The 274702-nt window shown below is 34.7% G+C and overlaps 40 protein-coding genes and 10 pseudogenes across 113 annotated transcripts; 26 read left to right on the forward strand and 24 right to left on the reverse strand.

The window, feature by feature from the left end:
- Window positions 1-4649: 4649 nt before the first annotated feature.
- LOC111291197 (calcium/calmodulin-regulated receptor-like kinase 1) lies at window positions 4650-9506 on the reverse strand (annotated as a pseudogene). The gene is made up of 2 exons (XR_016346083.1): window positions 6135-9506; window positions 4650-5500 (listed from the first exon to the last, which is right to left on the reverse strand). The product of XR_016346083.1 is annotated as a calcium/calmodulin-regulated receptor-like kinase 1 (transcript).
- Window positions 9507-10364: 858 nt separating this feature from the next.
- XEG113 (xyloglucanase 113) lies at window positions 10365-16993 on the forward strand. The gene is made up of 13 exons (XM_022881136.2): window positions 10365-10722; window positions 11040-11318; window positions 11402-11607; window positions 11978-12083; window positions 12488-12741; window positions 12948-13083; window positions 13932-14026; window positions 14126-14179; window positions 14554-14667; window positions 15493-15591; window positions 15676-15795; window positions 16299-16385; window positions 16478-16993. Exons 1-13 carry the CDS (start codon window positions 10533-10535, stop codon window positions 16643-16645), a joined length of 1908 nt encoding a protein of 635 aa, XP_022736871.2. The 5' UTR covers window positions 10365-10532; the 3' UTR covers window positions 16646-16993.
- Window positions 16994-17898: 905 nt separating this feature from the next.
- Window positions 17899-22776, forward strand: LOC111289237 (ABC transporter E family member 2). Its single transcript, XM_022880101.2, has 12 exons — window positions 17899-18197; window positions 18615-18700; window positions 18802-18899; window positions 19010-19127; window positions 19213-19302; window positions 19976-20280; window positions 20374-20569; window positions 20652-20837; window positions 20948-21217; window positions 21813-22058; window positions 22201-22335; window positions 22418-22776. The coding sequence occupies exons 1-11, from the start codon at window positions 18095-18097 to the stop codon at window positions 22318-22320; spliced, it is 1818 nt and encodes a 605-aa protein (XP_022735836.1). The 5' UTR covers window positions 17899-18094; the 3' UTR covers window positions 22321-22335; window positions 22418-22776.
- Window positions 22777-23185: 409 nt separating this feature from the next.
- Window positions 23186-24869, reverse strand: LOC111289242 (uncharacterized). Its single transcript, XM_022880105.2, has 3 exons — window positions 24819-24869; window positions 23927-24199; window positions 23186-23762 (listed from the first exon to the last, which is right to left on the reverse strand). Exons 2-3 carry the CDS (start codon window positions 24174-24176, stop codon window positions 23545-23547), a joined length of 468 nt encoding a protein of 155 aa, XP_022735840.2. The 5' UTR covers window positions 24177-24199; window positions 24819-24869; the 3' UTR covers window positions 23186-23544.
- A 629-nt stretch (window positions 24870-25498) lies between these two features.
- On the reverse strand, window positions 25499-28726 carry LOC111289239 (F-box protein SKIP31-like). The gene is made up of 9 exons (XM_022880103.2): window positions 28515-28726; window positions 28207-28434; window positions 28043-28116; window positions 27549-27621; window positions 27039-27149; window positions 26415-26589; window positions 26181-26299; window positions 25826-25886; window positions 25499-25743 (listed from the first exon to the last, which is right to left on the reverse strand). Exons 1-9 carry the CDS (start codon window positions 28578-28580, stop codon window positions 25673-25675), a joined length of 978 nt encoding a protein of 325 aa, XP_022735838.1. The 5' UTR covers window positions 28581-28726; the 3' UTR covers window positions 25499-25672.
- A 374-nt stretch (window positions 28727-29100) lies between these two features.
- On the reverse strand, window positions 29101-31851 carry LOC111289241 (coatomer subunit zeta-1-like). Its single transcript, XM_022880104.2, has 6 exons — window positions 31711-31851; window positions 31082-31241; window positions 30517-30664; window positions 30334-30411; window positions 29545-29629; window positions 29101-29418 (listed from the first exon to the last, which is right to left on the reverse strand). The coding sequence occupies exons 1-6, from the start codon at window positions 31711-31713 to the stop codon at window positions 29359-29361; spliced, it is 534 nt and encodes a 177-aa protein (XP_022735839.1). The 5' UTR covers window positions 31714-31851; the 3' UTR covers window positions 29101-29358.
- Window positions 31852-32460: 609 nt separating this feature from the next.
- On the forward strand, window positions 32461-34652 carry LOC111289238 (putative carotenoid cleavage dioxygenase 4, chloroplastic pseudogene; annotated as a pseudogene). The gene has a single exon (XR_016346084.1). The product of XR_016346084.1 is annotated as a putative carotenoid cleavage dioxygenase 4, chloroplastic pseudogene (transcript).
- Window positions 34653-35934: 1282 nt separating this feature from the next.
- Window positions 35935-37213, reverse strand: LOC111289243 (protein TRI1-like). Its single transcript, XM_022880108.2, has 2 exons — window positions 36923-37213; window positions 35935-36296 (listed from the first exon to the last, which is right to left on the reverse strand). Exons 1-2 carry the CDS (start codon window positions 37142-37144, stop codon window positions 36171-36173), a joined length of 348 nt encoding a protein of 115 aa, XP_022735843.2. The 5' UTR covers window positions 37145-37213; the 3' UTR covers window positions 35935-36170.
- Window positions 37214-38539: 1326 nt separating this feature from the next.
- LOC111289236 (ABC transporter G family member 14-like) lies at window positions 38540-41956 on the reverse strand. The gene is made up of 5 exons (XM_022880100.2): window positions 41669-41956; window positions 40715-41504; window positions 40004-40180; window positions 39740-39924; window positions 38540-39424 (listed from the first exon to the last, which is right to left on the reverse strand). The coding sequence occupies exons 1-5, from the start codon at window positions 41831-41833 to the stop codon at window positions 38774-38776; spliced, it is 1968 nt and encodes a 655-aa protein (XP_022735835.2). The 5' UTR covers window positions 41834-41956; the 3' UTR covers window positions 38540-38773.
- A 10290-nt stretch (window positions 41957-52246) lies between these two features.
- On the forward strand, window positions 52247-56264 carry LOC111290705 (conserved oligomeric Golgi complex subunit 6). Its single transcript, XM_022882132.2, has 10 exons — window positions 52247-52640; window positions 52760-52907; window positions 53000-53107; window positions 53371-53438; window positions 53789-53912; window positions 54011-54157; window positions 54260-54523; window positions 54612-54896; window positions 55199-55345; window positions 55490-56264. The coding sequence occupies exons 1-10, from the start codon at window positions 52369-52371 to the stop codon at window positions 56000-56002; spliced, it is 2076 nt and encodes a 691-aa protein (XP_022737867.1). The 5' UTR covers window positions 52247-52368; the 3' UTR covers window positions 56003-56264.
- A 1439-nt stretch (window positions 56265-57703) lies between these two features.
- Window positions 57704-61553, forward strand: LOC111290445 (WAT1-related protein At4g19185-like). Of its 2 annotated transcripts, none has more exons than XM_089767386.1 (7): window positions 57704-58174; window positions 58523-58585; window positions 58702-58818; window positions 58957-59242; window positions 60021-60176; window positions 60855-61006; window positions 61099-61553. In XM_089767386.1, exons 1-7 carry the CDS (start codon window positions 57972-57974, stop codon window positions 61349-61351), a joined length of 1230 nt encoding a protein of 409 aa, XP_089623512.1. In that variant the 5' UTR covers window positions 57704-57971; the 3' UTR covers window positions 61352-61553. The 2 variants fall into 2 exon arrangements, with proteins under 2 accessions (XP_089623512.1, XP_022737484.2); XM_022881749.2 differs by having other exon boundaries at window positions 57705-58174; window positions 61201-61553.
- An 863-nt stretch (window positions 61554-62416) lies between these two features.
- Window positions 62417-67436, forward strand: LOC111291145 (putative apyrase 7). Of its 2 annotated transcripts, none has more exons than XM_022882762.2 (4): window positions 62417-62690; window positions 63053-65298; window positions 66209-66532; window positions 66923-67436. In XM_022882762.2, the coding sequence occupies exons 2-3, from the start codon at window positions 63288-63290 to the stop codon at window positions 66508-66510; spliced, it is 2313 nt and encodes a 770-aa protein (XP_022738497.2). In that variant the 5' UTR covers window positions 62417-62690; window positions 63053-63287; the 3' UTR covers window positions 66511-66532; window positions 66923-67436. The 2 variants fall into 2 exon arrangements, with proteins under 2 accessions (XP_022738497.2, XP_022738494.2); XM_022882759.2 differs by having other exon boundaries at window positions 62417-62686.
- A 4454-nt stretch (window positions 67437-71890) lies between these two features.
- LOC111291146 (putative carotenoid cleavage dioxygenase 4, chloroplastic) lies at window positions 71891-74232 on the forward strand. Its single transcript, XM_022882765.2, has one exon. The coding sequence runs from the start codon at window positions 72174-72176 to the stop codon at window positions 73995-73997; it is 1824 nt and encodes a 607-aa protein (XP_022738500.1). The 5' UTR covers window positions 71891-72173; the 3' UTR covers window positions 73998-74232.
- Window positions 74233-76156: 1924 nt separating this feature from the next.
- LOC111291147 (uncharacterized) lies at window positions 76157-80650 on the reverse strand. Of its 2 annotated transcripts, XM_022882767.2 has the most exons (9): window positions 79999-80650; window positions 79608-79770; window positions 79400-79477; window positions 78804-79167; window positions 78547-78659; window positions 78179-78343; window positions 77898-78037; window positions 76768-76860; window positions 76157-76672 (listed from the first exon to the last, which is right to left on the reverse strand). In XM_022882767.2, the coding sequence occupies exons 1-9, from the start codon at window positions 80070-80072 to the stop codon at window positions 76513-76515; spliced, it is 1350 nt and encodes a 449-aa protein (XP_022738502.1). In that variant the 5' UTR covers window positions 80073-80650; the 3' UTR covers window positions 76157-76512. The 2 variants fall into 2 exon arrangements, with proteins under 2 accessions (XP_022738502.1, XP_089623513.1); XM_089767387.1 differs by lacking the exon at window positions 76157-76672 and having other exon boundaries at window positions 76845-76956.
- A 5850-nt stretch (window positions 80651-86500) lies between these two features.
- Window positions 86501-91509, forward strand: LOC111289326 (protein CYCLOPS-like). Of its 6 annotated transcripts, none has more exons than XM_089767388.1 (11): window positions 86501-87178; window positions 87375-87430; window positions 87935-88078; window positions 88256-88304; window positions 88393-88445; window positions 88856-89526; window positions 89794-89849; window positions 89958-90006; window positions 90440-90488; window positions 90719-90847; window positions 91077-91509. In XM_089767388.1, exons 1-11 carry the CDS (start codon window positions 86861-86863, stop codon window positions 91198-91200), a joined length of 1698 nt encoding a protein of 565 aa, XP_089623514.1. In that variant the 5' UTR covers window positions 86501-86860; the 3' UTR covers window positions 91201-91509. The 6 variants fall into 6 exon arrangements, with proteins under 6 accessions (XP_089623514.1, XP_089623515.1, XP_089623516.1 ...); XM_089767389.1 differs by having other exon boundaries at window positions 89961-90006; XM_089767390.1 differs by having other exon boundaries at window positions 89803-89849.
- A 274-nt stretch (window positions 91510-91783) lies between these two features.
- On the reverse strand, window positions 91784-94569 carry LOC111291093 (exopolysaccharide production negative regulator). The gene is made up of 5 exons (XM_022882672.2): window positions 94201-94569; window positions 93882-94012; window positions 93471-93596; window positions 93244-93371; window positions 91784-92423 (listed from the first exon to the last, which is right to left on the reverse strand). The coding sequence occupies exons 1-5, from the start codon at window positions 94397-94399 to the stop codon at window positions 92144-92146; spliced, it is 864 nt and encodes a 287-aa protein (XP_022738407.1). The 5' UTR covers window positions 94400-94569; the 3' UTR covers window positions 91784-92143.
- Window positions 94570-95422: 853 nt separating this feature from the next.
- LOC111289327 (protein BOBBER 1 pseudogene) lies at window positions 95423-96229 on the forward strand (annotated as a pseudogene).
- A 1080-nt stretch (window positions 96230-97309) lies between these two features.
- Window positions 97310-101397, forward strand: LOC111290862 (replication protein A 70 kDa DNA-binding subunit E-like). The gene is made up of 2 exons (XM_022882359.2): window positions 97310-97825; window positions 98644-101397. The coding sequence occupies exons 1-2, from the start codon at window positions 97512-97514 to the stop codon at window positions 100967-100969; spliced, it is 2640 nt and encodes an 879-aa protein (XP_022738094.1). The 5' UTR covers window positions 97310-97511; the 3' UTR covers window positions 100970-101397.
- A 1396-nt stretch (window positions 101398-102793) lies between these two features.
- Window positions 102794-105682, forward strand: LOC111291080 (uncharacterized; annotated as a pseudogene). Its single transcript, XR_016346086.1, has 4 exons — window positions 102794-102929; window positions 103779-103944; window positions 104047-104341; window positions 104809-105682. The product of XR_016346086.1 is annotated as an uncharacterized LOC111291080 (transcript).
- A 5516-nt stretch (window positions 105683-111198) lies between these two features.
- Window positions 111199-116865, forward strand: LOC111289620 (putative methyltransferase PMT21). Of its 7 annotated transcripts, none has more exons than XM_022880820.2 (8): window positions 111199-111418; window positions 113011-113310; window positions 113395-113543; window positions 113665-113860; window positions 114066-114276; window positions 114647-115322; window positions 115454-115531; window positions 116269-116865. In XM_022880820.2, the coding sequence occupies exons 2-8, from the start codon at window positions 113032-113034 to the stop codon at window positions 116483-116485; spliced, it is 1806 nt and encodes a 601-aa protein (XP_022736555.1). In that variant the 5' UTR covers window positions 111199-111418; window positions 113011-113031; the 3' UTR covers window positions 116486-116865. The 7 variants fall into 7 exon arrangements, with proteins under 7 accessions (XP_022736555.1, XP_089623523.1, XP_089623522.1 ...); XM_089767397.1 differs by having other exon boundaries at window positions 111219-111364; XM_089767396.1 differs by lacking the exon at window positions 111199-111418 and adding an exon at window positions 111427-112147.
- A 1253-nt stretch (window positions 116866-118118) lies between these two features.
- Window positions 118119-121996, forward strand: LOC111289622 (mechanosensitive ion channel protein 10-like). Its single transcript, XM_022880821.2, has 5 exons — window positions 118119-119429; window positions 120595-120718; window positions 120809-121102; window positions 121250-121452; window positions 121540-121996. Exons 1-5 carry the CDS (start codon window positions 118201-118203, stop codon window positions 121805-121807), a joined length of 2118 nt encoding a protein of 705 aa, XP_022736556.1. The 5' UTR covers window positions 118119-118200; the 3' UTR covers window positions 121808-121996.
- Window positions 121997-125144: 3148 nt separating this feature from the next.
- Window positions 125145-130701, forward strand: LOC111291463 (cyclin-dependent kinase F-4-like). Of its 9 annotated transcripts, none has more exons than XM_089767398.1 (19): window positions 125145-125305; window positions 125977-126237; window positions 126306-126356; window positions 126458-127000; window positions 127085-127163; window positions 127269-127337; window positions 127411-127500; window positions 127593-127731; window positions 127825-127927; window positions 128019-128071; window positions 128160-128226; window positions 128398-128509; window positions 128662-128727; window positions 128876-128944; window positions 129068-129131; window positions 129229-129345; window positions 129772-129803; window positions 129901-129979; window positions 130255-130701. In XM_089767398.1, exons 4-19 carry the CDS (start codon window positions 126993-126995, stop codon window positions 130470-130472), a joined length of 1365 nt encoding a protein of 454 aa, XP_089623524.1. In that variant the 5' UTR covers window positions 125145-125305; window positions 125977-126237; window positions 126306-126356; window positions 126458-126992; the 3' UTR covers window positions 130473-130701. The 9 variants fall into 9 exon arrangements, with proteins under 9 accessions (XP_089623524.1, XP_089623526.1, XP_022738977.1 ...); XM_089767400.1 differs by having other exon boundaries at window positions 126322-126356; XM_022883242.2 differs by having other exon boundaries at window positions 125145-125279.
- Window positions 130702-131899: 1198 nt separating this feature from the next.
- On the reverse strand, window positions 131900-138047 carry LOC111291464 (protein BREVIS RADIX-like). Its single transcript, XM_022883245.2, has 6 exons — window positions 137911-138047; window positions 136497-136672; window positions 133609-134003; window positions 132978-133107; window positions 132299-132630; window positions 131900-132112 (listed from the first exon to the last, which is right to left on the reverse strand). The coding sequence occupies exons 2-6, from the start codon at window positions 136611-136613 to the stop codon at window positions 132034-132036; spliced, it is 1053 nt and encodes a 350-aa protein (XP_022738980.1). The 5' UTR covers window positions 136614-136672; window positions 137911-138047; the 3' UTR covers window positions 131900-132033.
- Window positions 138048-141885: 3838 nt separating this feature from the next.
- On the reverse strand, window positions 141886-144235 carry LOC111289333 (protein PAM68, chloroplastic pseudogene; annotated as a pseudogene). Its single transcript, XR_016346666.1, has 2 exons — window positions 143854-144235; window positions 141886-143086 (listed from the first exon to the last, which is right to left on the reverse strand). The product of XR_016346666.1 is annotated as a protein PAM68, chloroplastic pseudogene (transcript).
- A 721-nt stretch (window positions 144236-144956) lies between these two features.
- On the forward strand, window positions 144957-145934 carry LOC111291244 (protein BOBBER 1 pseudogene; annotated as a pseudogene).
- A 1460-nt stretch (window positions 145935-147394) lies between these two features.
- Window positions 147395-149291, reverse strand: LOC149515947 (uncharacterized; annotated as a pseudogene).
- A 483-nt stretch (window positions 149292-149774) lies between these two features.
- On the forward strand, window positions 149775-154899 carry LOC111289439 (MOB kinase activator-like 1A). Its single transcript, XM_022880482.2, has 7 exons — window positions 149775-149915; window positions 151184-151232; window positions 152194-152302; window positions 152423-152516; window positions 153306-153439; window positions 153652-153815; window positions 154562-154899. The coding sequence occupies exons 1-7, from the start codon at window positions 149893-149895 to the stop codon at window positions 154634-154636; spliced, it is 648 nt and encodes a 215-aa protein (XP_022736217.1). The 5' UTR covers window positions 149775-149892; the 3' UTR covers window positions 154637-154899.
- A 263-nt stretch (window positions 154900-155162) lies between these two features.
- LOC111289438 (uncharacterized) lies at window positions 155163-158436 on the reverse strand. 6 transcript variants are annotated; one of them, XR_002690188.2, is made up of 4 exons: window positions 158161-158404; window positions 156902-157356; window positions 155592-156119; window positions 155163-155334 (listed from the first exon to the last, which is right to left on the reverse strand). XR_002690188.2 is itself a non-coding variant. In XM_089767403.1 (4 exons), the coding sequence occupies exons 2-3, from the start codon at window positions 157246-157248 to the stop codon at window positions 155642-155644; spliced, it is 825 nt and encodes a 274-aa protein (XP_089623529.1). In that variant the 5' UTR covers window positions 157249-157356; window positions 158161-158436; the 3' UTR covers window positions 155163-155334; window positions 155624-155641. The 6 variants fall into 6 exon arrangements, 3 of the variants coding, with proteins under 3 accessions (XP_089623529.1, XP_089623530.1, XP_022736216.1); XR_002690189.2 differs by having other exon boundaries at window positions 156902-157359; window positions 158161-158276; XM_089767403.1 differs by having other exon boundaries at window positions 155624-156119; window positions 158161-158436.
- Window positions 158437-159165: 729 nt separating this feature from the next.
- Window positions 159166-160822, forward strand: LOC111289335 (Acyl-CoA N-acyltransferases (NAT) superfamily protein). The gene is made up of 4 exons (XM_022880299.2): window positions 159166-159659; window positions 159986-160038; window positions 160158-160328; window positions 160425-160822. Exons 1-4 carry the CDS (start codon window positions 159210-159212, stop codon window positions 160654-160656), a joined length of 906 nt encoding a protein of 301 aa, XP_022736034.2. The 5' UTR covers window positions 159166-159209; the 3' UTR covers window positions 160657-160822.
- A 377-nt stretch (window positions 160823-161199) lies between these two features.
- LOC111291308 (protein ENHANCED DISEASE RESISTANCE 2-like) lies at window positions 161200-170861 on the forward strand. Of its 9 annotated transcripts, none has more exons than XM_022882968.2 (23): window positions 161200-162018; window positions 162456-162530; window positions 163026-163079; window positions 163646-163711; window positions 163905-164004; window positions 164083-164143; window positions 164641-164708; window positions 164792-164908; window positions 165055-165095; window positions 165200-165300; window positions 165464-165559; window positions 166377-166441; window positions 166537-166608; window positions 166704-166859; window positions 167191-167423; window positions 167506-167545; window positions 167636-167790; window positions 167896-167997; window positions 168884-168928; window positions 169011-169151; window positions 169724-169819; window positions 169911-170012; window positions 170420-170861. In XM_022882968.2, the coding sequence occupies exons 1-23, from the start codon at window positions 161881-161883 to the stop codon at window positions 170525-170527; spliced, it is 2232 nt and encodes a 743-aa protein (XP_022738703.1). In that variant the 5' UTR covers window positions 161200-161880; the 3' UTR covers window positions 170528-170861. The 9 variants fall into 9 exon arrangements, 7 of the variants coding, with proteins under 7 accessions (XP_022738703.1, XP_022738705.1, XP_089623541.1 ...); XM_089767418.1 differs by having other exon boundaries at window positions 161445-162018; window positions 163607-163804; XM_089767417.1 differs by having other exon boundaries at window positions 161445-162018; window positions 163646-163804.
- A 513-nt stretch (window positions 170862-171374) lies between these two features.
- Window positions 171375-173438, reverse strand: LOC111291309 (putative UDP-glucosyl transferase 73B6). Its single transcript, XM_022882973.2, has one exon. It carries the CDS (start codon window positions 173119-173121, stop codon window positions 171490-171492), a length of 1632 nt encoding a protein of 543 aa, XP_022738708.2. The 5' UTR covers window positions 173122-173438; the 3' UTR covers window positions 171375-171489.
- A 520-nt stretch (window positions 173439-173958) lies between these two features.
- On the reverse strand, window positions 173959-175184 carry LOC111289951 (UDP-glycosyltransferase 73C3-like). Its single transcript, XM_089767420.1, has one exon. It carries the CDS (start codon window positions 175174-175176, stop codon window positions 174205-174207), a length of 972 nt encoding a protein of 323 aa, XP_089623546.1. The 5' UTR covers window positions 175177-175184; the 3' UTR covers window positions 173959-174204.
- Window positions 175185-176558: 1374 nt separating this feature from the next.
- Window positions 176559-178262, forward strand: LOC111289303 (isoflavone reductase homolog). 2 transcript variants are annotated; one of them, XM_089767421.1, is made up of 5 exons: window positions 176693-176906; window positions 177032-177073; window positions 177283-177523; window positions 177612-177818; window positions 177975-178262. In XM_089767421.1, exons 1-5 carry the CDS (start codon window positions 176826-176828, stop codon window positions 178136-178138), a joined length of 735 nt encoding a protein of 244 aa, XP_089623547.1. In that variant the 5' UTR covers window positions 176693-176825; the 3' UTR covers window positions 178139-178262. The 2 variants fall into 2 exon arrangements, with proteins under 2 accessions (XP_022735976.2, XP_089623547.1); XM_022880241.2 differs by having other exon boundaries at window positions 176559-177073.
- Window positions 178263-178366: 104 nt separating this feature from the next.
- Window positions 178367-180874, reverse strand: LOC111289304 (myb family transcription factor PHL11-like; annotated as a pseudogene). The gene is made up of 7 exons (XR_016346095.1): window positions 180833-180874; window positions 180354-180549; window positions 179542-179615; window positions 179399-179462; window positions 179194-179269; window positions 178935-179004; window positions 178367-178804 (listed from the first exon to the last, which is right to left on the reverse strand). The product of XR_016346095.1 is annotated as a myb family transcription factor PHL11-like (transcript).
- Window positions 180875-181416: 542 nt separating this feature from the next.
- Window positions 181417-191213, reverse strand: LOC111289302 (DNA (cytosine-5)-methyltransferase CMT2-like). Of its 13 annotated transcripts, none has more exons than XR_016346091.1 (24): window positions 190462-191213; window positions 189689-189723; window positions 188689-189541; window positions 187960-187994; window positions 187714-187816; window positions 187415-187519; window positions 187208-187327; window positions 186932-187025; window positions 186522-186721; window positions 186357-186422; window positions 186015-186260; window positions 185760-185818; window positions 185622-185688; window positions 185185-185514; window positions 184921-184989; window positions 184744-184830; window positions 184569-184656; window positions 183031-183149; window positions 182849-182953; window positions 182397-182440; window positions 182231-182300; window positions 182024-182123; window positions 181856-181938; window positions 181417-181743 (listed from the first exon to the last, which is right to left on the reverse strand). XR_016346091.1 is itself a non-coding variant. In XM_089767409.1 (24 exons), the coding sequence occupies exons 1-23, from the start codon at window positions 190876-190878 to the stop codon at window positions 181878-181880; spliced, it is 3477 nt and encodes a 1158-aa protein (XP_089623535.1). In that variant the 5' UTR covers window positions 190879-191213; the 3' UTR covers window positions 181417-181743; window positions 181856-181877. The 13 variants fall into 13 exon arrangements, 10 of the variants coding, with proteins under 10 accessions (XP_089623535.1, XP_089623540.1, XP_022735972.2 ...); XM_089767409.1 differs by having other exon boundaries at window positions 182024-182127; XM_089767414.1 differs by lacking the exon at window positions 190462-191213 and adding an exon at window positions 190105-190197 and having other exon boundaries at window positions 182024-182127.
- A 321-nt stretch (window positions 191214-191534) lies between these two features.
- Window positions 191535-194058, reverse strand: LOC111289305 (uncharacterized). The gene is made up of 4 exons (XM_022880242.2): window positions 193722-194058; window positions 193522-193625; window positions 193344-193428; window positions 191535-191887 (listed from the first exon to the last, which is right to left on the reverse strand). The coding sequence occupies exons 1-4, from the start codon at window positions 193935-193937 to the stop codon at window positions 191798-191800; spliced, it is 495 nt and encodes a 164-aa protein (XP_022735977.1). The 5' UTR covers window positions 193938-194058; the 3' UTR covers window positions 191535-191797.
- A 1328-nt stretch (window positions 194059-195386) lies between these two features.
- Window positions 195387-197285, reverse strand: LOC149515948 (uncharacterized; annotated as a pseudogene).
- Window positions 197286-199156: 1871 nt separating this feature from the next.
- Window positions 199157-206031, forward strand: LOC111291004 (hyperosmolality-gated Ca2+ permeable channel 1.8-like). The gene is made up of 11 exons (XM_022882532.2): window positions 199157-199547; window positions 200866-201018; window positions 201096-201231; window positions 201464-201565; window positions 201708-201827; window positions 201982-202062; window positions 202206-202546; window positions 203139-203384; window positions 204236-204560; window positions 204885-205118; window positions 205268-206031. The coding sequence occupies exons 1-11, from the start codon at window positions 199234-199236 to the stop codon at window positions 205628-205630; spliced, it is 2415 nt and encodes an 804-aa protein (XP_022738267.2). The 5' UTR covers window positions 199157-199233; the 3' UTR covers window positions 205631-206031.
- A 1564-nt stretch (window positions 206032-207595) lies between these two features.
- Window positions 207596-211736, forward strand: LOC111290440 (plastidal glycolate/glycerate translocator 1, chloroplastic-like). The gene is made up of 8 exons (XM_022881744.2): window positions 207596-208050; window positions 208134-208449; window positions 209659-209920; window positions 210086-210201; window positions 210383-210492; window positions 210723-210900; window positions 211097-211226; window positions 211388-211736. Exons 1-8 carry the CDS (start codon window positions 207697-207699, stop codon window positions 211536-211538), a joined length of 1617 nt encoding a protein of 538 aa, XP_022737479.1. The 5' UTR covers window positions 207596-207696; the 3' UTR covers window positions 211539-211736.
- A 231-nt stretch (window positions 211737-211967) lies between these two features.
- Window positions 211968-214141, forward strand: LOC111290442 (protein BASIC PENTACYSTEINE7-like). Of its 2 annotated transcripts, XM_022881746.2 has the most exons (2): window positions 211968-212234; window positions 213170-214141. In XM_022881746.2, exon 2 carries the CDS (start codon window positions 213185-213187, stop codon window positions 213887-213889), a length of 705 nt encoding a protein of 234 aa, XP_022737481.1. In that variant the 5' UTR covers window positions 211968-212234; window positions 213170-213184; the 3' UTR covers window positions 213890-214141. The 2 variants fall into 2 exon arrangements, with proteins under 2 accessions (XP_022737481.1, XP_089623549.1); XM_089767423.1 differs by lacking the exon at window positions 211968-212234 and having other exon boundaries at window positions 213043-214141.
- A 520-nt stretch (window positions 214142-214661) lies between these two features.
- On the reverse strand, window positions 214662-217724 carry LOC111290441 (phosphoribulokinase, chloroplastic-like). The gene is made up of 5 exons (XM_022881745.2): window positions 216702-217724; window positions 215896-215980; window positions 215714-215798; window positions 215275-215519; window positions 214662-215166 (listed from the first exon to the last, which is right to left on the reverse strand). The coding sequence occupies exons 1-5, from the start codon at window positions 217262-217264 to the stop codon at window positions 214915-214917; spliced, it is 1230 nt and encodes a 409-aa protein (XP_022737480.2). The 5' UTR covers window positions 217265-217724; the 3' UTR covers window positions 214662-214914.
- A 1374-nt stretch (window positions 217725-219098) lies between these two features.
- Window positions 219099-223267, reverse strand: LOC111290982 (secretory carrier-associated membrane protein 4-like). Of its 2 annotated transcripts, none has more exons than XM_022882503.2 (12): window positions 223096-223267; window positions 222382-222483; window positions 222223-222285; window positions 221993-222026; window positions 221770-221892; window positions 221181-221243; window positions 220989-221082; window positions 220838-220883; window positions 220700-220767; window positions 220325-220373; window positions 219964-220029; window positions 219099-219456 (listed from the first exon to the last, which is right to left on the reverse strand). In XM_022882503.2, exons 1-12 carry the CDS (start codon window positions 223150-223152, stop codon window positions 219424-219426), a joined length of 798 nt encoding a protein of 265 aa, XP_022738238.2. In that variant the 5' UTR covers window positions 223153-223267; the 3' UTR covers window positions 219099-219423. The 2 variants fall into 2 exon arrangements, with proteins under 2 accessions (XP_022738238.2, XP_022738241.1); XM_022882506.2 differs by having other exon boundaries at window positions 222192-222285; window positions 223096-223257.
- Window positions 223268-224280: 1013 nt separating this feature from the next.
- Window positions 224281-226005, reverse strand: LOC111290975 (cysteine proteinase inhibitor 5 pseudogene; annotated as a pseudogene).
- Window positions 226006-226880: 875 nt separating this feature from the next.
- Window positions 226881-232059, forward strand: LOC111289429 (DEAD-box ATP-dependent RNA helicase 5-like). Of its 14 annotated transcripts, none has more exons than XM_089767431.1 (11): window positions 226881-227503; window positions 227659-227767; window positions 227919-228015; window positions 228588-228659; window positions 228782-228886; window positions 228968-229046; window positions 229316-229362; window positions 229436-229492; window positions 231183-231386; window positions 231465-231574; window positions 231760-232059. In XM_089767431.1, exons 6-10 carry the CDS (start codon window positions 228989-228991, stop codon window positions 231501-231503), a joined length of 405 nt encoding a protein of 134 aa, XP_089623557.1. In that variant the 5' UTR covers window positions 226881-227503; window positions 227659-227767; window positions 227919-228015; window positions 228588-228659; window positions 228782-228886; window positions 228968-228988; the 3' UTR covers window positions 231504-231574; window positions 231760-232059. The 14 variants fall into 14 exon arrangements, with proteins under 14 accessions (XP_089623557.1, XP_089623561.1, XP_089623567.1 ...); XM_089767435.1 differs by having other exon boundaries at window positions 229319-229362; XM_089767439.1 differs by having other exon boundaries at window positions 226882-227503; window positions 229181-229362.
- A 60-nt stretch (window positions 232060-232119) lies between these two features.
- LOC111289428 (disease resistance protein RPM1-like) lies at window positions 232120-238321 on the forward strand. The gene has a single exon (XM_089767424.1). It carries the CDS (start codon window positions 233286-233288, stop codon window positions 236169-236171), a length of 2886 nt encoding a protein of 961 aa, XP_089623550.1. The 5' UTR covers window positions 232120-233285; the 3' UTR covers window positions 236172-238321.
- A 5888-nt stretch (window positions 238322-244209) lies between these two features.
- On the forward strand, window positions 244210-247291 carry LOC111289659 (disease resistance protein RPM1-like). The gene has a single exon (XM_022880895.2). The coding sequence runs from the start codon at window positions 244296-244298 to the stop codon at window positions 247122-247124; it is 2829 nt and encodes a 942-aa protein (XP_022736630.2). The 5' UTR covers window positions 244210-244295; the 3' UTR covers window positions 247125-247291.
- A 105-nt stretch (window positions 247292-247396) lies between these two features.
- LOC111289660 (protein SENSITIVE TO UV 2-like) lies at window positions 247397-253185 on the reverse strand. Of its 5 annotated transcripts, none has more exons than XM_089767428.1 (13): window positions 252774-253185; window positions 252515-252553; window positions 252177-252292; window positions 251761-251852; window positions 251346-251521; window positions 250677-250745; window positions 250154-250236; window positions 249403-249735; window positions 249212-249318; window positions 248561-248715; window positions 248181-248377; window positions 248009-248035; window positions 247397-247860 (listed from the first exon to the last, which is right to left on the reverse strand). In XM_089767428.1, exons 1-13 carry the CDS (start codon window positions 253149-253151, stop codon window positions 247605-247607), a joined length of 2028 nt encoding a protein of 675 aa, XP_089623554.1. In that variant the 5' UTR covers window positions 253152-253185; the 3' UTR covers window positions 247397-247604. The 5 variants fall into 5 exon arrangements, with proteins under 5 accessions (XP_089623554.1, XP_089623552.1, XP_089623551.1 ...); XM_089767426.1 differs by having other exon boundaries at window positions 248021-248035; window positions 251346-251659; XM_089767425.1 differs by having other exon boundaries at window positions 251346-251659.
- A 399-nt stretch (window positions 253186-253584) lies between these two features.
- LOC111290641 (putative disease resistance protein At5g45440) lies at window positions 253585-255258 on the forward strand. Its single transcript, XM_022882040.2, has 2 exons — window positions 253585-253801; window positions 253897-255258. Exon 2 carries the CDS (start codon window positions 253960-253962, stop codon window positions 254995-254997), a length of 1038 nt encoding a protein of 345 aa, XP_022737775.1. The 5' UTR covers window positions 253585-253801; window positions 253897-253959; the 3' UTR covers window positions 254998-255258.
- Window positions 255259-259958: 4700 nt separating this feature from the next.
- Window positions 259959-263520, reverse strand: LOC111290809 (uncharacterized). Of its 2 annotated transcripts, XM_089767443.1 has the most exons (3): window positions 263184-263520; window positions 262885-263085; window positions 259959-261811 (listed from the first exon to the last, which is right to left on the reverse strand). In XM_089767443.1, exons 1-3 carry the CDS (start codon window positions 263272-263274, stop codon window positions 260097-260099), a joined length of 2007 nt encoding a protein of 668 aa, XP_089623569.1. In that variant the 5' UTR covers window positions 263275-263520; the 3' UTR covers window positions 259959-260096. The 2 variants fall into 2 exon arrangements, with proteins under 2 accessions (XP_089623569.1, XP_022738026.2); XM_022882291.2 differs by having other exon boundaries at window positions 262885-263520.
- Window positions 263521-269486: 5966 nt separating this feature from the next.
- Window positions 269487-272263, reverse strand: LOC111289337 (uncharacterized). Its single transcript, XM_089768756.1, has one exon. The coding sequence runs from the start codon at window positions 272064-272066 to the stop codon at window positions 269724-269726; it is 2343 nt and encodes a 780-aa protein (XP_089624882.1). The 5' UTR covers window positions 272067-272263; the 3' UTR covers window positions 269487-269723.
- Between the last annotated feature and the right edge of the window lie 2439 nt (window positions 272264-274702).

Consider the following 274702-nt stretch of genomic DNA (forward strand, 5'->3'; position numbering starts at 1 on the left):
ATTTGGGAATCGGATTATCCACTTTGTTTTTTTTTTTTCTTTCCCTTTTAAGAGTACTTGGTTCCAGCTATATCATTTGTTTGTTTCTAGGGAGAGAGATAGTGAGAGATCTCCCACTATTACCAGTGTGACTTGATCTGAAGATGACATTCACAATCGATTGTTTCTTATCCTCCCCATGTCTCCGAAAAAAAAAATGTTTGATTTTACCTCAAATGGGTTTCCATCATGAAACCTTATACACTAGCAAAAAAGTAAGATCATATGATCAAGCAAAGATCCTCCCTCCTCTCTTTAGCAAGGCTTGTGGATCCATCACTTCCAGAAAGGTCCCATCATTTTGCAGGAATTTGACATCAACTTTACCTTTCCAATCTAACAAATTCTGTTTTTGCCTTTGTCTGTGGCTACGTGCCACATACTCTTTTGCAGCTAATCGTGGCCATCCCTCCAAAGTTCAATCCCAACAAAAATTAACAAAACCCACAAAAATATCTATCAGCTGCAGCGCTAGCAGTCTGTGGAAAGATTTGATTTCAACGTTAAATCTGCCCCATATATGATTAGCTGGCATCAATTCTTCCACCAGTATTAGTGTAGGTTTCTTGACTAGAGGCAAAGTTAGTAAAACAAGCACTTTGACTGAAAATTTTTGCCATTCGGTTTTCCTTTTTTGGTGGCATTTGACTAGAATAATTCTATGTGCTGTCAATTATGATAGATCCATACAGTGCCACCCTCTTGACTAGTAGGATGCTTCCTAATCCTAGCTACATACATAAATATATATAGTATTTGAAGACTGAAGTTGCGGAGTATTATTTTTCTTTTGGTCGAGATAAATTTACAGGAGGGGAGGAATCAGGATAAGTCATAAAGATTTATGAATTTTTTGAAATTTTTTAAATTTATAAATCATCAGTTAATAAGAAATCATAAGAGGTTAAATCTGAATATTTTTATATTCAAAATTTAAATCTTAATCATTTGTATTTATTTATATTGGCATTGCAAAATAATATGTCAAGTACTTAATTCAGATTCTCAGCACTAAGTTTCTGTCACATTTTTTTTCCTAAGATATTAAAGAAGTTAAACAACATGGAGGAACTTGCGCTAATTAAAATTATGATGATTGTTTAATTTCAATTTTCCGTTCAACTCAATAGCAAATTCATGCAAATTGTGGCTAGATATTTAAATCAAGCCTGCAGAATACATAAGTTGTTTCTGTATGATACATGCATCCGATCCTATGGGCCAAAGAAAACCACTTATAAACAAAACCAGGGCCAGTCTCAGTTTGCAACATTAATTATTTAATATATATATATATATATATATATATATGTGTGTGTTGGCTAGCTAGTTGTTTTGTGATCAAGATAAGTTTCAACTTTTTGAGGACTGATGATTACCGTTTTTAACTGTTGGGTGTTGGGTATTCCCCCTTTCTCAATATTAGTCTCTTTCTGCTAAGTTATGTGTACGAGCATTTAACATTTAGCAAATACTATATTATTATTTAATATTCTCCATCTGTTTCTCTGTCTTTGTCTCTCTCTAGATCGAGCTTTGTTAATTATATGTTCCATCTCTATATATTCTGAATGAGACAACAATTATGGGATGGGATGAGCAGCAGCAGCTAGAAAAAAACAAATCATCCCCTTCTACCCCACTTGGATATATTTATATTCTTTCGGTGTTGTTCAACTTCTGGGGTGGATACCACTCCTGGCTAATTAAATCCACCTTTTGATGATGTTATCAAACCCAGCTACTTGTAAAGGAAGAAAAAAAGGATCAAGTTGAAGAGAAAAAGAAGGGTTAAAAAGTATCCCTAAAATATATTACAATAGATAGATAGGTATGTCCTAGATCATCTAATTGATTTCATGTTAATCGCTTTCTTTACAAGTCATTTTTTTGACTTTACAGATAAGAGCGGGTGGCTGTATTGGAAGTTTTCCACACCTTACTAACTTCACTATATTTTATTTTATACAATTAACTATATTGGGATGCATGAAATAATTTTATTTATTTAATATAAATATATATAAATTATTTTTTAAAAATTATATTTAAAATTTTAAAATTTATAATGTATATAAAATTCATATATATCGATTTGATATAGAAAATAAACATCTTAAAAATTTTTTATAATTAAATATTTTTTTTAAAAAAATTATTCGATAAACAACTAAAATTATTTATTATAAAAATAAAATCAATACTTCCTATTTTTAATTTAAAAAATATATCGCTAGATTAATTTAATTTTTAATTTTAATTTAAATCATTTTGATATTTAAATAAATTCAAGATGATCTAATTTATAATTAAAATAGAATTTTTTTTTTAAGTAATCTATGTATCATTCAAAAAAAAAATCCACATAAACGTTATGTGGCACACTTTATAAGTTTTATATATATTGTAATATAATATATATATTTATATAATTGATTTATATTTGTGGAGGGGACAAATTGATCCTTAACAAATATGCATATAATCAAACAGTGTTTAGGGCAAAATTATTAATGATCCCATCTGTCAATTCTCCATACTTTACTCTCTTATATAATAATATTAACTGAGATAAGATTAATTCATTAAACATGCTTTGACTTAAATTTATTTTTAAAAAAATTAGCTTGGGGAATCCCTAGCCTGCATGCACAGGGAGAAACGTGCTTCTACTTGATTTGAAGTACAGATGCACGTACGTAATATGTCCATTTATACAATGAGTTAAAAGTGCTACTAGTATAAATTAATCGAAGCTGTATATAATAATTAGTGTAACAAATAACGATGAGAATATATATATATATATATATATATTTATATATATATATATATATATAAAACAAATTAACAGAAGGGCAGAGGCGATTGGTAATGGGTTCTCCGAAAATTTTGAAATTTCTTTTAGCGTTTATATATATTTATATTAAATACTTTTAAATTGGTTTTTTAAATTAAAAATGTTAATTTTATTATTTTTGTGTTTTATAAGTTTAATTTTATGTATTATAATTTAAAAAATATTCAAATCACGTTTATATTTATTCATTTATTATATCCAACTATTATTATTTACAAATTCTTAAAATCAAGAGATTTGTCACTAATTTTAAATCACAATCAAATTAATTTACAAAAGTTAAATTAACTTTTCAACAATATTTAAGTTTTTAACCAAATACCAAATTAGTTTTTTACTTTTTTTTTTTTTGTTGGTTAAAGAGTTTTTTGGGACAAGTCAAGTTCAAGAGATTTAGCTTCCTACAACTCTTCTTTTCCATGTCATATTGGAACGACTTTACAAAAAGATTAAAAAATTCATAACTTTTAATCTCAAAATTTTATCTCCATTATTTTAAAAGTATTTTTAATTTTATTATTTTGATAAAATGTTTAATGATCAATTTATTCCTACTTCTTTTTTATTTCAATTTTATGTTATCAAAAGAATCAAGAAATTTCCCATAATTAATTGAAAGATCATGTAATTAGTAATTCTACTATTAATTATAAATCAAGTTATTGTTAAAAATATGATATTGTTATAATAATAAATTTATTTTATAATTTTATGAGTTTATTATATTTTTATTAATATATTATTTGCATACATATTAATAAATATGATAAAATACGTTTTCAAAAAATAAAATAAAATAAAATATATAATATTAGTTGACTCTTCAAAATTACATATCTAGATCCGGAGAAATGCATAAAGGATTATATTTCAATATACAGATTTAATACGAGGGTGTCATTCGAGGAAACATCCATCAATGCTAGCTTCAAGTAAATTCATCCTACCGTCGCCGAAAGTCAAAGCCAGACAAAGCCAGTTGGATGTTGTGCTTTGACAGTCTATTAGTAAAAATATATATACTTATATATAAAATAATGTTTCCCTTTAATCATTTAAAAAATAATAATAATAAAAAGAGAGGGAGGTTCTTATTGAGTTTTTATTAGGTTCTTTTTATTATCTCAATAATTAGTATTATTATTTGATTTATTTAACAAAATCATGAAAAGGATGCTCGATTCCATTGGGAGCCATATATAGTTGACTCTCAAACAAGTTGATGCTTGTTTCATGATCATCAGCCGATGAAATTTGGACCAACTAGGGTTTTGAAGTAAAAACACTTTGCTAAACAATAAAAAAAAAAAAATGCCATATGCGTAACTCTTAAGCTTCTCCTTGTTCAACACTACTTTAGTTTCTTGATGAGTTTAATTTCTGTCGCACGTATTAATTTTGCTTGTGAATCACATCAATGCTACCCAATTGATGGCACGAGGAAAGTGTTCATGAAGGAACATTGAGCTTTTTTAAGTTATAAAATTTGCTAACTATAGAATGTGATCATTGGATCATGTGCAATCGTGTAAGATCAAATTAAGTTAATTTTCCATATTCGAGTACAATAATAAACTTCTCATATTTATATAAAACTTTAATGTGTAGTTAATGCCTGCCATGAGTGTGCTTTTTAATGTCGTCCAGTTAACATTAACATTAAACTTTGACTTACTAGCTTGTTTAAACCTTGGGGATTTAATTATTATATCACAATTGACTAAGTGAAGCATTGTAAAGTAAATAGGAATTTGAGCAAAGTTTTCATAGAGAGAAAATGAACTTAAAATAATAAATTTCCTTCGTCATATCAAAAAAAAAAAAAAAAAGTGTGCATCAACACTATGAACAATATTTATGGTTGATGAATCAATGTCTGATGTGAAAAAAAAAAAAAAAAAGAAAAAGATTATAAACATGTTATTTACATGTATTAACAGGTTTATACCGGCAAAGGAAGATGAGGTTGAGGCTCCATACAACTCAATATCCTGTCTACAATCTGGTTCATATCTGGCCTGCTTTCTGAATTTTCAAGCAGCGCTGCATTAGCTAAATCAACCAAGATCTTTAGTTGCTCCAAATTTGCATTACCATTGAGTTTTGGGTCCAACATTTTAGCCAAAACCTCCACGTCCTGATTTTTCCTGCTTTCTTCCGTCCATTCTGCAAATGTCACAGAGCCTTGTGTTGATTTCAAACCTGTTATCAGTTCAAGCAGCAGGACCCCATAGCTATAGACATCACTCTTTGGTGATACCAGGCCTGTTTTGAGGTAATTGGTGTCGACATATCCAAATGAACCTTTGACGTTCGTTGGGTTTTGAGAGCCCGGCTTGTTGTAGCCCAATTTACAATGCCCAAAATGTGCAAGTTTGGCATGATTATTGTCGATTAGAAGAATGTTAGAGGACTTGACATCTCTGTGGATTATGGGTGGAGTCGCTTTAGAATGTAGGTAGTCTAGGGCTTGAGCAATGTCGAGGGCAATACTCAACCGGTTTGACCACGAAAGTATCCCTGAGGACTGGCCATAGTATGTGTGCATCCTGTCAAAGAGGCTCTTATTTGGCACGTATTCGAGCAGTAGAAGTTATTCTCCTGCTTAAACAATTTAAAGGCATATTGTTAGTTATGAAAACATCTTTTGTTCGAGTGCTCCAGTACTGTCTCGCCAAAAAGACACTGCTCCAGTTCAGAACAACTGTTTCTGTACACAGGAACGTTGTATACAAGATATATGCCTACTAGGACTAGGTGATCCCTCTTTTAGTGATATTGTGGTTTTTTAGCTCACTTGAACTAATGGCAAGGCTAGGCCCATAAGTCGTGATAAAAATGATATGTCCAGCATCATCAAAATGGGCTGGTTTGTAATTGGAACAATGCTTGTGGGTGAATCTGTCAATATTTTCTTATAGGATAGTTATTTTGGAAAGGCAAGGCTTAGCCCATGACTACATAAAATGATCTCGATGAATTCTAGGCTTCGAGCTGTAAGCACTCGTAGAGTTGTAACTTGCAACTATCTTTTGAGCGGGGAATATGTTCTGAAATAGTAATAAAATCTTTTGAACCAAAAAAGGTGTTTTTATTATCATGGAATCACGTTTTATAAAAGTTAGTACTAAAGTTTATCAAATTGATTTATCATTTTTTAGGAAATCTTTTAAAAATGTATTGCATTGCATGAAATTAATTAAAGAGATTAAGGGATAGTGAAACGGCCGGTCACCTTTTTCCAAGCAGAAACCAAGCAATCCCACCAAATTTGGATGAGAAATTCTAAGCAAAATAGAAACTTCATCCAAGAAGATCTTCTTGATACCACCCTTCTCCTCCATCACACGCTTGACAGCTGCGAATTTTCCATCGCCAAGCTGAGCAAGATACACGAAAGAAGTTGCTCCAACCCCTGTTCTTATCCTAAAATCATTTGTTGCCATTTTCATCTCTTCAAGTGCGTAAGTCCTTAGGACGCCATTACAACACAAACTGATGCTCTTTCTTGGAGGTTGTTGATCATTCCTTCCTTCCTTGTGCAGCTTCACCTGATCATCTGCACATTTCCTTGCCTGTGCCTCAAGGTAGATGGCCAACTTCTTTAAGATCATTGTGAGAAGGATTACTAGCAGAATTGCACCGATAATCCATAGGTGTCTCCGCCTTGTAGAAAATCCAAAGAACCACATGATGATCGATGATCGACGATGATACTAATTATATCTTTGTATTTGCGGATCTTTCTTTCTTAGTAACATTTTCTCTGGGAGAGAAATCAGAGAAAGTTCTCTTAACGCTTTAGAGAAGGGTCAAGGAGTAAAGTTTTAAAGATTCATAGAATTGGATTTTTGCATGGAAGAGAGCTAAAAGTAGGTGTGATACATTATGTCTTCATGCAAGCAAGAGAATAATCACTACATAAGGGTCTCAAAACTGTCTCTTTATTTATCGTCCATTTCCTGGTCAAGGTACTTAGCTGTACTTCTCAGCCCCAAAATAATACTAATCTATTTACTACATGATTGTATAAGGAATAATTAAGGTTACATGATTCAATCTTTACTGCAATTTATTTACTTTGCAAAAGAAAAATGACGGTCATCTGACCGGTAATTGAGTAAAATTTGAAATACTATACTTGGACTCGGTAGAACAGAAAATTGGTAGGCAAGACTAGCTTTGGCTTGCAAGATACTGATGGACTTCCTTGAAATGGAATTCGAATAAGTGAAATTCCCAGAATTCCCGAAACATATAATTGTGCATATTATATATAAAACAAGTTGAGATACAATAGAAATCCCTATGCATGTAATTAAATCCGGTGCAATGGAGAGTAGGGTTAGGCCGCTTAAGAGAGGTGAGCACACACACACACACAGAAATCAATAACTAATAATATTAATGAATCCAAGTGTTGGGCTAAAAGCCTCCAATCCAATCACACCAGCGGAAGCGAAATCAAACAATAAATCAAACACACAAGAGACAATAATTTAACGTGGTTCGGTCCAACTGACCTACATCCACGGATGAGAAATAAGATCCACTAGTTGTAGAGAATTACAAACATACATCAAATCATCAACCTCACTCAACAATCAATACTCATAAGACACTCTCAATCTCCTCTAGTCCTATAGAGTATTCTCAACCCAAACAAACACAAACTCAAACCCTTGTGCACCCTTTCAACATAACCAAACACATACCCATATGCTCCCATACACCATACCTATGTGGACCCTCTCAATCTCCTCTAGTCCACTCACAAACAAACATACATACACATAAGACGTAGAGCCCCAATACTCTTATGGAATGTCTATCCCATAAAACCCTACAATTCTCTTACATCTTTTTCTCATACCTAACCCTGTAGAGACTTCACCTATTTATAATCATACAAACTTGCTCATTAAGAATCTCTCTCCTCTTAGAATTCTTCTCCTGTAAGTCAAACTTGCCTATTAAGAATCAATTTCCTTTTAGAATTCTTCTCTTGCAAGTCAAACTTACCTATTAAGAATCCTCTTTCTCTTGGAATTCTTCTTTTGCAAGTCTTCTTGTCCATCAAGCAATATCTGATAAATCTCAAACAAATCTCTTATGGGATTTGAGTCAATATTCCTAACAATCTCCACCTTGACTCAAATTCCATCAATCATCTGTCTTCATGCTAGACATGCTTGGCTCCACCTGCAATGAAAGTCTCACAATCATCTTCTCTTCTCTTGTGTCTTCACACTTCATACAAACCAATCCTCAATCTTCAAAACTTAAACTCGAACTCTTCTCTCGAATCGAGCTCTTCTGGACTTGCTTCTTCCCATGTTTCAAACCATGCACTTCCCAAACCTTTAGCTCTTCTCACATCTCGAACTTTCAGCTCTTCCACGTCTCGAACCTTCGACTTTTTTCATACCTTGAATCTTCAACTCTTCTCACGTTTCGAACCTTCAGCTTTGATAGCACTTGTTGGGGAACACCACAGCTCTGATACCATTTGTTGGGCTAAAAGCCTCCAATCCAATCACACCAGCGGAAGCGAAATCAAACAATAAATCAAACACACAAGAGACAATAATTTAACGTGGTTCGGTCCAACTGACCTACATCCACGGATGAGAAATAAGATCCACTAGTTGTAGAGAATTACAAACATACATCAAATCATCAACCTCACTCAACAATCAATACTCATAAGACACTCTCAATCTCCTCTAGTCCTATAGAGTATTCTCAACCCAAACAAACACAAACTCAAACCCTTGTGCACCCTTTCAACATAACCAAACACATACCCATATGCTCCCATACACCATACCTATGTGGACCCTCTCAATCTCCTCTAGTCCACTCACAAACAAACATACATACACATAAGACGTAGAGCCCCAATACTCTTATGGAATGTCTATCCCATAAAACCCTACAATTCTCTTACATCTTTTTCTCATACCTAACCCTGTAGAGACTTCACCTATTTATAATCATACAAACTTGCTCATTAAGAATCTCTCTCCTCTTAGAATTCTTCTCCTGTAAGTCAAACTTGCCTATTAAGAATCAATTTCCTTTTAGAATTCTTCTCTTGCAAGTCAAACTTACCTATTAAGAATCCTCTTTCTCTTGGAATTCTTCTTTTGCAAGTCTTCTTGTCCATCAAGCAATATCTGATAAATCTCAAACAAATCTCTTATGAGATTTGAGTCAATATTCTTAACACCAAGGACATAATTAAATACTCATTAATTGGCATAAGCTAATGCTCGGTATATGTAGGTGCGTGGCTAAATAATAATCAAGTCCCCAGGCCATTTAATTCAATAAAAATAAACAGATAAACAAATACTATTGAAACTTTGGTTTTCCAAACGACTTCCAGCTCTCTTTATTAGCGTCTCTTTACATGTAAACTAGATACATAGACAAATCTAGGTCTTTCTTAATTAGTTTTTGCTGTTTTTTATTTGTATCCTTCTTTAATACTTTGTATTTTTTCTACTCGTATTCTTTCCTCTTTCGTTGCTTTTGTGAGCTCGTGTCACTACTAAAATATCTCCATAATTGACCGTGTTAGATTACCAATTCAATATTTAATTAGTTGTTGGTTTGGTCTGTAAACCTTCTAATCCAAGTATTAGTATTTAGCAGTGACAAAGAAGTCTGGGTTTGAATGTAAGAAGAAAGCTTTAGAATTTTGAAGTTTTAGGTTTAAATTTTATTTTGTGTGAATTTAGTTATTTAATTCTATTGTATTATATTTTATTAGTTCATTAATTGTATGGTTTTGATTATTTAATTATATTTTAATTTATTCATTAATAAATTATTTATTATAATTTGATTATAATATAATTATTGATTATTCAATTGATTATATAAATACGTAATATTTGATTATAATTATAATTAAAAAAAATAATGACCAATTACTTATCATCAAATACCATTAATTGTCTACCAAAACTTCAAATTTAATTCCCAATTAGTAACTTTATTTTTTATATAGCTTTAAAAAATCTTATAATGAGTGATTTGATTTTTTTTTATAGGCATTGATCTTATTCCTACTTTGTATCCCACACTTTATAGTATATACATTGTTAACAATAACATCATAATAATTTTGGCTTATAACTACTATATATTTGTCTCTTAGGAATATTTTTCTTCGTCTTAATCAATAAAATTTCAAAGAAAAAAATCAATGATTATAAATTACGTGCCACATGATAAATTTTACTACTTGTACTGCTTTCAAGTAATAATTACTTAAATGAATATTTATAAGAAAAAAAAAAAAAAAAGAGAAATGTTTTTTTAAATAAAGGTGGTGATTGATTCGTGAGAGAATAAAGACAAAGGACGGGAAGTGGACAGGCGGCCGGGCTAACGGGGCTGGTGAGCTCTTACAACTCACAGCTATTAAATCTTGATCCAATAAACTCTTAAAAACACATGGAGACTGAACCATAAACAAAACACAAACCAAATCTCTTTTTTTTTTTTTTTTTCTTGCCTGATATTCTGTCCTGAAAAATTCAACGGCGAAAGAGATCAAATTTACTAAGAAAATGATGATTGTTTGAGATTAGTAAAGCAATTACGATCAAACACAGCTAAGATGGGGGGATGGAGAAACGCGGTTCAAGAAGCTTCTGCTTCCAAGCCGCTGTTTCTGACGATATACGCCACCGTTATAGTGGGGATATTGGTGTCTTCTTTTTACGTATTCTCCGCCATTTACTCTCCATCCGCTTCCACCGCTCAGTCTATCTCTACTTCCTGGCTTTCATCCCCTCCTCTTCCCCAAAGTAGGTTGCTTTTTCCCCTTATTTCTTTATTTGAACAGCTTCCGGATTTCCTTCTGTTTTTATGCAAATGTTTGAGCATATGTTATTAGAAGAACCTAGTAACATCATAATCGTTCCTGGGTCCTGGTCAAAATGAAACCTTTTTAATGGGTTGGAGAAACAGAGCTCAAATTTGCAATTCTTATATTTTTGTTAGTTTGACTTTTTCTTTGTATTTTTTTTCCTAGTTTTAGTTTTATTAGTTCTTGCAATAACTTTTTGTAAACTCTTGAAATTTTCTTTTAGCTTTTACTGATCTCCTCAACTCAATATGGCAGATAGGGTTTCTCCTTCCAGTGGTCAGTCAATCAACACTTCTCAACCAACAACAACGGGATTACAACCTGGCAGCAACCAGTTGAGACCTATTTGGGAGGCTCCACCTCCTACTTCGAAAATGCCACCTTTGAAGTCCTTTAGACTAACAAAAGAACTGATTGGAGAAAGGGCGAAAAATAATGTCATTATAGTCACCTTTGGTAACTTTGCGTTTATGGATTTCATCCTGACATGGGTTAAACACTTGACAGATCTTGGTGTTTCTAATCTCCTTGTTGGTAAGTTGTTATATCTTGTAGCAGTTACATAAGACGAAATTGTGCTTAAAAGCGGACACTAAATTGGAATCTTTGTGATTTAGGTGCTATGGACACCAAACTGTTGAATGCTTTGTATTGGAAAGGTGTTCCAGTTTTTGATATGGGCAGCCGTATGAGCACGGTAGATGTTGGCTGGGGCTCTCCTACATTTCATAAAATGGGAAGAGAAAAAGTCTTACTTATAAATGCTATACTTCCTTTTGGTTATGAACTATTGATGTGTGATACTGATATGGTGTGGCTCAAGGTACTATTCTATGCCTGTTTCTTGATTATTCCTTTCCTTTCTGGATCAAGCACTTCTTTATTGTTTACATCATGCTAATCAATATTTTGATTGTTTCACATTTTTTCACTAAAGTAGATAAGTTTTATTATATTACAATGTTGTCATACTGTTCAAGAATGTAGATTTCTCTGATTCTATTAGAACTAAAATTTCATTGATAAGTACTCTTGTGTAATGTTTCTTTCTCTGCTGCCGTATAAATACTTTTTTTTTAATGAAAAGGAAACTTGCTACCATTATTTCATTGTATTTTCCCTCATGGTCCTTTATGGTCACTTCAGAAGATATACTTGAAAGTCATACTTATTATGCCATGTTCCCTTAACAGAATCCGCTTCCATATCTTGCTCGGTACCCTGATGCAGACATCTTAACTTCAAGTGACCAAGTTGTGCCAACAGTTGTTGACGACAGATTGGCTGATTGGAAACAAGGTAAAAAATATTTCAAAAAGTATTGCCTTTTGATCTGCCTATCCTGTTTTGAAGTTGTGGCTGACAGTATTATTGTTATTTGGAGACCTGCCATCTTCTTTATTAGGAGAAGGGGGGGATTGCGTGGTCATGTTGGGTTTTAAACTTAGTGTGTCCTATGCTGGCTTTATATTGTTTTTGCCTTCTATGTTGTACATGTTAAACTCTTCATGTACTGAGCAGGGACTGCCCAGTTTGCACTGCAGCCATAAGCCTTTTTCCCTTTGTTGTTAACATGCATGCATTCTATCAAAGCTCAAATCACACGACCACTTTGAACATTTATCACTTTTGTCTTTTAACTCATATATGAGAGTTCTTGTAACTTCTTTGGTAAAAATTGATTCTTTCTTTGCCGTGAACAGTTGGTGCTGCCTACAATATAGGAATTTTCCACTGGCGTCCTACAGAGCCCGCGATAAAACTGGCAAAAGAATGGAAAGCTATGCTTTTAGCTGATGATAAGATATGGGATCAGAATGGATTTAATGAACTTGTACGTAGGCAGTCAGGGCCAGCTGTTGATGATAGTGGACTTTTTTATGCTTTTGATGGAAATCTCAAGCTGGGAATTCTGCCAGAAAGTATATTTTGTAGTGGACACACTTATTTTGTTCAGGTAGGATCCATAAGCTAGTTCTTGGTGATTTTGATATATTCTCGTCCTGTTTTTATTTTACTGATGGTTGTTATAATTTCATTTTCTTCACTTATATAAGTTTTCATGTTTTTGCAATTGAACTTTAATTGTCTTGCTTGTACCTGTAATGGGTAGCAGCATTTATTTTACACCAAACTTGTACTAAGTCCTAATGCTATTAGCAGGCCATGTATGAACAACTTAGGCTGGAGCCATATGCATTGCACACCACATTCCAATATGCTGGTACTGAAGGGAAGCGTCATCGACTGCGGGAGGCTATGGTTTTCTATGATCCACCAGAGTACTATGATGCACCAGGTAATTTTGTGCCAGTTATTTTCCAGTTGTGATTTTAGGTGTTATATCAGGATTAGGAATGCTCTGTACCAACTATAAAGCATCAGCATTTCTGTGCAAGCTTTTCTGTAGATTTGATGTTAGGATCCATATTATCTCACCAATGCCCTATATCTTTAGTGCACTTTTACCAATAATTGGATTATAAGACAGATTTTGGATTCTCTGTTGAGCTTCAGATGTATTTATTGATCTGATAAGGACATGCTAAACTTCTTGAAAGTTTTTTCATTCATTTAGAGGTGAAGGGTCATATCTCATATGGATTATGGCATTAATGATCAAACATATGCAATGTGGGTATTTTGGGATGAAGTAAATAGTCCATGTAACATAGAGTTGGTTTACATTATTGCCCTCCTTAATAATTTTTTTGTTTTCCCCATGGATATATCTTGGTTAAAACTTCATCAAACAGGGGATCTGGCTATATCGATTGTCTTCTATGCATGAAGTATATAATTCCACAGCTGTTCCTGTAACTAAATGTTGGCTGTTTTTCTCATATTTGATATCCCTCCTATCCTGTTTTCTGCCCGTGTTGGTTAGGATGGGATGCAGCATAGTCTGAAATCTACTATCCAGCAAGCTTATCAGCGAAACTTTTATTTTTGTAGTGAAATGAACTCATTTTTTAACTTTTATTTTTATCCCCATTTTAAACAAATGGGCCTATATAGTCCATTGTAATTTCAACTTATCAAGCAATGATGATCAAGTCAATTGAATTTTAGATCTTGATACTTGCTTTGTAGAACATTTGCAGAATGTTTTGTGCTGCCAGTTAACTTATTGAAGGAACTGTGCAGGTGGATTCCTGTCATTTAGACCGTCTATTCCAAAGAGCTTGTTACTGGATGGGAAGCATAATCTCGAATCACACTTCTCTCTTATTAATTACCAAGTATGAATGTATTAATTTAGTTAGAACTACAAGCTTCTTCTGCCACTTGAATCCTCTGTGTTTATTCTCATAATTTCTGTTTTTGACAATTTTATTCAGATAAAACAAATCAGGTTGGCACTTGCTATTGCTTCATTGTTGAATCGTACGCTGGTGAGAACTCTGCGATCACTTAGCATGATTGTCTTAAGAGTTTGTAATTACTGTTCTGATGAATTTGCATGAATGTATTTTCTGTGTATTGGAAATTGAACCAAAAGATTAAAGTGGTTATAAGATTCTTGGATTACACCCTTAACGTATGAGTTTTAATTAATTAATTGTGCCTAGTGATAACAAAAGTAATCAAGGGAAAACATCTATAATTTAAAAATTCATCTTAATAAAGAGCCAGTGAAATCTGTTGTGCAAGTGGTATCACATTGTGTGGTGAAAGTTTTCCAATTCATTCCAAATGTAAACTTGGGTATTGCATTTGGATAAGGTTGTCTAATCATCTCTTTTGCTTCTCACTGTGTGAATTTCAGGTTATGCCTCCTCTATGGTGCAGGTTGGATAGGCTGTGGTTTCCACATCCTGGAGTTCTGGTGGGGTCAATGACTAGACAACCTTTTCTCTGCCCTTTGGACCATGTTTTTGAGGTATATTTTAGTTGATTCTAAGAACCATTAGATCTTTTTCTTGTTTCTGCTGGTAATAATCCTTTGCATGTTGTAGCAGTTTTTTTCCTCCTTGTTATGTGTGCATCCGTGAAATTAAATAATCTGTAAGTCGGAGCACTTCATTTAGCCTCTTTTAAAGTACAACATAATGCAAGGAGCTTGTGGAAAGTGCTTGCATTAGACATTCTCATTGACTTTCAAATTTATTTTTAAATAGTAAAACGTCACATTTCACATTCTTTGGACAAGCTACCTTTTTAATCACCTTTTTGAGAAATGATGGGATGATATAGAGCTGTCGGATGGACGTTCTGGTCAAAGGTTGTTTTAAAGTTTCTTGTCTGCTTGTCAGTTGTTGCAACGCAAATCAACAGTGGAATATATGTTTAGAACAGTCCTGAGAATTTCTTTTGGGATTCTTTTTTTCAATGAGTTGGGAGGAGGGAGGAGGACATAGTTTTGATTGTAATGTACATTACTTACTTGTTATGAACATCCTTTGCCTACTTATTTAGAGTCTTTTAAGTTTACACGGTTATCTTCTGTTTGGTTCATGCTCTTTTTCAATGAATATCAAAATTTGAAACCTTTAAGATCAATTTTGTCCTCTTATTTTGGTCAAATTCTGGATATTTTTAATTGACTTAAGAATTGATTAGGCCAATAACTAAAAGCTGTGGTTCATTTAGTCCATGAGTCTTCTATTGAGGTCAACTTCTCCTTCAGAGTTCTATTATGAGAAGATGCTTTTATTCTGAGCATTAAAACTTGTAATTCTAAGGAATCTGCTATGCACTGTTGTAGGTAAATGTCATGTTGAAAGACCTTCCAGTGGAGGAATTTGGTCCTGCAATCAACATCAGAGAGTACTCATTTCTCAACAATCCGTCGTTACCCCAACAAGTACATGAATATCGGTGATATAGATTAAATTGTTTCTTTTCTATGATCTCCTTCGGGAAACTTTAGTTTTGGATGTTGTTTCAGGTAAAAGAGTCATGGCTTGATGTTCAGCTTTGTCAAGAAGGAACTGAAGATTGCCATGCATCAAGCAACACAAGTCGACCAGGTCTTTTAAGATTTCCAAAACGCAGCAGTGAAGAAAAGGTATGGCAGATTCTTTACTTGCCTTTATGAAATATCTTGTTCAAAGTAGTGCAATTGCTCCCAATATTCTTGATGAAATGAAAGCTGATGAAATAGATCCTATGTAGTGGATTGTTCCATGATAAAGATGTGCTAGTGTGTCATACAAAGGTTTCATTGGTTAAATGTTTGCTTTGCCCAATATTTAGACATACTTTTTGTTCAGTTAGACACTACTCTGGGTTTAGGTTGGTCAATAAGTATTAAAGTTGCTAATCAGAGTTTAGGTTGATCAATGAGTATCAAAGGTTGCTATGGCCCTCCTGCTGGTAAATCGCAATAAGTTTGCTAGATTGTAGGTTACCATTAGTTCATAATTGAGTTATTATGATATTGTTTGTAATTTCATGAAACTTGTATTTGTACTCTTATCATGCTATTAGCAATGTCTTAATCAAATCAGATGACACATTATTGGCTTGGTATTGACCTTGCTGAATTCTAATTCTAATTCTAAATTACAGTTCAAGACAGTGTTCTCTTCATTCAAGGATGTCAAAGTCATTCAATTCTCTTCAATGCAAGATGCTTTTCTTGGTTTCACCGACAAGGCAAGTCTTTTCATCAAGCTGCAGCTTCTCTCCTTCCATCATTTTACTTTATTGTCTTGTATTAATATGCTAAATGATAAATTTACACTCAGATGAGAGAGGAGAAATTCAGGAATCGTGTGAAGCGGTATGTAGGTATATGGTGCTGTGTAGATAACCACACTCCTGGACACATATATTATGACATGTATTGGGATGAGAAACCAGGTTGGAAACCTGCCCCGCCTAAAACCCCAGATGAGGATCATCCTCCTTTCTGAGGCCCTGTGCTGACCAAGCGTGTTATGGAGTATTATTATTTATCAAAATATTGCCAAGTTTAGGGAGACAGAGAAAAGAGAAACAGGAATCTGTTCAAAGCTGGTCTCATTTCTAATTCATTGTTGAAAACCAAGAATATTGTATTCATGTTTGTAGATGGGATGAGGTTGTATCACTATTCAGAGGAAAAATGTCCGGAATCTGAACTTTGAAATAGTGAAGGGCTGATGTGTTTTTCAGGCCTTTACATATGTATGCATAGGTTAAAATTTTTTTTGACTTTGTATTTAATCTTTCAGCAATTCAAATAAAAAAAAAAAAGAAATGAAGCTCCTGATTTAAATAAAGTTCGGGTGCATACTGGTGGACCTTTGTTCCAAGGCTGGCTAAGCTTATTACTGCTTTCATAAGAGTATGGACTAGAACCAGTTACCGAGCACCAGGTCTGTAGAGGTGGAAAATTCCAAGAAGCCTATGAGTTTATAAAGCGCCTACCAAGAGAGCTTGAACCTGGAGTTTGGGGAGCCCTGTTAAGTGCTTGTAACTATCATGGAAACATCGAAATGGGAAGAACATCTTCTTGAATTGAAACCCGAAAATGTTGGCTACTACATTTCACTCACCAACATGTACGAGGAAGGACAGAAAGGTGTTCGAGGCAAATAATGCATGAGAGAAATTTGAGGAAGCCGACTTCATACAGTCTTATTGATGTTGCTCCAGGATGAAACCGAAAATGATTACACCACTATTGCTTCTAATAATCCTTTTTATTTTATTTTAGTAAATTCTGCATTTGGCAACCAACTGAATAGTTGTAAAATGAATTGACTTGAATTTGTTTCTTCATCAATGTTTAATTTGTACAGTCTCAATTATACAAAAATAATTTTATTTATAAATTGGATAAATTTTGTTAATCAAATAAATTCATTCAATAAAAATATTTTAAAATAATTAATTTTTTATTTATAAATTCCATAAATATTATAATGACTTAACATGACAATTTTGAAATATAATGAAATCGATTTAAAAAATGAAAAATCTATAGATTATATATATATATATGATAATAACAATAATAATAATAATAATAATAATAACAATAATAATAATAATACGAAAAATAATCACGTGCAATTTAAACACGCTGAACCCTGGGCCTATATAATTCCAGAGTGGAGTCAATACCCGACCCAAAAATTAAACCGATATCATATATGGTAATATATTAATTAATAATAAAAATGACAGACAGAAATAGAAGAGAAACCCTAGAGTTCTTTCACGTGCATTGCGTGTGCTCTAAGCTCATCTCTGCCCCAATCCCAGCACACGCCACTCCCCCTGTTTTGTTCTTCAAGTAACCCAAAAAACGACCGACCTTCGAACCCTAGTCCTACAACTATCGATTTGCTTTTTGTCTCGTTAATCAGAGGGGAGAGATGGCTGATCGATTAACGCGTATTGCGATTGTCAGCTCCGACCGCTGCAAACCCAAGAAGTGCCGCCAAGAGTGCAAGAAGAGCTGTCCTGTTGTTAAAACTGGTAATCTAACCTTTACTCTCTCGGTTAATGATTAAATTTTTAATCTTTATCTGGAAAATCAACTCTGGTATTTTCTTGTTTTCGGAGATTAAAAATTGGGGGCAATTTAATTTATATTAATGGAATTAACTTAATTAATTCTTTCCTTATCCTATTTTCTGCTAATAATTTTTAAATCGCACGACACCCACATGGAATTAACCTGCATCAATGATGTTGATTTTTGGTGAATCCATTAGCGTTGTAATTTGGATGAATCCTTTTACTTTCGGATCTTGTTAATGCTTGTAAGTGTCTAGTTGGTCAATTGCTATTCAAGCATCGTCAGCTTTTTTGGCCCGCCAGTTGTTGCTTGGGTCTTTGTTTATGTATTCTACTGCTGCAAATTATCTCACTTTTGTGTTACTCTGACCGCAGGGAAGCTATGTATTGAGGTTTCTCCTGCTTCAAAGATTGCTTTCATCTCTGAGGAGTTGTGCATTGGTTGTGGTATCTGTGTCAAGGTATGTAATTTTACTCTGATATCATATTTGTGTCCGTCTCTGTTTTGTTCTTGGTATGGAAAAGAGCATACAACTGAACCTGAACTCCTGATCTGATGCAGAAATGCCCATTCGAAGCAATTCAAATCATCAACTTACCAAGAGATTTGGATAAAGACACAACCCATCGATATGGTCCCAATACTTTTAAATTACACAGGTTGGTTTTCATTCATGCTTTTCCTGAAAATTTTTGTAACTTTTCTTTTCTTTCTTTATTTCTTTCTCCTTCCCCCTTGGTTTTGAGATGGTTTTGAATTGCAATTTTAGGTTACCTGTTCCAAGGCCTGGGCAAGTTCTTGGTCTGGTTGGAACCAATGGTATCGGAAAATCAACTGCCCTTAAAGTTCTGGCTGGGAAACTAAAGCCAAACTTGGGTCGTTTCAATGTAATTCTCTGAGGCTTTTTATTTTTTGGTAATTTGCTTCTTTATGCATGTTAATTCTTTACCTATTTTGACAATCCATTTGCAGAACCCCCCAGATTGGCAGGAAATCTTGACCTATTTTCGAGGATCTGAGTTGCAGAATTATTTTACTCGCATCTTGGAAGATAATCTGAAGGTGCTTATTTTCATTGATTCTGATTCTGCATCTTCGAAGTTGCATGTTTCTTTTTTATTGGTTTATGAGTTTTTTTGGGGATGATGATGAGAGTATAATAAATAGCAGAGCTCCAAGTAATCCAGTCATACACCATGTCAAGGCATTCTCTAGTTATCTTGCTAGTTTGTTCCAAAGTTTTCCTAAAACTTAAAAAGCTAGGTTGTGGTATTCAATGAGTGGGATTGCTTCAACGTCTTCTTCTAACTTTCCTAGATGTTAGCATTGGTTCCCATAAAACAGATATTGTGTGATACAGTGCATGCAAAGTTTCAAAAATATTTTGACTGTGACCTCTTTGTTTTTTATACTTATATTATATTCCCAGCATTGGTATTGAATTTCTTTGAGTCTCAAACTTTGCCCCTTGAGCATCCCTGGGGGAAAACTTAAGCCAAGCTGAACCAGTTTAATTTTGCATTTAACAAAGATCTCCTGGAATGTTCCTTTTTACTTGCTATCTAAAGCTACAGAACTATGTAGCTTGCAAAAATGATTGATAATAAATGCCACTTTCTCTTGTCAACTTCAATACATCTTGCATCTTTGCAGCCATGAATATGGCAATTTTGAGAAATGTCCTGGAATTCCCTGTATTGCCTTGATATTCGCTGACAGTTTTTATATTAATCAGGCCATCATCAAGCCACAATATGTTGATCATATTCCAAAGGCAGTTCAAGGCAATGTCGGTCAGGTGCTTGACCAAAAAGATGAGAGAGAAATGAAGGCAGAACTATGTGTTGATCTTGAACTGAACCAGGTCATTGACCGTAATGTTGGGGATTTATCTGGTGGAGAGCTCCAGAGATTTGCTATTGCTGTTGTTGCCATACAGAATGCAGAGATATATATGTTTGATGAGCCTTCGAGTTATCTCGATGTAAAACAGAGACTGAAAGCAGCACAAGTCATTCGATCTCTGCTCAGGCCTAATAGGTTTAATCTTCATTTGTCCTTAGTCTCAAATAATTCTTATTAGTTTGAATGGATCTGATTTGGGTGGTTATGCTTTTATGCTATGTGTTTCAGCTATGTGATTGTGGTCGAGCATGATCTTAGTGTCCTGGATTACTTATCAGACTTCATTTGCTGCTTGTATGGAAAACCTGGTGCATATGGAGTTGTAACCCTTCCCTTTTCTGTAAGAGAAGGAATCAATATATTCTTGGCTGGATTTGTCCCTACAGAAAATCTAAGGTTTCGAGATGAATCTTTGACCTTCAAGGTAAACCTGTTAGTATTATTAGTTGTGCACCCTTATTACTCTTTAAGCTCCTGCCATTACCTCTGTTTCTCTTTTGTTTTAGGTTGCAGAGACCCCGCAGGAAAGCGCTGAGGAAATTGAAACTTATGCACGATACAAATACCCAACCATGACAAAAACTCAGGGCAATTTTAAACTTAAAGTGATTGAGGGTGAATTTACTGATTCTCAGATTATTGTAATGCTGGGTGAGAATGGAACAGGAAAGACCACTTTTATTCGTATGCTGGTATTTTGCTCCTTCATTTTCTGTGCATTCATTATAGTACCTGTTTTAAATCATTGTAAAATTGCCTGTCACTTGGATATGTTGATTAATATTATTCGATAAACGTGCAGGCTGGTTTATTGAAACCCGATAGCGTAGAAGATTCTGATGTTGAGATACCTGAGTTTAATGTTTCTTACAAGCCCCAAAAGATCAGTCCCAAATTTCAATCTACAGTCAGGCACTTGCTACATCAAAAGATACGTGATTCTTACATGCATCCCCAGTTTGTTTCAGATGTAATGAAGCCTCTTCTCATCGAACAATTGATGGATCAAGAAGTAGTGAATCTTTCTGGAGGAGAGTTGCAAAGAGTTGCATTATGTCTATGCCTTGGAAAGGTAAACTTCTAAATTACCGAAAAGTTAAGGACATAGATAAATTTAAATATAGATGTTCCAAGTTTTCTGTACTGCCTCACAAGTTTGAAATGTGATTGGTTTTGAACCTAAATTTATGGAGGTGCTGACGATAGGTGCATCTCCTATCCTCATTCCAACTTAAGCATTACCTTTCCATGCACATATATCTAGATGCATGCTTACATGTGCACACACATGCCCACATGTACTGGACTAAGCACCCAAACACATTATAGTCTTCATTTGGGATTTGCTAAACTTGTTTCTTTTAACATTATAAGACATTTGAGGTTGCTCTCTAGCGAATGCTAAGAATTGAGAGCTGGTGCGTCATAGTTTCTCCGGAAAGTTGTAGTTATATAAGGCCAATTGATGATAGATTAAGTTTTATTTGGTTTTAGGTTTTCTTAATTGGGAGTAACATTGTTGTGTTTCTATCATTTAGTCAGTTTTCCGGCCTTTTATTCTTTCAGGAAAATGTTGGTATGACAATTTTTTTTATATACTCATGTTTCAAATTAAGGTATTGTGACCTTTTTAGCCTGCTTAATGCATTTTGTTTTGTTTCATGCAGCCAGCAGATATTTATCTGATTGATGAACCAAGTGCCTATCTTGACTCTGAGCAGCGTATTGTTGCTTCTAAAGTCATAAAGAGGTTTATCCTCCATGCAAAGAAAACTGCGTTTGTGGTTGAGCATGATTTTATAATGGCAACTTACCTTGCAGATCGAGTTATCGTGTATGAGGGGAAACCATCACTGGATTGTACTGCAAATTCTCCCCAGTCCTTGTTGACTGGCATGAATCTCTTCTTATCTGTGAGTCTCATGGCTGTTATCTCTTTGGAGCCATAATTCCTTTCTATACTGATTGTTCAATTTATTTGAAATTTCTTGATTCATCTTGCTTCTGTGTGCATGGTGTTTGGTGCTAACTGTTGCACATTATTGCACTCTACAGCATCTGGACATCACCTTTAGGCGGGACCCAACCAATTACCGACCAAGAATCAACAAATTGGACTCAACTAAGGACCGAGAGCAAAAGGCTGCTGGGTCATATTATTATCTAGATGATTGAGTAATTGACTGAAAGGTATGAAATGATCGCTTTCTGTTAAATTATTATGGGTTTATCCGGTGGCTGCTGTTTTAACTATTGTTTTTATCCATTGCAGTTGCTAATTGTGATAAGATGCAAGTGCATTAATGTTGGGTGATTATCTCATCTCTCATATGACTTGTTCTGAAATGTTGTTAAGTGAAAAAGAGGTGGTCCTTTGTCCATCTTGGTCCTAAATGAGCTAGCACACCATTGTTCAAAAAAGATTTATCCTATAGTGTGCTTTTCTGTTCACCAATTTTGGTTGATATTTGGTGAGTTTGAATATTGTTACTTTTGTTTCTTGCTATATCTCCATTGTATTTTCACTAGATGTGGAAAAATTTAGAGGAAGGAATGTTGAATTGAGATATTGAATTATCATTTTAGCGGTTGTTTATTGAACGATAATTTAATGGTTTTACCATTTTACAATTACCCGGGTACTTGAGCTTGAACGGGCTTCGATTTATGCAAAAGTAAATATTTCCTTCTCATTGGTTGAAATTTGAAACGGGAGAAGAAATTTTTGTTACCGTCGTCTATTTACTCCAATTTTAGAATTGTACACATATCCTTCTATATATTTTATAAGCATTAAACTTCGTCATGGAAGTTCCATCCAACGTATAATCATCTCAAATTAGGAGAAATGAGCCTAACGTAATAGATGGAATGAAGGCTTGAGGTAAGAAGTTTTAGTGGTACAAGGGAGGAATCTGAGACTGAGGGGTGGATGGTGGCGTACCGAGCATTACATAAGGGTTTTGAGGCAATTGTTCACCTATGATGTATTATTATCATTATATTTTGAATTCTTGAGGTACAGTACAGAAACATCCAATTCCTCAATCCAAAAAATGTATTTTCCTTTGATTACACGAGCAAACATAAGCCTCGGCACCAAAGAACAAAACACTTTCCCTAACCCAAGGCAGGAATTTTTGCATTTAAAGCCACATAAGACACTTTCAGGCCGCGATAGATGCCAAACTCGGGCGATCCAGTAGTTTCATTTACAAGCATGTAGTAAAAGCCAACAAACAATGAACTCGATGTAATGTCAAACTCAAAGACGATAATGTTTGGAGATAACCAGATAGCAAACGAACAAAAAAAGTCCGAATTATTCATAGAAACCATAACTAGAGATCTTGGGGTCAAATTATTCAATTTTATTAGATTCAGTCCACAACTTGTAAATCACTTCCACTTCTTGAACTTGCCACCGAAAAATCCATGCTTTCCATGTTTCCCATGCTTAAATTTCCCGTGCTTCCCATGCTTAAATTTTCCACCATGATGCTTAAACTTCCCATGATGTCCATGATGTATAGCACCATGGCCCACATGATGAGCTCCCATAGCAGCTGCAGCAGCTGCTGCACCACCAGCAATCATCGCCCCAACGCCACCATGCCCTGAAGTCAGAATTACAAATATTTAGTAATTTCACAAAATCAGCTAATTATTATCATGGATGCTTATCGCATATTGAACAACACAAACATAATGCTGCAACAAGCTCCAAGTACATTATAACTCATTAAGTGAAATACTACTAATATAATTTTGAGAACTTTACCTGAATGAGATGCACCTGGATAACCAGATGGAGGGTATGCACTAGGAGGATACCCAGCTGGTGGGTAGCCTTGAGGTGGATAACCATGAGGGGGGTACCCTCCAGCAGGTGGATACCCTCCAGCAGGTGGATACCCTCCAGGAGGTGGAGGGTATGCACCAGGTGGGTATCCTGCATGACCATGACCATGACCATGACCATGGTGTGAAAAGAGGCCCTTTTCGTCATGCTTATGCTTGTCCTTTCCCATGTTTTCTCAACCGAGAACCAGTCCTGTGACACCAATATCAAGAACATTTGGTGAGAAGAAAAATGTTTTCTGATTCTTTTGAAAAAGAAGACACAAGACTTTTTATCCAAATAAGAACAAGGAAAAACATAATCATAAACATTGGAAGATAAATCCTGGATTATGCAATAAGTAAACAAGTCACAAACACTAATATGGAGAAAAACATGCATGTTAGGACTCAAGAACAAATCCATAACGGCACCAATTTATTCCAGCAAACAAGAAATTACAAAAATTTCAAGAAATAGTTCAATATCAACAAATTGCCCAAAGCCAAAAATCGCCACTTTAATCCAATCAACAACTAGATAAGCAGCAAGGGTTTCAATTGGAAGCGATAGCGCAAAAATTCCCCAAAGAGTTGATGGGAAAACTTGTGAAATTAAAAATAATTTTGAGATCTTAAGAAAACAAAACCATTTTTTGGGAAGTTTCCAATTTTCGATAAGATTAAAGGGACGGGGACATCAAACACAAGCGATCACAAAACACGTTGTCTGAAACCTAGTCAAAACAACAATATATACAACTAAATAAAAGAAGAACATCTTCGAGAGAAAAAAGCAAAAAGACAAGATAAAAAGGGATGAGAGATCTTACAGAGCGAGGGAGAGTGTTGCAAGAACTATAGCGTCAGATTGACCTTTGGGTATTTAGAGCTTTAATTTAATGGATTATTATATCCAGAATTTGAGTAGTTCCACGCGTTGCCTCAACACGTAATTGACGCGGCTAATGCACACGGGGGAACGACACATGGACTAACATGCACTTCAATCTTAATCCGTAGGGTATCCATGTTTTTTTTCTATTTAGATTTTGGATCTAAGTCTTCTGCTACTTCCATTATTTCCGAGTTTTCATCCATTTATGGAATCTCTTTTTTTTTTTAATCACTTAATTACTTAATAGGAACATTACAAAGACAATATGAAATCTAGTGCTTTTTTACTTTCACATCTGATTAAAAAAAGATGTTTACTCGAAATCTGTAGAGCCTTTAAATGAGGTCAGGTAAATTGGCTGAAGCTACTTCTCTATGAATTACGGATTTCGACATTGTTTTATACATTTTTTAGTTAAGTGATAAAGCTGTTTGCCGGGGTAAAGTAGTTTTTCAGGGATTGGAGCCTCATTTACAAGGGAAAATTTTTTATTAAATATTTAGAAGGTGACAAAATGAATTGCCTTGCCCTTGTCATCCATGATTCCATTCCCAGATGTGCCATGATTTGACTTCAATTCAAATCATTTGATCATGCGTGCTATAAAAGATCAAGTGACAGACTGGGGAATTTTTATAATAAAATAAAGTAATATGATAAACTAAATTGTTAAACTAAATTGTCTCAGTTATCTAACAGTAATAACTGATAACTTCAAAGCAGCTTAAACACTCGTACGTCATACTTGTCACATTTGTGGTCATCTACAAATTACCACAAAGATTTGGATCAACAAAACCTCAAAGCAGCTTCCAGCTCCTTCTCATCGTCACAGTTGTATCCTAATAAGTAAGCTCGTGCTGCCACAGAATCATTTAAATGAGATACATGCAGTAAAATCATGGAACGCATGAAAGATTGATATCCAGTCATTTTCATTACCAAAACGGCCAGATCCCATGAACGGTTCTGCTTCATCTGTGCCACCACCTTGCTGCTGTTCCTGGAAGTTTGACGACCACATGGAAAGTATTAGAAATGAATAATAAAAACCGAAGATGATGAATTCGCACCTTTCCTTGCAGCAAATATAGTAAAGAAAGGCTACCTAGCTTGTTCATCGATGAAATATATGAAATTAAACCAGCGCTCTCTTTATGGTCTGTACTCTGTACCCTCTTTTTTTAGTCTCATACTAAGCTATTTCTCTTTCTTGTCTATGCCCTTTCATGAAACTTTAAAATTTTAATAAAAACATTGCAAGAAGAACAAATAGCTAAAGAGAACTTCTACTCACAGGATCCAATTCCATTTCGGATGGTGACAGTAACCTATCAAAACAGTGGCCAGAAATTGTGCAGACCAAAAGCTCATTGTTGGGGTCCAAAATGACTTCTCGACAAGTATCATCACATACTAGGACAAGAAAGAACATAAATAAAAACCATAAATTGAAGTCCCACGATAATTAGGCATGAAGTTGTACACATTAATGTGCAAGAGAAATGCCATTGTTGATAGTGTTTCCTACCGTGAACCTGCCCGGTCTTCTCACAAACAAACACATCCCCAATTTGGTAGTAGGAACATGTTTCTCCAGAACAAGCATGGTCAGCAATGACATTATCAGTTAGACCCCTACTGCTTTTCCACATAGATACTTGATCAGAAACTGTCTTGTCAAGAATTATTGAGTCATCCTTCACCTTCACAGAGAGAGAGAGAGAGAGAGAGAGAGAGAGAGAGAGAAGAAAACAGCCAAAAGAGAATTAAGCATCTTCTTGCACGCTTCTGAAGGATGAACCAGTACTTAATATTTCAGTATGTCAACAAAACAGGATACAGAGTAACACATTTCCATTCCAGCTAGCTAGTAATTGCATTAAAAAAAATTCCTGCTGCATAATGAAGATGGCTTTCAAGGAACATTTGTCATTACATTCATTTAGCACAACATCATGATTCTCTTTAAACACCATAGCATGCAAAGCTTTCAACAGACATGGGGAAAAACTGGTATATTTATTACACAAAAACATATTCTGTAAATATAAGGACTCTATGATAAGTTCTCTCTACAATAACATCACTGCATGAGAACTCAAAAACATCGTTCCCTCCTTCAATGGGTCAGAGATCAGTAAAATCATGTTACCTGCGAAGGAAGAGGTGCTTGGCTTCTTTTAGCTGCTTGCATTTGAATGTAGTACTCTTTAAATTCAGATGGACAGTTCCTAACAAGTTGAATCATGTCCTCTTCATCACGCTGTAAAAACACATTTAGTTGAAATGTCAAAAGGAAAAGCAGAAGCATGCAGACCAACTGATTTGACCGCAAGAAGTACACAGATAGAAAATCACGATAAAGATTGGTATGCTAAAAGCCGATATTAGAAAGAAGACATACATTTTTGCAATCAATTTTTAATCAAATAGCTGACTACACATGCATGTTATGCCTTCAAAGTTTAATGAAATAAATTCAAATACCAATCAGTTGCATAGTAATCATGAATACAAGTAAAATTATCATTCAAGGAAGGCTGTTTGCCCACTAACTGATCACAAAGGCCTTTTACACAGGATAAATAAGTTGAGAATGTTAACAAAATAAAAATCTAAAACATAAAGGAATCTTAAATTGAGATGTATAAACCAAAAGTACCTGAATATAAAGCTTCTTCCAAGCACATTCCCTTATTTTTGTTGGCGGCAATAAACCCCACCGCATGCAATACCTGCACAAGCTCAAACATTTTTTATTCAAATAGCAAAGCCAGAATTTACTGAGTGGAAGGGCTGACTTTGGTTATAAATGCATACAGGTACATCATATTGGGTGAGGATGAACGGCATGCCAAACAAACCTAATTGTGATTAAAAGCAGATCTAAAATATTAAAAAACATAAATATATCTGCAAAATTAACTAAAACAACCAATGAATTAGTAACCCAGACATACAATAGACTCAACAAGCAAGTGTAGATGAACTTTCCGTCACTCAAACTCCATTTGTCTTCCTAAGGAAGAAACTAATTATGCGTTATGCAGATAACTTGACCTAAAAGCAAGTATCAACAATCAACAAACTTTAAATCTAAAAGGCAAAAAGGAAGGAGCTTTGAATATCAGAAACCGAATGCAATAACACACTTACAGGCGACGCCATAGGGACTCATCAGATGCCGCATAATTCAGGAAACTGCACACCAGCGAGCACGAAACAAGATCCTGTAAATTCATACATAGCAAACGTTATATGAAAAATTGAGACTTAGAGAAAAAAAAAAGGAATTTTATAAAGAGAGTATTGAAAAGGACCTCGGATGAGAGAAATTTGAGGATTTGAGGAAACAGCTCAGTAGGAATCTTGCTGAAAGTTCCACTCTCAATCCTCCGAGGCAAACTTCTATTGTTATTGTTCTTCACTTGGCCCGGATTCGGATTCGAACAAGAAGCCCCCTCACCTTTGCGTTTTTGTTTCTCTTCCTCGTCCACCTTTTCTATGCGCAATCGCTTGGCTTTGGCCTCCTCCGATTCCCTCTCCTCCTAAAATCGAAATGAATCGACTCCATCAAATTTCATCAGAGAAGCATAAAGTTAGAAAGAGTGGGGGTGGGGAAGAGAACCTGATCGGAGAGTTCGGATTCGAGGAAGTTCGCCAAGAACTCATCTTCGTCGTCTGATAAGGTCATTGGTCAGATCGGATGGATAACTCGCCGGCCACCGGTGGAATTGGATTTCGTTTATTAATTTATATGAAGCCGAACAGTGTGTGATGAATGGATGCGAGGAAAAGCGGACATCGCTCACAGGCAATCAGGCATGTGTTGGATGGGCCGGTTCCGGGTTGAGCCTACCCGATTCTATACATACATTACACAGCAGTAGCGCTTTGTTCGATTCGTTTTTTTCCTTTCAGTTGCTACGGCCTATGGCCCACGCTTGTTTATGGGCGTCCAAAATTAATTCAAAGCTAATGGATGACAATTAAAAAAACTAATTACGCTTTCTAGTCAAGTTTAACTGAAGATTGCATTTAACTGGAACAAGCGCTAGCATCTCTGATGCTTGGCTCATAAGTGAAAAATTATTGGGGTTGAATGAGATTTGAACAAAGATGACTCTTCTAGCCATTTCCCACTGCCTATATCTTGATGATCATTGGACAATTTGGGCTTGAGAAACCGAGAGCTATTTGCTAACATCCATACCTTGAAATCAATTTCCTGTCACTGTCGTTTCTATTTGCATTTAATGTTCGAATAAATCAAGGTTTACAAGTTGAAAACATGGAAAATGGTACAAATGCACCAATCATTTGGTAAGAAATAAGAATAGGGCATTAGCTAGCCCATTTAGCATCATCATCCACTTATACTATGAAAGCAAAATGGATGGCTATCAGCCACGGCACAACAATACTAAAACTAGAATTGTAACGGTATAAATCTCCTTGCTTCTTTCCTTACATCAGTTAAGGAGAGATCTTGTTAAATGTTCCCGGGCAGTGGCCAGTGCTTGACTTATTGTCTGCAAAATATAAAACATGCAAATATGGATGATGCTATTGGAGATATGTTGAAATAATAACAATAATAATAATAATAATAAAAGGTGATTTGTTGCTGTTTCTTTAAGGAACCAAAGTAACAATACCTGCTCAGACAAAGGAGCATCCAAATCTATACTATGACTAGCAACCTTCCCCGCAATAACATTTGCATCAGTTTCTAGAATGATGCTGCAAAGGAGAAAAAAAGAGTTAACCAGGATGGAAAATCACTCCCATGGCTTGTAGTCATTTGAAATGGCTTAGAACCCCTAAGGATGACCATTTCAGTTCCTGCCAAGAACTCACAAAAGTCTAAGACAGCTAAGAGAGAATGAGTAAGTCAACAAAGACTAATTCAGTCTCTTGTTTACACATTAATTTTTAGCGAAGAAGTCTTTTTACCTATAGTTTTGCATAAACTGTTTAGATTCATCTATCTGTTGGTAAAGACTTCTCACAACATCGCTAGAAGAGCCTATACACCTAAAAAATACTACAATAGTAATGATTGTTAGAATGGTAAAATGTATAAGATACCATCTTCTCTTTACTTGTATAATTGTTTTCAACCCAATTTACCATTCATGGTTTTGACGGCATTTTAGACAAAATGTGATGAATGAAAACACATTTCAGCAGGCAAAATAAATGTCCTTTTGTTCAAGTATTAACAATGACTTCCAGTAGCAATGGCAGGTTAATGTTCATTGAACATTGACTAGTCTATTACATATTCCATTTTTTTTTTTCAATTTCATTTATTCTTTTACTATTTGGAAGCATGTTTAAGGTTTGAAATTCAAGGAATCATGACTATTACTAGGAAAACAAAAATAAATAATTTGGCATTTATACATAAGTAAACTTTAGCTACAATGAATCATGTTGCATACCCTCCATCAACAATCTCGTCAAGGCTTAACAAAATGAGATCTAAGTTCTCCAGTGCCTCTTTCTTGTCCACATTTCCTCTGGAACATGAGATAGTTAACAAAAGGAGTCGTAATAATTTCTTAGAAATATAACCTAAGCCTGTACAATGATATGACAAACAGCTAATAAGAGATTCGGAAAACCTTAGGAGAAGGCCAACTGCATCAAAAAACCCTTGAAGAACTGTAGCCAACATGAGCTCATTCTCATCTTCAGCCCCAGTAACAAAAAAGTGAAGGTCTTGGACAAACTTGTATACAACAATGTGATTCTCAAACACTGCTATCTCCACTGTAAACAGGGAAACAGCACCATAATTAAGTAGAAACGGTATGAATAAATCAAGCAAGGTCAATGAACGAAACTTCTTGGCCTCCCACGCAAAAGCAATAAAACAAAGTGCAAAACAATATCTTCAACATCTGTCAGTGCCAAAAAAGATTTTCATATTTGAAAACCGGTGAAACTATTAACCTGATCAACTCACCAATGTCATTTCTTCAAAACATCCGTTGCCCTTACATAGATTAAGAACACATGGTTATAAATCAACATTAAAAGGGAAAGAACAGATACATTTGCATTATAGTTGTTATACTTGAACGATGTGAAAGTATATAACAGCACAAAGGACCTAGTAAAAGCATCTGATAACAAACACCACACAGAAAGAGGTCTTAATGGAGACAATAGTTGCAAATTCTTTACCTTCAGCGCGGGCATTTGCCTTTTGAGTCTTGGTAAATACAGTTTTCTCAAAGGCTTCCTTAGCACTCTTATTCGGCCAATCATCTGAATAATATTTAACAGCAACACGGCTCCCTTCAGAATCCAGAAGAAGGATATTTTTAACGGAAGGACACGACTCCTACAAACACCACCATAAACACAATTATGGATTTTAAATGACCCAAAACATTGATCTCCAACCGATTTTCTAGTAGATAATACTACAAGATCTTCTTGCTAGATCATTTTGTTGCATTTGAAGCTTAAGATTGCTGATAAGAAATTATGGCAATGAGATCTACATTCATATCCCAGATTTAGTTTGGATTAATAGTGTTTTCTAAACCTCCAGATTAGTTTCAATTCAGATTAAAAACAAAATTCTACAATATATCTGTTAAAAAAGAAACCATGGGATCGGATCCGAACACATTGTTCGAAATTTTTAAATTAAAAAATAAATCGAATTCGATCTTCAGACAAACAAGCTTAGATCTGCAGTGAAAATAACGGAAACCAAACACAGTTAACGTAGAAGTCCAAAGAGTTACTCTCTACAAGAACACAGAGCCGTGATTATAGAGAAAAGATAGAGAAAGGGAGCTGACCATTTTTTTTTATGTTATTGTTGGGCAATAAGATGCGGGCAAAGAGCTGATCCGCGCTTTACCCTCCCTGATGACAGAGATTTTAGATTTAGATTCGAGGAAGCAAAGAAGAAAAATGAGGAAACAGAAAAAAGTACAGCCAGCCACACCTAATTAAAATTAAAATTTTGGACTCCATACATCTTGGGGTAGGCCCACTTGATGATGATCATATGAACAACAGCGCTCTTGACTTTTAAAGGCCCAACTTTTGCAGGATGGCACTTAAGATCACTCCAGCCAGCTCCAATCATTCGAAAGCCCAAGTCCATGTGGATTGTTGAAGTATCCCTAAATTATATATATACCAACGTCAAGCAACTCAAGTTCAGTCATCAGCCATACCCTTGTATGACCCGATATTCTAAGTAAATGCAGATGGATAACTTCCTTTTTTGTTCTTCCTTGACGTCGTACTCTAATTTTTTTTTTTTGTCTTTAACAACAAATATATATTAATTTATATTGTTTTTTATGGGTACCATACCTATATGAATATTGATAATATGTCAAAATATGATTATAAGAGGAGATATAAGAGTTATAGGCAATCAGCCATAATTAACTTACTTGGTAACTGTGGACCATTAATTTGGGGAAGAACTCATTGCTTTGGTTTGGTTTTATTATAGTAATTGATGCGTAGAAGCCTAGAGTTCTTCATCGTCTTATTCTTATGGAGAGTGCTAGAAGTATTGTAGTATAAGCTAAAAACAGGTGACCTAGCCTGTTTAGATTTGAATTTACAGCTTCCAACTGTTGGATTTGTTTTGATTGTATTCATAATTTTTTTATATATAAAAAAAATCCGCTGTGTGAAAACGAAGAAAGACCTTATAGTTGCTAGGATCTCCCCACTCGCAAAGTTCTTGTAAGACTCCTTTTCTTCCTACCATTTCCACATTACTAATAAATATCTTGATCCTGTCATCGTTGTTCAAGAGACGCAGCAACATGGACGCTTTCTCCTCCCCCGTTATCTCAAAACTCGTCCCTCCCCCTATCAAACTTTCTAGACCCATTTCAACACAATCGTCACCACCTCAGGTTCGTCACTTTAACATTTCCTCTGTTAGAATTGAGGATAAACCTCAAACTTCCACTACTTCACCTAGCGAAACAAAGCCCTTAACTTCAAATACCCGAATTCCACCACTAACAGTCTCCTCATCGAGTGGAGCGAAGAAACAGGCAGAGCCTACGGTTACCTCAAGGATGTTTGATACATTCGATGACATTATCAACAACTTAATAGATCCTCCTCTCCGGCCCGCAGTTGATCCGAGGCTTGTGCTTTCAGGGAACTTTGCTCCTGTTAATGAGTTCCCTCCAACAGAGTGTAAGGTGATACAAGGATCCCTTCCTTCATGCCTAGACGGTGCGTACATACGCAATGGCCCCAATCCACAATACCACCCTCGAGGCCCCTACCACCTCTTTGACGGTGATGGTATGCTTCACTCCCTTAGAATTTTCCGGGGTAGAGCCACTCTCTGCAGCCGTTATGTCAAGACTTACAAGTATACCACTGAGCGAAATGTGGGCTCTCCGGTTGTCCCCTATTTCTTCTCTAGTTTCAGCAGCCTGCCTGCTTGTCTCGCCCGTTTTACTTTCTTTGCAACTAGAATTATAATTGGTCATTACAATCCTGCAAAGGGCATTGGTCTTGCTAACACTAGTTTGGCCTTGTTTGGCAACCGTCTCTATGCGCTTGGTGAGTCTGATTTACCATATGCTGTACGCTTGACGTCTAATGGTGATATTGAGACATTAGATCGCCATGATTTTGAAGGAAAATTGTTAGCTAGCATGACAGCTCACCCAAAGGTAGACCCTGACACTGGGGAGGTCTTTGCTTTCAGGTATGGTCCCATACGTCCATTTCTAACGTACTTTTACTTCGACGCAAACGGAAACAAACACCCAGATGTGCCCATACTGTCTATGGTCCATCCATCTTTCCTCCATGATTTTGCGATTACGAAGAATTATGCCTTATTTGCTGACATACAAATGGGAATAAAGCCAATGAAAATGATTTTTCGAGGAGGTTCTCCTATGATTTTTTCTCCGGCCAAAGTGCCAAAAGTTGGAGTCATCCCTAGGTATGCGAAAAACGAGTCAGAAATGAGATGGTTTGAACTGCCAGGGTTCAACCCCGTACATGTCGTTAATGCCTGGGAGGAGGACAACGGTAATGCAATAGTTATGTTAGCACCAAACATAAGATCAATAGAGCATGCCTTGGAGAGAATGGACCTTATCCACGGCATGATGGAGTAAGTAAGAATCGACCTAAAGACCGGACTGGTAACGAGGCAACCTATTTCATCAAGAAATCTAGACTTTGCAGTGATAAATTCATCATACTTAGCAAAAAAGAACAGGTATGTATACTCTGGAGTAGGTGAGCCACTGCCAAAAATATCAGGAGTAGTGAAGCTTGATGTATCCAAAGGAGAGTTCCAGGAGTGCACGGTGGCAAGCAGGATGTACGGGCCAGGATGCTATGGTGGGGAGCCCTTCTTTGTTGCAAAAGCAACAGAGAATTCAGAATCAGATCTAGAGGAGGATGATGGGTATTTGTTGTCATATGTTCATAATGAAAACACCGGAGAATCAAGATTCTTGGTGATGGATGCAAAGTCACCCAATCTTGACATAGTGGCTACCGTGAAGCTACCCCAGCGTGTTCCTTATGGCTTCCATGGACTTTTTGTGAAGGAAAGTGAACTCAACAAATTGTAGGGCTATCTACTTCTCTACCATTGCTTTCGACGGCTGGAATTAATTACTGTTGAATTAACATTGTTTTGAGCTCATGAATTTAATTGTTTAATATATCTATCTAATTGATAATACTATTGCGCAAGTGATAATATTATTAGCATTGAAATTAATAATCTCATTATTCGCAAGTACTGATTTCCTGAATTTATTTAATCTTCATATTTATGGAAAGAAAATATACATCCAATTGATCGCTCTCGCTTACAAGAATTTTCAATCTAGACGGAAACAAAGCACACATGCGTAGCGCCAAAGTGTTCTCGAGGAAGGAATGGTCATATACGCAAAGCAAGATCCTTATAATTGTTTGCTGTCTGTCACATCCCAAACCGGTCCTGCATAAGCATTATTCTGCACATACGTACATTCCTTAAGAAGAGAGATATTTTTTTACCATATATTGAAAAAGATAGCAGTAGTGCTAACTTTCCAAACTTTGCCAACTACTCAAAGAAAAGAAAGATACATATTTGCACCAGCAGTCTGTTTCCTTTTACTCCGCCCTTTTCTTTTCTTTTAACTAGTAGGTAATTGCCGTGTTGTCACTTCTGCTGAGCTGCTCATTGGCACCTTATCATTTCAATGTCTTAGAGCCCGAGGAACGGCACCACGTTATTACTTCAGTGTCTCAAGGCCTGACTCCTGACTCCTGACTCCTGAGCAGGGGAAGGACACTGCGAAATCCTCATTGACGATATTAATACAAATGGAAACTTTTATCACTTTTCTTACTGACTTGGTATTTGGTTTATTGTTCGAGTGTTGCTCTGGAGATTCAAGGCAAGATAGAGCATGCCAAACAAAATGCAAGCTGAATTGCCACAGATTAACTTTTTAATGTCATAGCAAGCTGGCTTTTTTTTTTTTTTTTTTGGTAAAAAACAAAAATTTGAAAATAGATAATTTGTTCAATCTTCAAATCAAGTAAAATATATCATATTTAATAATTTAAGACAGATAATTATAAATCATATATTCGAAATAACCTTAACAAATGATTATTGACAAAACTTGAATCCAAAATTTCTTCGTTAAAAAAAACAAATTTTAAACTATTGAATCAAAATATTATTAGTAAAACTTCAAATTAAGCAACTTTTATCCCTTAAAAAAATGCTGGTCAGAATGGTAAAAGCAAGGCTACAATTTAACCAAGTACAAGCTTCACAGCTTTGTGATTGAATGATTCCACTTTCATGTTCATTCCCTTAAGTAATGTTCATGTTTAGCAAATTCAACAAAACTTCAACCGCTGAATCTTCGAATCAAACCCAAAAAGATCCCAAATGATGGGGCAATAATACCAATGATAAATTTATGTTGCGCAGAGCATCAATGTAAAAAATAACATCAAATGACTGCAACTGTCAGCAGCAATTCACAAGGCAACCCAAATATCCAAGAAAAACCAAGATATCATCAGAATAAAAGATAGGTGATAAGCATCATGATCAGCATGTTCCAGATCATTTCTCTAATAGGTGGATCAATAAAGGGTTTTCTAACAAGCTTTTATATTCAACCATTAGGATTTGGTGACAAAAGCATTTGTACCAAAAAGATGGATGACAAAAGCATTTCTCATATTCATCATATTGCAACTTAGGTTTCCAAAAAGGCTAAGCCAAACATTAGTTAGATTTCACAAAATGTGGGGAGAGCAATTTGGTGATCTCAAACATTCCAACCGTGTCCTTCCCGGCAAATATCGTCTTCAACTGCTCATCACAAAGAATCTCCCTCTTGTTTGCAGGGTTCTAAACAACATCACGACAAAGTCATGCTCAAAAAGTTAAAAAGCGTAGGGTCAAGAAAAAAGGGAAAAAAAAAACCCTCTAAGAAACAATTTATACAATAAAGACAGGCAAAATTGATAGGCATATCCAAGCTTGCTTAAATACAACAATATTCAAAACATAATACTAATGGGACACAAATGCAATGCCTCTCAGTACAGTTGGCAGAAATTTAAAGTCCTAGTGATGTCGAGATTGGTTCGATGGCACTAAAACAAAGCAGAAATTAACCCTTTGCTTCAGTGGATATAGAAGCAAACATAGATAAAGATGAACATGAAAAAGAAGATATAGGAATTCTGATAAAAATATTAGGAGCCTTCTGGTTTATATCGATTTGATTACTAATCCTCCCTGATAATCATTTAACTATAAAGTTTCAGAACAAATTGCAAAAGCTCTTTCTTTTATAATGCTTCGTTAAAATACCCACAAAACTTTCCATTTTGTAAAGTTCATTCTTTTTTAATGCATAAAATTTTTTTTTTCAAGATAAAATGATAAAAGAGCGGGCTTAAGAAATTAAAGTGGAATGGTAATAATAATCTATGAAGAAACTACTGAAGGAAAAGGAAAGGGGGAAAGACCTGGAGTTTGTGGTGCTTGATGTAGTCCCAAGTCTTCTTAAGGGCGTCGGTGCGAGAAGCTTGGGAGGCTCCAAGGAACTTGCCCAACTGTGGAGAGACAATCATCACCTGCATAAGGCCCTTTCCATTTGCATTTGAAGCAGAAGCAAAGGAAGCAGAGGAAGCCTTCGCCACTGCTACCAATCCCCTGCACCTTGCAAACAGTCTTGATGTGGCCATCATTGCGCTCTCTCACTTTTCTTCTTTTTTTTTTAGGTTGCTGCAAGCAAAGGAAATCCTCCCCCTAAAACCCTAGTTAGAGGAAGGGAAATTTTTGAAAGAGTAAAGTGGGCTTTTGCCCCTTTCCTTCTTGGGCTACTTATTTGGACTCTGTTTAAAATTTTTAGAGACAGCTTGGGGCTCATATAATTGGGCTCAATTCAGACTTTGGGTTTATGATGTTGGTACTTCCGTACTTGTTGATAGATCAGTCATCGGCATGTTGATGAGAGTGGAGACCTGACAATTGTTGATTTAATGAACATGGATCAGCTCCTATGTAAAGCAGGCAGGATTAATCCTCATCAGCTTGTTTTGTTTGGGTTAGGTCAACGGAGGCCGTGGCCTGCTGAGGTTACCACTTCCACATGCTGAAAATGAAAGCCACGTCATCCATACATAAGTTACAAAGAATAAAAGGACAAGACATGCAGATTTATATATTGTCCTTTTCCTATTGTTTCAGGTTGATGAATTTTGGCGTGGATACACGATCTTCAAGTAGGAAATGACATGGATTTTGGGTGTCAATTCATTTCATGTTTACATGCTTCTCCACTCATTTCAGATCAAGTGATCTTTTCTGCATCCACACCACGTGGTCCACCTATCAGTCTAACTTCAATTTCAGAAATTATTACAGGTAACTTCTCCATTACTACTATATATGCTAGCTAGTGACTCCTGATTATCCTTGCTTTACTTGTCCAATCTTCAATCATTCTTTCTTTCTCAATCTCATTAAGATGGATATATATATATATATATATATATACACAATATGGGTTTTGATTAAATTATAGTAACGGAAAACCAAGAATTTTTTTCCTATAATTTCTCGGACAGATAGCCAATAAGCATTTTATGCCTTCCTTGAATTATATGCTCCAATAAGGGTTTCCTTAATTTGATTTTTTTTTTTTAAGAAAAGGGTAATGCTCAAAATTCCATTCAATATGGTCGACATGATATTGATGGCGATTCTCATTTTTGTCTCACTTGCTTTTGACCAGAAGTTTAACTGAATCTTTTATTAATAATTAATTTTAATATAGAAGTGAAAAAGGAAGCATTGATATGCTCTGGTTAACTCCTGTCTTTTCCATCACCATCAGGTGTTCCCTAAATTATTCATTTTTCGGAAGTGTGCCTCCCGTTTCTGTTGAGTGCACTAGGAGGAAGGATGCTGTTGAACTAAAGTGGCTTTTAGATTCAGAATCCCAACAAAATCTGGAGCTCAGGTCTGCAGAAAATTATTGGGGCTTGAGTCTGGTTTATATTTGTTTTCTTTACTGCATTGTGGAGTGCATGTGTCAACTGTTTTCCTTTCCTCTGATCACATTCACATACCACATTCAATTTATTTAAAATACTTTGAATTGATCAAATATCAAATTAGAACTTGTGAGTTAGTAGTATATTACCTAGAACTATGACAAAAGGTTGATAGATAATACATATCGACTCAAAGGGATGTTGATCGAAATTTCCCAGGATGGTCCCCCTCCAAAATTCTAAAAATTATTCTTCAGTTGAAGAAGGAGAAAACTCTTCTAACTGTCCTGTCCGATGAAACCTTTATCTTTGCTAAATTTACCTCAACCGCACTCGATGAAGAGCCATATAAGCGACAAGTCGATAGCCTACCAGCATCAGTGCCATAATGAACACATCTATCCACAAATGGTTCAGACCCATTGATTTGATGGCAGGAAGATCTCCAACCCTACATAACACTCCCTTTGAGCACTCGTAAAAATCATCCTCGTTGTACTGAACTCCAAGAAGAAGCTTGTAACAATAGTAGCTATAACTCAGGTATTTTAGCCAGACTATGAAGACGGGGATTTGTTGAACATAGTATCCCCCAGCTATAAGGAAAACAAGAGTTGTTACAGAAGCTAATGTCGTTGCTTGTTTGATGTCCATGAGAATAGCCCCAATGGCTAGGCCGAGACTTTGAGAGACAAGGACATTGTAAAGCACGACTAGCAGAGATAGGATGAAGGTTGCAGGGTCAGGTTTAAGCCCACCCATCCAATAGATTATGAAGACAAAGGCAGTTGGGAGTGCAAGCTCCAGTGGCAGATCACCGAATGTTCTGGCAAGAAAGTAGGAGGAAAGGCGGTACATTCCAGAAGATCGCTCCTTGATTAGCATTGTTCTTTCTTGAGGGAATGTGAATACCGCATTGTAGAGTGGATAGAAGCCCCAGAAGACGGAGAAGAAAAAGAGCAGCGCAATCTGTTTTAAGATGCAAAAGCTTGTTTAGCATCTACTAGATATCCTAAGCAAAGAATTTAAACTAGCATAATCCAATGTTGTCAAACCGGAGATGTCTCTCCAAATTCTTAGTTTGAACCAGATTATTTGTAGATATAGGAACAATGCAGATTGGATTAGCTATTGTGAATTCCAAGGTTTAATAAGAAGATTGTGAAATGGCATGAAGTTGGCAAAAATTTTGAAACCTTAGCGCGAAAGTCATCACTGTTTTGATTTGAAGTAGTGATATTGGGTTATTCTACTTGGTATTAGTTAACATAGAAGAGCTCTTACGCGGTCTGAGATGTGAGAAGCTGGGGTCTGCCACCATAAAAGTCCACCGAGTACGGCGACACTGATGACCTGGAAGATTCTTAGCCTGTTGAAGGCTTCATACCTCCTTTCTCTAACCCCCCTTTGGAGCAACACCTTGAACTGATGCCACCAACTTGTGCACCACTTTTCTGACTTGTCATTTCCTGCATTGTATCAAAATTAGTACTTGAGTTCAGCTCAAAACCAGAGTAAGGCAAATTTATGAATTTCAGAGAAAATTACTTGCAGATGCTTCTTTTGTATTGACGTAGTTATTGACATCCGAATTGCAAAGCTCAGCTTTCAGTCTAGTAGAAATATTTTTCTCGTAAGCAGAAATTAGAGCATCCTTCACTGATTTCTGTTCTTGTTCTGTACTCTCAACTTGCTCCACTGAGTGTTTGAAATCAGGACTTATTCCTGCGTTGATGTTCAATTCTTGTTAATTGGACAGCAATATTGTTTTACAAGTAATATCATCTTACTTATCTCAACAATGCAAATTATTTCCAAGTTCTACATGAATTACATTAGCATAAGTGTGCGCGCTCACATTAAAATATAAATAGATACATAGAGATTATATATTAATTGAAACTTCATTTCTATTTTAATATGCGTATGCTCACTCATGTGTTTAAAATTAAACGTGCATAGATTTTATGTATTGAAATTTGATTTTTAGTGTAATAGTTAAGATTACCATTGATGAAAATGACCCTATACCATCTAATGGTAAACCAAAGTGACTACAGGGATGTCTGAAGGGTGGGGTATGACAATACTCCATAGGCACAAAGGTGGAAGCACCATTTTTGGTAGGCCAACTGATCCTACCCCATCTAATGTTGAAAGAGCATGAAGAAAGAAACATTGAAAAGCAGAAAACTTCCCATTCTCATCAGTCTCCATCTATCATAAAGGCAATTAAATGAAAAAAAATAAAGAGCATACCATTAGCAAGATCAAGTAAGAGATCAGCCGGATTGACAGTCATGGATGTCGAAAAACAAATGGAGGAAAAATATTCCAAGGCTGCAGATGCTGAACCATAGTAGATGGGGCAACCCTCAGAAAGCAAAACCACCTTGTCAAACATGTGATACAGTCGACTAGAGGGCTGATGAATGGTGGTGACAACAGTTCGGCCCCCACTAGCAAGGCGTTTGATTGTGGTCAGGATACGTTGTGCTGTCGTTGAGTCCAAACCTGAGGTGGGCTCATCAAGCAAAAGTAAGCTTGGATTGATTAGCATTTCTTGACCTATGCTAACTCTCTTCTTCTCCCCTCCTGATATTCCTCTAAAGAGTGGCCCCCCAATCATGCTGTTCCGACACCTCGTCAATCCCAGTTCAGCGATAACTCTCTCCACATGTTGGACTTTCTCATCTCGGCTCAAGCTGTTGGGCAGCCTCAGCAGTGCAGTGAATAAAAGGGTCTCGGTCACCGTGAGATGAGGGTATAAAACATCATCCTGAGCCACGAATCCGGTTCTTCGCTTTGTGGCACCAGAAAAAGGCTGACCATTGTATGTGATCTTTCCGGATAGCTTGCCAGTGAGGCGGCCTCCGAGGGCAGTGAGGAGGGTGGTTTTACCACTTCCGGAAGGACCTAACATTGCTAGTATTTCACCAGGACAAACTACACCTGTTATACCATTGAGTATAGTCTTTTCTCGGGTGATCCACGCACCCCAGCATGATCCCTTCTGCTCCAACTTGACTTTGTAGACGACCTCCTCAAACTGTGTAAAGAGTCGCAGAAAATAAATAAACTAATATGCACAAAAGAAGACACTAATTAATTTAGTATAAGCGCATAATTATATATTTTCCGTGCCATCACTAGCATAATAAAAACAGTAGCAAATACATGAAGTATTATTACGATCCTTGATTAGAAAGAGACCTTCAAAGTTATAGGATACAAGGTGAGTCTGACAGGAGGTTGTGAATTGTCTTGTATTGGAAACGCAAGTACCGCCCTGTTGTGGGATTCAGACGTCTGAGACAGAGTTTCCACTGGGCCACTGCTGCCATGTTCTGGCTTCGGTGCTATGCAGTTGACAGGCATGGCTAAAGCCTAAAAATGAAGTGATATTATTGTTGGTTTTGGTGGATGGTAGTGGCGCTGTTGTGCTTGGGGCCTTGGTGGAAAGGGAGAGAAGTTAACAAGTTCCTTTTAACTTGGCTCCCCAAAGTGAACTGGAGAGCATATAAATATATCGTTGAAGAGAGAGAGAAACGAAGATTTCTCCTGTGTGCCATAAAGATCTTTGATGTAGGGATAGTCTTCTCTATGGTGGGAGCCCACTTTCTTTCCTTAATGGCTAATAGCAACTCCAAACCATTAAATATAATATACTAATTAATCTCTTCCTAAGGTCCCCTTTATCAGCATCATCGCATCTATTTAGTAAGGTAGCCTTGGATGCTTGCATTCTTTGTGCAGCTGAGATCAAATTATGACAAGTGCTACATGAGCTAGCTATTATCATTTTAGAGTACTAGCTAGCCATTATCGCTACAGTTAGAAAATACCATAATGTACTTCAAGGATCATGAACCACAGTGCTGCAAATAGTTGCATCTGTGCCACTTAATGCCAATAAGCGATTATTTCTGGGTTTTTCGTTTTATATGCACATATTCTGTACATAGATTTGGTGCATGTAGAACCTGGAGGAAATTAAACAAAGTTGTGCCAAATGCCTGGTAGAAAATTATGGTGCTTCCCACCATTTCACATGACAAGTTCCCAGATAGTGCAGAAATGGAAGATCCAAACAAACCAAATATGGCAAATGCGACTTTTTTGTTGGGTTAAACATTCTGTTATGTTGTGAGAATGTGGAGAATTGTGTATGATTACTGCCTAGAAGACACTGACGGTGCTTCTCTCGCCATTTCTGGCAGTCATACATTTAACTATTTCAAGATTATTGTCGTGTCTCCTCGTAAATATCACCGGTGTGTTGTGATAAAAAAAAATTTTTTAATAACTTGAGAATTTTGGCATTTTACTTTATCTTTGTTAATTGGTACTTTTCATACGCATTATCTCATATCTCATATCAGACTCGAATCTTAATTGGAATTTGTTTTGAACTTAATTGGATATCATGAGTGTGACCTAGATTCTTGCAAATCTCTCGTGAATGGTGTCAAAACACTGAAAGATAGTGCTGCAACTCCTTTCGTTTGTTGAGCCATCCCAATTCGAATGAATCAAACCATACAAATTCCTTATGGATCATTTAGTCTGCAAAATTATAAGAGGTTATTTTTTATGACCTTTCAGTTACTACAAGCATTTTCCAGCACAATGGTTCTCTAGTGTTGATGTTTTCCTTTTATCTGTATCGGCTGCTTAAGAAACCAAACCAAACCAATTAAAGGCATCGCTAAGATTCTCACCTTTGCTTTAAAAAAAATAAGGAGTTGAAGACTACAATTTTCCAAGTTAACAAATATTCCATCTCGATCATTAGAATTACAATCTTGTTTCCTTTTCCTCTTTCGGCAAACACTATTGCATTTTGTCCAATGAGTCAAACTTAAACCTTCTAATGCAGATGCTGCGTTACATTCACGGGGCACCAGGTATCCATACATCTTGTTGGGGAATTTTACCTTTCTTTATATATAGCTATGGCGAGAGAATTATGCTAGTACTGCTATTATATACTAACAAAAGCGGAAGGTCGGTTTCGCAACAGAAAGCTGAGTTGAATTGAATTTTATTTTTTATAAATTTTCGTGGAAAATCAAAGTAAAAGCAATGGTGCCTTTGTTTGTAAAGCCAATGGATTCTTTTATTCCCTCGACACTGCTATACATTGAATTTTTTTTTTACAGTAATTTTCAACATTCGTATCGCCCAAATTCGATATGACTATTTTATCATTGCATTTTTTATTTTACATATAAAATTTTCAGTTTAAGAGGTGGGATCGAGGACTTAGATGCTCAGCAAAGTCTTTGTCTAATATTCCTTTTTATTAACTACCCTTATTATTTAATTTTCAGTTGATGATTAAGAGAGAGAAATGATTAAAGGAGAAACTTCACCTCCCCCCCCCCCCCCCCCCCAAAAAAAAAAAAAAAAAAAAATCAATCAGATTCCAATTTCTGAAATTATATACTAATATGTTAAGTTGCAGAGAGCAGTGAGACATGTACGGGTATGGGACCAAGGTGAAGGTGTGGAGCCAAAGCTTTTTCACCCAGGGGGTGTTTTTTTGGCTACTTGACTCTGTCTTGGAGCGCATCATTTGTGAGAGCACCCCTTTCTGCCTCCCCAACTTGCATATATTTAAATAATTTATTTATAAATATGCATGAGGTTTTTTTTTTTTTTTTTGTTGCTTGCAAGTCTCCTAATTAATATTCTTCTTGCTGCTAGTGCCCCTCAATTTCTCTTTGATCGCATATTCTAATTATTTCATGATCTCTCTTTCAGATCTAGTTGTCTAAATATGGTATAGCTTTATCTTGCACATGGATTCTCTCTGCTTTTCTCATATCTCTAATTACCCTACATTAATTCCTATATGCTGATATTCTATTTATAAATTCAGTTGGCTATTACAGATAAAATTAATCATCGGTTAATTCTAACCAAGATGACAACATTATTATTATTATTATTATTATTATTATTATTATTATTATTATTATTATTATTATTATATGAGAGTACTGCTTAATTTTCAAATTTTCTAACATATATATAAGAGAGACAAGGGTGGGGGTGGTCTATATATTTTCTTTCTCTTCCATATATATGACCTTCAAGGAACGAGATACAGATCATGCACTAGCTAACTAATTATATACCCTTGATTACCAGCCAAGCCATCAATTGATTTTCCCCATAACGTGCTTCTCCTGCTATTACTTTTGGTCAATTAATTATATATATTGACTCAAAATTGGTGTCATAATTAAATTTCTTCTTACAATATTAAGCATGAATTAGGCAAATATTGGAAATGCTTACATTTTTTTATTATCTTTATAGTAATATTTTAGAAAATTTTAACCTAATTAAATAGCGGTAACTTTTTTAATTAAGCAAATAAGTAAAGTAAAATAAATCATGAATAGGATTTATATATATAATTAGTCATTGCTAATTGCTATTATTGAGAAATGGATGCCCTAAGTCATAATTAGTAGTAAAATTTAATCAGTGTGCCTTAAGTTGACAACTAGGTTTTTTGTTTGGTGGAGGAGTGGAGATGAAAATTAAAGTTATCCTTTTTTTACCTTATATATGTAGTAGGGATCTATTTATACTAGTGTAATTTTTGCATTTTTAAAATTTTTATATTAAAATTATTAAATTTAAAAATATTATTTAATTTAAATGAGTTATAAATATATTTTTAATTTAATAATCCAAAAAATTAAAAAAATTATATTAATATAAATGGATCACTCTTCTTTTATATATATATATATATATATATATATATATATATAATATGCAAAATTTTATTAATGACAGATGAAGTTGGCGTAATGATTGAAAATCAATCACACGAAGAATTATCTAAGTATTAAAAAGATTATCCAAAATCATGGTGCTTGATTATGATGATAATTAATTAATAAATCAAGTGCAATGAACTTCATGGTCAAATAATATTTGTAAAAATGTGATATTTACAGTTTAATTTAATTAATTTATGTAATTATTTTAAAAAATAATATTCAATGAATTTAGAGTTCATATCTCAATATCTTAATAGCTTCTCTTATTCTCACATTATGACTTTTTTTATATAATATATATATATGTGTGTACATGTGTGTGTGAACGTGAATTTTCACTTCTCTAACTAGTAAAAATTATAACAACATTGTAGATTTCCTCATTTTGGAACCCAATTATTATAGTTTTTAATTACATTAACAAACTTAAATTAACCTATAAAATATTAATGCATCTAAATTTGGGGACAATTAATCTAAATATGTATTATATATGTTTCTCTCATGCATGTACCCACAAAAAGATATTTTATACGTTTCATTCTACCAAAAAGAATAAAAATAAAATTTATGTTTTTCATGTTAAACAAGTAATAAATCTTTAATCATGTTACTTATGAGCTGTTTAAATAAATATATATATTTTATTGTTTCAAGCCCCGATAAATATTTTGCTTTTTATACCTATAATTTGGGGGCATGCTTTGCTGGATAAAAAAAATAAAAATAGTGAGCAAAGAGCTCTAAAATTCAAGTTAAAAAGCTCTTGTAAAAATAAATAAAGGAATAGATAAAAAGGAAGAAATTAAGACCATTGAGAGAGCCTTAAATAATATTTTAAAAATCTTAAAATAAAGTATGAACTTGGGTTAGGGCACAGCCACTTTGTCAATAGTAAAGTAAGTGTTTTACTTTTAAAAGTTATCAAAATTATGTAAGACAAATTTTTTGTCATAAAAAAATGCTTAAAGAAAAGAAGATAAGTGTGAGTATTTTAACTTATTATTTTTAAATGGTTGTTTGCGATAGTGACTAAAGTAATTAATAAAGAAAGAATTTGGATAACAAATTTTAGCTAAGGTATTTTAAAAAGTAATATTAAGAATAATAGTTTTCTTAATTAAGTGTAAAAATAAACTTCTAAAAATGTTATCTTCAAATATAAGATCTAAATCGAATAAAAATAAAATTATATTTCAAGTTTCTTTTGAAAATAGTTGAATTAAAATTTTAAAAAATAAAAATAAATAAAAATGATTTAATTTTTTAAATGATTAAATGTAAAATTGTGTTAAATGAATGGTAATAAAAATTATTATAAACATTAATTTTATTTTAATATTAATATTAATATATGAAACAAGTGTTAAATATCTCTGATATGTAATGTGAGTGTCGTATATTGAGTTTGTGAAGGGAGTTAGGAAGTTAACACGTGGCAAGCACTCCCAGCATCTAGTGGCAAACTTGGCGTCGTTTAGTGATTTGCTTTTGCGAAATGCGGATCCGCACCAAATCATTTGGTGGAGTGCGAGACGGCCCCACCCACTTATTATCTTCTCCTTTATTTTATTTATGATTTTGTAATAATGGAAAATGAGATTGGATTTCCTCCACTCTTTTTTCTTATTTCTATTTTTTAAGCATAATATATTATATGATGGGTGCCTTTTAGTGGGTTAGTCTTTGATTTTTACATCTTCCCTTCTTTTTTTGTAATTATTGTTGTTTGTTCCTTTATTAACAGCCTTAATTAGCTCTGTTTGACCTTCCTTTTCTTCCTTTTTTCTTTCTTTTTTCTTCTTAATCAAAGGAACATCTGTTCTTTTCTTTTCTTTTTTTTTTGTAGGTGGACAGTGAAAACTAGTTATTCATTCTCTTTCTCTTCAAATTAAATGATCCTTCTTGTTAACTAGCATCTCATTTTAATTTGGTTTTAGGTATTAATGTGCAAATCATCCATCTTTTTTCTCGAAAGAAACATGGTGATTACTTGAAATAAGAGATGATGGAGCTTACAATAAACTAGGACAAGAAGCAAGTTACCTTTCAATGTTTGCATTTCTTCCTATGAATCAAAAAAAAAAAAAAAATTCATCTTGTCCGGCTAATAATTGAGCATTATTAATGGGAGTAGTGGCTGTTGAGCCAAAGCCCCAATTGATAATCATCCAAGCAAGCACACATAAAACACATGAATTTAACCTAGTTCAACATTTAATTTGTTGGCATCTTATTTAATACAAAGAATTTTAAACATATTAATACTCAACTCAAACTAAACATACATAAATCATTTTCAATCAAACGTGCACTCACCGCACTTATAAATACTTTCATTTTTTTTTAATTTTATGAAATAACTTAAATCAAATATTCATACCCATAAGTATTTTTATTCTCTTTTAATTTTATAAAGTATCTATACATCGAATATTTAAATTAATACATACATTCATAAATACTCTCAATCTCTTTTAATTTAAAAATATTTATCATATAAAATCTTATAACTCTTTTTACATTTTTCTTTCGTACCCACTTTTATAAGCTTATTAATTTACCTATCAAACTCTTTTTTCTCTTAAAATTCTTTTCTTTCAAATATTTTTATTCATGAAATAATAATTGATAAAAAAATTCAGACAAATCTCTTAATAAAGATTTGAACCATTGTTACCAATAATAACTTGTTATAAGAAAGTACACATTGGACCTAATTTCAAGACCATCCAACATCTTTTTGGATTCTCTACTCTTAGCTTTAAAACAACTTTTTTTTTTCTCGATTCTTTATGTTCTTTTGTTCTTGTTTCTTTATTTATATACAGTAATTAATTTACCTGAATTGTGCAAAACAATATCTCAATTCACAGCGCTAAAAGCATGATTGAATTTACAAGGAAAAACCATCAACTATGTATGCAATATATCTCCCAAGTCCCAAGCATGCAGGCAGGAGCAATGATGGGCAGCATGTGATCAACCTGCAAGAGTAGTGAGAGTGAATTTTAATCAAAAGCCAGATTTAGAAGCAACCAAACTGAATGGATGTAGGAATATTGATTAGGATGATGAGCTAAACGTTAATGCTTACGTTAGATAGGGTGAGAAATGAGAAATGCTAGTGGCTAAATGGCTAATGCGCGTGCTTTGCAAGTTTAATAATAAATGGGCAAAAAATATATCTGATAGCAATGTTTTTCAAGCCACACAATCATTTCAATTATCATAATTCTTCCACCTACAACTTACAACAACCTAAGAGCTGCATTTTAATTTATTTCTTCTTTTACACTCTCACTCGATCGTATTGGCACACAACAGCCCATCAACATCAATATCAGTATTGCTTGGATTTATATTTATATATATGTACTATCTTCATATATCATTTCATGACCAACATGCTCCTCCTTACAAATGTTCCTATGCGGAAGATAAGAAAAAGATGGGAGCAAAAAAAAAAAAAAAAGAAGAAAAAGAAGATTGTATGAGTTGATGAAGAATAAGTGGGTGGGGTTACAGCCCAAAGCAAAGAATAAAAAGAAAAAAACCACAAAGAAGCACACGCATGGGAGTGTGGATTGTGCTGTCTCTAGCTTAGAAATCTTAGAAATTATATATTTATAGTATATATTAACCTTTGTTTTTGGGGGTTTTTTTTTTTTTTTTTTTGGTTAGGGTCCTTAGGGATGTCATCTCCACCACATCATCCCCCACTTTGATGCGCTTTGTTTGAGAATGTGAATGTTGATTGTTGAATGGCAGTGGCATGATTTGGTATCTATCACATGGGGGGAGTGTAATGTTTTAAATGTGCATCATCATCTCCTTTCTGATCCCCACTTACTGACTACAGCCTAAAAAGGGTCTCTGCCAATCTACACAAATATATACTACTATCAAGCATCCACTACCTACAGCTCACGACTCCGGGGCAACCTCTTCCACACCTCTCCTTAATTCTACGTCTCAGATTATTCTGTTTGCTTAATTTTCTACGAATTATTACATGGCCATGAATTTAAACTTCATTGGGCATCATGTGTATTGGCCCAATCACTTTTTTCCGAGATCTCTAATCCCTTTATTTACTTTTAGATTTTCCTTTCCATGCCTGATGGTACTCATATTTGATTCCTGATTGAGCCAACATTAGTTTCCATGCATCAGTCATGTTCTGAACAAGGCCCCTACAGGTGAAGATAAAAAGTGAAGTACCCAGAATTTGTCGTAATGGAATTACTTGTCATGCCTTGCTTCTGCTTTAATATTTCAACACCATATACATATTGATGGTCATGAGTATAATTTAAATCTTATTTTTCAATTAATAAGGATCTCATATTTGAATTTTGAAAGAATTAAAGTTTTATAATTGTTGACCCTTAAAAAATAACATTCAATAGGTTTAAAATTCGAATTTCATATTTACATCTTCTTTCATTATTTTAAATTATGATCTTTTATATATAAAAAGAATTTATAAAGAAAATTAGTGCAGTTGGGATCTGATTAGTGAGGAAATAAAAAATTGATATATATGTTGATCATATAGATATCAAATGGCATGGATCTATTACAACACAACGGAAAAAATACAAGTATTCAACACAGTAATGATGTTGGAACCCGACACCTGATGATGCCAACTATTAAACCATTTCTACTTGATTTCTAAGCATGCAACTTACTCAAGCATTATTAATAAATATAGTCATCATTTCTAATTAAATATTTATAAAAATTTGTACAATCTTTTTTGTCTCATCAATCATCATCATCATATGTATAATATAATCCTACCAAAAGAAAAATCATCATAATTTTAAATAATCGCCTTGAACTATTTTGAGTTTGAGATGATGAGTTAAAAGATAACATAAAATAAACAAAAAATGGAAGTTACTAGCTAGCCAGGGCAGTCAATCATTTGGCCCCTTTCCTTATCTCCATCAAACAAAGTGCTTTTACACCCTTTCGACACAAATCATATGGATGTAACCTGGTAAAGATTCAGTTACACGCGTGTAAATACACTGTACAAGAACTAAATAATTAATTAATTAAGAGAATCATATTTTTATCTCTCTTTCCTCTCTCAAACACACACATATATATTCATAGTTAGAGAAGGATTTATAATACTAATTAAAAAAGTAATGAAACATGCGGCAATTTTTTAATTGTATTTGTGAAATTAAAAAAAAATTTATTCATAGCTATATATGTTTTAATATATAAAACTTTTTGAATTAATATATTGGTCATGGATCAGTATGATCGATCATCTACTAATTAGAAGTTTGTTAGAGCAGGCATATAAATTAAGCTTCTATGGCAAATTCTAGGTGCGTTCTATCATGCATGCAAAAACCAGATGATGAAGTGATGCATTGAAAAGGGTGAAAAGGCTTTATATCTATCGGAATGATTCATGTTGTTTGTTCGATTATTGGAATATCATTCTAATTATCTTTACTGGACAAAGACATTACAATAGTAATAAGATAAATGATTCCATGCCTGCCTAGCTAACACCTTGTATTTGATCTCAACCTTTCATTTTTATACTTTAAATTCTTATCTGATATATATATCCCTAGCTAGCTAGCCCAAAGATATCCCTTGTTAAATTGTGCTAAAGATTAGGATCTATTAATGACCATGAATGCATTTTGTATCTCTCTTCTTTATTTATACATATCTATTTTATATAGATTGAGTTGACTATAAGAGAAAAGAAGCAATCAAAGGAAAAAGGAGAAGTACTAAACAAAAGAAGTTGGGGGGGAGGGGGGGGGGGCATGAACATGATGAAGGTCTCTTTCATGGGATGAACGATTTCATATATAATAATACATAAATGGCATATTATAAAGGAAAAAATGATAAGGTTTGCGGCTGGCTCATGAATCCAAATGGTGCGCACTTACCGATCTTCTTTCTCTTTCTTCTTACATATCATGAGATTAATACACTAATTTGAGTACAATTAATAAACAGTCATTAATACTAATATATAGAAGTAGCATTGCTTTTTGCTTATATATATATGTCATTTTTATTACATACAAACGCAAAACAACTAACTTTCTCTTTATTATTTTTAATATTTAGTATTAATTCAAGTGATGTATTCAATCGGCTTGAGAGCTGCTTTAAAAGTAGATTTATTATATAAATATATATATATAAATATATATTATAAATATATATTTATATATATTTATATAACGATAATGATGATGATGATGCGCATTCTATTTTTTTTTTTAGACTTTATTTAAAGCGACATGAAGTAACCATAAGAAGTGATCTTATGCATCATTTCTCTCTAACTTCATTAATTTGTAACCTATACGCAACGCATATGATCAAATTTTCTTGTGTTCTTTTATATAAAAGGAAGCTCAAGCTTAGGGGCATAAGAGAAATAAAATTTTGCAAGTATATATTGAGGATGAAACTTCAATCATGCAGGAATTCATCTCCAATAGGTGACTCATTTGAGCTAAATTCAAGTTTTTCTTGTGTTTACTTATTGATTTAGTGAATCCTAAAAAAAAAAAAAAATCTTGATATAATGTGAATATAATTAATGATATAAAAACCAATATTGAGGAATTTTTTTATATTTTTATTTTCTAGATAAATTTTGATAAAAAGATTAGACAAATGTAGGGCAGTTGGAGGGAGGAAAATGGATATAACCTTTTTTTTTATTCATTTAAGCTGAACGTAGCAAATAGGGATAGCCATAATTACATGAATTGGGAAGCTTAGGAGGACAAAGCCCAAGTTACACCAAATTCCTATTTTTCCAGAAGTGAGAGTGAGTTTGTTGTTGGGTGGGCTTCATGCTTGGGTGATTCAATCCTACAAAGTCCAAAAAGATATAAGCAGGCCCAGATATGAAATACCCAAAAACTTATCGGGCTTCCCACACTCAAGAATAAAAAAAAAAAATCACCACCCAACAATTGGTTATGCAGGTACGGTGGGATTGGGTCTATGATTCATCTGTATACTGCGACTGCAGAACAACACAATAGAAAATTTTGACAACTTGAAAGAGAGAAGAGAAGACAAGAGACGAGGAAAAAAATGGGTACGGTGGGGCTAGCTCCGGGGCTGTCGCGTAAACTGAAGAAGGTATTGGAGTGTCGGACGGACAGCACCGATGTTGTGGCTTCTCTCAACACTCTGTCTACTTTCTATACGGACAACACTCCTCAGGCGCGTCGCAATCTCAGATCCACCATCGAGAAGCGCTCTCTCCAAATCAACCTCGATTTCCTCCGAGCTTCCCAGGCTGCTCAACTGGCTTTGGATCGAGTCGAGGATGAGGTCAATTCCCTCGCCGACTGCTGCGATAGGTTCGTCCATCCTTTCTTTTCATTTTTGATCTGCGTCTGCTTGAATTGTTGTCAAATGTCCGATTTATTTATAGATCCTCCATTTTCCCATTAATAGAAAATTCACTCGAATCTGACAGGATTGCAAAGGCATTGAGCAGTTGCAGTGCTGCCACCGGTGATATTATCAATACCACCGAGAGGTTGAAGCAGGAACTTGAAGTTACCACTCAAAAGCAGGAGATAGTGTCATGCTTCCTTCGAGATTATCAGCTTTCTCCTCAAGAGGTTAACTTTCAATCTGAACCCTTTTTGTTTTAGCTTTTATACTTATTGACACCCTTTTTTGAATTCATTATATTCGTTTCCTCCATTTCTAGATCAATGCGCTGAGAGATGAAGAGTTGAATGAAAATTTCTTCAAGGCACTTTCTCATGTTCAAGAAATTCATGCCAATTGCAAAATACTTCTAAGGACACATCACCAGGTTAGTTATATATTACGTAATCTGCATATGAACTTTTAGTTGTATGACTATGATTTCCACATCAGCCATTGACATCTTTTGGATTATAAGACAAGTTACAAATTTAGTGCCGATTCTGTATTATATTTTTCCCCCATAATGCTGTTTCACATGCTTACTTTTTGTTGCTTGTCAATTGCTTCTGTTTATCCATTACTTTTGTTTCAATTTCCGTTAATAAAGTAAATGCTTAAAACAATCACTAACATGAGAATCCATTACAGCGTGCTGGTTTGGAGCTGATGGATATGATGGCTATGTACCAAGAAGGAGCTTATGAGCGGCTATGCAGGTGAAGTATTTATAAAATGATAGAACTATTGTCCCAATGAGATGGACTTAAGTAATGCACTATGATATCTTTTAAGAGTTTGGAGTTTAGGAATGTGCCAAAAGTAAAAATCTCTTATGGTTCACTCATTGTTAATTACTGTCCTCCATCCTCCAGTCTTTTCCTTTTCATACTTTTATTTCTTATGAAAGTGTGAAATATTGGTGCTTCATTTACTAGATTCATTGGCTTTTGGTGGCTGTTGGCTGTGGTTGTGAGTGTGGGATTCTCCACTCAACACAACATAAGACATATAGGAGATTTTCAGAATTGTTGGATAAGTTGGTTGACATGTCTTGTCCGTTTTGCAGGTGGGTTCAAGCAGAGTGTAGGAAACTGGGTGACACGGATAATCCAGAAGTTAGTGAGCTTTTGAAAACAGCTGTGCAATGCCTCAAGGAAAGGCCTGTCCTTTTTAAGTATTGTGCTGAAGAGGTGACTTAATTGAGATCAAAATTTAATGTTCAATAACTCCACTGCCTTGTGGTTTTTCTAGTTGCATGTTATTAAGTTGTTGCTTCTGCTAATCACAGGTAGCAAATATGAGACATAATGCATTATTTAGAAGGTTTATAAGTGCTCTTACTCGTGGAGGACCAGGTGGGATGCCAAGACCAATAGAAGTGCATGCTCATGATCCCTTACGTTATGTTGGAGACATGCTAGGATGGTTACATCAGGTTTGGAGAAAGGGCTTTTATATGGTTTCTGCTTCTCTTCTTCATGCAATTATTTGTTATTTACAGTAAACATTTAATTTTGTTTATTGTCTTACTCTGCAGGCCTTGGCATCAGAACGTGAGCTTGTGCTTGCTTTACTTGATCCTGATGCACTGATAGATGCTGGATCAACTGCAAACCGATTCTCCAAGAATGTGGAGAATGATTCTGGAAAAATTGAAGCAGACTTGACATTTGTTCTGGATAGAATTTTTGAAGGAGTTTGCCGGCCTTTTAAAGTTAGAGTTGAGCAAGTTCTACAGTCACAACCTAGTCTTATAATTTCTTATAAACTCAGTAACACGCTGGAGTTCTACAGTTACACTGTGAGTGACCTCTGTCTCTTCTGATATCCTGTTTGTATATGATTTACTTGTTATCTTTTGATAACTTTATCTGTTTGCTTACTTACAGATATCAGATTTACTAGGGAGACAAACATCTCTTTGCAATACACTTTGGGCACTCAAAGATGCTGCTCAGAAAACGTTCTTTGAAATTCTGAAAAGTCGTGGGGAAAAGCTTTTACGATATCCTCCCCTTGTTGCTGTTGATCTTTCACCACCACCAGCTGTAAGGGAAGGAGTCTCTGTGCTGCTTGAGATAATTGAAACATATAACAGCATGATGGTTCCTGCTTCAGGGAAAAAGCCAGCTTTTGATCCAGTTATATCTGCTTTACTTGACCCAATTATTCAGGTGTGTCATGTTTGATGTTAGTTGATCAATTGCATAATTATGATCATTTTTCCCTGGTTGCATGGTGCTGAAGTATAATTTACACATGTTCCTCATTTTATCAAACGAGTGTAGCATTCGAAAACTGAACCTTACAATGTTTAGTGCTTGCTGTTTTGGGATGGTTAACACCTCATTCAGATTGCCTTCACAGCTTTGGAATTTGGAAGTCAAAACTCTATGCTGAGCTGAAATCAGGACAAATATAGTCTCCTTTCTGGTTTCTGTACAGTATATTAACTATTACCTTTGATGGAATGCAGATGTGTGAGCAAGCAGCAGAGGCACACAAATCAAAGGGAGCTGGCCACTCATCAAGAAGAAGTCGAATGAGTTCTGACTCAGGCCAGCTTAGTAAATCTGCAGTTGATGCAATTTTGTCAAATAACAATTCTGCTACATTCTCTCAGGTTAATTAAGTTGTATATCAGTTTGATCTTTTGTTTCTTTGTTGTCATACACTTTACATGCATGGTTCTAGGGTTAAACTTGTTGAATTCTTTCTATAATTTTCTTTTCTTCTTTTTTACTCTTCATATCATGGATATATGCAGAATAGCGAAGCCCCATCCAAGATCTTCCTTATCAACTGCTTGTGTGCTATTCAACAACCATTACTTGGACATGAGGTTGCAGCTGAATATGCAAAGAAACTTGGCACGATGATTGATAATCATGTGCATGATCTTGTGGAAAAAGAAGTTGACAGAGTTCTTAGAAGATGTGGCTTGTCAATGAAGATGCATCACTTCCATAATTCACTTAACAAGGATACAACAGCCACAGCACCGTTGGCAGAATTAGAAGACACAAGTCCAGCCTCTCTTTCAGAGTGTTTGAAGGCTTTCTTTGGGTTTATTTTGGGAAGTGAGAGTTCCCTGCCCGAGTTTGAACAGATGCAAGTTCCAAAGTTGCGTTCCGATGCATGTATACAGGTAGCTAGGTCACTGGCTGATGCTTATGAGCTTATTTACAATGCAATCATGGATCCTGAAAACAGTTACCCAGATCCCAAATCACTGGCAAGGCATCCTCCAGATCAAATACGGACCATTTTAGGAATATGAGGGTCTGGAGAATATTTACTTCCATTTTTTTCACAATATCATTAAAAAAAATGTAAAAAATCAAAGAGATACGCCCGGCAAGTAATAGAAACTGTTTGTGTCGGTTTGATGTTCTTTAGTATAAGTTAGAGGGTTTATTTTCCAAATAAACAAACAATTATTGTATCAATGTATCTTTATTTGATGATGGATGAATGTGTTGATGACAGGGGTCTATGCTTCTTTGTTTTGTGAAATGGTATAGAACTCTGGTTATGCTGAACTTGTGTTCACTTTTCCAATTGGAATTGTTCTTTAAATCTGTGTTGATAGCATTTAAACAGTTCGTATATTCTAGCATCAATCTCTCTGTTGTTGTTTTCTCCATTTTCCATCTTTTACCTGTCTTGGATTTCAGAATCTTCAGCTTTTCGGAACAAGTTTTAAACAGCAGTTTTGCTTACTCAGTTATTTGGTCATGTCAACACCAATTGGAACAAAAGTCCTTTTCAGTGCGTGCATTTGCGACAAGTAACTCAAGTGGAATAATGTGAAAGACATTACAATATCTCCGACTCAACTTTTTTGTTAGGATTAAAAGGAAAACAAAAGGAAGGAAAAATGGTTTAGAACTTTAAAATCTAACCCAAAGCCTTCAATTCAAATAAAAAAAAAATGTGGCGAGAAAATCTGGGATTTTGTATATCCTTCTCTGTGTTTTGGCTAAAATGGAAAAACAAAACCTTATCCATATAATATCAGGAATGAGGACCTTAAACTTGAGGGAGGAAAAAAAACAACAGTTGATTGCAAGTTGCACAGTTCATCATCATGACACGGTGATATAATGACAAAAGGAAAAACCCATGTGGACGGAAGGGATGTAACTGTGAAAGGGAAAACTATAAATGCTGGATTAGGAATTCACAACATGGTTTGAGTTTCACATAAAGTGAAATAAATTAAAATAAAAATTACCAACAAGTTTAATTTATTAAGATTTATTTTTTTTAACGAAAAAATTTTAAGTTCAAATTTTATTGTTAATAGTTTATTAAAATTATTTGGAATGCACAATTTAAATTATTTATTTTAAATTGTTAAATACGATATATTTTATTTTAATTTAAAAAATTAAAAAATTTATTTATTTTAAATTTTTTTTTTTACAAAAAAAAATTTAAAATAAAGAGCCAGGCATTGTCTTTATCTTCAATTTATGGTTGGATTGTCAAATTCTCTTATCGACAATAGCTTCGGCCCCGCAGGCCACCGTTGAAAGCCGAGAGAGTTGTACATATACAGTTTACAAACCCATAGCAAGTCCTCTCTTTGCTGCTTCTCAACACTTAAACCAAAAGCCCAATTGAAAAACCTTCTCTATTACTATTTTTTTGGCCCAGAAGTAGCAGAATGCTTTTTTTTTTTGAGAAAATTTATTTCTTTTTTAATATTCATTAAATTTAATTACAAAAAATAGATTTTATCCTTTGGAAAATAGCAATGAAGTGCATATTAATTAGTTAATAAATTATAGTAATAAATAATTGGCGTGATAGACATAATCAAAACCTAGTCACATTAAAAGGATATGAATCATAATTCACTGTTTTTTTTTTCTTTAACTTTAATGAGTGTCGGATCTAAAACGTGTTTTTGAGGTTTGGTTAGCATGGAAGGAATGAAGGAAAAGAAAAAGACGTATTTAGTTTTGCAAAATTACAATAAGCACTAGAACGACAAACCCAAAGGCAATAACAATATCTAAGCACAAGCGGTAAGAGGCTTATTGCAACCTCCAAAGTTGTTTCCCTTTTAGACACCTTTTCGTTGCCTTATATGAATCAAAACCAACCACTTTATCGAGGTTGTTAGTCAATACTCTCACTCCCTTAACCCAAATCAACAAAAATTCTTAGTTTAAAAAAAATCGTTTATATACTTTTTTTTAATGTAATTCTGCCGTCTCTGTGGAGTGAGAAGCAAGAAGATGGCAGGAATGAATGGAGAAGCGTCCGAGAGAGAAGCTGGGAAAGCTCATGCCTTCATGGTGTTGGTGCAACTCATCAATGGAGGATACCATGTAATTACCAAAGTAGCCCTCGATGTTGGTGTCAACCAGCTTGTCTTCTGCGTCTTCCGTGATCTTCTTGCTCTCTCTCTTCTTGCCCCCGTCGCCTATGTTCGTGAAAAGTATGACCTTTTTTCTTCCATTTCTTTTTCTGGATATTGGGTTCCTTTCTTTTGGTTCTTATGTTTGGTTCCACAATATGAGACTTTGGTGTGCTGGTTGACTCTTCCAAATTGTGATTGACCTTATACTTAGACGATTTATCAATCTGTTCTCATTAAGATGATCTGCATTGTATCCACAGCTAAATTGATTACCTTAGTTGGCTTGTTTGTTTCCTGTCACTTCTAATCAATTTTAATCTCGCATCTCTGTTTTGTAAGCATATCAATTGTAAACCTATTTTTGGTTTTTTGGACGTTTGGATCGAAAATATAACTTCTGGGCCATGTTGTTTCACTTTCCTGCAGAAGGATTCGACCTCCTATGACTAAACGCCTCCTTCTGTCATTCTTCTTCCTTGGGTTAACTGGGTGAGTATTGCTTCTCTAAACCGTCCTAATTGATCTGGCTATATATTATCCCATAAATTTTTCGTGTTAAAACTTCCTGCTAGCCAACTTATCTGACTTTTGGTTAATTGGAATAGGATATTTGGCAACCAGCTGTTATTTCTCATTGGTCTTAGCTACACAAATCCAACTTATGCTGCTGCCATACAGCCTTCAATTCCAGTCTTTACCTTTCTGTTGGCTGTAATGATGGGGTAATGGCAACAAATTTTATATTTTTTTTTTCTAAATTTTATTTTATATTGGTTCATTTCTATATTTCTTATAAACACATGCATATATTTTGATGTCTGTTACTTGTTGCCATAATTTGTGTGAAATTCTACATGCAGTACAGAAAGAGTGAATATGCTCAAAACTGAAGGTCAAGCAAAGGTTGGAGGTACCCTAATATGTGTTTCTGGTGCAATGTTAATGGTTCTCTTTCGTGGTCCAGCTTTGCTTGGACAAACGGATACAGACTTTTCTGCACAAAATGGCATAACTGCCAGGGGGCAACCGGAACCTGCAGGGTGGTTCATGTCTAGTTTTCTCAAGTTTGGACTTGAACATTGGCATATCGGAGTTTTATGTTTGATAGGGAACTGTATGTGCATGGCTGCTTTCCTGGCCATTGAGGTATGCCATCAAATGGTTGATTTTTGGGTGATTATTAATTATTTTCGTTTTTATCTCTTCTTTTAACTAGTCTTCTATAGGAGGTTTTCCCCCCTTTTCTATAATTATCATGCAAAATGAATCAGAGCAAGCTTTTTTTTTTTTTTCCCGTAAAAGCTGTTCTTTGCTTTTAGTAGGTTGAATTCCATATCTTATTTTCTGGAGGGAACAAACAGAAATCTCTGTTTGAGCTAAATAAAGAGAAAATAGCCTGTGCAGTCATGAATATGATTTGAGGTTTGATATGCCATACTTGTCCCCTGACCTGTTTGATCTGTGACTCATTAGATTTTTAGTGATCCGATGCCTTCTTTAAGATTACATAATTAGATTCATCTTGTCTATAGCTAATATTTTTATGAAGCTATTTTTTTCTTTAATCATACCTGTGGCATTGGTTTCAATTTCAGCTTTTGAAATGCCTTTAGGTCCATTTCATTGCTTTGCGATGCATGTTTTAATCACATCTTGGAGTAACTATCCCTGGTGCTTTCGGGTTGTCTTTGCTTGGACAGTACTAATGTATTTATACTCTACCTTTTGCTTAGTGGTTTTCACAAGGAGTAATGGGAGTGATTCTTATAGATATTCAAAATCAAAAACTATACTAAATTTCATGAAAAAATAGTGCTGACTTATTTCATCATTTTGTAACTATTTTATAATTTGAACTCTGCATGTGTATTTCATTATAATTAATAGTTGCTTATATTCTACTCAATGTTTTTAACAATTCCAGGCTCCAGTTTTGGCCAAGTATCCTGCCAACATTTCTGTGACAGCTTTATCCTATTTTTTTGGTGCTGTATTGATGGTAACAACAGCATTTCTTGTGACTAATGAGTCAACAGACTGGAGTCTGACACAGTCTGAGCTTTTTGCGGTCTTGTCTGCTGTAAGTTTCTTGTGGATTTTGTATTATCTCCAATCTTAAAAGTTTTGCAAGTCAAGTTATTAAAAGATTAGCCATTATCAAAGTTGTGGCTTTATCTGAGTTTGAAATGTTATTTGATTTGTGTGTTTGTATGAGTGTTTTTAAATTTTTTAGGTCAATTCTTAAGACGCTAATTTAATGACCAAAACTGAGGCAAGTGCAGGCCAAACTATAGAGACAAAAGTGTAAGAAAAGTTATCGTAGAAGGTGGTAAGGCAATTCCCTTAGAGAAGGCTCCGTAAAGTAATGGAAAGTGCATATTGTAGACATAGATTACGATAAGGAAAAGATTAAGAAAGCTCATGGTAGAAGGGGTAACCTTGGTTTTTGCAAAATGTTTTACTTTTGCTTTTCTCTTTCTATGCATTTTTTTTGGCAAAAAGGAAAAAAAAAATGCAAAAACACTAATCAAATGAAGCCCAAGTATGGTTAAACTGATTTTTGCTGTCCTTGAGGTCTATAATTTGGATTTTAGAAGCTACCAATGGTGGATGCTGGTCACCAAATAAAAGGAGGGAAAACATTTGGCGTCATGGAAGTAACAATGATATATTTTCCCTGTTACAGTACTTATTTTGTAATAAAATCTTTTACTTACTAAATAGGTAAACCTGAAGCTATGGATGTTTGGCTTTGCAGGGAGTTGTTGCATCTGCTCTTAACTACGGACTCTTGACATGGTCGAATAAGATCTTGGGGCCTGCTTTAGTTGCTCTCTATAACCCACTTCAACCTGCAGCATCAGCCTTTCTGTCAAGAAGTTTCCTCGGAAGTCCAATTTATTTGGGAAGGTTTTATCTTCCACTACAAATTATAACTTAATCTATCATCAATTACAAATATAGTGCTTAATTATATTTACTTCATTTCTGTTGCTCCATAGCTGGTGTGAACTTATTTGGTTTTCTTTCATGCGTGGTAACGGTGTCATTGGGGGATTTCTTATAATTGCTGGTCTATATATGGTCACTTGGGCATCCTACAGAGAAAGACACACAGCTATGGGCATGATGCCTCACATCAATCGGTCCTCCGAACCCCTCATGCACAAAGATGCATCAATTAACAAGAACCCGTACCAGAGAGGACACATTTTCTCGGGGCCATCTGCTCTATCACCCAAATTCAGTGATTAACTGTGTGATCAGATGTGATGTAAAGTTACCATAAGCTCCTTAGTCTTTCCCACAGGTACATTTACTAAGATCAAACGAGTGTCAGTCGGCATATCGTCAACTTAGATGGGTAGCAAAAGAGAAATTGATTAAAGTTTGCTCCTTTAAGCTGTATTAATTTGTTCTACAGCATCAGAAAGAATCCCATTTCCTTTTTTATTAATATTTTTATAAGAATCCAAGGGTTTGTAGTTAATAATAATCTCAACATTTTACTACAATAAAGCTCATTGATACTTTCCCATCAGCGGCCAATAGATTTATGCAAACTTTTCATCTATGTATATATAACAAGTGCAAGTTGCAGGGTTTGGTCGCTTTATACCTCCTGTAGATTGTTAGGTAAATGATGATCAAATAAAATAAAATCAAAATTATACGCCAATCCAATTCATTTAAATAAATATTTAAATTAAAACATGATACTTTTAAAAAAGTCTACCATATGTAACTTGATATTACCAACATTTTTATAAATGAAATTATAGTTAATTAAAGAGTTCATTCTTTTATTACAAAAATTGAGAAGAAAAATTTTCCGTCCTCTTTTTCTTCTTTAATGGATCATTTACATCGGTTACTTTTTTTTTTTTTTTTTTCCTTTAAGAAATATTAAGATCATTTATTGAAAAACTAATGCATAACATCTCGTATTACCTAACTGACTTGCTTTTTTTTTTTCTCACAAAAGAAAAAAAAATTAAAATTTTGTCTACTGTAAAATTTTAAAATAATGATAAAAAATAGTAAATAATATTAAAAACTATAATAAATAATGTGTAAATATTTTTTTAATTTATATATAGAAATTCAGCAAGTGCTTAAAAGGGGAGATGATCCATTTGTTTAAAATGCAGACTTATCCTGATTTGAGAAAAAGGAAAAATGAAACAAAATACTTGATAAAAAAGAGAAAAACAGATGTGACGGAAAGTTGACTAACAACAACACGAAGGGGTCAATGTAGAAAATATGGAAAAAGACTGGGTAACTAATGCAAATACAAGCACAGCAAATGAATATTTTAGAATACTGAAAAATTACTAACAAAAAAAAAAAAAAAAACCAGAAATTCTGAAAAGAAGAAAGAAGTAAGGAGCGAGGGAGAGACCCAAAGGCAGAAACCGCTTTGTTTTCCATTGGATCTGAAACACTGAATCCCCAACTGACAGCACCATGGAATATAAAACAGTTTTGGTTGTATTTTCATATATTTATTTGTAAAGATTGTGAAGACGAGGCAGAGATCTGGGGAACTGCCGCAATCTCAATCCACACTCATATCAACTCTTCCCTGTAGGTATTCCTTAAACTTGGGTCTTTTTTATTTTTTTGGATCCTCAAACTTGGTTTTAGTTCTTCAGTTTTACTATAATGTATTTGTTAAAGATCAATCTGTCTTTTGCCCATATCAACGTCTTCGATGAATGGATACATTTGCTTTTCGATTTTTAATTCCCATAAACGATTTTTGGGCTTTTTCAAATGTAAACATCAATCTTTTGTTTTAGGCAGAACCCCAGAATTGAATAAACGTTGCTGCTTAATGTGTTTCTGGTTTGGCCCTATTCATCAATGTTTCGAACTTAGATATCTTTTTTTGCCGACTTATTTCATATATGCACAACCGATTTGATTTTATCATTGGATTTTGGCTGCTAGGATTCGTGATCATTGGTGTTACCTGCTTGGCTGCCATATTGTGATGCCTCTGTGGATACAGTGACATTTTCGCCAAAATCAATGTCATCGTTGAATTGAATTAGATTGCAAGTTTGATGTTGGCTGTCTTGGCTAGTATGCAAGCGGCAAGGCACACAAATTATATTTTCTAAATTTTGGCGTAGGCAAAATATGCCCAATGAAAGGTTATTAATCTTTATGAGAAATAGAAGAAATGGTATTTAGTAGAATTGCAGAAGCAATATCTGGTGCATCAAATGTTCTATCTGCTACACATTCAGCTGCAGCTTCATATATGTCACCTGCTTTGTCATCCCAGGCAAGTAAAAATGCCACCCACGGGTTTGGTTTTGTCAACTCTGGACACAAGAATAATTTGCGCCTATCTTCATCACTACAAGATTTCTCATCATATCGCCAGCTTGATCCAGAAGCAGCTGATCTTATTTCTGAAACTGACAAGGGCATGACCTATACAAAACCCTCTCTACAGCGAGAAAATGCTGGGTCAAGTTTCTCGAAGGAGAAGGGTTTGCCTGGTGGAACCTCATTTCTGCTCAGAAAGTGGGTGCGCCTAATCATGGTTTTCTTGTGTGTACTTTTGTTCATTTTTTTGACATACATGGTTTCCTTGTACATTTATTCAAATTGGTCCAAAGGAGCCTCCAAGTTCTATGTTGTTCTTGATTGTGGAAGTACCGGAACCCGAGTTTATGTGTATCAGGCTTCAATTGATCACAGGAATGATGGTAGTCTGCCTATTGTCATGAAATCATTAACAGAAGGTCTTTCTAGAAAACCCAGTTCACAGAGTGGACGAGCTTATGATAGGATGGAGACTGAGCCTGGCTTTCATAAGTTAGTGCACAATAAATCTGGCTTGAAAGCTGCCATAAACCCACTTATTTCATGGGCAGAGAAGCAAATTCCTGAACATGCACATAAGACTACTTCTCTTTTCCTGTATGCTACAGCTGGAGTTCGCAGGTTGCCAGACGCTGATTCAAAATGGCTTCTGGAAAATGCCTGGTCAATACTAAAGTATTCACCCTTCTTGTGCCGCAGAGAGTGGTTTAAGATTATCAGTGGGACAGAGGAAGCTTACTTTGGGTGGACAGCCCTTAACTATCGTACGGGCATGTTGGGAGCCATACCTAAGAAGGCAACATTTGGTGCACTTGACCTGGGTGGATCATCATTACAAGTTACATTTGAGAATGAGCACCACCAACATAATGAAACCAACTTAGAGCTTAGAATTGGAGTGGTTAATCATCACCTTAGTGCCTATTCTCTCTCTGGCTATGGTTTGAATGATGCATTTGACAAGTCTGTAGTTCATTTATTAAGGAGGCTCCCTGATGGCTCCAATGCCAATCTGATTAACGGAAAGATAGAAATTAAACATCCTTGCTTGCACTCTGGGTACAAGGAACAATATATCTGTTCTCAATGTGCTTCTAAAGACCAAGAAAGTGGGAGTCCTGTAGTTGGAGGGAAAATTTTGGATAAAGGAGGAAAATCAGGAATTTCTTTGCAGCTTATAGGTGCTCCAAATTGGGAGCAATGCAGTGGAATTGCCAAAGTTGCTGTCAATCTATCTGAATGGTCAAATCTATACCCAGGGATTGATTGTGATTTGCAACCTTGTTCTCTTTCTGATAGCTTGCCTCGCCCTTATGGCCAGTTCTATGCAATGTCTGGCTTTTTTGTGGTATATCGGTTCTTCAATCTTTCCTCAGATGCTGCACTTGATGATGTATTGGAGAAGGGTAGGGAGTTTTGTGAAAAACCTTGGGAAGTAGCAAAAAACAGCGTTGCTCCACAGCCCTTTATTGAACAGTACTGCTTTAGGGCACCATATATAGTATCACTCTTGAGAGAGGGCTTGCACATCACTGATGGTCAACTTGTCATTGGTTCTGGAAGTATTACTTGGACAATGGGTGTTGCACTGTTGGAAGCTGGGAAATCTTTTTCAAGCAGACTGGGGCTCCATGGATATCAAATACTGCAGACAAAGATCGATCCAATAATTCTTATTGCCATTCTATTCATGTCATTGATTTTGCTTGTTTGTGCACTATCATTGGTTAGTAATTGGATGCCGCGATTTTTCCGGAGGCCATATCTCCCTCTTTTCCGGCATAACAGTGCATCTACCACATCGGTTCTTAATATACCATCTCCTTTCAGGTTAAAGCGTTGGAGTCCTATCAACTCAGGCAAGATCTCTGGATGACTTATTCTTTGGAACATGGTTCTGCCACTTTTCTTTGCTCTGTTTTCCATGGGAGAGGAATTCTAGCACTTTAACAATCTTCCTTTGTTGGGATTCCTTCCATACTCGGACACCTTTCTAGTTGTATCGTCACGGTTTTCTATCTAAATAATGCATTGCGCAATTTATTCCCAAAAGGCTACAAAAGCAATGATCCTGACTTATTATAAGATTTTTGAAACAAGATGAATGCCTTAAGGACCTAGTGTTCATATGGATGCGTCAAGAGTATTTTTTCAGGATATGGATGTGACTAATGATGAAGTTCTTGGTCTCCTATGCCTTATTAGTTTGATACTCAAAACTGTGCATTCGCATTACATGTCTTTGAGCACTCAACAGTTCATTTTTGGAGGGTTTTTTATTGAAACACAATAATTTGGATCGGATATCGATCCTAAGCTATTCTTGTCAGAACAGAAGGGATACTATTTTAAATCTGCTCACCACAGGATCCATGAACTTATTATATTTAACAAACTTGAAGTCTGTTTAGTATGTGTGCCCAAGTGAATAATCTTCATAGTAGAAACTTTTCCATAGATTACTTTGTTTTATTAGTATATATGTTCTTCACCATTCATGTTTACCTTCCCCAATGCTCTGTGGAAGTTTGTAAGTTGGAACTCTAACGTTCACTCTCTTCAAAGATTGAAATCCTTAAATAAGCAGTTTATGTGTCAATACTATCTTATTGATCTTTAAATTTACTTAGTCCACAACTTCACCTGTAAATTGTCTTGAATGTTGTTACTGTAATGCACTTCTTTTTACTTGGCTAGTCATTATGATCTTTTCTATGATCCTTGTTCTATCTTTGACGGAAATGAAGAAATGTCATATTTGTTTTATAGGGGATGGAAGAGTTAAGATGCCCCTAAGTCCAACAGTTAGTGGTTCTCAACAGACACCATTTGGCTTGGGACAAAGTCCTGGCAGCAGCATCCAGCTCTCAGAGTCTTCCTTGTACCCATCATCCAGTAGCGTTTCACATAGTTATTCCTCTAATAGCTTGGGGCAAATGCAATTTGAGAGTAGTAGCATGGGTTCCTTCTGGTCCCCTCACAGAAGTAAGATGCGACTGCAAAGTAGGAGATCACAATCTCGGGAAGACCTTAATTCCTCAATAGTTGAGACACAAATGGTGAAAGTTTAGCAAATGCTCTGCAGAAGTTTTGGTATGCTTCTATCTTCTCCTATTTGTATCTTACCTTTTAATGGGAAAAAGGACATGACAAATTTAGAAGATTTGTTTTCTTACTGAATTCTAGGCACTCTTTTTGTCACATACAGAAATTCAATTTCAAAATGACTCAACAGATTCATTTATTTTATACTATAAACATGTTAGAACTGCTCAACCGAGGAAGGGACCAGTGACTTTTCTCACTTTTATTTGTCTCTTGACTTTTTAGTCATTACAATGCCTGGACCCAAAAGTAAAATAAGATGATATAAAACAAAAATCTTTGCTCATCAGCATTAGTGCTTTTGGATCTAGCGTATGCTGTGTTCCTTTTGATTTTAAATTTAATGAGATTCCATGAATTGCATTGAATTCATTCCAGATGCTACCAGCACTACAATTTATGTCAAGCGGGATGATACTAGACTAATGATGAGATGGTCTGATCATTAACTCCTCCAGATTTTGGTGTGAGAGGGAATTTTGGGTCCTGTTAACTTGGCTCCCCAAGTCACCGGGGTTCTAAATGCACATTTCTTGAGATTTCAAGCATTGGTTACCATTCTTATTTCACAAGCTAGGTGCTGACTCCTTGTTCACCAACCTTATATCAGACAATAATTTGAGCGTCGACCCGTTCAAGTATATTGCTGCCTAACTGGCGCAGGCCTAATGACCATCATTACCTGAACCATCGTCGGTTCTTATGACGCAGCTAGGTTAATAGTTTCTCTACAATGTTTTCCGAAGGCTTGAGGACAACCAGAAAATTTTTCTTTTGATTGGTTATCAGCAAATGGTAATATGGAAAACGATTCAATTAGATCTGAATTACATGAGAGGAAATTATAGCATGATATACAAATCAATCTTATATTTCACTATAGATTGGATCACAGACGGTATTTTTTCTGCCCTGCTTGTTGATTTTGAGTAACTAGCAGTTTGGTTAAGCTGACATTATCCAGTTATCCACAACCTATATAATGTAGGCACCAAAGAAAGGATTATAATTTCCCAAATTAACGGTGATATTGGAATGTCAAGAAGAAGAAGAAGAAGAAGTAAAAAAGGGTTGTAAGTTGTAAGTTTATTTGAGAATGAAAGCTTGCTCAATGATAATAGTATAGTAATAGGATTGTTTTTTTAAGTTGCCGATGACTGATTGATCCTCATAATTCCAAAGAAGCATCCAAAGTGGCTCATATAAATATATATATATATATATATATATTCAGAGTCCAAGCACACCCACACTGCCCAAATTGATATTTTGATCCGTTATCAGCTTTTGCAGCTCAATAATGGTTCATGCATGCATGACCTCCCACACTTTGACCATTCTTAAAATTACTGTATAAATTACTATATTATTATAAGCTCAATATATGTTCTTTTTTTGGTCTTCTTTCTCTTTTTGGACGTTGACGCAATCGTAATCAATGCCTTTTAAATAATATTGGCAAAGATAGATCCACAAATAATCTGTTAGTGTAATCCACAAATAGATAATATCTGCTATTGAGTGTGGGCTGTTGGTGATGATCGTGCTTGATGTTTTAGAAGTTGTGGCGGAGGAAATCATAGGTTTTTCCTCATGTCTAACGGAGGAGGAGGTTGGGAAAAGAATAAGTGTGGATATATGGCATTTAAATTCATGTTTGGTATATAAAATTATTAATAAAATAAAATAATAATAATTTTATATTATATTTAATAAATATTTAAAAAGTAATAATTATTACAAAGAGGATTAATATTTTTTATATAAATTTATTCAATTTTTTCTAAATGAAAAATATTATTTTTAATTTATAAAATTAAATTTATATATTTAATTATATTTTTAAAAATTATATAAATAATTTAACTTATATAAACTTTTAAAAAAATAATTATTTTATCTTAATTTTTATATGTATCAAATATAAAATAAAATTATTTTATTTTATTTTATTTTATTTATAATATTTTCTTATTTTATTTTATCATATACCAAATATAAATGCTAAACACTCCACTAGAAACTGTGCCCATCTGCCATGCATCTTCATTTGATATTTTACCGACGGATGGTCAGCTAACAACCACACCCCCCCCCCCCTCCCAAAAAAAAAAAAAAAAAACCATTAATGTTGTTTGTTTGTTTGCTCTGCCCTGTTTCTTCTTCTTAATGCCGCAAATTTTTTGGCCAAAAAAATGTGTCCCTTCCCAAAACTGACTGTTGACAATATATAGCAGCCAACTTTGAAGTTGGGGGGTGATGCCTAGTGTAGAGAGCAACGAATGATAGATCCGTCCCTCTATATCTCTGGTGGTGCTGATGCGCGGCGCCCCATCTACCCCATTGTGTCCTTTGCACTGTCCTATACTTGTCGGTCGTTACAAGAGAGGACGATAAAATCTTCGACATATGAAGATAAATCAGATGTCAGCTTTTACTTGAAGAGTTTATCTCTGGTTTCAATTCTAAGTTACTTAAAAGATATATAGTCTTCCTCGTCCAAATAATTAAACATCTCTTCATTAAAGTGCTTTAATGCTTTGGATTGGGTGCTTAATTTTAACCATTCAGTTCATATATAGGATTGGTCATTTTCAAAACTTGTTACCGTAACTAACACTTGTCATAGCCAAGCCCACATCCAAAGGCATCGTAAAAGCGATCCTACTTGAATGAAATCGTGACCACTCGATATAATAATATATATAGTGAAAATACAATTACTGGCATTTAAATAAACTTAAATTTCAAATTAATAAATTTACAATAACATAAAGCGTTCATTTGCCCTTTGGAGTTGCAACACCCGTTATTACCTTCATTTAAAATTATTATGAAATTTTAAAAAATTAATTTTAATAATTTTAGTATTAAAATTTAAACTTTTTTTATAAAATTAAAGTTTTTATTTTTTTAATTAAAAAATCATAAAATTAATTATAAATAATAAATAAACTAAAATAAAAAATATTAATTAAAATTTAAAATGATTATCAAATATTTAAAAATCTCAAATAAATATCTCGTTCATAAATGGAACTGTCCACCTGCTCTCGAGTTTAACTCGGGAGTTGGAACCATGAAACACGAATGTATACTTTGGAAATTGCATGGAATTGGACGTAACAAATAGTAACTCTCATAAATAAATAAATAAATATATATATTAGTGATAAATATTGGCAATTCTTGGTGAAGTATATATGCAGCTGGAATCAATTGACACATGACAGGGACAATGGGATTATTTGATGGAAAGAAAGGAGGAAATTTATGATCCATATACCAAATATCTTGTTTTTTAGAAATATAATAAATATATATATATATATTTTCCACTAGGGAAATATCATCCATCCTATTCACTTATTGGATAAAAAATTATCTCCATTTTGTTTTAACTAGATTTTTTTTTCTTACCTAGCAATGATAAAAATAATTTCTATTTAATTGAAAATAATATAATTAATTAAGCAAATAGATAAACTGTAATACTAACTACCATTCCAATTTTCAATTAATATAAATAAGATAATGGGTTTTGTGATTCTTTAATGTCAATTTCTTTTTTCAAAAAACTATTTTTTATATTTTCAATTATAATGAATTGTTCTTCCAATTTTTTTTAAATAAAAATATTAATAATAGTAAATTCCTTGCAATCAAATTAAAATCTTAGACCTCACTTTTTTAAAAAGTCATTTTATTCTTTTATTTTTAAAAATATTTTTACAAAATAATTTATGTGTATTTTTTTTTTTTTTTTGTATATATCATTATCCTTGTAAAAATGATCTAAGACTGGTTTTGATGCTATCCTTTTGTTCTCAATTATGACCAATTTTTTGGAAGAAAGAAATTAAAATATGTGTTAAAAAAATGTCTATTTTATTACCAAACAAAAAGAAAAATGGAAGCTATCTTTCTCTTCGATTTCTTATCTCTTCTTCCATAATTAGCATTTATCATCATATCATATAAGGCAAATAATTTCTTTTTTTATATATATAAAAAATCCTATTGGGATATTATAGTATTTTAGAACAAATAATGCAAATTTGAAATAAGGCTGACTCAGGTGATAGGTGGGTGGATGAATGATGACATGTTATTGGGTCCCATCCTGCATTAATTGGTTCAGGAAAAATCATCTCCCAAATGTGTTTTGCACCTCATACATTGCCTTAGCTAGTGGTAGATGGAATCACTCAATTCATGACCTTATTTTTTAGCCGTAACGTATATATCGAATAAGATAATTGTGGGCCCTCCTTTTTTCTGTGCTTGAAAAACATTCAAATCTTTTCTCAAACATTCACTAGATTTCCGTCTTTGCCAAATGGGGATAATAGTCGGCTATTTTGCTTACCTTATATCAAACATTATCATCATTAAATAATAGAATTTGGAACACCTATATTTCTCGCAATACCTTATAATTAAAAAAATATTATTATATATTATATACTGTATATGTTGCAATTTTTTTTATATATATAAAAAATTATCATACACATTAACAATGGTGAAATTTAGAAACATATAATCCTATCCGTAAAAAATAAATTTTATATTTTTAGGTATTTATTTGATAAAAAATTAATTAGTCAATAAAAAATTACTTAGTGATTAATGAAGAATAAGATAATTTTTTTGAAAATTATCTTACGAATTTAAAAAAGAAAAATATTTAAAAAAATTTATTTATGAGTAAAATTATTTATCAATACTTTTAAATATAATTTTGCTTATAAATAATATTATATTAATTTATTAATATTAATAAATCATATATTAATAAATAATATATTAATGTATTAATAAATAATATTATAATGTATTAATAAATAATATACTATTAATAAAGAATAATAAATAGTTTTATTTTAAGTATTTTTTATATTAACATAATAGTTTAATATTAAATATTATTATTAAAATATAATTATTTTTTAATATTAATAATTTAGTAACAAATAATTTTAATATATTTTAATATTTTAATAATTATATTAATATTATTTGAAAAAAATATATATTTTAAAAAATCAAACAACAAAAAATATTTTTTTATTAACTCATCAAAATAATAAAAAATTTCTTTCAATTCAAAAAATATAAATATTTTTTCAAAATAATTTTTTAAAAATTATTTTCTACGAAACAATCGAACCCAAATTTGTATCCATCGTCGGTATGTTCATGTAAATTTTATTTGTTGTTTTTCATCCCATGGATGAAGATATTTTCAAGTGCCGAAGGAATACAATTACCAACGAACTGGCCTGGTGCTGAGATTCAGATACATGATATTGTAAAGTTCTTCACAATCAATCAATTATCATGATTAGAAAGTCACCATTGGCATTTATTACGAGTGCGAACATTCCCAATTAATCGTGAGTTTAACCTAAAAACTTATTTGAGTACAATATGGGCGTTTTTAAAAGAATTCAGGTAATTCAAAGACTAATTATTTACGTACTCTAAGCCATTCGTTTTTCCACTCTGCTCGCTCATAAATAACGCCCCAAGGTTCCTGTTTTTGCCGACCGCATTCATCCCTTCTTCTACTTTTTATATATTTTTCCACCAGACAAGGCGTCCGTTGAGCACAAAGCAACTCAACATGGACGCCCTGTCTTCCTCCTTTCTCTCCACCTTACCACCATCAAAACTCTGTTCTCCGCCCATCATCACCGCACCTAGATCAACTTCGTCACCATCTTATGCTCCTCAACTCTACATTTCTTCTGTTAGAATTGAAGAAAAACTTCCAGCTTCCAGTATTCCTGGCACAACCACCAGCACCACCACAACAAAAACACCACCCCCATCTCCTAAAACTCAACCTCCACCGCCGGCATCATACACATCAGTTGGAGTTGGAGCAAAGACAAGAGGAGAACCAAAGTTATCCACGTTGATCTTCAATACATTTGACGACATCATAAACAACTTCATAGACCCTCCAATCCGCCCCTCGGTCGATCCCAGACACGTTCTCTCCCACAACTTTGCTCCGGTTGATGAGCTTCCTCCAACAAAGTGTGACGTTATACAAGGATCCCTCCCACCTTGCCTCGACGGTGCATACATACGTAACGGCCCCAACCCTCAGTACCTCCCTCGAGGACCCTACCACCTCTTTGATGGTGATGGTATGCTTCACTCGATCCGAATCTCCAAGGGCCAGGCTACCCTCTGTAGCCGATATGTAAAGACTTACAAGTACTCCATTGAAAACGAAATGGGTTCTCCAGTATTTCCAAATGTTTTCTCTGCCTTTAACGGCCTAACTGCGGCTGCAACTCGCGGCGCTCTCACCGCTGCCAGAGTACTAACTGGTGAGTACAATCCTGCAAACGGTATTGGTCTTGCAAACACTAGTTTGGCCTTGTTTGGAAACCGTCTCTACGCACTTGGTGAGTCAGATCTACCTTATTCCATACGCTTAACACCCGGGGGGGATATAGAAACATTAGGTCGCATTGATTTTGATGGAAAGCTGTTTATGAGCATGACTGCTCACCCTAAGATGGACGCTGACACTGGCGAGGCCTTCGCTTTCCGTTATGCACCTATGCCTCCATATCTAACTTATTTTTACTTTGATGCGAATGGAAATAAACAGCCAGATGTTCCTATATTCACTTTGTCCCGCCCATCTTTTCTCCATGACTTTGCAATTACAAAGAAGTATGCAATATTTGCTGACATACAGATAGGAATGAATCCCATGGAAATGATCTTTGGAGGAGGATCTCCTGTGGGTACAGACCCAGCCAAAGTACCTAGAATCGGAGTCATCCCTCGATATGCAAAAGACGAGTCAGAAATAAGGTGGTTTGATGTGCCAGGTTTCAACCTCATACACGCCACCAATGCGTGGGATGAAGATGATGGTAACGCGATAGTCATGATTGCACCAAACATTCTATCGGTAGAACACACCCTGGAGAGAATGGACCTTGTTCATGCCTTAGTGGAGAAGGTAAGAATCGACTTTAGAACAGGGCTAGTAACAAGGCATCCCCTTTCAGCAAGAAATTTAGATTTCGCAGTGTTAAATCCTGCTTATGTGGCAAAGAGGAACAAATATTTGTACGCAGCAGTAGGCGACCCAATGCCAAAAATATCAGGAGTGGTAAAGTTGGATGTGTCCAATGGACAGCGCCAGGAGTGCACAGTTGCTAGTAGGATGTATGGGCCAGGGTGCTTTGGCGGGGAACCATTCTTTGTGGCCAAGGATCCAGGGAATCCTGAGGCAGACGAGGATGATGGCTATGTGATTTCATATGTTCACAATGAAAACACTGGACAGTCAAGGTTCTTGGTGATGGACGCAAAGTCACCAAATCTTGACATCGTGGCTGCCGTGAAGCTGCCCCGTAGGGTGCCGTACGGTTTTCATGGACTTTTTGTGAGGGAAACCGACTTAAATAAGCTGTAGAAGTAGATAAATTTATTCCCTTCAGGCTCAGGCGGATCACACATTAAACATTGTAATAGACGTATGACTAATCTATACTATAGCAGATCACATGAAGTTACGAGGTGTATGCATAATTAAAGCACTTTAATCAAGAGATATTCGGATGAAAAAGGCCAAGCCTTGTTGTATTGCATTTGTAAGTATGTACAAAAAAACAGTATCATACATGATAAGTTTATAATTAATTCGAATACACGAGGGATAAGAAGTGAAATCGAGCCTTTGAGAGTGACATTGTCAAAGCATCAAGCTTATTTTTAGAAAAGGCATGTTTAATTTGCAATGTTAACATAAAGATTTAATTTGAATATAAAATTATAAGAAATTTAAATTTTAATAAATATAAAATAATGTCACTTAACATGCCATCTCACGTATAGAAAAACATAATAAACTTGAATTATGGCATCATAAAGCACTTTAATGAAGAGATGTTTGGATGAAACTAATGGCCATGCCTTGTTGTATTGCATCTTTCCATTTTTATCATACAACAATGCACAATGAGATACGTTTACAAGTTTGAATACGAGAGAGATAAATCAAAATTTAATCAATATATATATATATATATATATAGCTAAAGTAAATCGGAATTTAAACAGGACATAAACTCTTTTAAGCAGCAATAGATATATTTTGATATATTAAAGATTTTAAGTTTATAATATTTCTCCCTAATATTTAGAACATTGAAATTATCAATTAAGAATATTCACTCCACCCTTTATGGACTAATTCCAAGTTATAATACAGATGATTAATGAAATCCAAATTAGTTGGTCTTCTTTTGATTGGCCAAAAAAAATGATCAGCTTGTGATCAATGTATCTTATTCTAGTTCATCTCAAAACTAAAATTTTAACAAGTTAATGTTGAGTCAATAATATTATTGACAAAAATAATGATTTTTTTTTTAAAAAAAATTATATTTAAGTGTTACCTTAAGGAACTGAATTGAATTTGCTTGTAATACTCCAAAAAAAAACACACACGCACAGCGTTTTACAGTTCTATTATTGTACAATAAATATTTATTTGAGTGGCAAGAGCAGGCTGCTGTTTGCATTTATAGACATCAATTTTATTTTTTTGTTTTTGGTCGTTGTAGCCTAAAACAAAAAAGAAAAAAAGAAAAACGATGTTCACGTAATGTTTATCCGTTTTTTATATTGTATTTATGAGGAGAAGAAATGATATTATGACACGCTGTCCTCGTTCCGGAAGGAGAGAAGGGCAGAATTACAAAATGGGACAATCAATAAAAAAACATTTATTATTTAATTCCTTGATTAAAAATAATTAATAAAAAATATTAAAACATAAATTACTAAAAAAATTAAAATTATCTTTTATGACCCAATTTACATATGTTTTAAGTAATTATATGTCTTGTTTGACTAAATGTACATATATTTTATTTATATGTATATATATGATAATTATTTGCATTAATTAATATCTATTAAATATTAAGTTTAAATATAATTTTTATTTTCTATTTATTGATATTATATATTTTTATTTTTATTAATTATTTTTATCATAATAACCACCAATTTTTTGAAATCTCCGGAAACGATTAAATTTGCGAGGACAGTCTTGATTGCCACATTCCCTCAGGAGTCGCTTTCAGGTTACCGGCAAACACCCAAAAAGACGTTTAAACTTTAATAAAGAGATGTAAACCCCCTACCCTGACTTTGCGTCTTTGCCTTTGCGTGATGCTTACCCCAAAGCAAAGCCTGTTTGTTTTAGAGCACATTTGCATTGACGGTGAAATTAATTTTAATAAAATTAATAACAATGATGTTAATAAAAATTAGTTTTTGTCATAAAGGAATTGAATTTTGAAATAATAAAATTAAAATTAATGATATTGAATTTTGAAATAAAGAGAAAAGGCAGATGGATTGGCAGGATACTCTGATTTCTTAAGAGTGAAGATTTTAGGCTAAATCCGGAATCTGGGTTTTGCTTTTCGGCTAGGCCTCGACCACGACATGGCTTTTCCAATCTTAAGCCCAATATTTTCTACAGGCCCATGTTAGAAGCTCTAAATTCTGGCCTAGCCATATGGGTACACTTCGGTAAGCCTTTTAAGGTATAGAGACGACTAGAATCCAACTGTAGGCCCACATCACTGATCTCCGGTTGCCCATTTTTCATTCACCACTTGTATCTTACTAGCACGATGAAATGTCGGATCTAATGGCTGCACAAAGGGCCATTCCGACATATAATTCGGTTCCTCATTCCGTCATGGTATAATAACAAATGCGCCACAGCAAAAATAGAGGGGAAGACAGACAAGGAGTTCCCTCTTGTTCCTACATCTCCATTACATTCCTATATTTTGGAGTTCATCTGTTCATTTTATCCAAAAAGCTACGCTAATCACAATCCGCAGAATTCATACGTTAAACCATATGTGGCGAAGGAGGGTTTGAGAGAGAGAAGGTTATTTACAAAATCAAGGAACTGTCAATCGACCTGCGTGCCCCAAAGACTTCCATGATGATTCCAGCCGCATCAGATGCAATTTCTCAACAAATGGTTCAAGAATCTCTGCCTCCTCTTCCGGAGCAAAGGCCATGCAAATGCTAAGCTCTTGCACAGCCTTGCCATATTCCCTGACATTTTAAATATCAAATATTATTTCATCCATCACCCCTAAAGTGCCTTAAATAAACCTTCTTTAAAATTAAACAAGTTTCAGAAGTGATACCTATTATAATACAGCATCATGCCATGGTCTCTCCTTAGTGCCCAATTATGTGGCTGCAGAATCAACAATCTTTCTGAAGCCATGATAGCTAGCCTGCAAATAAATCCAACGTTTAGCATGCCACGTTGAAGATGCTTTTTGCAAAGTATAAACAGGATTAACCTTCTTCATGCATTACGAAGACATATCCTACCCACGAGAAACAAATAGGTTATTATATAGTTTAAAGAATGGGGTAAATGGGGAAACAATTTTGACAGCAATTCTAAAACGTACTTTGCATCACATATAAAATCCCTGCCAAATTAACATTGTCGGTCAGAAAGTGTACAAAGGGAAAATGGTTCAAAATACTAGCAGGTTTGGATTTCTCATAACCATGTCAGATGAGCCAATTATAAAGTGTCTTCTCTACTTAATCCATGAAGATTCATGATTCTTGACTTTAGAAATTTATCAATGACTATCTTCAATACTGCAAGCTGCAGCTCCTTACCAGTCAATGATTTATTGCAACAAAAGCTTAATCCCACTACCGAGTTTCTCTTTAAAAGATAACTAGAGGTTACATTCAAATGGAAAGCATATGAGCTAACTACAAATACCTCCCTCGGATCATGTCAATATCACATTTAGCATGCTTGTTTTACCGTGTGGAGTGGGAAAAAACGGAAGGACAGTGAAAGTGTTTTCTTGGTAGAGCAGGATGTGGAAGTAATGCCAGCCTGGGCCCACCCTGTCGCCCATCTTATTACAGAGATAACTTCCTTGTAAAATGTATTTAGAAAAAATGGTGAAAGAATATGGATGAATATGCAACTTACCTTACAAAATCAACAAGTAATGCAAACCACCTTATCTCTTAAAATATTATAAAATTGAATACAAGATAAAGCTAAACATAACAAAGTTGCAGGGCAATGCCTTTAATCTAGTAGACATATTCATGAGATCATAATGTATGATGCCAAATACATAGAGCATCTCATATTTGCATGCATAACTAAACTATTGATTGGCAGTTCAAAACAGTCAAACGTTGTATAAGAACACAATACAGCTGCTACATACAAGAAAATATCAGGAAGTAAGTTATGCTACCATAATAGAAAAGATAAATTAGAATTTACCTAAGATCTTGAGGCCGCAACAAAGGGACATTTGATTTATCGATCTTGTTAGGTTTCTCATCAGCATTATGAACATGCCTAAGGGGAGAAGTCAGCATCAACCCATGATTTGATCTAGAAGCACGTTTCCAGTGAAGCCTCTGCAATTTTTTTAAGTTTATTTTGTATGTAAGAAATTTTGGAAGTATACTTTGAGGCATGAATAGTTTGCAAGAAAGTAATGAAATGTAGACACATTATACAAAAATTAATATAACTTGATAATAAGGATTAGGACTTACAATTAAATTGGCTAGAGCAATCCCAATAATATCGCGGTTTGTAGCTATCTCAAGCCCTAAAAGTGAAGTACCAGTTAAATCTGATGCCATTGATCTAGGGTCCTCCACACACCTTCCATTGACAATAGCAAACAAGCTGTGTCCTGAAGTCACTTTGAAAAGCTCCTACACAGAGAAGAGTAGAAATTAAGTGAATTTAACTCAACTTGACTAGCGGCCAATAGAGAAAGACTTGCTCGCAATTTTTCTAAGCAGGAACCATAACCATGGATTGGGTGATACATCAAACATGCATTGCTACAAGCACGAATTAAGAATAATGTACCACAAAAATAAACCGCAAAAATAAATCTTCAAGAGTAAAGTACCTCTGGGTACCCTGTCTGGGGCCATATCAAAAAATCTTCCCCAACTCGAGATCCCACAATGGTTAGACTAAGTCGCCGACAAACTTCAATGTAAATTATGCTAAGCAAAATTGCTGTAATTAACAAAATCATATTTATATACTGCCTAAATGACAATAAAGAAAAACAAATGCAATGCCACTAGATCAAAATTATGAGGGAATATGTGCTGTGGCAAGTAATTCTTATTGCAAAAAAGAAGTAGAATGAGGCTTTACCACTGCCACATCCAGAGCTCAGTACAGAGTGTAAGTATGAATGCTTAGAATCTACAAGAACAGGGGATCTTTTGAAGCCTCTTAACTCAAAAAGAACTATATTGACTGCTTCTAAAACTTCAATCAGATGGCAGCCTATGTCTCTTGAAACTAGCTCTGCTTCAACTTCTTTAGCAATCGCATCCAACTCACTCAGCCATTCAGATATGGTCTTTCCACCCAAAGGCATTTGCTCCACAGAATCCCACTCTTTGGTATCAGAGGGGGAAGAAACATTTATCCTTTCACTCAGGAGGGAGTGAGCATCCATCTCTCGGTTAAAAGCCATGAATGCCTCATCTTCAGCTGCAACATAAAGCAAAGCCTACACCAAGAGATATCAAGCAAAATAAAACTTCCAACTTACATTTCAAAAGCATGAATGAAGTAATTATAAGTACCTCTTTCAAGTATCAGCTTATCTTCTCACCACTCAGGCATTCACCATATAAACAATGAACTAGGAAATGCTTTATAAATGATCTAGTGGGGTAGCACCATTTGACAAGTTCAAACAAAAAAGAAGAGCAAGTAAGAAGGTAATCATTATATTGCACCTTAGCAAGAGAGATGTCTTTGTCCTTGGACTGGAAGGAGATCTCCCGAGTGAACTTGTCCCTTGCAGTATTAAGAGCCTGTTGATTGTATTATTCAACAGAACATTAGAAAATGGAAATGGAAGATAGGCTAAGGAATAAAAAAGTATTGACATGGTGATGTGGATATCCAGAATGGATGAACAACATATATTGCTAGTAGATCAACCTCCTGGTAAAACTTGTGACGGGAAGAAGAGTCTTTAGTTAGCTGAATCTGATTGGAAAAGGGAGGGTAAGCAGAAGCAGAAGCAGAAGCTGAAGTAGCAGCAATGGTCCTAATCCTCCATCTCCTCAAGTCCTTGTGATCATGATGATGATGATGATCATACCTGATGATCGTAAAGAATAAACGGATATTCCAGGGCTTTTCCTACTACAAATCCTTCTTCCAACTCTATATTCTTTATACTACTAAAAAAATATTCTAATTCCCCCTGCCTATTACGAGAACCCAACAGTCAAATTATAGTAAACCCACTTAGGAAAATCGATTACTAAGTACAAAAAAAGAGGGAAAAAGACAGAGGGAAAAACAAGTTCAATTATCAAAGAATTACCTGATAAAGCAATGATCAGGAAATGCCGGAGAAGCCATAGCTGCCGCTGGCACGCAATATGATGCGCACAACATTTTGCTTCTTTGCAAATTGCTCTGGGAAAAGCGAAAAATAGAGCTAAAAAATAGTCTATCACTAAAGCAAGAGAAAAAAAAAGAAAAGAAACGTAGAATGGAAGAGGATCAAGCTTCTTCTCTAAAGGGAGACGATGCAGCAGTGAATTTGGAAGAAGAAGAAGAAGAAGAAGAAGAAGAAGAGGGTTTCAAGATAGAGTTTAAGATCTTGGGCTCTGGGAAACCACTTCCAAAACAAAAAATGGATGATTTAGAACATGTATTAAAGCAAACACAATAAGATGAACCAAATGAAGACTGATTTAAGGAGAAGAAACAAGAATTCCCAAAATCCATAATAAGTTGGAAGCTGAATTGAAGTTTAACAAATTAGTATTCTTCTTCAATTGAATGAAATGGAAGTTGTGCTTAGGAAGAAGCAACAGAAAAGTAGAGTTGGCAGCTTCAATTTGAAGTTTACAAGAAAGGAAGGAGAGATGTAGAAGATTTGGAAGGAAAGGGTAGCTGATCCTTCTCCCTCACTTCAATTTTGGTTATGGTAATAAATTGGAACTTCGATGATAATTGATATGGTAAGCAAACAAATAAGCCAAGGTAATGCCAAATTTATGGATCAGAAATTGAGAATAAGGTGTGCAAGTTGGAATTCACTCCTTTTGGCCTTCCACTATTGATCTTGTCTTTTTATTTCTGTTTTTTCACTTTATTATTTCCATTTTCTTATAATTTTTAAATCCTAAACACAAAGTTAAGAACAGGGACGTATATGATTATTATGAGACCACATTGCATTTTGGTTAATTTTTTAGCTTTCTCTTACAAAGGAAAAAAAAGACACAAAATCCCCAAAAAGGCCTTAGTTGAAAAACAAGGGAAGCTGAACGGTGATGTTAGAAATTATTCAATATCCGTAATCTTTACACGAGTTCAAGATTTTCTTAAATTTGATTTGAATCTCTTTTTTTTTTTTACCAATAATTTAAAAGATATGTTTTTTTTCGTATGATATGATTATTTAAAAATTTATTTTTAAAATTTTTCATAAAAATTAAACTTTAATTAACAAAAAAATTTATTTTTTAGCAACTAAATTAATCTGGGAGGTGTTTAATTATTGACATCGGCATTGACTTCAAGTTCAACATTTGGTTTACTGAATTGGATTGAAGAAGAGGGCAAATGGATTGGATAAGGTTGCATGACACTAATAATATAATGCAAAGATACATACGGAGAGTGAGAGACTGCTTTCCGTGTGCTTTTGCATTCACAGTCACATCCCATTTTCTTGAGGAAGGGAAAAAAGAATGGACAATTGGGGTGGAGAAAGTGGATCGGATTATAATAGGACCCAACTTGGTTAGCCCCACCTTGAAGTTTGCTTTGAGCTACTTTTGCTTCCTGCCTCGTCAATCACGTATATGATTGCATACCCAATCTGACCAATAACAATAACAAATTAACAAAATTCCTTTTCGCTTTTGATGGAAACATGGATCTATCAGTTTCTATGAATTTTCGATGTGGAATTATTCTCAATAGACTCTTTATGGTTGAATGAATTATGCCATGACGATTGGGAAAAAAAGGGTTTTTGATCAACGGTAGACTCTTTACGGTCTTGTCTTTATAGATGGGACAATGATCACAGCCTAGACAACTCAACTGCGAAAATGACAACCGCGGCAGCCTTTGCATCTACAGGGGGGTCAAATATGGGCCATGGCCCCATCTAATAGTAGCTAAGACTTGGAAAGTGGCCCCTATTGGGCCTTAGTCCACATCAGCCCTGAAGCATGTATATCCTTTTCAAATGCTGTCTTTAATTTCAAAACCAATAAATCGTGATTATTAAAGATAAAAATTAAAATATATATGTAATATTCATTGTAATAAATGAAAAAAAAAAAAAAAAAAGCTTCTTTAAAATATTAACCACTGTTATAAATTGATTGAAGAACTCTTACCATATTCAATATGTTGTTTTATATGAACGAGCCACGGTTCCAGAAGAAGCTACACAAGGATAAGGTGATGCAGAAACGTTTTCATCATATCGTGGACTGATCTTCAACAAGATAGTATCCGTCATCCTCCATTACTGCCCTTTCTATGAAGAAATATATGGCTCCCTAATCTCCATACTTCACCATTTCAATGTGACAGACCGTAGCAAAAGGCAAAATTTTGTTATAACCACTTTAACTACAAAGGCAAAACAAATTATTTAGGCAAAAGAGGGGTAGATGAGAAAACTGTAGGGATAGGATGGCTTATGTTATGTGGTTCGTATTTTCCCAGTGGCTAGCTTTGCAACAGAATGCTCACTTTTAGTTTAGGAGTAGTGTAGATATCCGGAATCATATTTATTGGGCCTGACTCAATTAGGCCCAAATTATCAAACCCAATTGGTTTTTTTTTTTTTTTATTTTTAGGATGATCTTTGATTTTTTTTTTTTATCTATTTTTTGGATTTGTCATTAGTTTTTAGGTGATAAAAATTAAAAATTAAAAAAAGTGCCATGAATGGATAGTGGTTGAGAGTTAAAGTTTGTTTTCAATTTTTATTAGATAACTCTGATGTTTTTATGATAATCCGAAAATGGTGGATTCCTGGTTAATTAAGAACACTTCTGCTAGGCCCTATAAAATCACACAAACACAAAAGCAAAAGACACAAAACAGATAGAACAGAAATATACACAGAGAGAAAATTAGAAGCAGAAAATAGAGTAAAAGTAAATAAATATAGTAAGCAAAAAGTTTTTAAAAAAAAATCGTAGTTTTTTAGGTTTATAAAACAAAGAGGTTTTTTTTTTTTGAGAAATTTGGAAAATCCCATATTTTTGTAAAATTTTTGGAAAATTTTCAGTTTTCGATAAATCTTTCGACGTCGGTTGAATTTTTCGATAGGCTTCTTAAAATTTGGTTGAAAAATTTGGTACTGATTGAATTTTTTTACGTCCGTTCGAAGACCCAACCCAGATTCCGGTAGAATTTTTAGAATCCAGTGAAAGATTCAACCAAAGTTCGTCTAGGTAGAAAGAGAGGGAGAGAAAACAAGGGGGTGGAGAGAGAAGGGGAAAGTGGGATCTGAGGAAAAAGGCTGAGACTTAGCCTTTTAGTCTTGTCAAAATGATGTCGTTTTGGCATTTAAGAAAACCCAAAATCTATGCGTTTTATTGTTGGGCAACCCAACTCGATTGTTTGACCCACTTTAACTTGCTTCCTTACGTTTCGCCTTAGCAGAAGCTGAGTCGTTGAGCCAAGCCGCATACCAAGTCACTTCAGTTGATTCTGTCTCTTGAGCCACGCTCTGTTTGAGCTTAGCCGAGCCGAGCCAAAGGTTTTTTTTTTTCATTTAGTTTTATTATTTATTTATTTTTATTTATTTATTGACTAAATTGAAATAAGTTATTTATTTAATTAAACATCTTTTAATTTTCAATGATCTATTTAAAATAAAAATTTGAAAAAAAATATTTTTGAAGGAAAGTTGAATATATCAATTTCATTTAAACATAAAAATTAAAAAAATATTTAGAGGGAAAGTTGAAAGTATCAATTTTTCTTAAAATAAAAATTTTTTAAAAATATTTTTAAGAAAAAGTTGAAAGTATCAATTTTCTTTGAAAATTAAAAAAAAAAGATTTTAAGAAAAGATTTTTAAAGAAAAGTTGAAATTATCAAATTTTCTTAAAAATAAAATTTTCAAAAAATATTTATTGAGGAAAAATGGAAAGTACCAATTTTTTAAAAAAATAAAATTATCAAGAAAAGTATTTTTAAGGAAACGTTGAAAATATAAATTTTTCTTGAAAATAAAAACTTTAAAATACTTAAAAAAAAAATTAAAAGTATCAATTTTACTTGTATAAAAGCATGAGTTTTTTTTCTTATAAAACAAAAAAAGATATATATCAAAAGTCGAATCATCATTCCCTTTTCTTTTTATCCTATTCTTTTTTTGGAAAAATTTTTAAATGTTAAATAATTCGACGACAAAGCCTCTGTAAGAGAAATAATTGTTTTATTATATACTTTTGAGGTGAAAAAATTTTCTTAATTTTTTGTCAAAAGTATTTGAGTCAATTAAGAACAATTTTTAATAATTAATTATTTGATAAAATTTTTAAGGTTTAATAGATAACATAAAATTGAACTGATACCATCTTTTAATGGACGTTGTGAGGGTGTTATAACTTTTTTTATACGTAATCGTATTTTTGAATCTAGTTTTAATTTCACAGATATTGAATCTATCTTTTAAAGATACCTAAACCAAATTTAAAATTTAAAAAAATAAATTTAGTTAGATGATCAATCATATCTAAATAAAAAAACTTGATAATAACTTCATTTATTAAGTTTAATTATGGATTTACTAATTTATATGTTATGAGCAGAGTGCATTTATTGAGAATGAAGCTAATCAGGTTGGCGATACATGCATGGTTGGGGCGGGCCTATAGTCGAAGTTCCTTCTAATTTAGGCCTGTAAAGAGGAGAAGCTAACAGCCCGCAATACCACAGGTTTTTTTTTTTTTTAGATTCGGTCAATGTTCTTTCCATGGCCTCACTGCGTTAGTCTGAGCAAAATTTGGTTAATATCGAAAAATAAAAAAAATAAATTTTCAGGAGAAATCGGGCTGAGTAATTTGAATTATACAAATATTTTGGTTATTATTTTTGTTTAAATAGTTAAAATGGTCGATTTTTTTTTTAAAATATCTAAATAGAATAAATCAAAATACTTGATTTAATATAAAATTAATAATTAAAAAAATAATATAATATAAGTATATATAATAATATGATATAGGTATACCTAATAAAGAAAACAAAAACTAAAATCGACTAACTCAAAAAAAATTGATCGAAATCAATTATTTTAATTCAATTTGATTTTTTTAATTTTCTATATATATATTGATCGGTTCAATTTTAATAATAAATTAAGTAAATTAAATTTATTATTTAATTTTTATAATCAAATTAATACGAATCAATCATTTACTCAATCCTATTCAATTTGGAAGGAGCAATTGAAATCATTAAATGGTTTCACAATCACAACTATGAAAGTAGACACATACAAACTGGCTTGATATCTTCTTTCATTTCTCTTTGGAGGCAATAATAAACAAAAACAACAAGATTATAGCTTGTTCCAAAAAAAAAAAAAAAAAGAAATAGACGATAAATTTTACTACAAAATTAGATGATTGTATATGTATTTTTATGAGTCTTGTGACTATATCTTTCGGTTGCTTAATTTGGTCAACTTTAAAGCCGGCTTTCCCAATAAACGAAATAATATAGCCAAATAATCCATGGAATGATGCCGATTACATGTTGTATAATGAAAATGCATGAAAAAGACATTAATAATCCAAAAAATTTATTAAAAAAAAAATTGTTAAAAGGCTCAGCCAATTTCGTCACTAACTAGGACACATCCACCCACTAGAGTCTTGTGTTTGAATCGATGCCCTCACAGTCACAAACAAAGCTTCAGTCAAACTATTAGTGATTGACAGATTGTTTCTTAAAATTTGTTTTCGCTTTTGATTAGGAGTGTACGTCGGCTTTCTTAAATTCAATTACTGTCTACGCAAACCAAAAACAAACCTACGAGTCTGCAGTCATTACCGGCTTTTGCATCACATTTTGTCGTTACTTGTTTATTGCTCCTACCTCCAATTCAACCCAAATAACTACAATCTTTTAATTTCAAACTGCAAAAGTCTGCATTCTATTAGAAAATGCAAGTTGAAATCACAAACATAATATGAAAATGCAAGTTGAAAATGCCCTCCCAACAGCTACATCTTTTTATAGAGAAAGAAAAATAATGCTGTCCTTTTCAGGCTCGTCATCACTTCATTTTTTCTCTGTCAGCCTAAACCTTCAACGCTCAAACCTTCTCCCAGTCTCCCTTCCTTTATTATTATCTAGCTCATGGTCTGTGGTAATACATAACATTGTTACTGTAGCGTAAGCTATTCATGTATACTCCCAGTCCAAAAATTTTAACATTTCTGTAGGAGAGTGTAACATAAACACCTATGCATTATATTTTTATAATTTAATTCTTATATTATCATATGTGTATAATCATTACGTGTATATAATCCTTCCATTCATGTTACTATTCTCACGGTTTCACTGTTGAAAGAAAAATTTCTTAGTTATGGCTGCAAGAATTCATCCGGAAGTAATGAAAAAGACAATTCATGTTATGTTAGAATCTTAACAAACTCAAAATTCAAAGATTCCCACATTTTTGCAATTGTTTATGCCCACCATTACCTTTTCTTTTTCAATTATTCAAATAAACAAAAATAAAATTAGTATGCTTAGGTACGCCGTATAATCTAAGACCTTTTTCTATATCATCATATTCACTTCTTGTTAACTTATTCCTAGTCCTTAGCTAGGCCTAATTTCCTAGCTTTGGCCTCATTTCAGCTTAACCCTTGATGACAAATTATTCATTTGTTGATTAGAGAAACAAAAGAATCTTTGCTTCGAGATTTGGAAGAATTTGTTGCTTTTAGAGGAAGTAACTGCTTCTTGAGAGCTACAAATATTTGAGGTTTGCTTACGTGATAGAGTTGAAGCCTTGATTGGTAGGTTAGAATCTTATAGGGGTCTATACACTGCCTTTAAGCATTTGGCTCAGAGGGACTCAAATTCAATCTTCAAATGATTGATAGAATCCATTTGTTCATGGGCATAAATAGTACTAAATATTGTTCATTTTTGCATCAGAGAAAAGTACTAATATGGTCAATGATGGAGACGAGGGAAGCTTGCCAGGTGATTCTTGCCTAAAGCCAGGAAATACTAAGCAGAGTTTGGATTCATATCAATTGCTGCCGAGTCATAGAAGTTCGGGAGAGAAAAGTGCCATGGAGACTGAGGGGATACAATTTTCTGATTTTTATAGAAACTCAAGCGAAGAGCTGTTTCTTAAGTCATTGATGGAGACTTCAATTGGGATGCCTGTACCAACCATGGAGATGATGGGGTTTAAGAATCTTTCTCAGAATTTTCGTGCAGATAGTGAGGAACTTTTCAGAAGTTGGCTCACCAATGGAGAGGCAAGCAATTTTTATATTATCATCTTGATTTGTTGGTTTTGGAATTTGACATAACCAGTCACGTATCCATCGATCTTAACCAGGGAACTTGCAATTTTACCTCTTTATTTAATAATTAATAGAATAAAAACTTCTATTCCTGTATGGAATTTGAGGCTGATGTAATACCTCCTTTATGATCTGATTGATCTCTCAGAATCAGGGTCACAATTCTTCCAACATAGCACATCGTACTCGACAAGCATCACGGAGGTAAGTTGGTTTAAGAATTTTTCTTGTGTATATTTTGGAAATCATCACCTTCGAGCCCCTACTTTAGGTTTCTGAAAAGTCAATCTCAAAATTGCTTTCTCTGATCAAGAAATTGCATTTCCATCACGATTTTGAACACCATGAAACAAGAAATGAAAGAACCGTAAAAAAATTTCACCCTACATGCTAATCATTATGCAGGGGAAGGAGAAAAAATGGCAAAGAGTCAAAATTTTACATATGATCTAGAGTCTAGAATGGAAGTGTTCTTGCCACTATAAATGTTACTTCGGAGAAGCTATATCTGTATCAGTTCACTTTAAACTTCAAATTACGAGCAAAGTAACTCTGCATTTGAAGAGAGGGGACAGGACAGTTCCCAAAAGCTTTTTTTTTTTCTTTTGTTGAGAATTCTACATATGGCTGAGGATTTCTGGCAAGTATTCATTCAAAATTCTTGTTTTAACTTTGAATTGACACATTATTACTTGGAATTGAGTGCAGATTATCTACTGAGATGGCCAGTTTGTCTAGTCATCAGCAGCCTGGAACTTCACTTCAAACGAAAAAGAGCTATGATGTCTTACTTTTGCAAAATAATTCGACTGGGAGCGAAACCTCAGGGAACTTCAATCAAGATTCAGTGAGGTAACACTGCGGCACACTTCTATCATCTAATATTATTTAGATATCTGTTTGTTTTTATATCAGGACATGATCCTTCAATGGCTTTTCTATCATTACTGATAGCCAGACCACCAGTGGTGTATTTAGTTGGAAGAGTTCTTTGATTACAAATTTACTTGGGGTTCATTTTTCGATCAGGACTGCTGTTGAAAGGGGGTTTGAGGCTAGTAATTTATTTTTAGCCAAGGTTAGTTTGTATACAGCTCCTTTCAGAAAGTCCAATTCAGCAAGGTTTCATTACCTTTTGATGTTATCGGACTTTTTTTTTACTGCAGGCATGGTTTCATAGTTCACAACCCATGACAAGAAGTAGATCTTCTGAATTAAGGTATTAGAAATTCCCAATTTCAGCTTACAAGAATTCCTATCCATCGATCCATGGGATTTTCAATGATTATCATTCTGTTGATCTATACAGGTTCACAATCAGGGTTTCAAAGTCTTAATCTACCTCAGCCAACCACATGTCAATATTTGAATTTAAAATCGGTCTTCTTTAAAGGAAAAGTTACCACTTGATTATTGGTTATTGTCAATTTAATGATGTTTTCTCATCTTTCTTGACCACATCATTTTGTTCAACATCTATAGAGTTCCAAGAACTTAGTTTAAGCGCTACTTGTGTCGAAACACAAATGAAACATTCAATTCAAATTTATTCATACTTTCTGCATAATTCACCAGAGAAATTATTATTAGTACCTTTAATATTCCACGTATAAATTTGTTTTTTTATAGGAGGAGATATGCTGCTATGCAAAATGCTCAAACATTGCTTGGCATGGAGGCTGTACTCAATTCTTATGGAAACGGTGTCAAGAAATTGAAAGAAGAATTATCAGATCCAAACGGTTTGAATGACATCCCCATGTGTGAGATTCCCAACCAACTGGGCAAATTCATGTCCCCATCAAATTCATCTTCATCTACATTTAATGCAACCCAAACAGGAAATGTGGATAGAGTTTCTTCTGTTGTCAGCATGCTAAAGGGTACACTAGAACGTAAAAAGCTTGGTAACCAAATTGAGAATGATGCTGTTGAAGGTAGTTCTATTATGCCTAATGGCACCTTCAACCAAGGACAAGGGAATCGTTTTCATGAAATTCCCGGGGCTTTTGCACAAGTATCCCTTGGTCAAGTAACAAATACTGGGGTTCTACAAGCTGTTCAGGGGTCTATGGATCTTGACTTGGAAGGTTTTGTAAATCCCACAAACACAATTCAGATAAGCACAGTTTCTCGAGAAGCTTCTCAAAGTGAATCGTCGGCTGCAGCACCGGTGGTTTCATCTGGTTTTGATGCATGTGATGGCCCCAGCAACTCAAGTCAAACTTTAACCATATGTGAAAGCTCAAAGAAACAAGCTGCAAATGGTAGGATCTTAGAAAATGGCTCTAAATCAAAAGGTACACAATGCAGTTTACATTGTACATAACAGGGCTTATATCAGTTTTCCCAACAAAGACCGTCTTCCCTCTCTTCTTCTTTTAAGATTTTAAAATCTTACCACAAGAGCTAAAGTTTAAACAGATATCATTAAAATCTATATGAGTGCAAGAAATAAAATGATGAAGGCTGCAAATTTATCTACTGTTACAATTGGTTGCGTCTTGTACACATTCCCATAACGAGTTTTCTAAGAATCATATGCTGATTTACTCATTTTAACATAGTTTTTTCAGCAGATTTGAGAGAAAGGATAATTGACAATTTGAAAGATGATCGAAAGGTATTCTTCATATTTGATATGAGTTTAATGTTCTTCCCAAATTATGTTGTGAACCTTGGGAAGCTGTACTTATTTTCTCTTTTTTTTTTTTTCCCCTGGAATCATTAGCAGAAGGGAGGGCCTGTTCCGTACGGAACTGTGACATCAGCAGGTTCAGGTACTAAGCTTTCACATTCCGGATTTGGCTTCTATTATTATTGTAAAGGGGTGGCATAATCTCTGTCCTCTAGAGGTTGTTTTGATCTATTTCTTAGAATAAAAATGGATTTCCTTAATTTAGGACCAAACCTAATTGACTATTTATTAAACAATAGTAGTAACTACTGTTCCAGAAAATGGAGATCGACTCTATTGATGTGTAATATTGATAATTGCTACTTTCGTGTTTTCAACCAATCTAAAGGTCAAATTTCCATTTGAATCCAGTCATTCCAATTGAAATTCAATTAGTTTTCTGGAAAATTGTCTCATTGCTTCTGACATGCATTCTTTGGTATTAGCACTGAGTACATTACTTCCTTTTGCATATGCATCAGCATGCTGATTATACAACCATATAATCTTCACTAACCAAACCAAAAATAATGCAGTGGACAGGGCAGACCCAACGAAAAAGCGAAGAGTGGAGCGGACACGAAAGTATGTAATACATCTCAGCAACTCTTGGGAGAGTATCCTCTTCCTTGTCAATGAGCTCTGTCTTTCAATACTCGCAGAATTTCTGCTTTTGTCTTTTTAAGATTACCCAAGCTTTCATTTACTTATCAGCACTTCCATGGACAAATCATATACAATTCTACTTGATATTTTGAAGCAGTATGATGCTTATAGTTGAAAATGTTTTGTCCATTCAACATTTGATGAATTAGGATGGCAGAGGCAAAAGAAAGGAATTCGACCCCAGCAATCCCATCTAACATGCAAGCAGTCTTAAAGCGTTGTGAAACTCTTGAGAAGGAAGTGCGCTCACTCAAACTTAACTTGTCTTTCATGAACAGGTAATTACAGATCAATGTTAAGTTGTTTGTAATAAGTACTCCTAGATTGTAGCCAATAACTTTGAAGTTGACAGAGTTACATCTGTTTATCAATTTGGGATTGTATCGTAAATTGCAATCTCAGCTTATGATGAATCATCAAGCATCTCGCTCTCAACTTGTTAGTTGCGTTTCACATTATTGTTATTATTAAACCATTTTACTTTTTGTACAATATAAAAAATCTCAGAAAGGACTCGGAACAAACGAAGCAGATAGAAGAGCTACAAAAGCAGAATGAGGAGTTGACAGATGAAAAGGAGCGCCTCTTAGAAGAGATAGAAAGGATCATTTCGGATCCAGGCAAGATGTGAAACACTGGACTGTGGCCACCTCAGACATTGTCTATAATCTATAATGAACAGAATGATAAGCCTACGTGTCATAAATTGGTATGAAAATACAATCATAGCCGCATAGCCATCGGTTTCTGCCATATCATGTTTGTATAGATTTAGACTCTTGTCCGGTAAACGAGCAATCGTCGCTGAATATGAAGCCTAAAGCTAAAGAATGATAGCAAGCCCTATTTTTGTAGCCTCTAACATGTGTGCAGTATGGTTTTGCCTATTTAACTTGAAACGCCTAATCTATTACAATAAAGCATCAAATGTTGCTTTTAATTGGATTAATGAACGAAAATTCAAGAGTAATGTTTCTCCTTCCTTTTTATTCTATATTAATTTTGGAAGCAGGATTCTATACAGTTAAGAGAGATTCTACCTTCTAATTTCTACAATGTTGTAACAGATGTCAATGACTGAGATTTGCTTGTTAAGTAGAGGGCATCTTGATATCGCCAAGAAGTTTCTCTGAAACCCATCAGCCATCTAAGAACATTCTACTGTACCATATTTCATGTTTAAATAAAAAATAAAATCCTAAACCAACAAAGTCTGAAATAAGATATTACAGCTTGTATTCCCATCCACAGCCAACATTAAAATAAGGTATTTAGTTCGTAATTCTGTTCCAAGTAGAATACAAAATGCTGAGAATAAAACATTCACTGCGAACTCCTGAATTTACCGGGTATAGTGACACATAATATTATACATCAGAATACAACTCTTTTATACGGTAAATCAACTGTACATGACTCTCTATGCTCCTTGTAATCTTATCAAGCTGTATCTAACTGTTGATCCAATACATCAGGTAACCACTCAAGTTTACATATTTCAACAAGGAAAGCTACATGACTCAATGATACCGAGTCCCAAGGGGCAAATAGCAAGTACAAAAAGTAGCAGCCTATTAGTTATAGACTTTAATCAATGGGATATTGAGCCTCCTCCAGTATTGGGATGTCAACCAACCCATAACAGAAAAGTACACTAGTAGAAAACAAACACGCTTGATATGAACTGTGTTAATGGCTTGAGGCAACCAAGACTTCATATGTTGTAGGATTCTAACGAAGCTGATAGTGATTATAGATGTTGAAAAACCGGTGACAACACCAGCTATTGTTTCCCACATCCGATATCTAGCTCTCCCCTCCCTGGAAAACCAAGACTGTAAAATCTTGGTGGATCTGATGGCATCAACACAACCAATAATTAAATAGCGGAAAACAATATTAACCCAAAAGGACATGAAAACAGACATGTTCACAGTATGTCCTACTCAACCATTTTGCAACTATGACCGGCAAAAGGAATTAACAAATGCAATTACTTGACGTTAACTTGATGACAAAAAAGAAGGCACAAAACTTTTTGCATCATTATCAGCAAAATATCAACTGCCGTCCAGCTTTCACAAGTCCACTTCACTAGAACCCCCTAACCTCTCTCTATCTTTCACTTTTTCCCTTTTACTAGACTCCATTACCTTCTTAGGCTTTTCAAGTCAAATCTTATTGGAAACCTATAGTCAGATTTTTCATTCTCTCTTCCCAAACTTCAGAAAGTGTTCTGCTGCTGTTCCCAGAATTCTGCTCACAACAACCATAACAACCTAAGAACTTTAGCTTTCTACTCATTATAAACCCAAAACTTCATCTATAGCTGCACTGCCACAAAACAAATTTCCTACACCATTCTCACGACCAGATCCTCAAAATTTACCAAGGAAAGCCCTTTTCTTCTTGCTGCTGTAGCTGTTATTCAGCTTGAAACAAAATGAACCTCATTTGTGATTTCAAGGGTAAAAAAGCTAACTAGAAACCCAAGTTCACCAAAGTGGTAGTGGACAAGAATGCAAATAAATCCAAGGTTCCTATTTCATCCCAACCAAACAATTTAAAGACCCGACAAGCACATTGTTGAGAAAAAGCCACTGAACACAACTTCCTGCAACTATATAAAATAAAATTTAAATGAAAAAAAAAAGAACTTAAGTAATATACTCACATTATTAAATATCGTTTCATCATCTCGATTGAGGATGGATCTTTTGCTTGGCAACTGAAAAAACCATCATTATACAACTTTACTGTGGACATACCTGATTCATACCAGCAGTCATAGGTTTCATTAACCTGAAAAGTAGAACTGATTAGATTATAAAAAATTGCACTAAAAAAAAACTTGGGTCTGTAAATCATCAAAAGTAACCATAGAAACATGAAAAACACTACCTTGAACTTATCTTTGGTCAACCAAGCAGCACCAAAGTTAGGCCTGCAACTAAGAGGAAGGGCTTCATTCGGTGCCTCTGTTAAGGCAAGTCGCATCTGACCCAAAGAATGGTCTCTATACTCGACCTGCAATAGTTAAGCAGAAAACTATATATAAAAAAAAAGTGATATTTTAGAGTACTTAATATTGCTGCCTTCCTACATAGCATTTCTATTTTCACAATCTTATCAGTTTCAGTAATATAGCTAATAATTACAAGATTAGGCAAATCTTAATAGCCAATCAATATATCATCAAAGGAAAATAATAAAGATGAAATTGCATATTTGCCACAATTAAAGAAAATCCATAATTTCCAAAATTAGTAAAAATAAGGAGCTGATGACTTGAATCGGATAAGATAATATTACTTTGAACACTGAGGTCCAGTAATAATCATATCGGCATCTAAATTTGCTTCTCTCGAAAGGATACAACACATGCTTTGCTTTATAATTCAATAATCCAAGCTCACAAACCTTCGATGACCTAATATCCACACCTGATTTTAAATTTTAAAAAATGGCAAAAAAAAAAAATTGATAGAAAAACAATAACGATATGATAAGTGAAATTGTTAGTTACAACTGAAAATTATGCTAAAATTAAATAAAATTATGGAAAAGATAGTCAAAATGTTCTAAAAAAAGTCAAAGTTTGATTAGTAAAGAGAAATAGAGAGAAACTTACTGCTAGAGACTATCTTGCAGTGCGTGGGGACAGAAATCGGATTCGAAATTGATATTTCCCCAGTGAAAATGGCAAGGAGTCCAACTAAAAATGATAAGAAAAAGAAAGCGAAGATGGGGAAGAGAAGGGCAAAAGCGATTCTCAGTAACATGTAGTGAAAACCCTTGTTACCATTATCTGGGAGTTCTTGAGAATCCATAAATTCAAAGGCGCAAATCAACGGAATCAAGACGACTTTCCTATGAGTGCGCCGATCACCGGAAAAATTTACCCGGTGATCGGAGAGTTTTCTAAAGTCGGAACTCAGAAGAATGAAGAGCGCACGCTACGCTAGGGATCGTTGCGTTTTAGAGGTTTTGTTTTAGCGATTTTATTTTATTTGTTTAAGCGGAAGATAAGTGGCTCGAAAATAAATTAAGTTCATTCTTCAAAATACCCTTAGTCTTGATGTGTTACCAGGAAAAATCCACAGGGATAATAAAATAATTTTGAGAGCCAACTTTAGAAATTAGAAGCACGTCATCACATGTGTTCATTAGTTAGTCGAATTAAGTCGAGTTTATTTTAATATTAATTAAAATATTAAAATAATTTCATTATATTAATTTTTAAATATATTAAATTTAAATAAAAAATTACTAATAAATAATACTTTAAATTGGACTCAAAAAATTATATTCAAAAGTTGATCCAAATAAGGTTAAGTACATACCTAAATCTATTAGTGGCATGGCATGGTGAAGTATAAGTACTTAATCTATTACATAATAATACTTATAACAATTTATAACTCAATGAGTCTCTCCTGGCCAAAAATAACAGATTATATAATGAGTAACATTAAAAATAACTACTCTCTTTTGCCTATCTTAATGAGGTCGTAGAAGAATAAAAGAATAAATATGTTCATATTGAGATTAAGAAAAGAATTATATGATATATGATGGTTAATCTAGTTTATAAGAAAATAGTTCTTTTTCTTTATCAATTAGAGTTTTATTTTTGTTGAAATATTAATGCAAAAGAGTGCATTTTAAAAACTCAAACTGTGTTAGTACACTATTAGAATGATATATGGTCCAAACTCCAATGACCATATATGTCCAAGGATCCCTAGTTTCCCAGCGAGAGCGGACATTGACAAAGAAACCCTAGCTTTCAATTTCTTCCAGGTTCCGTCTAAGTTTTCACATCAAAGGGCGGCCACCGATCTGACTGAGTCATGGGATTCGATGATCCAAACGAGCCGAAATCCTCCACCTCGCCAGTGGCTTTCAGTTCAGTTTTCGACCCTTCAAATCCTATGGGGTTCTTTGAATCTGCCTTCAACTTTGCGTCTCAGACCACTGATATCTTCAATGACAGCCAGGGTGATGAGATGGAGACGAAAATTTTGTCATTACTTGAAGAAATCAAGAAGAGAAAACGGGAAAAGAAAGGGGAATTAGAAGAAGATGATGAGAAGAAGAGATTGAGGTTGGAAGCAGATGGAAACGATGATACCCCTAGTGATGATGATCTGTTGACACCAAATAAAAGCAATGGTCTTGACATGGAGAATTATTCATGGACGCAAACACTAGGGGCCATCGAAGTTCAGGTCCCAGTTCCTTTTGGAACCAAAATGAAACTCGTGGTTTGCGATATAAAGAGCAAGGCTCTTAGAGTGGGGGTTAAGGGGCAGCCTATGTTGATTGACGGCGAGCTGTTTCAGGCAGTGAAAGTTTGTGAGAGTTTTTGGAGCCTGGAAGATCATGATACGGTCACAATTCTTTTATCAAAGCGTAATCAATGGGAATGGTGGAAGTCAGTGGTGAAAGGTGACCCAGAGATTGATACTCGCAAGTGCCAACCAGGAGTGAGACGGTTGGATGGTTTGGGTTATGAAGCTGAACGCCACATGAGAAAACTGTTGTTTGATTATGGACAAAAGTGCAAGGGACTCCCAACAAGCGAAGACAGCTCGGAGGTGCTGAAAAAATTCATCACTCACCATCCATATTTGAATCTTCCTCAAACAAACAGCTGAAGTGCGGTGGTTAGTTGGGCAAATGGAATATATTGATCTCAAGCACAAACGTACTTTCTTCGAGTTCTTTCTTGGTCAAGTTTCTAATTACGAAAGTTAAAGATGCTTCTGTTTAAATTCCTATGACTAAACTTTGTCCTTTCTCTTTCAAAATTAGGCTGTCAGGGACTGCAATTTCATGCATGAACATATAAAGTCAGCACATTACGATTATACTTATTGCCACTTCTTATATATTGTCGATATCATCAGTAGTGCATACATATAGATTGATATCAGATCAGGATGAACATATAAAAGCTGTATCATGCTTTTTAGATATCCAAGCAGAGGATGCAAATACATTGTTTTTGTTGATTCCTAATACAATTATGCTTTCTTTCACAGAGTTTTTTTATCTTAAAGGGAACTAGCTACTATTGAATACTCATTATCCGGTGTTTTCATTTGAATAAGAGTTCAACCAACACAATAACAAGTATGTAATTAAATCCAAATTTCAAGACCTAGTTAAGATCAAATTTTAGTTCAAATAATTAATCCATCTTTTCTATGATATGAATCCTATAAATATGGGGCTCATTTGCTAATTTCCTTCCAATTTCCTTTTCTTTAAGCTTTGATTTTTTCACATTTACCTTAATGTCTGGTTCTTGACTTCTTATAAGACAAAAAGAGTCATTATCATAACTTTAAATTTTAAAAGAGTATATAAAATTTTTATTTATTTTGATTAAAAGATACGTGTTAATTGTTTAATTTTTTTTATTAATTAAAAAATTTTAATTAATAATGTACTCAAATAATTTATCTTTAACTAAATATTAGATTTAAATTCTTTGTTTAATTTTGTTTCATTAAGAGTTTTATAATTTTTAAAATTTAAATTTTGGAGGAAGTATGATGCGGTTGTGAGTTGTGACGCCACTCGTAACTGAAAGTAATAAAATTTGAAAATAAAATTCGGAGCAGGGAAAAGGGTCCCGCACCTCTCGTTTAGACGTTTACCGATTAGTGTACTCCGCAAGTCTGAGTCAAATTAAGGGACACGTTTGGTACTTCAAAAACTTCAAGTCCCATAAATCGGAACCAAAAGTTCCAAAACGCGACAATTGGCGGTCTCTCTCTTAAATAACTGGCGAAGTGAACTGAAGTGGCGCCTTGCGTTTTCTGCCCTAGGTTTTCCCTTTAATCCTTCAATCTCTCAAAATCTTAACCAATCTTGTTTTCTCTCCTTCCAAACAGTTATTTGTCTCCAAAAGTCCCTAATTGTTGGGTTTCCATGGAGGTAAATCTAACGGAAGGGGCGGTGTCGCGGATTATAAGCAGAGAGGTGTCGACCGAGAGGGATTTGAAACCTGTGCTTCAAGTGATAGAGCTGAAGGAGGTTCAAACGACGTCGAAGAATCCGCAACAGCAGCACCAGCAAGAACCGAAAAAGAGCGAGAGGTTCAGGCTACTGCTATCGGATGGGTCGTTGACGCAGCAAGGGATGCTCGCAACCAATAAGAACGAACTTGTGAAATCCTCCATGTTGCAAGTAGGATCCGTTGTTCAATTGACTCAGTACATTTGCAATGTCATCCAAGATCGAATGTAACTCACTCTCTCCCTCTCTGCAAAAAAGATATTATCTTTTCTTAATTTCTATTTTGTCTCTTTAACCATTCATTTGAAGATCTTTGTGAATATAAAGATCTTGTTTTATTGGATGAGTGGTTTTATAGAATTTTTTAGACCTGGCGATTCGTTGTGTGGTGTAAAATTCTGAAATTCGTGTATTGATAATGTGTTTTACACGCAATTAACCACAATTCATGTTGACATGAAAACATGAATTTTTTTTTTTTTAGTTTTGTTAAACGCATATATAATTATTGTTAAAATTTTAAACTATGTCATTTTGCATGTTGTGTCACCTTGTTATGTTTTAGGTTGTCTGGTTTAGATTTTTCTTCTGTTACTTGTTAATTGATACGGTGGTGGAATTGAGGTGTTGAGGGTTTAGAGGAAAATGGATTGCTCTTTAGTAACTTGATTAATCACCATGAATGAAATCCACTGGTACATTTACTCGAGGCTGCGATTTTGGGCTGGCAGTGTATATTTTGGTTTTTAGTGAGGATGACAGTGACTTATTGGTTCTTAACATGTGCCACTTGCTCAAATGCTTATTTTTGGATATTTCATCATCCTATATGTTATATACTACTGAATTTTATATGTCCAACTATGGATTTAACTCTTTTCTTTCTTGAATTTGAAATTAGTATATCCAATTAATTGAAATTGTTGTTCACAATTAAGGCGTTGAATGATGGGATCCATTTTTATGTCCCCATAAGAATTTTACTGGCTTTGTGGTAAAATGTTGCATCTATGCGTGGGTTCATGTGCTAATTCTATGCATGCAGGATTGTTATTATTATTGAGTTGGAGGTGATAGTTGGAAAATATGATACCATTGGGAAGCCTGTACCAGCACCAAAATCTTCTAGGCTTGCACAAGTCCCTACTGATCAACCTGGGACAGTGATGGTGCAGACCAACTCTTTAGGAGGAAACTCAGTTGGTGGCAGTATGGCTGATAAGCTGAACTCCTCTGGAGCCACTCTACAGCAGCCTAGAGTGAATCAACTGCATGGTAGTTCTTATCCTAATGAATCTGAACCAGTAAGATATTCTGCTGCAAATTCACCATCCCTTTATCCTAAGGCAGATCCTTCTGCTGGTTTTCCTGGATCATCACCTTTGAGTGGACCATATGGTGTTCAGAGTACAGGTTTCCATAATCCTAGGCCAGCAGCTTCACGTCCTCTAAGCACCTCTAACCGCCAACAAATACCTTCCTATCAACAGTCCTCCCCAATGTACACTAACAGAGGGCCAGTAGCCAAGAATGAGGCAGCACCCAGGATAATCCCGATTTCTGCTCTGAATCCTTATCAGGGCAGGTGGACAATAAAGGCCAGAGTAACGGCAAAGGGAGAACTGAGGCGCTATAACAATGCTCGTGGTGATGGTAAAGTTTTCTCTTTTGATCTCCTTGATTCTGATGGTGGGGAAATACGGGTGACCTGCTTTAATGCTGTCGTTGACCAATTCTATAACCAGATTGAAGCTGGTAAAGTTTATTTGATTTCTAGGGGAAGTCTAAAACCTGCTCAGAAGGCTTTTAATCACCTTAACAATGATCATGAAATATTTCTTGATAGCGCATCAATAATACAGCCGTGTTATGAGGATGACAACACAATTCCACACCAGCAGTTTCATTTCCGTACCATAAGTGATGTTGAAGGCATGGAGAACAATAATATTGTGGATATAATTGGTGTAGTATCATATATCAGTCCTACTGCTTCAATAATGAGAAAAAATGGTACAGAAACTCAGAAGAGAACCCTTCATTTGAAGGACATGTCTGGCCGAAGCGTTGAATTAACTTTATGGGGAATTTTTTGCAATGTTGAAGGACAAAAGCTCCAGTCTTTGTGTGATTCTGGGGAGTTTCCAGTTCTGGCTATGAAAACTGGTAGGGTGAGTGATTTTAATGGGAAGGCAGTGGGAACTATCTCTACAACCCAGTTATTTATCGATCCTGAATTTCCTGAGGCTCACAGGCTAAAGGAATGGTTTGTCAGTGAGGGGAGGAACACTCCTTCTGTCTCTATTTCTAGGGAAACATCAAGTTTGAATAGGACAGATAATCGAAAAACCATATCACAAATCAAAGATGAGAGGCTAGGAACTTCCGAGAAGCCTGATTGGATTACAGTTGTAGCAACTATTGCATACATCAAGTTAGACAATTTTTGCTATACAGCTTGTCCAATCATGAATGGGGATCGTCAATGCAACAAAAAGGTTACAAATAATGGAGATGGGAAGTGGTGGTGTGATAAATGTGATACATCAGTAGATGAATGTGACTACAGATATATAATTCAGTTTCAGATACAGGATAATACAGGCATAACGTGGGTGACTGCTTTTCAGGAGTCTGGTGAGGATCTCATGGGGGTGTCTGCGAAGGATTTGTACTATTTGAGGTTTGAAAACCAAAATGATGAAAAATTTATGGAAATCACACGCCAGGTTATGTTTAACAAATATATATTCAAGTTGAAAGTGAAGGAGGAAACTTTCAGTGATGAACAGCGTGTGAAATCGACAGTGGTGAAAGTAGAAAAAGTAAAATTTTCATCAGAATCGAGGTACCTTTTGGATTTGGTTGAGAAGATTAAAGCAAATGATTCTAGTCCATTTGCATCAAAGGCAGAGTTTACCACTCCTAATCATGGAATGGATTATACTGGAATGGGGACTGATGGAAGCAGACATCTTGCAACGACAACTGCTAGTAGAGAAAATGGGTTAACTGCAAATCAAGGGGGTCAATATGGAAATCAGCACAGTGGTTCTAGGCTTAGAGAAACTTCTGAAAGCATGGATGTTTTCTGTAACAGTTGTGGGGTTACTGGTCATAGCCCTACAAATTGCCCTACCATCATGAATGGTCCAGTACAGTCCATGAGGAGGGACTATTCTGCTGATAGAATATCTTCTGGGGCAAGTGTCGGCCGTATCTCAGATGAGTGCTATAAATGCCATCAAACTGGACATTGGGCCAAAGACTGCCCAAATTCGGGTCCATCTTACGGAAGCACTGATTTTTCATCTGGGAGATATGGAGGAGTTCCAAGGCAACAGGCACCCTTCCAAATTGTGCGGTACTAGCTTCACACCGGTAGGGCATCGGACGCGGGAGCCATGAGTTGCTACTGTAATGTCATTTAGTACAAAGCTTTATGCTGAACCTTAGTGATCTTGTAGGTTAGAGCTTTATCTCTTCTCGAAATTGAACATTTTCACTTTGGGTGTTGGAGCTTCATTTTCTATTTTGCTTCTGTTTCCTTGTTTCTTTGGTTGTATTGTAGTTTGCTTATTAGTAAATGGCCGATGTAATTTCTCTGTGTGGAACATTTGATGCGGTGGTACAGGTTCTTTCATTTTGTACTGGTATTGGTCATCCGCATGAGAAAAGCCTGTGAACTTGCCAGCCTGAAAAGGGTTACTATTCAGGCATTTTTGTTTTGGGGGATGAATTCCTTCCCTGTATTGGTGTTTCACTTTTTGGCATTTATAGGAAGCCTTCTCGTTGTATATATTCATGGTTATGTTTTCTACATGTAAAAAGTGAAATTCTGGTTTAATCTTTGGTTGTTCTGACCTATTGTTTGGACAATAGATATCGTCTTCGTCCCTATCATGCAGTGTCCAATTTGCATTGCGTCGCTGACATGTTTCTAAGTGATGCTAATCACCTGGCCAACTGACATTGGTTCGTTGTTCCTCCAGCGTACTAAAATTTGATAACTTGGAAGTAGAAAAAGATGGATATCTATTTAGAAGGACTGCTAACTGACCAAAATGATGTACTCATACATATGCCCAATATTGGGCTATTTAGAATAAAATCCTTATTAGTAAATATCCATCCAAAACTTGTTGAGCTGCTGCCAACTAGTAGTGATTGCTTGAGCCTATTTGTTTACAAGTGAGACGGACATCTAATCCAAAAACTGAAACCTAATCAAGTATCCAATACCAAAAAAAAAAAAAAAAAATTGTTGTGCCAAAATTCTACAAGCAAGTGTACAATATCTTTCTTTAAATGATTGTTGCATGCCCCTGCTCACTTTTTTTAATCTTTCCAACTTCTAAGATGAAAAGAATAATCAAAATAATATAGGCATAGGCGAGACAAGAGCCAACATTTTAAAGGTTTTTTGGTCATAAAAAATTTAAAGTTGTTATTGCCTCTTTCAATCTTTAATTTATTCGGCTTAGGGTGTTTTTGGATTTTACTGGACCCGATTACAATTGCAGTTTGTGTCAATTTTACTATACAGTGTAAAAATTATCATTCGATTTTCATCGTCATAGCACGATTGATATCAGTTTTTCACTGACCAATTTTGATCCAGAGGCCAACTAGGCTTTCATTTGGTTTTTTGTTTTTTTTTTTGTTTTTTTTTTTCTGTGTAATCTTTTAGTTTTTATTGTAAATACAAAATTACTTCTATAATTTAATTCTTTTCTTTTCTCTTTTAATTTTTATTTAAAAATTTTGAAATAATTTTAATTTAATAATAAATAATATTATTTGATATATTATTATTTTTATTAATTTTTAATTATTTATTAATTTACTAATACTAAATAATTTAAAACTTTTATTACATATAATTTTTAATTTAATTTTTTAATAATCATTTTATATTACAATTCACTTTATTGTTACTGTTACTTTTATATCCAAATACTTATTTTATCATTAATTTAATTTTATTATAACAACAACTAATTTCACGTTAGTTTTAATTTTACCGAAATTAACCACACTCGTCTAAATAGATGCTGAAAAATTGGCTGCCTGCTTCATGTCTTGGCCGCCCAACACATTAACCGGTAATTGAAAGAAGCCAACGTGCAAAACAACCTGGTGAGCCGGTCATTTCTTTGACACCCACAGGCCACACGTAAACCTGCCCTCGCCAAGCGTGAATTCGTATCTGTGTCAGCCACACGTCTTTCGTTTCTGTTCTCTTGCCTGTCTCTGTCCGCTTGCAAGTTTCAGGTTCAGCCCAACAGCGAGAAAGCCCTCCGTAATTTCTCCTCTGCCAAACACCCCTCAGTTTAGCTTCTAACTTTCTGATCCCATTTCTTTTCATTTTCTCTTAGATTATGAAATTTTAGGGTTTGTCGATTGTTCTCCATGGTAAAAGAATCTACAATTAATATTAGTTTGAATAAATAAACTGCGAGTATTATTAATGGCTCTTATTGTTTTCATGCGAGTTTCTATTTTATTTATTGATATGGAATTGCATTTGCTTGAACTATTCATTTCCAATTATTGTAGTATTATATGTATACTTGTTGGTTTTTATTTTTTTTTTTTCTGTTCTTAATGGATTTTAATGAAAAATTTTACGGCTTGAATTACGAGTAAATAGAATTTAGACATATGAAATATCATAGTAATAAACATTTTATGCTTTTAGAGCTTCAATTGCTTTAATCAGGAGCTGGTTCTAGGCTTGTGGTTTCTGCAATTAATTAAAATCTCCTATTTATCAAATTTCATTTGTTCTAGGCTTGTGGTTTCTGCAATTAGTTAAAATCTCCTATTTATTAAATTTCATTTGCAAAAAGAGGCAATGAATATTCTTGGCTCTGTAAGGAACCATCAAGAACCATTTGTTTTGCGTTTGGCTTTTCTTTGTGCCAAAAAGTCTTTCCAGGTGTCTGTTTTTCATGGTGGTTCGGGGAGCAATTTAATTGTAATTTCTTGCTTGATGCTGGTATGGCAAAATGGATTTTGCTGATGGGGAAGTTTGTCTGTGCTCAGAAATGTGATATCTTGTGAAAACGTTTGGCAGCTTTTAGGATAGCTACAGTTATTCTTAAAAGTAGAGGTCCTTTCCCTACATTCCCAGCAATCTATACATTGTTTTCTGACCTATTGAAGCTTTCTTTGTAGGTAATTGTGTTGGTTACTGGAAACAATGGATTTCTGGTCTAAGGGAGTAAATGAGGACACATCTGAGCGCTCGTTTAATGAGAGGGACATTCAGAGATGTCCATTTCTTAAGAACATCAACAAACCCACCAACTTTTCGTTCTCTTCACTGAGTTTCCCCGTTCCTGTAAGTTTTGCCTCGTAGTCCTGCATGGATGTTTATACCTAGATTCTCAACTATTAAGTAGACTTTGCACCTGGATTGATTTCTTCTATATCTTTTCTACAGGAACAGGGAGCAAGAGGTCCAATATTTGAAGATGGCCCTAATTTTGATATGGCATTTAAGCTCTTTCATGGGAAGGATGGCATTGTGCCACTCTCAGGGACGTCTGATGTTCAATGTAATCGAGTGGAACAGGAGCCTACCCCCCAATTTAACCCCTTGGCAGCAAAAGCTGCGACAATCAGTCTTTCATTATTTAGCGCAGGAGGGCCATTTGGCTTTGGTCCCTTCTTGGACAAATGGAAGAACCAAAAAAAAGACATCTGACTCATCTAACAAGCAAGAACTCTCTTCTCAGGTAATCACACATTCTTACACCAATGCAATGTTTTAGTTTAGAAGAGTGATTCAAAGAATTTGTGGAAACAAGTGAAGAGATGAAAGAAAATATCATTTGCACAGGGCTAATTTTCAAATAAGAATTTAACCAGCCTAAATATAACATTTTGTCAGGTGCTAACATTAATTTTGGAGCAAACAAGTCTTAAGAACATGTAGAATTGTGCTTATCATATTTCTGTAGGCTGTCTTAGGTTCCTTTCCTTTAATTTTGAACTACATTGATGTCTTGTAGAGAAAAAAATCAATAATTTTATAATCAATGGCTCTTTTGTGCAAGCTTAGCAGAATGAAATATAAATTTGAGATGTAGGTAGTTAGTAGCTGAAAATTTTCCTTCAATTTTGTCCCTTTTCATATTATGCTTTATATACCAATTAACCACTGTAAATTCCCCTGATTCTGAGAGTTATTGGTATCCTTCAGAAAGGAAATTCATCAAACCATGATGCATTAGGAAACAAGTGGTTACAAACTGGGCATTGCCTAATTGCAAAATCTTACAGAGCTGTGAGTCGGGTCCTACCACTTGTGGCAACAAATTTTCGGCCCCCACCTGGAATGAAGCTTAGATGCCCGCCTGCTGTAGTTGCTGCAAGGGCTGCTCTAGCACGCACTGCCCTTGTTAACCCTCAGCCACTACCTGCAAAGATGCTTGTTATTGCTCTCTTAGGCATGGCGGCTAATGTACCTTTGTGGGTTTGGAAGGAGCACACTAAGAAGTTTTCATTATCATGGTTTGCCGCTGTTCACGCAGCTGTGCCCTTCATAGCCATGCTTAGGAAGTCTGTCTTAATGCCTAAAACAGCTATGGCATTGACCATCGGGGCTTCTATCCTGGGACAGGTTATTGGCTCAAGAGCTGAAAGGCACCGTCTGAAAGCAGTGGCAGAAAGGGAGAAGGTGGCTGCTCAAACAGCAATTGCTGCTGCTGTGTCTGGGTTTAATGATCTAAGCCATTTTGATTGCGTCACTGTAAGCCATTGTGGTAGAGAGGGAACAATACAGGGACACATTTCAGTCAAGGCTGTTAGACCATCTTCTTCATCAAACAATGTGTGTTATTGACATCAGCAGATGGAACTAGTCATAGTGAGATGAAAAAATAAAAAATAAAAAATAAAATATTAATTTAAAAAGTAACTTAAATTACTACCATGGCCGGAGAAAATTTTGATGTTTTAATCATGGAAATGCTGGTATGGTATGAAAAGTAATTACCTGTTCCTAATGTAAGCCAAATTACTTATTGCTGGAGACTTATTTCCTGGAAAATTTAACAGTATTATTTCATTATTCATCTTTATAAAGAATACTTTCCAATTTCTACCTGGAAAAAGACCATCTGTTTGAAATGCATACTTTCGCAAATGCTCCGATTCCACTGATTTTATTTATTCTGTCACCGAGTCTTTGCCTCATTGCTTTGTCTGTGAACCGTGGGCTTTTAATAAGTAGTCTTATGCACATGGAGAACGAGTCTGGGTTGAAATGTTCTCAATGTCATGCTTCAAGTCTGGTTACTAATTTCAATTTCTAGAATAAATAACTTGCTATTTGAATTCCGCCTATACGATTGACAATAAAATATATGTAAGGAAGTCATCCCCGGGACTTAGGGAGAAACGAAAGGCAAAGAGAAAAAGCAGAATGGAAAATGGAGACACAAAAAGGATGAAAGCCACAAGGCGAGACTCGAGAGCCAGATATCTATTCCCAAAGTAAAAGCCAAGAGCTGAAGAGGGGCTGTTGTTGGTTTTGTTTTCTATGTATACTGTTACACGAAGCGAAACACACTTTGAAACAACTGAATTTTTTCCTTCACTTTGTAAACATTGCCGCTGATGATAATTATTATTTCTTACTCCATGTTTTTTCGCAAAATAAATAAATAAATAAAACTGTTTTGCCTTGATCACTTATGGTTATGGGAGACTGATGTAAACCTGACTCTGTCCCACTTCAAGTAAAGGGGGACCGGAAACTGTAAGATCATATATCCCTGGAGTTAATAGAAATATCTGTTATCTGTATGAATGGAATATAAGCAGAATCTTCCTCCTTAAAATTAAGACTCGAAGAACATGCAAATGGCACAACGTCCGCTAGTGATAAGTCAAAGTAAAGTCTGCATCTTAATTAATTAAACATCCCAATCTAGGATAAATTTGGCTGTCTCATTCGCATCGATCCATTAGTATATTATAATATTTAAAGCACGTACAAAAAGATAAGAAGGTTCCCTTTTCTCTATCTGCAGTATAAATGGAATAGCACTTTCTAAATATAATAATTTCATCTTCCTGTGACAATTGTACAAACTAACAAGTGCTCAAAGACATGCATCCGAGCCTCTGCCCACCTTCCCTTAGGCTACAGTAGCATTTGTGTTTTGTACTATGATAGGGCCAGAGTCAACACCCAGCAAACAAGATATATAGGTTGGCAATTGGCAAGAGCAAAGCCAAAGAAAAAGCACACGATCAGATGGGAAATTATTGAAGGCTGAGGCACATGGAGAAGAGCATGCCATGTGGTGCTTCTAAGCTTACCTTTTGACGCTTAATTATTTATATTCATATATAGAGCGACAGCTCCAATTACGTGATGATCAGTCACATAGGCTCATGCAGGCATGGATATTTATTTCCTCTGATTTGTAAAGTAATAAACGTCTTGATCTCATCACAGCCACAGCCCCTATAACACCGTCACGAGTCACTACCTGGGCTTTATTGCAAAGGGAGGATTTTAATTTGTCATTTCGGGGGGTCACCATCTCCTAAACCCATGTGAAATAATTCATTTCTTATCTATCTCTCTTTTATTGCAAAAATGACATTTTCATGTCACATGAGAGGTTATCCATCGGATTCATTCACATAAAATTCAAAATCTTTTACCCTTTTTCGAGGCTTCAATCGATAACTTGAGAACAAAACTTAAAAGGAGGAGTTTGAAACAATAATCTAGAGGTAATAATCAAATAGTTTAAGCATGATGACCAAATGACTTAGGAAGTAAGTTTAATCAATCTCAGTCATATAGATTGCAAACGTTTTAAGCATAATTATTGACATTTTCTTGTCCCAACAAAAAAGTGGGGACAATACGAGCAAAACTAGCTAATTGAAATTATCTTATTTAAGCCCTATTTTTTATGATTTATTTCCCATCTAGTTTCGAAAATGTAAAATCAAATTTTCAGTTTTATTTTTTAAAATACTTTTAAGTGTGAGTGGCGTAAAGTCATTAACACATATCCAAGCTAGTTTTGATTATATATATGAATCTTTATCAACTTTTTAATTGGCCAATTAAAATGGAAAGCAAAACAAAAGAAAGGGATAGATTGAAGAAGTTTGTTTATGATCTAATTGAAATGAGAACATGACTCACATCATCTCATTCTCATAAGATATATCATCCAATTGGATCGTTCATTATCTACATATTTAATTAATTATGCATTTTCCATGCTTCATCCCTGCCGAATGTGTATGCATGACTTAACTAATGTGTGCGTTGTTAAATAAAGTTCTGAATATTACTTGAACAATAAGATTCAATCAAAAAACAAATTTGAAAAGCAAAAGATGTCATTTTTTGCAATGATAAAGAGGCTAGGCAATTTGGCCTTGCTGGCTAGCTTAAGTTACAAAGGCTAGGCAACTATAATCATTACCATAATTATATTAAATTAAATTTGAACGAAGCTTCATTTAATGATCTAGTTTAATTAATTAAGAAAATTACAGATTATAAGGCATCATCCTTACTAAAAGGCCTAGACCAGAACATAACACAAAGGAAAAGACACATTTTGTATCTCTGTTGGCTGTCTGTTGAGCATGCAAGTATTCAGAATTCTACCAATGCTTGTCATAAAAATTAGGACAAATAATATTTGGGAATATCTACACCTTTTACTTATATGGGTAATTCGCAATATCACTTGCCAAAAATTAATTACTGTACTCATTAATTCGTGGAGGTAAAATTTCTAGTAGTAATATATACGTATGCATGGCCGGCAGGCATATGGCTAGTTTGTACAATTTTAACTTCTCTTTCCATATAATTATAGTTCTCAACTTTTGTGTTGAATGATAGCGAAAAATTAAAGCTTAATTTGGACCACAGTGTTATACAATCTAAATTATCATAATGTCGCGCAGATTCACGCAAATGTGAATACAAATTCTTAGACATGCATATGAATGTGATGATGATATTCATCCTGGTTCTGCCTTCTTGCGAAAGCTAAACTCCAAGAGTTGGCCATTCATAACTTTGGAAAAGGACAAGGCCGTTTGAACTGTTTTCCATCATAGTCTGAATTCTGGACTCATACAAGCTACCTCCATCTCCATATGTATCTATCAACATTATCTTTTTAAATGCAAATTCAAGCGTCTTAAATGCTCACCAATGCAACAATAATGTATTCATTCCTTAATTTCTCTACTTCTAACCTTGTCACTATATGCCAACTTTTATCTGTAAACAAAAAAAAAAAAAAAAATCGGTTTGCTTTAAAATTTTACAACATGACGAGCCGTTTGTAAGTATCAGAGATACATCCTAGTTACTTCCTGCCTTCATCAGATTCCCTGTTCTTAAACCTGTCGGCAGTGAGCAGTTTCCCTAGTTTTGTCACCTTGCCAGATTTCTCTTAATTAATTAATATTTAATAGAATATTTTATTCATAAAAATTAGGAATTTCTAGATCCGTAATATGCCGTCTTTAATTTCATATTTTAAGACCGCTTAATTTTTTATATAGTGGTAATAGATTAATGGTTTATAAATAATAATAATAACTAAATTTAAAACTAGTCAAACTTGCTATGTCTATGAATGGAATCTAATCAAAACTCTAATTGCTGACTTTTGGTTCTACCATTAGTTTTTTTGAGAAGAAAAGGATCAGCAAAGCAAAGCATATCTGTGAAGGATAATACCAAAACAAAGAATAAAGTCAACAATGGACAAATGTCGGTGATTTGAAGATTCTTATCATTTATAAAAAAAAAAAAAAAATAGTTAAAATTCTTAGCTGTAAGAAGCAATTCTTTTATTGTGTCGATCTGTCCACAAACAAGAAACCTTTGGTATCATTTTCTTTTCACAAGTATGATTTAATTTTTGAAGACAATCATGGGTACTTTCAGATTTTATTTAGATCTAATTTTGCACCGTTTTGATTATAAATTAAGTGTATGATTAATATTACAAAAAACTTAATTATCTTTTTTTTATATGAATAAGTTGTATGCATTATCTCGCACTAGGGAAATAAATAATTTAAAAAAAAAATTCATTGTTCAAGAATATATCATTACATATATATATATAATTTTATATTTGTTTATATTTTAAATTATTAAATTTATAAAAAAAATATATAGATAAGCTGTGAAAGATGTTACTAGGGATGAGCTCCGATATCTATGGGCGTGAGGGATATACAAAAGGGTTGTTTCGTTCTCTTTTCCTTTGTTTTAGTGAAATTTGGTAGGTACAATTACAATACCTTGTTTTAGTGAAATTTGGTAGGTACAATTACAATACCAAGAAGTTAAAATGGGGAGGGTAGTGCGTCAAAATGTTTGACCAAATTATTGCAAATTGCAACAAAGAAAAATAACCGACATTTTTCCATAATAATAATAAATAAAATAGAAAACACAAGTCAAGAATTCAGCGTTTGTTTATAAGACTTAATAATAATATTTAAAATATTAAATTATTATTTAATAATAATAATTTAAATGTGACGACTTTAAATATCAAATTGTAAAATTAAAATAAAACTACTGGAATAATGATGCATGAGCACCGTCACAGCTCAGTCACAGTTAATGTACGACTAGTACTACACTATTATTATTACTATAGATGGGTAAGGTTATCCTATGGACGCCCTCATCTGATTTGCTGTGTGACTATTCATTAATTAAGGTAATTATTAAAGTCTTGAAGGTCGATGTGCTTGCTTTGCATGGCTTTTTCCAAGAGAATTAGGCAATCGATAGGGGCCAAAGGGGTCCATTAATTCAATATGTACCTTTACCTAATTAGACGATTTTTATTTTTTATAATATAAAATATTAAATTTTATATTTATATAAAAATTACGTATTATAATTTTTTTATTTTATTAAATTTATACATAATATCTTATTTCATATTTCATTCATTTCTTATTATTATATCAAATTTTAAATTGTTAAATATTATCTATACCTATAATAATAATATAGATTCTGAATTTATTTATGGACTCCCACTTCGATTTCTATTCTAACTTTTCCATTATTCTTCTTAAAAGACTTAAATATTATAATTTTAGATATGCACAGCTCAATTCTTAACTTCATTATCCCATTTCCTACAACACAATATTATTATTTGTATTTTCATTTTAAATTATAGATCAGCCATCAATCTTAATTCTTATTGTTTATTTAATAAAAATTTATATAATAGGTAATTAGTCATAAATTTTTTTTAAGCTATTGATCAGGAAGCTTAAAGCTGTATATATTGATTATTATGTTATACTAAGTATCACAAAATTAGAATATTGTGGAGCATTTTCTAATTCTCACTAATTAATAGTAGCATTATTATTTTTTCAATAAAGATCAGAATACCATAGACAACAAAATTCTAGCATATTACAACACAGTTATTCATCTACGAATTTTTTTGTGGGATTTAAGCATTTGGTAAAAGAAAAATGGGAAATCTTGATGGATGAGTGTGAAAAAGAAAGAAAAAAAAAAGACAGAAGAATCTTTTTAAGACCCGAAAACAAGCTGAAATATATAAGGAAATTCTAATTAACGAAGGAAAGAAAGAGAGAAGTGAAGAAGGAAGGAAAGTGAAGGGAGAGGAGGGGGTTGGGACAGCGAGGCAGAAACAAAGGGCGAGGAAGTAGAGAGGAAGGGGAGCCTGCCCCACACCTTATTTAAGGTTGAGCCTGTTGGTGTTTGTGTTTTACTTATAAAGTTTGCAGGCGAGATCTCAGTGAGTTTACTGCAAATCCCTGTGTCTTGGGCTCCCAATCTCTCTCTTTCTCTTGTTTTTCTCTTTTGAAAGAGAATTTTTTTCGTTTCTTCTTTTGTAACTGAGACAGACAGAGATTGAGAGAGGTACAACAATCAAATCCCAAATACAATCTCTCTCTCTTTCTCTTTCTTTTTTGTAGTGTATAATTCTTTTGTACTTGGTGTTTCTTTTCCTGGGTTTTCTTGTCAGATCTCTCTGCTTCTTTTTTTTTTTGTCCTGTTAATGTTCCTTACCCTTATTCTTCCTTCTGGTTGCCTTGCACTTGCTTTCTGTTATTCTTCTTTTTCTTTTTCTTTTTTTTTACGTCTTCCACTGCCTCAACAGATCTGACTTTTTTTTCACTGGTGAGGCTTGTTTTATGTATCAATTTCTTATTTTTAGTTAATCACTTGGCAAAGACTTGGTTTTCACCTTAACCCGTGTTTGAAAAACATGAAATTGTGGTTCTTCTCTCTTCTACCTTTCCTACCCTTTTTTAAATTACTATTTTTAGATATCTATCAATGTTGATTCAAATAAGTGGTCAAACAAAATCTTTTCTTTTTCTTTCTCCTTTCTTCTTCTTGTTTTCGGTATGCTTCTCTTTTCTTGTTGCTGCAAAATTTTGGATGAAAAGTTTCAAGCTTTGCTTTGAAGGGTATGAATGATGTCATATTGGCATTGGAACTGTGTGCCTTTTGCATTTCGGTAATTGCGTTATTAGCTGTTGTTCATGAGGTCAATGTATTTATTGATAATTCTGGTGCAAAAAGAAACAGCTGATTGGCCTGCACTGACAATGAAATCATTCAACCTTTTCTTCCCTGTCAAGAAAATGATTATAAAACTACATGTGTTTGTTTCTATTTCTTTTTCTTGAATAATATTATTTCCCTTTTGCCCTTTCCATACAGGGTAGGAAATCCATAGTTTAAGCGTTTCTTTTTTGACTCGGCGGGACAGAGTATAGCAATAGGGAATGAATGGGACCATGTTAGGATGGCTAAGTAAGATATGAGTTGGGTCCCTGTATCATGTGAAAGATTTCAATGCAAATTGACATGTAAAGTATCACATGTCGGTGGTAGTTGCATTTAGATCTTCGAGTTTTACAGCTTTGAAGGTCGTTTCTTATGGTCGAGATTGCTTTCAGGATCTGCATTAAATTTAATTCTTGCTGTTTGAAACGGAGCGTGGTTTTGCTTTCCCTTTCCATTCTCGATGCTTTTTGTACCCATTACTCGGATCTATCCTAAGGAGCTAACTTCTGTTTCATCATTTGGTCGTTGCAATTTTCTGGTATTTTGTCATTCTCAACTGTAGAAGTGAACCATCAGTGCGCGTACGTCATGTTATGTATTGATGGATTTTCTTTAATTTCATCATTATCTGATGGCCCTTTTTAAGTTTTTACAGGACAATTTAGTTAACTGGATCTAATTACTTGTTCTCCTTTACCTGAGGAAAATTAAATTTGATATGCTGATGCAATTTCCGGTTCATAAAAAACTAAGCTTCTCAGTGATGTCTTCCTTTATGTTTTGATTGATTGGTGGCCTTTGATATTGCAGTAATTAATTATTTCTGAAATCATGAAGCATAAAGATGGAAAATATCAGTCCCAACCTGATAAAGGTTTCAAGATTGTCCCTGCAACATTACTGGTTTTTGTGCTATGCGGGTTTTCTTTCTATCTTGGTGGAATCTTCTGTTCTGAGAAAAATAAATTGGAGGGCAAGACAGTCCAGGATGTTTCCAAGGCTGTTCCTTCTCCAAAGGAACCTGCAGTAAACCCCCTTCAAGTCAAATCTGTTGCCTTCCCAGAATGCAGCATTGATTATCAAGACTACACTCCATGCACAGATCCCAGGGTAACACATGATCATTCATATAATGATGTTACAGGCTGCTTAAAGTTAGAATTATGCACTGACAAGTTATGTTTATTGCTACAGAGGTGGAAGAAGTATGGTTTACATCGGCTTACTTTCTTGGAACGCCACTGCCCTCCAGTGTTTGAGAGGAAGGAATGTTTGGTTCCACCTCCTGATGGGTATAAGCCACCTATCAGATGGCCAAAGAGCAGGGACGAATGTTGGTACAGGTATTATAGCTTTTCTCCTGTTTTACCTAATTTATCTTGAGAGGGTCAATTGGTTTGTTAAATTATTTATTTGTCTATTTGGTTTAAGTTTGCATCGTATGAAATGTCGATCTGCTTTCAGGAATGTCCCATATGATTGGATTAATAAGCAGAAGTCTAATCAGAACTGGCTGAGGAAACAAGGGGAGAAGTTCCTGTTTCCTGGTGGTGGTACTATGTTCCCAAAAGGAGTTGGTGCATATGTAGATTTGATGCAAGATCTGATCCCTGAAATGAGAGATGGCACAGTTCGAACTGCAATTGATACTGGTTGTGGGGTGAGTTGCATTTTCTGAAACCTTGTGGAGTTTTCATACTAGACGTAAATCAGACATGTTTGTATCTTTGTTGTTTTTACTGTTGTCTGTTAATTGACTTTTGGAAGGGAATTGATTGTCCATCTATTTGCTTCCCTCTCCTCCCATGCTCTTCTCTGCCTCTATTCTTTTCTAATTTGAACTCTTTTAATTGATGTATTTGCAGGTTGCAAGTTGGGGAGGTGATCTATTAGATCGTGGAATTCTGACTGTTTCTCTCGCTCCAAGAGATAATCATGAAGCTCAGGTCCAGTTTGCTTTGGAACGTGGAATACCTGCAATCCTTGGTGTCATTTCTACCCAGCGCCTTCCTTTCCCTTCAAATTCATTTGATATGGCTCATTGCTCAAGATGCCTTATCCCGTGGACTGAATTTGGTAAATTATTATACTGAACTCTGCTCCAACTTAAATATAGATTTTGTACGAGCTAACATAGTCTTGTTGTTATCTATGTACATATGCTTTGTTGTTGTCTATGTACATATGCTAAACTAGTGCAAGAATCCTTTAATTATAATTTGTTATTTATCATTGTTGTTGTTTCGTTTATGTTGAAGGACTTTTGTTTGATGGAGTTCCTTTTATGAGCTGAGAATTAAGAGGCATTATCTGATATTTCCTTCTATTGCTTCTACAATTGATGTTGCATTCTTTTTACTTTTCTTATCATATCTGCCAAGCAAGTACCTTTTTTTTTTTTTGGTTACACTTGCAGTTTTTAAACAATAGATGCTCTTGCTTTCAGGGGGAATTTATCTCCTTGAAGTTCATCGCATACTCCGTCCTGGTGGTTTCTGGGTCTTGTCTGGCCCTCCTGTAAATTATGAAAACCGTTGGCGTGGATGGAATACGACTGTGGAAGAGCAAAAATCAGATTATGAGAAGTTGCAGGACTTGTTGACTTCAATGTGCTTTAAAATGTATGCCACAAAGGATGATATTGCTGTGTGGCAGAAATCTTCAGATAATAGCTGCTACGATAAGCTTGCAGATCCAGATGTCTATCCTGGCAAGTGCGATGACAGTATTGAACCAGATTTAGCATGGTACACTCCGCTCCGCCCATGTGTTGTAGTTCCAAGGCCAAAGCTTAAGAAATCATCCCTGGAATCCCTGCCAAAGTGGCCAGAGAGGTTACAAGTTGCACCTGAACGCATTTCAGATGTTCCTGGTGGGAGTGGAAATGCTTTAAAGCATGATGACAGCAAGTGGAAGGTGCGGGCCAAGCACTACAAAAACTTGCTTCCTGCTATTGGGACTGATAAGATACGAAACGTTATGGACATGAATACAGTTTATGGAGGTTTCGCTACATCTCTTATTGATGATCCCTTGTGGGTCATGAATGTTGTCTCTTCTTATGCTGCCAACTCACTACCTGTGGTCTATGATCGGGGCCTTATTGGAACTTATCATGATTGGTAATTTCAAATGCATTTATATGAACTTTGAATCCTAGGCATGCATCAGGAGCGTAGCTCTGAGACTGTGATATGCTTGCTCTATTGATGCTAGGTTTTGCATGGTGTTTAATTTGTTATCTCTTTTCCAGGTGTGAAGCGTTTTCAACATATCCAAGGACATATGATCTCCTTCACCTTGATGGCCTCTTCACTGCTGAGAGCCACAGGTAGACTTTGTGCATATCTGTTCCCATTTGATGTTTTTTAGATGCAATGGTACTTGTAATGGATTCTTTTTGTTTAGCACTTCATTCAAGATTGAAATATCTTAGATTATTATTACAACTACAGATATTTGCATTTGGTATGAATGTTGCTGATTTGATAAGAGTTGACATTTGAAAATATGTCATTAACAGAGGACTATATTAGTCTTGTCACTTGTGCCTGGGAAAATTAGATTAAAAGGCATAATAGAAGTAGGTAACCTACCTGGTTGACTATGGATAAGAACTTGCATTAAAGCAAAAATTTTGTCTAGTAATTTTGAATCCTGGTGGCTTAATATTTTCAATAAAGTAGACTAAGATGGGTCCATGTTCTAAGTTAAGCTAACCATCTTGATCTTGGTTTGAATTAGGCAACATTTAGTTGATCCATAAGTTTATTTATATTCTGTATGCCAGAAAAATAAAAAATAGTTTATATCTAAAACACTTGTGCTTCTGGCATGACATAACAAGTACTTAACAGTTTGCTGTTTTCCAGAGTTCAGGAAATTATATAGGCAGCTGAGGCTTAGAAATTTTCCTTTAAAATGCATAAATACATGAATAATTATACAATATAATTGCATTCTAATTGATTAAGATGATATGAAGTGAAAGCAATGAATTCCAAATTTGATTAAATTGGTGTTTTTGAACTATTGCTGCATGTTCTGAAAATCATTGTTGCTTTTCAGGTGTGATATGAAGTATGTGCTCTTGGAGATGGACCGAATCTTGCGCCCTAATGGATATGCATTAATACGGGAATCCAGCTATTTTGTTGATGCAATTGCCACCATTGCTAAAGGATTGAGGTGGGGCTGCCGCAAAGAAGACACTGAATATGGTGTGGAAAAGGAGAAGATATTAGTATGCCAGAAAAAACTCTGGTATTCCTCTAGCAGCAGTTGATGATGAATAGTGATCCAAAGTCAAGGTGACAGATCTCGTCTGGTTAAGTATAATTATTGTTGCAAGAGTAGGAGCTGAAAGCAGGAAAGTTCCATACCTCATACAGAGAGATTAGATATGCATAGAAATCAAGAATCTCTAAATTCATATTCGTCGATTGAAGAATTAGCCTCCCAATAAATATGATTTTGTTAATTTATAGATATATTCTTTGCAAGGCATCTAAATATACACAATCCTGATATACTGTCTTCATTTTTTATCCCTTTCCGGCCATCTTTTTTGCCTTCTATATGTTGTCAAACTGTGATAATCAGTGGATGTCCGCCAGTTGTGATTTTATAAGTCCAATGAAAATTATATATTTCGCTTTCCGAAAATTTACTACTTTTATAACTTTGTGGAAATGAAGCCCAAAGAAAACGGGAAGAAGGCCCCGCTACCTTCCCCAAAATCAAAAGCCCATGAGTGGGCTCGGTTTGCTGATTAAAAACCTCCCAAAGGCCATTGTTCGGGAAATAAAGTTGGTGAACCAGGAATCTCTTCATCACTTATGCAGATTAATTCGACTAGTGTAAATCCATTCTGCTTTCTTGTTTCGAATGAGCAATCCGAGAAACGGACGATGAAAGTTTTCATGCTGACGTGCGACGCCACCTCAGGATTTCGGTGGTTTTGTGGCAGGCTTTTTTAGAAAGTGGGCTCACCGTACTACTTTGTTTCATAAATGTTGATCCCATGGACCATCAATTTCTCTTCAAGCTTTTACAGGCTTTTGTAGCCTATGGACGTTATTGCTGGCACCACTATCTTTGACAAGTCATTGAATTGGATCACAACCATGACAAGACTATGAAACAGCAAAAGTATCAGAGCGATGGGATTATCTTGGATTTTCAAGCATATATATATATATATATGTGGTACAAATTTTTAACCAATACTAATAAATTAATTTTTTTTGTTGCATGTATACTGAATATTAATTTCTTTTCACTCGGTGCAATTTGTTTGTGCATGCATTTTCATTTTCACTATCGTGAAAATTGGTTTTGCTTTGCTATAAAACTGTTTGGACTTTTTCCTGAACTTTTTTTTTCGCAGCCTTTTGGTACCCGTCCAAATCAGAAGTCAACGTCGATTCTGTGATATCCCTTTCGCTTGCAAAATCATTATGAGAAATTCACTACACTTCTGTCATTTTTACACTTTTTTTCTGTTTCTAAATTTTTCTTGATTTCTAATGCCCACAGAAACCACCGTTCTACGATCTGTTGAGTGACATAACATCGATGCTAAAAAATACTGTTTAGTCATAAAAATGGAGAATTAACTTTTATAATATATATACTACTAGTATTCCTAATTAAAAAAAAAAAAAACTTTTATATAGTGTTTAAATTATAACACGTGTATATATTAGTTTACTCCAATTATTAGTCTTTTGATCTTTTATTAGTTGATGATGACAACACCCATTGTTCTACTCATAATTCTGGTGCAATCCACCTCTTTCAACTCCATTGCTTTTAACCACACTAGTCATAGTGCGTCGCAGCCATACTCTTGTATGGCTTGACCAATGAGAATGAAGCTAGAGGAATGAGATGAACCAGTATAAATTATTTAGTACTAGTTCTTCAAAGGCTACAATGTTACTATATATAAAGAGAAAGAGGAGTTAGGTCAATCTATAGAGCTGCACTAAACCGGAGATGGAAAAGGCAAAGCCTGACCAAGTGATTCTCATTATGGATCAAAGAAACCCAACAAGTCCATCAATGGAAACCGAGCTCAAGGACCAGGCTACAGCACAACCAAAGCTCCAAATTCCTACGGGAGCAAAAACTCTACATCGCCTCAGCTTCTCTAAACCCAAAGCTCGATTTCTCGAGTATAACTATCCACTCAATGCCCGGAAAAAGTTCCCTGAGCCCAACGAATTTGAACCTTTGCTTGACGACATCCACCAATCTTCTACAGATGATGATGATGATGATGAAGATGATGAGTGGAACGATGAGTTTGATGAAGATGGTGGAGAAAAGGGGGGAAAACAACATCAAAAGAAGAAGAAAAAGTTGAACTGGAGACGCTTGACTGAATGGGTTATGTTTTTCGTTATAATGACGTGCTTGATCTGTTCTCTCACAATAGAGTCACTCAAGATAAAGAGTACGTGGGGGCTTGAGATCTGGAAATGGTGCCTAATGGTGTTGGTGACCTTCTGCGGCCGCCTAGTTTCGGGATGGTTGATTGCTTTTGCAGTCTTTTCAATTGAACGTAACTTCATGCTTAGAGAGAAAGTGCTCTACTTTGTCTATGGGCTAAGGAAGAGTATCCAAAATTGCATCTGGTTAGGCCTTGTCCTTTTTGCGTACACCTTCATGTTCGATGCCGAAGTTCACAAACAAAACAAGATGCTCAAAAAGGTTTTTCAAGCATTAGTAGCTGTATTGCTTGGTGCAATTATTTGGCTTATCAAGATCGTGTTGGTCAAAATGCTGGCTTCATCTTTCCATGTTGCAACGTACTTTGATCGAATGAAGGAAAGTGTATTCCACCACTACATCTTGGATACGCTCTCAGGTCCCCCCATGGACGAGCAAATGCACGAACAGTTTCATAACCTAAGTGATTCCAAGTCATTGCCATCAAACTGGAAGCAGGGAAAGTACTGGAAGGAAGCGAAAAATATTTACAAATCGAAGAAGTTTGGATCCAGGAAAATTGACATGGAGAAGCTAAGGAAGCTGAGCTTGGAGAGGCCAGCCTCTGCTTGGAGCGTGAAGAGGCTGGTAAGCTACGTGATGTCTTCTGGATTATCGACTATTTCAAAGACCGTTGACGATTTTGGAAAGGCAGAGTCAGAGATTACTAGTGAATGGGAGGCTAGAAACACAGCCCAAAGGATCTTCAAGAACGTGGCTAAGCCGGGTGCAAAGTAATACCCTACCTCATCCTTCTTTTCTTGCATTGCATTGCATGCATAGACATAGTTCTTTAATTTGCATGAAGAATCTCATTATTGAATTCAGTTCATCATTAATTAGTTCTATTCACTGGTAACTGCCCTAACTTGGAGTTTTTTAATTAAACACAGCTTATAGAGAAGATAAGATGAGAGCATCTTTGAAAACAAACATCAACTTAAAAAGAACCAGGGTATAATTAGGCTATATATTAGGGCATGCCAATTAATTCAATAAATAATTGAACAAGAACCTTAAATAAACCAAATTCTAGCTGAAATCCTCGAATCTTGCTCTCTCGCCTTCGTATGTTTTTGCACGTGGTCTTCGTTTTTCATTTTTTTTAAGAAAAAATTGAGTGTGCTGTTTTATTTATAAGAAAGACTTAGAAGTAAATAGTATAAATTATATCATATTTGATAATTTAAAATAAATAATTATAAATCATATATTTAAAATAATTCTAATAAAAAATTACAGATAAAATTTAAATTCAATATTTTTTCATTCGAAGATGACGAGTATTACCCAATTGAATTGATAAGTGTGCTGTTATTGTTGCACAAGTGGCCCCAAAACCAAAAGCACCCATAATGAACAAAAATGTTGCCAGGTTGTCCTTTAATTCGAATGTATAAACACAGCCAAATTGAGTTACGACGAAGGCACTCGTTCTCATTTCAGTTCAGTGCTTCTTTTTGTGGTCCTAATACGTACACATGTAATATCTGACGGTCCGTATCTCATATATAGCGCATGCGTTCGACTTCAAAAAGGTTGATGATGCGAATGAGAATTAATGCACGAGAGTTATCTGTTCGTACCTTGAAATTGAGTCAACCAACTTTCTTTGTGCACCACAGTTGGCGAGTTTTAAGCGTGGACTACTGCAGACTCTGCACTCTAGGCCACCAACAATTGATCATGGTCCGCATCTCCAGCTGAATTCACACAGCCAGCCTAGATAGCTGGAGGCAATGTATATGGTCCGAACTCCGTACAGTTCACCCACATTACTCAATTTATTGACTTAAAATTGCACTAGAATATGCATGCATATATTCTTATTATATGCGCATTAACCTTTAAGTCTCAACATTAAGTGTAAATGCAAATTTTATTGTAAATTTCTTGGAGGTATATTGAAGAAGAAGATCTAATGAGATTTCTAAAGAGGGTTGAAATTCACACTATATTCCCACTATTTGAAGGAGCTCTCGAGACCGGAAGAATTTCAAAATCGTCGTTTAGAAATTGGGTGGTAAGTTGCCTTCTTCTTGCCTATTGATCAGGGTGCTTTTTCTACTTAAAAATTAATGTAATTTTTTTTTTTGTTTGCATTAACTTCCAGGTTCGAGCTTATTTTGAACGAAAATTTCTAGCACATTCACTGAATGATACCAAAACAGCTGTGCAACAACTCCACAAGGTAGCAAGTGCTGTAGTGATCGTAATCATAATTGTGGTGTCCCTCTTGGTAATGGAAGTTGCAACATATAGGATAGTCTTTCTTGTGTTAACCCAGCTAGTTGTTGCGGGGGTCATGTTCCAAAACACCTGCAAAATGGTATTCGAGTCCATTGTCTTCATTTTCATCATGCATCCTTTCGATATAGGCGATCGCTGTGTCGTTGACGGTGTTCAGGTACATGTTTCTTCAATACATACATTTGTTAAGATCCCAAAATCTTCCGTATGATCACAAAATGCATATGAGAACTTCTTAATTTAATTTGATGCGTTTGTGTTTGCGCATGCATGGATGCTTCCATGGATGCTTATATATATATAGATGATTGTGGAGGAAATGAACATATTGACTACTGTGTTCCTTCGATATGATATGGAGAAAATTTATTATCCGAATTGGGTCCTGCTCTCAAAGCCAATTAGCAACTTCTACAGAAGTCCAGAAATGTGTGATACCGTAGATTTCCAAATTGACATTTCTACGTCCATGGAGACGATCATGGCACTCAAGAAGACAATCCAAGGGTAAGTTAAATTTCTTCAAACTAAAAGTAGTAAAAATTCAATTACAAATAATTATTAACTTAATTTATGGGTGGTGAATTAATGCAGATATATAGAGAGCAAGGTCAAGTATTGGAACCCAAAGCATGCAGTGATAGTGAAAGAAATAGAGAACTTGAACAAACTGAAAATGAGCTTATGCGTCCAACACACAATCAACCATCAGAATTATGGAGAACGCAACAATCGGATCTCAGAGCTCATTCTTGAGCTGAAGAAAATCTTTGAAAACCTTGACATCAAGTATCATCTTCTTCCCCAAGAGGTTCGTCTGAGCCAAGTCAATTTGGACAACTGGAGAAACATGATGCAGTGATCCATTTGTATCTTTAACCCCCGACAATGGAAGACAATGGAACCAATTCCTCATTGTTTGCGTCTTTTACTATAAGACTCATATCTATCTTAATCCTCAACTACTAAGTATTGGATTTTATACATCCCGATGGAGAAATTAAAGACTCGATCGTAGTATATCGTCTTTTCTTTTGTTTTGTTTCCCTAATATCTTAGACTTATTGCTTAACTTCTCTTGTTATTAATTTTCAGGTCATTGATATGCAAATTTTTACTATATTTTGAAAATTTTAGGGTATTATATTTATGTTATATTTCATGATTGATATTAACCTTATATCAATCACTTCAAAAAAGTTTAAAAAGTATTTTGATAATAAATTAATAATTTAAAGACAAAAAATGATATAAAATAAATCTCAACAAGTTTCTTGCTAGTTAATTATTAAAATAATGATAGATATGTTAAAAGTTTTGGATTGATTGGGTCAGAAAGTGTAAGATAGAATTTGATTCGAAGAATTAAAATTTTTTTTTTTTAATTTTGATGGTGGATATTTGATTTTTACGTTTGGTTTAAGATAATTTGATTACGAAAAAAAAAATCAAATCTTTAATAATATCAAAATTTTTGAAATCATAAACTTATCTCTTTCTGTAGTATTCTAAGATTCTGAAAGAAAAAATTACTTTATTTTCAAATTTAATTTAAATAAAAAATTATGAAATAATCATTAACCTTTTAAAAAATGTCTGAAAGTTATTGAAACACAATTATAGGTTTTTATATAAAAAAATATTTTTTTATAAAAAAAATATTTTTTATATTATAATACCAAAAATCTATTTACAAAAAAAAAGTCAAATTTTTAATAATACCAAAAATATCGAAATTATAAACTTATTTTTTCTGTAATATTTTAATATTTTGAAAGAAAAAATTATTTTATTTTTAAATTTGATTTAAATAAAAAATTATGAAATAATTGTTAACCTTTTAAAAAATATGTTTGAAAATTATTGAAATGTAATTATAGGTTTTTGTATAAAAAAATATTTTTTTATATTATATTAAGACATTTTGCATAAAAAATCTTAAATAATTTTTTTATTATTTTATAAATTGATTATTTATGATTTTTTTAATAAAAAACGTTTTAAATAATTATTTTATATTTTAAGATTTAGAGTCTAAGATTAATATTTTTATAAAATTTTTGTTGAAGACGTTTGTACGTAGAAAACTCAATGTAATAATAAGCCACAGACTAGACTCGAAAGGGATGTCGGGGTTGACCGCCTGCTCATACACAATCCATCCTCCATGTAATAATAAGCCATAGACTAGACTCTAAAGGGGTGTCGGGGTTAACCGCCTGCTCATACACAATCCATCCTTAGCTGTGAGATGGAAGCAAGATAAGGGGAATACAACTTAGCTTCTGAGTACCTCGTGAGACCTCTGGACATTAGACAACTCACTCAAACTTCAAAAGAGAGCAGACTAATGACGTCAAGTTTCTTAGAGCTCCGTGGCTAACAAGAAGAAAGGGATCTGCGGTACTTTAGAAATATTTATTAGATTGGTTAAGACGTATTTGGCAGAGTCCTGTTTTACATCGTACCATTTTTTTGATACGCTTTAAATAAATTTTTTATAAAATTATAAATGAATAATTTATAAAAAAATATTTTAAATATTTTTATATATTTTAAGATTTAAAGTTTACTGTTAATATTTTTATAAAAAATTTAATTACGATATTTAAAAAAAATACTTTAAATAATTCGTGTAATAAGACTATTTAAAATAATCATTTTATATTTATATAAAAATATTATTTAAGATATTTTGTATATAAAAATATCTTAAATAATTTTTTTATAGATTAAAAGATAACTATTAAATGATTCATAATATTAAAAAATAAAAATATTATTTAAAATATTTTTGCATAAAAACGTTTTAAATGATTATTTTATAAATAAATTAAAGAAAATTTTTTAAATTTTTTCATGATATAAAAAAAGTGATAAATGTAGTAATTGATTTTTTTTAACAATTATTTCTATCATTTTTGTTACTAAAAAAAATCAAATATCTCAATTGATGATATTTTATAAATAAATAAAAATAATAATCAAATAAAATATTTATTTTTATTACTAAAAACATCATTTATCATTTAAATATATATTATTAATAAAATAAAATAAAAAATTATTATCATATATCAAAAAAATTATAATAATGATATAAAAATTAATATATATAATTTTTTTCTAACCAAAAAAAAATTTAAACACAAAATATTCTAAAAATAAAAAAAATTCTCAAGTATCACGCTTTTACAAAAATTACACTTTCTTTCAAAAATCTTAAATTTCACCTAATCGAAGAGCCGGCAAAAGTGAGTTTGGAAATGTACAGGAAGAGTGTGAGGGCGACCTTTGGTGTGTGGTACACCTGGGATCCTTGTTTAAACAGGTGGCGCCTGCCAATGAACAAATCTGAACGCCTCAGCAACACTCACCGAATATTCTTTTTTTTTTTTTTTTTTTTCAAGAAATTTAATAAATTCTCAAAAAAGTTATAATATGCTGCCTCCCACCAAACTTAAACTACGACTTTTTTCCATCTTTAGGCGCAGTATTTTTTTTTTTTCTTGTACTATTTTTTTTAAAATTGAATAATCATAGTTAAATTTTTTTTATAATTTTAAATACAACAATACAATTTTTAGTTGCATATAGGGAATTGAATATTTTTGAAGAATGAAAATTAAAATTATTTTATTTAAAACAAAAAATATAACTCGATTTTGATGCAAATGCTTTACTTGAGGGCTATAGTTTTTTTTTTTTTTAATATTATGAGATTTTAGGTTTAAAATTGATTAGGGAGTACCTTGAAACCAGCTACCAAAAAAATCAAATAAACATATTATATGTTGTAATTAAAAATTTTACTTTGTCTAATTATTATAGATTGGTCCCTTTGATCGGAAAGAAACGGAATATACGTAGGCCACGTGCAATTTGGTTATCCCAATCACAAACCAAACGAGATGACAAATGATGAGGACATCCGACCATCCATCGTACGAGCATAGCTTAAAAGAGTAGGGCGTAGCGTAGAGAAGAAAAAAGTGAACGAACGGGGTGAGGAAATAAGGGAATCGGCCAATGGGGCGACTATAAATAAAGAAATACCGACAACAGATTACGGGTATTTATAAATAAATAAAACAAAATAAAATACCAAAAATTAAGCGTTTTCTTGGTTCACACGACAGAAGCTCCCCCGACCCAACGGACACCAATATTTAGAAGATTAGATATTTCGCTTTAAATTCGAAACACGCACAGAAGGTTAAATACTTATTTTGGCTTCTTTGGAAGATTGAGAGAGAGAGAGAGAGAAATAGCGAAGCCCTGGATTCCGACTCTTCCCGTCCTTGGCGACGGTGCCGATGCCGTTTGGTTTTCTGGTATCTCTCTCGACTCTTTTACCTAGGTTTGATCTGTTCTCATCTCTTTTTCTTTCTTCCCGTGTTTACGATTAGATTGGAGTATTTTCGTTGGATCTATTTTTGGTTATTTTTGTTTGACGCCTGTTTCGTAATCACGGATTCGATTGGATTCATATTGTTTTTGTGATTTAATCGATTAGGGATTGCGTGTTTGATTTATTAGAAAATTTCTTTGGATTTATTGACCCTTTCCTGAATTGATTCGTTGATATTTCTGTTTCGTGATGTTCGTCTCACAGGGTTTCGTATTTGTTTGGTTTCTAATCGAGGAATAGGGTTGTTGTTATGTAGAATTGGCTTTGATTTTGTCGTGATCTGACGAGTCGCTGCCAGTTGAGAATTTTTGATTGAATATTGCTTGAATTTGCTACCCTCGGCTCTTTTCTCGAGAATTTGCCTTCTAAGATGAATATTTTTCCACTTTTTTTTTCATTGTTGCTTGTGATATGCTTTAATTAGTGGGTCTTCTTTTCTAGTAATGATGTTCCCTTTGTAGACAAGCAGCGATAAGTTTAGTTTAAGATTGTTCATCATTTATATCATGACCTTGTTCTATTTTCCTATTTCCAATAGAAGTTTTGTGTATCATATTAGGTTTTGTGAACGTGTAAGTCCATCTTAACTCAAATTTCGATTGATGTTGTTTTAATGTTAGATTGCACCGGACTTGGATTTAAAGGGATTTAGTTTCCTTTTCAAGACATGGAACAAGTGTGTTTCTGGTCAAATTGCTACCTTTTCCGGGTGTTTTCATTCCAAGAAGTACTCGACTGGCGGTTTCTCGTCCATGGAGATTTTCTTTTGGTTTCCTTTGTCAATTGCACTTAGTGCCCAGTCTCTTTTTAATACTCAACACAGAAGGCGTAATGCAAGTTTTTTCTGAGATAGGTGTTGAATCATTAGCACACTTCTGCAAGTAAGCAATTTTTTCTTGAATATTTGACTAAAATCATATAGGTAGGTTCTAAATATTTTTCTTGGCAGTGCATTTCTGATACAGAATCCAGTCAAAGATTTTGGAAAAACGCCTTCCAGGTACACAATTTATTTACATAATTATCTTTTCCCACATCTGTTAGCTATTTGTTTGTATTTTAACCTTTGTCATATTTTTTTTTCCTCTTCAATTATCACAGGGCTTAACTCACGCTGTAGAAAGTTGAAAGTTGCTTGCTAAGCATTATCAGCTCTAGTCCTTAGTTAATTTTCTGTTGTTGCTCTTGATGGGTGCTGGTTGGTGATGAGATGTTGGTTTACTTAGCATTTTGCAACAGTTTCTATTGTTAAGTGCAATTAAACTTGTGAACCTAGTGTATCTTGAGCTTGGGATCCTTCCTGTTGGCTGGAGCAATTATTCTGTTCAGTTTGTTTCAGTATGTTTTGTGGAGCTCATCTGTTCCATCTGTTGGTACCCTGTTTTCGTCTTGAAGCTGTGGGATTAGTACCAAATAAGGCTGTGAAGCCCGTCCAACTTAAAAATTCTGGTTTTATGTTTTTGCATGTTGCCAGAGGAAATTAATGGTGGATTTAGCTTTCCAGCAAGGCAGTTTGTTTATGTTTGATAGTTTTTAATATAAGCAGTCTTCTACTGAAGATAAATGTCACATATCTATCGTTGGTTCTCATACATTTCTTGAATAAAGAAAGGGCAACTTTTTGTTCCGTGAGAAAATGGAGAGGTAAGTTATTTAATTTGGGATATACTAGACAATTTTTTTTTCTGCATGGTAATTTTTGCTTATCAATGTTTTGGATGATATTAGGTACAAGTTAATTAAGGAAGTTGGTGATGGAACGTTTGGTAGCGTGTGGCGAGCTATTAATAAGCTGTCTGGTGAAGTTGTTAGTATTCCTGGGATTTTATTTATTTGAAATTGTACGAACTTGTTACTTTTAATATGTTGATATTGATAAGTACTTTTCAAATAAATATTACCTGTTTTGAAGGTTGCAATTAAGAAAATGAAGAAGAAATATTACTCATGGGAAGAGTGTGTGAATCTAAGAGAAGTCAAGGTAACAGGAGTTGATTTTTTCTGGATTTGCTCCTAGTATTTATTTCATATGCATGATAATCCTCGCTTGACAGTCACTGCGGAGAATGAATCATCCCAATATTGTGAAGCTTAAGGAGGTCATCAGGGAAAATGACATTCTATACTTTGTGTTTGAATATATGGTAAGTAATCTACTTCTATGTGTGTTCTATTTATAACTTGGTTTTAATCATTATGGGTTTAATTATTTTGCGGCAACGTGAAATTGTTCCAGGAATTCAACCTTTACCAACTTATGAAACATAGGGAAAAGCTTTTTTCAGAAGTTGAAATCAGAAACTGGTGCTTCCAAGTCTTTCAAGGTCTTGCATATATGCACCAGCGCGGATATTTTCATCGTGACCTAAAGCCAGGTATGTGTTTAATTTTTGTCTATAACATTCATGTTTATTTTGTTACGTATACTCAAAAGGAATATTCTGTAACTAACTTCTGTTTTCCTCTAGAGAATTTGTTGGTTACTAAAGATATAATCAAAATAGCTGATTTTGGTCTTGCACGAGAAATAAGTTCACATCCACCATATACGGAGTATGTCTCAACACGGTGGTAAGTTTGATACATTGAGAATTTAGTTTTTTTTCTAACCCTTTTTTATAGTCATGACTAATATCTAAGTTTTGACTTCATTCTATTTTAGGTATCGTGCCCCTGAAGTTCTTCTTCAATCATACCTATATACTTTGAAAGTTGGTAAGTTTTCAGTGTAATCAATAGTGATTCACTTAAGGATAGAAGTGGTCACAGCCCTTTTAATTATGCTTTTTCTCCTTGAGTACAGATATGTGGGCAATGGGTGCAATCATGGCTGAGTTGTTCACCTTACATCCTCTTTTTCCTGGCACCAGGTGTTATTTTCTTTTATTATTATTTTGTAATGTGAAGTTTCTCCTAAAGATCGTGCGTTTTAGATAGGCATTAGATTATATATAATTATCTTTTCTAATTTATGGAACAACAGGTAATTGCCTGGTTATTCACAGGATTGATGCTAACCCTTAATATTATCATGTATGCAGTGAAGCAGATGAAATCTACAAAATTTGTGGTGTAATAGGGACTCCAACTAAGGATTCATGGCCTGATGGTCTTAATCTTGCAAGAACTATAAACTACCAATTCCCCCCACAGGTCTTTCTTTATCTCAACTGTGCTCTCACTCAGTCATTAGCTTTGTAGTATGACTTCCAAGTTATTTTAGCAACGTGCAGTTGCTGTCGATTATCTTATGAGTGAATGGAATCTAATATTTTTTTCAACCTTTCTGTTATTGAACATTGAAGTTCGCTGGTGTGCATCTGTCTGTGTTGATACCATCAGCAACTGAGGATGCAATCAACCTTATCACAGTTAAGTGCATTCCTGTGGACTTTGTTTATTTTTATTCCCTTTCACCCTGCAGTGGGAAGAGCTTTCTGTTATGTGACTCTTACCATTAAATTTTTTATTTGGATTGTTAGAAAACAAATTGATATTTGCTTTGCTGGTTGTCATTAGTCTCTCTGTTCATGGGATCCTTGCAAAAGGCCAACTGCTGCCGAGGCCCTTCAGCATCCGTTCTTTCAGGTAGTATTTTTTTTATAATTATGTGTGTTCCTTAATAATGTTTTGGGTTGTTCTTTTATATGGTCAAAATGACATTTATGTTGTAGGAAGTGCCCTGCTTATTGAATTTCTTATGATGTGCAGAGTTGTTTTTATGTTCCACCCTCTCTTCGTCCAGGAGCAGCTGTTTGTAGAACCCCTCCTTCTGGTTTGTTCAAAACTCTGCCATTTTTGTCCCCTTTTTTTTGGAGGGTTTATGTTTTTAGGTTTAATTTATGGCTAATCTCTAATTTGCGTGCTTGTAGTTGGGGTAAGAGGAACATTGGAACAGCAATCAGCTAGGAGGTATTCTGGGGTTCTACCTAATGCAAAGCTGACTGGCAATCTTTCTGCTCTGAAATCAAATGCATCTTTGGGCACAGGTGATGGATTGTAGAATATGTAATAATGTGGAAATAGTTTACTAATGTTATTGGATGTAGAGTGCATGATCTTTCACTTTTGATTTGTTATTGGATGTAGAGTGCATGATCTTTCACTTTTGATTGAGTGTTAATGTAGTGTTATCATCTCTGGAATGATTTTTCTTGCACATTATGAATATGATTAAGCGATCTTGCTAAGTCCATGAGCAAACTATGATAGACGTACTTTCACTTTTGTATTAAAAATTTGAGTCTCTGTTTAGTGACGGAATCAGTAATTAAATTGGCAGTAATGCATTTTTATGCAGCTGTATATAGTTTTATCCTTGTCTCATTATTTTTTCCAAATTGCAACTCCAAGTGCTGTTTACTTCTTAGAAGATCTAATATGATGGGTTCTCTAATTATCATTAATTCTTACAGGTGTGCAACGCAAGTTGGAGATGGTTAAGCAGGTATTGGTTATTTAATGTGTCTTAGTGATTCTGCTTCTCTAGTGGTATTTTTTTACATTGCTTCTAAATATGCTCTTTTTCATTACTCTGCCTAAAGGATCTAAATAAGAATAATAAATCCTTGAAAAACTCTGCCAAACAACCAAGGTATCGGCCACCAGGAAGAAAGAGTCCAAGTAAGTATTTTTTGCTATTTAAAGTTCTAGATTCAACCATATCATGAGCTCATGACTATTTATATAAGTTTTACCAGTCCATGGAAAAAAGGGAAAATGAAACCTATATATAAGTTTAAAATTTACCTGTTTTTGTTCTATGAATGGAAATAGTTAAGATTTTGGTTGTTGAAGATGATCGCAATTAACATGGAAAGTTCTCAAGAGCCTATTTTTGCATTAGTCTTGTATGATGTCTTATGCGATTGACTTGAAAATAAATTTTGGTCGAGCAGCATCAATCAACAAGGATAGAAATGGTCGTGGTGCTTCGGACGTAGCGGAGAAGTTGGCAAACGTGACAATTGGAAATCGCAGGCAGTATGTTGGGCAGTTAAGGCCGCCACCAATGAAGGCTGGGGTACAATGGACTGCGGAATCTAATGACATGTTTCTTAGACCAACCCAACAGATACAGTCTGGTAGAAGTTTTACCAGAAAAGTAGCGGGATGATATGGCCCATCCTGATGGTTTTTTAATAATATAATTAATGCATTCCCATTGTATATGGAATCAAGGAGTCCAAAAATCAAAATGAGTGCTTTGGTATGTCTGTCCTGTTTGAGTGTTTCCTAGCAATAACCATAATATAATACTTTGTTTTCTGTTAACAACTAAAAGACTGGTTTGTTTTTTATTTCGTATTGACCGTTACTTGATAATAGAAGTGTGAGTTGGTGAATGATTGTTTTATTCTTTTTCCTTTCAATATCTTGATTTTAAACATGATTGGAGCGAATTTTAGCGGGTGAAATTTCCTTATACCCCCATGTTCATATCTCAAGGACACTAGTTGATATAATTGGAAGATGTGTTAAAAAGGATACATCTACCCGTCGTCGTTGCGAATTGATCCAATATATCTACGTGCACGATAATGTTTTGTGTGGGTGGATTTATTTCATCGCGTAAATCTAGCATCACCATTCAAAGTAGCCGATGAAGAAAAAATAAATGATGTAGAAGTCTAAGATGTTATTGTACTTGATGCTTCATTTTTTTATATTTATTAATAATAAATAAACCATTTAACAGAAAGGAGGGGGTTAGTTTGGAGGAAGACTTTGGTCTGTTGGAAACGTAGGAGAAACTAAAGGGAGGACACTGTTACAGAATTTCAACGCCCACAGAATGCTTGGCCTAGTTTCTACGTTTTTAAAATCTTTTCAGCACCGTAGAGTTCGGCATTGAATGATGGATTAGAATATGCTCAATTTTTTAAAAATAATTTATATGACGGGCAAATCAGCTCTTCTCGTTAGTTAAAATATAAGGATGGCATTAGTGGCATTCTTTTATCTATATATACTAGTACTAGAAACTTGCGAAGAGAAATACAACAAATATTTAATGTTCAAAGAGCTAATTGTAAAGAAGACAAGCAGCGGCAGCAGCAGCAGTTCTTCGTGAAAAGTCTCGCCTCCAAACAATTGGCTAATACTCTAGTGGCTGTTGCGGCCGTAGTGTGTAGTTTACTTAATTTCCACCGTGTTATGTCCATTAATTCTCATTAAATAAAATAAAAAAAGACAGCACCGCATCCAAACATAAAGTACAGCTGTCATAACATAACAACAAATGATTCAATTTCATTTCTTCGAAGTATCAAGTTTGTATTAAAAAAGAAAAAAAAACGCACATAACGCAATATATAAAAACCTTAAAGACCGAAAGGTCTTTTAAGGTGGTAAAAGGAACCCCTAAAAATTGGCAGACCAAAAATAGAAGGGGCTTGTTTGGAGTCCCAGCAGCTGCGAAACAAAACCTCAACGGATTGTCACCGTGAATGACATGATTAGTTTGTTTAGTTGAATGACATTTGTTAGTTCAGTGTTTCCATCATCACTAGAGGTGACAGAGCCCATATACCTGTAGCTGTAATGAAACAACTTCACTATAGTGGATTGATTCTTATCACTACTACTACATGTTTTAAAACAAAATTGAAGCGAACTTCCAACTGCAATTTAGATCCACCGCTGCTACCATTTGTTCGTGTATAATTATTATTAATTTAAAGGTATTGTGCTTGTATCCTTTCTCTGTTCTCCTCCCACCACTGCTTCGCATTTACTTCTCCGAATCTTTCGCGGCTGCTCAACATAAGAATGCAAAACATCAGACCCATCTTAATGAAGCTGGAATCATTAATACGTTCACTGATGTTTCCTACTGGCTATAGCTTGTAGCAATAAGAAACTCACCATCAAAGATACATATATATTCAGGTCTAAACGGAAAAGATGTTCAAAAAAAAAATACTACTTGTATCTTATTACCTGAATCTGACACGCCGGAGTTCCCTGGTTCCATCAGCCAACTGTCTGATGGTAATATATACCCCGGGCTCATCTAGTTCAACCCATTCTGCCTCCATTTCACTGGCATTGCTGACAGAAACAGAAGGCTCATCTCTAGAGGAGGTTGTGGTCCGTGAAGCATCAAAAGCACTTGGCCCAGTATTGTAATGTTGGGCCCCACCTTGGTCCATATGGTCTGGTGGGAAATAGCCTTTACCCCCATATGGTTTATAGTTGTTTCTTGGCGTCCAATGAGCCATAGGACTCTCCATTGCCGATCCCATCCTTGAGTAAGAAGAATCCCTTTGTATCTGAAGTGTACAATTTATCTGTTACTAATTTGAACTTTGTAATAAAATTATGTATCTACCATAAAAATTATTTAAGTACTGAGAGAATTAACTGTTTGGAAGAACTAGGTCAGGAAACAAACAGAAAAGAATATGCTTTTATGACATGTTAGTAACTTTTCTTACAACGAAGTCTTGTGTCAATGGCAGAAGATAGAATGAAGATAATGCAAATTTAACATACGATTCTTGACTACTAATTCTGGTTCTGGCGACTGTAGCCTCAATAAATTCAAGGACTCACAAAGGGGCAAACCAAGTTCATCAAGCAACAAAATGTCTTAAAAGCGAGGACCAAGGTGGCTTACCTCATCCTCAGACCTTGGGGGAGTATGTAGAGCCTGTCGATTAAATCTCTGTACGTTGTAGAGCTCCATGATTCTATCATAATTCTCACCCCACCATCGCTGGGCTTGCCACTTGTTGAACATCTCCCGGCTTCAAAATTCAAAGCCTAAGTAACGTCAGTTTCCGTATCCAGCAACAAAAACTCTAAATAATTGGAGTAATTTGGAGTAGCACAAAACTTCACTTTGTTTCGTGTCTGAGAATCAAAGCTGATTGGACTTTTGCTAGGCCCAAGCAATCGCATGAAATATTAAATCACAGCATATGATAAAAAGGACTAATCAGCAGACGATGAGAAATATCTACTTGTCCAAAAAAAAAAAGAGAAATATCTAATCTAGCTCAATCAAAGATAATTATCAGCAAATTATCAGAGTTATTGTGGCCCATGCAATAAGCTAACGAAGTGGATACATTGTGGCGGAGCAGAGGCCATCCTTGGTCCATAGATCAGTGGAAAGGTTCCAGCTAATATGCTTAAATAGCTCATTAAACTCGTGATTTTTGACAGATAAATGAGGGCTGAGAGTGACGTCTATTTATAGGCTTGGAAACTAAAACCGGTGCTGTTATGGATGGTTAATGGCATACCTGAAGCGAATTCGTTTTAGATCATTTCCTCCATTAGGATGAGAAACAAAAGTTATATGAACCCCAGGCTCCACTTGTGCCATCCATTCCTTGGGCTCATCCTCATCTTCTAACACCAGATCCTGGGCCGAGATCGACTCCATACCACCAGGGGTTCTGTCACCACTGAATACCCCAGTAAATCTTGAGTCTGACCTTCCTGGATGATGACTGGCACTCGTGAAGTCCCATGCAGGTGTTGAGCTAGAGCTTCCTCCCATGTAGGGGTATGGAACCCCTTCTGAAGCAGCATCAAAATCTGGATAAGGTCGATGTCCTTTCTTGTAGTTGCTGGAGCCCGTGCAGGGCTTGCATTGCTTATAAGCACCAGAAAATTTCAATGCCATATCCTTGATCTGCACATTATCAGAATTTAAGCTAATGGAAAGCACAAAAAAAAGCTACAACTACGTTCATTGAAATGCTTAACTTCCACAAGATCAAGTCAATGGCATAGACTTGATATCGGAAAATACAGAGAATTCAGTTTTGACAAGAATAAAAATGCATTATCAAGCATCAAAGCTCATGTAGCTAACAGTGATCGAGAGATTCAGAGAAAATCGAATTGATGATCCAACGAAGGCTAAAAATTAAACCACGACTATTTTTGTCTTGTAAATTAAACCATATTAATTTTGTCATTAAGAGATATTCAATGTTCTAACGAAATCCTTTCTAGTTGAAGTGATTAACTGATTTCTTCTCCAACTTACTTTTGCATTATTATCTTTATCATTACATCATTTACGCACCGGGCTCGAGTGATGAAAACACCCTCTTGCAAAAATGTAAAGAAAGACTGCGTACAACAAACCCTTATTCGGACTTGTGCATAGCGGGAGCACTTTACGCAGCATTTTTTTATTACATCATTTATCCCCGTATTTGTCAATATCTGAGAACAAGAAATAATTTGCGTTTGAAATCTATGTTTCCCTATTTCAAGGGGAACAGCTGACAGTGTAATTTGGATGGTATGCATAGATTGTTCTGAATTATCGCTTTCAAAGTGCAGAGCTTATGGTGCATAACAGACCTAGTATTATAAAGAAAAGCCAGAACATTGAAATGGTCCATTTCATAGCTATTTTACTCCAAGTCCCGGCTCTTATGCACAGTAGACCCAGACATGAAAAGATCAAACCCCAACCTCACCCGCCAAAAGAAAAGAAGAAAAAGGCGGAAAATACACCAAAACCGACCCTCAATTGTGAATATCATGGGAAAACTACTGCAGTCAAGGCTGTTGATCTAACACAGTCTGAAAGGATAAAAAGGTACTTTTCTGTTTACCACCTGAGGGCTGTTTTAGCTGTCAATCAATCTGATTTCACCGCCAATTAGCATGCATACATTTTCTTTTCTTTTCACATAACCATACTTTTCAAACACAGTGGATCGACAAGAATTCAATGGTGGGTCAGGCCCGGACACTTGGGTGTCTCTTCTTAATAAATAAGCTGTCTTTTCCACTTACTGTTATTGCTTGGAAATTTTGTTTCTCTCAATTTCGTCCTAAAACACCATCGTACTATTTTATAAGACATTTTACTAGGTTGACTTTATTTTCAAATCCATCTGACTCAAAAGAAAAAATTAAACACCACCTCAAAAACACTCAAATGTCGAAATTTTAGATAGTACTAGTTATGCTTATTCACGGAGAAAAAAAGTAGGTGAGGAAGAGTTCTTACTAGTGGAAGTAGGGACGATTTTACGCAGGATTCCTGGAAGTAATTCTACCCATCCCAAATTCTAAAGTAAAACATAGAGATTATGTAGCCCATACGAAGGAAACTGTCGTCTGCACATGCCTGTTATTTAGACACTCCTAGTCCTAGTCCTAGAGAAGGTCATAACTCATAAGAAAGAAGATCTAGTAAGATCTTTGAATAAGCCTAACGGCTAACGGGAATTGGCTGTGGCGGGATTCTTGTTGGTCTAAGTTACGCAAAGATCTACGAGCATATAACACAGCCTATAGTGGCCTAGGCTCAAATCCCAGCGCCATAGCCCGTTCACAACAGTGTACTAGAATATAAACTGTACCACACGATTTTACTCAAAAGTTTACCACTTTAGCCACATAGTGAAACCCTCTTGACCGTTGGATTCTAGCAGGGTTTGGAATTTTGGCTATGGGCTATGGCATTGCCCATGTTTTCATGGCAACCTCAGTCTTTTAACACTTTAGTGGTGCTGAGATTTGAGCAAAGAAATTGTAAATTTTGTACCAAATGCAGAAATATATGTTCTCTTCCTGTTCAATTTAATAGTATTATTTTGAGTTTTGAGGATCACATGCTGGATCATTAATGTTTCTTTTCTTTTCTGCACGCGCCTCCCAGAAGAGCAGAAAAGAAAGGACTTTCCTTTTTTGGTTTCTCTTTTTTCTTGTACATCTAAAAAAAAAGAATCTTAAATATATAAAACTAAAATTAAGTCATTAAAACCCCACGTGAGAGGAAATCTGAGGAGGTGCAAAAATGAAATTCTAAACCACATTACATGGGAAGAAATCCTTGAGACCCCGACAGCTTTATAGTATCTTAGATTAAGATTAAATTAAAAGCAGGACTGCACAAATAAACGTGAAAGAGAGATGCCAAAAGTGTCCAAAGAGGAAGGTGGTCCCCAGGAGATCAGAGAGGCTAATTGGGGTTTTGATTTTGTCCGTTTTCACAAACAAAGCCAAAGTAAAAAGGTCAATGAAAAAGCAAAGCCAGAGATTGAATGAGAGCCCAGCCCACCCCCCCCCCCCCCCCAAGGGTGAAGTAAAGACTGAAGAGATAAAAAAGAGAGAAAGAAATAAATAAGGCAGTAAGGAAGGGCGGTAGAAGTAGAACCTGCGTCGTCAGGCTTTTGACGGCTTCTTTTGTACTAGGCGTGCCACTTCCTCGCGCTCCTTCAATTTCTTCCCCTCCCTCCGCCATTTGCTTTGTGCACGCTATGCACGTAAACATTTTTTTCTTTTTTTATCTCTTCGCTTTTGATATTTCCTTTTACTGCTGTCTTTTTATCCCTGCACGAAACAAAGAATTAGACTTAGAGCAAGTTAATCATTGTATCAATTAATCCAAATTGCAAACGCTAAAATTTTGTTTTGCTTTTGGATTGTGAATTTACAATAAGACCCATGAGGAGTTCAGTTTTTTTAAGGGTAATGACGGTCAATTCAACAGACAATGGAACGTTCTTCATTCAGTGGTACAGGGTGGGGAGACATTCACATCCTGTTCTTAGGAGATTTTGTTGCAATAAAATAATGAAGAAACTTGCCCATTCAGATAAAAACAATGGAGCTAATTCCAGCATGCTTGGCACCAAAGCAAAAAACAAAAACAAATCATACAAGAAAACAATCCAAGAAATGTGAATGCTGTATCAGCGTCATCCCTTGTGAATGGAGTTTTTTGACAAGGACAAAAAGGAAAGAGAAGCAAAAGAAAAAGAGCTCGGGATCAGAGAAGACCCCCCCAAACCAAAACAAAAGTACTTGATAGATTATAAAATAAGCAGTCAATTATAGAAGGAAAAAAAAAGGAAAACATAAGGGGACATACCCAATTGGACAGTAGCCTAATTCGACAGTGACCAAGCTTGGAATCTATGCTTTGCTTTAACGTAACCAACAAAGATTCAAAACAAACTATGGTTTGTTTTAAGCAAGCCGAAGTTTCTGACAAACCAATTTAAAAATTAACGAATTGAAAAAAAAAAAAACAAAAAAGAAGAAGATGGTGTATTGAAACACTGGAGCGGTAGAGTAGTTTTCTTTTCTTTTATGTGGGGGGTGATGGATGGATGGATGGACCAATCTATTTTTATCGAAGAAGATGATGGGCCTATTTCAAGTGTCGAGAAATGAATAGACAAAGAGACAAGGAATATTGCGAGAGAAGCAGCAAGTGTGACATTGAGATTTGTTTCCAGTTGAAAGCTTGAAAACTACCATTTGGCATCATTTATTGTTCGAAAACGACTTACCCCAATACCCCAAACCCAAATGCTTCTCCTTTCTTAGCTGTCTTTCTTTATATCTCTAATTTACTGTCTCTCATTTCATTTCCTCTGCTCTCTGCTTTGTGCTCTCTCTAATCTACTCCGGTTTTTTTTTTCACTGCTCCATTCACATAAACACCAACTCAGAACCAATAGCTTTAATAGCAAAACACAATACAATTAAATAAATCATAAAGGAAAAGTAATGCTCCGTTTGGTTGCTGAGAAAGGCAAAGGAAAACCTGAACACCCACTTACCCTGGTCAACTTTAATAACCCAGTAAAGCTTTGAAGGTCTTGGATTGAACGATGAAATTTTACTCCTCTTTTGAAGCTTGAAACTTTGAAAACATAGAGCGTTAAGAGAGAAGGAAACAGAAACACGAAAGCTAAAATCTTGAATTTCGCTTGAATATCGGCTGAAAAATCTTGAGAAGGATAAGATGCTACTTGGATAAACTGAAAATGGACAACGGACAACAATATATCGGGGTAGCCGGGACAAAATGCCGGCGATATATCGGCCGAGAATCCGACACGTTCCCCAAAACGGAAAGTTGGGATACGGAAGCCCCGGGATTTACGTGTTGGCAAATGAAGCCCGTAATAGCAAAAGAATTTTTCAGACAAAAGACAAGGAGTTGAAAACAAATCGAGGCCCAGAGTATTTATATAGACACTCCATTGAGTGAGAAGGGATCAAGGTTGACGGCATCAGTCCCTTCAGCCGTTAAGTAACGGAAAAATGTGTTAATGCGATTATTAGGAGCGACGGACCGTTATGGGGGTATCGTTTAGAGGGAAGATATGGGTCCTGGACGGAGAGGACATGCGGGGTCCATGTGTTCCTCTAATGCAAGAAATGTTGGGATCTCTTACGTGTATTCGAAGTAGAGAACGTGGCGGCGTATGATTGGGTGAATTCCAACAAAGGACACCGATGGCTGGGATTTCATTTCATCATCACATTAGTAGTTTTTGACTGTTGATGAGTGCGGAGTGATGAACCATCCCATCATTGTTGTTATTTATTTATTATTCAACAGTTTTTTATTTGTTTTAATTTTGTGGAGACATCTCAGAAAAAGGCCAATATATATGCTCCTCTATATATATATATATATATATATATATCTTTTTCTTTTTTTAAAAAAAAAAAAAGCCAACATTGGTTCAATTTTATACTTCTATTTGATCAATTAATTTCCAAATCTCTTTCTAAGATCCTTTCCATTTTCATTATACCCAACCAACAAATTTTAAATTAAAAGTGGATGTTCTAACATTCTAATATTATTAATTCCAACTTAATATGTAAGTTTTGCCAGTCACGACTGAACTCATGAATTTTAATTAGAAAATTGGTTGGAAATTAAATGATAAGAAATGGAGACTGGCTGGAAAATATTGACTAAAGTTTGTTCATAAATTGAATAATGATTTGATGTATTTAATCAAAACGTTATAAGTAGCAAAGTAATAAAAAAAATCCTTCGCTTTTAGGATATATATAGGAATATGTAGTATTCTTCAGGACAATGAAGACCTTTTATTAAAAAATGATGACAAACCCATCATGTTTAGAATCATTGGTTGACCTTAAGTTTAAGTTTTGGCTTTTACAAAACTACTAGGTTATATATATATATATATATAGCTTGGCTAGGACTAGCAAAACATTTATAACACTTGCAATCCAATTATCATAGTTGCAAATTGGTTTTATACTGAAAATGTTTAATTTCAGCTTCACAAACAACTGTATGGAATCATTCATAGCTCGGATTAAGATCAAACAATTTACCAATAATAAGAAGAAACAATAGGCATGCATGTATATGACGTTCCTGTCGTCCAGTTGCATAGATCATTTCAATCAGAATGCTATATAGGAGCAGCTTCACCTACGGATCGTACTAATTCTCAAGCTTTGTTTCTTGTTAGGCTATTTTTTCGTATTTTGTTAAAAACTAAGAGGTAGTATTTTCTAGGGAAACAAAGGGGGGGTTTTAGAGTGCATGCATGGTCCAATCAGACTGAAGGAGATGAGGTACTTCGATGCTGCTGGTGAAGGAATCAATACTGTTATAAATCCAAATTGGAATATAGGAAGATCTTCAATCTTGTCGACGATATATAACAAAATGGATGAAACCCCAAAATTTTTTTTATTATTTAAAAAAGGACCTTTTGTTTTGGTTGATGCTTATTTGTCTCATTTATTTGTCTGAGCAGTGGCCACAACCTGCAACTCAAGAAACCTACCCCCTTACTGTTCAGAGATTATTGTACTTCAAGTAGACATCTGGTCACTGACTAAACCGGCTGTGACCGGTCACTAATCTTTTGGGAACTGTTTCTTTTTTAAGACACAGTCTCACAGAATGGCAGAACTTTTAACCCAGAGAAATATTAACTGGGTATTGTCGGTTGTCAGCGTCAGTTGCTATTTGCTGCTTTGGAATAATGGGCAAGTATGTGTGTAGGCTTTAACTTTAACCACACACTGTTTTTGTCCTTAGCTTTAAGCAAAGAATGCTTGGGATAGAGGGACAGCAAAACAACTCAATGCCATCTCTTTCTTCTCCAAGACTGCCAGCCAGCCAGGCAAAGCCAAGCCGCAGTCTTCTTTTGAGGCTCACTTCTTTATAATATATATATGTATGCATCGCCCGTTGAGATGCCACATGGCAAGACATGGGCTTCTAAGCTTTTGGTTAAAGAGGTTCTTACAAGATCTTCTTAAGCAAGAAAAGCATAGTCAAGGTCCAAAGCCACTCATTCCCTCCCTTCTTCATTCCCCCGTTTGTTTGGTTTGGAAGCAATTTCAAAATACAACCCATTACTTTAATAAATTACAACTTTCTGATTTTTTTCATGTCTCTTTATCTATTCTCTATGCATGTAAAGAAAGATATTCAATATTGATATATATGTTTATGTAGCATGAGAGAAAACCATACCCATTTTCAGCTGTTGGATTGAGGAACTACGTACAGACAATGGTTTCCATTAAAACATTTAATTAGCAGCATGAATCTATGGCAGATTAAATGGCACAATTGCATGTCACTGTTTATTGCATTTGAAAACTATAAGAAGAAGAGGAGGAGGAAAGGAAAGGAAAGTTTGGGGTGGGTGGGTCTGGTTTTAACGTCAGGAATGTTGTTTGAAAAGTGATTATAAAGCCATTGAGTGATCCATTCTAAAGTAGATCTAATATATCTCAATCCCAAACTCTTTCCCTATTTCCAATGTTTGATTACTTTGATTACACATGTTTCTTTTGATTTCTGGTTTCAGATCAAAAACATTTCCTTTCCTGTGTTAAAAGAAGAGACCAACTTCACTGTTTTTGTTTTAAACTACATGTAAACTTTTAGAACATTTCCTAGACTCCTTCACCTTATGGCTTGCATGTAGCTTTAGGTACGATGACATAACATAGGAAGTTGCTTCTTCATGCCAAAGATAATATCCATTAATGGGAACACCCATTACTATTTTCAATCAATAAATACATAATTTGAAAATCATGATGATGACTCTCCATATCTAGCTTTAAAATCTTGTTTTTATTTGATATCCGAAAGGAAAATAAGAAAAAGATAGGAAAGATATAGTGCAATCTCTGATTCTGATCTCACCTGCAATCATTTTTAGGCCTGTGTTGATTTGTAGCCCATACCTGCATGGCCCATTAAAGTTGATCTTACAGGCGAAAAAAGTGCAGGGCAGGCAAGATTTCCTCAGAATGGCAAAGAAAGCTTCAAAGAAAATGGAATTAATTCAAGCTGCCTATTTCTTTTACAGAAGTATTCCAGAAATGTTACTTTATTTCAAAATAAAATCAAAGCAATTATAAGCATCTCTTTGCTACAAAAAAGGCTATATTACTGTACACTGGATCACTAAAAGAAGCCTTTTTATGCTTGAAGAGTTGAATACAACTTCTGGGGAATAATTTCAACCTGCCGGTCTCTTTTTTTTTTTTTCACTAGACGATGTTAAGCAATTAAAGCACACAACTACACATCCTCTAGAATATTTGAGTCCGTTGCAATTAAAGTACTTGATTTTGTTTTGAAATTTTGAATTAAACCCGTTTTTATTACACAATGTCAAGCACATATTTCACAATATCTTTATTATCTGGAAAAGCAATTATCAATTAATGGTAAGATTTTTTAGTGATTTCATCTTAAAAAAGCAAACACAAGAAGCTTAACTATTTGTCTACCCCTCATAACTGCTTGTTAATTAATATATACGAGAAATGCAGAATTTGTACGTTGCATAAACCGATGACAGATCATATCGTATGCAACAAAAGTAGATTGAACTAGAACCAGCATGGTAATCAGAATTGGAGGCAACCCAGATTCTTTGATTTCTTTCTTGGAGGTTTAATGTCAATGGGCGGCAGGCACTTCTTATGGAATCTATACCCTCGATTGTACCATCCAGAAAAGAAAAACCCAATTATTATAACATGTATACGTAAGCGTCAGGCTGGACAGATTTGGGTAAAATTTAGAAGGCTGAGGTAGATTCAGGGCAGGCCTAGTATAATTCCCAAAAAGGGAGAGGGAAAAGAACTACATTGCTGCATTCCTTTTAGCAGCCAGTCCAACTTTAGGACGGTCCTCCAAAGTAAGAGAGGCAGCTCCATTCCAAAAATATATGGATTCTACGCATTGAAATGTGAATTTACAGATTCAAATTCATCAAAAGTTGCTTTACTGTTTAAGAACTAAAAACATCAGCAGTCAAAACTGAAAACAAGGAGGAAAAAGAGACATAATTTGCAAATACGAGTGCATCCTCCATCTTATATGATCCGCCCCAAATGGATTGCCAAAAAACAGGCCAGTTCTTCCGAGCCTCGTTCCATCCCAAGAGTGAGCCTTCCCTCATTGGATCCCAACTAGAGGACATAATGCCATAACTCACCCCTAATAGGGCAGTCCCAAAGAAGAAGAAGGAAACAACAAACGGCACCCATGTTGGGACATCAAATTTTAAAACAACCTTGAGATAGTAAAAGAATGGGAAAAATCAGAGTCCTATAAACAATGGAATTCCAACTGAGAAACCCATTCTGCTGATCATCCTGTTGGTCACTACCTCAGGTATTACGCCTGCCGCAGGTTCAAACTCTTCTTCTTTTTCATCATCGCTCTTTGGCTTCTTTGTCTTCTTATTTTTCTTTGGAGGGAGTCCAAAGCCTCTTGGGCTATTCAAGGTGGCATTCAGGGGTACCAAGTACAATGATCGAATTTGTTTTGGGGGGTGTTCCTGTAAATGAAGAGAATTCAATGGTTTTCTCCACTCGTAGGCATTCATTTATCTGTACATGTCTTTCCAACCGGCGGTTGATGGAGAATGTCCAAAGCCCACATACGAAATTTGATTGTTCATTACCATGGTCAATCTGCAAAACCATATGCATGTTATCTATCAGATTGATTACTAGCAAACAGAGATATTTGGCAAGGCAATAACGTCTAAGGACAGATGAAATTCAGTAATCTTGTTCACCATAAAACATCAAAGATGAACTATGTTGAAGTGTACATGTTTTGCGGGCAGCAAAGATACTCAACCAGAATATTTAAGGAATGAACCAAAGTTCAATTTGTTTTGGGTACACAATTTGTTTTGGGTACACAAAGCTCAAAATGTCTGACTGGATGGTGAATGTCCTATCAATTATCATAAGGATGATAAATTTTATGACATCGTTTCATTAAGTTTCCTTGACCCCGACTACATGTATATTTAAATACTCAATAAACCAATAGTGGAAAGGGATGATCTAATACTTCAGAACGTATCATTTTAGGGGGAAAATGAGCATCATTGTAATCTAAATTAGAGAAAAGGAAAAAGAGAAATGTAAAGAGTAACAGATATAATTAGAAGGAAGTCAGATGAAGCACAACTTTGTAAGCGAACATTTCGTAACGATTACAGTAAAAATTTGAAGGGATTAAAAGCTTTTAATTTGATGACGGCATTCAGGAAACCTAACAGATTTATGAATGCAACCCAAGTTTAGACCCAAACCAAGACGAATGAAAAGGCAAACTAACCAAGCAAGCACAATTAGTTTAAGATAAATGAGAGCCATTTTCGTGATTTAAACGCGTAATTAGCAAGGTTTAACCTGTTTGATTGACAGCAAGCAAGCAAGCATACCTTCTAAGGGCAGGGTAAAAATGAAAGCGCCACAGCAGCCATTAACTTCAGCCACTTCACTTTTCTAAATCTCTCTTGAGTTCGTCCAGGTAGGAAACCACAAATGAGAATTCAAACAGGACTATGGAATCCTATTCTTGTTAAGTTGTTGCTGAACTCAGAAACTCAACTATCGTTACCCGACAGAATCCCATTCAGACACTCAAACTCAGAAACTCTACTCACTTACCAGTTAGTTACCTGACAGAAGAAGCGACAAGCTTGTTCTTTTATTTTTTTCCCCGTTTGGGCCAGTAGCCATAAGGTTACTGTACATGTGTAACTTGAGGGATTGGTCAGGGGCTGTAGCTCTTGGCCTTATTATACCGAAATTACATGAAGCCCACAAAATAAATAAAATTCAATATTTTTGGTTGTTGTTTTGTGAATATGCATGTGGAATAAACAACTAAGATACTTTGGGAACGTATTTATTTCTTGTTTTATTTTGAGATCATTGGATAAAATATTCAATTGTTAATAAAATTAATTTTCTTAGTGAAATTGTATTCATGACCCCATTTACTGTTTTGGGAGATTATTTGTAATTTCGAATTTGTATTATTACTTTCTTATATATCTTCATGCTCAATCAACTAATGTTCAAATCCCTCTTCCCAAATCAAACTCATGCCACATTAAAAACAGATAAAACTCTATTTTGTTATTATTTCAGCCTTTTAGGGACTATAAGTTCCAGTGGTCTTGCTAATAAGTTTAATAACGAAGCATATATATTTTTTATATTAAAATCTTTTTATTATATTTTGCATTTATATTTAGTTTTTGACGATTGCAATCATGCATGGTTTTTTGTACATAAATTTTTGGTTAAGAGACTCTTTATTTTTATACTCTAAAAAAAAAGAAAGAAATTGCAATGAAATAGTAATTAAAGAGCCAATGAAAATTGGCTTTGAGAGAGATATAAACCTCCATAATTATCATAATTAATAAAATAAAACTAAGGAAAACCTAATAGCAATCGAATATCTGTGACGTGAAGAAGAAGGATTTCCTGATCCCCACGCCTATATATTCATTCAACGCCAATAGGCTTCTCCAAAACATCCTAACAATAAGTAGTCCATCCTCTCTAGCTAGTTTCTCTAGTAAAACGCTGCAAAAATCCCAGAATTTTGCCATGGCTATCCTCTCTGATTACACAGAAGATCAAGAAAACAATAATTCGTCTTCTCCATTGTCTTTCACTGCAATTCTTGACCCTTCAAATCCTCTAGGGTTTCTTGAATCTGCCTTTAGCTTTGTCTCTCAAAACTCTGACATGTTCAAGAGCGGTTCTGCCGAGAAGAAAATATCATGTCTGGTTAAGAATATCAAGGAAAGAATAATCAAAGAAGGGGCAGCGAAGAAAGAGCAAGACAAGAAAGAAAAGGAGAAGGAGGAGAAAAAGAAGCTAACCCCAAACAAGGCCAACGGTCTAGACATGGAGAACCATTCTTGGGGACAAAACCTGCAAGAGGTGACTGTTACCATTCCAGTCCCTCAGGGGACAAAATCCAGGGACGTTTTATGCGAAGTAAAGATGAATTATTTGAAGGTTGGCCTAAAGGGTCAGACTCCCATTGTTGATGGGCAGTTGTTTGAGGTGTGAAACCTAACGATTCGTACTGGAGCTTGGAAGACCAAAAGATGATCTCGTTGCTATTGACCAAATGTGACAAAACCAATTGGTGGAAATCCTTATTGAAGGGAGGTCTGGAGATTGATACTCAAAAGACAGAACCAGAGCCAAGCAAGTTGTCTGATTTGGACTTGGAAACAAGGTCCACCGTGGAGAAGATGATGTTTGATCAGAGGCAGAAGCAGTTGGGGCTTCCCACCAGCCAAGAGATCGAGAACCAAGACATGCTCAAGAAATTCATGGCTCAGAATCCAAATTTTGACTTCTCCAGTGCTAAGATGATGTAGATGGTTTGATCATGATCAAACTGAGATGGAAAATATCTCCTTAAATTCCTGAATTTTAACCAAATTAAGCTTTCTCTAAATATTTTTTTAAAAATCGGACTTGATTTTGCTTTGTGGCGCAAAATATTGTTTTTGGTATAGGTTTCTTAAATAAATTTATCTTTTTCTAAGGTTTATATCTTGTTAGTATTAAATTCTAATCTTCACCCATTTTTGTTTATTAGTCGTATAACTTTTTGCTCATTACCTAGACACACACATACATTCATGATTCATGGATGCTTGCCCACCTGCTTTAAGTGGACTCGCCACAATATATGTTGAACTAATGTAATGTGGGTTTTGTATTTTTTAAGCCCTTTTTTCCTTTGAGTAACATGTATAACATTCTTGCATACACCAAACATGAAACACACTTGCAATTCAAAACAGCCCAAGGCTTTGCATCAAATTTTTTTTCCTTTCCCTTGGGGTTTTTGATTGGTCTCCGTCATTATCCGTTAGTTTAAGCACTAAGGCTAACCGCCTAAGGCTTTGCTTTAGTAATTTCCTTTTCCTTTTTGTCGGGATGTTGGATTGGGCCTCTTCAGGCCCTTCTATCCATGGCTGCTGGAGTAGTGGAGTTCCTTGAGTAAATCACTCGAGAATTACTGAAGACTGAAAAGAAGGCTAAATCTAAATCGATTTTAATTAATTATATTCATCAATTCATCTTACTTTGATTATTTTAACATGATGTGAATATTGTGGAGGTCGTTGACTCCTCGACTTTTGAGCATTGACCATAAAAGTCATCTTGTATTAGTAATAAAATGCTCCATTTAAAATTACTGGTCCCATTAGTGTTTTTTTGTTTAATCTATATTTCTAATTCTTTTACACTTATTTTTTGAAGGCTTTGCTAAGGATCTAATTTACTTATTTGTATTTTCTTTTTACCCTTCTTTATTAATCAACAACTCTTCAGCACCCAATAGCCTATAACTCTGTTCCTTGTGTTTTCCTTCCCCATTTCAGGATCTCATGTTTTGAGTTTGTTCAGCAATTTTCTTGCATGGTAAAAATATAGTTTTCCTTCTGTAGAGTATTAATCTTTGTTTCCCTTTTCGTCTAGCTGTAGCTTAGCTTTCCCTTGCTGTTTGCGGATATCTTCTCCTTTTCTTCACAAGTATCCTCGACCTGGATACTAATAAAAATCTCAACGTTAAAGCAGCCGATATTTCCACTTTGACATAGAGCTCTAAATGATTAAAAGGAATATGGCTGCAACGACTGAACACCAAAATCTTAGTTCCAAAAATGGGTCTAAGCAGAAAGAGACCATGTACGACCCGTACCAAAAGAGTTTGCTGCCTCCATCTGAAGAGAAGTCGAGCAAGGGGAAGTGCTACAACTTCGTCAAAATTTTCAAGGTAGCAGGGGACGACACTTCTTCAAGCAATAAAGATCAGAAACGAGATAAGGCAGCAGCAAGAGCACCACCACCAGTTTCTTATGGGAATGCTACCCTAAACAATAAAGACGAAGGGAGCTCGTCACAGAAGAGAAAAATTCCCAAGACTTACGTCGATCCACATATGGTTCAAGGTTTTAAACTCTATGAGATGTCACTCGAAATTATGCTTCTCAAGGATGGAAGGGACGATTCGTTCAAGACAATCGGAGTTGTTGGGCTGCCTAGTGTTGGAAAAACGACACTTTCCATATCTCTTTAGTGAATGGCTCGTGCAATACATATATTATCCCGTCCATAAAGTCCTTAAGTCCCATACTTCCCATGATGAATCTATGAATATAGCCAGAAATTTCACTTATCTTTTTGATGATGTGGTGTAGGCCAGTAATCTGGCAGAGCTTATTGACAAGGAAGGTGATAGCCTTACTGACTTTGTCCTTATTAAAAGCCAATACAAATATCACACCAGACAGAAAATCGATGACTGCTTTCTCGACAGTTATGATCGAACGAACAACAAAGCGATAACATCCGTCAATATGCAGAAAGCCGGTGATTTTCTCAGCAATAACGCATGGCCATCTCGTGAATTTGTGGATTCTACTGGTATGGCTTTTCAGCCAATAACTTATCAAATTGTAGGATGAGAGAGACCCAGGCCAACTTCGGAACAAAATGGGAGTTGCCAACACATTATGATCCATCTCAAGCGGGTTCTCTACCAGTTTAAGATTCGTTGTCTTACACTTGCACTTTATCCACCATGGCCTCCTAAACAAAAGGAAGCTACTGAAGACTTTAGCCGAGATCCCCGAATTCGAATCGGGGTCCTTGATGGTAGCGAAAGTCCAGTCCGAAAAAATCAGCATCAGGAGCGCTATTACATCCAAAGCTACTGCACCCAGGAGCAAGGTATAGGTGATTCCCACATCAAATTGGTTAAAAGTCGTGTTTCTTTGTTCTGAAATGGAAGAGTCCAAGAGCTGCTAAAATGGACCCAAAGACTATATACCTTGGAATATATATTCCCAGGTGGAATGCACAACTTGCACCTTAGTATAAAGAACCTCTTATATGAAGTTGAGTTCAACCTCGATTACCCTCAGAGCATCATCTGCTTCCCATTTTTTGAAGAATTCTCGGCTCTCATTATGCTCCTGAAGATGAGATCCACCACAAGTTCCTTGAAGATTCGGGAATACTTATAAGCATAATGCACCACTTCGAGATCGCTCAACATGCCTTCCCTCACTGGAACATCAGTAGGCCTGGCTTCTTTATCAGGCTCTGGAATCATAATTATTTGCGATGGAAGTTATTCGCTCTCTTGGAAGCGTATTCCTTCATAAGCTTTACATAGTTTGGCCCAGGATCGGCTTCTTTAAGCATGGAATCTCGAATTCTGTCCAAGCTAGCAAGATACAAAGCACGCGTCCGCTCAACATACTTGATGGTTCCAGCAACAAACATGAGGACGGTGGGAACCCATAGCCTGGTCTTTGGAAGAGATTGAGCAAAGACATAAAGAGCAGCTACAGCTTGAAAACCGAGACCAAGCAAGTGCCTAAGCCAGAGTTCGTTATCTTCAAGAGCCATACCAGTAATTGTATCGGGACCACCAAGATGCAGCAAAAGAAAGGAAGCCCAGAAAGCCAAGAGATCTTCGTTGTACTCAGGAGATTGAGAAGTAGAAGAGTCAGTTTTAGAACCTCGGACTTGGCTGTTGGAGATGAGACCCACAGTGAATAATTATGAGCTTTTTATTGTATGCTGTCCACGTGCGTTCCGCACAAAGCACAATACAATGACGATGTATAAATATTAATCAGCGCAGTTAAATGGTTTTAAAGAAATTATAGAAGAAACTCAAATCTTAGAAAAAAAAAAAAAAATCCGAGCTAAAATATTTAAACAGGTGAGCGATATTTTCTGTCTCAGTTTGATTAGCATTGGAGAAGTCAAATTTTGGATTCTGAGCCACGAATTTCTCGATCATGTCTTGGTTCCCCATCTGTTGTCTGGTGGGAAGCCCCAACTCTGCTTCTGCCTCTGATCAAACATCATCTTCTCCATGTTGGACCTCTTTTCCAAGTCCAAATCAGACAATTTGCTTGGCTCTGGTTCTGCCTTCTAAGTATCAATCAGACAATTTCTGAGTGATTTTTTGTATTATTAATAATTAAATAAAAACAATTGAATTATAATAATTTATGCTTCTTAGATAATTTTCACTCAGTATAGTTGTTTTGGTTTTAAAACCATAAAAAAAACCCGCTCGTTGTATCGGCCCAAAAATAGCCCAAAAAAACCAAAAAAGGTAAAATCCCCTAAAACTCCCTCACTTACCCAACTCTTTGTGTCAGTTTTTTTTTTTTTTGGTAAAAAATAAAATACAGCATTGTTTATGGTCTATACCATATGGTACAGTAATTCTTTAGTATTTTATTCGTACACTAATTATTTTTTCTACAAATAATAAATAAATTACGTTAAGGATAGCTCACGCAAGGAATAATAATTTTTAGTAAGAAAAAGAAAAGGTGAAAAAGAAAAAAAGAGGCTTTTTCAGGTCTCCACCTGAAGAAAGGAAAAATCAAAGCCTCACCCGAAGGATGAGTCTCTTCGGTCTGGGCAGGTGACTGACAATTTCCACTTTTCTTTTTTTCTTTTAAATTTCTCTTAAAAAAATCTGTTTTTTTGTTTATTTGTAATGTTGCGTTGATAATTTATGTCCGATCTATTATAATTCTTCAGCCTTTTCTGATTCAAGATCAGCGATCAAACTCATCTTTTTGGCTTCATTAACTTTAATTAAAATTCTCAAAATATTTCATTTATTTTCCTCCCTGATTCTTCGATTGCTCTGTTAACTGTAACTGCAATGCGATTGTTGTTTCAGAGCAATTGGTTATGGTTAGCTGTGCTTTTGTTGATTAAATTCTCAAAGCTTTTTGTCTTAAAACAGTCCTATCCTCCATTATGGTTTGGCTGTGAAACTGTTCCCTATATGTTAATAAAAATCAAAGGCTATACATTAACGATAGTGGATCTTAATGCATGTTGAACTTGTCTTGGTGTTCTGATAGCTTGTGATTAGTTGGTTCAATGTTAGAACTATAACTAAAAGCTATGCCGTCCCAGGTGGTTTTTGTGAATGACAATGTTAGAAAGGTTGAAAAGGTCTGAACTTATGCTAAATTATTTATTTTTTTACCTTAAAATAATGACCATATTGAGAAGGGTGAGCTTTGTGTCTTGAAGCTGGATTGTATTGAGTGAGTATCAAACTAGGTCTGTTGACAATTTGCAGCCTTTGTTAGACGACTCGTGGTGGCAGAATGAAGTTCAGAAAATTGAATTAACTGGATCAAAAAGTAATAGAAATGTATAAATGTAGTCTAAGGAAAGCTAATTAATTTGCCAAAAACAAATTTATTAATCAGGTTCGAAGCATGCTGGATATCTTTCATAGTTTTCAGTTAGATAGGAGCTTTGGCTTTCTATCTTGCTCTCTATTGTGCAATATGTGTCCATGTATGTGTGATTGACACTATTTCAAGCCATAAAAGAGAAACGTACAATTAATCTACTGAAATGTGTTTTTTCTTAATTTGTTAAAAATCAATTTTATACTTTGCTTTGGTTTGAATTCCTCAAACTATGTTATTATAAATCTTTATCCTAATGTACCATACTGTACTCATATGAAATAACTTAAATACACACAAGCTTTGTCTATGATCCTCTAAATTTATGGGAAAACTTGTGAAAAATGAACTTAGATATGTTGGATGTGGGTATATTTCTGACTCCCCCTCCCAAGTCTTAGCAGCATAGCCGTTAAATATTTGTTTATCTTTTCAGTTGATACATTTTCCTGATAATAAATTGCTCTGAAAACAGAAATCAGCGAACATTCCGCCCAAAAAAAAGTGCACCTTCAGGAAGTAAGGTTGGTTACTTTTGTTCCTTTTTCTTCTTTTAATAAAGCATATAATTAATATTGTTCATCTCCTGCATGTTAGAATTTGATGTGATTTTTCTCTTACACTGTGTTTGAATCTGTTGGATTGTTGATGTAACCATCCCAAATTTCGGTTGGGAAATTTGTTTTTCCCCTTTTTGATGACTAAGAAGTTCTTGGGTGTGAGCATGCAAATTTAGCACACTGGGAGTATGCTAGAAAGTATCCAGAAAGAGAAACAAAATAAAAGTGAGGACAACTTAACACCTAAGATCTAATACATCCAAAAATCCTAAAAAAGTCCCTGGACTGTTGGCTTTATTTGTAAAGCAAGCTAAGAAAAGAAGCTCCTGAATCCTTGATTTAATGCCTTTTGCAGATTCTTCTACATCTTGGCTTTTTAGCTACTTAAATGGTTGCCTTTATTTCTGAACCTTGTTATTTATCTGTTTGTAAACTAAGAATTCACTTTACCATAGCTATCAAGAAATGAAGAAAAAGAAAATCACATTACCATTCGTATTTCTATTTAATAAATTCCATTGCTTTTGAAGTCACATTCAAAGAATAACTTTATGTTACGATTTTTTAGTTAAATTTTCAGTGGAAAGCTGAAATAATATGAATTTCAATGCACTACTGACCTACATGAATATCCTACAGCCCCACTTGTGGGACTCACTCTTGGATGTTAGATTGCATTGTATGCACATACTACACGTGATTTTCTTTTTTTTATAATTAAATGGGTATCTATATCTAAACATGGTTAGTACTGCTGTATTGTTAAGCTTGACAATAATTGAATAGCCTTTTTGAGGTTTCTCTCCATTTCTTGAGAGCTGGCATGTCTTTATATAAAATGTTTTGTGGACTTCAGTCTGCTATAGAAGTGGCTTAGTAGAATTTGCAGTTCTCATCCCAGTATTGTAATCTTGACATAATGCAGGGTGCACAGCTTAAAAAGCACATTGATGCCACCCTGGGTAGTGGAAACCTAAGGGAAGCAGTAAGGCTACCTCCTGGGGAGGATTTAAATGAATGGCTCGCAGTCAACAGTATTTCTTACTCCCTCTCTATCTTATTCACATACACCTGGCATGCACATATGCACACATTCTGAATAAATCCTTCTATATATTGTAAAACTGTGCATATAATTGTTGGATCTTTTTCAGCTGTGGATTTCTTCAATCAGGTGAATCTGCTCTATGGTACACTCACAGAGTTTTGTACTCCTGAGAACTGTCCTACAATGACTGCAGGCCCTAAGTATGACATATTAAACCAGATTCCTTTTGCCCCTTTCAATAAATTAGTAGTAAAAATCCTATATTTTAATATTTCATCATGTTGCATAACCTCTGTCATGTTTGGATCTGTTGATTGTTTCGAAAGTGTTCCTCTCGAATGATGGATGCATTAAGTCATAAAGGATCAAGAAAAACTGAGACTTCCTTGACGTAAATTTAGGCGTTTTATCTCTTTGAAACATGCATGATAATTGCATTAATTTATTTTTGTCTAAAGATATATATCCTGCCAAATGTTATCGAATTATGATGTTGGAACATATAATAGAATATTGTTTGATAAGTGGGACGAGAGCGAGACTATGCATCACATTTCTGTTGTTTTCATTAGTCTTAATATGTGGTAAAATTGTTTTTATTATTATTAATTCACCTTAGCCTTTTGTAATAGTTTGAATTTTGCCTTACATTTTCAGAGGTCTGTAGAAAGACAAAATCTGTTTTAGCTAGAATTGTTCTAAGAGTCAAAGTCCTTGTATTCATTTGATTCTGGCCAATTATTACACCTTGTGCAGAATTTAACCATGAAACTTGGATCCTCCCCTACCCCCCCTCCCCAAAATTACTGTAAATTTTTTTGTTTTCGTGTTTGGTTCTTGTACCTTTCACTATCTGGTCAATCAATTTAACAATTCCATCCTTACCTGCTGCAAACCCTAATTTGGTCTACTCATTTGTAAAAATCTTTCAAAGTATATATCTTGGGTTTATTGGAGTTGATTATTTGCTTTCTTACAAAACTTAACAGGTATGAATATAGATGGGCAGATGGTGTGCAAATTAAGAAACCTATCGAGGTTTCTGCTCCAAAATATGTTGAATATCTAATGGACTGGATCGAAGCACAGCTTGATGATGAATCCATATTTCCTCAAAAGCTTGGTAAAATCTTCATCAGTCATGTGCTTAATCATCTTTAATTCCTTGTGATGAAGTTGGACATACTGTCATAGAGAAATTCTTTTGACTATGTATGACGACAACAGCGATGATTAACTTTTTCTAATATTTATACTTGTCCCAAAAGGAAACAAAATTATTTTACCTCGTATCATTGCTAATTACTTTCCTCTTGCATATTTCAAATTTGCTAGGCACACCGTTTCCCCCCAACTTCAAGGAGGTGGTGAAGACAATATTCAAAAGACTGTTCCGTGTATATGCCCACATCTATCACTCTCACTTTCAGAAAATTGTGAGCCTTAAGGAGGAAGCCCATTTGAACACATGCTTCAAGCATTTCATTCTGTTTACTTGTGTAAGTCTTCTTCTGCTTGATATTTAACTCTTTTATTCTCTACCCTCTTGTTCAAGGCAGGCCTCTTCCACTATTTGCCTATTTTACACAAATGTAAATAAATCCAGTTGTTTATCTATGAGTACTACTAAATTACAGTAGTCAGGTTGCATAATTCTACTACAAATTTGTTGCAATATGGTTAGTTTCACTCATTCATGAAACCTTTCTCCTTTTTTTTTTTTGAAAGAATGCAGTGCAAGGTTTCTTTTATCTAGGGACGCTGTTATCTTTAGGATTTGCTTTTTGCTTTGTGCATAATCTTTGATAAGCCCAATTCAAATGTGAAAGGGGAAAAGAGGGAAGAGAAAGAAGACGGTGGGGAGGGTGGACGCAATCTTCCTTAAACTAGAGGAGAATAGCTTAAAGATGTTTGATGCAACTTCTAGAACAAGTAGTCAATGATTCTTTGAAACCAAAAAAAAAAAAAAGGGTATAAGCGAAAGCTTGCCATTATTTTTTTCCTAGCAGTCATGGTTTCTTTCATATGGTATGTGTCATGATTTTTGCAGAAAAACCTGTAATTGTCACAAAAACCGGAATATGGTTTTAGTCCCTTTTTTAGGAGATTTACCCCCATCCTCACCCACTGACCATCCTCATTAAGCACAGGTAGTAAGGTTTGAAAGGTCCTTTTAATCTCTGAAACTTTCTTTCTGTGAAGCAAGAATGCTTAGTTGACTAGAAAGTTTATGTTGCATGTGCAGGAATTCGGGTTGATTGACAAGAAAGAGCTAGCTCCACTTCAAGAGCTCATAGAATCCATCATAGTGCCCTACTAAATATATAGGGTTGGAGAGTTGGAGATCCTGAAATATTTTTATTTTAGGGATGCAAAAGTAATAAGTTAGACTATTTTAGTATGCGACTTAAAAAGTCTCTCTTTCTCTATGTTATAAATGCAATTCATATGCCATCTTCCTTGGATTTAAAACTTTGCAGGGAGTGACTCTGTTGTTTTTCTTCCTTTTTTTGGATGCCTAGATCAAGCATTTGCGAAAAGCAGCTTGTCCTGAAAGTAATGAAAGCCTGAATTTCCTTTTAATTATTGCCATTTTTGTTATTTGATCTTATACTTGTTGGAACTTGGAACAAAAACCAAGCAAAAGGTAACAGCTTGATTTTGATGTATATACATATGTTTTCTAAAAGATTATTCTATTAATGAATGGGAATTGAAGTTTGAACACTAGCCACCTCACTCTCACCCCTTTGTGAAGAGAATTAAGGTCTGTGAAAATTGTCTAAATCCCAGTTTCAATAATTGCATAACAAACGGAAATGAAATGAGAGAGCGAAGAGTTACCATTGTCAGCATGAAAAAGAATATTGAATTGAGGTATAATTTAGTTTTGTCTTTGTAGATCACATCATTATTCCCTGTTGATTTTGACGAACTTACACATGTACAAAAACAGAATACACAGTATTTCCCCAACAATGAAAAGTCAAGCATCTTCATCGCTCCCTCCCAAGAAACCTGGAAATAGCAGACAAGTGTTCGTCATTATTAACAGCATAAGAGAAAAATCTACCATCATAAGCAGATTTTACAGGGCATTTTTAAACTTCAGAGGATGACAAGATGGTCATGTGTCATTGGCATGGTAACCATAAGAAACTCACTTCCATTTCCCTTCTACTTGGAAGTGGCTCTTCTTGATTTTAACCCAACATCAGTTAAAGATAGTACCTTTAACTGTAACGCATTAAATAAAAATGAACAAGAAGACTAACCTTAATTTAAATCCCAAGTCAAGACTACATACCCTGCTTGAATCTCATTCTCAGCCATCCTGAACCGAATGCGTGCTTCCAAGATCAGAATTCCCATATCTTGAAGCTGCAAAACCATATGATCCTACAACAGCAACAAGGACACCCAGTACCAGAGAGAAGAGCTGGAAGTTAGCAATCAACTCGCCTCGAACCTCACTATCTGTTGGATGGCAATATATTGCATTTCCCGTGAGCCGACAACCATCTGGCATCATGGGGCCATAGAGGGTGAAAGCAGTCTGATAGAACCAGAGGCCTTGGAGAGTTATAGCAATTCCACTACACAAATCAACTGGGAAACTGTTTGGCAAGAAAGCTCCAGCAACAGTGGTCAAAATGCAGAGTCCAATTAAAAGGACAAGGACAAGATGGTAGTATCCTTCGAGGCCCTTGTGAGTGGTTGAGTGAAAGTAGAATAGCAGATACTCTGCAATGAATGCTGCAGCCGCGATAAGACAAAGGGCTCCTTGTGGTAATGAAAGAAAACTGAGCAAGAAGAGATTCCACCAAAGATGGTTGTAAAATTAGACATATTTAACAACAACTGGTAAAATATATATTTGCAATGATGAATTATTCATGGCTAAGTGGAAATGGGAAATGAAAAAAATATTTATGAGATAGAGTAAACATTTTGAAATAAAACAACCATGATTTCAGACAAAGTAATTATAATAATGGCATTTAAGAACCATGATTGCGTTGTGCAATTACATGTGTTGCTAATATCAGAAGCCAAACTCAATAAGAAGTTCAAATTTGATGTGAACTATACTCAAGTCAGAAAATTCATCTTTGCTCAGCTTAGTGGAGGTTTTGGATCTTTTAGATCAAGTAGTAAAAAGTGGACAAATTATTTTCCTTTCTTGTGTTTTCCTAGAAAAGAACGGGGACAACCTACAAAATGTGGGCAGTTCAAATTTAAAAGCAACAGGCAGCAACTATAATGATTACAGCATTGTTAAATTATTCAGTGACAAAAAAAGAGATAAAGAGAAAGATTTGTTCCTTACAGCAATTATGATCATTTCATTGTTTTCTGATTTCAAAAGGAGATTGTCTATGCTTTTCAATTATAATATTTTGCATAAAGAAATATTCGTGTCCATTAAAGAATGAAATTAAGTAGTCTCAGATTCAAATGCCAGAGCGTTCTATAACATTCTCCATTCCCATTCCAAAGGAAACAAAAAAAAAGGCAAAAGCAAAACCGTCCCCCTTCAAATTTTTGCAAAACAAACATAAGCTATGAAAAGATCAGGACTGACCTCGTTTTCTCTGAAAGCAGAGCGATAGCACCTAAGAGTAAAAACATGAGAAGCATCCCGGAATGCTCAAAATCATTCAAGTGTGATGGATTCAAGACTCCATTGACAAAAAACTTGAGGTGGGTTGAATACAAAAGCTCAATACACAAATCAATAAAAGCACCAATGGCGACGACATAAAGCTCGAAGTATTTTAACTTCCCATCAAAACCAGGAACTGGGTTCCACACTCTGACCTCAAAAGACTTGGGGTTTGACACATACCGAAACACAGAACTCCATATGTGCCATACGCCAACCATCAGAAACAGAGTCCCCGGCAAAACATGACCCTTGAAAGATCCCATCTCTTTGTTGATATATCTATCACTTTCTTATCTTTTGTTTCAGACACAGTCAGCTCTAAACTCTTGCAATCTCTTCTTCTTGTTGTTTTATCAAGATATGTTATTTTTCTGCTTCAAAGGGTAAACAGTTTTAGCTTTCATACATTGAATCTGATTATCTATATAGAAGACTTAAAAAATTAGACAAATGATAAATCTTTGAACAAATTGAATGAACAAGCTTTTTGACAGCAAAGAAAGGTTGCCTTATTGCATTAGACTACAAAAATTTGGTGAAATTCCGTGTCAACTTTGTTTGCTGACGAGAAAAATATTGAAAAGTAAATAAAAAAAAAAAGGAAAAAACTTTTTATACTAAAAGGAATGACTTTTTAAGTTCACAGTTGCAGCCAACCTTTACAGATGTTTTCAAATTTCAATTAATCAATTGGAAACCAACATAAGTCATAGAAATTGAGGCATATTTGTTTCTTGAGTTTTCCCAAGAAACAAGCAGAACAAGATGGGCTTCAGAAATATTGGTTCTGCATCAAAAGTCTTCTGTTAAAATAACTCATTTTTAAAAGTCAAATTTTCCATCGTTTTGGTATTTAAGCTTAGAAAAAAAAAACCACTAAAGTCAATATTGAAAAATCCCAATAGAAATCATTCCTGAAGGAAAATCGTGAGAAAAGAGAAATAAAATCAGATCCATGTCCGTTGAAAAGTCAAGCTACAGAATGCAGACAAAACCATTTTAACTGGAAAAAGTTTCACAGAGGAAAAAGGAAAAGGAAGAAGTTTTTGTAAAGTAGTAAGATTTTATGGGTAATCGATTTCTTTTTTCTTTTTTTTTTTGAATTAAATAAAAAAAATGAAGATGAAAAGAAATACAATTAAAACTAACAGATGTAACAGGATGAAAGTACTTACAAGACATGATTGAGTTACAAAGCTTTCTCCAAATCAGAACTCAAGAAGAAATCATTCACTGAATTTAATAAATCATTAGAATAAACTAAAAAGCAAAGGGAGAGAGAGACAGTGGGGATCTGAGAAAGAGGAGTAAAAAAAGGAGGAGGCAGAAAAAGTGATGGAGATCATAAGGGAATCATATCAGTTATCAGACAATGTTTTTCCCATGTGTTTTATTCCATGTAGCCATCCTTATTTGTTTGTGTTACTCCTTCCTTCCTCGGTTTCATATATATTGTATTGTTAATTTATTTTTAGTTCTCTTTTGTTACTCTTAATTACATCCATAAATTTGTTTGAAAACAAAAACTTATAATCAATAAAAGTCAAAATTTAATTCAAAAGCTTTTAAACTTTGAGCAAAATTAAAATGAGACAGTGTATGAAAGGGAAAAAGTATTATTTTATGAAAAATTAGCCAAAAGATTAAAAAAAAAAAAGAGAAAATCTATTGGAGTTGACTCACAGGCCCTGTCTCCAATAACAATAGGTCCACATTGGTGTCTACATCCGTTGGATCGTGGGATGTAACACGTGTGGCCTTTGATGGAATTAAATCTTGTCATTGGATTTAGCACCTGTGGGCCTTGCTGTTTTTATTTTTTTGGATCTACAGGAAATTATGGAAACAAGCTCATGGGCTATTACCCATCAGGCGAGCACTAGCTGCAATCGAAAACCACGATTTTGACCAGCCCATGCTTTTGGCTTAAAATTCGCCACGTGGATATTCATTCATGGTCCTAAGCTGACAACTACTTGAAACCACTTGTATGCTGCCTGTCTTATCTTGACCTAAAAAACGTTTTCCATTATTTTCCCCCCGTGCTTTTCACTTGCCCATTCCTTGTCAATGGCAATAAGAAAATTAAAAGATTGAAGTTGAAGTTTAAAGATTAACCATAATACAATTGATTTGGACCACAGAAAAGCAAACAAAGATGAAGACTAAAGTTTGAATAATAATAATAATAATAATAATTTAGAGAGAGAGATAGTGGTGGTGTATGGCTCACTTACTACAGAGCCAGTCTTTTATTTCAAGGAGTGTGTGGACAGAGCCCCGGCTACAGCACCAAGCTCACACATGCGTTAAACTCAGTGATCATCCTCATGGAAGCTGGAAAATCTATGGGAAGAAAAGAGCAAGAGGGACTTCTTCTTTCAATGGTTGTGTTGTGCAGTGCTGCACTACTTCTTCTTCTTCTCCTTCTTCAGCCTCGATGTCATCAGCCAAGGCTGGTGTGAAGCTGGCTGTAAATGCAGTGGAAGATAATAATAACAGCAGATGGAAAGATAGAGAGGACCAGCCTTTTTATTTGGCAAGCGAGTACGGATGGAAAGTGAGGAGATTGGAGGAGGATCAATACGAAATAAGGAAGGTTGCCCAAATTCAAGCAGAAGCATTCCACCAACCAATGGCCTTCTTCGATGATCTATTCTTTCAGTTCTTCGAGGTTTCTTTCCTTTACCCCTTCTTCTTGCTTCTTATATCTCTTTTTTTTTTCTTTGTGATTTCCTTTTCTTTTTATTTTTCCGGGATTAATTTCCTTCTTTTGTTTCACCCTTGTGTGGAAGAGAATTCTACCTCTTTAAACCACGAGCATCTTAAAATTAAAATGATAAATTGGGAATAATTTGGATTTTGGACTAACAGCAGCCTCTAATGCATGAAAATCCTATACGCTACATTAAAAAATGGAATAATGAGGAAAATAGAAGTGATAAATGCATTATAAACTATTAAGGATTTATACGAGTTTTAATGCCCTATAGTTAACAGGCGGAGGTGCTTTCCGGGCTCATATACAAACTTAGGAACTCACCTCCAAGCAGGTAATCAACTTTTAATTCCAGGAAAAAAAATACCACTTTCATATTACATCAACGTTAATTTATTTGAAGATGTAAAATATGCTGTAATTTATTTATATCTATATATATATGCTGAACAGGTATGCGTGTTTAGTCGCTGAGTCTTCCACGGATGGTAATTCTGAATCGCAAAGAAAACCGGTGGGCGTCGTGGATGTCACAGTGTTAAGAGACGAGGCTGTTCTTCAACACCTTCATGGGGCAGAGGAATACCTTTATGTTTCGGGGCTCGCTGTTTCAAAAAGCTTTCGGTACAAAATATAATAATAGTAATTTCCTGTGTCTCAGACATTTATTTTTGTGACACTATAATGCGGTTGATCATGGCCTGTAAATATGGTTAACAGGAGGAGGAAGATCGGTAGTTGCTTGCTCAAAGCTTGTGAGGTGCTGTCGGTTTTGTGGGGTTTCAAGTATCTTGTCCTTCGGGCTTATGAAGATGACTTTGGTGCTCGCACGTTGTACACAAATGCAGGCTATCGAGTTGTCTCAGGTGATCCGCCATGCTTGACTTCTTGGATTGGGAGAAGGCGTCGTGTTCTTATGATTAAACAATGTAGTTTCCTTAACCTTATTTAGCTCTTCCTTTCAGTCTCGTATATAACAAGGATCGTAGATCGGAGAATGGAGAAACATCAGTATATATGTTTTTTCCCTTGTTTATTACTTTCAGGCCAACTTATATCACAAAGATATGACTGTTATTTATTTAATGGTTTTAATATTAATGTTTTCATATTATTTATTTATTTTAATTGGGAAGAAGATAATCTTTCCAAGGTAACGGGTGAATATTCATTTTGTCCATCCAAATTTATTGCGCTGACAAGGAACCAACTTACTTTAAGTTGAATTCCCAGGCCAAAGGCTCAGAAGGTTATTTACGTAATATCACGCTTAGGAGCCTGGGTCCAAAGCATTTTCTTTTCTCGAACCGATAATCATAGTCTCAGATCCAGCCCATAACGTCTGCTTGGAAGTCAGCCCCGCTTATTTCAAATCTGGCAAAGCGTCACGGCTCTAAAGATACTTCTTACCCCACTCACCGAATCATAAGCATACACGTGGCATCGCCTCCTGCGCCCTCGCCTTTTTAACACTTACGTGGGATCTGTCAAATCCGTCCGTCAGAATCTTACCTCAATTCCACCGTCGCCATACCACTCCTCCCTTCAACTTTCGTCATCTTATTTCGCAACTATCGCCGATCCCGGAAATCCCAACCACCCCACCGCCTCATAAATCTATCTCCACGGATTTCCCCTTTTCCAAAATTGTTATAGTATTCTTTTTGTAATTTTTTTTGCCTAACTTTTACTTATATAAACAGTAATATTAATTCATAAAATAAAAATAACATAATTTCTGATCGACCCATTTTTTTCTCTTTCAAAACACGCCCTCTATTTCCTTCTTTTTATATAATTCAATTTTTCCTCTGTAAACTTTCTTTGATCCTGCTTGCTCGTCTCTTTCTCCTTTTTTTTTTCTTTCTACTTTTTTTTGTTGCCGTCTTTTTTATTTCTCATCTCTTCATCGTAGAATACAAAATCAAAATTTGCTTTTGTAATTCTCGGGTTCACCGCAATGTCGAATTCAAATCCTGGAAACTCTTATACGAATGAGAATTAGGAATCATCGATTCGCCTGCTTCCTGATTTCGACGATAAAGTGGGAGACGATTAGAGATCAATGACTTAGGCGGCAGTGATCTCGCGGAAGCAAAGATTTACGATCTAAGCTTCCGATTTTTCATAGTAGTTGGAAATTCGGTTGTTGTTGGTGGATTTTGGGAGGGCAGGAATGTCGAAGGTGGTGTACGAAGGATGGATGGTGAGATATGGACGAAGGAGGATCGGGCGATCCTTCATACACATGCGATATTTCGTGCTCGAAAATCGGCTCCTGGCTTACTACAAGAGAAAGCCACAAGATAATCAGGTCTTTAATTGTTTTGTTTTTGAATTCTCAATTTTGTTTAGGCATTGTTTAGCTTCTTAAATTATTGTTTTATTTTATATTAATTTTTTTTGTTAAAAAAAGTTTAATTCTCTCTTTTTTTTTTTGGATCGGAGAAGAAAGAAAAGTTGCTTTTAGAATGCTAAATTAAGTGCAACTAGGTTCGATTTAATTTTATTTTCAGTAATGGAACTGTACGGTTGATGCTGCTATGCTTTTAGTAAAAGCAGAAGCATCTTGTTGACAATGGTGCTTGATATCTCTGAATTCTTACTGTTTATGAAAAAGAGAGTTTTTTTTTTTTTTGAGGAATCTTTGTGTTTCTTTTGACTATTCGCTTTTGTGCAATGTGTTCATTTTATAACTAAATGCTGGCGCCGCTGTTAACTATTAAGAGTTTTTGTGTTTTCTAAATTTAGGTTCCAATCAAGACCCTGTTGATAGACGGAAACTGTAGGGTGGAGGATCGAGGTTTGAAGACTCACCATGGACATGTGAGTTGTTGTCTTCTCGTGTGTATGTGTGTATTTGCTTGTATTCTATTTTAGCCTATCATGTTATAACGGTGATGACGGTGCAAAATGTTGCTGTCGATAGCTGAGAGCTGAGACCGTCCAATATCATATATACATAGATAGATATTCATGTATTTGCACGTGTGTATAAATAAGCATATCATCAAGTCACAAATAATCAGCCATTTCTCGAGCTAATGATTACTGTGTGTTTTCTATTATTGTTTTCTAGTGATTTGGGAGTCTCCTTATTGACCAATTGTAATGTTTATACTTTGCTTCATATATCCCCTTTCTCTCTTTCTTTCATCAAGAGACTCATTCGTGCTCTTGCTTATTGTCTTAGTATATGTACTCCTGATACCAGTGTAATGTTTCATTATCAGTTATATTCTGATATACAGTGAAATGTATTCCTTTAGATATAACACTCATTTATACTTCATTTTAATACACATGGTTTATGTTTTGCAGATGGTTTATGTTTTGTCTGTTTACAGCAAGAAAGAGAAGTACCACAGAATCACGGTTTGTTTTTTTTATTTTAATTTGTGGAAATAGTAAATGAATGTGTATTCTTTGATGCTTAATAACTTTGCCACCATGAGGAGAGGGTGTAGGAATGGACATCATTGCTACTTTGCTATCGGTGAATTACTTATATCATGTATTTTGGCAAATCAACATTGTTTCTGTCAGTTCTATGCTGAAGGACTTAAGTCACATTAGCATAGATTGGTGCACTTGGTTTTACTATACAGACATATACTTGGAGTCCATTTTGATTGCTCTTAATGGTTTTGTGTACTACTAATTGAGTTAGCCGTTTATTATGTGTGAATTTATTGTTAAATAGGACTGAAAACTTTTCATGATGGAACTGGAGTGATATCTGTTTTAGAAGTGATACTATGCACTGTGTTTCTCTGCCATTGTGCAAGCATAACTGACACATGTTTTTGATTTACTATATAGCCCTTTGACCTCTGTGTTTCTTTTCACAATTGTTTTGTCCTGTACATCCAGTTACAAATTCTTATGCTTTTGAATTTTAGGAACCTAAAATAAATCCATGTCTGCATTCTTGTTTCTAGATGGCAGCATTCAACATCCAGGAAGCCCTAATGTGGAAGGAAAAAATGGAGTCTGTGATTGATCAGGTTCATCTCCGAGTCTGTAACTTAGTTACTACTTTCTTTCCCTGCTTCAGATTTGCATTTTGAAGTTGATTCTCCCTTATCAACTTATGTACAGTTTAGTGTCACAATTTTCCTATTGAACTGAATATATTGTTTGTATTAATCTGTTACCCAGATTGTTTCAATTGTCTAGTTACATTAATTTCATATGCAGCATCAAGAGTCACAAATTTCTAATGGCAACAAATATGTTTCTTTTGAATATAAATCTGGGATGGATAATGGGAGGACTGCTTCTTCATCGGACCATGAAAGTCAGTAAGTGCCAATTTATCATTATTTTCTGTTTGCTGTTGTCTATGTGTGTTGATAAAAGTGACTGTTTGGTGTAGGGCTGTGGGCTTTAGTCAAGCTACCTGGGTGCTTTGAAGTCTTTGGATCAAATTCGCATGGGTAGAGAGTTATTGTCATAAATGAGTGGGGGAAGGCTAGAATAATTATTTTTGATAAAAAGAGGTCTTATGTTTTGTGGGATTTCGTACACATCTTACATCTTCCGAAGTATTGCAATTTTAAAATATAGCATACATGAATTATATAAATATTTCATGGTTGGAACAGGTAAATACATTTTGATATTTTCAATATCAGCCCAAACCTTGTGACTAATCTTCTGGTTATAGATGAATATCGAATGGTTCATTATGCTTGCATTACTGCTGGCTCAATGAATGATTGCTCTGCTCCTTGTTTAGTGACAAGCTGAATAAAGCACAGTTCATTTGCTCCAAATCTATTCAAGGCTGATTTTCAAATTAAAATGAATTAAAGTTCCTTGATTCTTATTAGTTGTTGGCATTTTCCCCTATATATTTTTTTTGGAAATGGTAAGACAAGTGATTAGTGATCCTTGGCCAAACTTTTAATTTCTTAATTTTTTTTTTCTCTAGGTTCAGTGCCCAGGAGGATGAAGATGATGCTCCTCCAAATTTGCTTAGGAGAACAACAATTGGAAATGGTTCTCATTTGATTTCCTTTTCTTGTCTACTTTACACTATTACATGCAATTATCTGAATCTCAACATTTCTATAAAATGTCAGGTCCTCCAGATTCAATATTCGATTGGACACGGGAATTTGACTCAGAATTATCAAATCAAAATGCCAACAACCAAGCTTTTTCTAGAAAACATTGGCGCCTCCTTCAATGTCAAAATGGTTAGTTTTTCATTGATCCTTCCATTTTAATGGCTTTTAAGTTCAACCCAGGTATGAAATCTCGAAAAATAGTTTGAGTGTAAGGGTATTTTAATTACAAAAGTGCAGTGTCATTCTGAATCTGAATATTTTCTTTTATATGACAGGACTTCGCATTTTTGAAGAGCTTCTTGAAGTTGATTACCTTGTATGGAACTGTTTCATCACTTGCTTCATACGTTCTATTTATTTATTTTTCAGTGCATCAAAATGTTTTGGGTGTTGATTATCACTTATATTTTCTTTATGTAGCCAAGGAGCTGTAGTAGGGCGATGAAGGCTGTAGGTGTTGTGGAAGCTACTTGTGAGGAAATATTTGGTCTTGTAATGAGCATGGATGGAACTCGATTTGAGTAGGTTTCCTATTTTTTCAATTAAAATATATATATTTTAATTTTTTAATGCACAAGACAAATGCATACCTTTGTCCATCTACAGAATCATTTCAAAATTTATTTGCTTTAGATATTTGGGGAACTTTTGATATTTCCTATTTATATTATTTACCTTCTGCAGGTGGGATTGTAGTTTTCAATATGGTAGTTTAGTTGAAGAGGTAGATGGGCATACAGCTATACTTTATCACAGGCTTCAGTTGGACTGGTTCCCTATGTAATATTTTCTCTCCATTTCAAATAATTTCTGTTTATGCTTTCATTGTATTGAATATTTATCTTTTGAAGCAGCAGTACCAGCATAGTTTGTTCTGTTTTGGGAACAAAAATTGTTAGGAAAACACAAATCAGAGCTTGTGAATCCCCGTTTAGCATTTCTTTGATGTGAGACAAACTTTAATTGTTGACAATATAATTTATCTAACCAATGCATTTAGAAAATCCCAAAAATGGACAAATTAAGCCTAGTATGCGGGATGCATGCTGCTAGGCACCAAAAGAAGGACTGTATCAATGAAATGCAAGAAAAAAAAGAAAAACCAAGCAAGTGGAAACAGAAATATTAGAAAAGACCTAGAGAGGGAGAGAGATGAGTATGTGCTGATGTGTTTACAATAATCGAAGAATTGAATCTTTTTTGCATTATGGTTTTTGCCCTCTAGATTTGATATTTTACGGAAGTGTTGGCTAGTAATCTGGAATGGGCTGTCAATAAGATTGATGAAGAGTTAACGGTTTTTCCGCTAAACTTTCTTCTTCGTATAAACCTTTGTATGATACTTACATGTATGCACATACACATTTTCAGATGACAAAGAAGGAACTTTTGAATCCTTACTTTAATTTTATAGGAGTGACCCTACTATAGTTATTATCCAAGGTTTATTATAACTTTGTTCACTTCATTGAAGATTATTTATGCGACCTTGTAGAATATTTCTAAAATTATGCTTCAGTTTTTAAAAGAAATCTTTGTTTCTTCTTCCTTCATGAAGTATGGGCAATTTTCAAGTCTATGGTTACTTTTTTGGCAGGTTTGTATGGCCCCGTGACCTTTGCTATGTGCGTTATTGGCGCCGAAATGATGATGGAAGTTATGGTAAGTCTTTGCAGATTTACTCATATATTGAAATATATACTTATTTTTCTAGCTTCAGAAAATTTCCCTTTGCTCTTGTTTTGGTTATTGTGCAGTTGTGTTATTTCGTTCTAGAGAGCATGAGAATTGTGGCCCACAACCAGGATACGTGCGGGCTCATGTTGAGAGTAAGTTCCATGTTAATTCCTTGGTTGTGCTGAGATGTGAAAGATGAGTGTTATATTTGGAGTATATTGCAAACTATGTATTCTAATTTTCTCAGGTGGAGGGTTCAACATTTCCCCTCTGAAATCTCGAAATGGGAAGCCTAGAACACAGGTGCAGCATCTCATGCAGATTGATTTAAAAGGATGGGGTGTGGGTTATATTTCATCATTTCAGCAACACTGTCTTCTTCAGATGTTAAATAGTGTTGCTGGTGAGTTTTTTTTCTCCATTTGAATGTTAAAAATTTGCAGTGTTTTTGACATCACATTGAAGGATAGGATGTTTTTTCATGTTTCTGTGGTTCACTTCTTTTTGTTCTCGTTATTTCAATGAACGTAAAGAAAAAGGGAAATATCATCATTTGTTGTGATGCCAGTTTGGTCTGCATTTTGACATCCCACTCTTGTCCTAATAAAAAGATTGAAGAGGATAAAAAGAAAGAATTGTGTGAGGGGATGTTAAGAGAACTTCATTCCTATCATGTTTGTTTCAGGTTCTGTTCATCTACCTTATTGAAAATTATTGTTTACCTCTCACAACAGGATTGCGTGAATGGTTTGCCCAAACAGATGAAAGAGGTGCTCCTCCTAGAATCCCAGTTATGGTCAATATGGCTTCATCTTCAGTTTCCTCAAAGAAGACTCAAAAGATAGATGAGTTATCTGTTCCCCCTGCCCCTTCTCTTGATCAAACAAACTCTGCTAGCAGAAACTCTGTGTTGATGGATGAATACTCTGATGAGGATGAAGAACAAATGCCTGAGGCAGAACAAGAGGTTTTATATTACCATTATCTTTATATATTTTTTGTTTGAATTGTTCCTAACTATGGGTTTCTTATTTCCCTAAAATTTTCAGGCATATCCAACTAAAAGCGACAATGATCTCAAGAGAACAGGTGGGTCCTAATAATGTTATATTGGTTTGTTTTGATGTAACTGGATAAGATTTTTATGGAACTGACTTCTCATCTCAATATACGTTAAAGCCCTGGAAGAAGAACCAATTGAGAAAATTGATTTGTCATGCTTTTCTGGTAATCTACGACGTGATGACCGTGATAATTCTCGTGACTGCTGGAGAATAGCAGATGGTAACAATTTCAGAGTCCGTAGCAAGCATTTTTGTTACAACAAAACAAAGGTTCTCATTCTTGTGCTTGTTTCTTCTAATTAGTTTTTTTACATGCAAATCAATATCTTATGTTGCTTTGTTATCACTCCCCCCCCCCCCCCCTATGCAATGAAGATTCCTGCAGGGAAGCACTTAATGGATCTTGTTGCTGTTGATTGGTTTAAAGACACAAAACGAATGGATCATGTCGTTAGGCGTCAAGGCTGTGCTGCTCAAGTGAGTCTGAGAAGTTACCTTCTTTAATGTTGTTTGCCTCTTTACTGTTCTGCTTCTCTTCAGAAAGGAGTATCTTATTTCCTGAGAAAGCATTTTGTTAGTATCTGCTTGGTATATTAAGTTACTCCCGCTCCATTTGCTATGCATGGTTTCTCTGTTCTGCAATGTCGTTTAAGCATTTATTAGGAATCATGGTGAAGTCAAGGGAGATTTTAATCTGGTTCCATTGAAACTGATTGGTTCACTTATAATTTTTTGAGTTGCATTCCTTGTTGTAGTAACTCCACGACCTTTATGGTTGTTATTCAAATTGGATTCAGGCTATGCATGTGGTATATCAAAACTTTTGTTAGGTCCATTGCTTAGGTTGCAAAATGGAAGTATCAGTCTCATTCCTTTGCCCACCCTATCTGCGTACTAAGACTTAAATCTGGGACCTCAAACTCCCGTAATAGTATTTTGGGAATAGAATCCACAACCTTCAAACATATCCACATTCTTGATTAGACATTTTATCTGACAGATTCTGTACAAGCTAAACAGGTAACTTTTATTTTTATTTTTATGTAAATGAAGTAGGATTAACTTGAACCAGTATTAGTAAATGAGGGAAAAATGGTTGTGTTACTACTATGAACACGCTACCTTTTTCTAGGGGAAAAAGGGTAACGAGTAGGAAATCACATTAAACTTATAAGAGCCATGTTCTGCCTTGACCAAGTTTCTTTGGTTGGTTGCGTTGGATCATAACTGAGGGTTCAACTATCCTTCTCCTAATAGCCTAAGCGTATACTGCTTAAGTAACTTAATTGATGTAGAAAATTTGTTAATTCCTTAATGGAGTATATTTACATGTCTTTGATCGTTGTTGCTTCTGTCTTTGTAGATTGCTTCAGAAAAGGGGCTTTTCTCTTTGGTTTTTAATTTTCAAGTAAGTCTTCATAATGCAGTTAATGTTGTATCTTAGACCGATGGATCAGGAGCTTGAGTGGATTATGTTGTTTTTGTTCCAGGTTCCTGGCTCAACACACTATAGTATGGTATTCTATTTTGTGACAAGGGAATTAGTACCCAGTTCCCTTTTGCATCGATTTGTTGATGGTGACGATGAATTTCGCAATAGTAGGCTGAAGCTTATTCCGTCAGTGCCAAAGGTATATATTTTTCTTGATTTTGTTTGGAGTAATGTTTAAATCAAGTTGTTTAAGACAGTTGGAAGCAGTCTTCATTGTAATTGTGCCTCCATAATTATTGTGGTCTGTTGACTATTGTTTATTAGTCTGCCAAGTCCATATCACACACTTGATGTCATCATATAAACAATCAGTACTTCATTCAGAAAAACTCGTAGTACTTTTTGGACAATAAATTAATGCTGTAAATCCCATTGATTGCCTGTACAGCCTTATTGAATTTGGCAAATGTATATTAATTATTGTTTTTGTTTGGTCTTTAGTTTTGGCCGGGGCAACGTTCTCTTTAGCTGACCAAGCATGTCTTTGGTTTTTAAATTGGTCCAAGGTAGCCTAATTAGTATTGCAAAAATTGCCTTTGCTCTACTATATATGTGAACGTGGGAAATGTTTATGGATTAAATGGTAGGATCCTCTCCAGTGAGGTTAATTTTGCTGAAAAAAGAATGCAAGGATCAGTCCTTGTCTTGATTCTATTTTTCACTTTGCTCCTTTGAAACTTGTTCTTAAATTGATCACATTGAATCTTGCAGGGATCATGGATTGTGCGACAGAGTGTTGGGAGCACCCCTTGTTTGTTAGGAAAAGCAGTTGATTGCAATTATATCCGTGGTCACAAGTACTTAGAAGTAAGGATTATTATGATTTCTTTAATACCTAAATGTAGCATCAATGATCCTTGTGATTAATATGTGTTTACTTGTTCATTTCTTTCTGTAGGTTGATATCGACATAGGTTCTTCTACGGTTGCTAATGGAGTTTTGGGGCTTGTCATTGGTGTAATTACGACATTGGTGGTTGACATGGCTTTCCTTGTGCAGGTACGATTCTTGTAGAACATCAGTTGTCTCAAACTCTTTATATGGGAAAAATACTTGCTTTATTATTGATAGGCATAACATACACTGACTTGCAAGCAAAGAGATTTAGTAGGAAGCGGCATAATCTGAAGCAATCACTGTTGCAATACATATTGTTTTCATTATTAATGGCATGTCAAGGGCAAAGAGTAGATTATAATACTGCATGGGGTATATAGTTTTGTACATAGGCTGTAGTTTTACCTAATATTTAACTACAAGTGCTGTTATCATAGGGCTGTCCAGGTCCATTGCCCACTGCTGGTAGAAATTAGGCATGGGGCATTAAAGTAACATTTGTGATTTACTTGTGTTATATTATATGGTGGCTTAAAAGTGGTTCCATGTTCTCTTTTTTTTCCCCTTAGGCAAATACAACGGATGAGCTGCCAGAGCGGCTAATTGGTGCAGTCCGAGTTTCACATATAGAGCTATCATCTGCCATAGTTCCAAAGCTTGAGGCCGATCCATCATGATTGTTTTGACCACAACTGATTTTATACGAATAATTTGTTCTGATATTCATATTTTCATTTGCATTTTCTCGTCATTTACCATTTAGAGGAAGATCCTTCACTTTTTCCAAATAGGATTTTCAGGAAAAAGTAGTGGAAGGAAAATGAAAATTTTTACTTCGGCAAGCTCGTTAGTTCCATTTCTCTGGCTAGCTATGTGTTAAGGGAAAATAAATCCTATCATGGAAGAAATCAAGAGGGTGAGAAGGATGATGGGGCTTTTATTTTCATCTTTATATGTAATTATATATAAAAAAATCTATAGTAAATGTAGACGCGTTATCATTTTGCGGTATGTCATCTCATGGCAGCATTTCATTGCAAACTTTCTGTTCTTTTGATTTGAGAACTACAAACTAGAGGGTAGAAAATAGAAAATAAAACCAAAGAAAGAGAGAGGACAGAGAATCATTGCAGAAGGTTTAGTCAGGTCTAAGTTTACGTCGAGCATCAAATTCGAGACAAATGGTTGAGTTCCGTTGAAACAGTTATAATCCCTATCGAATACGTGAGAATCATAACCAACTAGGTGCTATGTGATATGACAGCGATAGATTACCTTGGCTTGTTTGGAAATTGGGTATACGAAATGAATGCTTGGTGAATGATGAAATGCTCAATGTTCATAGCCTCTTTTGAAATGTTTTAAGTGTACCCGTGTACAAAGTATAAAAAGCGGACACTGTCAATATTTCGCGAGTTATTGTCTGTTGCGACTGTAAAAAGTTATCAACTTTAAAAATAAATGCAAATGCAAAGGTAATGGTGTTATAACAAAATTTGATCTCGAAGCGAAAGAAAAAGAAAAGAAGCTAATAATGTTGTAATCTTCATAATGTAAGAACATGTCTCTCAGCGTAGTACAATATTCTTCTCAAACTCCCCCAGCAAAAACAAAGGGGAAAATTATAACCCAGACTTTTCTATAACAGAAATCTTTGTGCTAAATCTGTATTTAGGTTAACAATTAAATCCTTGAAAGCATCCAAAGAAGCAGCTGAACTTGCAGGGAAACCATGATGAAGTTTAGTGCTAAGCATCACCGCTTTCCTTGTAATCTCTTCATTTCCCATTATCTTCTCAACCCCATTGACTATATCATCCTTCTTGATCTTCTGTTGGGATAGATTGTCAGAAATCATGCACCCCACTTTAAGATGATTCACCACCAATTTGGCATTGTAGTGCTGGTCACCCCTAATAGGCCATGCCAATAATGGCACCCCACGTCCGATTGCTTCCACCGTAGAATTCCACCCACAATGTGATAAAAACCCGCCCGTTGATGGATGACTTAATATCAACAACTGAGGTGCCCATCCGTGTATTATCAGACCTCTTTTACCAACCTTTTGGTCCAAACCATGAGGGAAGTAACTCTCTTCTTCGAAGGATACATCACTGGAACCAGGTTGGTTTCCTAAGAACTGAGGTGGGCCAGGTGGAGGACCTGGTTTGCCTGATCCATGTTGGATTACCCAAATAAATGGCCTGTTTGATGCTTCTAATGCATCAGCCAATTGCTCGAATTCTTGTTTTGTGGGAGCAACTTCAGTGCCAAAAGATACGTATATCACTGATCCATGTGGCTTTGAATCTAACCATTCTATCACTTCATCTTCCGTTACGCTAGACTGTTTGTTGGCTCGGATTTCACGATCGTGAAGCAACGAATCGGATGATTTCCAAAACTGTTGGGGCAATAGTGGGCCAACACCCCATACTGGTTTACCAATTTGGATCCCTAAATAATCAAGAAATGGACCCTCCAGATCAGTGCAACTATTGAGCATCAACGCAATAGAGTTCTTGGCAGCTTCTACCCAGGGTGGCTGTCCACCTGGTTGTGGAGGACCCATTTTCCGATGTCCAGGCCCACCTGGAGGCCCATGGGAGAAGCCATGCCTTAGTGGTGGCTGTCCCGGTGGCCCACCTGGAAAGCCGAAGGCCCCAAGCCCAGGAGGTGGTGGTCCTGGTGGCCTACTTGAAAAGCCGAAGGCCCCAAGCCCAGGAGGGGGTGGTCCAGGTGGTGGGCCATGTTTAAGATCGGAATCTGTCAAAGCCATTTCTTCCGGTAACCCAGGAAGCGAACGGGTCTCTCCAGGTTTGATATCCATCACGCGAGCCTTCCACATGGCGTACTCGAGAGCTGCAGAGCACGCACCCGAGGTGAAAAACCCGATTGTTGGGATCTTAAATTTCTTGAAAACATTTCCTGTCCAATCCATCATTACATCTATTACTGCACAAGCAGGTTGTGCGGAGTTCTGCAGCAGCCTTTCGATCCCTTGAGCTAAATCAGAGTGGTGGTCATGGGGATGGTTGGGAGGATTTGAACTGGGCTCTGGTGGAGTTAGTGGCGAAGAGGGTATTTGGGCAACTTCAATGAGAGGATGCTCCTGGAAAGATGAGGGTATAGAAGAAGAGAGATTAGAGGGAATGATGAAAGTCGTTTTGAAATTTCTTGAGGCAATGTGCTTGCATAGTTCCATTAATGGGAAGAGATGGCCTTGCCCAAAGAATGGAACTACCCATATCTGGATTTCACTCGACATCTCTGTTGCAATTCTATCGCTTGGTGATTTAATTCGGTCTATAAGGCACTACACGAGTATATGGTTGTTTCACACAATTTATAGAGCAGGAAAGTAGGATGATAAAGACTTAAAGGTTAAGGTTTTGACTGGTAGGTTGGACATTTTGTTGTGAGAAGTGGTCAAAGTTCAATAGATATAATAATAAGACGACAACTGAAGATGGATAATCTGGAGCATTCTGTGATCCGACATTTGTTTATCGATGAAAATTTAAAGGGTGAGATGTCAATAGATTAGTTATGGTTATATCCAATGTGGGGCAGAACTTTCAGGGTGCTTTCATACAGGATTTTTAACATCAATTAATTTCTCCATGGATCAGAAGGCGAGGTCGGTGCAACTTGTAGAGTTACACGTTCGATTTAATTACTTCACCGCGTTCAAATTGTTTGTTTGCATTGTTAAGGAATCGTATGGTCGGCAAGCTAAAAATTGTTCGCGTTAAGGGAGATTTATGCCACTTCTACATACATGCTACTTCCCTTTGTATAATTGAGAAATAAGAAATGCATTTTTAATTATATATGATAATTTATATTATCATATTATATAAAATATTATATTTATATTATATTTTATATAAAAATTATATATTATAATTTATAATGATAAAAATATAAAATATAATTTTTTAATTTTATTTAATTTATTTATAATTTTTTTAAAATATTAAATTATATTATTTTTATATTTTTATTTTATTATTATAATATCGTATCATTATATCATATTTTAAATTATCAATTTTACTCTTAAAGTCATAACGACAAATTAAAGTTATATTATATAATAATCTTGTACTTTAAGCCATTCTTTATTAATTCGACTGGTTGAAATAGATAAAATTTGCCTTTTAGGCAAGAATTATACCTTCAAAGCCAATGGCAACTTGATTTATGGTGCTACTCAGATTACATAAATTTGATTGCACTTCAATCAAGTATAATACTAATTCGATGATAATTCAAAACTCTATAATCAACCACCACCATGATAAACCAAAAGATTGCTCACATACCCCATTTTTAAGCTTGATCATAATTAAGCTGCTTTTTGGTTAACAAAGTCCTTAAAATCATCCAACGCAGCCTCTGAACTAGCCGGAAAACCATGGCTAAACTTTTCCCTCAATGCAAACACTCGGTTACCCATTTCTTCATCTCCCATGAGCTTCTCAATTCCCTTGATTATATCATCCTTCTTGACCATCTCTGATAGATCATCTGTCACCTTATAACCCACCTTAAGTCGCAGCTTGGCGTTATAGTATTGGTCTCCCTTTATGGGCCACGCCAAAATCCGGACCCCACGTCCTATTGCTTCCATCGTTGAATTCCAACCGCAATGAGATAAAAATCCACCCGTTGAATCATGGCTCAGTATCACTAATTGTGGTGCCCATCCGCGTATGATCAGACCTCTGTCACCGATTTTACTATCCAACAACCCGTTTGGGTTATAACCTGACCCGGATTGTATGAACCCAATAAACGGTCGGCTGGATCCCTCTAATGCGCTGGCTAACTGGGCATGCTCATCCAAATTGGGACCCACTTGGCTACCAAATGCAACAAATAAAACTGATCCACGTGGCTTATTGTCCAACCTTTGGATTACTTCATCTTCGCTTACATTCATTCGGCGATTATGCTCCCCGATGATGGCAGCACCGCCACAGGTCAGGGAGTTCCAGTACTTCGCTGGTAAGAGAGGACCCACTCCAAAAACTGGCACACGGATGTGATCAGCCATGTAGTTAAGAAACGGACGTTCCAGATCATCACAAGTGTTGAACATCAAAGCTATTGATCCCTCAATAGCAGTTTCCCACGGCGGCTTGTCGCCCGGTTTTGGAGGACCTCGTCCCCCTTGATGACCGCCGCGTGGCGATCCTAATGGTGCTCTTTTAAGATCCGAGTATGTGAGACCCATTTCTTCGGGCAACCCGGGGATTAAACGGGTCTCGTTGGGCCTGATATGTCCCGCTTTGGCCTTCCAGGCACCCCACTCCATGGCTGCAGCATACGCACCGAAGGTGAACAGCCCAATCACTGGGATGTTAAATTTCCAGAAATGGGCCTTTGTCCAGCCCATTTGAAAATCAACAATAGCGCATACAGGCGGGGGTAAGTTTGGGATTTTGCACCAGTTTTCCAGGTGGGCCTCGAGGTCCTGGGCCGCTTGCTGCTGTAGTGGGTCGGATCCGGTCATCGTGGGAGCTGGTGAGGCGATAGGAGTGGTTTTGTGGAAGCGATGGAAGCGGAGAGAGAAGAGGGAATGATAAGGGTAGTTTTGTAGTTTCGAGAGGAGAGGTGGTTGCAGAGCTGCATGCAAGGGTGGAGGTGGCCCTGGCCAGGCCCTGCAACAACCAGTATTTCAGCAGCCATTTTTGGATTTTGGTCTCTTATCGTTTAAGGGAATGGAGTAGTTTGTGCAGAAGAAGGAAGAGAGAAGTGGGTAACTTACTAGTGAGTTTCTGAATGATTGATGATTATTAATCACTAGTAGGGAAGTTAGAGGAGGCTACTGTTATTTGCCAAAATGATTTAGTTAGGATATTTCACTTTCATATTCACATCATGCCATAGCGGATAGATCTGTGTAGTAATGGAGACTGGTTGTATGCCACATGGTATATTTACGGAATCTCAAGCAGCAGATGAAAATTCTATTACTGACAATAGGTGGCATCAAGAAACTATCATTTGAAAGCTAAATGATTGAAACAATTATTATGAAGATCAAAATTGAATTCAACATAAGCAAGAACAATGTAAGGTTCACCAAGGATACACCCAGATCTGATACGGTCGAGTTTTCTATTGAATATAAATCAGTTTGCTGGCCGTATTCATTACAGCTTCCTTGTAAAGCTCTTCCACCACGATCATTTCTGCATAATAGATATAGCAGACATAAGCCTCATGGAGTACGCATCAACAAGAACACATGATGTTTGAAACTACCATTGACGTTAAAACATGGATAGCCAACTAGGAACAGTTAATCAACAAGGTTTACTCGGTCTGCCATTTTCAGTTTCTCTCCAAACCAAAATCCTCAAAGGAGATGGTTTTGTTAGATAATTCACTGTTTGAATTCGACTGTTTAATTAAATTATAATCTATTAGCCGATTATTTAATAGTATAATAAAAATTCTTTAATTAATTATATAAATATAATATTCGATTATAAAAATAATTTTAAAAAAATTGATAAAAGATTTAATATATTTAATTTAAGTAGTTTTCATGGCGTGAAGATGAATTAATACAAGAAAGACATACAACTGATTACGGTATTGGTATTAGCACCACAAATTGATCACAAAAAGAAAAGTAAAAAATAATTATGGATTAATTAGACCGGAACTTGATTCTTGAGGCCAAAAAGAATTCTCAAGTCTCAACTCATACCCTGGTCTGCCACTGTACAGGAGACGGATTGGTTGTTTTTCCACTTTGGTTTTGACAGTCCCGTTTTCACAGCAACAAAAACAAAGGGGCGTGGTAGACTCCCTATATGTACAACCCTGATTATTATTCTTCAAATAGGAAAGAATCAAACAAAAGAGTGAAGATGGCGAAGAGTAAGGTTCTTGTGGTGGGGGGAACTGGGTATATTGGGCGGAGGATTGTAAAGGCAAGCTTAGCTCAGGGACATGAAACCTATGTCCTTCAACGCGAGGAGATTGGGCTTGACATTGAAAAGCTGCAGATGTTACTGTCATTCAAGAAGCAAGGTGCTCATCTAATTGAGGGCTCGTTTAATGATCATAAAAGCTTGGTAGCAGCTGTTAAGCAAGTTGATGTTGTTATTTGTACCATTTCTGGTGTGCACTTTCGCAGTCACAACCTTTTGTTGCAGATCAAGCTTGTGGACGCCATCAAAGAAGCTGGGAATGTTAAGGTATTATTATCTATATTTGCAATTTCATCAACGAGGACTATTAAGGTTTCATTCTTAAACTATTTAAATATTCTTAGATCATTAATTTTCCTCTACTGATTAGGAATATATTTGAAGAAACGTGAACATCAGGAGTAGTAATATTTTGGTTTTGGCAATTGTAATTATAATTATTAATTTGAATTAAGCAACAAACATATATATTGTAGCGTTTCTTGCCTTCAGAGTTTGGTATGGATCCATCACGAATGGGACATGCACTTGAACCTGGAAGAGTGTCATTTGATGAAAAAATGGTTGTGAGAAAGGCAATTGAGGATGCAAACATCCCCTTCACCTATGTGGTTGCCAACTGCTTTGCTGGTTACTTTGTTGGCAATCTTTCACAGCTTGGAAGCCTCACTCCCCCTAAAGACAAAGTTCATCTCTATGGCGACGGAAATGTAAAAGGTACATTTAAGCAAGATACTAATAATTCAGGTTTATTAATGATGCTGACTGACGATTATACCTAATTAATTTGTTGATGATCATGCAGCGGTTTTTATGGAGGAAGATGATGTTGCAACATACACAATTAAAACAATAGATGATCCCATAACATTGAACAAAACTTTGTACATAAGGCCTCCAGACAACATTCTTACGCAATCACAGCTAATCCAGATATGGGAGAAGCTTACTGGGAAGAAACTAGACAAAATTATAAGCATTTCTGCACAAGATTTTCTAGCCTCCATGGAAGGTACTATATGAAATCTTCTGAGAAAAAACTTGTTTGACAACATTGATTAGATAAATTGTACATTAATTTTCAATAATATATGATCAATGTTTCTTCAATTAATTAATTGATTAATCATCATATATGTAAATTAGATTGTATGATGGTGTTGCGCAGGAATGGACCTTGCATGGCAGGTAGCTGTGGGCCATTTCTATCACATTTTCTACGAGGGTTGCTTGACAAACTTTGAAATAGGGGAAGAAGATGAAGAAGCTTCAAAGCTTTACACCGAGGTTGAGTACACTCGCATGGATGAATACTTGAAAATTTATACCTAATAAATATTTATGTAACTTGAAGGCTTTCACCTGTAGCAAACGAAATAAGGTTATCAAAGTATTTAATTACCCATGGACATACTGAGATTGATCTCTAATATAAATTTAGTACTCTCTCAACAAATCATCAGAGTATTGTTTAGCAAACGATATGGGCCTGATTAATTAGTTTGTTTTAGATATGTTGACAATAGATAAAACCGAAATGCAAGCAGATATTGTAATGAATTCATAACTAAACCCGATATCTATTTTTTTAATTTCATTTCATAGACGAAAACATGTGTGATTAAAGCTGGTTTCCATTTACAGCAACAAACTGATGGCTATCTTTGATGCTTAGGTCAAAATTTATGGAATCTCCTTCAACTTTAAGCTTAACATCTCTTAGTTTTCTCTTTCTCCCACTCCATAATTTTGGAAAGCAGAACAGTTGGTCTTCTTGAAAACGTCATTTATCTGTACCACGTTTGATTTCCTGTCTGCTTCATTCACATTCTCCAGGAGATTCGACAGAGCCAAGTTGAAGTTTGTTAATTGTGCTCTTGCTTCTTCTATATTCCCTTCGCAGTTGATATCAAACGACAGGCTCTTTTGGGCTTTCTCTAATAGTGTTTGCAAGTACTTCCCTTCGGCCTCTATCCTCATCTGCAATTTCTTCTGTACCTACGGTTACAAAGACAATTCAACAACAGCCAATAGAAATTACAAGCTTGAACAAGCAAATTCACTTGATACCATAACGTAGTAATGTAAAAGAATGAGAACTTATATGTCCTCAAAAGGGATTATTAACCTCATGTTGCTCGTGCAATGTCTTTTGTACTTCCAGCTGAGTCTTCAGTGCCTCTGCCATTGGGATTTGTCTGTTTCATTGCACATTCATTATCACTTAGGAATTAGGATGGAACCATTTGACAGACCCAAAAAGCAATCTGAAAAGAAACTATCCTTACTAGATTCTCAATTTGTAGCTCCTATAAAGTTTGATAGGCAAATTAAATGCTCACGATGAGATTCTGGTAAGAAAACAGAAATGACGAAACAGCACGTACCTTTGTTCATTGTCAGCTCCTGGTGAATTGGTGATTGTCCCTGAAGCATGATTGCTAAACTGTACGTAGGAACTCCCTAGATAAGGAATTGAAACCAATCAGCATTAGAAGTACTAATAGTTGATTTAATCCTATATTTGCAGTGGAAAAATCATTGTAAATTAATAGAATTTGATATCAAAGTAATACTAATAGACAAACTTACCACCATTCTCTTTGTTTTGGTCTACTGCATTTTGCTTCCTTGCCTGCAGTCCTAGTCTGTATTTCTACAACAAAATTAAGCAGGAATTACACCAGTGCAATGTTTCAAAATAATTGAATCAATAATGTTCATGTCCTATATACCTGTAAATGGCTCTTCAAATGGTACAGTGTCAAGCCCTTCAATCCCATTAACCTTAGGACAGACTTTGGAGTTGCTTCTAAAAGTGAAATTTCTCAATAATATTAGACCATACTGTAAACTATGCCAAAGGGATATTTCAAATTCAATATGCTTATAGCGTTACATTAAGAATAAAAGTTGACTAATCAATGGACTTTTTAAAGTTAATTATGAAAACAGAACACATGGATGCCATTAGAATTTCACAATTATTTGATAAAAAAGAAAAACTCCATTAATTCAGAGAATTCTTTCTGATCTTCATGAACAAATTATTTGCAGCAAATTAGCCTAGGATTTGTTTGGATGTAAATATGTTCTCAAACACCAATTACAGAGATAAAAAGATACATTAATGTAGGCTATGCCCCTGTCCAAACTACTTAATATATACTTTGCTAATTTTACTTGGAACTTGTAAGTGATAGAAAAAAAAGCAAGATTAACTGCTTTGAAATATGGTACTTAGTTCCTCTATGGATTATACTTGACAAAAACTACAATAAGTTTCTTGCAGTTACAATTTTATCACTATGATTTGAGGAATTATGGTAGTAATTATCTCATGAATGCTTAATTCATATGACATTGTCATAACCAGCTTCTTCTTGTGTCATGAAAATTCAAGAATTTTGCTATATTTAGAACATAATTTATCATATATATATATATATATATATAGTGGCAGTTCAAAAAAGAAAGATATCTAATAGTAAAAATTCTGGTTTTGCACAAAAAGAAGAAACAGGGTAAGGAGGCAGAGAAGACTAACTGTCAGGGCCACCAAGTTTAGTTACGGCATCGACGAACCGGTCATGAAGATCAGCCGTCCATCTCAGCCTGGGCCTCGGGTCTCTCGTCATCACCACCCCATTTTCGTACCCATAGTTCCCTTCTCCTCCACGGCCACCCCCATAGCATAATCTCTCCATCTCATGAAACAAAACCAGCTCAATTTTCTCTTTAAACTGAAATTGGATTGAATCAAATTCAGTTGAATTTCCAATACCTCCTTAAATCTAAAGCCAAAAATGTCAAACAGAACTGAATTAAGAATAAGAATGTTAACTGAAATCAACCCTTTTGCTGTTTCAACTTCATATATGTTAGCAGAGTTTTTTTTTTTAATTTTATTTATTTAATGAGAAACAGACATAATTTTTATATTTAAACGAGAACATGCAGAGGAAAGCTCGGCGACGAATCTTAAGCAAACAAACACGGCTGCAATCATAAGAAAACAAACGCAACAGAGTAATTTTTTTCTTCTTCTCCCATGTACGTCTTCATCAGGCGTTCCATCGTTTGATTTTCTAGTATGATGATCCAACGGTGATTTGAGAGAACAAAGAAGCAGCTCCAACCTGGATGGAGATGTAGCTGATCGGAATAAAGGGTTTGTGGCGGTGCCACGTAAATGCCAGCGTGGAATATTCGCCGGCGAACTAGAGTAGAATATTCCAACGATCACGTGGCGGGCCCTCAAGGGCGGACGTAAGGGTCATTTCAAGTTGAATCGGCGGTCATCCACATGAATAATGGTCGGGCAAAATGGACACGTTTCGAGCTATCCTTCAGGAACGGGGAGTTCGAAGTAACATCCAAATATTCGCTTCGGTTCGACCCGAACAAGGAGATCCAAAGCCCATGAAAAAAGCTGTCCGAAGAATCCATCCCCTTTTGGCCCTATCCATTTTTTTGGATGAAGATTTGCTTATTATTCTTTCAGAAGAATCAGAACTCAAAATAATAAAAAAAAATTATTTCTCATTTCCTGACAACATTTTCTTAACAATTGATACAAGCTTCAACATTTCTCGATTTCCTTATATTCAGTTAAACAGATTTTCTGAGATCATTATATTTGAGATTTTACAGGGGAGCCTGCAAGCTTGCGAGTTGCTCACATGAAGGATACAAGCCTTGCAAGAAAATTTTATGTCAGTGACATAAATAATGAATGGAAGGGAAGCATAAAAATATGAATTCAATTAGTGTTCTGTGAGAATGATTTCGCTAACTGAAGATTGGTGGAAAGAGAAAACTTAGGAGAGAGGGTCATCAGTGGTTCATTCCCGCTCTGTTTTTGAACCGCCATGCCCATTGCATATCCCAGGGCTCGAGCAACAGGAACAGCAACAGCATTCCCAATTTGACAATACCTAAATATATCAGAAAGAGGGTTTATTGATGTGAAAGACTGGCTTAAAATACTGCATTTTTCAATAAGCAGAGAGATATCACATTTTAGATTGCGCTAGTGACCAAGCATACATCTTTTTCTCTGTTCAACGTGCTATTTAAGTGTTACAGCTGATAAAAGAGCTATTTCTTCAGATTTGAGCAAATTAAAAAGCCTACACTGGGAAAAAGGCAGAGGAGAGAATATCAGCCCTAAACTAGACTCTCAAATAAATAATATTTAGAACAAAATTATCATACCTCTCTTTAATTGTCCCGCAGAATCTATAATAATCAGGAAAACCTTGCAGCCTTGCATATTCTCGTATTGTGAGAACTCGATCCTGCTCTGGATGTAATGCTGCCTACACAAGTCCAGAAACTCACAAGCAAATCCAAGGACTGACAAATGGGTAATCATTTATTTTTTAAAGTAATCTTAAAAGCTAAACTAGTATCAAGTGAAACCTGGCTGTGACAATAAGGGTAAGTTACTACAGTTGGCACTGTCTCATCCCACCATAATCTTGCAAACGGTCTGCACATATATTGATAACATTAATTTCGTCTTTTTTTTTCCTCTTTTTGTTTTGGAGGGGGAGGGTCGTTGAAATCAGATAAAAAAATATCTAACCTTTTAGATTTTCCTTGCTCAAACGTAAAGACGTAATCCGGTACCTAAAAGCACATGAAAGAGAATTAACATCAGCAATTAGTTTTGCCATTTAGACATACTGATTCATGGCGTGGAAAACCTACTTTGTCATTTCCTCCCTTTCTGCACTAGAATCATTTTCATCCTTTGCTATTAAAGAGATATAACCTAGATCCAGTTGCTGGTTCGTAAAGTTTGAAGAGGAAAATGAAAGAAAAAGAAAATCCATGGAAGAAAATGCCCCACATGTTGAAATGCAGTTGCAATATGCAGCAATTTTCAGCTTTCCTTTATACAGCACACTTAAAGAACACAGAAAAACAGCCATCCAGGCACAAGCCTAAACAAGCATCTGAGTGCATATCCAATACCGACATGAACACAGATGAAATGTAAGCACTGCTGCTCTGGTGGAAAATGAAGAAACTCACCAACGGTTTTCCAGATGGTAACAGCTGCTTTTCCTGTGTTGGATCCCTCCGAGCCACATTGTCTTTTCCAACAATTATACCAGGGAGGTCCCGGAAATTTGCTCCCTAAAGAAACTTCTAAATTAGAAATAACAGAGGGGCCAAAAAGTGGCAGTGTAAATTGGAGTTGAATTGTATAAAACCTTTCTCTTAGGAATTAGACAAACTCTTGTATAATCATCCTCAGTTAATGGGGAAGGCCGATGGTCATACAGTGGGTTCAATATTCTTGTAGCACCATTTAATGCAAAACCAGTCATCTCTGCAGAGCCAGGAAAAGGGACAAAGGTAAATGAAAGGCAAAATTAGAGGAAATGAATATGCTTGGCCTTATGCTCCTTCTCTTCTGTGTTACTCGTATACAACAAATGGAGGATATAACTAATACTCTTTGGTTTACCCAGACGCAAACAGGAAAAACAGGAGCAATTTTTTTCTCCAAAGAAACAGTGCTGGTTTACTAGATATGCTGCATATGCTCAACTCTGAGGCCATGCTTACTTTAATTAGCATGCTGACCAACTCAATGCTGCATCATGACTTTGCATGTGAGAAGCATTCCACATTCTAGGCACAAGATCCATGATGCATGCTTGTACATAATTTTTCATCCTGAGACTTCACTTCTGAAAATATTCAAATATTTTACCGCAAATGTTTTGTCCCATCTACAAATTGTGTGCAGGTTGTCAAGAAGTTGAAATTAACTGGCATACTTACTAAAACCTCTACATTACCAGACACCAGACATGAGACTGTACACAAGCAGCAAAGGTTTACTCACTTCTACTTTCTAATCAAATTTTCCTCCATACTTTTGCAGCTTCCTCATATTTTACAATTATAGAAACTTGTTTTGAAATGATTATTGGTCAAAAAATATGCTTAATGAACTCCCACATCCCAATGACCCCTGATCTTTCCCAAGTCCATAATATGCTTGTTCTGTACAGTGCTTCATGACAAAGTTGAGATTTGGTCAGAAAGTAGCTGGTCATTCCTGATTATAGCCCACCAAGAGATGTAAAAGGTCCTTGTTTCATGGCTGAAAATATGAACTTTTATTTTCATCTGTAACAAGCAAAGACTGCAACTTAATGGCCGCCAATTGTTGATACTCCAACATCCAATTACCGTGCCTAGCAGGTTAGGCACCCTCTTTATATTTCCGCATACACAAACAAGAAACACCTAAGTACCTGTGTCAGGTACTTACACCTATTCTGAGATGTTCTAGAATTTCATGATAAGCATCCTGGCCATAAATCTTTCATTTTGTTCCAATAGAAATGGATCAGAATTATTCCAATAAAAAGACAAAATCTATAATACCCCAGATTTTTTGCATAACCACATTTGTTGGAAGCTTCATAATAGACACTAACCCTCAGATGCAGAAGTAAAGGCCCAAATCAGTTATGTTAGTGATAAATGATTTACATCCAGAGACTTTTTGTTTTTTTAAAGAAAAATAAACATTTATTGATCTACAACTGCAACATAAGAGAGATCGGAAGGCATAAAATCTATTAAGAATTCAACAAATGGCCCATTATTTTGACATTAGAGAACATCCACTAAACACTCAGATATATAGAGGGAAAATTAAAGCCAGTTATAGGACAAGAAATTTAATCATTGAAATATGAGATGATCCTAGGGTAAAAGGAAACAAAATTACCATATTCACTTGATCTTATATATCTTTGAAAATCAGTCTCAGGAGGCTTTCCATAAGTCATTTCTTCACGAGCTTCATTATTTGTCACCTATAAAGCAGTTAATTAATTGAAAGGAACAGAGCACAGCTGAATCTATGAAGTGGTTCAATCAGTAAAATAAAATATGATAACTACAGCTGGGAGATCGGATATGGCATCACTGAGAACAAGTGCATCCTCCAGTTCACGGGGTTGGTCTTCATCATAAGCAACCGTATTACGCTGCACAATGTAGACAAATAGAATTATATGGATGGAGTGTCACTGGTTAAAGCATTTTAGGGGAATTAAAAAAGAAATAATAATAGCAACCTCAAACTCAGGAGGAGGCCAATATCTGATAATAACATCATGAGTAGGAAGTGGAAACTGTGGTAGTTTCTGCACACACCAAATAACCACAAAACCCCCCACCCAAAAGAACAAAAAAAAAAAAAAGTAAACAAAGAGCAGTTAGATGGTCAGCAAGAGATCATAGAAGACCAAAATCATTAACTTTACATGTGATAGCACTACTTTTTTGTCAGAGAGAGTCAAGGAAAACAGCAATTCAATTTAATACAAAAAAAAACTCACTTCACCAGGATGTGCTCCCCACAAAAAAACACGCAACCGAAATTGAGGAAGACCATAACAACCAGCTGCAATTATTCCAAGCCTTGATTGGTATTTCATGTGAACCAACCGACTTAAAGCATATCTTCCAAGCGAAGCCTTGTCAAATCTCAGGATATCAACCACATTTTCCATTAAAACAAACTTAGGTTTTAAGTATTCCACTATGTCCATGAAGACCACTATTTGACGATTTCTTTCATCATCCAGTGGGGAATCAACATTTCTATAGCGATTATAGCCACTTATTCCTTGGCATGGAGGGCCACCACAAATAATATCGACATCACCCTGATTAAGTTAATTCATTAAAGAGGAGTCGTCTTAAAAATTATCCCATCTAGGGAAGATACCCCAAATTAAGCATCCACCTAGCATTTGATTAAAGAAAAACTTACACGAAGTGGTAAGATTTTGGACTTGAATCCTTTTCTTACAAAATCCTGTATACATTCTTGACAATTGCTGAGAGATTTGAACAAGTAAGTAAACATTTCCTTGAATCAAGAATGAAACAGTGATAGCAATTAGTATACCTTAAGCCTTCAATTGGTTCCCATGTATCTTCACTTGCACTATAACCCTTCCAACGAACCTAACAAAATAGCTATGAGTATAAGTCATCTCCACCTAACTATGACATGAAACAAAAACCAATGACTATGAATAACAGTAGAATAGGTTGACACAAACAAAGATCAATTAGATTACAACGCACACACACACTCACAAAAGGCTTGAAATGAACTGACATCACATTGCATTGATGATATAGACATCTTATGATGCACCTTAAAGTTTAGACCACGGTTGCCTGTGTTGCAGGGATCGCCATAACAAATATCAACAAGACTGGAAACTTCAAATTCACCAGGGGGAGTATCAGCATCTTTTGGAGAATTGGCATCATTCCACACTGCTTGGGAATCTGTGGATCTTGATGGATATCTTTCTACATTGTCAACTGCATATCGTTTGCAAAGCTTTTTCCATTCCTTCAATAGTAGAAGAAAATCATCAGCAGCTTCATTCCTGACCTATATAAATGAAAAACAAATAATAGTATTATATATCTCTAAAGGTTTTGGGGCTTGCCAAATGTAAGTTGTAAAATATAAGGCAACTGTACTCACATGTGTCTCTGGATGATTTAATTTCAAGCTTTTACATGCCGACTTATCATTGTCAATGGCCCATTTCTAAAATGCAGAATGTAAGATACATAATATGAGAAGTTTATTGTTGAATGAATCATGAATTATGACTATATGACATTATTAATGATTGAATGAAAGTACCGTTACTAGATCAATGCAAGTTGCTTTGGCACCGAGGCATAATCCAGTTGACATTCCACCACAACCAGCATAAAGATCCAGCAGTGTGAGTTCTGCTTTGTAAGTTCCCAAACTAGGAATATTTTCTGAAAAGGCTGTTGGAGTTGTAGGCAAAATCTCCTTACAGCAGTTTGATGAACTGTAGCTCTTGAAAGAATCATCTGAACCAATATATATATATATATATATATATATAAAGACGGATATATTAGCACTATGATCATCATTTATCAAGATATTTACCACTGTACTTATTGGGTTATGGTTCCACTGATCACCATCCCTCTCTTTCTCTCTCAGGCAACAGAAATAGAGTTAATATAGCAGGTAAACCCCATTACTGATTTAAAAGAAAAAAAAAAAAGGCTTACCGGTTGGCAAGGTGCGGAATGTTGAATACTCCACGCAATACTCCATGTCAAAATAGAAATCAGATTGGGGGATAGAATTTGATTTTAAGCCTAACTGCAACAAGTTATAAAAGATTAATAAATAAAATAAGTCCAACAATACTAACAAATATAGTTGTGAGATTGATAAAATAAAAGCAGGCAAAAAGTAAAGAAGAATTGAAAAAGCCATTCATAAAAAATTAGAATAGTTAAAAAGCAAAAAATGACAGTAAAATAAGATCACAAGAAGCATACCTTAGGTGATATTTGTGTAACAGTAACTTTTGAAATAATGCATTCCATGGGATTATCATTCATTACAGTCGAATAGAATAGACGTCTTTCGTCATGGAAAGAAGTCTCTTGTTTCATAACCTTTGAATGAAACACAAAAGAGAAGCAACAAATATCAGGATAACAAATATTGCATGACCTAAAATAGTTCTTAATTTCTGTACTCACTGTATCTTCAGCTCTATAAAACCATTGGACTCTAAAATAGTTTTCTCCATCTGTTGTTTTAAAAAATTCTAATATCCTTCCAATGTGGTGTTTTGCTTCTTCACCCTGCAAAATTCCTTTATACCGTGAGAATTTGCTTGTTTCAATGGCCAGATTATTAAAAATTAGAAGTGGCATAGGCAGACAAGCAAAGAAGGATTTGAAGATAGACTGCATAAACTTGATTTGCCTGACATGAAATAAGAGAAGCTAAAAGCATATACACAACAATTCAAAGAACACTACGGGTGTGCATTTACTTTAATATATACACAATCCCCAAGGTTTATGGCACATCCATCAACTTCAGCTTGAACATAATGGCATTCCACATTCCAAACAATCTTGTCTTCATCATCATCACTGTCACAATAGGAACAGTGGTTTGAATCAAAAGAAAGAATTATAAAAAAAGAAAAGAGTAAGTTAATAGAAAATTACACAAAAATGGTAAATCAAGATAAAAAAAAGTACTAAACAGGGGGAGCTCATAAATGGGTACTTACTCCAATGGGATGCTTTTACTCTTAGATTTTATATTCTGCAAAGTAAAAGATATTCACAATGAGTACTGAAATAACTAGACCACAAAGTGGGCTCATTTGACTTTTATTTCCAGGTTATCCCTGAACCATGCTCTGTGAAACTAACAGATTATTAAGATATAGCTGCAAACCACATACACTGATAGACCAGAGTAGCAAAAGCTAGACGTACAGTTACTAACCTTTGCTGCTATGTAAATTAAAAAAAGTTAACCTGTATAATGACTGCCAATGAATGTTGAAACTTGAAAGCAAAGCCAAATTAATTTTAAAACATGCCAAAGTATCAAATTCTCAAAAATATAACTAAACCAATCAAGTTTCCAATCAAATTATATTTTGATTGATTGAGGAGACTGAGGTAATCTAAATTAGTGATAAGATTTTCAGCTTTGATTCTGCATGCCTATTCTCTTTTCCTGTCCAAATTTTATTTGACTTCTCTCAACATTGCTTGATACCCCTTTAGTTTTTAGTTAACCTCAGCAACCAAGAAACAACTGAAAAATAAAGCGGATATCAAGCAACATTAATGTAGAGGAAAAGAAAACAAATATGCAAAACAAAGCACAAATTTATGGTCACTACTTTAGTCAGCCCAATGAATCAAAAAAATAACAACGGTCAGTTTAGATCAAAGAACAAAGGGGAGACAGAAGCAGACATATCAAGAAAGAATTATGCAATCACCTTCATTTCATATCGCCAATGCCACCTTTCTTGAGCTTCATCATCAGGGATTGGACTGCCGACAAATATGGGATCACTCCTGTGTTTAGTCTGTTTCTTTTTTAAAAGAGACGAGTCCTTGATCTTCTTTGAGAACTTTTCATCTGACATTCTCATATCTGAATCTACTGATGAGACCTTAAATTTCTTGAAAGGATGTTCATCCCATGAATTGGATGATCCAATGAAAGAAGAGTTTACTTCAGCTCTACCGACTCCATCCAATGATGTAGGACATGAGAAAGGTAGTTTCAACTGCTTTTCATCACACATTTCCCTTCTATGTTCTCTGAATGATACATCACTATCACCATTTTCAGTTGCCTGCATGAAACTAGGAGACATTCCCAACAGCTTTTCTCCTGAAAAGCCAATTTCCTGTGTATCCAATCTCCTAATAGAGACATTAATGCAACCATTTTTAGTAGCCCGACCAATTTTCATAGATTTTCTTAACTGCTTTTCAATGGAAAGCCTTGAGTTATGAACTTCAAATTTTCTGATAGATTCGTTACCGCTCCAATTGTCAGTCTCCCTAACAAATCTCGGAGACTTTCTCCTCTGCTTTTCATCAGAAAAGTTAGGGTCATTATGCATTGAAGGAACAGATCCTTTACCCGCATCCTCGGGCCATGAGAGATATAATAGCTCGTCAATCAACTTTCCTGAAGATCTTGTTTCAGAGTAAGAAACTTTTTCAGGGGATTTGAACTTAGTTTTTGAAGAATCGGCTTTGGTTTCGGTTGAGGCTGAAGTCAATCTAGGAGATCTCCTCAAAACTTTTACATTCATAACTTTTGCTTTTTTATTTTCACTGTAGCAAAAGAAAATCAGCATGCAAAATTCTATTAAGAATGACAGGCCAAAAAAAAAAAAAACTAAGGTGAGGAACACACAATGCAGAGCAAGATTGACCATGCCTGTAATGAATTAGTGAAAGAAATTAGCAATTGCTACTCACATTAACTTGAAGCTTCCACTTTTGGAGCTTTGACTCTGCAAAACGCAAGAATCCAGACAAAAGAAATAGATAAGTTACTTACCATTAAACAAGTCTTCATCTTTCAGTTGTAAAACAATTGAAAACCCCAGATGAAACATAGCAGAAGATTATCAAAGTCATTTATTTAGAAGGATTCAGAAGCCACAAAGTTAGCTAAATTAGACCCATATTTACATGTATTCTATTTTCTACGTTGACCCAAACACAACAACTCTCTCAGACCCATAAAAAAAAAAAAAAAAAAGAAAAAAACAGCAACCCTCAAAGCCTCAATTAAAATTGAGACCTTCTTCTCAAAATAAAATTAATAAATTTAAAAAGAAATTCGATTCCCGGAACTAAACCCAGAAGAAGGAAAGGAGGAAGACTAGTACTTTAAGCTCAAAACACAGCCGTTAACTCAGCTGAACCTGTGCTAACGTGCTAAAACGAAAAGTGTCTGACCAAAAAAAATGAAAAAAGTGAACGAATCAGAATCTGGTTACGTAATACTTGTATAATAGACTCGTACCAAACGCAGCCTTGCACTTAGCATAATCCGCAACGGCTAGTAATTAACAACTTTGGTAGACCCCCCTAGTTCGACTTAATTTACACTGCCAACGTGTTAATTTTATTTTTTTAAAAATATTTTATATCATTTTATTAATTTTGTTTATGAAATTTTAAAATTCACTAATTTATAAAAAAAAAAAAAAAGGGGGAAAAGAAAGGAAAGGATATTGGTGTACCTTAAGGGGAAGAAAAAGAGTCTTTACGTTTTCAGCCCCAGCAGAAAAGGATGTAAATCTGGGCGACCTTCTAAGGCTCTTATCATCCACAATTCTTCTTTCCGTATTTTTCATTCTATTACTTTGTGTTTGTACTCTCACAATGGGCCCCACATTTGGTGGCTGCGGCCCAAACAACACCGACAACCTCGGCGACCTTCTCAGGCAGCTAATATGCACCGTTTTTTTATCTGATTTCCTCGACGGCACGTTTTGAACTGGCGAGACCTGAAGAAGACTTGGTGGAAGCTTGATATCGGCGGTCATTTCTTGCGGGAGGCAAATATCTAAAGGCACTGGCTGCTCTTCATTACCGTCTTCGCTTTCGACTAAAGAAAGGGACCAAAATTCGGATTCGGATTTTTTGGATGGCTTCATGAATGTAACAAAAACTAAAACTAATCTCGATGATTTCAAAGATACAAGAGGATTTGGAACCAAACAAAGAAGAATTTCAAATGTGGGTGAAGTGACTGGAGCATAAGCGGAGCCACTGCATCGGGAAGCGTTCTATCTGGCTTCACTGCCTCACTCACTCGACAGTCTACACCATTTCTTATGTATAAATTATTTTTAATTGGGGAAATGATATGTTGTGTTTGGATTTGTGCTGTTTTAGAGTTGTACGTTTAGTTAATGGGCTTTCAGATTGTGGACTTTTTCAAGCAAAAATGTGTGTCAAAGAGCGTACAGTTGTGAGAAGCAAGGTTTTTACAAAGGTTGAGAGGTTTGTTGGTTGTTTGTCTGGTGCTTTGGTCGCTTGGGCGGGAAATCCAAGTTCAAACTTCTGGGCTGAGACAGGAGCTCTAGCTCAACAAATGGGTCTCGTCTGGGTTGTTTGATAAGAAGGATAATTTTCCTTAGTTAAAAAAAAAACATTTAATTTAATTTAATTTATATAATTATTGACGTGCGAAAATTCAAATTCAAATGTTGCTAGTCTTTAAAGTCGTCATGCCTGCGATAAGTTGGCAATGGAAAGAGAACCCACTCGTGATAATTTCTTGGTTGACCTACATTATCAACATCAAATCAAAAATGAAACAATCCCTCCATAAAAGCTAATCATCAACAGTTATTAGTCCATAGTAATCTAACAAATCAATTAAGCATTCAACATTTTTTATTAAAAAAAAAAACCCACATAAACCTTATTAATTGTCTCTCAATCCTCCAGCTACCGCATGTTTGTGCCATATTTTTGAATGTAACAAGTCAGAGAGCACAAAGGAAAGAGCAGAGCAGACACCTTTCTTTCTATTTCATGTCTGAAGATTCAGATTCAGATTCTATAAATTTAAGCACAAAATTTAAGCTTCTTCATCACCTTTGCGTATGCGGCTGGTACTATAGCTGGTTGTCTCAGCCTCCGTTTTGATTTTTTTGACTGCATTAAATGATAAAATATGAGTCATTGGCTTTCAACAATTCTTTATCTGCCAGTAAGAAGAGAAACTTTACGATAAGAAAAGAAGCAAATATAATTGTGTTATACTGGTTGAACTTGAAAGATGATAATTGTATTGAGATCTCAAGATCTCCAAAACTTCATTTTTTGGTGACAACCGTCTCTAAGGCATCGATTTATTAAGGCATAAACTTACGTTTCAATCCTGATGCGCAACCCGGACTTTCCAAAATTTTGACAATTTGATGAATAAATATGCTGACCTCCAGAGGTATATCTATCCCCATGCTTCTTTTTCTTGATAACTGAGAATTTCACTCAGCCAAACAACTAGCATTATACCTTACCCTTGATTTCCCTTAGCTACAACCATTTCCTAAAGTGGGGATCAGTACAAAGATTTTAAGCACAATAATCCTGTATTATTCCAAAGAACAAGGTTGCAGCCCTCAGCCAAAGGTCCTTATCTATAACAGATAATTGTAAGAAATTTTCTGTCCAATCTTGATGATTTTTTTGAAAACCAACAAGGTCTAGATTAATCTATTTTTCAATGTAATTTAGAAAGAACTTCATTAAATAAAGAACAAAAGTGCTAGATCCAAATCAAACAACACAAGGAAACATACCAGAAGATAAGAAAACATATGAAAGGACATATGCACACATGCAAGCACACACACCACAGCATCATTCTTCCTACCCAGCCAAAAACATTTGCCTTTGCTTGCTTACATTCTTTTATCTTCCCTTTTTTATACTTGCCTCAAATCATTGCTCATTATGAAGGCGGACAGATTTTTGCACAAAAGGTACAAGGCTGAGATTTGATGCATTTCAACAATGCCAGGCTTAAAAATTACCAGAATACACAACCAGAGTATATCACTGGCATATATGCAACCGAATAGTTAACACCATAGTTGTGCCTTGCAACCCATGCTACTGCCGTAACATGAGTAAGGAAATTCCTTTGAATTCCCCTCCAACATGAAATCCAAAAATCTCTGTTGCTTTAAGAAAATTCAAATCCAAAGAAGCACTAAACAAAGTAACACTATTACACTCCCAATATTACATCTCACAGGTACACACACATAATCCAATATGACGCATATATCTAAAACAATTCAGCAATCGACTATGAAGGTAGAACTCTAACAGACCTATTAAAAGGCAGCTCCAGAACTGGCTTCACAAAAAGTAGCTTTCAAATGTCTAAGAATTAAAGATTAACTGATTTCCTTCAACTCCTGAATGACCCTAATCCTCTCCTTATTGACACGGAGACATCTACACTTGTTTTTATCCTTGATAATGTTAGAACTTAGTAACTATCCCAAGCCAACTTGTTCTTGCTGGTTGCTTATCTCAAAAAATTACTCTAATCCAGAATAAGAACATTACATTGGAACAAGAAAAAAAATGTCATTACCTTCAAGTGTGCATTATGATTTTTGCCTTCCCTCCAGCGACGAATACTCCCATCTTTCATTGTCCTAAATCTCGATTTATATGACCTAATCGGATCCAAATTAAACCATTAACCAAACAAATCTAAAAAAGTTTTCCCCTAAAAAACAAAAATTAGGACAACAAAAGTATAAGCCTACGAATAAAATTTCATCTTAATTTTCTTGAGTTTGGAAGTGCGTGGAGTCATGGGCTTCCTCCTCTTTGCTCGCTCTCTTGACGAAACATGCCGGACTTGAACCAACTATAGAAAAAAGAAAACAGAAAGTTAGATAGATTTTGATACAAGAAAGGGTAAATTTTCTGCAACCAAGGAAATAAAAAGGAATATGAAGCTTACATAGAGAGGTAGTGGAGAATAAGGGAAGGAATTGACAGCGTGGGGAGGTGAAGCGGCATGGTTATTGATGAGGGATTTAAAGCTCTGTTTGGTTGAAATAAAATGGATTGGAGGAGAGGAGTGATGAAGAAGGCGACGTGAAGCGGAGAGAGGGGGAAGAGTTTGAGTTGATTGAAGTGCAGCCAAACAGCGGATCTTCGTGCACAGTCTCTGCATCGTTTAATCTTTGGTTCCTGCAAAGACAACGCTGCTTTGGGGTTTAAGGCCGTGATTTAGGCAATGTAAAAGGGGGTGTTTGGGACGGTGGATTAGCGTGACCCGACCAATCTATTTTTCTTGTGATTTGAGATTTGAGATGATAAGATAAATTTCAAAATCCCTCTTAACAAATAACAATACTAATTATGACTCTCTTTTTTTTTTAATTTTTTAATTATGATTTTTATTTAAAAATGTGAAAATTTTAATTTGATCATCAAAATTAAAAATTCGATCACAAAAAATACAATTTTTGATTACGTCTTTCTTCAAGCTTTTTTGTTAACAAAAGTTATTTCTTTTCAATTATTCTTAAACAAATGTATATTTTCATGTTAAATGATTCCTTTTAAGTCTTAAATAATAATATAAATACTTTTGCTAGCTAATATATATTTTATATATAATGCTTAAAATATTTGTGTCGAAAAAACGTTAAAATATCATAAACCTTAACATCTTAATGAAGGAAAATGTAATTAAATTATATTGCCAACAAAGTTCAAGAGAACAAGAATTTGTATACCCTTAATTCCATGATTAATCGAGTGTATTATTATTAAAAATTATTAATTGAGTTGATAAAGATTTAATATTTAACTTATAAAATTTAAATTTAATTTTTGCTATCAATATTTTTTTTTAAAGGCGTAGAAACTATTTCATCCTTTTAGTCCAACTAAATTGTGACTTAAATTTCAAGCGATTACAATCAAATTAAAAGTTTCTTTTAAGTGGCCCTTTTAGTCTTTCTTGATGACTACATATAGTTTTCCACAGCGTCCCTCCTATAAGCGTTTGATAACTTGGGTTTGTAAGTGATTGAATCTTTATTGGTAGTTATAGTGCATTTGTAATTTGTAAAAGATTCCTAAAATACTTATCAACGGTAAGAAAAGAAGGCTTAGAAATTCCAACTTCAAGTTGGAGGCCTTAACAGAGTAATTGCTTGTATTGAACGAGACCAATTACACGGCGATGAAAGTAGAGATTATTTCTCTGTTTATCAACAAAAAAATAAAATTTGTCATAAATCATACAAATATCCTATAAAAGTTATGCAAAGCTCACTGTGGACCCTTTTAATTATTTTTTGTTTTATCTTCCTCGAAGATTTAGATGAAATTTATTAGTTGAAACTTATGAATTTTTTAACCTAAAATAATTAAATAAAAATAAAAATAAATAATAAAAATTGATAAATTAAAAGATTTAATTAAGTAAACAAAACTATTAACAAAATTTTTATCGTTAATTAAATATCGATCAAATTTAAATTATAAATAACATTCTTAATAATTTCTTTTACATATTATTAATTTTTACATTAAAATTTTTATTAAATTATTTTTAAGAAAAAACTCCGTCGCTAACATACTTCTTGCAAATTTTCTCCACCTTCCTATGCTATGCAGCTTCCTCACCCACAGGCTCTTTCTTTGCATTGTCATCATTACCATTGTTAATGCTATTGCTATTATCCAAGCCATTGGAGGTGGATGGAGAAACCGTTTCACCCTCTTCATTGATAAGCCCTGCGGCTACAGCGCCTCCAACGTCGCTGATGTTCCCATATATGGAAATCATCATTGCAACGGCAGCCGTGCAGAATGCGATTCCAAAAGAAGTTCCAACGTTCCCAGCAGCGGTTCCTGATGCTACTGCAAAGCCTAAACAAGTTCCCACCATTTTCACCCACGAGAACCAGATTGCAAATGCTCCTTCTTTCCCAGCTGGTGAACAGTCCATCAACAGAACTCGCCCAAAAGCATGCAACACTCCTGTCGATGTGCCATGCAATGCGGCAAATATCAATATATGACGTCTCTGCCAGTTTTCCTGCCGGAATTGGAACCCTGTCGCTGAAGTTACCAGTGATAAAATGAGTCCAAGCAGATTCATTTTCACAGCATTTGTCTCTAAAACAAGCTGCATTGGTTGCAGTAGTGGTAGAGAAACCGAGGTGAAAATGAAATAAATCAGCCAGAAATAGAGCAAGAACACAGGCTTGAGGCAGAGTTCACCAACCACATAAAGTACCCCTCCTGTGAAAATGCACATTGATGTGAATGAAGAAAGGCCAACAACAATAAGGTTTCCAAGTCCATGATGATATTTAAAAATGGAGAGAAAATGATCTTTTGGTAAGGGAGAGGTAATGGTTGCCCCCGCCCTTAACGTAATGACGTGAACTATTCCAGCTAGCCACTTAATTCCACTAAAAATGGAGACAACCCACAAGCCGGTAAATATATCATCAATTCGGAGCATATAATATGCAAATGCTGCTACTACAGCAGACCCCAAGCAACCAGCCGCAGTGGCTTAAAGCGACAGCCAACTTGAGACACCTCTTCTAACTGGAAATTGACGTCTTTGAAGGGTCGGTCCGGTGAAGCCTCGGATCATTAGGCCAAGTTGGCGGGTGTGGGAGGCAGTAGCAACGGTAATGGCAACCACGATCGGAGCAATATATAGCGGGAAGATCCATGTGACTTTGAAGAATCCAACAGGCAGACAAAAGAATGCTCCAATGGCTGTTGCAGCTCCTGCAATAACTTGCTGGTTCTGGCCATGGTCAAGATTGGTAGAAATGAAACGGAGTACAGGGCCAGCCAGAATTAGGCCTATTGCCCAAGAGATTGAAGTCCACTCTAAGGGGGAGACTTTGGAATTGCCGATCGATATTGAACGACGTGTAAGTCGCTCATACCTGTAATCAAACGCACAGATTATGAATTGCCTCGATGAAGTTCATGTGATGGCATGGCAAGAGCTAGGATTAACAAAATAAATATGTTTGACAAATATACGGTGACACTTACAGTTGCATTTCACCGGTCTTACGAGTCAAGCCCTTGGCGCTCTTGTTCCATCCTCGGAGTGGCTCAGTAGGTAACTTAACTATTTTACCGATGATGAGAGAAAAAACTATAGGTATAAGAACTGTATGAACAAAGTAAGAGCATAGTTCGTATGCATACCAAGCCCAAAGTTCCTGTCTTGTAGGCTTATGCTCGAGCCTCGAATATGTCTTGTAAGCCTCCTTAGCTTTCTCCATTTTCAAGGAAATGTTATGCACGTCAGAGGTCGACCTATTGATTTCCTGATGATCATTTGATTCTGGTGCCTGGACTGTTTCTTGAGTGCTTTGAATTTCAGAACTCTCTTCTGCCATGTTGCTCTCTGCTTGTGAGATGAAACTTCGTCTTTGGTTAAAGGAAGGTACTAATAAAACAGAGGAGATGAAGGAAGAAGTAGTCGATGACTAATGAGAACGATAAATATATTTGTTGGGTAATGAAGGTGGGCAGTCGATCGGCACTAAGCAGAGGATGAAGGAAGAGGTTGATATAAGGATGAAAATGAGCAATGTTGGTGACTATGAGAATATAGAATATGTCCATTGTTTCATGGTGTGAAATTTTCAAGAGTTGCCAAGGCCAACCCCGTTATCTTCATTTATGAATTAAAATAATGGGGATATAATCAGCATCATTGTTTGACCGATTGACATAATTGTCTTTACATGTTCGCTTAAAGTCAAACACACTTTGCTTATCAGACTTTCTGGACCCAATACAATTGTCTAAGTTTTAATGGGCTGAAAGATGCCCATGGACACTAAAGACGAGAATATGAAACTGTCATCAAGATGAATGTAGCCCAATATTTGAGCCCAATTCAGTTTTTCATTAGGAGGGCCTGGATATATATTTAAAAGTACAACCAACCTAGCGGAATGACCATTAAATTATGGGAAATTAATTGCAACGAAGAAGGAAAACTAAAAATATTGACTCCCCCTAGATTTAATAATATAAAATTTAATATAATAATATAATATGAATATAATATAAATATAAAATATAAAAATAATTTAATTTAAAATTTTAATAATTATTATATTTAAATTTAATAAAAAAATATTTTATATTTTTATATAAAATATAATATAAATATATTAATTTTAATATTTTATATGATATAAATACAATATATATTTTTCCCTTAACTTATTATTTTGAGGTAGTACTAATGTGTGGCATAGGCTAGACTAGAGCACGCACTCCACCGACCTTACCAAATAGGCAAAGATTTCAACCGCAGCCACCATCCAATTTTATTTTACTTCCAGTTTTTCCCTCTGCTCCAAGGAAAACAGTTCACCAATCACCAGCTCTTTACTTTATGGAAAAACTCCACTCCTATTAAACTACTATGCATTAAAAAAGGGGTGAAAAAAGCTAAAAATATCTTTTTGGGATTAAGGAGAATTGGCATTCCAAAATTCAAACTTTTATTAACACCAATGTTATAAAGTTAAGAGGGAAAACTAAATAAAGACTATAGAAAGATGAAAAGTTATTTTTTTATGAAAATTACAGGTTGAGAATAAACAAATTTAAAATTACAATTTGAAATTTAAATTTTAGATTTATTAAGTATTATATTTAAAAATAATGGTATAAAAAATGAGTTTTGAATTGAAGATGAATAATCATTTCTTTATTTATTATCTCTATCTTTAGTAAATCTGAGCTAGACTCATATTTTATTTTTTATTGCCTGGTTTTGAGGCCTTGATTGGGGATGGCAACTGGCAACTTTGTCATCATCACATTCAACTATGAGCTTTCCACCGCAAGGAAAAGATGAAAACATGAGAAGGACCCCCAAAGACAAAGAGTTCTCCTTCACATTCTTTAATCAAATCAAGAGACTTTGACAAGAAAACAAAATATAAACAACAGTCGTCACATGAACCCAACACGAAAACAAAAACACAAACAAAAACAATTCCCCAAAGCAAACCCCATCATCATCACCCCACTTTTCTCTCTCATTCACGAAGCAATAGTCATGCTCTCATAGTCACATGCACATCAGAACTCTTCCTAGTCAAACTAAACCACACCCTTGATTAAATTATTAAGAACCCGATGAATTATACGACTTTTTGATTATAATTGAATCAAAGACAGTCAGACAGAGCAGACTGACAGATCATAATCCATTAATTTCGCACTTAAAAGTCCTAAGCATAAAAGAGCACACATAACACTCTATATTCTTCGCTTTCTGTTACTTTCATTCTATTCTTACATCAGCAGTCACATAATTTGGACCATTAGGTTGCTTCTTTGTATATCCTTTGTCTTTATCTTATCTCTTTCAAGCACTTTCACATGTTTTGCTTGTTTCTGTAGCCTTTGTCTTTCCTTTGCTCCGGTTTTAGTTTTTTTGTTCTTCAATGGCTACTCTTGGTGATATTGGGGTGTCTGCCTTAATCAATATTCTGAGTGCATTTGCATTCTTGTTGGCTTTTGCTCTGCTGAGAATTCAGCCTATTAACGATAGAGTTTACTTCCCAAAATGGTATATCAATGGAGGAAGAACAAGCCCAATAAGGGGTGGGAATTTTGTGGCCAAGTTTGTCAACCTCAATTTCAAGACTTATCTTACTTTCTTGAATTGGATGCCCCAAGCTTTGAAGATGAGTGAAAGCGAGCTTATCAACCATGCTGGCCTTGACTCTGCTGTTTTCCTCAGAATTTACACTCTCGGGTACTCTTTGCTCTTTTCCTACACTTTTCGTTTTTTGTTTATTTGCTTGTTGCTTGTGGTTAATTTGTTGTTTCTTTTGACAAAAAGATTGAATTTTGTACTATAATTTGCATTCTTTCAAGTTATGCACATTGAGGGTCCAAAAAAAAAAAGACTTTACCTTTTTCTTTTCTCTTTAGAATTCATACTCTACGGTTATGAATTTTCTTGTTTTATTCTTTAATGTCCTTTTCTACTTGTTTTCGGTTCTGGGTAGTATTTATTTCTTGAGGAAGTTCTGGATTTGAAGGATAATAAACTGTGATAAAGAGAGCTTCAAATTATATTGATGTGATTGATTTTATGAATCAAATTGGTTATGTTCTTTGAATTGGTAAAGTTTGACTTAGAACTAGCTTGTTGCCTATTCATTTGATTCAGTAACTCTGCTTTCACTATCTAAGCTGACCACAATCTCTGGTTACCACCTGTGTTAAAATCATATTAATTCTGTATCGAATTGTGCATGAAGTGTTATATTAAGTGAAGATCGGGGTCCCATTAGCTGCATTTATATGTGCTTTAGATCTTTTTGAACCTAATGTCCTTTTTATTTGGAGTATAATAATATTCTTCAAATTTTGTATTTCTAGGAATACCATTGACTGTTGGATATCAGTTAAATTTAGCTGAAGGTACAATATTGGGAACTAGTTGTAGAACTATTTGAAGCAGCTGTTTCGCATGACTTAAGAGTTAAGAGTCATGCAACTGTTTCTCATTCATGATGCCTTGCGACCTCCCGTTGGTTGCTGCATAGATTAAAAGCTGTTCCCAGAACTTTGAAATGACACTTTAAAGGCTCCATTGTCATTCTTAAAAGCATAATCAGACTTGCAAGGATGAATAGACTTCATTCATCTTGTTTTCTTTTGTAAATTCAAGTATTGAATGAAGGTTTTTACAGATATAGTATATTTATAAATATGGTCACTATATTTCACTGTCATGAAACCTTGATATTATTTGAACTTGCTCAAATATGAAGCTCTGTGGAATAGATGATTTTCTATGCACCTTCTCTGGGTATAATAACTCATAACATTTTCTTACTTTCATTAATTGCATCTTTTCTTTTTTAAGCAAAGATTAAATTTCTTTAAATTTTTCTCAGGTTGCTTTATTAAGGGTTTAAATCTCACACTGCTTAATTCTTTATGTCTGCTTCATAACCCTGACTGCTTCTTTGATAATTGAAGATTTTTATCCACTTTCAGAAGAAAAAACCTTTAATATCTTTAACCAAGTTTTTAACATTAGTTGTTTCCCTCTCTTACAGCTTAAAGATTTTTGTGCCCATAACAGTTGTGGCACTTCTTATCCTTATCCCGGTGAATGTGTCTAGTGGAACATTATTTTTCCTGAGGAAAGAATTGGTTGTGAGTGACATTGATAAGCTCTCAATATCAAATGTTCCCCCTGAATCTATAAGGTAGGTTTATTATATCTTTAATAAATATCTCTTTGCGGATTTTTTTTCCTTCCTAATAAGTTATGCTTGAATTTCAGGTTTTTTGTTCATATAGGATTGGAATACTTGTTCACAATTTGGATTTGTTACATGCTCTACAAGGAATATGATAATATAGCAATAATGAGGTTGCATTTCTTGGCCTCACAACGTAGGCGTGCAGAACAGTTCACTGTGAGTTGAGCATTCTATTTTACTTTCTTAAGAACAATTACAGCATATTTGAAGTTGAAGAAACTGTCGTGTAGTTGAATAGTTGCTTGTCATCATTAATATTTGTGGATTGGGATTTTTTTGTTTAAACGTGACTTGCATGACCCTAGTTCCATTTCTTATAATGCGTACATCTTGCTGTTCACTGGTTAATTCAACCTTCTTTGTGGTTAAAATTTGGTGAAATTTGCAGGTAGTTGTGAGGAATGTGCCCCAGATTCCTGGTCATTCAATATCAGATTCTGTGGACCACTTCTTTAAAACAAATCACCCTGATCATTATCTTTGTCACCAGGTAATACACTTTCTAATAAGGATTTCTTATGTTTTTACTTAGAATGGGAAGAGCAAATGCATAATAGACATATGGTGCGTCTTTATCCTTTCCTTGTGGGGCTTTACATCGCTTTATTATTCCTGCATTTTTTTGTACTCAGGCAGTCTATAATGCAAACAAATTTGCTAAATTGGTGAGAAAAAGAGATAGGCTCCAAAATTGGTTGGACTATAACCAACTGAAGTTCGAAAGACATCCAGAGAAGAGGCCAACTAAAAAGGTAGTTTATGCTTATAAACTTTCATGGTGGTAGCATAAGATGTAAGCTTTTTATTTTTATGTTGTTCTTTGAGCCATTTATCGATTTAGCAAGTCATCAAATATTTTACGGACAGACCTGGCAATTTGATGCCTTGAATGCTTTCCACTTTCAGGCAGGATTTCTCGGGCTATGGGGTGAAAGAGTTGATTCCATTGATTTCTACAAACAACAAATAAAAGAATTTGATAAAAAAGTAAGCTGCTGCTGCTGTTTTCTTCCAATGCATTCAATATTAAATGTTCCAAGTGTGGTTTTAGCCTAATTTCCTTCTTCATTTTTCTGGACTATTGAATGGCCCTGATATTCTGTCTATTGCTTTGTTTTTAACTGTCTCAGATGGCACTAGAGCGCCAGAAAGTTCTCAACGACCCAAAATCTATTCTGCCTGTTAATTTTGTATCATTCAAATCCCGTTGGGGGGCTGCTGTTTGTGCACAGACACAACAAAGCAAAAATCCAACACTGTGGTTAACAAATTGGGCTCCAGAACCCCGTGATGTTTATTGGCGGAATCTAGCTATACCATTTGTCTCATTGACCATTCGGAAGCTAGTAATTTCATTATCAGTATTTGCCTTGGTATTTTTCTACATGATACCCATTGCTTTCGTGCAATCTCTTGCAAATTTAGAGGGTCTTGAAAGAGTTGCTCCTTTCCTTAGGCCAGTTATAGAACTGTAAGTTAGTTTATCAATTCCTAGCTTGTAGATAATACAATTGTGATTTAACTATGTGCATTTATTTTTTAGATGATCAAGACATTTGCTGCTAAAATTCATCCTTAGGTCTAGTGCTAAGTTTTCAGACTTATCTCTTTAGATCACTTATAAAATGATAGTTTATATTCTTTTGTATATGCTGTACTGCATACAATATATTGGGGCAGCAAGCTTTTCTTTCATGCCATACAGGGGGCTGAGGGCTATACTTTTATTGTTTTCCCTTGATCATTGCATAAATTACATGCACGAGCAAAGTCATTGAAAGCTAAATAAAATTTCTAAATTTGAAAAGCTGCTAATTTATATAATTAATTTTTCGTTTGTAAGCTAAGAATTGTGGGACCTCTTCTTCAAAATGGCTTGTTTTGCCCCCATTTAACATTTTCATAGTCTTTGTAATTTAGGAGACTTTCCCACAATGATATTCTCACCATTGCAGCAACTTTCTGACTGTTAATATTATTTAATAAGAGAATAGATAAGTATTTTGAAACTTTGTATATCGTTTTAGTATCCTTACGAAGTGTTACCTGAAAATAATATGCAGGAAATTCATCAAATCTTTCTTGCAAGGTTTCCTTCCTGGTCTCGCTCTTAAAATCTTTTTGTATATACTGCCTACGGTTTTGATGATCATGTCGAAGATTGAGGGACATATAGCACTATCAACTCTTGAACGACGAGCATCTGCAAAGTACTATTATTTCATGCTGGTGAATGTGTTCTTGGGGAGTATAGTGACTGGAACAGCTTTCGAGCAATTGCACTCTTTCCTTCACCAATCACCAACCCAGTAATACTCCATGCATCTTTGGTGTTTTTTTATAAATATTTTAAGATGTTATATAATTGTCTTAAATTGCTATATCCTTTACTTGATATCTCTTAATGTGACATTGAAATTTGAAAGTTTTAATTGGCTGAGTGGTATCTTGGTGGAATGGATGATGTGGAAGAAACTTGTGATCTAGAAGGAAGGAGGAGAGGGACAAGAGTCTTAAAAGGAATGCCTTCTGGTGATTGTAAAGAGAGAGACCTACGAATCTAGATCCCTTTGAATGGAACCTGACTACTATATATAGCAATCTTAGATGAACTCCCTTAAAAACATTTGTGGCTGATATAAAACTGATTCCTATTGAGTTTCGATTGTCCCTAGTGCCAAATAAGTTTAGTAATGGGAGCCTCTCAATATGCTGGAATGTGGGCTACGATGGTGGACCTCAATATGCCAGGATGGAGATGCCTAATATGGGGATAGTAACCCATCACATGCTGCACTCCTTGCAGATCTTTTCAGATACCGACACAAGCTCAACTCCTGTCTACTGTTAATTTAAAGTTGGTTCCACAAGAGCTTGTGGGTTCCACAAACATCGGCCTAGCTATGAACAGTAGTGAACTGGGAAGATGGCAAGGATTATTTAGTCTCTGAGAATTAGTTCTTGTGAGTAAAATAATAGCATGCCAAAAATTGAAACATAAGTTTAGCTTACAGCAATATTAAGGTCATATGACTCATCTTTCATCCTGCTTGTTTTGATTTGTATTCTTTTTTTTTTTTTTTTGTGGAAATTTTAGATGATCTCTAGTGTACAACTTTGAAATGTCTTATCCATGTTCTGACTATTCATGCTGTTGCAGGATCCCTAGAACCATAGGGGTGTCAATACCAATGAAGGCCACTTTCTTTATTACATATATCATGGTTGATGGATGGGCTGGTATAGCTGGTGAGATTCTCCGATTGAAACGATTGGTTATTTTTCATCTTAAGAACATGTTTCTGGTGAAGACTGAGCGAGACAGAGAAAAGGCGATGGACCCTGGCAGTGTGGACTATCCAGAAACTCTCCCAAGTCTCCAACTGTATTTCCTTTTGGGAATTGTATATGCTGTGGTTACTCCCATTCTTCTTCCTTTTATATTAGTCTTCTTTGCCTTTGCCTACCTGGTGTACCGTCATCAGGTTAGTTTATGCACAATGCTTTTATATTTATATGCTTTCTCTTTCTGCAAGGTGTTCTGGTAGTTTAATCAGTTACTTGAAGCATACAATGAAATGTCTATGTTTACTTAACTCTCATTAGGATGCTTATAGGTAATAACTTATAAAAAATTAATTCTCAAGAGAGAAAAATTGACTAATATTTGTAAGATGCTTCTCAAGAGAGAAAAGTTGACTAATATTTGTAAAATGCTTTCGCAGATCTTGTTACTTTGTTGTAGATTTTGCTGTTGTTTAAGAGGTTTAATTTTACTTGTAATCTCATTTTGCCATTTAATCATGCAGATAATTAACGTCTATAATCCACAGTACGAGAGTGCTGCTGCATTCTGGCCACATGTTCACAGCCGCATAATAGCAAGCTTATTGATCTCTCAACTTCTATTATTGGGTCTGCTCAGCACAAAAAGGGCTGCTAATTCAACTCCTCTGCTTGTTGTCTTACCCATATTGACATTATCCTTCCATAAGTATTGCAAAAACCGTTTTGAACCTGCATTCAGAAAGTATCCCCTGGAGGTAAGTTCCATACTTTACACTTTGCAAATAGCTAACTAGGGCAAAAAGGTTCTTTTTTCATCTGTGTGGTCTGTCAGTCTGCTTTTAACTAGGGCAAATTTTGTCCAAGTATAGATTAAGGTTCTTTTTTTTTCATCATTATTTTGCAGGAAGCAATGGCAAAGGACATAATGGATTGGACAACAGAACCTGATATAAACTTAAAAGCTTTCTTAGCTGATGCTTACTTGCACCCGATTTTCCGATCCTTTGAGGAAGAGGAGTTGGTAGAGGTTAGAGTTGACAAAGTCAGAGTTGATAGACACCAATCTTATGTTGACAATGCCCAAAGTAGTGATCTCAGTTCCCCCTCCCCACCTCATCATCTATATCATCCCACCTCCTCCCCTCATCATAGCTATCAGCCCACTTCTCCACCCCAAGATGTCTATCACCATGGCTCCTCACCCCAATACGCCTATAACCTCTCCTCCCCTCCCCATTATGGCTATCATTATGAAACAGAACCATGAACTTCAAGGGACTAATATGCTTAGATGGAGTCTTAACGACTTTGTCAGGTTTTTTTAACTTACCAGCTGGCATTGATTATGTGAGTCCTTTCCTTTCCTGTAATTATTATTTAGCATAAAGTACATATCACTATATCAGTTAAGGCATTTTTCTAGAAATTATGGTTGAAGTTCCAACATGCTAAATTTGGTCTTTTTGAGTCCCAATCTACTTCAAGATTTGAACTTCCATAGCTACTGATCTGTTGTAGTTGTTATTTTGCAAGTGGATTTGCAGGGTCCAATGGTTTTCTTTTCTCTTTCACAGCTGTTGGGCCGTATGTGGGTCCATTTAACTCTAAAGTCATATTTTTCATAATAATATTAGATTTGAGCCATGTTCATTTGATGTAAGGACAATATGCGTAAATTTTTTTTTTTTTAATTTTACGTTGTCTAAACTAATCTTTTTTCATATATATCCCAAAATGAAGAATTTCACAAGAACTCCTTCCATTATATTACCATTGCATAATCAAGAGATTTTCCTTCCTGTAAATATGCTGAAAAAACAAGAACTTGGATATCAAATTGAAAATCAAACATTAGAATATGGTAGTAAGAGTGTAATCGATTGAGTTCAAATAGATACAGTATTAAATTTAAGTTCGAGTTTGATTTTAAATTTGAAACTTAATACTTAGTTCAAATTTGATTGAATTTTTTTTTTTAATTCAAGTTCGATTTGAGATAGAAATCGAGTTATTTGAATTCGTTTCATTAGATTCGATTAACATGTAAAAATAAATTAAATTTTTATATTCGATTAAAACTCGATTATTTGTATTCGAAGTCGAATTCGAGATATTTTATCAATTAAAATAATTAAACATATTAAAATATAAAAAACTTGATTAAGTTCATAAGCAACTTGAGTCAGATATAAAAATGTTCGAATTTAATTCAATCAAAAAGTCAAACTACTTGAGCTTAATTCGATAATAATTAAATTAAATTTAAATTTTATTTAAATTAAATCTGAGTAGTCTGTAAATATTAATATATTATTTATATCTACAGTAAAAGGAGCTTGGATCTGCGCTGTATGAAGGAAGAAAATTTTAGACTATAACCTGTAACTCATTAGCGAGGTGAACAAGTTAAAACTGAGGGCCAGACGCTTTAGTTTCTTAAAGCGGGTTGGGCTCAGTTTTTCGGCTTTGAACCCTTTTCCTTTTCCCTTTGACTGGAACAAATTCCTCATATCATTTTACAATATTTTGGGCCTTTTGAAAGGTTCCAATTACAATAGAGGCCCAAATGAAATGCAAACAGCAAACTTCCTCTTGGTTTTTTTGTGACCAAATTTGAGTTTGTTTTATGATAAATCACTCTGTTTTTTTTGTTTCAATCAAATAACTCACAGGTCTCATCGTTTCGCTTAAGTATACTTTTCTGTAAATTAACCAATCATATCATCAGTCTATCACTAGGACTGTAAACGAACCGAGTCGAGTAGTGAGAAGTTCGAGCTCGACTCATAAATTGGAGCTTGATATTCGATTCGAGCTTGATCGAGTTTTATTTTTCAAGCTCGATTCGTGATCGAATTTGAGCTACTCGAGCTCGCTCGATTAAGCTCGATTAATATAAAAAAATAAGCTCGATTCGTATACTCGATAATAGTTCAATTATTCATGCTCGAACTCGGATTCGAAATATTTAATTAATTAAAAAATATAAAAATATATTTAAATATAAAAACTCGATTAAACTCGCGAGCTACTCGAGTCAGATATAAAAATATTAGAATTCGGTTCAATCGATAAGTCGAGCTATTCGAGCTCGAGCTCCACTCGACAATAATTAAACCAAATTCAAATTTTTTTTCGAATTGAACCCGAATAACTTACGAGTACTAATGTATCATTTACACCCCTATCTATTACCATATCTAAACAAAATCTCATCCTGTTTGATGACACGTTTTATTACGTCCATACAAACTTTTGATCATAACCGTCACCTCACACGGGGAAAATGGTGGTGACTTTCTTGGAAATTCAGCTCACTCTTTTGCAGTTTCAATGGCAACTCCATTGGTGGCCACACCCATAAATTTGTCTCTTACTCTTCTTAACCACCATGATTCCAAATCCTTTTCCTTTAGTTGTCTCACTTTTAAGCCAAACCTTCACAGGATCCCTACAAACCCAACAACACCTTTTGCTTTCAATGGAAACCCTCACTTATATAAGCATGAACATAATCATTCTAGTGCTCGTGCTCCCCATAAATCGTTGCTACCCATTAGAGTTCTTGGACCCAACTCCAACTTCTTGCAAATGGGTCCTCAAGAAACTAGCTCTAGCAGATCAATTTTAGTGAAATCCTCTGGTTCAGAAAGTACCAACATTTCCACTTCCACTATCTCTCAAAAAGTAAATTTTCTTTGTTTTTTAATAAAAAAAAAAAAGAAGAAAACTTTATCAAATGTTTCTTGACTTTTTTTTTTTTTATATAGGTATTTGAGGTATTGCACTTGGTTGTTTCGCTTGGGATAATTCTGGCAATGGATAAGTTCTTGAAGAAAGCTTTTGTGGCTGCTGCTATAAAGTTTCCCAGCGCGTTATTTGGAATGTTTTGTATTTTTTCTGTTTTGGTCATTCTAGATACTACTATCCCTGCTGCTGCAACAAACTTGATGAACTTTTTTGAGCCAGCCCTCATGTTCATTCAGAGATGGCTTCCACTGTTTTATGTTCCGGCTTTGGTGGTTCTGCCACTTTCTGTTAGAGATATTCCTGCTTCTTCTGGCCTCAAGATATGCTTCATCATAGGTATACTACAACCTTTGGTTATAAATTTTGTTAAGATTGATATTTTCTGAATTGTTGATTCTTCTTGGATTGACTAGTTTAATATTACTTTGTTCGAACTGCATCAATTCATTTACCTGACTTTCTCATAAGCATGGACAATTACTGTTCTTTTCCAAGAATCAGATACTGTGAACAAAAGGGCCTTGACAATCACATAACACTGTTGCTTCCAAATGTAAAATAGAAGATATGTGACAATTGGAACCTTCCTTTTAAGGTTTTTCTATTTATTTATTTTGGGTAGACAATTACTGTTCTCTTCCAAGAATCAGATACTGTGAACAAAAATGCCTTGACAATCACAAAACACTGTTGCTTCCAAATGTAAAATAGAAGATATGTGACACTTGGAACCTTCCTCTTAAGGTTTTTCTACATATTTATTTTTAGTAGATAGTCATGTGTTTTGTACTGGAAAGTTGAATTTTAAGTTTTACTTTTGGGATGAAAAAAGGGGAATGGCGTGAAAGCTGGAAACTTCCTCTGAGCTTTTATGTCGAGTGGTTCGGCGGGTGTCTGATGGAAGTTTTAACCTTTTCTTTTGTAAGTCTTGGATGTATGTACAGGTATTTCTGTTTGATTTAAATGTCATCATCGTTTTGAACATTGTACTTTTTAATTTGAAATGAATCACTAATTCATCCGGAGAAAACTGGGTGATATTTTCTAAGTTTATTCTAAACTCACTGTTATAACGTAGGTACACTGTCATTAATGTCTCACTTTTATGTTCATTTGTCACAAATTATCTTAATTTGTTATTCCTTTTTCACATGTTTTATTTAAGTCCACTTACCAACTTGGAACTATATAAAAGATAAATAAACATAGAAACTTGTGTATATCAGTTGCTTCTTCAGAGTTACATTTCTAACCTTGTTTTAATAATTTTGTTTCTTCTTCTTCTGTTCATTTATCTTCTTTCTTTTCTCTGTTATTTTCCCCAATTTTTGAAATGCATTGGTGTTGTTCTATTCTCCGTCCTTTCATACACAACTTCACAGCTTGCATAAAGTATAATGCTATTTTCTGAGTTAGAACATTATTTATTTATGCATTTCTACTGTTAAATCTTTTAATCCATGGTTTGGCATTTGTTATTGAACTCTGTCACAACATTTTAATCTTTAAAATAGTTTCAATTAAGTGTGTTTAATTCTTATGCAGTGGGAGGATGGTTAGCTTCACTTTGTGTTGCGGGTTTTACAGCTATTGCCATTAGAAAAATTGTGAAGACAGAAATGACAGATGCTGAGCCTATGGCAAAACCTTCCCCATTTTCTCCTATAGAATTTTGGACTTGGGGTGGTATCTTTCTTGTGTCATTTGTTAGTGCAATATTTTATCCTACAGCATTAGGGACAAGTGCCCGAACATGCCTCCCCTTTCTACTTGCCTCCACTGTGCTAGGCTACATGGTTGGTTCAGGGTAAAATTCATTTTCCTCTTTAGATCAAATTCATGTGAACAAAGTTTTTCCTAATAACAACAATAGCATATTTTTATACTTGCTTTCTATATCTACAATTTTCTGATTTAATTATTTGTATATCTTTTTGAAAGTTTTACCAATTTTCATTCTTCTGATTTTCAGGTTGCCATCTGATGTGAAAAAAGTTTTTCATCCAATTATTTGCTGTGCACTCTCTGCAGATCTGGCAGCAGTGGCCTTTGGGTACTTTTCACGTTCAGGAGTTGATGCAGTCTTGGGTAATATTTAAAAGTTAAATCTTCCTTATTCTTTAGTTCTAGGAAAAACAATATGGGCATGTCACATATGCATTCCATCCTCGAATATGCAATTCTTTAAAAGTTTCCAGTGTTAAGTTTTGTGCTCACATGTGATTGCCATTCTATGTAGATATGACAATGTTGCCCTTGATTCCTGCAGGAGATTACCTTACAAAGGTGCCATCTAATCCTGGAGCTGGTGATATTCTCATGGGATTTTTGGGCTCTGTTATTCTTTCTTTTGCCTTCTCAATGTTCAAACAGAGAAAGGTAACTACATACCCTTTACATCCAGCAAAATGACACAATTTCATAAGATGCCTTTCACAATTATCAATGATCAATAAGCCAACAATAAGTTTTACACCTAAGCTCAAGTTTGCTGTTATAAAATATTCATCTTAATGGCAGGTCTTAGCATCTAATTTATCATCAGGCTTTGCCCTACTTAATGGAATGCTATTATGTGAACTAATAACTATTGCTCTTGACTTTTACAGCTTGTTAAGAGACATGCGGCTGAGATTTTCTTATCTATCATTGTCTCAAGTTTGTTTTCTTTGTATTCAACTGCTCTTGTTGGACGTCTTGTTGGATTAGAACCAAGTCTGACTGTTTCAATTCTACCAAGATGTATAACTGTGGCATTAGCTCTCAGCATTGTTTCCTTTTTTGAGGGTAAGATAACTTACTATATAGTCTACACTCTTCAGAAATTTGCTAGTAACTACATCTTCTGATTCATATATGACATAACTAAACTAAAAACTTTGACTCAGCACATAAATGGAGATGAATCATGTTTTCATTGTTACCTGTATAGATTATTGGATAAATTTCAGTGGATATGATAGCTTGTCTTTATTGCTTGCAGGTGCCAATTCATCTGTCACTGCTGCTGCAGTTGTTGTGACTGGTCTGATTGGTGCAAATTTTGTGCAAGCAACGCTTGACAAGTTACGTTTTCGTGACCCTATTGCCCGGGGAATAGCAACTGCATCTAGGTATGTACCTCAACAGTCAATAAAACCAGTGAGAGCTCACCATTATTACTATGCTTGATTATGAACTTGTCTCTCACAATTATCATTTTTCCTACTCATCATATATGTTCTTGATTATGCATCTAGTCTCTTTATGTTGATCTTTACTTTTTTTGCTCCAGTGCCCATGGATTGGGAACAGCTGCATTGTCGGCCAAGGAGCCTGAAGCCCTTCCATTCTGCGCCATTGCCTACGGTCTCACTGGTATATTTGGTTCATTGTTTTGCTCAGTCCCAGCAATCAGGCAAAGCTTGCTCGCAGTTGTTGGTTGACACCATCAGTTGTAACAATTCTACATATTTGCATGTCCTGTTACGACTCTAAATCTGTCCCACCAGACTGATTTATTGTACAGACAGAAAGCCTTCTTTCATTAGTACAACTTCGAAAAATGATGTTGCAAATATTTGATCATATGATTACTTGTGTGTTTCTAATAGCGTTTTAATAAAATGCACTCGCTTTGCTTACCTCGGAATGTCAATTGAAAGTAACAACAAAAAGGAAAATAAAAAGCAAATATGGGTTTGGTTCAAGTGATATGTTTTTCTTATAGAAATAGTTTGGAAATTTCGAACAGGACAAATGCACTAACAGGATTATGCCACCACGGAACGGATGGCACATGCTTCTGTGATAGTGGGAACATCGTATAGTTCCTCATGCTAATGTTAAAATGTAAAGAGTCCTTCGAGATAAACGATACTCTTGCTAGAGATTTGAGATAACTCGTGCAACAAATAGAAAACGAATGTTTTATCAATTTTTTAGGCAAAGAGAGAAAAGATAGCAAGTACAGTTACACTGCTTTTGGTGCTCCACTGCTCATTTCTCAGACAGACTGAAACCTTTAAACCATACAAGCACGGACTTTCTTTTGCAGATAGCAAATAGCTATAGTCTTGTTCTTAGATTTCTCAGCAGAGAAGCTTGCCTAGAACCACTTTCTGCTAGATCTTACCAAGCTTGTGAGTTCCTTTCAACACCGTAACTTAAATATAGTTTATAGTTTCCAGCTTTTAGAGCGTAATATCTTCTTTGTTTTTTAATGGGTTTCTTACTTTATGGTTGTCAGTTGTTAATTAAAAGGTTTTGAATTTTTCTATCTAAATGTGATGTCTTTTTGCCTTCGATATTTCAGGCTGGGAACTGGGTTTATGCAATATGTTGTTTATTTGTTTCCTTTTGTTTTTAAGGTTGCTTTGATGCTTTTCCTGAAATGGGTTTTTCTAATCAATGGGTTTGGTTGGTTTCATCTTAATGTGGTTTGATTTTACCTTTTATTTTTCTGTTTTGAGATGGGGTTTCTGTGCAATCTTTTTTATTAGCTATCAAAATTTTGTTTCATACGTTTAACCTTCATGGGTTTACTAAATTCTGCTCCGTAGTAGCCATTTACAGAATTTGAGGTAGCTTTATTCTGATGTAGTCTGCTTTTGTTTTTGATTCTTCAGTTTCTTGGGAGTTTGGAATGAGTTTCTCACATTTTTTCCTCTCTTAATATAAAATTTATGTCTTGCAGTCTGTTTAGTGGAGCTTGCTATCTTGTTTTCTGCCCTATTTATTGATACCTTTAGAACTTTTCACTTTATTTTCTAAAGATGTATATGTTTATCATGCAAGTTTTTCTCAGTTTCTTTTGACTAGCAAAGAGTTGAAGCCAGTATATGGCATTGCAGAGTGATAAATATTCGTTGTTCTGCCTGCACATTTACCATCTTCTATCAAAAAGAAAGAAGAGAATAGATAATAGAACATATATAAGACTTAAGAAGGGCTTGGATTTTTTGCATCTTGAGTGATCGAAAACCGTTTAGTATCTCATGATAATTACAGAAAAATTTCATGTTCCAGAAATTTAAGTGCCAATTGGAATTATGTTTTTATTGATGTTGTGCTGCAGAATCAAATAAGAGCTATGAAGATGGGGTCATATTCCAATAAAAACATGATGCCTGAAACTGACATTGGATCATCTGTTTCACCTTTTCATTGGTTTTATAATTACAACCCCACATCCAAGCCTGGCTTAAGTTCTCTGCAACAAACTCAAATACACCATGAACCTGGACTTATTGTTGCTCCCATTCGTTCCATTGCTGCCACAACCGAGTCAGGAAACAACAATGATTTGGGAGGTAAAACCACGAAGGTGGGGAAACAAAAGCCTTCTATGAAGGGTTCTAATCAAATTGCATCCAAGGTTCTGAGGCCAAAGCAGCCCAAGAAGAAACCCTCGGTTCCTAAGAAGGTGAAGGGACCAAGCATTCCAGTAGCCAAACGTGAGAAAAAGAATCTCAACATTGATCTTGATGGAACAAACTTTGATTTCTCTGGGGTGCCTTCCCCCCTTTGCTCTTGTACAGGTGTTGTGAGAGTGTGCTACAAGTGGGGTGCCAGTGGTTGGCAATCCTCGTGTTGTACTATTAATATATCAGAATATCCTCTCCCCATGAGTCCCACAAGACCCGGTGCCCGCATGGCTGGAAGAAAAATGAGCAATGGTGCATATTTGAAACTTCTTCTGAGACTTGCAGCTGAAGGTCATGATCTTTCTCATCCTGTCGACTTGAGGGACCACTGGGCTAGGCATGGTACAAACAAGTTTGTTACAATCAAATAGAGATGCAGTTGGCTGGTAGTTCGGCATAATATGTAGTAGTTTCGAATATATATTACTCCTCTGCATTCTAGGTTGAATGTAGTTTACTGCTATTTCGTAGAGGTCTGGTCTGACAAGTCGGATTGTAAATATAGTTTTTCTGACTTTCTTTGGCTAAAACTTGAAGGGAATGCCATTTTGCATTTGGAAGCCAGATGCTGTAAAAATAACTTTCATGTTATTTGCTCGGATATTATTTTCTTCTCTTCACTACCTTCTTTGCCATTTAGGGAGCTTTCGGTTTGTACATCTGACATCAACTTGTAGAAGATTTACTATACTATAACTTCTATCAGGTTTTGACCAGAATCAATTCGTAAAACGATAAAATCAATAACGTGGTATAGGTTTTTCTGTTCCAGCCATAATCCTCACAAAAGCATGCCTTGGATAGTTTCCATATTTCCATATGCTCTTGAAGATCTCCCATCCGGAATGTGCCAAGGGACTCGATGACCATATTATTGTGTTTGTGCTCATGCTAAGTTTTTTTTTTTTTTTTGCATATTAATAGCACCCTTTTCTTCACGTGTGGTGAATTGTTCATGAAAATAAACACTTAGGTGAGGTAGGCAGTGGTTTAAAATCATTATCAGAAAGGTTATAACAGATTCAAGGAATATATCATTATAGCCATGCTCCACTGCCAATCCTCCTATTCGAAGAAAAAAAATCAAAAATCATAAGCATCATAAATGGTTACTAGCAATAGGGGAAAACAGAAGAGGGGAAATGATGTCAAAAGGTTCGTCTTCTACGAACTTCTTAACTTGATTTTGATCTCTGCTTTTGTTTCTCTATATTACATATCTCCACAGAATTACAACAGAAAATAAATATATAGAAGCATACTCATTCCTACGAGAGCAACAGCCTAACACTGAAATGAAGCTTGAAAGAGGCAGTGGAGAGTGGAAAACTGAAAGGAGGATAATTTGTTATGAACCCAAGGTCTAGTCCTATGTATTGAGGAAACTCTCATACTCTTAGGCTTTTGTTGCTTCTAGCGGAGCTGCAGTTTTGCTTGCGGTAATTTGCTCATAGAGGTCTCTAATCTTCAATCCGACAATGGTTTGGAAGAGGCCGGTTCCGTTGTTACTTCCAGGGAAATCAGAATGCTTCAACATTTGCTGGGTGACTTCTCCGTAGAACTTGGTAGAGATGTTGCTCAAATGGCTTTCAACGTAAATGAGTTCATCTAATCTGTCAAATTGCCCGTCCATCTCCAGAATAGAAACCTAAAGAGAAGAAAAAAAGAACATTGGCATTAAAGAGTTAACAAGAAGTTTGAAACTTGAGTTCATTAAAGATAAATTGAAAATCTTATCTAATGCTGTTGAGAATACCTCGTGGCTGAAGTAAGAGTCAGGGCCATAGGAGAATTTGATGCCAGGGTAAGAGCAAGTGAGCTTCCTCCCGCATGGTATCCATGAGATGGTTGAGCCTTCATCAAACAGGTAAACTGGACTGAAATGCTTCACCCCTTCTTTCATTATCAACCTAGCTCTCAAAACCTTCCCCTCATTGTCGTCAGGAATGAGCTGAGTTGGCAGCACTTCAATTACTGCATCAGCATATTGCTTTTGAGGATCTGCACCCGCCAAACACAATAATGATTCATTGTCTAACTTTTGTACACGAACAAAACGTCCAAAGCCCATAAGATTTGACAAGGTCGTAAGTTTGTATACTTCTAGCATTGTTGGTCTCATTTTGCTAGATACAAATGGGATTCCTTGTAAAAAAAAAAAAAACTATTAACAGGGAATTATGTATTGTTTTTACCGATATAGGCATCGAAATCGGGCTTCCTGGCTTCAATACTTGCTTTAATGCTTTTAAGGCTGTGTCCTCTCTCAGCCATGTCCCTCTGCAAATGTTTCCAACAAAGTAAGACGTCGCTTATGAACAAAACCCAGGCATTGAATTTGCAGGACATTTCGACATTAGTATACAAAGTTTGTCACCTGAATTTTCCAAGCAAATTTGACCTCATTGCTGATGTCCAAATAGATACTGAAGTCCAAGAGATCCCTCACACGCTCATCAAACCTATTTATTAGGACAGAGCACTCATTAAGTGGTTGTAATTCGCATCAATAATTGTAGTAAAAGAAAAAAAAAAGTACTGCAATATAATAGAAATAAATAAAAATCAAACTAGTAATACTAACATGCAGTAGACCAGTATTTGTACAACTGTAACACTATTGGCCTTGATTGAAAGGCCAGTTCCAACGTCACTGAGCCCAAGTCCATTGTCATAAAGTACAACACAAAATTCAATACGTAGCATTTTTTTTCTAATAATTCTGTTTTCCTTTTTCCTTTCCCATCTTGAGTCAGAATTTCTGGTTTGATATAGTTATCGCCACAGGCCCACAGGTAAGACATAGAAATTCAGTATAAATAAATAGTAAGGCCGAAAACTTTTGCTGAGAAGGTAAAACCAATAATTACAATGGGCTCAAGTCGTCATTCAGGCCCAACTCGCTAAGAACAAGATTTGCAGTCTTTCCTAAACTCAACTTCTGATTAATCTAACTTCTATAGAACGATCAAAATTGAATTAACTTGACATTCGGGTTTCGAAACAGAGAAAAAGGAGAGTTATTATTTGCCAGAAAATAACAAATCAGTGTTATGGAATCTTCTTTTTTCATCAAAAACAGCACAAAACATAGTGAGAGGGTAGTTCCTAAATTTCATGAACAGAAATAGAGAAAGAGAGAAAGAATTAATGAATGGCTCTAGTTTCTAGTTTTTGACTTACATGGGGTGCAGTCCTTCGATGACAAGGATCTTTGGAGGCTTAATGAGCTCAGGAGGATCCAAGAGACCAGTAACATGGTTGTAAATAGGCTTCTCGACAGCAATAGCTCTCTTGAGAGCTTTAACTTGCTCATACATGAGGTCAAAGTTGTTAGCTCTAGGGTCAAGTGCTGTCACTCCCTTCTCTTTCCTTCCAGTTCTGTCAAGTGAATGATAATCATCCAAGCATATCACAGTCGTCATGTCGCTGATGAGTGTATTTGAGTCAGGGTTGCCTCCCTTTGGTGGCTCTGCCGCACCACCAAACACACTTGTCAGCCTCCTCATGAAGGTACTCTTCCCACATCCTGAGTCTGCAGCCAGACCAATCACAACCGTTTGTGAATGATCAACTGAGCAGGTTATGACACATGAGCTGCTGCTGCTACCTTTCTTGCTGGTTATCTTGCCAGTGCTGTATAAAACTACCTGCTTTTGGTGAAAACCTAAGTCGGTTTTTGTTGGTGTGGAGATTGAACATGCTGAATTGAGAGATTGGGTGGTGTATACTGTGCAAACTGCCATTCCTTAGCTCTCTCTTGTTCTGTCTTCTCGGAAAGGGAATTTAGAGAGCTTTAAGACAGGTAAAATGGGATGCCCTGGCAAATTGTTTAGATGGTCTTGAAAGACCACATAAAAACAAGTTTGGATTCTTGTCCTTTGATTTCCAAGAAAAATTTTGGAACACAAATAAGTAGAGGAAAAGGTTGAAGAAAACAGATGGCAGTTTGTAAAGAAAGAAAGCAGTTTTGCTATGGTGATGGAAAGCTGAGGTGTGTTTTGTTTCTGGGTTTCTGTGACTGCCCCTAGTTTTGGACAAGTTTGGAGGTGATACTAAGGTGTGAAGGAAAGGGACTTGAATGGGCTTGAGTCAATTGCCGAAGGATAAAATAATCATTTCGAAATTCATTTCCTTAGCAAAAGTGAAACTATAACAGATAATAGATATTTAGTTACTATATTATTATAATCAATGAAAAAGATTGGAATTGTTGATGAGGTGATGGCATATGATATGAGATAGAACACAGGGGTATGGAGAAGCTTGGTGGTTATTTGTTGTAGTTTGGATGTTGATATGCCACGTGGCATGAAGGGGGTGGCTGGTTAAAGATGAGGGGTTTGGGGTTTGGGGTGTGGAGTGGTGGAGATGATATCGAGCCTGTCCTGTGCCCTGCATTATGCAATTCAGTCTTTGGAGTGTTCCTTCGTATAGCGTGGGAGAGTTTATGTACCTTTGTAAAGGGGTCATTCCATTTTCACATCCACAAAGAAATAAATGGAAAAAAAAAAAAAAAAAAGAAGAACAACAGCCAACGGTTTGCAAAAGCTTTTGTCGCACTATGGGTCTTTGCAGCTGCATGTTTTATGCCAAAATAGAATATGAACAAGAAAATGGGAGGAAGATTACAGCCTCCACTTTCACATGAATTAGTAAGCCTTCAAGTGTGCTACTTAAATACTAACTTATACATTGAATCTTTGAAATGATGAGCTGAATCCATGGATGTTTTGGATTATAACATCCTTTTAAATAATTTATTCCTGTAATTTTAAATTTTTAATATAAAAAGGAATAAATATTTTCAATTCTTTTTGTCCTTGCTTTCGTTCTGTACTTAATTGCATTTTCTTTCGCTTGTCTTACAACTTAATTTTTATTGAAATAGTTTAGAATATGTTATTAGAATATAGTAAAACACTATTACTAGCATCATAGATTATCCATAAATAAGCTGACATTGTGTCATATTCCCATGAATCAGGTTTTTTCTCACATTAAGATTAAATATTTTTGTTTTATAACAAATGAAACTGAACATCAAGACTTGAAAAGTTGAAATCATATATGATATATGAAAAAATTGATGACAAACATGTTAAAACGATATAATTTTATTGAATTATATTTCACGATATGACACTTGAAAGTAGAAACCAAGAACTGGTGTTTCTAGGTTAAATTCAATACAACTGCAAAAGTAGATAATATTACTAAGCCAAGATATTACATGTTTCTTTGCTGATAAAAGTTGAAGACGATCAACTTGTTCAATTTTCGAATATTGAGTACATATTTTTTCTTACGTACCAATGTACTCAAGCATTCTCTCTATAACCATATGAAATGAGAAAAATAAGTTCTTTTTCAATGAAACTTTATCCTTGATGCATGTACACCCCCCCCCCCCCCCCCCCCAGTTGACACTTCACGAGCAGTTTGTCTTTCTGGGGGCTTTTGGGGGTGAGTTATGCATAAAGTATGAATTGGCTTCAGTTTAAACAGGAAATGATTTTACCCTGGTAAATGAAATTCCTATTCAATTCAAGAACGGGTAAAGTAGTCTAGTCTCGTATATACAAAATCTCCATTCGTCTTCCCATCCTTGATGAAATTAACGTCATGTCTTCGTACATTCATGCGATGTTATGCTTTAACAAAATAATGTGAATATTATTACAAGGTAAAACGATTTGCGATGTTAAAGAATCGGAAATTAATTGAAGACTTTCTCTCTCTCAAGGCAGTAAAAACTGTAATTTCCTAGAATCCACTCAGCATACAAGCCCATTGTATCAATCTATACGACAAGAAAATGATAAACGCGATATGCTATAAAAATATATATTAAACTACCCTGAGATGAGGCATCATCCAAAAATCCAAATAGGGCCACAGCATCTCACTTGTGCCCCCTGAAGTACAAGTAAATTTTCTGCACATACCAACACAGAAAAATGGTAAGACTCAGTCAAATGCAATTAAATATGAAGGCAAAGCAGCATAACTAGCAAGAAAAATCACCAACAGTGCCAGCAGCCACAAAGTCAAACAAATTTGGACCGTAAAACATCCGTTCTAACTCAATATTAGTAACAATGAAATTTGCATCTCGGCAGTCAATGGCCAATATGAACGGTTTTAGTTTAATATGAGACTGCTTCGATGAACTCTAACACCATAGATCCTTTCAATATCCATAGATTCATAAAAACTTTAAAAGCAACTAAGTGGATTCATGTGCAACATTATTAATTATATGAATTATTAGATGTAATGTGAAAAAAATGGAGTAAAAGAAACTTTTCTTACTAGGAAGGATAATTAGAGTTCAATTAAATTTTAAAGAGAAAAATCAAATGGCATAGCCATTTTTTTTTTTCAATAAAAAAAAAACAATAAATTAAAAATATGATGAATCAAGAGATCTGCCGTCTCTTACCTGAAGAACCCACATGCTCAACAGTGACTCCAAGCAAAACAGCCCAAAACCAACAAAGAAGAAAATCTGTAAAAGCAAAAATAAATTAGTTAAGCCCAAACATTCAACAAAATAATGTTAAAAAAAAAAAAAGTTGAACTCTATCTGCAGTGAAAGCATCCATGAATGTATGATCATATATCTTTCATTACTCTCCTCTGAAGTACATTGTCAAACAATGGTACCAACTTATCAAATTATATTTGTCCATAAAACAAATGGGTAGAGAAAGAGAGAGAGAGTAATGCACATCGTTGGATTCCTACAACTCGCTGATAATAAAAGATAAATAATTTCAACATGCAAAAGCAATACTACTTACCCCTGCCACCGTATGATCAGAGAAAACATCAATTGCTGCCATGATACCACTGCAATAAGAGGCAATAAAAAAATATATTAACCGTAGAATATAGAGTGTGACTCCTATAAAAGATACAATCATAAGAGCATTCCAACAGTTAATGAGCAGCATTTTGATGAGGCAAAACTGAACAAAAAGGTTCTAGAATGTCCCAGTCACTAGCAGTGTCTATAACAGCAGCTAAAAAGGTCTGGATCATCGGTAAAGTCAGTCGCAATTAAAATGTACTCTATAATAAAGTAGCCTGTACCCAAAATAGTTTGGACAATCAACAAATTAGTCAAGTCGAGATTCTTCTGACTTCAGGCATGAACTAGGGAATGAAGAACTTACGTTAATGACTTCCCATGAAAGACAACAGGAGGAGCTATTGCAGCAAAAATGCAAAACCCAAGGTGGAGCTACACAAAGCAAATAGACAGGTTAAACAAAAATCAACAAAAAAAAGGATGCCATCACAACTAAACTCACCAGGTAGAACATGAAAAACCAACCAAAATTCAAGGCACTATCTGTCCTGCAAGGAGAAACAAAATACCCAGCAGAACAACCATCAGCACACCAAAATATTTCTATTTTCATGCTACAAATAGAACATTTGAACCAATCATTAATTATTTACCTCATTGCTCGGTAAAGTGGTCTGTACCACAACACGTATGAAAGAGGACATCCAAGCAACATGTAGATTATAGCAAGGAAAAAATTTTTAACACCTACAATGCATGAACCAAGTTAGAATATATATACTATTTTATGCCTAGACCAAATTCTACAACAAATGCAAAATGTCAAAGAATCAGAATATACTTACCACCACCTTGAATCCAACAGACAATCACGGCAATAACATTAAAAACAAGACAAAGAACTATGCCTGAAACAATAAAAACCAAAGCACGTCTGTAATACCAAACAAAGAGAAGGTGAAGGTGTAAATTTGTTTATAACTGCGAAAAACTGTCCAAAAAAGAAAACCATTCTATAACTGTTAAATGAAGATTCAAGAATCGCCTCGACAAGAGATTTTCAAGGTTTAAACCATAAAGAGATTAAAAAAAATACTTTGAATCTATTACATGGTAATGGCATCCACACAAACAATGAAATTGCCCAGAATTATGCACAAGCATGCATACACAAAATAATAATATTATTATTAAGTATTTGAGGATTAAACTGGAAAAGAAAACTAAAAGAGAATAGGATTCTTTTAGATTCATTTGAGTAAAAGAGGGACAGAAACAGATATAATAATAAAATTCAATGCATAAACTTATACCCATAAAATCTACAAGATAAGCTTTTATATAAACACTTAGACAACTAACACTAAAAAAGCAACAATGGATAGTAATAGAGAAATATCCACAACAACAAAGCAGAAATATTAGCCTCCATACCAAGCCAAGTAGCGAATGCAAGATATTGCAGCCTCTGAGCATGAACTGGTATCTCATTAGCTATATCATGACGTATAATTGGGAAAATTGGTGGCCAATTTTTATCATCTGTAGGAACACCAACTGATATGCCATAACGAAAAAGAGGGAAGATTTAGCAGCTTATCAGAACACTCGAAAAGAAAGTAAAGGTAAACAATTGCTTGCGCTCCTTTTCTCTTACCTTGGGAAATAGCATCTTCCCTTCGCTTTATATCCTGAAAAATAGAAAATGAAAAAAAAATGTTAAATAGCAAACTCAAAACTCAAGTTGCAGTCAAAGCATAAGAACAATTAACGCTGTGCACATGAAAGGAGGCATTACAAGATATAATCAAGTGAACAAGTCTTCATTTAAGGCAAAAAGAAAGCAATTGACATACATTTCTAAACAAGCACCGAGTTAAAAATAACCTTTTCCCTTCTTTTAAGATCAGCTTCCCAGCCTGCAAGCTCCTTTTGTTTTTTCTTGGAATCCTGTAATTAACAATATCAATAAAAAGTAATCAGCCATCCATTCGTCCCTTGTGTATCCAAGCTATAGAAATGTAAAGGAAGTAGAAACTTCATTACATTCATTGTATCCAGAGGTATATCCACAGTAGCATCATGTTTCTGGCCAAAACCTGAAGGTTCAGATGGCAGTGATCGTGCAGGGGCGACAGCACCACCATTCTGCAATGACTCACAATAAGTAACACTAAATAGCACAGTCAAATATATTTAAATTTCATGCACACCCAAATAACAAAACACGACCAAGAAATACGAGAGCAACATGTGTACCAGAGACATGAATCATGCCAATTACGCATCAATTGTCCGAAAAACAGCACTTAACATGACATAAAGCCATAAACCATAAACATGACTAGCGTGTATCAACGTTATTACATACATGGTCACAAGGTTAGTAACGAAGAACCATGTTAGGCTCATATTCAGCTTATATTAAACTTTATGGTCCATAAATTTCCAAATTACAGTAGCCATTTTTTAAAAACTACAGTCAATAAATGATACACCGAAATTCTCACTCATTAAATCATATAAACCAAAGTTTTTTCATTAACTGCAAAAAAAAAAATGAAATTCAAAAATTAAAAGCCATTTCATCCCCGAAATGTTGGCAAGCAGGCTTTTCAGATCTAGTATTCGCGAAACCTAATCTCCAAACTACCCCTGAGAAGTCAAGAAACCGACGACCGTACGCATAAACATAACAAAAATCCAGATCTGAAATGGGCAAAAAAGAGAAATTAAAAAAGGAAAAATGAGATTCAATACCGAAAATGGATTGACTTCTTCCTCATCGAAAGGGTTAGGATCGTGGTGGCGATTCATTCTCTCTCCGTTTCAGATCCCAAAATTTCTCCAAAATTAGGCCAATTTTTGTTGAGTGAGCTTCCAGAGAGAGATACACTACCTTACTCTACTATCTTGTAAATTAGCTTGGCTTGTGAGTGACGCGGGATATTATATTAAATTCGAGATTTGCCCTTTATATTTGAAATATTTACGAGTTTGGGCTTGCATCGCTTAAGTTGTTGTACGTGGCAGTGCCAGTGTGATCACACCTTACAAATGGAATGTCAGTGGTTGCCACGTCAGGAAGGAAGAGACGTAACAATCACGTGTTTTCAGCTTTCGCAGGCTGTCGGTAGGTGCCCTTTCCATTTTTGGGAGATAAAGTAATATCGAAACATGGTGTGATTTTTGGATTTTATTTATTTAAGAAAATATAAAATTTGTGTGTTTATTTAAAGAATATAAAATTATTTAATAAAATATTTTATTATATTATTGATGATATTAAATAATATATCACTTTTTGAATATGAATAATATATTAATAAATAAGTGATTTATTTAAAATTTTATTTATTTAAAATATAAATTATTTATTTAATAATTTTGTTAAATTATTTAAGTAAAAATTTTAAGTTTTATTGTAAATATGTAATAGTAAGTTTTATATGTAATAATAAAATTTTATTATAATATAAATGTTTTCATATTTTTAATAAATATTGAATTTTTAATCTTAAAAATGTCAATTTTATTTTTTATTAAAAATATCAAGTTTTTATCTTAAAAATGTCATTTTGTTTAATTCTAAAAAATATTTTTTTTATATTTTTAACAAAGATCACATTTTTCTTTTAAAAATATCATTTTATTAAATTCTAAAAATTAAATAAAATATAAAATATAAAAATACTACATTTTTAAGGTAAGTATCATTGTTTATGTAATCTAAAAATACAATTAAATGAAGATAAACAGGACAAAATTTTCATTTTTCCTCTGAAATTAAAAAAAAAATCTAAAGAAGATAATAATTTTTTATTCCATACTTTCTCTTTTTTTTTTTTTGTTGAGATTGTAAAATTCTTAACATGTAAAAAAATTTTTGAATCAAATTAAAAAATCAAATAACAAAAAATTAGATTCTAAAAATATAATTTTGGATAAAAAATCCCAATCAAATGTCCCATAAAAGAAAATATATTAATATTTGAATTACATTTTGCTTAGTACGACTCACATGATTAGAAGAATTTCCCATAAGCTGAAAAGAGAGACATTTATTTGAATTACTTTATAATAGTTTAAGTTTAGGTTTCATTTTCCTTCGAAAAACTCATTATGATTCGAGGAATTGGGCGGTCCCAGGACCGAGGTACTCCCACAAGTGTCTAATTAGCATAAACTTCAAAGTGTTCAAGAAAATTTTACCCTTTTTGTTCAAACAAAAGAAATCAATGCCACTGGTGAAAATTTTGATTTACTATTGATTTTTGTTTTTCTGTTATCATACCTCAGATTGTTAAGTTTTTAAGTTGTACTGAATTCAGGGTCCACGAGATCAATGGAAAAAATTATAGTGGATATTAAGTTCAGTGCCGTAGCGAAAAGCAGCTTGCCCTATGTTAAGTTGGGACCCTGAAACACGTTGTTGTTTGATGTGTTCAAAAAGTTGCTCAACTTTTTGGTGGCGAAGGTGTTGAAAGGAGGCGACAATTTCAGGAATAGTGCGGTCGGAGAAGGTTTGCTCGTGTGTTTGGAGGACTTGTTTGGCGGTTTCAGCGGAGGATACGATGATGGCGGTGACAAAACCAAGGCGGAGAGTCATAAGAGGGCCATAACCCAAACGATCATAGGGAGCCAATTAGAGGGAAGCTACGGGCGGAGGAACCGTGGAGGAAGAGGAAGAGAAGGGAGATGCAAAACAAAATGATGTAGAGTTCCATTTTTGTTTCTGCTTCAGAACTGCGTTTGTTTAAGGGTACTTTAAGAAAAATGACAGTCTGTATAACACCAACTTTTTGGTATTTGGTGTATCAAATGCGATAGCATATGAAAATGGACATATTGTTAGTTTGTCGTCTACACATGATTGGCAATTGAATTTGGATCAAGTATGTTCATGTGATTTCATATTAAAATGGAGTTTTTTTTTTTTCTTATTAGTGTCAATAGATTTTAGATTATGTAACAAATTTCAATTTTATTAAATCTGTTCATGTAATTTTATAACCAAATCGAATTTCTCCATTGTCATCAATTCATTTTAGATTCAATATTTTCATATTTAAATCAAGTTTTTTCTATTATCAATGGATTTTACGTTCTAATCATTATTATTTATTAAATTAATCTAAAACATGAAGAACATACATTTCCAAAACCCAAACGATTTAAATTCATCAACCCAGTAGAGATTTAAACGAGGTTAGACTCCTGGATTTACCATTGGCCTTCTCCCAAACTACAGCCTCGTAATCCTTATCGTCAGTGGATTCCACAACAAGCTTATAGTTTATCCCCGAAACCACCTGCATCTCGCCCTTCACCACGCTCTTTAACTTCAAACTCGCCTTCGACTGCTGGTTGTACTCCGACACAGCGAACTCCGCAACGTCCCTCACGTGGGGGTCATTTATGTTTTTTATCGGTTGCCATCCTCCGGCCAAAATCTCCCTCCGTGCAGCGGAAAAGACCAAGGGAAGGAATGTCACGGAAACCAAAAAGACAACGAAACATGAATTTTGCTTCATTTTTTAGATGTAACTGATGTTTTGATTTGGGTATCCGTCGCAGTGGCTGAGTTTGGGGCTGATTATTCAAATTTATAACTGTAAGGGGTAGGCTATTTTGATTGAAGACTGACTGCCCTTTACGGTGATGCCACTCTTAGGCGGCAAGAACCATTTGATTTTTTATGAAGGCCTGTAATACACGTGTCGGTGTTTTAGAGGTGTTGATATGGCAGATGGCGAGTTGAGGATATAAATGAAAAATTCCAACTTTTGGTATGTCATTAAGTGTTTTTTGCTTTGGTATTTAAGATTTTATCAAAAAGGAAACAAAATCTTAGAGTCTAATGTGTTTACAAGTTTGGTATAGCATTAATCAGTGAGCCTAGTTTACATTTTGATAGGTGTAAAATATAAAGGAATTTTATTATATTTATAATTTATTTATTTAATTAACTAATTTTAAAATATTATTTATGGTTATTTATTAAATTTAATTAAATGAATATAAATTAAAAATATTTATGAACTATTCATGAAATGTTTTATTCATTTTACATTTTTTATGTAAACAAATAGAATATAAATAAAAGTTACTATATTTGTTATCTATTTATTTAATTAACAAATTATGAAATATTATTTTGTTAGTGTCTTATTCGTTTAAATAACAAAATTTGAAATATATAATCAAATAAATTTTGTTTATTGTTGATTTAAAATTGTTAAATTTAATTTTTAATATTGAATAATTATATATTTTGATATTTGAGATTTTTATAATGGAATTTTAATCATTAAATTAAAAGTTTAGTACCCTACTAATAATTATAAAATTATTGACTATAATTTTTTATATAAAAGAGATTAATATAAAAAAATTTATTGTTTTGATGAATAAAACCGAAAAGATTTTCACTCAAAAATATTGTTATGGGGGCATTTTAGAATGTGGATCTTGGATCCATGGGCACATTAAATGGGCCGTAGCCTACTCAACGGATCTCTATAAAACCCAAGTGAATTAGAGGTGGAAGGTAGCGTTTCAAGTTCGCGAGATTTACGAAGAAAAAAGCCCTAGTATAAAACCCTAACTTTCCCCCTAACAAGTTTTCTTGGTTTGGTTCTGTTCGAAGGCCCAGCTGGAAGGAATGACTCCCTCAACGGAACCGCTAGTCCCGGAGAGCATGAGAAATTAGGCGTTCAAGATCAAGAAAAAGAACAAGAACAAATTAGCTAAATTAGAAGACCAAAGCGAAGAGAATGTGAAGCAGAAGAACCGAGAAACCGAAGAAATTGAGCTCGAAGAGAGCTAGAAAGACAAGAAAAAGCCCAAGAAGGAGAAGGAAAACAACGGAGAACGTGAATTCTGGGAACGGAATCACGAGGAAAGCGCGAAAATCAGACAAAAAAGAAAGAAAATGGAGAGTTTAACAAAAATTGAAAGGAAAGAAAAACAACAAGATTCAGTGTGGGAAGGAGAAGGCGGTAGTGAGTAGACAAAAAGCTGAATAAGCGAAATATGCGCCGTTGAAATCATTTGCTAACTCTAAGTTACCAGAAAATGTTTTGGATTGCTGCAAGGATTGTAATAGCCCATCTCCTGTTCAGGCGTGACGGTCGTGATTTTGTTGGAACTGCAAAAACTGGGTCAGGTACTTTGATTTTTTGTACTAGTATAGATTGTAACTTGTTAAATGATTAAGGTAATTTTCTGTTTTTCTGTTTTTTTTTTTTCTTTTTGGAATTGTCGGGTTATGCTGAGGGTTTTTTTTTTTTGTTTAATTGTGATATTGGCTTTTGTGATCAGGCAAGACATTGGCATTTGGGGTACGGCAATGATGTATTGAGCAAGCCAAATAGTAAATCCTCAAAGCGGAAGAAACCGCTTTGCCTTTTACTTTCCCCTGCCTGAACAAGTATGCATCCGTTTGGCTTGATGTTGCATTTAGTATGCGGAGAAATTTCATTTTCGGATATGTGACAAGTGCATAATAACTAATATCTACTAATACTTTTTTTTTTTTTTAAGAGTTTAACCAGTCTTTTGGCTTCAACTTCTGGTGGCAGATATTTAACATCTGGAAAATCATGTGATGTCAAATCTGTCTGTTTGTATGGAGGAACCGCTAAAGGACCTCAGGTTTCTTCTTTGAAGTCTAGTGTTGTAAGCTATTCTATCTCCTTTCTCTAATCTATTGTTTTAATGCGGGCTGTATTTATTTAGTATTTTTTATTAATATGTTCTTTTTAATGTATGCCATCCCTTTTTTTTCTTTCCTTCTTTTGGTTCAAATGTTCTTGGAACCGGTTAGGTAGTGAATTGCTTAAACAATTGTTGTTGTAATTCTTTGGTTTTATTCTTCCATATATGTTTTCTTTCAAAAGGATTGATATGTTCGAATATGGGTGTTTAATCTTTAGCCATGTTGCAATGTGACTCAGCTAGTGAACTATTTTGAATATGGGTGGAAATGAAAGATTTTGTATAGTTGTCTGGTTGAATGTTAAACACTTGGAGCTTTCTGGTATCATGATTTCAATCGATTATGTAAAAGGTGTGGCTTGCAATTAGATGCTTTATTCTGCTTGTTAAATTAAATTTATTCATTTTGCTTCTTTCGATTAAATTTATGCTGCTTGCACATTTTAGGGATGGTGTTTCTACATTTTCTGTGTACTAAATTTTCTTATATTGGCCTAATACAAAATGGATTTCCCTCTAAACTTATGATATAGTCGTTGGAACACCTGGTCGTTTGAAGGATTTGATAAATATGAGGTGTGTCAGTTAAGGAGGTATCTTTTGTGGTAAGTGAATGCTCCTTTGAGGTCATTACTATCGTGCATTGCACTTTATCTAGCAATTATTCAGTGGTTTGTGTGTCAAATTTATTTATTATTCCATAATTGGCCATTAAATGCTGTTTCAGGCATAATTGAATGTGTAAAATAATCAAGACAACCAGTTCAATTTCTTTGCTATAGTTGCTATTCTGTTTCCATTGCCTCCATTTAGAGCTTTTTGGTGATACTTGGTAAATATTTTATATAACTCTTTTCTTAAGTAGATGGAGTATGTAAGCACTAAGGAAAAAAGGTGAATTAATATTTTGTAGGTCCTAGATGAATCTGATCAAATGCTTGACGTGGGATTTGAAGAGGATGTTCGCGTTATATTGGGAAAGACATGTTCTGGTATGTGTCTTCATTGATACATTGAAATTTTAAAACTCCTATACAGTGCTAAGCTTAAAGATTTTACTGATGCTTTAGTTTAAAGGTTTGATAATGACTCTTGAGTAAATGCTATTAACTATTGATAACATCAGGTTCAATTAAGCTAAGAAAAATTGTTCTGCATATTGGTAGAATAATGCATGAGCAGTTAAGTTGGAGAATCTCGTATCTCTTTTAAACCTATGGAGCTCATTAGATGGTAATGTTTAGTGCTACATGGCGTGCAGCAGTTCATCGATTAGCTGAGGAGTACATGGACCCTAATCCTATTAAGGTACATATCTTCATGCATTATGACATTTTCATAGTTTCCTATTTACTTGGGAAAGTAATCAATTTGTTTTCAGGTTGTCATAGGCTCAGAAGATTTAGCTGCCAACCATGATGTTATGCAGATAGTTGAGGTCTGTTTTCACTTAACGAACTTAAACTATCTTTCATGTTAATTTATTTTGTACAGATATACACTTGCTTTTATTAGTAGTTTTTGTTTTCGTCTGTAGGGTTTGGATGACTGCTCACGTTATGAGCATTTGATTGCTTTGCTAAAGAAATACTATGAATCTAAGGGGCATTTGTTACTACATCTGTTGAATTGTACACATTTTTCATTTTGATCCTTCCAGTTGGAGATTGCTTTGATAAGAATATGAAGTTATTTTCCTTTAGGCTTTGATAATTTTGTATGAAAGACTATTTTGGTCTACAAATAGATTAAACTAAAAGTAAACAAATCAAATACCAAAGATAGAAAAAAAGGGGAAGCCAAGAAAATATACAAGCAAACATAAATTTTCCTTAAAGTTGCATTACATTAGTCATCCACGAAATCCTTATGATTTCTAGTAGATTATGAATATTGTTTTTATCAAATAGGATATTTTCCTAGTAGTTGGCATTAACCTTTTAGGGATAATAAGCCAGCTGTCATCAGCCTAAAACTCTATTTTGGAGCTATACTGTTACAGTGTTACTCAAGTTACTTTAACTTGACTAGAGCTCCTGTATCAATCTGTTATTTTATTATCTTTATTTACTTATTTTTATTTCTAGTGATTTTACACCCCATTGGTACAGAGGTTTGCTTTTCAATCAGGATTAGAGTAATGGTATCTGTCTTATACCAGGCAGAAGCTGATCGTATTGAAAATATGCTTCAGAGAAGGTAAACTTCACCACTCTTGTCTCATACTTATTTAAAATCAATAAGTTTGAAATTTCCATTCATCCGCTAAATAAAAAGGGTAGCATTCTGGTGGTTGTTGAACTTTGATGCTATTATAGGTCTCCACTTAGTCTTTTTGACTTTAAATTAAGCACCTGAACTCTTTAAAATCTGCAATAACGCCAATCAATTTAATTTGATGATGTCAGTCCAACATGTCCTTGGTGTGGTCACGTGACATTCATGTAACTGTGAGTCATGAAATTGAATAAATTATCAAAAATTGCTTGATGTTTCAAGTTGGTTGGTTTTAAAAGTTCAAAATCAGCCTTGGATACGCAATAGCATCAGAATTTAAGTACTGTTGGTTGGTTTAATCTTGCTAAAGAATCGGTGGTAGCAATTTTAGTTTTATTTCAACTTCTTGCTTTTGTTTATTCATTTTATTTTATTTTTCTAGTTGTTGGAATGTTGTTTCTATGCATGGTTGCAACAAGCAAAGCACAAAATGAACCCACTAAGGCACTATCATTATTCAAGAAGGGAACTTGTCCTTTGATAGTATACTCTTGCAAATTGTTTTGTTTCATTTTAAATTAATGTATAACTTTCTACCGAAAACTCAATGTTGGCAACATCAGTGGGATCTCTAGATTCACATTACTACTGTTTATCATGTGTTACTATGGTCCAACCAGAAAAAAAGGAAAAACACAGCTGGGTTTCACGTCAAGTTTACCCGGTGTTACTTCTATGTTATGTTGGTTTTGACTGTAGGCATTTGTAAAGCTTGATTGGTAAGATTTGATTTCTTTCTTTGGGCACTTATACTAACTTGATTAATTTAAATAAAGAACATTTTGAAATTCTCCAGGTGTTTTGGTTTAGCTGTTTAACATTTTGATACTTTTTGAAACCTTCCGTTTCAGGTAGCCACAGATGTTGCTGCTCGAGGATTGGATATTCCAGATGTTGAAGTAGTGATCAATTATAGTTTTCCTCTCACTACAGTGGATTATGTACATCAGATAGGGAGGACTGGAAGAGCCGGTAAGAAGGGCGTTACTCACACATTCTTCACACAGCAGAATAAGGAAAACAGAATACAATTTGTTCCATGTTCTCAACTCCATGTAACATTCTCAAACAATTTGTTATGATAAATGATATTGCTGAATGGAACATAGTCAATTTTATCCCTTTTCAAGTAGTGTCAAGCTTATGGCAGGGACTTGCTGGAGAGCTGGTAAATGTTCTCAAAGAAGCTGGGCAGATGGTACCACCTGCACCGTTGAAATTTGGAACCCATGTGAAGAAGAAGGTTTGTATTTCTACCTTTCTATATTTCTCTCCAACTTTTTTCTGCATGCATCTTCAGATATGTTCACATTCAAGTTTGTGGTTGATGATGTAGCTCATGTCTTCTTCAATGAGTAATGACTAGAGTATCTTGAACTTTGGACTAGTTGCACAAGTTTGGTCATCTTATTGCCTGTCTTAAAACAGGAGTCCAAACTATATGGGGCTCACGTCAAGGAAATCGCTGCTGATGCTCCAAAGGCTAAAAAAAATGACATTTGACAACTCAAGACGACAAAAACTGATGCACGGGAGCCCGTGGTGCCAAAATTCATGGTGGCCTGCAGTAAAATGTGTAGGTTGGTTATAGAAACTGGAACACTATTTATTCTATAATTTTCCACCATATATATATATATATTTGAACCCTTTTTTTTTTATTATTTTGCTGTAAACTAAACATCATTCTGCTGATAATATGAAAAGGGTTAAACCTCGATTGCTTTTTTTTTTTTTTTTGAATGGCCATCTGGTTATAAGCAATGGTTTAATAACCGAAATTGGAGGTTGAATTTAGTATTATATATTTTCAAACATTTTCAAAATAAAAATTAGGAAATATATTGAAAAAAACAAAAAGGAAGGTTTCTTGGAAATCCAAGAATCAGCCAAATTTAATACTCGCATAGTCAAAGAATTCAGTTGAAGCATTAGGCCAACATTATTTATTCTATAATAAGTTTTGAAAACCAGAAATGGCATAGCAAAGAAATTGCTAACTTGCACAATAACTTTCAGCAAATACTTTTTGGGAAAGCAAAAGGCTTTGAATTTGCATATTAAAGTTCAAATTCATAGTGACAAAACAAAACTTGATTGTTAAATGTGCAAAATCTACTTCTCGTCTTAGTCAAGCTAATCTAATCTAAACTGTTCATGGTCAAGACAATTTCAAGAATTATAGGCTGCTGGATATGCTAATGGATGGGCCGTTTTCACTTTTGCATAATTTAACAAAATGATGCTTTCATGCTTTTGGTTGCCTTGTTCTGCAGTCTATATATTCAAATGCTGATAGAGTTACTTTGAATAGTATGAGAGTTAATTACTTAGAATATTATCTGACATAATAACATAATGTTGAATGTTAACACAAATCAACTTTCGGATAAGCTATTTTAATTAACTGGTAAAACACTTGAGGAAGTTTTTAGTTAATTATTGATAGTTAATCTGCATGAAGGCTACGCCATGTCATCCATCCAAACTCTTTTACTGATTCTTGATGAGCTAACTCAATATAGGCGTCCATTCCATTACAATTTTAAAAATTTAAGGTCACTCTTAATTGATAAAAAATGTCATATTTCCTCAAATGCCTAGTCATTACCTAGCTGGTAATTCATTTCTTAGAAAGTGCAAAAAGAATCGTTTAGATAGTGATAATGCATGTGAACCAAGCAGTAGTATTTTTTTTTTTTTTTGTTTAACAAACCAAGCAAAAGCATTCATCACTTCATGATAACTTTTCTGACAGGTTAAGAGGAAATTTTCCTGGTAATTCAATACTAAAGACCACATAGGAATGACAAAGAAATTTAACTTTGTAATTAGTGGGCATTCAAAAGTACTCTTACTGCCCAAGTAAAGAATATTTTCTTACCCAACAATCATCAGCAGTGACATTATCTGAAGTAGACGGGAAAGAATGCAATGTGTATTCAAAACATCATATGCCTTGGGGACTTGGTCAAAGCCTCAAAAAGTTTTCTTTACAATGCAATGTTGGAGGCACAAGTCAGCTGCAAGAAAGTAAAGGAGAAAACGGGGAAGAGTCCAATGACTTTTGTACTCTAGGAAGTGGAGAGAAAATGGCAGAGAGTGCAGTGCACTTTTTACTGCAAAAGCTTGCACCTTTCTTTGAAAAGGAGATGCAGCTGTTGAGAGGGGGTCGGGAAGAAGTTGCATGTGTAAGGGGAGAACTGGAGCGCATGAAGGCCTTTTTGAAGGTTGCAGATGCATTTGAGGAGATTGATCAGGAGGTGAAGGTATGGGTTAAGCAAATAAGAGAGGTTGCTCATGACATGGAGGACATTCTCGACGAATACATGCTTCTCCTTACACATAATCATGGAGAGGGGCTCTCTGGTTTTCTTCACAAGATGTCTTGCTGTGTTAGGAACATGAAAGCTCGTTATCGAATTGCTTTGGACATACAAGGCATCAACTCAAGAATAAGAGACATTTGTGATGGACACCGTAGACTTCGTCAGAAATTCTGTGCTGATGAAGGGTCAAGCTCCAATGGTGTAGGTAATACATGGCAGGACCGCCGATGGGATGCCCTTCTTTTGGATAAAACTGATGTAGTTGGCATCGATGAGAGCAAAAAGAAGCTTATCGGATGGCTGGTCGGTGGTGGCACAGACCGCAAAGTTATTTCACTCTCAGGGATGGGAGGATTGGGAAAAACGACCTTGGCAAAGCAAGTCTATGACGATGCAGAAGTGAAGAAACATTTTCCTCTACATGCTTGGACCACGGTTTCCCAACCTTTCAAGTTGGAGGGTCTCCTTAAAGAAATGGTTCAACAACTCTCCAGAGTAATTAGTAAACCAGTCCCTGAAGGAGTGGACAGCATGAGCAGCTATCAGCTGAAAACTATAATTAAAAACTGGCTACAGAAAAGAAGCTACCTAATTATTTTGGATGATGTATGGCGCATTAACGAGTGGGATGCTATCAAAATTGCCTTGCCTGCTAACGATTGTGGCAGTCGAGTGATGCTTACCACACGAAATGCTGATTTAGCCTTTTCCTCTCGAATAGAATCTGAAGGTGAGGTGTACAATTTGGAGCCTTTGCCTTCTGAAGAGTCCTGGACGTTGTTCTGTAGGAAGACTTTCCGTGGAAACTATTGTCCTCCCCATTTAGAGGAAATCTGTAAACAAATCTTGAAGAAGTGTGAGGGATTGCCCCTTGCTATTGTTGCTATCAGTGGTGTTTTGGCTACAAAAAACAAGCAAAGAATAGATGAATGGGAAATGGTTGGTCGTAGTCTTGGTGCTGAAATTGATGGCAATGATAAGCTTATGAATTTGAAGAAAGTACTGTCACTCAGTTTCAATGATTTGCCATACTATCTAAAATCATGTTTCTTGTACTTGAGCATCTTTCCTGAGGATCATCTGATTGATCTTATGAAACTGATACGATTGTGGACAGCAGAGGGGTTTGTTGAATTGAAACAAGGAAAGACACAAGAAGAAGTAGCAGAGGGTTTCTTTAATGAGCTCCTAAGCAGAAGCTTGATACAAGTAGCAGGGACAACCAGTGATGGAAGGGTGAAGTCATGTCGCATTCATGACCTTCTGCGAGAGATCATCATATTGAAGTCCAGAGAACAGAACTTTGCTGTCATAGCAAAAGAACAAAATGCAATGTGGCCTGACAAAGCTCGACGTCTTTCAATTCACAATACATTGCAAAATGTACTGCAAAACAGGTGTGTTTCTCAACTGCGTTCTCTGTTCATGTTTGGGGTCGAAGAAGATCCATCCTTGCATAAACTGTTTCCTGAAGGCTTTAGGCTACTTGCGGTGCTTGATTTGCAGGCTACTCCTCTAACAAAGTTTCCCGTTGACATTGTAAACCTGTATTTTTTGAAGTATTTGAGCTTAAGGGAAACCAAGGTAACAGTTGCTCCCAGGTTTATAGGGAAGCTTCAGAACCTTGAGACCTTAGATCTTAAACATGCCTATGTTACTGAATTGCCGGTAGAGGTCCTACAGCTCCAACGCCTCCGCCATCTTTTAGTCTACCGATATGAGTTTGAGTCTTATGATTACTTCCACTCAAAATATGGCTTTAAAGCTCTGGAGAAAATAGGAGTGTTGCAATCCCTTCAAAAGCTGTGCTTAATAGAGGTAGACCAGGGAAATGTCATATTGGCAGAATTGGGGAGGCTCACTCAGTTGAGGAGACTAGGCATTACAAAGTTGAGGAAGGAAGATGGGAAGAAATTGTGCTCATCTATTGAAAAGCTGACATGTCTTCGTGCTTTATCTATTATATCCATAGAAGAAGATGAGACCATCGATGTTCAACACCTCATTTCCCCTCCACCATTGCTTCAGCGGCTGTACTTGAGAGGCAGATTGGAGACCATGCCGCATTGGATCCGTTATCTTCATAGCCTAGTGAAAGTATATCTAAAATGGAGCCGCTTAGTGGAAGATCCACTAGTTTCTCTTCAAAATCTTCCGAACCTTGTTCATCTTGAATTAGTACAGGTTTATGATGGAGACACACTCTGCTTCGAGGCTGGAGGATTTAAAAGGCTGAAGCGTCTTTGCCTTGATAACTTTGACGAACTCAAAGGGATGCAGATACAGGTGGGGGCAATGCCTTGTCTAGAAAAGCTAAGCATTCAGCGATGTAAATCCATGGAGAAGGTACCGCTAGGTATTGAACATCTGACAAAGCTGAATGTGCTTGAATTCTTTGCCATGCCTCATGAATTAATCAGGACACTCCGCCTGGATAACTACGGTGAAGATTACTGGAGAGTTGCTCACATCCCTGAAGTTTATTCTACTTACTGGAGAGATGGAGCTTAGGAGGTCTATTCCTTGGAGAGTTTCAGTGAAGGAGAGAGCTCTCCTCAGCCCAACACTGTCATAAGTAGCCAGGATCTTCATGCACGTTGGAAATGATCTCTCTGTACATACCTACAAATACTGAATAATTTTCATTGTATATTTGTAAATAATTGTAAAAATAGTCACTTGAGCTTGTTGTAAATAATTGTAAAAATAATTTTCATTTGAGCTTGTTGTAAAAATAGTTTCTTTGTGTAAAAATAAAACGAAAAGACTTGTAAGGATTCTAGATGTGCTTGTCTATAAATAGCAAGTAATATTTAACTTTGATTTTGTAATAAGAAATTCAAATATTTTGATAGTTTGCACTTACTACATCAAGTTAGTTAGTGGTCTTTTCTTGCATTGTAAAATTAGATTTCTTGCCAAAATGGAAAATACCTGTTTGGATCAGACAATTCCAAATTCGACATCGTCAGTAACGAAGTTACCAACCCAGATTCTTATTTTCATGATGTAAATTTCTGTCCCTTTTGGTTCGCTCAATTTTCATTGAATTTGACTTGATTTGACATTTCTGGGCTTATTTTTTATTCCTTCATGACAATGAGAGGCAGTAGAACGCAGACAACCCAAAGCCTAAACATATCCTCTTTTGCAAAAGTTATTGGATTTTTTATGTTTTGTACTATTGGCCCAATATATGGACTGCCCTGAAAACGTTAAGGCGAAGCCAGAGGACTAAGCGTTACTCTGACCTTTTTAGGCCCATAGATCCATGGGATGGGATCGCCGCTAATGATTTGGTATTCTGAAATTGCCCAAAAGCCTTTGCTGTAAAAATGAAATGCCTAAATATTGAAGTTATCTCTGATCTTAATTTATTGCCAACTCAACAATTTTACTATTTATTTGAGTGTCAAATCAACAAATAATTGCTTGGTTTCTAACAACGGCTTCTTGTCCGAAATTTTACTTATCAAAATCCAAAATCTTAACAACTTGTTTCTTTATTATGGTAATTAATAAATATAATTTGATAAATCGTATGGAAAATGACACACCAAGGGGATTTTCATGATGGGAAGGGAAACCAGCGGGGAAGCAAATATAGGAAAACGAATATGAAGTGAAATTTCATGAAATGATTGATTCTCACTATCTCAATATAAAATTTTTGTTTATTGGGATGAAAAAAGATCAAACAACTTGAAAAAGTCAAGTCCACGAGCTTAATTCATTTATTTCATTTTAGTAATATAGTATCAAATCAAATGTGAACACGGTACCTATGTTCAAATAAGTGTCACACCATAAGCGGGTGCATCAGGCGTGTCAAGCGCACAGGTTTGAGCAGCAGAGGCAGAGGCTCACACACCAAAAGCATTGGCGGGGGTTTGCTCATCAGGCCTTGGAGAAGAGGTCAAACCGCCCGCACAGCATGCAAGCCAACCCGCACAGACAAGGTCAGACTTGCAAGACGCCCGCACCACATCAGGAAAGTTCTAAGAGAACAAATGCGCAACTAGATCTTCTAAAAGTGTACAGGATCAACAAAAGCCTTCAGTAAAATCTGGTTGAACCTAAAAATCAAAAAGTAGAATCCTGTATTAATATAATTGGTGTAATCCTTGTGTGATTGTAATTCTTTGATTCTAGAGATTTAGCCATAAGTGTAGTTGGGGGTTTCAATTATAAATAGAGGGTTGTCCCATCCTCCTTTGTATAGCATCTCACACTTTATTTCAGTAAAATATAGAAGCATATTCTAGCTATTTTCTCTTGTTTTCTAGTTTTTCATACTTGCGCATTTTGTCATTCCTATTATTTTAGTGCTCGCATGTTTGTGTTTTAGGCTGACTTAAGCTAGAAGGAGGTGATTCCAAGCCTAAGACCGCACGAATTCTAAGTCTAAGATTGAAGCCCGTGACAATTGATATCAGAGCAGTTTTAGTTTTGCTTGTTTGTCTGTGTGCAGGTTAGATAACAGTCGAGGAAATGGCATCCTAGAGCGATGTTGCAAGCTAACAACCTGAGGCCTAAGAGTAAGGCCACTGAAGGGGCAAGAAGGCCAGTTTGAGAGACATCTGATCTACCATAGATAGGAAGCTATCCAAGGTAGAAGTGACCATGGATGACATGAAAGAAAAGCTTGATGATATGGAGACTCATGTTAAAACACTATACTCTATGGAGAAAGAGCTCAAAGGTGAGTTACAAGCTGCCCTCAATCAAGGCCTGGATGTGATCACCTAAAGGAACGAAACCTCGGAGGCCCAAGTGGAGACCATGCGCAATGGCATGGAGGCCATGTGCAAGGAGATAGAAGAGCTTAAAAGCGAGCTCGCTGCGTGTAAGACTGCCATTAGAAATGGCATGTTCACTGAAGCGTCTAAGACCCGTGTGGAGATCCTCAAGCTCAAAGAGTTCAAAGGGATTAGGGCAGCCAAAGAAGTAGACAACTACTTTTGGGGCATAGAGCAGTACTTTCGGGCCACGAGCATTCAAGACAAGGCTACCAAGGTAAGCACCGCATTAATGTATCTTACTGATGTTACTTTGTTATGGTAGAGGTGCAGGTGTGATGATGTGAAGTACGGAAGCACCATGATTGAAATCTGGGTAAAGTTCTAAAAAGAGTTCAGAGAGCAATTCTACTCGAAGTATGCCAATGATGAGGCACGAGCGAAGCTGTGTAAGCTTACACAATAAGGAGAAATAAGGGACTATGTCTAGAAGTTCTCTGAACTGATGCTTCAGATCTCAAATTTGAGTGAAACAGAGGATCTATTTACCTTCATGGATGAGCTGAAGCCATGGGTGAAGCATGAGCTACAAAGACGGGGTGTTCATGACTTGGCTAAAGCCATGACTATTACTGAGTCCTTGGTGGAGTTCAAATCACTAAACAAGTTCGAGTCTTTCAAGCCCAAGGGAAAGGGTAAAGATAATAAGGATCGAGAGAAACAGTCCAAGGAAAGGGACCATGACCGATAGTCTAAGGATGGAGATCGAGATTGTTCGAACAAAGATGGCGAGAGGAAGCCATTAGCAAGCAAGTGGAATGCAAAGAGGGGTCGAGAGCCGCTCGTATGCTACCTATGTGGAGGATGCCACATAGCGCGTAATTGCCCATAGAAAGGCAAGCTGGCTGCTATAGATAAGGAGTCTGACGAGGAGCCAGAGGCATGGGCAGCAAAGCTTAGGTCGTTGGTGCTTAATGCTATCAAAAGTAAAGGGAACCGTAAGTTAAAGGGCTTGATGTTTACAGATCTGATGGTTACGAGCTAGAAGGTGAACGTACTAGTGGATACAAGTGCCTCACATTTGTTTATTTTAGGTGATGGAGCCCAAAAGCTTAGACTCGAAGTGTAAAAGAGGACTGGTACCATTAAGACGGTGAACTCCAAAGAAGTGCCAGCCATTGGAGTAGAACGAGGAGTGAAGTTAGAACTTGGAGACTGGAAGAGCAAGAAAACCATGAAAATAATACCTTTGGATGATTATGAGTTTCTGATTGGTTGAATTTTCTTGTTCAGATTAAAACCCTTCTTGTGCCTTTTATCAATTGTATTTGCATTCTAGATGCACGGTATCAATGCTTTGTACCATTGAAATGTGGATCCGGGATTGGGTCAGAGTAGTGTCAGCCATCTAATTTGCCAAGGCGGTGAGTAGAGATAAAGACACCTTCTTGATAGCCCTAAAGTATGAGAAGCCAAGGAAAAAAAAGACCAATACCCCATTGGAGGTGCTAAAGGTGCTGGAGTCTTTTAGCGATATGATACCCCTAAAGCTGCCTAGCAAGCTACCACCTAAGAGAGAGGTGGACCATAAGATCGAATGGGTGCTCGAAGCCAAGCCACCAGCTAGAACCCCTTATTAAATGTCCCTATCAAAGTTGGAGGAATTAAAAAAGTAACTCAAAGAGTTAGTTGATGATAGCTTCATCAGGCTATCCAAGGTGCCATATGGTGCCCCGATTCTATTCCAACGTAAACATAATGTGTCATTGTGGTTGTGTATAGACTATCGGGCTTTGAACAAATTGATCATTAAGAATAAGTATCCTATCTCACTCATTACGAACTTGTTCGATCAACTTTGGAGTGCAAGGTGATTTACCAAGCTGGATTTGAGATCGGGCTATTACCAGGTCAGGATCATAGAGAGAGATAAGCCCAAGATGACATGTGTCACTTAATATAGTTTGTATGAGTTCTTGATCATGCCATTCGGACTCACGAATGCCTCAGTAATATTTTGTACACTCATAAACAAGGTACTTCAATCGTTTCTTAATAAGTTTGTTGTGATTTATCTTGATGACATTGTGATCTACAACCAATCATTGAAAGAGCATGTAGATCACTTGAGACAGGTGTTCGGGGTGTTATGGGAGCACAAGCTATATGTCAAGATGGAAAAGTGCTCATTTGCCCAGTAAAAGATCCCATTTCTAGGCCACATAATGAGAGGTGACAAGATACGTATGGATAAAAGTAAGGTACGTATCATCTTAAAATGGAAACTACCAGTCAAGGTCATAGAGTTGAGGTCATTCATTATGATGGTTAACTACTATAAATGCTTCATTAAAGGCCACTAAGCCATAGTCACGTCATTGACTGACTTGCTCAAGAAGGAAAGAGCATAAGAGTGGAACGTGGGGTGCCGAAAGCCTTTGATCGATTAAAGTAAGCTATGACCAAGGAACCAGTCTTGGCCTTACCAGATCATGCCAAGTTTTATGAGATGCATATGGCATATCAGACTATGCAATAGGGGAAATGTTGATACAGGAGGGACATCCACTGACGTTTAAGAGCAAAAAGTTCAACGAGATTGAACACAAGTACATGATCCAAGAGAAAAAAAATGATTGTAGTGGTGCACTGTTTATGCACTTGGTGCCATTACTTATTGGGGTCGAAATTCGTGGTTAGGACGGACAATGTATCGACCTACTTTCGATGCAAAAAAAACTATCCCCCAAACAGGCGAGGTGGTAGGATTTTCTTACAAAATTTGATTTTCAGATGGAGTATAAGCTAGGGCGGGCGAATATGATGGCTGACTCCCTGAGCAGAAAAGCAAACCTTGCTACCATTAACCAACCAAATGGGTATTTAGTGCTACGCATCAAGGAAGGGTTTACGCACGATCCTACAGCCAAGGCTTTCATGGAGTACGCCCAGTAAGGTAAGACTAGGCGATTTTGGTTGCAGGATGGTTTGCTATACACCAAGGATAATAGGTTATTTGTGCCGCAACATAAGAAGCTCCGTAGGAAAGTCATGCATAAGTGTCATAATTCGATGTGGGCTGGACACTCAAGGGTGAATCGTACCTTAGCTTTGCTAAAGGACTAGTACTATTGGTTGCACATGAGGAAAAATGTGAAGGCCTATGTGAAGACTTATTTTGTGTGCCAACAGGACAAAGTGGAGCTCAAGAAACCAAACGATCTCTTAAAGCCATTGCCAGTGCCAAAGTGACCATGAGAGAGTATCACTCTGGACTTTATAGTCAGTCTACCCAAGACAGAAGGGTTCAAAAGTATCATGGTAGTGGTGGACAGGTTTTCCAAGTATGAGATTTTCATTCCAGTAATCGAAGAGTGCTCAGTCGAGAAAACAGCCCAGTTGTTCTTGAAGAATGTGATGAAGTATTAAAGAGTGCCAAAGACCAATATTAGTGATTGAGATGGACATTTCACGGACAGGTTCTGGATTGAGTTGTTCAAGTTGTTGGGGTCAGACTTGAACTTTTTCACCAGCATGCATTCGCAGACCGACGGATAGACTAAGTGAGTGAATAGACTATTGGAGGTCTACCTCAGGCATTATGTGATTGCCATGCAAAGGGACTGGCCTAAGCTGTTAGATGTCACCCAGTTTTCTTACAACTTGCAAAGGAACGAGGTAATGAACTAGAGTTCGTTTGAGATAATGACAGGTTAGCAACCTTTAACACCAAGTTCGATTGCTGCAGGTTATACAAGGCCAAATCCAGCAACATACAATTTTGCTAAGGCTTGGCAGGAGCAAGTTAACTTGGCCAGAGTCTGTCTCCACAATGTGGTAAAGAGGTAAAAGAAGTGGGCAAACCAGAATAGGCGAGATATGCAGTTCCAAGTGGAAGACTTGGTGTTGATGAAGCTGCATCCTATTGTGCTCCATAGGAGGCTGCACAAAAGCCTAGTTCGAAGGTATAAGAGACATTTTCTAGTAGTCAAGAGAGTGGGCAAAGTTACCTACAAGCTGGATATGCCACCTAAGTCGAGGGTACACCCGATGTTCCATGTTAGCATGCTCAAGCTATTCCATAAAGATGAGGGAGATCCAGAACGGGTAGAGTCAAAGCGTGCACCATTGGGAGCAAGAGCCTCATATGAGAAAGAGGTCCATAGCATCATAGCTGATCGGGAGCTGAAGCAGAAGAATTACTAACCAAGACAAGAGTACTTGGTGCGCTGGAAGGGACTTCCAGACAGTGAGGTGAGTTAGGAGCTAGCAAAAGACTTATGGTAGTTTAGGGACCAGATTGAGCAGTACCATACAGAGGACGCAATGAGGGCATTGCGCAATCAGGTGAGGGAAAATGTCACGCCCTGTGAGGGCGCACAAGGTGCACAGCCTCAAGCAGCAGAGGCAGAAGCTCACGCACCAGGAGCACTGGCAGGGCTTTGCACATCAAGCCTTGGAGAGGAGGCCAAACCGCCCACACAGCATGCAAGCCAGCCAGCACGGACAAGGTCAGGCCCGCAAGATGCCCCTACCACATTAGGGAAGGCCTAAGGGAACGGATGCGCAACTAGATCTTCTAGAAGCGCACAGGATCAGCAGGAGCTTTCAGCAGGATTTAGTTGACCTTAAAAATCAAGAAACAGAATCTTGTATTAATGTAACTGATGTAATCCTTGTGTGATTGTAATTACTTGATTTTAAGAATTTAGCCATAAATGTAACTGAGGCTTCGACTATAAATAGAGGGTCGCCCCACCCTCCTTTGTACAGCATCTCACACTTTGTTTCATAAAATATAAAGCATATTCCAACTATTTTCTCTTGTTCTCTAGTTTCTTAAACTTATGCATTTTGTCTTTTTCATTGCTCTAATGTCCGCATGCTTGTATTTTAAGTTGACTTAAGGTAAAAGAAAATGATTCTAAGCCTAAGGCCGCACGAATTCTAAATATAAGGTTAGAGCCCGTGACATAAGGCCAACCTTGGAATGACGATGGCTTATTATTTTTAATATCAAACCTGCATAAGAGACAATGAGACACACAGTCAAGTTTTGTGAAAAATCGTTGGTGATCACACTTTTGTAAGACTTTGACAGAGGCAGCCTTACTTCCTTGTATTTAAAATTGTGTAGTAATCATTCTTTTTGGGCAAGTCAAGCACAGCAGCGAAGAAATCTTGCATGTTTAATTGGTTTTGGACTTGGCATGGCAAAACTACGCGCTTTGTTGATATAAAGAGTCAAGACTGACATTTTCCTAGGGTCAATGTGCCTAGCAATTGGCCTGCCATTAACGTATAATAGAAACCATGACATATAGAATTAAGCAAACTCTAACTGAAAGAGAGGATTTGGACAACCAAGTTGGATGGGACTCGAATGAAATAAAGGAAATATTTCGTGAAAAATTTAACAAAATTAGACAAAATAGAGAAATTGGAGACCCATTAACCAATGAGTGAAGAAGATATTGGTCTATCATAAGCGCGTGGTTAACTGGTTTGGCTGGTTGCTGAAGATTTTTGTTTATTTCCTAGCCCGCCTATCTATGTTGAATTTTACAACACAAGCAAATGGCTATAGCGTTAATGCGTAACTATTTCTCAGTATCTGCCATGAAATTGGCAGTAGCGTCTGGAATCGGTACATTAAAACTAAAGTTCCAAGAATGCCAATATGTTTGAATAAGTATAAAAAATTTTTCCTTTGGTGGAAAAGTCGCCACCAAATGATGATTTCAGTGCAAAACGCGTACAGACGTGAAAAAGCCAGATGCCAAACTACTCCTATAAATATGACGGGGCTTTGAACTCAAAAACCACCGGTTAACGATACACTGATACCTTATTTTTATTTTTCGAAGCTGCAAAAACTAATCGATAGAAATAGACGATGGCCGAAATTGCGGTATCCTTTCTTCTTGAAAAACTCTCATCTTTTCTGCAGACAGAGGTGGAGCTTTTGCAAGGGATTCCAGAGGATTTAGAGTACATCAAGAATGAGTTGCAGAGCCTGAAGGCAGTCCTGAGAGTTGCAGACTCTGTGGGTGAGAGTAACCAAGAACTCAAGGTATGGGTTCAGCAAGTAAGGGAGGTCGCTTACGACACTGAAGATATCCTGGATGAATACAAGCTTGACCTTGTCAATGATCATAGGCATGGGATTGATGCTTTTCTACATAATGTTTGCTGCTTTACAAAAAATTTGAAAGCTCAGCACCGGATTGCTTCTAAAATACAAGGCATCAAATCCAGAATGAGCAACATATCTGCCAGGCGTCCACACTTTGACAACAATGGTGCAAATGAGCAAGGCCCAAGCTCCACTGGTACAGTTAATCCATGGCTGGACAGAAGAGGGGATGCCCTCCTTCTAGACAGAGTTGACTTGGTAGGCATTGACGAGCCCAAAGATCAACTGATCAAATGGTTGGTTGAGGGAAACCCCGGGCGCAAGGTTATTTCAGTGGTTGGCATGGGAGGGTCTGGAAAAACTACCTTGGTGAAGCAAGTCTATGACAATGCAAATGTGAAGAAACATTTTGCAGTACATGTTTGGATTACTATTTCTCATCCTTTCAAGATAGAGAAGCTCCTAAGAAAGATGGTACGGCAACTCTTTGATGCAATCAGGAAGCCAGTTCCTCAAGGTGTGGATGACATGGATGCGGTTTTTCTGAAAATGGTACTCAAGGACTTCCTGCAGCAAAGGAGGTATTTGGTTGTTTTAGATGATGTGTGGCACATGAATGAATGGGAAGTGGTCAGTCACGCATTAGCTAACAATGGTCGTGGCAGTCGTGTGTTGCTCACAACGCGTAATTCTGAAGTAGCATCTACGTCTTGCATAGAATCTGGAGATAAGGTCTTCAACGTAGAGCCCTTATCTCCGGATGAGTCCTGGATTCTTTTCTGTAAGAAATGTTTTCGGCAGAACTCATGTCCTCCTGAATTGGAGAAACATTCTAGACGTATTTTGGAGAAGTGTGAGGGGCTGCCACTTGCAATTGTAGCTATCAGTGGTGTTTTGGCTACAAAAAGACGTATAGTTGCTGAATGGGAGACTGTTTACCGCAGCCTTGGTGCTGAAATTGACGATAATAGCAAACTCATCAATTTCAAAGAAGTGCTTTTGCTGAGTTTTAATGATTTGCCATACCACTTGAAATCTTGTTTCTTGTATTTAAGCCTCTTCCCCGAGTACCATCCCATTGAGAGTATGAGACTGATTAGATTGTGGATTGCAGAAGGGTTTGTTGAAGCCAAAGAAGGAAAGACACAAGAAGAAGTTGCAGACGACTATCTTAATGAGCTCCTGAATAGAAGCATGGTACAAATAGCCGGAACAGCGAATGATGGTAGGGTCAAAACATGTCGCATTCACGACCTTCTGCGAGAAATCATCATTTCAAATGCTAGGGATCAGAACTTTGTTGCAGTAGCTAAAGAGCAAAATGCAACATCGTCTGACATGGTTCGACGCCTGGCAATACACAACACATTCCCAAATGCACAGCAAAATAAGAATGTTTCTCATCTACGCTCCTTGCTTATTTTTGGGATGGGCGATCCACTTTTCTGTCCACCAAAAGATACATTGTTTCCTAATGGTTGTAGGCTGCTAAAAGTGTTAGATTTGCGAGCTGCACCTATACAGACATTCCCGGAGGAAGTTATTAACTTGAGACTTTTAAGGTATCTTAGCTTGAGAGATACCAACATCAGGACAATTCCAAGCTCGATAAGGAAGCTTCAGGACTTGGAGACATTGGACCTAAAACATTCCCAAGTTACTGAATTGCCTGTTGAGATCCTAAAGCTCCGAAGACTTCGTCATCTTCTGGTATACCGTTACGAGTTTATCTCATATTCACGTTTTCACTCCAAATACGGTTTTCAGGCTTTGCCAGGTATAGGAGCTCTACAATCCCTTCAAAAACTCTGTTTTATGGAGGTAAACCATGATAATGCTCTCATTATAGAGCTAGGAAAATTGACGCAACTTCGCAGACTAGGCATTACAAACTTGAGAAAAGAAGATGGAAAGCTTTTGTGCTCATCCATTGAGAAGCTGATCAACCTTCATGCATTGTCTATCGTTTCATCAGTGAAGGAAGAGTTCATTGATCTGCAATATGTTTCTTCTCCTCCTCAAGTACTTCAAAGGCTATACTTGTATGGGCGATTAGAAAAGTTGCCAGACTGGATACCATCTCTTGAAAGCCTGGCGGTTGTATATCTAAAATGGAGTAGACTGCCAGATGATGCACTTGAATCTCTTCAAAACTTGCCCAATCTTATACATCTTGAACTGCTGCAAGCTACTGAAGGAAACACTTTACGGTTTAAGGCTGGCGGTTTTGAGAAGCTTAAACATTTAGGTATAGATAAATTTGAAGGACTCAAATGCATAGAAGTGGAAAAAGGTGCAATGCCTTCTCTTGAAAAGCTTAGTATCCAACGTTGTAAATTGCTGGAAAGGGTGCCATTAGGGATTGAATATCTGGACAAGTTAAAAGTGCTTGAATTTTTTGATATGCCTGAGGAATTGATTATGACCCTTCGTCCTGATGCACAAGGTGGAGATTATTCAAAAGTTGCAAACATTCCAGAAGTTTATTATACCTACTGGAGAAACGGAGAATGGGAGGTCTATTCCATAGATGAAAGAGAGCATAACACAGTCATTAGTAGCCAAATCCTTCAAACTCGTTTTAAATGATTTTTAACACTTTAGCTTTACCAATTGTATAAATTGTCTACGTTTTAAGCCTATTTGTAATACTTACTATTTCTTTCTTTCTTTTTTTTTTTTTTATCTAAATTTGTTGGGCATAAATTGTTTTTACCGCTTTGACTTTGCCAATTGTATCAGTAAAATTATATTTATTGCTCTTGCACGGTATGATGCACTGAAAGTCTGAAACCAGTCCCAAGATGGAAAATTGATGACAATAATGGGGCTGGTTTATGCAACTTGTGTGAAGCAAAGAGTCAGCTAATTGTGCTTAAAAATTGTTCCAGCGTTAATTACATAAAAAATATTGCCAAAATTTTCTGGATGACACCCAATCTAGAGACCTCACGTTTCAGTTTCCATCCACCGCCAAAACCGTTTCTCTCTCTCTGAGAAAAGGCCATAATTGGAAAGCAGTTATATATTAGACAATTTATAGATTATATTTTTCATTGCACCAGCCAGTTACTCTCCTAGAAAAGTAGAAACCCTTCTCTTGAATATTCGACCCAATTCAACAATTTCAGATTCTCTTATCTGCTTAGTTATGCTGTCAGACTGCCTTAGTTTCTGTTCTTTTCTGGACAACCTGTTTGCAACATCAAGGGTTAAACTGACCATATCCCTGCTGTTGGTTAACAATCTCAAGACAGTGGCAGAGTGTGCTGGGTTGGAAACAACTCTATTGAGTAATATCAGCACCTCCCGTATCAATAACGTCCTGCAAACAGAAAGCACCTATAAGATGAGCAGACATGGTTTAAAAGTAGAACATCAAACATTGACAGAATTGATGACACAGAGTTAATAAGAGCGGCTCAAAATTGGGGAAAATTTTTCATATTTTTAATGAAAAACAAAGGGCTTAACTTGTAACTGACCAAGCCATTGCTTCCCTATAAGAGTCAACGCAACAGAAGCGTCATTAGAGTTTGGGAAAATGTAAACACGCATTGAATGCGGCATGCTAAGCCAAGCATCATAAAACAATGAAAATAACATCAGCCATCAGGCGCACACACATCCAGAGCCATCACTTACCTTGCTCTAAAGGTTTCATCAGACTCAGTACAGACGGCTGATTCTAAGTCTATTTCAGACACCAATAGCTGCAAAATCAGTGTAAGAAAATTTGCTTCTCTAGCTAGCTTGTGATTCACTAGTATTTCAAAGCCGGATTTTCCAGATGAGGCCACAAAAGCCAGTAAGGTGATAGCATTTTTGCGAAGTTCCAAGGCCTGGAAAGTTAGTTGCATTATATAAAGACAGAATATATTCCATAACAAGCATCAGCTAAGAAAATGAGTCAATAGTCTCTTCGAAAACCTTGGATAATCTTAACATTACAACTTTTTGCAATACCAATAATGCATTAAATAATCGAATAAATCAAGAATGAAGTTTCTTTAGTTGCAACCTACTTGTAAACTAGTTCCACAGCAAGCTATACAGCCAGCCAACCCCTCAAGAATCATAGTGAATCCTTGGAAAGCAGCAGTGTTTTCCTCATCATTAGCAGCATCAGCACTTTCTGCCATTGTACAACCAGAGCAGAATGTGACCACCAATTTAGGACCTTCATCCAACAAAGAACCATAAGCCATAGGGAACAGACGCAGTGATGAAATGTAGTTTGCTTCAGATTTTACTAACATAATACTATATTCAGAAAAGACATTTGTATCACTGGCATTAAAAACCAGAAGACCAGCCCTGACAGAAGGCCAGCAAAGAATACATTAAGTACAGGGAAAGAGAGCTTAGTTCAGGCAGTTGGGGAAAGGAGATTCAGATGGGGATCTTTGGTTCAAGCTGTATTGCTTTCCTGTTGTACCAAAAAGTGTTGATAGAATGTTTTATTGGAAAGGCCTGATAGCCATCTGGATATCAGCAACAATATGCTGACTTCAACATTTAAGATATTGCCATCCCTAAAGCAACATGTGATTGTAAAGTAGAAAACAAGTATGTGTGATCAATCTTGTAAGTATTGAGTACAAGAATATGTTACATTTTCCTGTGCAATGAAAGAAAGAGGAAATAAGAGGCAGAAGGAACAAGCATTCACTTACAATTTAAAAGCAGGTAGAGAGTGTGCACAGCCCCCTTTCGAACAAGCAATCCAGCTTCCTTTTTCAGCAGTTGTGAAATGCTTACAAACACTTGAATGAGGCCAAACCTAGCTCATGTAAAATAGCATTTAGAAAATAAAAGTAGCGTCTCAAGATAGATATTTGCAAAAAAGGAGATCATATGTGCTTACTTTTCTCTCTCTGTGTAAGCATCACTTCTCATCAGAATCACATTCATAATTGAGACTGCTTCCAATCTTACACATTCTTCACTACTCTTCACCGCAATTAGATGCATCAATTCAAAGAGATGAATCCAGTTTATACAGGAAAACAGCAATGTAGAGCCTGTACCGCAATGTCCTTTCTTGCACAGAGTTTCTGCTTCAGAAGGTTTTACTCCAATTTGAATGCAACTTGCATGATTACCATCCATGCTAACGCAAACCTGTCCTCGGATTTCATATCCAGATATATCATCAATGCCGCTCCCAGAGTGATGACGCTCAACCAAGAAATTTTCCCTGAGTAGAGTGCACTGGAAAGATCAAATCAAAGTTCATAAGCACACAATATAGGTCAACAGTTGGTCTACCTTTAGTAAAGCATAATGCATCTCCAGCATAATGAAAACCATACGACAGATAATAGAAATGAAAAGTATAAGGCAAAGCCTAATAAAGCATACTGACAGAAGACATTAGAGGGAGGGCAAAGGGAAACAATTCTGAGCACCATTAATACAGAAAAGCAAATAAGATGAAACAGGAACTCCTATTTAATTTCAGAACAAAACATATTAAAAAAGATGATCTCTAGAGGCCAAAAAAAAGGAAAATAGATGAACTACAGCACATCCAATATCGAGGTTTAACAAGAACACATAACCAACCTTCAAGTTAAAAAGTAAAAAAGGAAACAACACACGAATACTAGCTATACCTTGCTTCGGAATTCCTTTCAAAAGTCAAAAGATGCTTCAACAAGACATGTAGTATATGGAGAGATCTATAAGCAATAACCGCCTGTATCAAAAAGGATGATCCTCAGGAATTGCTATAAAAGAGTAATACTTCATAATTTGAAATAAAATGATAACACACACACACACACAAAATGAAAGGTAACAAACATCTGAGATAGTGAGATCCTTTTACAGGGCACAATCAAGTAGTTTTTCTTCATCCTTTCTGAGTTTGGAGAGAGGAGGTGTTGAGGGAGAGCATAGTGCCCTTTAAGTAGCTACCTATTGCTATATAATGTCATTGACACTAGAGAATTTCTTGCAGCAATTTCCAAAAGGTGAATATTGTGATACATTGCCATCTAACTAATCCTACCTTCTTAGGTGAAAAAAGTTAAAAGTAAAAAAAGTTAACAGCCCATTGCTTCAACAATTGAAATTAAAGATTTATGAAGCCATATATGCTCACATCAAAGTTCAAATAAGAAATTTGCAACTCACATTTTCAACACTACAGAGATCAAACAACGACTCAAATAGAGCCTCCAATTGCAACATTCCACTACTGATCTGCAATACAGAATTAAATCAAACAGTAAAGAAACTATTAACTGCATACCAATTAGCTCTAAATATAGGTCATAAATCAAATATAGTCAAGACATACGTCTACAATATGAAGCAAGGAGCTGCGGACTTTAATGAAGAAAACTATCCAAGTACAGTCGTAAGTTATCTTTCAGAAGTTAAATGAGTCATTTTTTAAGATTGGAATTTGAGTATGAGCCTTGACACAAAAGTCAGGTTGTCGTGACCTAGAACTGGAGGCCACATGGTTTCAAGTTGCAAAAACAGTCCACTTTCAAATCAAGAGTAAGGCAGCTTATATTTGACCCTCCCTACTCCCCAGACCTGGCAATTTAAAAGCCTCATGTGCTAGGCTGCGCCTTTTTCGTGGTGTAACTTTCTTTTTGTCTATGGGGACAGGAGAGGGGGTTTAGTAGGGTGAAGGCACAGATAGTTTGGAGTTCACATATCATGATAAATCTCTCATAAGAGAAACAGTTTTCAATGGCTGATGTCTCATACTTTTGTGAACAAGATGATAGAACACAGTACTAAGCCATATCATGTTTCAGCAGGTATTGAAACAATAAGATTAGGCAGCACCTTAGTCAGAGAAGAGTAGAAACAAGATACTTTTGCAGCTTCAGAACTAAGAACAGGATGCACAGAGCTCTGCAAAGCCTTTTCGAAAGAGCTCTTAAATACCAGTGGTTCCATTGTTTTGGAAGGTGAGCTCATATTAATGAACCCAAACAGGACATCAATATCTGTGGAACAAACTGCAAACAACTTGGCTATCAGATTTCTTCCCAACTTTTGGTCACTTGGCAAATCCCAAATGCCATGCAACTTATTAGAAAGATCAAGACAAGCACTTAGATCTGTCTGAACTCCAATTTCCTTACAGCTTGACTTGGCTACCAAAGACAAGGAAAAGGGGCATCACAAAAACTGTTAAGAACTAAATTGGTAAGGCAGATCAGACAATTTCAAACATAGTGTCCAATTCACTTCTCACCTGTATTCAGGCCAACCTGATCATCAAAAGCTTTTGCATTTGGAAATTCTTGTATAACCTCATGATAAGCTGCAACGGGGATTCCACGTTCTCTGTCATTGAGACCAATTTCATTCAAAATCTCCAACAAATATGATGGGATGTACAACGTAAGATAATAATACATAGTCGATCACCTTATTTCAACTTAAATTGCACAGAATGATACTCAAATGACAACAGCAAGAGTTAAGAAAACTGGATTTTAACCAACATTTTAGTTGTCTCTACATTTAGAATTATTACATATGAACTGCAGAAGAGAATCAAGAGAAGAACAATGTTCTAAACTTCTAACTTCGACATTTAGCTCCTCACATGGTCCATGTGTGCATGTGAAAAAGGGAGAGTAAGAGAGACAAAAATGATCTACTCACAAGTTTGCAATCCTCGACCCATGAAAATTAGCAACGTTCACCTCATTCTTTGAATCGACAAATGCAAGCTGATCCTCCTTGTTTCTTTCCTTCTTAAGCTGTGAACACTCTTGTTCCTAAATGGATAAAAAAGAAACACTTATATCATGCAAAAATTATTCAACTAAATGGTCTCCCTAAGGCCCAATCCCAAACAATTTAGGTTTTAGCAGAAAACAATTTCCACCAATACTTTATTTCATCAGTCTTGTAACAGTTGCTTTCAGATTTATGATATTAGGCACACACACAAATTCGGATCATATTCACTCAAAATATTAACAATGAAATACGCGTACGAGGTCCGCTAGCTGCTTTGAAACGCGTCCCAGCTCCTTCTGCAATGATAATTCACAACATTTCAATCAAATTTTATCTTATATTGGTAATATTTCTAAAAATCTTTTTTATTTTTGTTTTAAATATCTAAGTCAAAATCTGTAAAAGCATCAATTTATCGACTATTTCAAGAATCCTTAATAACTGACTTCTTTCTTTTTTTTAATTGAAGAAAATAACTTAACGAGAACTCAGAGTATGAGAGCGTAAAACCCTAACCTTTAAGCGCTCAATCTCGAGATCCTTAGCGTTACCAGAACCGCGAACTAGCCGCACAGGAGTCGAAGGAGTAGCGCATTTAGGAAAAACGCCATTGGAATTCAAGGCGCCACCGAAATCGGCGGTTCTCTGGGAGAGTTCTCTGGGAGGCGAGTAACTGAGGGAATCAGTGCGAGATGGCGGCGCAAAATGTAGGTGTTGATGATGTGACGATGGTGGTGGTGGAGGTGGTGGTGGTGGCGGTAGCAAAGGCGGTAAATAGGAGGAAGAAGGAGGGTTGTTTTGGTTAACAGAAGAACAAGAAAGAGCGAGTTCTTCAACTTGTATAAGTTCCTCCAGGAAACTCGCGTCCCATTCTTCCAAATTTTCTTCGCTCATACCTTTTTTTTTTTTTCTTGCTCTGTGTTTGGGTGCATGGTGACTGTATTGACTGAGCTATTTAACTAGTGATCTGGTGTTTATTTCGGAGTTGGGCCTACCGTTGTTTAACTAGGTGATCGATGGTCCAATCCAATTACTCATTACTCTGATTAATCAAATCCAAACGGTGTAATTGTACTATAAAAATTATCGGCTGCTTGATTCAGTGATTAAAATAAATTTAAAAAAGATATTAAGATTAATGTTCGAATTTTAATCTTTTTTCTCTCTCTTAAAAAAATTGTACTATAGGGGTCTAAAGTGTTTAATTCACTCAACAAGACAGCGTGTTACTTTTCCTCTCCTTTAATCCATTTTTAATTTTTATATTTTTTTTTATGCAATTATTTTGTGTTTTGCATTCACTTTATTCGCTTTTCTCTTGTATATATATCCAATCAACCCATAAGCTTCTAACCACCCAAAGAAATTGAATTCCTATTCTCTTCCCGCATTCTATTGTTATTCTTTCCTTTGGCCCTTTTGCTCTTCATCGCAATCTCATTTTCCACCTTAATTTGGGTTACTGGTATTTGCATAAGATATGTTGATGGGACTGCTCCTTGCAATCTCTGCTTTCCAATGAAAATTTGTTGAATTTTGTACAGGTAAACATTTATATGCAAACATAATTGATTTGTTCATAATTTTAGCTTATATTAATCTAACTATCCTCTCTTACAATAATCTGATTTTTGGGCAGCAATCCTTCCGACGGTCAAAAATCGACAAAAGTTACATATCCTAGAGCTTCTAAAGTATCATCATGAGTTCGAGTAGCAAAAAAGAGATTTTGTATGACGAGTTTCTGAAGACTTTGCCTAAAGATGATGAGGAATCATCCCCATCGTACATCCAGGAAACGATTAAGTCCTTGTGTCCTAAGATCACTACTTCAGGTTCTGCGGACCATTCTATTAAAAATTATGGGGGAGATGGGATCCAAGAAGAATCGGATCCAGGTCTTGGACTCACTACAGATGAAAAAAAGAAACAATTTCTAGAGAAGATTTATGAGCCAGTGGAACAATCTGAGGTTCAGGGTTTCGATTATGACGAGAAGTCATTGAAAATGTTGCTTCTCAATGAAAAAAGCCAAGATTCGATCAAGCTAATTGGCGTTGTCGGGGTGCTTGGTGTTGGGAAAACAACACTATGTCGCTTAATTTTCAATGAAGAAGAAGTGAAGCAACGATTTGTTCCAAGGATTTGGATATCCATGTCCGAAGAGCTCAAATCAATGGAGGATGTTGTAAAAAGAATGCTGGAACATCTTGGAGTTGAAGAAGAAATCATCGAGTCCATTTCTAATGATCATAAACTTCCTGGGTTGCTTTACTCTCTTCACCTGAAACTGAAAGGGAAGAGGTTTCTGATTGTGTTTGATGATGTACGAAACAAGGAGGAGTACTATGAAAAACTAGAATCTTGTCTTAGAGATGGACATGGATTCCCGAAAGGGTCTGGAGGAGCGGTCATTGTCTCAAGTAGGAATCAGGAGGCAATAAAGAAGATGGTTGAGGAGCAAAACTTGCATCGTTTGCTGCCCCTTTCAGATCCAGATTGCTGCTGGGGTATATACCGGGACCCAGATGATTCAAAAGGAGAAAAGGATTCGACTCGACTAGAAGTTATGAAAGAAGTAAAAGAGGAACTGAAGAAGAAGTGTGGAGGTTTTCCTCTGGCTGCGAGAATCATGAGAGAAATCAATCATCTTCACGAGGAACAAATGTTACAAAATGATGGTTTAAAGCAAGCATCTGCAGCTCCAAAGGACGGTTCTGGTGAAGCAACTACAACTTAAAAATATAGTTCGATTGAAGCATCTACAAGTTCAAAAGAAGGCTAAATGGTGTTAGCCAATTGAATATCACTACATATGCATAACAATATTTTATATTTTTTCTAAGAAATTTCTCTTTTTTATTACGCAAAGAGTTGCTCTATTTTTACGATTTTATCTTTATGTATTGGAGTTTGGGGGTTTCATCCCATATATATTTTCAGAACTTAATTTCTAGCTGTAATGGATTTTCTTATTGACAATAAAAGAAGTATTGCATCACTTAATCAGCCTGAAGATGATTTGTATTTTGCAATTAAAAGCTTAAAATACTGTTTTTTTTTTTTGGAATGTTGTACATATGAAAAGGATATTAAGTTTATATAGAAAATGAAAAAATTAATGAGCTAATGTCCTCCATCATTTTACTTCATTTTCATGATCATTTGCCTTCAATTAGGATTATTTATTTAATTGATTTTATGGGGAAATGTACCATTTCAAATAACATTGAAATTTGAGAAAAAAAAAAGGATTATATATGGCTATTACAAATGGTAACTTATAAAATGTTATAGTATTGTATATTAATTATTACAATATAAAGTTATAGCGAAATTCATGAATGATATGTCGAATTTATCAAAAATGTTTAAAGTTTTCAAATAATACAAATTTTTATTATAATTCAAATAAATAATTTGTTCCTTTAATCCTTTTATGCATGTTCTTCATTTTAAGATCTTGTTTTCTTATGTACATTCCAAAACATTAAAGAAAAAAATTGACTCATGATATAATCACTTTGCACACTAGGATTACATTTCTACATTATATATATAGGTTATTTATTCTCAATTTCTCATAGTAATACACCAAAAATAAATAAATAATTAAAGCAAGAATTAAGAGAGAAAAAAAATAAATATAATGGATAAAGAAGAAACAAATCAAAAAGTAAGATATATAGATCATGTTTGGTGTATAAGATGATAGATATGATAGAATGATAATTATCTTCTATTATATCTAGCTTGTATCTAAAAAAAAAGATAAGGTTATAAGGAAGATTAATTATCCTCTTAGTATAGGATGATTTAATCTAGAGAGGATTATTTTTAATTCATAAGATTGAACTTATATATCTTATTATACCCTTAAAAATTATATTAATAATTTAAATTATATAAACTTTGAAGAAAGATAATTTTGATCAATTAATAAATTATTTTATCTCTATTTTTGCACATATTAAATATAAAATATGATGACATTATTTAATCTAATCATATTCATAATATCATCTTATATTATTATATCATAAACTTGAATGTCAAACACATCTATAGAGAATACAAGAAATAAGAAAAAAAACAAAAGAATAAAAGGCAAGAATAAAACACTAAAAGAAAAGAAAGATTGGGAAATAAAGGTGTAAAAAGGATAAAGGATAAGTGAAGAGGAAGGGTAAAAAAGAAAATGGAATAGAGTAAAGGAAAGGTTAATAATGAAAAAGAAAGAGAATAAGGAAAGGAAAAGAATTAAGAATGAAGAACAAAGGAATGGAAAATGAAAGATATAGAGTAGAAGAAAAAGAAAAAGGAAAATAAAAAATGAAATTTTAAAGAAAAGTGAAGAAATTAGAAAAATAGAGAAAGTTTAAAAAAAAAAAAGGAAAAAAAAAGGCAATAAAGAGTGATAGGATGAAAATAAAAGAAATGAAAATTGAAAAAATTGAAATTAAAGAAAATTAAGAATAAAGAAAAGAGGAAAGAGAGTAAATGACAAAGAAAAACAATATGATAATGACAACTGAAAAAAATAGTAAAAAAAACTATGATGTAGATAGTTTTTTGTATATTGATAAGTAAAAGAATGAAGGAAGAAAAATAAAAAGTCATGAAGTAAAATATATGTAGGAAGAAGAAAATTAAAGGAATAAAAGAATGATTGATCATGAAGAAAAGGTATTAGGTAAGAGAAAAGGAAAAAATGTAAATAATTAAAAATAGAGTGAAGAATTGGAAGGTATAGAAAAGAAAAATATAAAAAGATATTAATTATAAAATATAATATTTCAAATGTAAAAAAAATAAGCATGATAAAAAGATATACTAAACACAAGTTTGAAGGAAGGAATAAATTAAGAAAAAGTAAAGAAAGAGTGAAGACAAGTTAAAAGAATAAAGAAACATAACAAATGAAAAAAAAAGTGAAAGAATAAAAAGGAAAGTTTAAAAATGAAAAAAAAAAAGTGAAGAAGAAATAAAAGAAAAGAAAATAAAGAATGTATAAGAAAGAACAAAAAGATAAATTGAGAAAAGATAAATTAAAAAGAAAATTTGACTTGGTTGTCGGATTTACTCAATTATTTTATTATTCATTTATAGTGATGAATTCAATATTTTTTTGAAAATGTTCATTTATAATATACATAAAAATTATAATTAAAATATTAATTTTTTTAATTTTCTTATTTTATTTAAATATGTACATATACTTTTATTATATTGAAACAAGTCTTTTTTTTATTTGTATTCAAATAAATTTTTATTTCAAACAAAAAATTAATTTATATTAAGGACTTATTTAAGAATAAATTAAAGATTAAGGATTTATTTGAATACAAATTAAAGTTTGAGAACTTATTTAGACCAAAGTAAACATTAATGGTTTAATTAAGTGCAATCAAGTTAATGATTTATCTAAATAAATTGATAAAATTCAATTTTTTTTATTATTTTAACTAAAATTATAACTAAAAATTTGAAATAATATACTAATATATTATTACAATTATCTATGATGAATTCTCATATCTTAAAAAAAAAAACACAATTGCATAATTACTAATATTATCAAATATATCATTATCAATATGTGTAATTAAAGAATTATTCAACAAAATTGACCAATTCTGTCAAGAAAAAAGTGTTTAAATTTTTGATTTGTTCATAAATGCCCTTGCATTTAGGCATGGATCTGCCTCTGTTCCTTTAAATTAATTATATGTTGAGCTGCAAACAGTATGCTGAGACCATTTACTTAGTTAATTGCTCTATTATCCATCCAAATAAATATATATATATATATATATTTGATACAAATAGTAGAGTCTTTTACTAATTAATTAATCAAAAAACAAAAGTCAATAATATATTTAACAAAAAAGTCTTTACCCCATGGAGAGACTGTTATTTCATTCAGTTATATATATATATATATATATATATGTTTTCATATAATTTTAATTATTTTAATTTCTACACGAATTTGATTGTTATATTTGAGCAAAAAAAAAAATCACTTTGTTAGCTTTTATTTCTAAGGCTTCATTGCATTTGTAAAATCAAACCCATCGCACGTTATTAATTGTTTGTGTATGGCATTCTACAGCAATTCTTTCACAGCCCTTTAATGAACTCATTTGATACTTGGAGGCATGACAATAATGTTAATTTCTCTACACTAGTGTAAAAGCCCTGTTTCGCACGAGATCAATATTTATATAGCAACAATTAATTAGAATAATATAATATTAAATAAAATATAATGATCATAATTAGCATTTGAAATTTAAATATATTATTTTTATAATTTGTATTTATTGTATTTTTTATTATCTTTTTATTTCCCACGTTGATATTTGTCGATTTTATTTAATAAAAATAAAATATTTTTAAATTCGTTACATGGATGGAATTTTCTAAATATCTCTTAATTTAATAATTTTTATTTAAAAAAAGTTGTCATTTGCATTTTTTTTTAAATTGTATTACGTCATCTGTATCATTGTCTTTTTTTTTTTTTGTATATTTCATCTTATTTAATATTTTTCGTTTTTACTTTTTTTATATTTCTCTTTATTAATATTTTAAAATTGACTAATGTGTTAAGGAACAATTCTTAGGCCTTTCCCCACTGTATTATTCCTCATTTCAATTTCTTTTTGAAAAATGTCCCTACAAATTTTTTTAAAAAATTTTATTGTTAAGGAATTTTCAACAATAATTTTATTATGGTTATTTTTTTGTTAATTTCCACTTTTGTTTAGTAAATTTAATAAATTATTAATTTAAATTATAAGATCCAATGAAACATAATAAATAATAATCAAATAAAATAAAAAATAAAAAATATACTTTTAAAATGAGCTAACTCTCTTTTAAAAAAAAAAATTGAGCATTTATCCATTGGACTTGATCACTATTGGAAAAAATAAAAAAATCTTAATTGGATATTAACTTATCTCTTTTTGTTTTTCTATTTACATTCCAAGACAAATTCTTTTTTGGTGTTGACTTAAATTTTTGAGTCAAAAGTCAAAACCTAAATTTAGCCGAGAATGCAATTTTATTATTTAATAGTTAATATTTAATATAAAATTTTTTATTTTTTTAAGAGAAATTATCATAGTAAAATTTTTTAACTCCGTATATGAAATTAAAATTATAACACATGATCCTTATATATTTAAATAAATGGGATATGTGTTACTATTTTAATCTCGTTTGTAGAGTTAAAAAACTTCAGTATCAATGTATTAAGTAATTTATCTTATTTTAATTATAAAATATTTAGGTAGACAAATTTGCTTGTTTGTTTGTTTTTTAAATATTCAATGTGCCAACATTAATCACCTAATTGTCAATTGTATCCTAGAATCTTCATTAATTCATTGTAATATCCATACTAATTAATAGGTAAAATAGTATATTTATAATATTTACAGAAGTTAAGCAGCTAATCTTTTAGGGATAGTTTTAATAGATAAGTATATATTTTTATTGATGTTATTGAGATTTTTATTTTTTAGTTATTTTTATGGAATTTTTTTTTAAATATTCAATCTGCCAGCATTAATCACCAGACTATAAGATTAACAGGTTTCAAACAACTAATCTCTTAAAGGATAGTTTAATATATAAGTGTATATATATATGTACACGCACCACACTACATATATATCAAATGTCCAAAGAAAAAAAGCAAATATAAAAATAAAATTAATGAATTTTGAGTATTGAGATAGTATTAATTCATAAAACAACAATAATAAATAAGAATTCATGATGCCATCCCTGTCTGGCAACTTCTTGAAATTTTCAACTGCAATTTTTTCAAGGTTGCTTCAATTTCCACACTCCGCTTGCATCGCATGGGCAGAAGGTGATTTGAGGGCATTGGACTTTCTCCAAATGATTGAGTTTTGGAAATTGTTTTTGAAGTTCTTTCCAGTTGATCTTTATATTGGTTAAGTACTTCAAACGCAAACTCTCCACCTCCCCCTTTTTCTCGTTAGCACCCAGGTTACTGAGTGCTCCTCCTCTAATGTAGAGACGCTTTAGGCTTGTCAGCTTCTCCGGGTCCAGCCACGTTGGTAGTTCTCTTTCTGGAAAACATTCGAGGTCCAGTTTTACTAGCTTCTGACTTGTTGCATCTTTTTTGTTGTCAGGTTTTGTTGGCGATCCTTTTCCGCAGGCTCCCCATTGTATTTTTAGATTCTGAACTTTCATTACGGCCCTTGATTTTGATGCTTCACTTTCTTGCTTTTTGCGGTCTGTACTTTTGTCTGCATTGCTCTTGGGATTTCCATTACCTTTCTTTTCACCTTTGTCTCTTCGCGTGGCTTTTGTTTCATTATTCACCTCGTTTCCACTTGTCCGCTTTGCTCCCCTTTCCATCGCTCCCCATGCTATTTTCAATTTCTCAAGCGCCTCAAACTTTAAGAAATTTGCCTCCTCTTTTTTTATTGAGAAATCCTTGTCGTTCACGTTGATGCTGAGTTTCTTCAGATTTGGTAATGCTGTCAAGCTGCCAAGAGTGCATGAGCTATTTTTGCTAATTACGAAGCCCTTAAGGACTTCGAGTTGTGAGAGTTGAGATAGTTGTTTGGGAATTTTGTCTAGCAAATAGCACTCAGATAAATCCAAGTAAATCAGCTTCTTGAGTGAACCAATCCCCTTTGGTAGTTCCTCCAGATTGTGACATGCTCTGAGATCTAAGATTCTCAATTTGTTGAGCTGGCAAAGAAAATTTTCGAGCTTCGAGATTCCGGAGATTCCTTGAAGACTAAAAAACCTTAACTTCTTCAAATTTTTCAACCCTGTTAAAAAATTCGTGTTTTCCACTTCGATATGGTGCTCAGCTGTGCTCTCCCATCTTCCTAAATAAAGAACGCCTATGTTTCTCATCTTGGAAAACAGCTCCTCCGGCAAATCAGGAAATTGCTTACTGACATTGAATAACGTTTGCAGCACTTCCAAATTTTTCATTATTTTCTCTTTTTCCTGTCTTAGTTTCTCCCCCGTTGGATCAGGCTTTGAAAGTGGATTCCTTGAGAACCAAGAAGTATTTTCAGATTTTACCAAACATGACTTTTTGCTTTCTGAAATTTCCATGGTAGGTTCTCCCTTGAGGTCGTAATCAAAGAAGTTAGCCTCCTTAGCACGCTTGACGATGAAAGAACGAATAATCGGATGCATCTTGTAGCTGGTAGTCTGCGATCTGCTTCTCTTAGTAACAGGCTCAATGAATCCCATCTTTACAAATTTGTCAAGAGTTTTATTTACAAAACACTTTGTATGTGAATCTGGAGATGGTGTTGAGCTTTCCCCTGCATCTGAATTTGGAGACGGTGTTGACCTTTCCCCTGTACCTGAAACTGGAGATGGTGTTAACATTTCCCCATCCCACCAAAATCGTAGAAGCCTCTTCTTAACCTCTGCGTTCTCTGGGAAAATTGCGAAACACAACAAACACAGCTTGTCCCTTTTAGCAAGATCCCGATAATGGTCTCGAAATTCTTTGAGAAAAGACCCGCTCTCAAATATTTCTGTTGAGTTTTAAATAAGAATATTTACTTAGAAAGAAAAGGTGTGAAATAAATAACAAAAAATAAGTAATTCGGTCATGATGGTTTACCCTGATAGAATGACTCCAAGGTGTATTATTAATATTCTAATTTAAATGAAAATATATAAAACCCCTAATTTATATATATAGATGATTCTCATTAATTAATTAAAGAAAGAATTTTATACGATAATGTAATTTTAAATATTATTTTAATTATAATGTTATAACTTATAATATTAATTTTAATCGCATAATTTTAAAATATTATAAAATATTACATTTAACAATCCTTCAAATTCAAAGTAATATTGTAGATGTTAACTTGAATTTGTTAATTAAATCTTGAAAACAATTAAGAAATTCTTTTTTTTTTTGAAATAAAACTAATAGAAACAAAGATAAAAAAATGAAATCAGGAAGCCAAAATCGCTCAAGTTACAAAACACTTAGCAAGTTAGGGACTAACATGGTGTAACGTGTAGCAAGATTCAAAGATGGTATGGCGGAACACATGACGAGTTTAAGAGTTGGTATAGCAAAAACAAATAGCAGATTAGTAGATGTCGTGATGAAACACATACTATGTTTAGGAACCGATGTGGTGTAATAAGCAGTAGATTTAGAGATATCGTGACAGAGCACATAACAAGTTCAGGAGCTAACATAGAAAAAAAGTCTGGTTTTAGACATAAACTAAACAAGGAGGCTCGTGAAACAACTTGTCTCTAATATTATGTTAAGTTTTAAATAAGAACCTTTGTGTGAGTAAAAATGAGTAAGATAAAAGGTAAAAAAAAAAAATAAAACACAAAAAATACTTAATTCGACCATGATAGCATATATTTATAGAAAAATAACTTATAATATTTTAATTCATAAGAAAGAATACATAAAATACTATTTATATATAAAAGACTCACTAATTAAAAAACGAATCTCAGATAATATCATGATCGTATTGTAATTTTAAATATTATTTTAATTATAATATCGTAACTTTAATGTTAATTACGTCTGATTATATAATTAATGAATAATACATAACATTACCATGTGCTTCATATGGATTAGGCAGGGAACCGAGTTCTTTGCCAACAGCCCTGGTTTGTAAATACCCACGTGCCTCAGAACCAGAAGAAACGCGACGCTGTAAAGGGATCTGAACTTTCACTTTTGTGATGTTGCTTCTCAGCACTCTAAGATTCCGTTCAATCAGCTTCTTTACCGACTCAGTTGAGGCGTGAGATAGATCTGCTAGGATGTCATCAACATTGTCTTTAAGGGTTTTGAGTAGTCCGGAAAGATTATCTTTAAAATCTTTGAGTTTATTAAATTCACCAATCACATACTTGAGTTCTTTGCATACTTTATCAAGCTGATTATGCATATCCATTTGGTCACCCTCTTTTTTGTTTTCATCATCTCTGTCCTTCTTGCCATCCCCCTGATCAGGCGAATCCGTGGTTACTTTCTCCTTAGTGCCGTTAAGAATCTTGTCTCTTTCCTCGGAGAGACGATTAAGCAGCTTGGATAAGCTTTGAATAATCTCCTGAATGGTGAAGGGTTGAGCAGGGTCATTTTGCGACGGTACTGAACCATCTTTAGAATTAGATGAGGACATGGTTGAAGAGAAGAAGTGAGCAAATCAATGAAAGAATGTGAGATATGGAAGAAAGGTTCTCAGATAGAAACTCGATCTGGCTCATCTCTTTTATAAGAATATTTGGAGTTACCAAACTTTCACGTTAAGAAAAGTATTTATTAATTTATATATTCCTTCCGTGATATTTATTATTTTGGACTTTCTCATAATATATAGTAGTTATACATATTTTGATACTAAACTATTAAATATTACAAATATTATAAAAAGAATTTTAAAAATGTTAATTCAATTAAAATTAATATATATTTTGAGTGAAACATTGCTTTGTAAAAATTTTAATAATAATAATAATTGTTTCTAAAAAGAAGCACAACAAATCATTACGAAAAATATAGCTTAAAGATAATTTTCACAGTTTTTTAATTCTTTTTGTTAGATTTTTTATATTGAGAGTGATTCTTCTAAGGTGACTCGCAAAATCTTTGAGTTACAGTTAGGGATGTAAACGAGTCGAGTCGAACCGAATAGTGAGAAGCTTGAGTTCGAATTCGACTCACAACTCAGAGCTCGATACTCGGTTCGAGCTCGATCGAGTTTTATTTTTTAAGCTCGAGTTCGATTCGTGATCGAATTCGAGTTATTCGAGCTCGCTCGATGAAGCTCGATTAATATGTAAAAATAAGTTCGATTCGTATATTCGATAAAAGTTCGATTATTCATGCTCGAATTCGAATTCGAACTCGGACTCGAAATATTTTATTAATTAAAGTAATAAAAATATATTTAAATATAAAAGCTCGATTAGGCTCGCGAGCTACTCGAGTCAGATATAAAAATATTCGAATTCGGCTCGATTGATAAGTCGAGCTACTCGAGCTCGACTCGACAATAATCGAATCGAATTCGAATTTTTTTCGAACCGAACCCGAGTAACTTGCGAATACTAATGTATCATTTATACCCCTAGTTACAGTAAGAATATTACAAACTTAATTGAGTTGCCTAATAAAAAAAAAGTATTCTTTTTTTTTATTATCAAAAAAAGGAAAAGAATGGTTAAGGTTGTAAGTCATTTTTATTCTTCCACCCAAATTTTGTTATTCTTGTTCTAGCTTCCAACCTTTCAAGTCAATTATGGGATAATTAAATGTTTCTTTAAGATTTTTGTAGATAATTGGAATTTATATTTAAATCCAAAAAAATATTAGTACGTAGTCTTTAATTCAAAATATATTAAGATAGTATTTGGTATGAGATGATCACTTAGTAATCTTATATAACGGGGATATGAGAACATTAAGAGTAACCAAATCATTATTTTTAAGAGTGATCTAATTTCTATCCAAAAAAGATGAAAAACTTTTATAAATGAAGTAAAGTTAATATATAAAATTAGCAATAGTCAATATTATTCATTTAATATTGAATTAAAAATTTGGTTACTCTTAAAATTATAATTATTTTATATTATAATTTTTATATTATCAAATTAATATTCATTCTTATAATTTTGAAAAATAATTTGTAAGATTTTCTTACTTTTTTTAATGTTTTATACATAATATAAGTGTTTTATTTTTCTTTTGCTATAATTGTAATAGATTAGTTTTATTTTTTAATTCAAATGTTTTTTACATAATTTATATTATAAAAATTAGTTTAATCATCAATAAATATATTGATTAATTAAATAAAATATTATTAATATTTTATAAATTATTATTTTTAAACAACATATAAATTATTAACTTGCATAACTATTATAATATTTATGATTATTTTCGTACTTTTAAATAAAATAATATTTAAATTTTAGTAATATCAAACATGATAATTTTTTTTTTTTTAAAATTAATGATTGTAATCAAATAAAGTGATTTCAAATTAAAAATAATAAAATTATTTTGATAATAAAATCACTTATGTAATTAAATTATCATGATAATCTTATAAGAGATATTAAATATTCCTAAGAATATAGCCTATACAAACATTAGAAACAATATAAAATCTTGTTCTCACAAAAATTTATTATTGTCACATAAATTGTAAAATTTTAATAACATATGTAAAAGTTATGCTTTTTTTAAAAGAAAATAACTATGGGCATCCCGTAAAAGAAAAACATTTCTTTTATTACTTGACATGGATTGTGGGTCTAAATAGCACGCACAATAAATATATATATATATATATATATATTTATATATATATAATATTATATGTGTCTTGACTTTGTTAATCTTAGTAATTGGTCTTTACATAAAAGTTAATTTTTTTTGTCTTTCATGTTAAGAATTTTTTACACAAAAAAAAAAACTAAATGGAGTACGTATTAATTAACATTATTATCAAGAAATTTTTTAAAAAAATTATATATGAACTAAAGCTGACATTGATTTAATTGAAATTAAATTGAATAATTTGATTTGAAAAACATTACATTGTAAAAAATTTAATGCACGTTTGTTTATAAAGAGAAGCACAATAAATCATTTAGAAAATAAATAAAGACACTTTCTTTTTTTAATTATTCCTTTTGTTAGTTTTTGAGATTGAGAGTGATTTTTTTTTAGAGATGTAAATGGATAAAGTATGGATAGAATAAAATATTATTCATTATTATTTTCAAATTTTTATATTATATTTATTCACGTATTTATATTTAACGAATATTTTAAATTTCTCTACATTCTCATCTCTGTGAGTATTTGATGGATATAGGTAATCTCTATACCCCTAGCTTTTAAAAAAAAAATTTAAAATTTTTTTAAACTATTTTTTTTTTACTTTTATCTTGTATAAGGTAATTTTTTATAAATATATATTAATATATATATTTCAATAAAAATATATTAATTCTAATTAATCTAAAATAATAATTTATATTATAAAAAAATTATTTACTATGTATATATATATTACATACTTAGAGTTACAGTAAGAATATTACAAACTTAAATGAATAGCCTAATAAAAGAGTTATTCTAATATTTTATTCTTTTTATCGAAAAGAAGGGTTAAGGTATTATTGTGCAAAAATTAGAAGTTATTCTTATTCTAACTTCCTTATTTCCTAGTCAATTTATAATACTCTTTACTCCTTCCCTCGAAAGTCACGTTATTATTGATACATCAATTATAAGTTTTACAGTATTATACAAAACTCGAACTAGTGCCTGCTACGTTGGGGGTAGATTAATTATTTTAATATAAAAATAATAATTAAATAAAATAAATAAAAGTATAATAAAAATATTAAAATTAAAAAATATATATAGTATTTCATATATTATTACATTTTTCATGTTATGTTAAGAGTGTTATATTTTTTATTAATTATTTCATCAAAATTTATAATATTTTTAATTTTTAAGTAAATTATAAACTTTTTTAATAAAAATATTTAAAACAAGAGAAAGAAAAAAAGTAACTTAATATTTAATATTTATTTTTATAATTTTTTATATTTATATTTATCATTATTATATCTTTATTGTTTTATTTTATTGGATTATAACTAATAAATGGTAAAAACTCATAACCTATAAAAATTCACAATTACAAATACCGCATTCTTTTTTCCAAATCCTATTAAAACCCAACTCACTATGTCCCAATTCAATTAAAACCAAACACACATGCCAAACCTAATAATTTATTAAACTCTTTTATCAACCAATAACTATTTGTCAAATAGAATTTACTAGCTCAATTGTGAATTGCCCTTCAAATGAGAGTTGTTTCCACTCTTATTGTATATTTTGTTATTAATTTAGGTGTGAAGAAAGTAATAGCACTCTCATAATGTCTGTTTAAAAACGTTTATCTAAAGACAGTATTAATATTTTCATAGTATCTATCTAAAAATGGTATTAGCACTAACATAAAACCATCCAAAGATAGTACCAATAAATCTTATATTATCCTAAAAAATCTTATCTAAATGGTTTTTTATTTTAAATTAAATTTCATTATTTAAAATATTCAAAAAAAATTTAAGTTTTCTTCGATATTTTGATAGAATTTCAAGAAAATTCTTTCATTTCAAAAGTATTTAAAAATCTCATTTGTTTTCTTAAAGAGGTTTTATTGTCATATTAATTTAAAATTTTATAGAAAAATATATATTTATATTTATATTTACATTTATATTTTATTTTACCAATTTTTAACTAAATATTTTATTAAAAATAAATAAAATATTTTTATTAGAATACTTTCAAAATCTTTCCAAACCTTTTGACAAGATTTTCAAAAAATTCATCAATTAGGAATTTCAAGCATTATTTGCAATTTTTTCTAATTTAATTATTGAAAATTTTTCATTTTTTAAATTTACATGATATAAATAAATAAATATAATTATAAAAATTATAAATTTATTTGTGTAACACATAGTTTTAGTTTTACGTTCTCAAATGATTAAAATATGTTCATAATACAAAAGTTTAAGTATGTAAGTAAATAAAAAATAATTAAATAAGCAAATCAATAAATTAAAAAATACAAAAAATGAAAATAAAAATAAAAATACAAAAAAAAGAAAGAAAAAAATCGATTATCACGTGTCCAAAACAAAGAAAAATACCTTAAAGTTCTTTATGCAAATCATTCCCAACCAATTTATTTTATGCCTTAATTAATCATCAAATCAATTTTTTATGTTTCATCTTAAGTGTTTTTGAAATTTTAAAAATCTTGCATGTGGAGATAACTTTAATCATTTGTGTAGATAGACATAATTAATATAATTATATTTTTACTTTTTATTTTCATAAAATTAATAGTTGATTGATATTTATTGTATTGATTAAGTGCATATTTGTATATAATTTTTTGCATATTTGATTATGTGTATGGTAATTTTTTATTTCTTAATAATTTTGTGATATTTTTTGTTTGATTTTGTGACTTCTTTAAAAAATTAACTCCAAAAAAACCCTAATTCGATTAAAAGCATGTTTCAGTTTTTAATTGAAACCTCAATTAAAAATAATATAATAACTCAAATTTAATGATTACTAACTTAACCTCACAAAACATAAGTTAATATTCTAAATTAATCCTAAAAACATTAGTCACATACTAAATAACCCATTTAGAGTTAGTTGAAAAGTTCAAACCAATCCTAAATTTATGACTAAATATCTCAATTAACCCAAATTCTTAAATGAAAATTAAAATTCATTCATCAAATTATTATTTATGACACAACTTAGTTGGCTAAAAATGAAGCTTCAATTTTTCATGGGATAACTTTAATATGTTTTATAGATTTTAATAAAGTTTTGACTATATATATTTTTAAAGTTAAGAGGTTTTGTTCACAAAATATTATGGGTAACTTTGTGTTTGTGTATTATTATTATTATTTTTTTGAAGCCAACAATAATAATCACAATACAAATATATATATATATATGTTCATTCCAACTTTATTAATCCTAATAATTGGTCTTTATAAAAAATTAAAATTAAAAAGTCGGCATTTCCAACTCAAATTTTTTATTTTTATTTAAAAATTAATTTTTAATTTTTGAAAGTTAGATATTTAATTTATCTCTTGTTGGAATCAGGGTTTTAAAACCAAACCTCTCCTTATTTTCAATTTTTTATTTATAGATTTTATTCTGTATTTTTATTCTTCATTAATTACATGTAGAAATTTCATACCATTCTTGTCCACATCTGCTATATGACAATTGTTATTTTTTTTTTTTTTTTTTGAGAGAAATGCCAGCAAAAAGGTAATGTTGATATGAGTTATATTTGATACACTATGAGATAATATGTACTATCATATTACCAAACACAATGAATCAAATTAAAAATTTATATATAATATATTATCAGTATATAAATACTATTTTTATTAGTGAAACACTAATGACATCTCATAAAAAATAAATTTAAAAAGTAAATATACTTTATTTTAAAACTATATATTTAAAATTAATTTTTATGATATGTCAGTGTATAAAACATTTATATACCGACAAATATAAATCCTAAAATTAAAACTTAAAGGCCTTTAAAATTAAATTAAAATATTTTAAATTCGCTACATAACTCATATTAAAAACCATAATACTAATCTCTTTTATTTCTTGCAAATTAAGATAACGTGTGATGAAGTACACAATGAAAGCCAGAAGACAAACACAATAATTCAGCTACTTCAGCATCGGAAAGCATGCACTACTACATTACAAATATTTATTATTGTTGATAGAAGTAAGACGAAGCATAATTAAAAAGGGATTTGCTGAATCAGTTTTGTTCACTTTTCCACAATCAATTTGGCTCTTGCATGTCCTTCGATGATCTGGAACTGCTCCCCGAGACCAAAGTGAGCCATCAGCAACCAAACAAAGGAAATAAGCTCTCCACCCTTACTTACCTGTTGAGCATGCGTACTTGCTCTGCAATGACTTGCTGCATACGAGACTAATTCCACCCACACTCTGCTCAATAACTTCCATTTGTCCTCACCCTCTTCTCCCATCCTCTTTAGCTCTTTGGCTAACATACTTGCTTCAAAAAACACAGACTTGCTTCTGTCTCCCTTCACATTCACAGGTCCAGCATCCGTATTCACAGACAGAATGTGTGTACAGGCCTGCTTGTCTTGATTTGGTCTTAATTTCCGTTCCTTAAAGAATCTTTTAGCCTCAGCACAAGTGTCTCGAAATCTTATTTTTCCAATACCAGACACAGCAGACATCATAGTTGGCTGAAAAACTAAAAGATACAACATGTAATCCGACAGAATCTTACTGAATTGTTGATGTGTATAGTTCGCTTTCTCTTTTTCTGCATCCTTCTCAGTGTAGTAGCAGAGATCAGTCGCAATGTGCCACAAGAGAAGGCTCTCATCATATTGAACATCACTCACATATTTCAGTAACTTGCTACGATCATGTTGTGAATCAGTGTCTGTCAAAACCCAATCACCTCTGGCCGAGGATATCCTCTTAGCAGTTTCTGGAGTATCTGCAAACTCAGATTTATTTTTTAGCTCATGAAAGATAAATTCCCATAGCTCCATAGTGAAGGGCTCACGGGACACATACATCATCTCATCCACTGTTTCCTCAATGGGCTTAGTGATTAATCCGAAAGCAGGGCTGAAAAATTGGCTCACATTTTCTTTAATAGACCTTAAAAAGCTAGTTGTTTTGTTGACAATTTTAACCAACAATGCGCACTTAAAAGACAGATATTTTTTTATGTTGACATATTTTGCATAGATTCCAAACAAAGAAAACATGATTTCACACGAACTGGGGAATTCATGGATTCTTGTTGAACTGCTTTTCAGGCAATACCTTATTAAGTTGTGTGCTGCGACGGATCCAGACCACCTTCGAAAAGAAGAAGGAGTAGCCAAGACATTATGCTTGACTATCTCACATTTACAATGGATCCACCTGAGCTTCTTGAGAGCAAGGAAATAGCTGAAGACAGAATATATAGGCCAAGACCAAGAATGTGGAAATTCAGGGTCCCTGATAGAAGCAATTGTCCGATCTGAGAAAATGAGCATGAAGAAGGCTATTACATCCAAGGCAATGGCACCAAGGAGCAAGGTGTAGGTGATTCCCTTATCAACTCCATGGAAGTCATCTTTCTTTACTTGGAAATAGAAGATTCCAAGAGTTGCTAAAACCAGCCCAAAAGCTAGGAATCGGAAAATATATCCTACAACAGAATGCACAACTTCCACCTTGGTATAGAGAGTACCATACATAAAGTTGAGTTCGACCTCAAGTACCCTCAGAGCGTCTTCCGCCGTCCTCCAATTGAAGAAGTCACGGCTTTCATCACGCTCACGGAAGCTGAAGATGAGATCGACTACCAGTCCTTTGAATATTTTGAAGTAGTTATAAGCGTAATGCACCACTTCAACATGATTCAATTTACCTTTCTTGGTTGGAATATCAGAAGCCTTGGCTTCTTTATCAGGCTCTGGTGTCATATTTATTCTCGTTGGAAGTTTGGCCTCTTTCTTGGAAGCGTATTCCTCCATAAGCTTGGCGTAATTTGGTCCAGGATCCGGGTCTTTGAGCATGGAATCCCGAAATTGGTCCAAGCTTGCAAGATATAAAGCTCGTGTCCGCTCGACGTACTTGATGATCCCAGCGATAAACATGAGTACTGTGGGGATCCATAGATTTTTATTGGGAAGTGACTGGAAGAAGACATAAATAACAGCTCCGGCTTGAAAACCAAGGGAAAGCAAGTGCCGTAGCCAGAGTTGATTATCTTCAAGAGCAAAAGCAGTGATGGTATCAGGGCCACCAAGGTGTACTAAGAGAAAGGGCGCCCAGAATGCTAAAAGATCACTACTCTCCTGGGGCCTTTGCTGGTCAGGATTGCCAGATTGGTTGCGTTGGCTGTTGGAGATGAGACCAACAGCATAATTGGCAACTGCGTCAGCCAATAGGTAAGCAAGCCAGATAAGCACGACTTCCAGTTTTCTCCTTGCGGATTTTCTGAGTGGGGCCACAAAAATCAGCACAATCTGAAACCAGAGACTGAACAAAATAGCCCCTCGGATGTTCCATTCGTCCCAAAGCTTCTTGACATCAAAAGGGATGGTTAGAGGGATGTAATGAACCATTTCTTCCCTCTATACTCTTTTCCTTCTCACTTCACTCTTTTTTAGCAAAATAATGTGAGAGAGCCTATTATATTCAAAAAGAGTTTAAATATATTGGGGGTACGGAGTACCAAGTTAAGCCATTCTCTTAGCACTTTTTCAATGGAAATGGCTCACTCTTAGAGAGTGGAGACTCTGGCATAGAGCACAATGTGTGGTTGGTTGAATTGAGGTTTAAGTGGATCGGGGTATTTAAAACCTCGAATTTTAGTAAATTTTAAATTAAAAAAAAAAGTTTTGACAGCTTGTGCTTTCTTAGTGCTTACAATACCTATTCAATCTTTTCTCTTTGTAACAACTAAACATTAAAGCTAAAAGCTAAAGCTTATGACATTGGGAATAGTAACTTAACTTTATACGAGATTTGAATGAGATTTTTTTTAGATTAGTTAGATGCTATTTATAACAAAAAAAAAAAAACTTATAAAACAAAAATTTTAAAGAAAAAAGTGATTTTTGATCGACAACTTAATAAGCTTCTAAATATGAAAGTATTTATGAGGTTAGTAGGAGAAAAATATTTAAAATAGTTATAATAAAACTAAAAGAAATTAAAAGGGTTTTTATAGGTAAGTGGATTATAAGAAAATGAAATGGTTCATATAAATATGATGAACACGTGGGTATAGACCTGTTCGAAGCATTTCAGTACAATTTTGTTATTATAATACTACAATTATTCAATCACAATAAAAAATTATGTAAGAATTAACTACTTATAAGTATAAGTTTCGTATAAAATTTTGATGGTCTCCACACAATTTTGAATTATAAGTGATTAATTGTATAACAATCATTATAAATAATACGCTTTTGTGTTTATTTAAGTTGAAAATACTTTATAGAATTAGAGAAGAATGGAATAGTATATGAGTATTGACTGTAAGTGAGTGTTGATTGTTTTAATATATTTGTAATTCTCAATAATTAGTAGATTTTTTTTTATCTGTGAATATAAATCATTTGGACAAAATTAAAATAAATTGCTATCTCTTTTCTAATTGATTGATTATTTGATTATATTTTTATTAACTTAAATATTTAATTAATTGAAAACTTTTTAATCTAACAACTAGAATTAAAACTACCATGATTGTTACACATGATAGATACCAAGTAAACATTAAGTCATATAATTTTAGACGGAACTAATGATTTTAACAATTAAACATAAAATCAATCTCCTCTGATCAGTTTGATTATAACAAAGGAAATTAATAAAGTAGTAAATACTTTAGTAAGTTTTGCAAACAAATCATATTATTTTTCTTCAATTTAATTTTAAAGCAATTATTAAAGGTATATTTTCAATGTTCCACGCTAATCAAATTTTTTTGACAAGATGATGTATTAGAATAGACTATATTTAACTCTATTTAATCATTCATATCATCAATCATTGTTTCTTTTTCAACGTAATACTCAATGGCGGATTTTGGTGTTAGATTTGGAGAGAACCAATTAAAAGTAAAATTATATATATTTTTCATTTGAGTTATATTATTATATTTTTAGTAACATAAAAATTACATATTATAATATACTAAAAAAACTTTTAGAATCTTAAATTTTATTAATTAAAAATAAAAGTATAAGAAAATAAAATATAATAAATAAATAATTTTATTTAAAATTGTGAGTAATGTTCTTTTTTAAAAAATAAAGTCTTCAACAATTGAATCTAAAATAAATCTTTCTTTATATGTTGACAATCAAATTATTTATAAAAAATCTATCTTCCATCTTATTTTATATTTTGATGATTTTTATAGTTAAAAATATTCGCTCAGCTCACTAGATATTGTGGATACAAATTTAAAAAATTAAAATAAATTTAATCTATCTATTAATGAGATAATATATTTTTTATTCTTTAATTTTTATCAAAACAAGGCATAATTGTGATAAAGAAAATAAATTTTGATATATCACGTCATCATACTTGTTACGCTCAAAATTTTTCAATTGAAATTTCAAATTTAATTTATTTTGTTTAGTAGAACCTATAATTTAAAAATTAAATTGAATTTTTTTAAATTCACATGAATTATGAATTAATATTTATTACAAATTAATCTATTTTAAGTATTTATTAATAATGATTAGTGGGCAAAATAAATAGATAGATATTAATATAATTTTATCCTTTTAATTTAAAAATCTAAATTAAAAAAACTCCAATTTAAATTTATTTAATGCAAATATACAAATCTATATATGAAAAAAAGGGAATTTTCAAAATCTTGGCCTCTAACTATGCTTACCATCCGCCCTTGCTAATACTATTCCTAATTCATGCAAAGAAAATCTTCAACTCGTACAGGAAATATTTGTCATTATATGTAAAAACATGCCTATAATTATAGTTATTGGAAATTTCAACTTCAAGATCTTGTATTAGAACTTTGGGAATTGAATAAAAATGAAGTTTATGAAGGAATTATCTTCTTTCATTTCTCTTTTATTTTTTTTATTTTTTTTTATTTTTTATTTATTTTGATAAGCCTAACACATGTTTCATGGGCTACCTTTGCTCATTGTGTTTTCTTTTCCTAGTAACAAAAGCCTCCTCACTGGCATGAGATACTTGTCTGTGA

The sequence above is a fragment of the Durio zibethinus genome, chromosome 11, assembly GCF_047325235.1.
Source record: "Durio zibethinus cultivar Kanyao isolate XHJ-2024 chromosome 11, ASM4732523v1, whole genome shotgun sequence".
Taxonomy (NCBI): Eukaryota; Viridiplantae; Streptophyta; class Magnoliopsida; order Malvales; family Malvaceae; genus Durio; species Durio zibethinus.

Coding starts and splice junctions, on each gene's coding strand:
- LOC111289302 (XM_089767406.1), bottom strand. CDS start 190,878: ATGAAGCCATCCAAAAAATCCGAATCCGAATTTTGGTCCCTTTCTTTA. Junction 184,990..185,184: donor GGGGAGCACATCCTGGTGAA/GTGAGTTTTTTT, acceptor TGGTGTGTGCAG/AAACTACCACAGTTTCCACT. Junction 182,128..182,230: donor ACCCTTATTGTCACAGCCAG/GTTTCACTTGAT, acceptor GGACTTGTGTAG/GCAGCATTACATCCAGAGCA.
- LOC111289428 (XM_089767424.1), top strand. CDS start 233,286: ATGCCTTGGGGACTTGGTCAAAGCCTCAAAAAGTTTTCTTTACAATGC.
- LOC111289659 (XM_022880895.2), top strand. CDS start 244,296: ATGGCCGAAATTGCGGTATCCTTTCTTCTTGAAAAACTCTCATCTTTT.
- LOC111289239 (XM_022880103.2), bottom strand. CDS start 28,580: ATGACCTTATCAGACGACGAAGATGAGTTCTTGGCGAACTTCCTCGAA. Junction 26,590..27,038: donor AAGCACCTCTTCCTTCGCAG/GTAACATGATTT, acceptor CTCTCTGTGAAG/GTGAAGGATGACTCAATAAT. Junction 26,300..26,414: donor GAAGACCGGGCAGGTTCACG/GTAGGAAACACT, acceptor TTCTTGTCCTAG/TATGTGATGATACTTGTCGA.
- LOC111289620 (XM_022880820.2), top strand. CDS start 113,032: ATGAAGCATAAAGATGGAAAATATCAGTCCCAACCTGATAAAGGTTTC. Junction 114,277..114,646: donor TATCCCGTGGACTGAATTTG/GTAAATTATTAT, acceptor TCTTGCTTTCAG/GGGGAATTTATCTCCTTGAA. Junction 115,323..115,453: donor ATTGGAACTTATCATGATTG/GTAATTTCAAAT, acceptor TCTCTTTTCCAG/GTGTGAAGCGTTTTCAACAT.
- LOC111291146 (XM_022882765.2), top strand. CDS start 72,174: ATGGACGCCCTGTCTTCCTCCTTTCTCTCCACCTTACCACCATCAAAA.
- LOC111289305 (XM_022880242.2), bottom strand. CDS start 193,937: ATGCAGAGACTGTGCACGAAGATCCGCTGTTTGGCTGCACTTCAATCA. Junction 193,626..193,721: donor ATTCTCCACTACCTCTCTAT/GTAAGCTTCATA, acceptor TTTTTTCTATAG/TTGGTTCAAGTCCGGCATGT. Junction 193,429..193,521: donor ATTAAGATGAAATTTTATTC/GTAGGCTTATAC, acceptor GGATCCGATTAG/GTCATATAAATCGAGATTTA.
- LOC111290441 (XM_022881745.2), bottom strand. CDS start 217,264: ATGGCAGTTTGCACAGTATACACCACCCAATCTCTCAATTCAGCATGT. Junction 215,981..216,701: donor ATCGAAGGACTGCACCCCAT/GTAAGTCAAAAA, acceptor CCTAATAAATAG/GTTTGATGAGCGTGTGAGGG. Junction 215,520..215,713: donor CGATTTCGATGCCTATATCG/GTAAAAACAATA, acceptor TGGCGGGTGCAG/ATCCTCAAAAGCAATATGCT.
- LOC111289243 (XM_022880108.2), bottom strand. CDS start 37,144: ATGATGGCCACATCAAGACTGTTTGCAAGGTGCAGGGGATTGGTAGCA. Junction 36,297..36,922: donor TCAAGCACCACAAACTCCAG/GTCTTTCCCCCT, acceptor GATGTTGTTTAG/AACCCTGCAAACAAGAGGGA.
- LOC111291309 (XM_022882973.2), bottom strand. CDS start 173,121: ATGTCGAGTGAAATCCAGATATGGGTAGTTCCATTCTTTGGGCAAGGC.
- LOC111289660 (XM_089767425.1), bottom strand. CDS start 253,151: ATGAGCGAAGAAAATTTGGAAGAATGGGACGCGAGTTTCCTGGAGGAA. Junction 251,660..251,760: donor TCAGGTTGGCCTGAATACAG/GTGAGAAGTGAA, acceptor TGTCTTTGGTAG/CCAAGTCAAGCTGTAAGGAA. Junction 248,716..249,211: donor TCTCTACCTGCTTTTAAATT/GTAAGTGAATGC, acceptor TGTTGGATGAAG/GTCCTAAATTGGTGGTCACA.
- LOC111291093 (XM_022882672.2), bottom strand. CDS start 94,399: ATGGATTCTCAAGAACTCCCAGATAATGGTAACAAGGGTTTTCACTAC. Junction 93,597..93,881: donor ACTGGACCTCAGTGTTCAAA/GTAATATTATCT, acceptor TAACTATTGCAG/GTCGAGTATAGAGACCATTC. Junction 93,372..93,470: donor TGACCAAAGATAAGTTCAAG/GTAGTGTTTTTC, acceptor TCTACTTTTCAG/GTTAATGAAACCTATGACTG.
- LOC111289303 (XM_022880241.2), top strand. CDS start 176,687: ATGTACAACCCTGATTATTATTCTTCAAATAGGAAAGAATCAAACAAA. Junction 177,524..177,611: donor TGGCGACGGAAATGTAAAAG/GTACATTTAAGC, acceptor ATGATCATGCAG/CGGTTTTTATGGAGGAAGAT. Junction 177,819..177,974: donor TTTTCTAGCCTCCATGGAAG/GTACTATATGAA, acceptor GGTGTTGCGCAG/GAATGGACCTTGCATGGCAG.
- LOC111291145 (XM_022882762.2), top strand. CDS start 63,288: ATGGTATTTAGTAGAATTGCAGAAGCAATATCTGGTGCATCAAATGTT. Junction 65,299..66,208: donor TTGGAGTCCTATCAACTCAG/GCAAGATCTCTG, acceptor TTTGTTTTATAG/GGGATGGAAGAGTTAAGATG.
- LOC111291464 (XM_022883245.2), bottom strand. CDS start 136,613: ATGTTTACGTGCATAGCGTGCACAAAGCAAATGGCGGAGGGAGGGGAA. Junction 134,004..136,496: donor TCAAAAGCCTGACGACGCAG/GTTCTACTTCTA, acceptor GATAATGTGCAG/ATCAAGGATATGGCATTGAA. Junction 133,108..133,608: donor CTAAAACGAATTCGCTTCAG/GTATGCCATTAA, acceptor TGAATTTTGAAG/CCGGGAGATGTTCAACAAGT.
- LOC111289326 (XM_089767388.1), top strand. CDS start 86,861: ATGGTCAATGATGGAGACGAGGGAAGCTTGCCAGGTGATTCTTGCCTA. Junction 87,179..87,374: donor GTTGGCTCACCAATGGAGAG/GCAAGCAATTTT, acceptor TTGATCTCTCAG/AATCAGGGTCACAATTCTTC. Junction 88,305..88,392: donor GTAATTTATTTTTAGCCAAG/GTTAGTTTGTAT, acceptor TTTTTACTGCAG/GCATGGTTTCATAGTTCACA.
- LOC111290442 (XM_022881746.2), top strand. CDS start 213,185: ATGAAGATGGGGTCATATTCCAATAAAAACATGATGCCTGAAACTGAC.
- LOC111290705 (XM_022882132.2), top strand. CDS start 52,369: ATGGGTACGGTGGGGCTAGCTCCGGGGCTGTCGCGTAAACTGAAGAAG. Junction 53,108..53,370: donor TTCTAAGGACACATCACCAG/GTTAGTTATATA, acceptor AATCCATTACAG/CGTGCTGGTTTGGAGCTGAT. Junction 54,524..54,611: donor TGGAGTTCTACAGTTACACT/GTGAGTGACCTC, acceptor GCTTACTTACAG/ATATCAGATTTACTAGGGAG.
- LOC111290445 (XM_089767386.1), top strand. CDS start 57,972: ATGGCAGGAATGAATGGAGAAGCGTCCGAGAGAGAAGCTGGGAAAGCT. Junction 58,586..58,701: donor TTCTTCCTTGGGTTAACTGG/GTGAGTATTGCT, acceptor TAATTGGAATAG/GATATTTGGCAACCAGCTGT. Junction 58,819..58,956: donor CTGTTGGCTGTAATGATGGG/GTAATGGCAACA, acceptor TTCTACATGCAG/TACAGAAAGAGTGAATATGC.
- LOC111289241 (XM_022880104.2), bottom strand. Junction 30,665..31,081: donor GGCAAATGCCCGCGCTGAAG/GTAAAGAATTTG, acceptor CCCTGTTTACAG/TGGAGATAGCAGTGTTTGAG. Junction 29,419..29,544: donor ATGCTCCTTTGTCTGAGCAG/GTATTGTTACTT, acceptor TATATTTTGCAG/ACAATAAGTCAAGCACTGGC.
- LOC111289335 (XM_022880299.2), top strand. CDS start 159,210: ATGGCTCACTTACTACAGAGCCAGTCTTTTATTTCAAGGAGTGTGTGG. Junction 159,660..159,985: donor TATTCTTTCAGTTCTTCGAG/GTTTCTTTCCTT, acceptor TATAGTTAACAG/GCGGAGGTGCTTTCCGGGCT. Junction 160,039..160,157: donor AGGAACTCACCTCCAAGCAG/GTAATCAACTTT, acceptor TATGCTGAACAG/GTATGCGTGTTTAGTCGCTG.
- LOC111290862 (XM_022882359.2), top strand. CDS start 97,512: ATGGAGGTAAATCTAACGGAAGGGGCGGTGTCGCGGATTATAAGCAGA. Junction 97,826..98,643: donor AATGTCATCCAAGATCGAAT/GTAACTCACTCT, acceptor CTATGCATGCAG/GATTGTTATTATTATTGAGT.
- LOC111289236 (XM_022880100.2), bottom strand. CDS start 41,833: ATGCCTGTCAACTGCATAGCACCGAAGCCAGAACATGGCAGCAGTGGC. Junction 40,181..40,714: donor CTTACTTGATCTTGCTAATG/GTATGCTCTTTA, acceptor ACATCAACGCAG/GAATAAGTCCTGATTTCAAA. Junction 39,425..39,739: donor CTTCTCACATCTCAGACCGC/GTAAGAGCTCTT, acceptor ATCTTAAAACAG/ATTGCGCTGCTCTTTTTCTT.
- XEG113 (XM_022881136.2), top strand. CDS start 10,533: ATGGGGGGATGGAGAAACGCGGTTCAAGAAGCTTCTGCTTCCAAGCCG. Junction 11,608..11,977: donor CTGATATGGTGTGGCTCAAG/GTACTATTCTAT, acceptor TTCCCTTAACAG/AATCCGCTTCCATATCTTGC. Junction 15,796..16,298: donor AACGCAGCAGTGAAGAAAAG/GTATGGCAGATT, acceptor TCTAAATTACAG/TTCAAGACAGTGTTCTCTTC.
- LOC111291004 (XM_022882532.2), top strand. CDS start 199,234: ATGGCTACTCTTGGTGATATTGGGGTGTCTGCCTTAATCAATATTCTG. Junction 199,548..200,865: donor CTCAGAATTTACACTCTCGG/GTACTCTTTGCT, acceptor CCTCTCTTACAG/CTTAAAGATTTTTGTGCCCA. Junction 205,119..205,267: donor TCAGAAAGTATCCCCTGGAG/GTAAGTTCCATA, acceptor ATTATTTTGCAG/GAAGCAATGGCAAAGGACAT.
- LOC111290641 (XM_022882040.2), top strand. CDS start 253,960: ATGAGTTCGAGTAGCAAAAAAGAGATTTTGTATGACGAGTTTCTGAAG.
- LOC111289337 (XM_089768756.1), bottom strand. CDS start 272,066: ATGGTTCATTACATCCCTCTAACCATCCCTTTTGATGTCAAGAAGCTT.
- LOC111291147 (XM_022882767.2), bottom strand. CDS start 80,072: ATGTTGTGCGCATCATATTGCGTGCCAGCGGCAGCTATGGCTTCTCCG. Junction 79,771..79,998: donor CCTGATCATTGCTTTATCAG/GTAATTCTTTGA, acceptor TACGATCATCAG/GTATGATCATCATCATCATC. Junction 78,660..78,803: donor GAGCTCTGGATGTGGCAGTG/GTAAAGCCTCAT, acceptor TGTTAATTACAG/CAATTTTGCTTAGCATAATT.
- LOC111289242 (XM_022880105.2), bottom strand. CDS start 24,176: ATGGGAAAGGACAAGCATAAGCATGACGAAAAGGGCCTCTTTTCACAC. Junction 23,763..23,926: donor TCCAGGTGCATCTCATTCAG/GTAAAGTTCTCA, acceptor TTCTGACTTCAG/GGCATGGTGGCGTTGGGGCG.
- LOC111289237 (XM_022880101.2), top strand. CDS start 18,095: ATGGCTGATCGATTAACGCGTATTGCGATTGTCAGCTCCGACCGCTGC. Junction 18,900..19,009: donor AATACTTTTAAATTACACAG/GTTGGTTTTCAT, acceptor TTGCAATTTTAG/GTTACCTGTTCCAAGGCCTG. Junction 19,303..19,975: donor TCTTGGAAGATAATCTGAAG/GTGCTTATTTTC, acceptor TATATTAATCAG/GCCATCATCAAGCCACAATA.
- LOC111290440 (XM_022881744.2), top strand. CDS start 207,697: ATGGCAACTCCATTGGTGGCCACACCCATAAATTTGTCTCTTACTCTT. Junction 208,450..209,658: donor CAAGATATGCTTCATCATAG/GTATACTACAAC, acceptor ATTCTTATGCAG/TGGGAGGATGGTTAGCTTCA. Junction 210,493..210,722: donor CAATGTTCAAACAGAGAAAG/GTAACTACATAC, acceptor TGACTTTTACAG/CTTGTTAAGAGACATGCGGC.
- LOC111289438 (XM_089767403.1), bottom strand. CDS start 157,248: ATGGGATCTTTCAAGGGTCATGTTTTGCCGGGGACTCTGTTTCTGATG. Junction 156,120..156,901: donor CTGCTTTCAGAGAAAACGAG/GTCAGTCCTGAT, acceptor CTTCTTGCTCAG/TTTTCTTTCATTACCACAAG.
- LOC111291463 (XM_022883241.2), top strand. CDS start 126,188: ATGCAAGTTTTTTCTGAGATAGGTGTTGAATCATTAGCACACTTCTGC. Junction 127,501..127,592: donor ACTTTGTGTTTGAATATATG/GTAAGTAATCTA, acceptor AAATTGTTCCAG/GAATTCAACCTTTACCAACT. Junction 127,928..128,018: donor GAGTATGTCTCAACACGGTG/GTAAGTTTGATA, acceptor ATTCTATTTTAG/GTATCGTGCCCCTGAAGTTC.
- LOC111289951 (XM_089767420.1), bottom strand. CDS start 175,176: ATGGAGTGGGGTGCCTGGAAGGCCAAAGCGGGACATATCAGGCCCAAC.
- LOC111289622 (XM_022880821.2), top strand. CDS start 118,201: ATGGAAAAGGCAAAGCCTGACCAAGTGATTCTCATTATGGATCAAAGA. Junction 119,430..120,594: donor GTGGCTAAGCCGGGTGCAAA/GTAATACCCTAC, acceptor AATTTCTTGGAG/GTATATTGAAGAAGAAGATC. Junction 121,453..121,539: donor CTCAAGAAGACAATCCAAGG/GTAAGTTAAATT, acceptor GAATTAATGCAG/ATATATAGAGAGCAAGGTCA.
- LOC111291308 (XM_022882968.2), top strand. CDS start 161,881: ATGTCGAAGGTGGTGTACGAAGGATGGATGGTGAGATATGGACGAAGG. Junction 165,560..166,376: donor CAGTTGGACTGGTTCCCTAT/GTAATATTTTCT, acceptor CTTTTTTGGCAG/GTTTGTATGGCCCCGTGACC. Junction 167,424..167,505: donor TGCCTGAGGCAGAACAAGAG/GTTTTATATTAC, acceptor TAAAATTTTCAG/GCATATCCAACTAAAAGCGA.
- LOC111290982 (XM_022882503.2), bottom strand. CDS start 223,152: ATGAATCGCCACCACGATCCTAACCCTTTCGATGAGGAAGAAGTCAAT. Junction 222,484..223,095: donor AAGAAGTCAATCCATTTTCG/GTATTGAATCTC, acceptor GAGTCATTGCAG/AATGGTGGTGCTGTCGCCCC. Junction 220,768..220,837: donor GGTTTTTCATGTTCTACCTG/GTGAGTTTAGTT, acceptor TGCTTTGTGTAG/CTCCACCTTGGGTTTTGCAT.
- LOC111289429 (XM_089767431.1), top strand. CDS start 228,989: ATGCTTGACGTGGGATTTGAAGAGGATGTTCGCGTTATATTGGGAAAG. Junction 229,363..229,435: donor TGGACCCTAATCCTATTAAG/GTACATATCTTC, acceptor ATTTGTTTTCAG/GTTGTCATAGGCTCAGAAGA. Junction 229,493..231,182: donor ATGTTATGCAGATAGTTGAG/GTCTGTTTTCAC, acceptor CTTCCGTTTCAG/GTAGCCACAGATGTTGCTGC.
- LOC111290809 (XM_022882291.2), bottom strand. CDS start 263,455: ATGTCCTCATCTAATTCTAAAGATGGTTCAGTACCGTCGCAAAATGAC. Junction 261,812..262,884: donor TAATCCATATGAAGCACATG/GTAATGTTATGT, acceptor AAAACTCAACAG/AAATATTTGAGAGCGGGTCT.
- LOC111289439 (XM_022880482.2), top strand. CDS start 149,893: ATGAGTCTCTTCGGTCTGGGCAG. Junction 151,233..152,193: donor GTGCACCTTCAGGAAGTAAG/GTTGGTTACTTT, acceptor GACATAATGCAG/GGTGCACAGCTTAAAAAGCA. Junction 153,816..154,561: donor ATTTCATTCTGTTTACTTGT/GTAAGTCTTCTT, acceptor TTGCATGTGCAG/GAATTCGGGTTGATTGACAA.